Source organism: Centruroides vittatus, unplaced genomic scaffold (assembly GCF_030686945.1).
Source record: "Centruroides vittatus isolate TY-2023 unplaced genomic scaffold, ASM3068694v2 scaffold_3046, whole genome shotgun sequence".
NCBI classification, from domain to species: Eukaryota; Metazoa; Arthropoda; class Arachnida; order Scorpiones; family Buthidae; genus Centruroides; species Centruroides vittatus.
This window is the reverse complement of record NW_027122699.1, coordinates 1,002,190-1,234,400: the sequence shown is the minus strand read 5'-3', so window position 1 is coordinate 1,234,400 and position 232,211 is coordinate 1,002,190. Positions and strand designations below refer to the sequence as shown.

The following is a 232,211-nucleotide window of genomic DNA, read 5'->3' as shown; positions in this document are numbered from 1 at the left end:
TAATGTACAGTTTACTTTATTACATAGGTGCTAACATGAATAAAACGTTATATTTATTGAAAATTTTTGTTTTTATTAACATAGTAAAAAAAATACAAAATTGCCATTTAAATTTTAGTATTTTGTTGAGCCACCTTTTGCAGCTATGAGAGCCTCAATCCGGCGCGGCATGCTGTCGATGCAAGACTGGACTGTCTCTTGTATTTGTGGATGATGATTCCACACATGGATGATTTTTTCCAAAAGCTGCGTTTTGGTTGTGATGACCTCTTTGGCCACTTCCCTCTTCATGAGCTCCCACACATTTTCTGTGGGGTTCATGTCAGGATTATTACCCGGCCAATCCAACAGAGGGATATTTTGCTCTTGTAGATATGTTTTCACAGACTTGGCTGTGTGGCAGGGAGCTCCATCTTGCATAAAAATAAATGGTTCCCCATTTGGGAACCATTCTCTAACCTGTGGCAGCAACCGATTTTGCAAGACTTCTTTATATTGGGTCTTGCCTCAAGGTGCCTTTTACTACGTACAGGCGCCCAGTGCCCTTGCCACTGATGACAGACCAAATCATTACTTTCGTGGGGTGCTTAACAGTCTGAATGATGCAGTCAGAATGAAATTTTTCGTTTCTACGACGATGGACAAAATGAGCTTTGTTGGCTAAAATTTCAAATGTGCTTTCATCGCTGAAACAGACGTGAGAAAACAAAAAAAATATATCTTATGAATCAAGTACCTACTGTTAATTTGTCTATTTTATAGTAAATAATTTATTTAATGTTAAATTATCGATCTCCAGAAGTCTACATCCTTATCACGCCACTGTTTGGCCCACTTCAAACGCTTTGCTTTCATTGCAACTGTTAACTTGGGTTTTCTTGCTGGACGGTAAGCCTTCAAATCCAGATCTTTCAATTTTCTGCAAACAGTGCGCTCAGAAGCATTCACTTTTGCATCTTCCAATTGAGATTTTATTGATTTAGTGGTAGCAAATCTGTTTTCCAAGCAAATTTTCTTAAGACATCTGTCTGACCTTGGGTTGAAAATTGGCTTTCTGCCGCATTTATTTTTTCTTTTCGAACTCAGATCTTGATCTGATTCAACTTTTTTCTTTATACGTCGTACGCTAGCTTCAGACACATTCAACCTTCGTGAAATTTCACGGTTGGAATACATTTTTGTATTAATGAGGGCTTTGACTTCAGCTTTTTTACGTGGTGAAAGGTCTCCCTTTTTCCCCATGTCAAAAGATCACAATTTATTATATCTGGTTAGTAAAAATACTACTATCGAAGAAAACAAACACTTGCGTAATTGTATACCATGACCTAAATACAAGAGGTGAACACATCCAACAAGAGGTGAAACACGTCCACACCAGTAGCAAGCGAGAACGCGACTGAAACACGTTCGTACTTGTACACTATACTTTAATGTCTAAGCTCTGATACCTACCAATATATTAACATTGTAATGAAATATAACAAATATAGGTATACAATGACATTAAAAAATAAGTTTCGTTTATCAAAATTATGATTTATAAGATAGATCTACACCAAACTGGGTATGAAACATTGAATTATGAAAAATCTGTAGTGCGTCTAATAATTTGGCCAGGGACTGTACTAATAACCGAAAAGTATGAAAAAATACATTATCCATTTTTTCAGTTATCCGACCAACCTCAGTCCCCAATTGAGTTGGATAATCGATGCTCTACTGTATATAGATTATATGTGCTTTTAGATTCATGTAACTATTTTTTATTCAAAATTTGTATAGCATTTGTCAGACATCATTTGTGACACTAATTTTTTATTAATTGTATTTATTAAAAATAGAATGTACATTTATATTGTGTTAATTTTGTAGATCAACCATCTAATGATCCCAACAATCCAGACTGGATACCATCATTGCTTCCTTGTAAATCCTAAGAAAATATAAAGGATAAAATAAAATGCTACCATCACCATAAAAGACAAAATACAGACAAGTCTTTTGAAAATGTTAAACAAAAGGTAACCAAACCATCTAATCATTCCATGGAAGAAATAAGCACTGAGGAAGCAGCAAATCACTTATAAAATAATGAAGCTGAAACCTCTTTGTATAATACCATATTAGAAGAAAATATAAAATTAAAAAAACAAAATGCTAAATACACCCAAACAATAGTGAATCTAGAAAAAATTGTTTAATGTTAGAACAGAATACAGAAGGTAGTTCTGTGTGTGTGTGTGTCCAAGTTTGAACCGTTACCCCCTGCTCACAGAATGGACTGAACCAAATGGTTAAAAGTACAGGAGAAAGCCAGAAGCCTGTAATATTGGGACACTATCAAAAGTGCCTGTTGTGTGCATCATGGCTCTGAAGGTGAACTGGTTTTGGGAGGGCTATGTAGTTTCACTTTTCCATGCGAAATATTCAGTCACTGCAAAGGACATGGATGCGCATTGGGTTCAACGCCTATCAAGAACATAATAAATTACCATAAAAACCAAGAGGTGCCGGCGATTCAATCACCCACGAAGGGAGCTAGGAAGTGAGTGTGCACTGCAATGATACTGTCCGGGTCTGAGGTTGCACCAAATGACCCTCCAGGAAAACCCCCATAGGCAATGTGTGATGGCCACACAACTGCACATGGCACAGTCAACTGTGAACCGCACCCTGCGTGAGAAGTTAAACCTCCGGAAGGTCTTCAAAAGTGATGGACATTACCTAAGTAAGGCCCATCAGTGTGAGAGAAAGACCAACAGCAGATGCCTCTATGAATGTCATTTATCTGGGGAAAAATGGAAGTGTGGTCATGCTGGACGAGGCATGGGCGTACCTATCAGGTTGTGGCAAAGTTCGAGCCCCGACATACACTTCGTGCAACGAAAAATCCCATCCCCAGTTCATCCGTCGTTGCAAAGCAACTTTCTCGAAGGGATTTCTGGTTGTCGCAGAATACTGCTATCAAGGCAAGTTAATTATCTGTCAGGTCCCTAAAAACTAAAATCAACTCGGCCTTCTTTCAGCAACGTATCCTCACCTCAATTTATACAGACGATCTGCCTCAATTGTATGGAAATGCCATCAATCAAGTCCGAGTGCATATGGATAAGGCTTCATCACATACATCTCGTTCTATCCGTAACTTTCTGAAACAGATGGTGCAAGACACCGGCATTCGGGCTATTTCATTTTGCAATATACTGGTGAAGTCCTATGGATTTCTGTGGGCTTGGACTACCGAAGAGGGCACTTTCCTCTTGTTGTGTCACCACTTTTCGGGGCCCGTGGAAAGCTTGTCAGGAGGAATGGCAGAGGATTCCACTTCTTATACTTCGTCGTAGCCTCCTACAATGGAAGTTACAGTGCAGGGTTATTGCCAAGACACACGGTGCTTGCATTGAGGCCAACCGATAGTGGTCCCGTGGATTTTCATAAGGTAGGTGCTAGTTCAAATTTGGACGCATATAGGCAGATCAAGTTTCTGTATTACAATTATTTATCAAGACCAATCTCTTTTATCATTTTGTACTGGATTACCAAATAAGGAGGTATTTACCAAACTGTTGGAGTATATTAATACAACTGGAATAATTACGGGAAAACTTCAACCGAGAAAAGATCAGTTTATGCCAACCCCGACGAAACCGAGACAAGGCTTTGTTTACGAAGATCCAAGTTTCCGACTTGGAATTGGCGAATCTACGGTTGCACGGTTATTTTGAGACCGGCTTAATTATTTATATATTGTACTAAGAATACAATTAAATGGACACAGAAGAATATAGTAAAAAGAAACTTGCCAGATATTTTCAAAGATCCAATGTTTGAGCAATCAATGATGCATCTAATATTTTCAATCTTCTATACAGACAATATATTTTAAAGGCTAGGGCAGAAACATATTCCAACTATAAAGGACCAAATACAATTAAATATTTAATAACTATAAGCCCTAATGGATGTATTAGTTTCGGGTCACGGGCCCGGGAAGGAAGAACCACCGACAAAGAGCTAACAAAAAATTCTGGGTTTTTGTATCTTTCGGAGCAAAGAGAGTCAATCCTTGCAGATAGAGGATTTAATATAACAGATTTATTATCAGTAAGAGGAATTACAGTAGACCCCCCCTATAACACGGTAGATAAGTTCCGTGTTATACGAATCCGTGTTGTACTAGTCAATTAAATACACGAGCCAATCACAGCCTGGCACACGGGCCGTGATTGGCTCGTGTATTTAAGTGACTCGTACAACACGGATTCGTATAACACGGAAGTAATCTACCATGTTATAGGGGGTCTACTGTAATTTTATTACAATCTAGAAAAATGGCACAGGTTAGAATCCACGTGGAAAGAGCAATCGACCGATTAAAAACGCTCGAGATTCTTTCAGCCAAATTACTAATTTCTTTACCGAAGAGAGCAAGGGATACAAACGTATCGGCCATCGACGAGACGTTAGTAATTTTCCGCACCCTTTCAAATTTCAGAAGTGCACTAATTCAATAATAAGTTTTGTTACAAGCGAAAACAATATAAAATTCTTTGTATACTTCAAAACGTAAAACGAAATAAAACGCGACATTAAAAACAACGAGATAGTCTTTTAATAAATATTTATTTTTGTAAATCGGAAGTTAATAAACACAATATATAAATCTTTACTAAAACAAATCACCGTGTTTATTGTTTAAGACAATATTTACATATCCAATTACTTTTGGGACTTTTTATACCCATGCTAAGTGAAATGATTTTTTACATTTTAACAAATTAATATCATTCCTGCTTTTCAACTAAATTTAATATTTTGAAATCCCATTTTAAGATTATTTGAGCAAAATTCTGGAATAACATGTCGACACACAAAATGATGACAAACTATTTTTGATGTTATTCCAATATATGCTATCAAAATTTAATTTATCAACCGCTATGTCTTTCTGACTGCAAACAACAACAAATTCCACGTTGTAATCCAGAAATACCTACCCATTTCACCCCAAATTTGCATATAATAAGTTTTCAAATGCAAATCCCTATGCAAATAAAAAAACCTTATTCTGTAACAACCTCCTTAATTACTCTATTTTTCATTTTAATAAGTTTACTTCCCGATTTAAGGATTTATGCTACAATTGTTTGCGCTTCAGTTTTACATTTCACAATCTTATAAAATTTTGAAGGTGTCTGTCTTCTATGTTTGTGCCATAATAAACAATCCGATTGGTTTCCGGTTGCTCGTTCTAAACATTTTCTTCTTTCACTGATAAGTTAAAAAATTTATTCTTGCAGGTTTCGTGGTTTTGGTCTTCGGAAGGAATTTTGTCGACTAATTATTGGACCTGGCATATTTTCCCTTATCGATTTCTAATTCACCTTCCGAGTAGTTGTGCTTTCGGAAATATTTTCGATACTACGGTACGCGTAGCCGAAGCTACCGCACGGGCACGGTTTCCTAAATAAAAAGTGAGTGTAAAAGTACTATTAGCGTATTTGTAGTATAACAAAATAATTTAAAAGATGATAAATGGAAATTATTAACGAGTAATTGATTTTAAACATAATACAAATAACTTGTAAAAGAAAGTGAGTTTCACTTAATACTATTCAAAATAAATACAGTACTTGCCTTTAATATTTTAAAAATAGCTTGCCAACGACCAGTACTATCAAAATTTTCGTCATCGTCGAGATGTGTCACGCTTTCATTTTGATGGTGAAAATTAATATCAATTATCTTTTTTGGTGGACATTAAAAATTCTTATAAATGAATACGTATGCATTTTTTAAATATCTGTTTTAAAGTTTCATACGTAAACAACACAGTTTTTCTAGGTTTCTTCCAAATACATAATTGCCACGCACGGGATCCTTTTCCTTCTTTTTCAATAGCTTCCAATGCGAAAAGAAGAGCACAGATACGGCTACGTGTCTGCCCTAAACTATAATAGACGAATTTAATCAATCATAAAACAGTTTACATTCATGCTTTACAATATTGCTTAAAGATACGCTATTTAACAAAAATGATAAAATATACTTACTCGTCCGTGCGGGTTCAACGATAAAACACACTCCATCTCGAATCATTGTCCGACGCATGTACTGTACCATTTATCAGTTTGACCGGCTTCCGCTTCTCCAAGAAACAAATATTTTTTACCTATATATAATAATTAAACCCTTCCGAACTTTCGTACGCTTTAAAAGCTTCTTTTGTGTAAGCGTAAGATAAACCCAAATGTCTCGATGCGTTTAAAAACGCCATTTCTGACGTATGGGTCTAACGGATCTGGAAATTCCAATCTTTATATTTCGGTTTCTCTCGATACTCGAATTTCGTTTTGATATCTAACGAATTAAAACAGTTTACTTACAATTAACCGGAAATTCGAGCGAGTCTAGAACGTTTTTGTTTATCCAGGTATACAGTCTATATAGGGTGCAATTTAGGTCTGTGTGTGTGTAGACGGCGGACGAGGACTCCCTTTCTCCCGCCTGGCAGAGAATAAAATATTTTAAGTATGGGAGACTCTGGATTACCCGGAAAATATTTTAAGTATGGGAGACTCTGGATTACCCAGAGGAGGAGTTAAGTCGTCACGAATTCTTTGATTGGTTCTCTCTACGTCGTATTGGTCGGGAGAGGAACGGAAACGGTATACTTTGCAAAAGTGTCCGGTTTTTTTCGCCAATAATCGTGCGAGGTAGTTGCCCGCCTCGAGAGGTTAGCCATTTTGTTACCGGATGTGGGATTTGTACGGTAAGTGAAACTACAGTAGAGCGTCGTATCCGAATCGATTGGGGACGGGTTGTTCGGATAACCGATTATGTACGAAGAAATATATTAATCTGTCCGATGTTGAAATTTTTCTCCGTTGCGTGTCGCTTCGTGTTGAATTTTCGTGGATTTTAAGCCTAACGAAGATTTTTATAATAATCGAGGCTATCGTATCGTTAAAAATTATTTTTATTTTGTACAAACAAATGAATATAATGAAAAATACAAAAACAAAAAAAAATGTACTTTAGAAGTTAATCTAGTATCAAAAACGTTCGATTCGGCACGACGCAGTCCGACTGGAAAGCTTTCGGATAAACGACGCTCTACTGTAGTTATCGGCCTAACTTCCGGCACGTGGAGTATTCGATCATCGATGTTGTTGGCTTCGATCGGTATATACAATAGTTTTACCGAACGTCCTTATGTTTTAAATTATTTGAATATCCAGTTCTAAGGGTTTTTTTTTTTTTTTTTTTGTAACTCTTTCCGCCCAGTGGGCACTAAGAGGGCCTCTTACAGCAAGCCCATTAGGGGTTCGGCCAGGCCCACAATGGGGCGGCCGGGTGGTGAGGGACGGGGACCGACATATCCGGACGGACCACCCCCCGAAAAATTCCTGGGGATTTTTCGACCCGTCCGGATTCGATCCCGGGTCCCCCAGGGCGGCAGGCTGCTAACCTTGACCGCTCGGCCATCCGGCCGCAGTTCTAAGGGTTTAAAACTGACGGCCGGATGGCCGAGCGGTAAAGGTGGCAGCCTACCGCTCTGGGGGACCCGGGATCGAATCCGAACGGGTCGAATAATCCCCAGGTATTTTTCGGGGGGTGGTCCGTTCGGATAAGTCGGGCCCCGTCCCTCACCACCCGGTCGCCCCATTGTGGGCCTGGCCGAACCCATAATGGGCCTACTAATAGAGGCCCTCTTAGTGCCCACAGGGCGGAAAGAGTTAAAAAAAAAAAAAAAAGGGTTTAAAACTTCTTAAAAATTTTCCGATTATTCGGTAGAACTACGACTCTTGTTACAAAGTCCCAGCTTCTGGGATGTTTCTAGTATTATTAACTGGGACGACCTTTCCCCTTTCGTTTTGGAGAATGGAGAAACTACAGAATATACAGAAACTATATAAATATACTAATATAGAATTTTTTGGGAGGTGTTCCGTCCCCGGCTGCCCCGTGACCGGCACGGCCAACACCCGACTGTCTGGATAAAAGGTTGTCTTACTGCCCATAGGACAGAGTAAAAATAAAAATAAAAACAAAAACGTTATAATTTAGAAAATAGGTATTTTGTTGACCTTTGAAGTCAGTATGTATCGAAAACAACACGTTTCTTGTTATAAAAACAAATGACACTGCAGGATATAGATTGGGACAAATATTAAAACTACGATTTTTTAGTTATTACGCATAGATATTTTTTTGTTTCAACTAAAAAAATCACCGTTTTAATATTTGTCCCAATCTATATCCTGCAGTGTCATTTGTTTTTATAACAAGAAACGTGTTGTTTTCGATACATACTGACTTCAAAAGTCAATAAAATATCCGCATGCTATAATTTTGAAATTACGGGCCACGGATAAAATATTTACCTTAATATAACAGCTTTATTGTGGATAACCTCTGTTCCGCAATACGCTGCAGAGGTTAGAATGCCGTAATTTTGGTCGGCTCTTCCATCTTTAAGCATAACCGTGCCACCGCGCTATCACATAATAGGTAGCCTATTTCGGAAGCAGGTTCTATCTGTTGGCAAAGCAATTATTCGAGACTCGAAACCAGAAATAGCCGGTATGCGTTATTGTTGCACGTAATTAACGTAGATTAGTTATGCTAACGTTCCCGTATCGTAAATAAAGGTAAGGCCGCGTCTAATTCGTTAACTAACTACTTTCTTCGGTAGACGACTACTCCAATTTTGTTACGTCGACGGAGGAAAGTATGGCTGTCGGTCAAAAATGCCCCCAGAATTTTACATTTTTGAATTCGGAGGACCTCGAAAAATGCAAAAAAAAAAAAAAAATGGAGTTTATGGATGTTAGTGTGGGACACGATTTTATTCGCCTCTTTCCAGCCTAACTCCCGTGTTTTTTGCCGAAAAATTTCTGAAATTTTGCATGTGTGTGTGTATTAGGGGACGGATGCTATCAAATTTTGGCGGTTAAAGGTCGAGATGATGTGTATTTCCAGTAGGATCGGAATTAATAACCGGTTAAATCGTCATTAATTAACGTTTACAATTTTTTTTTATAAAACCCGTCCCTATCCTCGAAATACAAAATGTTTTTAATTTTTAACCGCCGAAATATAACGCGGCGCCACCAAACGTTGCCGGATGTTTTTACTTTGATATTCGGACATTTACTTCCTTTGCCCACGATGCAGATTAATTTTTAAAACGAACATCTATCGTATATTGTTACCGGGGAGAGGACGGAACCGAGTCCCAAACGTACGGCCGTGTCGATTATCGTTTGAAAATTTTAAAATTGCCGTATTACGAATTCGAGAGAAAAGTCTGTAATACTTATGGTAATCTAACGTCGATAAAATTTTAACTCTTCCAATCACTCATAATTACCATTTATGCTCTGGAGTCGAGGGCGGGTGCGTTCTTTGTCCAATGGCGAAGACCGCGGCTTGTAGCAGTAGTTTATGGTGGAAAGCAACATGGCGTCCTCCGCGGCTCGGATAGTTTCGTTTCGGGGTCGATTATGTGGTTTTATGAATGAAAATTTAGAAGTTGTGAAAGCGCAATTTAGTGCACCCCGTGATGAGTCTTTTCGAATGGTAGCCGGCATTCTAATTTTTTTCGTGGTTATTTTGAATGCTCTTTCAACAAATAACCCATTTTATGGTTAAATTTTACAATTGGGACCCTTCTTTTGCCTTTAAAAGCTCATATTTTATAATTATAGATTTCTCCATCACCATACTATCGATAGTGCAGGTGCTCCCGTCTTTCTTTCGCCGTTGTTCCTAAATGCCTACAAACGGCAGCGCGCTCCCGTAGCCACCGCCATTAACGAACGTGCCCCAATATGACCTTGTTGTTATATTACAAACAATATAATTGCGTGATTTTTTTTAAGTTGTAACAACCTCAAAATTTAAGTTGGTTTTGTTATATGCATCCCATAAATATAAACAAAGCTAAAGATTGCATTCTTGTGTGTGTCCTTAACTAATCGTACAGATACCGTTCTTCTGGCTATTATAGCAATGTCCACCTATACGACTTACGTATTCTTGCCTCGATACACCAGAAGCGTACTGTCTTACTTCGGATACCTGTGAGAGACTCGATCCGCTCGAGACGACTTCCGTGAAGTGCCGTACGTTACGCTGTACGTTTCCGACCGAGACGTTTTTTCGTCCGAAATCTTTTCCTCCACTTTATATATACATATTTTTTTGATAGAAGATTTGTGTTGTGTGCGAGATTGTCTCTTTGTCACGTATGTAGACGTGTCCGAAATAAACGTATAAAACGTGTAGTGTTTGACGCTTTTATTAATAAATCCAAAATAATTAAGACGTAAAAATTACATAACCTCGCAATCGTATTACGGTGATGTTAAAATCTGTTTACAGGTCGTCGTCGGACTCGGACTCGTCTTTTAGTGCCTCCTACAAAAATTAAATGACGTTAACAAAATAGTTTACCGGATTTGCAGCGCGGAGAAAGCGGACACTTACTTTTGCGTATCTCTCGGCTTCCGTAAACACCGCTTCCGGCACGAACTCGTGGCGGCCGCCGGTTCCTACAGATAATACAAGTATATAATATAAATTTTTTTGATAAATGTCAATTTATTTACATTATATATTTTAGATGTTGAAGACCACCGAACCGACTAACTTGTTTGGAAACACAATAGTGTTTGCCTGCATGTTACCACACCCGTCGTGTGGATTAATTGTTTATTTGGATAAAACTAGTAACATTTGTGGAAATTGCCACTTCGTTAAAATTCCGTGTTTTTTTTTATTTTGCCATCCCTACGAACCTTGCAATAAAAAAGGAACTTAAATTGTCAATTTTCTGGGGATCTATTTTTGTTTTACACTTTTGAAGAACGAAATAGTCGTTAAATTTATCGGAGGATCGAAAGCTTTGGCTGTATTAGTGTAAATGACACACACAAGTTTGTTTTATTGAAGTCTATTGTATTAATTATTAGAAAAAGGTAGGATAAAAAGAACATAATAGCCGGTTTTATAGGAGGAGAATTTTTAATAGTCTAAAACTGATGTGCAATATCGGTTGTTTAAACATTTTTCGCCAAGTTGTGAGGATGTGCAGAAAAGAAAAAGATACTAACCACACGAATACGATCCCCGTCGTCCAAATGAGGATATTTAATTTTGGTGGAAATCAAATCGGACGAAAATTAATGCATTTTTAAATCATTAAAAAACAGTAAGAAACTAATTCAATGTTATTTCTTAAATACTAATTTTAATATTTATTACCACTCTGAAAAGCATGATTGCTTTTTCAAAGTTTATATTTAAAATGCATTTCTATTTTTACTTAAAATTTTTACCCCGATAAAATTACATTATGGTGGAACCCCTATATTTGTCATTAATCTGTTCCTAAGGACCTAACGAATATAGGAACAATTTTTCTCATAAAGGTACAAGAATAAAAATTAAGTTGTTTGTAAACAATATTTCAAATCCTGTTTATTTGTTGCAATTGTTCGTAGTGGTCACCAAAAGTCAACTTGTTTAATGGATATTCATATAAAATCATTTGAAATTGTTAAAAAATATATAATAAATTGAAGGCCAAGAACTCAACCATAAGTTTTGTGTTATTTCTTAAATTACTATTCACGAATATATTTAGAGAGAACCTAAATAGATATTTGATGTTAAACAACAAGTTAGAATGGGTAAAATTAATATTTTCATTTGTATTTGCTAGCAGTCAACAAAGAAAAATACCTGAAGTACTTCAGGAATTTCTGTCACTAATTTTTAACAAACAGTGATGGCAAATGAATTCATTATCACATCAATCACCATCATCCTGCTTATCCCAATACTTCAGACAATATTGAATATTAATAAAGCAAACAGTCATTAAGGATAATAATTCTATATAATAATTAATTCGATATTAAAACATTTTTAGGGAGACGGTAACGTTTCCTCGGGAACTATGTAACGAAATGGTAAATTTTGCAATTAACTACACTCGAAGCGAACGACTAAAAATGTATCTTAATTCTCGGTATCGTAAGGCCAAACATCTACAAAATATAAACGGTTTAAGTATAAAATGCACATTTCGTTAATCTATCGGTACGTCGACTCGGTCGCTATTATCGGTCATAGATTTCGACGTATCAAAATTATTCATTATATTGTTGTAACAATTAACAGTTACTTAATTCTAGCTAAGGATTGTAATAATATTTTTAAACGAATTGAAGTTTTAGAAGCATAAATTGTCTAATCAAAGTTTTACTGTATATTCTTGTGCGATAATGTCTCGATTTCTACAACTTTAAAAAAAAAAATCACTTTTGTGTTTACATAAACTATAAAGCAAGCAAAAAGTAACCAAAATATGTTGAAGATACTTGTATTTACTTATAAACTATTTGAGTCTGCTTTAAAAACACTGCAATGTGTATTTTCCTAATCAATGCCAACTGTTCAATAATTAATGACAAGTCATGATTGCTGTAATGTTTCTAGTTATTATTTTTTGCAAGAATGTTTTCTCTTTTTTTACAAAGTTTAATTAAAACACATACCTTCTCCTATCCAACTGAGTTCCAATTCAAAGTTCTTATCTTTCACTTCATCATGAACAAGATAGATACTGAAATAAAAATTTATTCTAAATTATGAAAGTATTTTAAAACTAATTATTTAATATTTATAAATATAAATTTCTCTTTAATTACAAAAATATTTTCTTGACATTAAATGTACTTCCATTTGTTCTTGAAAATTTCAATACTGAAGCATCAGTCACTTTTTGAGAATTTTTAGTTCCAACAAAACAATACTTCTTTATATGCCAAATGAGGAATACAAAGTTATTCTTAAACTTGACTTTATACGAGATGGTGCGGGAACAGAATTCTCATTTCCAAATTTGCAACCAAAAATGGTTTTTCTTCCTTGGATTGATTTTTCATTAAACTTTAAAAAATGGAATATATATGCCTCGGTGAATTATATTTCGTGAACGTGTTAATTTATCTAATTCAAATTTTAGTAAAGTTTTTTTAATTAAGTGGAATTCAAAGTTATCAAAACTCGTCGGGTATAAAATCAACTCGTCTCTACACCGTATTTCACTATATTAAATTAATTTTTTTTTAAGTATTTAATATGTATACGGCGAAATCTCTATAATGGACATTTACAAGGCTGAAGAAACTGTCCCATATGTTTGTTTTTAGAGAGGAGTTTGCTCGAGACAGGTTTTGTGAAAATTACTCTTAAATGAAACATCTTTTAAATATAGTGCATACTACTTTTATGAACATGTAATATACAAAGTTACAAATAACAGTAATATGATACTGATATTCTTATGATAATGGATGATAATTTTTTAAAACATCCAGTTTGTCACAATCAATTGTATAAAAAACAAACATCTGCTTCTTACTATGCATAATTAGATAGATAAGACAAATCTTGTGCTAGCTTTGCACTATCTATTGATGTAAAACTGCTTGAGCTTGTTCGTGTAGTCTAGAATCTGTCTGACTATTGTTAACTCTGTATTAGGTGTCGTTTTGGCAGTGAGGCCATCGCCGCTGTCGTCGTTACTCTGGTCACTTTTCGAGGTTCAAGAAATGCAAAGGATTGTTTTTGTACTTTGCACTCGGTTGGAATGTCAGTCTATTGCCATAAGACTACGGCAATATAATAATTTGCAGTGATAATCTTGTGGAGGCAACATAGTAAATCCTGTTGCATTCATATCATTTATAATAGCTGTGCAAAATTAATCATTCTCATTGCTACAAGGAACAGGTTCTGCCATCAACAACGAGTTGTTTCCAAATACTTAAAATTTATGAAATGGCTCAGAAGATATTGAGTTGCTTAGTTGGTGTTTCAACTGATGCTACACATTTGCTTCAAAACAATTTCTCTCTAGTTGACTTTGGATCAAGAGAGAATTGAAATTTTCAAAAGTTGAGAGAGTGAAGTGACATTTGCTAATAGAAATATAATGTCTGCATTTTTGAGCTTGATGTCTAGACATGATGCAATATCCTGTTTTGGTACGGCATTTTCCTGTTCATTTAGTCCAGCCACTGTGTCGTAATTTCCTTTACCATCCAGGCATTTCTGCTTGATTTCCATTCAGTTTTCAAATTTCATAATCTGTACATTCTTGAAACATCTCAGTTTGGCAGCCTTTCCAATTACCAGGGATTTTTTGCACTCTTCACCCATACTTCTGCATAACGGAACTGTTAGTTGTTGTTCTGCAACTTTGAGGATGAATCATGTTTCAATAGCAAAGCAAACAGTTTTGTTTGGAAGAGGGCAAAAGAACAGTTTTATTTTGTCTGCATTCTAACTCAAAATGGAAATAGCATTCTTGTTGAAAAAGTAGTCAGAATCATTTTGATTACTTTGTCAACAAATGCTATTTTCACTTTGCAAATGTTGAATTTGCTGCTTGTTGTCATTACAGCTCCAATAGCTAAGTATCTCATCTTACATCTTGTGTTTTCCCCAATCTTGAACAATTCTGCTAATTTTCTCATTCTGCACTTCTATTGTTTGTGATATTCAATAATTATCGTCGTCTCTTTTAATGTCGGTGATTTACGGGGAACAATATATACACTTCAGATTCTCTTTTCAAGAAGGAAAAATACTTCTCCATGTATAAATCCTTGTCTTTTCTTATTCTGTTCACCATAGATTAAGAATAGGCAAAGATATAAACATGGAAAATCAAAAACTTTCTATATAATAGAATTATTCTAAATGGCCAATCAGTGATAGAAGAGTTGCATTTATCAGCAGAACACATCATAAATAAAAAGATGGACCTCTATGTTAGGTTCCTTTTAGAAAGGTGTCCATTAATATAGGTTTTACTGTACATTATATTTTTTACTTACTTACATATTTTGATTGTATATTGCATGTAATTGATAATCATGAGTAAATCAAAATGGTCTCCACTATTTTGAAAAATTGCTACACACACATCACTGAAGATATCTCAATGAACATGTATGTGTACGTAGAAATTCTGATTTTTCTGGTCCCTACATTTGCACCATGGTGACACAGCACACTTCTATGCAATAATCTAGTTCCTGCCACACCACTCAGCATGTCTGCTTGATCTATGGCATTAACAATGCATGACTTCAGCTTTGTTATGTCAGAAGGCAATGATGGTACAAGCAGTGTCTTTAATGTGTCCCCAAGAGAAAAAGTTGCAAGCAGTGAGCTCTGGTGACCAAGGAGGCCATTGTAAGAATTATTGTTGGCATACCCATGTCTAATCCAGTGTTGAAGCAGGGCCTTGTTCAAGTAGGTGCAAACATTGAGATAAAAGTGCAGAGCTGCTGTCATGTTGGAATATGAAATTGGGATGGTCTTGTAGCTGTGGCATCAACCAACATCACAACATTTCCAGATACAACATCCATTCAGGTAACAGTGGTTTCTTGAAACTGTGTGTACCATGCATGAATTGTCTTGCCCGTTGGTGGTGATGTTTCACATAAGTGGTTTGAAAACTACGCCGAATGGTGTTAATAGACTTGCTAGCATGGAACTTGAGACATAAAATGTCTTCGCCACTGCAGTGGCTGCCATTTTTGCTCTATTCCATCTGGCAGAAATTCTGCATAACTACATCCAGCAAGAGAGAGAAAAGAAAAAATTTCAGAGTTTCTTTATGTACAGGTGCAGTTTTGCTCATATTGGTGCATTAACTACTGAGTACTGATTTTTCAAAATCAATACCTTTTAGACTTACTCTGTATGTTCAAAAAAGTTTGGAGGTTGAATTGAATTAATATTTAAGAATGATAAAGTATAGTAACTATAATTCCTGGAAAAATTTTCAATATAAAAGCATTGGAATTGATATGTACTGTATCAAACTATTTTAAAAGATCCATTCTCTTCAATCAATCAATCAGATCTATTCAAATTGGTCCTTTCATAAAAATTTTAACTTTAGCCCTTTGTAATTTTTTGTTTCCAAATCTGGTAATTATGGCAGATAAGAATCACAGAGAGAGTGATATGTAAAATATTCTTGAACATATAAACATTTATTTCATGGTAATGTTTATTATTTAACTGTAGTTTGAAAAAAGTCTAATCAAACGTCGACAAAAAACCTTTAAAATGCAGCTTTTTAAGGTTTTTTGTCGACGTTTGATTACAAATGTTTAGAAGCTCACTTTTTCTAATTGGTGTCTCTAAACAGCATTGTACAATCATCATAGAATTGTTTTGTAGTATTCTTGTTTCAATATTTGATGATTTGAATAAATTTATGATGAAAATGTTACTTAGTTCAAGATACTAAATCAGCCTCCAAAAACTTTTTGACCACATCTAATTTCTATTTACTTTTTAAAATAGTTTGACAAGTGATAAAATCCTTGATGTAATCATTGATTAGATAATATATTTAACTTACATTTTTGCTGCTTCTTTTACTAACTCTTCACACAACATATCTTTAGACTAAAAAATAAATATGTTTTTATTAAATGTAAATTATACAAGAATATATTCTTATTTGTAATAATTACCTTTATTTTTTCCATCTCAGTTTTTGCAGTTTGTTTTGCTTTACCAATAGCACAACCGTAATAACCCTGCAAAACAATTGACAAATATTAAAATGCATTTAAAAACAGTAACATCTGATAAAAAAATATCAACATACCCAAGATATTCCTGCAGGATCAATGCAATATAATTCAGGACCATCAGGACCGTAGGAACCCATAATTACACTGCATCCAAATGGACGCACTGCACTGTATAATGTATAAGCATGCATGTACATAGCAACTCTATTTTTTACAAATTTTAGTGGTGCAGGTGAACCAAAATCTATTCTATAATTAGAAGCTTCTATTCTAGCATTTTCTACAATCTGACGTGCATCTGCTAGTAAACCGGCAACTGCCTAAAAATTAAAAATTTATAATTATTATATTTATGTATAACCTCCACCAAATCCAAATCTTTATAACCAAATATATATAAAATGCCACATTTCTTCCAGCTATATTTTGGCTAACTTTAATGTGTAAAACTTAGTATTTTTGACTAAAAGGTTAGCATTTATCAAAGTAAATATTAATAGAAGCCGGAAGCATAACAATTTTACAGTATTCCACATTAGAAATACTGTATGACTACGAGTTAAGTACTGTACACCATATACTAATACGGCTGTAGTTAAAACACAATTTCTACTATGGAATACTGTAAAAAGATATGCATTGCATTACTGCTTACAAATATATCCTTAAATAACTTCATTAAGTGTTTAGGAGTTCCAATTTTCTTACTAACAATACCTATAATTCTGTACTTTCTAGCATATTGAACAATAAAGGTTTTGCAGTGTTTTCAGTCAATTTCCCCAAATGACACTAAGTTACTCATATGGACCAGGAACAAGTAAGAATATTTCCCAGAATGTATTAGATTCAGATAATGTGGTATGACACTACAAGATATATAATTTAGAATCTTTTCCCAATTAGTCTATTATTAAATTTTATTCTAAAATTAATGCAATTACTAATATTAGGTAGACAATTATACCACCATCTTGTACCACCTTTAGTCTAAATTACTTAATGCTAGCAAAAGTATAGCTTGAAGAAATCTAGCTATTAGATATTTGGTTTTAATTATTATTCTTAATCAACAGATTTTTATTTAACTTTAGAAAGCTACTTACAACACCAATATGCCGATCTACGGTAAAAATTCTTTTGTTTGCACCTTTTTCGTAAAGTTTAGACGTTACTAATTTTTCGACAGCAAAAACAATACCATCTTTTCCTTGAAGACCAATTGCCGTCCTTTATAAAATAAGTTTGAAAAATGTTGTTATAATTATCACTATTCACCTTTTTTTTTTTTTTTTTTTTTAAAGTAAGGTTTACTAACCCACTGTTTTCAACTGCTTTCAATGCATACTCTACTTGAAAAACACGTCCATCTGGAGAAAACTGTGATGCCGATAAATCGTACTGAAAAGCAAAATTATGTAATCAAGAAAATGAATTTGTGTTTATTCGAAAAAAATACAATTAATTTTTTTAAACATTGCTATTTACTTTCATTTTGAATGTTTATTAATATATTTTTAAAAGATGATAAATCACCTTAATAAGCATATCTTGTTTATCATAAAATGTCAAGCCTTTCCGATTTTGTTCTATACAAGTATAAAACTAACAGTTTTTATGTGGAAAAAGTGCAAAATAATTTAATTGTAAATTTGTTCGTTTTCCTCAAATCAAACAATACTTATTTATTTAATTATCCATTCTTTTTCAAATTACATTGTGCAAAACATAATTTACAGTAACATAATATTCATAATACAAAATCATTGATCCAAAAAGTAATGTGGAAAATGAACCACTCAATAATCTAAATTTAATATGAGTAGAGTTCAAATTTTTACATAATTTTTTGTATGTAATAAAAATTTTAATAAATTATGATATATACTGTATTCAAATTATCATACGAGGGTCATCCCAGAAGTACCAACTTGATGTATAGGTGGTGGTTGTTTGAAACATTAATGTGGTCGAAAGTACCAACCTTATAAAGCTTAAGTTTGAAGTTTGAAGACACTACATTGTTTAGTATTTGTTTGACAGCCATCAATAGTGAACAATCTCTGTGAATTTGTAAACATGGAAAAACTTGGTCATCGTTATGTGATACAATGCTTTCATTTGAAAGGTCTCAGTCCAACCAATATCAAAGCTGAGCTAGATTCTACTCTGGGGAGTCTGCTCCTCGTTTACAACAATAAAATGTTGGGTGGCAGAGTTTAAATGAAGCCGTACAAGCTGCCGAGACAAACGTCGCAGTAGTTGATCAAATGAGGTGACCATGCCAGAAATGGCGAAGAAACTCCACAAAATGGTATTGGATGATCATCAAATCAAAGTGCAAGAGCTAGCAGACATAGTAAGTAGGCATCTCAAAAAGTGCTATACATTGCGTTTTGACTGAAAATTTGGACATGAGAAAGCTGTGCGCAAGATGGGTGCTGCGTTTGCTCACAACGGAACAAAAACGGCATCGTGAGGATGTTTCAATTGAGTGTTTGGCAATGTTTTGCAGCAATAAAGCTGAGTTTTTGCGTCAATTCATAACCATGGATGAAACATGGGTACATCACTTCACACCTGAGACGAAAGAACAGTCGAAACAATGGACTGAAAGGGGAGAATTGGCTCCGAAGAAGACGAAGACAATTCCATCTGCTGGCATGGTCATGGCGTCAGTTTTTTGGGATGTGCATGGGATAATTTTCATTGATTATCTTCAAAAAGGAAAAACAATCAATGGAAAGTATTATATGAACTTACTGACGTGCTTGAGTGATAAAATCGAGAAAAAGCAGCTGCATTTGACAAAAAAGAAAGCGTTGTTTCATCAAGACAATGCACCAGTTCACACACCCATTATTGCAGTGGGCAAAATCAATGAGTTAAGGTTCAAATTGCTTCCTCACACACCCTATTCACCAGATTTAGCCCCCTTGGATTATTTTCTCTTTCCAAACTTGAAAAAATGGCTTGGTGGTAAAGGATTTGCCAACAGTGAAGAGGTGGAGTCTGCGGTTGATGGCTATTTTTGAGAAGCTCGATAGTTCACAGGTATCAAAGCTATTGAACAATGCTGGGAAAAGTGTATCAAGCTAAAAGGAGACTATGTTGAGAAATAAAGATATGTTTTTCCAAATTTTTTGTGTCTTCTTTGTTAGGTAGGGTACTTCTGGGACTATCCCCGTACAATCTGCCGGATTTTTTTATTATGCTATATTCAGTCTAATTAACTATCTGAAACAAAGTAATTTGGCTTGAAGTACGTGATTAGGCTGCCATCTCTTGATAAATTTAATAATTATATATATCAAGAGATGGCATCCTAATCACATACCTGAAGCCAAATTACTTTGTTTCTCCAGCAGTTGTTCCCTTAATCCTAAGATGCATCAGGAATTTGAAATCAATCTTATTACTTAATAAAATAATAATCTTAAGATTGAAAAACAACACAAATGTTATGAAATACTGTTACCTACAGTATTTTTATGGTTTTAATTAGAATAAGGTCACATCTTAATTTTTAAGATAGCATCATAATTTCATCTTAAAGACATTTAAATTAAATACTCATTACCAGCAAAGTTCATTTGAATCAATTTTAGTATTACATATAAACCAAGCCTAATTTATAGTAAACAAATGATACCATTGTGTGAGATCCCAGATTTTATTTAACTATAAACTTTTGCACAATTATATAAACCAAAATAAATAAATAAGTAACATTTTAAAATTTATATTAAACACAAAGATAACTATATAAATTTTTCCCAACAATTAATAAAAAGATAAAAGGATTTGATTGTGTTTTCCACCGGATTCTTTCCGGATTCACATCTTCCAAATGTGTCACCTGGAACTTCAACTGAAATTCATCTATTGGTCACGACCTATAACATTACCAAAAAAGGACAATAGAAAAAATTAAACGGACCCCCAATAAAAGGGAGGGATCAATGACGATTGTGGTTCGTCATCATCGAAAGTTCGCCCTCACCAGAGCTGCACTAGTGCTCGGATACCTTACCGACATCAAAGATTCCTACCTAAATGACTTTCCTCCCTCCGACGACCCTCCCATTGCCCGAATAGTCCGAATATCAAGATATCAAGATCTTGCCAAATATACCAAGACTTTCCAGAGCTATCCACCAAAACTTCCGAATCATCAATTCGTCGTGCCGTCAATTCAAGTCCTCAACCCGATTGACAACAAAGAGCATTCTCAGATCCTCTACAAGGTATTTATCTGCTCGCGAATTTATGTAAATGCTCTCTCAAGACTGGGACTCATGAGGATAGTTAATATAATATACTAAGCCTTTAATACAATGTACAAGCCTTATAAAATATATAAAGGGACTGCCCACATGTTCAATCTTCCAACCATAAACAGCCTATGTTTAGCCTAATTGTAAATAGCTTATAGTTAATAAACAGATACTTGTTATTGTTAAATTTGTATTTGGTGCACTTCCTTAAAATATGCTGTCTCTAGTGTTGCCTCCACCCCAGATCCAACTGCCTAAATACACGACTGCTCACACAAGAACACTATCGCGATTTCTATGTCACTTAAGACATAGTGGTGGCATCATGACATGGTGCTGATCCAGCAGTCACAACTGAATTTTAATTGGGCTAAAATCTGGTTAATAAATAATGATATTACATAATTTGGAGTAAAGGAGGCTTTAAGCAGCTATCTTATGTTAAATTTAATACTGTACTTTTGTGCATATAAGAGCATGCTCTTATAGATGGAGAAAATCACCCCTATATTTCACAAAGTATCTAAAAATTCACTATTTTTCAAAACACTTTCATAGTATTGGAAGCATTATTTTTTATTTTGACTTTTTAATTTTAATAATGGCTAATCACAGATACATTTAATTTGCATTGACACAGCAGTACATTGCTCTTAGAAGTATAAGCTAAAACAAGCTAGCACACACAAGAGCATATTCTTATATACAAGGCATCTCTATAAGCAAAGCAGAATGTTTCAAAAATTCAAAACCAAGCAATTTTCACATAAAAGATTATGTTCTTATTTATGTGGAAATGCAGTAGTTAGAAACAAATTAATGAATTTAGAATATTCTGGAAGAAAAGAAAAGAAAAGATCTATCCAGGTAATCAAGAAAAGATCTATCCATGGTAAGTAGATGTTGCAGGTTCAAGTTCTTGAACCTGGAACATCTATTTACCATGCATCTGCATTGCCATTACACTACCCAGGTCTCTAGCCAATCTTCGCTTCCAAACGAATTAATTTAGAAGATATAACTATTAGTGGCATGCCATGACATTTGATGATAGGGAAGCTGTGTTTCTGTGAGAAGCCAACTTCCAGGGGCAATTAGTTAATTGTGCGTCAGTGATGATCCTGGTTCCATTCGTATTGTTTGTTCGATAAGCCAGTAAAAACCATAGACTTCTCTAAATGTATTTTTAATATCACAATTACATTCTGAATCGCTAGCCACAATATAAGGGCTAAAATTATAAATAAAATAATAAAAACTTACTCGGTGAAATAAAATGTGTGGTGGATGTATGTATAGTACACATTCGTATCTGGTACAGAATATTCTCCAATTGTACGAATATACTTTTAAAGAAAATTATAATTAAATATAGCTTTGTAAAGAAACGTACATAAAAATAACATAAAATCTTTACTTTTTAAATTTTAAAACAATCCACTTAGTCAAATAGCTCCGTACGAGTGACTAATGGATGGAATCAGAGACGGTCCCGGTAGGTGCATGCATGCGGGCTGCCAAATCCCGAGGGTGCCGATACCGGTCAATGTCATATGCCTCTTTTGTCGCATCACTCGTATACCTCAAAGGACGCGACAAGGTTGTTGTACATTTTAAATGTTTCTCGCCATAGCTATAAAAATCTAAATATGTTAAACTTAATAGATCGTCCGTCATTTGTTTTCTAACTAATTCGTTTTAGGACCAGGGTCCACGGAAATTTCTAAAATTTACAACTTTTCGTTTATTTTGAATTTATTGTTTTGGGTTATCCAAACAGTGCAAATGATTAAAATAATTATTTTACTTTCCAAAATGTATGCTATATGTGCCACTATTTACTTTCCTTCTTTATTATTTATGCTTTATACTGGTTAAAACTAACTCTCCCCTCCTCTTCCCTCGGGGGAGTGAAATTTCCAAAAATCCCTTCTTGATGTGCATTTCTCATGACATACCCTACTAAAATGCAAAAAAACCACATCTAAAATAGTACAGTAGAAGCAGTTCGTCAGGGTAAGCATTCATCTTCTCCCTCTTCCCAGCAAGGGTTTCCAAAAATCCCTTCTTAGTGTACGTTCTCGTGACGTACCATGTACCAAATTTCAACTTTCAACTAACTGTTTGGGCTCTGCACTTATTATCATCAACCCGTCTCGATTATATTATATGATGATGCTGATCATCATCACAATATCTAAATTGAATAACTTTAGTAGAGGATGGTTACAAAGTCCTGCACACATTTTGAAACAAACAGAAAAGATAATTGATCTAAGATAATACAGCTTTCATCAATAGAAAGACAACTCAAGAAGTTTTTATTCGGGTTTCAATATATCACTACATGAGCACTATTAATAACTTACAGCATATTCAAGCTCATATATTATTGAGCATGTCTACAGTGAAAGTTCATTCATTATTCATTAATTTTTACAGAAGTAATGTCTTGTATGATGTGAAATGACCACTTCCAAAGTAAGAAAAAACAAGTGTCCTATTAAAAACTATAAAACAAAAATTGTAAGTTAAAAATAGGAAAATTTTAAATACAAACACTATTTTAAAAAAAGCAAAATTAAGACAAGACTGAGAATAAACATTCAATTTAAACAATAGTCTAAACCAGTGATTCTCAAAGTGGGGGTCGTGAAAAATATTTGGGGGGGGTCGCTGAAAAATTGATGCCAGATCAATTTTTTCAAATATTTTATAAATTTACTATGGATTCATGTTTAGAAATAATAGAAATAAAAAATATATAAAATAATTTTTACTTAAATAAATTGTACATATAAATAATAAAAATAATATAAATATTTAAATACGAGCCTAACCCCCTCCCTCCGGGATGCTTTTTGACACACACTTATTCTTCGGGGGTTCTTTAAAATCTTTAAGTGCAGAAGGGGGGTCGCGGTCCAAAAAGTTTGAGAAACACTGGTCTAAACGACAGTAAATATTTTGAAAATGAGAAAAATTACAAAACAAAGATTATTCTTTTTGTCGGCATACAGAACCGAGTAGTAAAAAAAATGAGTCTTTCCGCGATATTTAGATGAAAATTAGAGTAATGCACGACATAATGCAACTAACACAAGTAGGAACTCTCGGGCTCAGCTTATCAGTATAGAGAATGCCATGGAAGTATTTGAAAAATAGAATACTGTCAAAATTTTCAATATATTTATTTAAAGCAGGGAGGCCAATCTGCATGGCAGTCCCACCAAAGTTTGTTTAGGTTGTCTTCTTAAGGATGTAAACCTTGTTAAGTAGGACAGTATCAGCAATTTTTTTCAGAAGAACTAAACCAGTGTTTTTCAAAGTGGGTGATATCCCCCATGGAGGGTGTGCGTTTGAATTATCCAAGAGAGCGTTAAGCAAGATAGGAGGCGATGGGGCGAGGCAATAGACTCCGTCGCATCCCATCCCCATTCTGTGAACACAGAACGGGAGGCATTACTAACAACGGTCACAACCGAGGGAGTGTCCATCCAAAAAAAGTTCGAAGAAGCATCGAACTAAACTGCAGGTTATTGTTTGTAGATGCAACGTTTAACATAACCCAACAGTCCAGAAGGCGTAACATCTGCCAGTTAGAGAGAACGTAGAATAGGTCCATCTCCGTCCGTCCATTCGGAAGTCTAGCATTCGACCGAACGGCTCGGACGATCTGGGCCCGCGCCTCGGAAAACACAATTCCGACGACGCACGCACGTTCAATTTTATACAGTCACGCGTGCCAATTTTCTACTGCCACGCACGCATTCGATACCTTGCCAAAAACACGATCGACAAATAAATAGGATTTTTGCACCGTTTAGGAATCGGGTGGAGAAACGCCAAAGTTATTTGGACGGGAGCGACAAAAAATCTCCCGACGACCAAATCGTTTTCGAGAACGCATCGGATTCCGAAAACAGAGGCGGCCACACGTCGCCCGACCCATTCCGACACGTCCACGAGACAACAACCGTCAAAAGATATTATACAGACAAACCAACATCCCATTTCGACCAGCTCGACTTCACCTAAGTTTTTGGTAACGCGCGTGCAGTCGGCCACCCTCGGAAACGTCCCCGGTCTCCAAAGGAGGTAACTTTTGCCCGAAAGACTCGAGTTCAAAGCTTTACGTTAAAACGTCAGTACCAAAATGTCATTTATTACCGAAACCTTAACGACTCGTTTCTAGTTTGTGTATTCATTAGAAACACGTAGCCAGCATTGAAAACTGTATAAAAGTCGAAATTCCATTTACTTCTGGAGGTTCAATTTTAATATCTCAATAAAGTTACGAATGGCAAGATGCATTATTCCAGTTCAAGACGAGACATAACGTGCGCCCGTTTGTAAATGAATCAAATTTTCCACGAATTCGGCACATTAAAGTCACAACGAGGAATGTCTTGTATTATTTCACCGTCATTTTTTAAATACGAGCGAACCGTTTGATTAAATAGTTAGCTAATTTGAATATTTTTCAGCAAAATAGGATTAATTGGTAAATCCAAATAATTTACGATTAAAATACTTACTCCTGTACCGATAGAACTCATGTTTAGTATTTTCAATCAGACGATCAAGGCGCACAGTCACGGTATAGCGCCCCCTGGCGTCTTATTTCGCCTAAATCCATTTTTTTTCTACAAAATGCCCTCTAATTATTTTTTAAATTTGCAAAATTGGAACGACGTTTCTCTTTTGGAAAAACTTGAAATGTTTATTTTTAAATAATATTAACGTAGAGATTTAGACGAGTTACGAATTATTTCCAAAATTCTTTCCGGCTTCGTTCGGGAAGACTCCAATTCTTGTTCGTCGGACTTTTTTTTTTTTTTTAACTCTTTTCGCCGTGGGCACTAAGAGGGCCTCTTATAGCAGCCCATTATGAGTTCGGCCAGGCCCACAATGGGGCGGCCAGGTGGTGAGGGACGGGGACCGACATATCCGGACGGACCACCCCCGAAAAACTCCTGGGGATTTTTCAACCCGTCCGGATTCGATCCCGGGTCCCCCCAGGGCGGCAGGCTGTTAACCTTGACCGCTCGGCCCTCCGGCCTCTTATTCGTCGGACTGTTTTCAATATTGTATATAATGTATAACGTATCGTTTGTATCAAAATACAATTATTATAGCGAAACCGTTGTCTGGCGACGGGAAAGCCCGGCGCGGTCCGGTTTCGCGTCTCGATGGCGCCGGGGACCGACCCTCTCCCCTTTTCGGGCTAATCCCTCTATACATACGTAGAAAAAGACGAAAAACCGAAATAAAAAGATATTTTAACGTAACAAAGTACTGGCCTATAATGATGTCGCCGGATAAAAATGTTCCGCTTGAACGTTTGTGACAAAATTTATCGATTCTATAAAATTAATTTGGTAAACTCACAGGTAATATGTAACGCTTTACAGAGAAGAAAAATCAATAGGTGCTTTCTACCGGCGTTTTTCTCACTAAATTGCTTTCACTTTATTTTGTTCTCGTTAAAAATGAACTTGCTTAAATTGTAGCAAGTATCCATTTTTCGAATATATTTAAACGTCAAATTGCCTTTGTATTTGAAGTTCTCGGCTTCCGAGTCTAATCCGGGACTACCTATACTTACTTTACTTTTGTTATTTGATGTGCGAAACATTATTTTCGATCCTCTTTTGTAATAGTCAACTATCGATATGATGCTCTTCTAAATAGTCACATTCGTAAAGCGCTAATAAAAGTTACAAGTTCTGTCTTGTGGGTACAAAGAAAATCGCATATCCACTGTAGGTTCGGCCAGATGGTGAGGGATCAGGTAGGACATATCGCTGGTGAAAAATTCCTAGGAAGTTGCTCACCTGGATTTGACCCCAGGTCCCAGAGACATATTCGGGGTTTATGGTTTTACGGAACCCCTCGATACCGAAGCACCCGGTAATGCTACGATCATTGAGTAAACCTCTCAAAAAAGGGGGGAAAGAAAACGTGCCTCGGTTTCCCAAATCTGCTTCGAGCAGCACTCGTATTCTCAAAACCCCGGATGTAACACCACCGAGTCGTACGGTAAGATAAAGATGACCGTACCGACCGTCTGGATCTCGAATAATGTTTATAAAAAGTTATATCTTGTTGATATGATCATTTTGCATTCATCTCAATTTCTGATTTCTTGGCAAACACAATTTTTCTTTAAAATAGTTTACATATATTTGTCATATTAAACTTTACATAATACGCTTCAATTGCCTGTGTGTGAGGACAATAATCGCAATTGCAGTGGCAATTAAAGTCTATTATGAAAAGTTAGTCATATTAAATGTATGTAAACTATTCTAAAATATTTATTAGCCACCCTGTAAATATAAGGCAACTTGATTATTTGTCTTATTCCTTCTATTTTAACAATTTTTCTTATTGACAAAGTAGCCCATACAATATGAACGGGTATTAACATTATAACATTTTGTGTGTCGAGGTGGACGATAAGCCTCTAATGCAGTGTTTTTTTAACCTTTTTTCTTTATTTCATGGCACACTTGAACCTAGAATTAAATTTCTACGGAAAAAAGTCACGTGATTTAAAGTTATGTTTGTAAATATTCTATTGCCATATTACTTGCTACTTGGCTTAATTATTTTTGTCTACATCGGGCTAATGTTCTAAATTCAATACCGGCCCGAAGATGTCCTTTTAAAAATGCACGAAAACATTCACTTTCCAGAGTGAGTGGTTCTTTTGCTAGTTTATCGGTTTAGTGTCATAGTGGAAATTTTAATAATATTAACTAGTAATTGGGTGTTATTTTTTATGAGACAGGTAAGAGGAAAGAGAATTTTTTCTTTCCTTCTAATAATGTAAGTATTTCTTCCAGAACTTTTGAATGGCTTTACTATATACTGTATTGGCCATCCGGAAAGGATCAATAAATAGTAATAATATATGTATTCGGATGATGTCGGCAGAAGTGAATTTGTTGATTTAATTTGACTCGATGGGCTACTTTCCAGAGATTTTTTTCTACAGAAAACTGGCCCCTATTTAAGTGTTAGATGGGTAAAGAAAATCCAGAAAATTCCACATAGCCAGCCCATTGGTCAGATGTAAAGCCACAACTGACTAAGGGTATTCGGTGGTTTCGACTACAGGCTAACGTCCAGAACAATTTATTGATGGAAGATACTCTTTATAATTGTGCAACATACTATGCGGCTGGCCACAAATTTGTCCACTATAAACAAACTTGCCTAGTGGTGGTCAATAAGGTTAATTGAGCAATGATGTAGCAAATACTGATGAATAATCACAAAGATGCAGTTTAAATTTTGACTTCTATTCCCTTTATTGGGATGGCTGGAAATATATTGAGCATATGGCAATCTGGTTTGAGATAATGAGAGAACTCTGGACTGATCATTATAAGAGAAATTTAATATGTTTGTTTAAATGTCATTGAAGTAAAACACGATGATTTTAGAAAATACAGTCAATGTTTTTGTGCGGTATATGAAAATTTCAATCAAATTGGAACATAATTGACTCCTGTAAAATTTTTAAAAACTCTATTGGTTGTTTTCTATGACATCGGCAGGTTTTTTCATTTTTTATTCAGTAAAATTTTTTTCTCATACGTTTATTTCGGTCCCCTCTTATTTTAATAGCATAAAAACCATAAATATTATGTTATATTTGAACAGATACGGTAAGTTAGCTCCCCTCCGGCTTTAGACTGCGGGTGTGAAATTTCACGCCTTGTTAAATGAAATAACACTTCCTGCAGCTATATTTATCAAATAAAATCATTATTTAACGATTATTTTTAACTTTTTAATGTTAGATTCGTATTTAAGTGGAAATAATTAATTAATATAAAAATTAAAATTCTTAGAGGATTTTTTCCCCATTAGGTGTTGCAGAAAAAGGCCCGAGGAGTTAAAAAAGCAATTCCTAGTTATTTCGTACGGTTTCGAGTTATTTTCTACGTGAGACTTTTTTTATGCGGTCCCTATTCACCGCATAAAAAATATATTTTTAATTGTGTTGCGAAAACTATTTTTTATAGCCACTCGTGAAGTTTCGCGCGATTTTTTTATGCGTTTTCTTTTATGCGGTCCCTATCCCCCGCATAAAAACAGGTTTGACTGTACAGATTTTAGATGAACAACAAAGATTTTAAAAGTGGAATTTTTAGAAGAATGCTAACATTTTTCACCCAGTTAATGGGCCATCCTCAGCTGCTGAAATCAGAAGTAGAGTGCTAGTGTCAGAAGGAAGGGCAAAGGGATAGATTCAGATAAAGTAAACAAGTGGGAGAGATGGGTTACAAAGGTAGCAGTAGTTGATGTGTGTGAGAGAGAGAGAGGAGATATTGTCAGGCAGGTGGAGGCATCCTTATTCTTGCTGTTTATGCAGATATTGGTAATGGACTGGTTGGAAATTAGCATGAGAATGGAATAATGGAATAATGGCAACTAGCTAATGAGAGTAAAACATGCCTCGATCTAACAGTTGTCCATTAAAAAAAAAAAAAAAAATCACAAGAATTCAGATAATTCTCTCTCGGAATGGAAACCATAAAAATACAATTGTTATCTTGATGCTTATAATGCTCTCATCAGGGAGGATAGATTCAAAGCTTACTCATAATACTGCTTCCATTCCGTTCTCAACTGAAACTCTGCAATGCAGAAACACAACAATGAATAAAAAAAACTTCAATATCAAGTTGCAAAAAGCTTGAAATACAGCATAGCATACAATTCTGAAGTGAAAAATGGATTGGATTAGTCATAAGGGAATTCAAGGATTGGAAAAATTCAATTGTACAATACAGACATATATTTTAAACTTCATGCACAAGCATTTTCTCTCTTAAATTTAGCTCTAAGTAATTGCATTAGCATGCTACAAGTTATTCAGCTAGCATCTATTTTTTATTTATGGGGCAAATATGTCTTATCGTGGAATGACGGATCAAAAACAATATCATAAATGGGACTATTCACAATCGAGAAATACAGGTAACTCCCGTATAACACGGCACTTCTATAGCACGGATTCGCTCTAACACGGTTTGAGAATTGGGTAAAACCCTCGTACAACATGAAATGTAATAAATTTTCACATACTTAAGTACTAATAGTTCACGAAAATAATAATTTTCTTGAACTATTAGTACTTAAGTACGTAAATTTTCTTTTCCCGCCTTCCGTCGATACACGCGATCCTTCTCGAAACTTGTTTCGATGTTGCCAGATCTCGACGCTTCTGCTTTTGATGTTGCCAGATGTTTTTCCCTTATTCCATACTTGCTTTATTCTTCATAAGTGCTTAGCACCATATAAGGAAATTTATAAAGATCTTTTAACTAAAAGCAAGCAATCTAAAATTACATACTTTTTGCAAAAGGTAAAGCACGGATCTGAAGATAATACAGAAAAAAGCTCGGAGGATAAGGATAACTTACCAAAAAGAAAATGCTCTCGGTTAATGGTGCTTAGTGACGACGAAGAAAACATTGTTTAATTTATATTAATATGTATCACTTAAGAAAATTTTAATAAAGATATTTATCTTAATTATGAAAATATAACAACATGTTTTTTAATTTTTGGAACCTAACCCCCCTTTTCGTACTAGTTCTTTGTTTCGTATAACACTGCAATTTTTTGGAATGTAACTGCCGTGTTATACGGGGGTTACCTGCATACTTAAAATACTTATAAAATTCCAGTTCAGAACACATCTCTCACGGGCAGGTAAATATCTTATATGATCAGTCAAGAATGTAAAATGTACAGAAAAAGGATTGAATAACTTAACAAACATTTAAACAATAACAATTAAAATTTTAACAATATAGACTAAATTTATTAGATTAAAATTGAAACAGGAAAAACATTATTACAATTCAATCACAGCAAGTCAACAGTGAGTTTTTTTTATACTGAACGAGGCACGGCCATAGAAAGATTATCATCCGACGGTCGATATCGTCAAACTTTGACGTACACGATATAACAGACTTCCCATATCAATAGAATTTATTGATGAGAAGTCAGATTTATTAAAGTATTACTAAATGGTGTTTGTAAAATTATGCAAAGATGTCTGCCATTCTAAGAAATACAGCTTGAATCCAGATAAAATGCAGACAAATTTTTCATTGCGAGTCTGATCTGGTTCCCTCCTTTTTTTTTTAAAGATCAAGTTTTATCTAACTTGATGTTTTCTATGTATAAATCTCATTCTGTATAAATTTTCTCAACAACTAGGGTCACATATTATATAAAAGAATAAATTTGGCCCCAAAAAATAATAATTTAACCATGAATTCATATTTTATAAATTTACCTCTCAAAAACTGAAATAATACCAAAAAGGCAGCTTGGATTATGGCATGTAAATATGTTCAAATTTTTTGTTTTTATAAAAAATTAAACTATAAAATATATAACACTCCTATTTGTAACTTTCATAACAAAAATTCAATTATTAGAAAACTATGAATTGAATAATTTCTTCAAAATTTGTACATTCTCCTGCTGATGTCTCTGACCAATTCCCACGGCAGCTGTTGCCAAGATGTCTCGACCGACGTACGTTGGCTACAAAATGTTAAAAAAATGAGTTATAAATAATTATTGCTGCATAGAAATTAATAATGTATTAATGTATTGCATTTTTTTACCGATATGCCAAGTAGATTCTGAAATCTTGGCCTTACAAAAAACCAAGGACCCATATTTCGATGTTCTTCTTGACACCAGATAAATTCTAAAAAAAAAAGTATTGTATTGTTTTAATATTGATCAAATAAACATTTTATCATCATAAAACATAATATTTATGCAAAAAATATTTACCTTTTGCTTTATTAAACTTTTTTATCTCATTAGATAATTCATTGGCAGGAAAAGGACATAAAGCCTAGAAATTGATGAAATTTACAATTAAAACTTAGTACTTAAAAAAAGTTCTTTATAAATGCTTAACTTACTTCAATACGAATAATGGCAGTGTCTTCAATCTTCTTGTCTTCTCTTTCTTTGCGTAGAGTATAAAAATATTTACCAGAACATATAACGACTCTCTTCACTTTATTAGGATCGGCCGTGTTATCGCCTAACACCGGAGTAAACGTAGTTCCCGATATCATGTCGGACAATGACGAAACGGCTGCGGGTAACCTCAACAATGTTTTTGGAGATGCGACTACGAGAGGTTTTCTGAAGTTTCGTATCATCTAACAAAAAAAATATATCAAGTAAATTTTAATAAGACATTGAAAATAATTAAATTACATTAGAGTCCTGGCAACTCAACATTCCATAAAACTTGTCACATTGTTAAAAAAAACAAGTAATCTAATTTTTATCTCTATAACTTAACACTAGGATAAAATAAGTTATCATTCTTCACTGGAAACACTCAATAATAGCATCAATTCCACGTGTTAATAAAGAATATAAATCTTTTCCAAGAAGTCACTGCAAAACATCACGAATTTCTCATAAACATTCTGTAATATGAGAAATTCGTGATATGTTTTATTATGTAGCAGACAGAAGAGGGGCTTATGCCCGAAATGCTTATTGGCCTATAGGATATTCCGAATAACGATAATGTCGGAAATGCCCGGCGTCTATCTGTGCACCTAGTCGTGACAATAAACTAAAATTAAATTAATTAATTTAGAGTATTCTGGAATAAAAGATTGATACAGAGCAGGACTTGAACCCAGCATGCTACTCATTCTACTTTCTCCATTAAACTGTATTCTCCTTCTATCTTCCTTTTTGAATACTACAGTTTTAATAATTTGTTTTTGTTTAATTTTACTTTATTATTTCTGAAATATTACTAGCAGATAGAATTCCGGTAATTTATTTTCTCATCCTAGAGTAATAGTTACGTCTTTATTTACTCATTACGGTAACAAAGAGAAAGATACTATTATTAATCAGAACTGGACATGCAAATAAAATTTAAGGACTCAATTAGGTTGGCATCGTGCAAGAGTTGATGATAATCCTAGCAACGAGTTTAAAACACTATTTATTATCTATTTAATATTTTATAATTTGTTACCAATATTTGTTGATTGACTAAACAATTTGTTATAAATGTCCTCCAGTGATTTACACTGTCTGTACAAAGTGCTCATTTTCTGTACAAGAGAGTTGGTAACCTAATCCAGATCTTTGCTTCAAGAAGACACTGCCCAGACTGTCTGAGCAGTGTCTTCTTGAAGTAAAGATCAGACAGAGGTTCAAGGAGTGTAATTAGCACTGGAAGCCAAAGTTGCAGGTTTGAGTCCCACTCTGGATTGATCTTCTCTTTTGGAACATTCTAAATTAATTTAATTTTAATTATTAAATTTAATACAAATAAAGTTAGAATTAATTTGCCAAGTTATAGCCCAATAATAAATCCAGCTTTCTCATTTGATTATTTATATATAATTCAGTTGATTTTCAAAATTATTATTATAATTGACAAACCTGTTGTCTAAGCAAATGGAAATAATTTGCAGGAGTTGTCGGATGAGTAACGAGCCAGTTTACGTCATCTCCGTCGACATTATCTTCTTTACTATCGCAGTTCTGATAGAATTTACACGCACAATTAATTTTAAAAAATAAAATTTTATTGTAGAAATTTTTGATACTTACTTGAAGAAATCTTTCGATGTGGCACGAAGAATGTTCGGGTCCTGCTCCGTCGTATCCGTGCGGTAAAAGCATAACTAATCCACTTTGCAAAAGCCATTTAGCTACATTATAATTAAAAATTGAAGTTTTAATGCATTATAAACTATATTTATTACTGATATTTTTAAATTTTAATTGCATACTTTCACCAGAGGAAACAAATGTATCAATGATAATTTGTGCACCATTAAAAAAGTCACCAAATTGAGCTTCCCATATAACGAGATGTTTTGGACTTTCGATACTCATACCATATTCAAAAGCTAAAACTGCTTCTTCTGATAATATACTATTGGCAACCTTAAGATATAAAATGTATTAAATTTGAATGAAATAACCAACGATCGCCTTAAATATCGGGCTAAAAACTGGCTAATTAAATGATTGATATAAAGTAATTTAATTAGCCAGTTTTTAGCCTGATATTTAAGGTGATCGTTGGCGATTTCATTATATGTGGCGGGCTTTGAGTTGTTATTATTTTTAAATTTTATCAAATTTTAAAATTTTTAAAAAAATATAATTTACCTCATAAAATGCACTTTGGTTAGGCAACATATTATTGAGAGGCACATACATTTCATTTGTTTTCTGTTCAACAACCATTGCATGTCTCTGGCTAAAGGTACCTCTTCCAACATCTTGTCCACTAATACGAACATTAAAACCTGAAGTTAAAAATATAATTAAAGTCTTTCAGAATAAGTACACAAAATTATAGACAAATATATTGTTTTTTGAGTTCTTTAGTTAATAATCTCTTTATAAAATGTCACAAAAAATGTAAAATTTTAAGCCAACTTCATTGTCTTTCTTTTTATAACCATCAACTACATATATTCTTGAAGACTGCGTAAGTTGTAGGCTTTATTCCCCAGGCATTAATTATTCTAAATACTATTCAACATACCAATATATTGGAAGAAAATGACAATATATAAAAATAATAATTATAATTCATTACTGAAAAATCTAACCAAGTTACTTTGATACAGAAGAGATCCTATTGCAAGTGCTTCAGCCGTAGCCCAATCAATTTTTGTTCCTTCTTCAATTCTTTTCAAACGTTCTGCTACTAGAACTTTATGCAAATGGTTGTGAATTATCTGAAATATGTGTATTTTAATACATTTTAAAATTTCCTACATTTCAATGTTGATAATAAATTACTTACGAAATTATCTGGAATATTAACAGACTTAGCACCGACAAATTTCAGAACATCTAACGGAACTCCCGTATCCCATTTGCTAATTGTATTCGTAGCTTGCATGCACGTGGACCATTTCTTTTGCAAATGATTTGCCTAAGTAAATATAATACAACTATAATAACTAACGATAAGAAATAATCGTTAACAAAAGCATGCTTAAAAATTACTTGAGGTTCGTAAACATCGACACGTTTAAATTCACTGTTCAGATCTTTTAAATAATTAGCAACAACATCACTTCCTGTGTTTTCTGTCCACACTCCTTCTTCCTATTAAAATACATTTATTGTTGATATTTTGTATCCAAAAAAGTAAAAAAATTAGTTATAAAATACCACTAAATACCACTAATTTCCGAGTATATTTATCGGGTATACTTTGACGAGCACTAATGTGATCATACATGATGGGATTTGTAAACGTAGGATCATCCATTTCGTTGTGACCCCATCGACGGAAACACATCAAATCAATCAGAATGTCTTTTTGAAATTTTTGACGATATTCCAGAGCCAGACGTGTCGCTTTTACTAGTTCCTATGAAATGAAATAAATAATTTATATTCAAAAATTATATAAAATTTATGACATTCGATTTAATTATTGTAATGGAAGACTTAGCGGTTGGCCACGTTAAAAGAAAATAACACTTGCATTGACTTCTAAGAAGCTTCTATAGAATAAAAGTCATATACATTAAATTTGTTGGAGGAAATTTGGATTTTAAAATTTCCTCACAAACACATTTAAATTTGTTAGAATTTTTGATTAAAATTATGAATTATTGTACAAACCAGATAGTTTATTTTATTGGCTCAAACTGCTCTGAACAACCAGAGGATTTAAATAATTATAAAATTGGAGTAACAATGCATCTATCATCATCAATGACATGAAAATACATCTATGTCATAACAATAATAATCAAAAATAAGCATAAATAAATAAATAAATGGCCAATTACTAAATTCGAAAATACTAAATTACAATGCCAATACAGATAAAAATGAAGAAAATATTCAAATTAAGATCTTGTTCAATAATATCTAAAAAGTGAAAAAATAAAAACAATTTAAGTAATTTATAAATTTTATAAAACTAATTTAAATATAAAAAAAGCCACTAAGTCAAAGTGAGATAAACTGTAAGTGTGAATAAAACATTTATTTTTCAGCATAATCACCTAACATTAATACACTTGTCCATTGTTTCGTCGGCCCTTTGGAACCTGTGGCATAAAATTATTTTATCCACCTTCTCGGCCACTTTTGTATCCCGTTTTCGACCTCTTCGAATTTCAGTTATGAACAATGTTACGAGACAAATTCTTTCTCCCGTAATTGGAAAACATTTCTTTATGAATTTTCTTTGCAATGAGACCTTTAGCTGACAGAAAATGTACAATAGCACACAACTCTACATTTGTATACTTGGAGCCCAATCACCATTTTACACTACCGTAAGTATCCACCAATTACATGCATCCGTCTACTTAGACTGTGCTACTACCTAGTGATACATACTGAAAACATATTACTTCCATAACAGCTATTCTACTTTCTTGCTGATTTTCCCTCATATTATATATATATATATATATATATATTAAACTTTAACATTTTAAACAACATTGCTAAACCCGATATATTATAAGACTAGACACCAACCAAATGCTGAAACTCTATCGGGCTAGCCTGATAGTTTCGGCATTTGGTTGGTGTCTAGTCTTTTACCATTTTAAAAATAGCTTTTAAGTTTAATATGTTACACAATTATATTTTAAATTATTTAACAATGTTTTTGCATAGAAATTAAAATCATATGATTTATGAGAACTTGTTGATGTAAGCTTTCATTGTTCACTTGTGAACGACAAAAGCTTACATCAACAAGTTCTAGACACAGTGCATTTACTATGCTTCAATTCATTTTTTCAATTCAACAGTATGGTATACAAATGAAGAAGAGGAGTGTCGACGGGGAGCCCCATCTCGGGAGACTGGTGTGAAATGGTTGTACAGTAACCAGAATCCAAGATCCTCTCTTGTTACGTCCCCAACATCATTTTATATAAGAGATACATAGATGATATAATCATTCAATAGAATACACGTACAGACATCCTATCCTTTGTTGACTCCATGAACGACAACCCGTACGGTTTGACCATTGAAATCGATCGGGCGCATCCTACGAAAGTCCATTTCCTAGATTTATGAGAACTATTCATCTATTCTTTATAGCGTTGCTAATTTTATATTCAATAAAAATTGTCTTCTAAAATAAAAATATCAAAACCGAACTAACTTCGGGATAATCACCATTCACGTGGATGACGGGAGCCGCTATCATTTTCATAATATCACTACAGTATAAAGATGATCTAAAATACAGAATGTAAAATAATTAAAAATTTGCCGATTAATAATAGTATTCTTATTACGGTATTAATATCGACGTTAAAAATTACCTGCCTCTTTCTCCCGGCGTAGTGTAACCTAACTGATTATTAATAATGATATGTATCGAACCGCCAACATTGAAGTGAGGAACGTTTGACATGGCTAATGTTTCCATAATGATGCCCTACACAAAAAAATCTCTTCGTATACACATTAAAAATAAAATAAATTACTTTAAAATTCACAAACTGTATATTCTTGTTGACAATTACCTGTCCTGTAAATGAAGCATCACCATGCACTTGAACTGGAAGTACGCTATACACAGGTTTATCATCTTTACCTTCTAAATAATCTCCACATTTTAACGACAATAATCTCCCTCTTGCTTTACCACAGACTACAGGAGAAACAGCCTGCAGATAAAATTTTTTACATTTAAGATTTTATATTTGAAACCATACACATTACAATGGCAACTAATCTTATACCTCTAAATGTGATGGATTAGGAAGCATGGTAACGTGGACGTGTTTCCCTTTATATTCCAAATCAACTGAGCTGGCTATAATTTAACATATTATTAGTTTTTTTCTTCTAAAATATTCTTAAATCATTTTTAGTCTACAAGTTAAAAAAAACTTTAATTTCATATTGATTTCAGGTTAATATTTTGTAAAGTGTTCCTTAAAAAATTAAGATCACAAAGAACATTTTCAAATAAAAGACCCACACATTAGTAATTAGTATACAAGTCTGTTTTGAATGCATTCAAGAATATTAGAAATCCTTTGTTGCATGCCAACAGAGAATTTTTAATATTAATTCAAGAGCAACATCTTGTATCTATGCATCTTGAGTTCACATTCCTTAAATTTGGTAGTCAAAATTATTTAGAACCAATAGCATTTTTCAATAAAATATATTTGTATATATTTGTTTTGGCTTCAATATGCCAATGAGAATGCTTTAAATTTCATAATAGTAAGCTCGCTATGAAACTATTCTGTGAAACCAGATAGGAAAGTCAAGTCAATGTATAAAAGTTATAAATACGAGTTTTGAATTTTGTATAATTCTGAAAATTATTTTGAATCTGGTGTATGCACCACAAAACTATTCGATTTTCCAAAATAGAACAAAATATATATTAGGGTTGGTAGTAGATTTGATGTTGGCCAATGAAATCAGGCCAAAAATGTTTAATGAATTATTAAATACTTTGCTAAAAAGAAAAAAAAGATTATACTTTTCAGTATATCTAGAGCAATTTAGAGCTATTTGTCTACACAAGTGAAATCTTAATTTTTTGCTTTATCTAGGTTACATCATATTTCTCATACTAAAAAAATCTCCTGTTTCCAGGTTAGGCTATGTCCTACAAGGAAGCAGCCAGCGACTGCAGGTGGAAAGAATCTTTGTATGTGCGAGTGACTTCTGTCCAGAGTGGACGCATGTTGTTTACAAGATGGTGGCAAGAAGACTTCGTCAAATGCTACTATGGAAAATATGACAAGCATTACAATGGTAAATTTGAAAGGTAAATGTTATCACTAAGTAAATACACAACAAATATAAAGAATCTTCATAGAGTAATAAGTTTAAAAAAGTTTTATTTTGAAATGTTACATTTATACAAAATCAGAAATTATTAAATTACGTAAAAGATTATTAATTAAAGTACATACAACATATATACACAATTTATTTGTCATTCTGTTTTTATTTATCTACAAAATCGGCCATTTTCTTCTTTGGAAGCAGCGATCAAACTCGCTCGGTAGCTGCTTCCCGCACGCGCTTGTAGAAGCGTCATCTGGTGGTCGCTGCACGCTAAACACGGTTACTCCGGATGCGCACATTTGCTCGAATCGGTTTGTCTGCTCTGTTTGGAAGTGTGTTTGTGCCCCAATTGCTGGACGCTGCCACAAAGCCTTAGACAGGTTTCTGGCATATCTTAAAATTTAACATGGAAAATCATTTTGTTTCAAAAAATTTTTCTGTTTAGGCAGGTTTTTGTTTTATTCAGATGTTACTGTATATCCAAGAGTTCTTGTGATACTCCTTATTCACTACTTATAATACATTTTCCCTTAATTTTGTTGAGGAAAATATTATATAACAGAAGGAAAAGAATTCGGATGGCTCTAATAGTAGAATACTTTTTTATTAAGTGTTGTATGAAAATATTTTTTGTGACCTCAATTATAAAGCTTAAGAAGTAAAAAATCTATTATGTTTTAAATAAGTATAATCATCGACTGATAACAAGTATACATTTATATTTAATTATATTTTTGTTTCATGTTCTTAAATAATTTAAATTTAATATTCTAGAATAGCAGTTTTCAACTACTGAGAACTACAGACACTTCAAAGATCAAATGCTTCAGGCCATTATATATTAATATATATATATGCATACACATACACTCAAGTTTGTGTATTTGTATGCATGTACATACTTTATGCAAATTTACTCTGTGACGAAAGTAATTTGTATAATACCGAATGCATTACGACTAAGTAATGATTCTAGAAAAAATTCCGAGAACCACGGATCCCAGTAGAGAAATGCCATTCTATGATAATATCAGAAATCAATTTTTAAAATTTCCACAAACTATAATTAAATTAAAACTTACTCAAATGGGATAATACATCTCCGCTACCGGTAACATTTTTTGGAAACTCTGACATACCCTTCATCTAAATAAAATAAAATAAATTAATATAAAATTCTCTGAAAAGATACAAAATATATTCAGTAAACTTTATAAATTTATATAAAAGTTTAAAACTTTTTGGAAAAATTAAATATTTGTAAAAAGAAAAAAATATATTTTACTTTTTGAAACATGGCTACCGGGGGATACTTTAATAATCCAGTTAACAAGTTCAGTCGACCGCGGTGGGCCATACCAATTACGACATCCGAAATACCAACTATAAAAGTAAAAATAAAATTTAATTAAAGTTTTATAGATCAATGTAATATTTTTTTAATCTTAAATTTATTCATTATCTTACATTCTGCAGATTTGGAGAATAGTTCGTCGTAAAATCCCATTATACTTTCGGCACCTTCGCCGCCGTATCTTTTTACCGTCGAGAACTTCGTTGCGAGAAAATTATCAAAGACCTAAATATTAAAGAAAATTATATAATAAAAAATAATAAATTCTGTTAAAATTAACTATATTGATCGATAAAACGGCTTACTTGGGATTTTAAAAGATTTAAACCGAGAGAATCCTTTTCTTCTTTGGATAATTCTTCATTTTGCAATTTTTCAAATCTCCAGGCCATCCAATCCCTTTCTTCCCTGCTCTTTAAATGTTAGAATCATTACATAATTTAATAATTTCTAACCGACATCGAAATACTTACTTCGAGGTAAAGAAATTCGATGCCGATAGGCCCGCAGTACGCACGTTTCAAATAATCGATAATTTCCGAAATCTTTGCTTCTTTCCTATCAGAAAATAAAATGCCTTCCACGTTTACGCTTTTATTCATATTACTGTCGTAAACTCCAAAGCATGACAAATTTAGTTCTTCTACAATTCTGAAATATTAATATATATTTATGTTTTAAGTTCACAACTAAGTAAAATACTTTTGTTATTGAAATTGTTGTTATTAACAATAATGTTGATCAGAATTTGGTAATTATACATAATCTTTTATTTCATTAATATGTTAAAACAGCAAATACTAGAAGTTCTAGAATTCTTGAAAATTTGTTTATTTTAAAACCTTTACAAGATCTTTATCTCCATTTTCAAAGCTTAACAGTGCATTGATTAACTCAACTAAGTTCATCCTTCAAAACTTACTTAATTGATTTTGTTTATAGTATCTTGTGAAATAGTTTTAGCAATAAACAATGTAAAAAATTAATGAATTCAATTCTGAAAATGGAGAAAAAGTTCTGTGAAGATTTAAAAATCAATAAATTCTTAAGACTCCTAGAAGACAATTGCCTAATAACAACAAACATGTATAAAACTATATTTGTTTCATCAAGTTTACTGACATTTGTTCCAATTAAAAAATTTTTCCCTAAAAGGAGATAGATGACCAGCATGACTATTGCTAACAGAAAAAGTATGATGCACAGGGGCAAGACTACTAATTTGAAGTGGCAAGCATATATTTAAAATTAAATAAATTAAAAATATGATTAAAAATTCAGCCTGGAGTTGTGACGATGTCATAGTAAATAATTACTTCTTATTATTCACAGAATTATGACTTTCCACAAAAATGTTAATATGTTTCAAAATGATATGAAATACCAGACTGAATACAAAGCATTCAAAAATAAAGCCTTTGATGTATGTGATTGAATGTGTGAGTGTACATAAAAAGAAAAAACACTCATTTGTGTCTTTGAATATACTCAAACATTTTCATTAATAAAAAAAATACAACTAATTTATCAAATACAGTCAAACCTCCGTTTATGAACTTAATTCACTGCTAAAAGTTGTTTGGAAACCAATTTGTTCTCAAACTAATACAAATTTTACCACAAGAAACAATGTAGAATGGATTAATCCATTTCCAACACATAAAACAAAACCTTTTTTTACCTTTTAACTGCATTTCATCTATAAAAATGCCTAAAAATGCAATATAATATTATCTATATCCATTATATATATATATATCTATCTTATAATTGAGATGGGTTGATGGTGAGGATGATGATGATAATAATAACTCTCCTGTGGTCACCACCTGGTTTTGGTGGGAGAGCCCAGTAATTTCACTGATCCATAGGGCAATGCAGGCTGGAGCACAAGCTCCTGGTAGGGACACCCATACCAGTAAGGTCTATGGGGAGAAATGAAGCTAAGAGTGACCACACCCACATTCTGTGGAGATATTTATCATGGTAATAACCAGATCAAAGTGTGATACCAGGCTCGGACGTCGCCCGGGTTAACAAGGTCCGCGTTCGTGGGTTAGGCAGAGGCTCACGTTCGAAAAATAGGCCACAGTCTCCCTTGGTTACCGGTGGCAAAAGCAGCACCGGCCCAAGCATGGTTACTGCAATGCCCTCAACAGATGTGAGGAACCAACCTAGCCTTGGTATTTCTGTGGCAATGCATCCACAGACCACAAAGGCTGGAAAACCACACCAATGGATAAATTGGACAATAGAAATGAACGAGTTTATCATCCATACTTACTACACCATCACAAAACTCAAAACAAATATGACAGCATACAGAAAACAACTATACCATAGATTCACACAACAATATCCTCACCTCACTGTCACCGAACAAAGGATTGTTGATCAAAAAAGAACAATTATACACAACAACCTTATCCCACAAACAACACTTGAACTTATCAAACAACAGGTTGCTGATCAAATACATCAACAGACAGAAACATCTAACATTAATGAAGATCTCGTAACCTGTCAGGATAATCTAGCAACAAGCACTCATTACAGCACACACGCAACAACTACCACTATTGATACTACAGACACTTCCTCATCCACCACTGATAATGTAGACATAGATTTAGTTAAAATGCTCTCACTTCAGGAAACACTAACTAAATATACAGGCACAGATCCCACACAAAGACCACAAACACCAAAAATCAACATGTCAAAGGTAGTAAGAAAAACACTAAATTATGTAAACACTCCCTTACTACCACACTACATCCATTTAATTTCTACACTCTCAGACATTCATACATTAGTTTATGCTGGGGCAGTCACAGTAGTGACACACCATGGACTGAAAATACAATTCTATCACAAGCCTGCCTGGCAGAGAAGAATAGAAACACAAATAAATGACATTAGACAGCAATTAGGCAGGCTGACACAATACACTAAAAACAACATAACACCCAAATTAAAGAAACAACTCAAAAACATTTTCAAGAAAATCAAAACACACGGACATCACAACACACACATTACAGAATACATCGACACACTAAAACAAAAACTCGCAGCCAAAGCACGTAGACTCAAACGATACAAAACATGTTCACTACGAAACAACAAAATAAATTATTCACGAACAATGAAAAACTTTTTTACAGACAAATCAGTACCAAAACAAACACTGGTACACAGCACAGTGGCACACCAATAGAAGAACAACTCACAACTTACTGGTCTTCTCTTTGGTCCAGTGCTGTCACGCACAATGCTGATGCAGGCTGGATCGAGGAAGAGAACAAAAACTTGCATAACATACCAACTATGCCCTGTGCTGAAATAAACATACATGATTTCCAATACACTGTTAACAGAACACACAACTGGAAGACACCTGGTGTAGACAACATTCACAATTTCTGGTACAAAAAGTTGTAAGGAACCAAGTCCGAGCGTTATTTTTATTTTACTTTTATTTTGCTTATTATTCTATTTTTGTTTGGGGCTTATGTTTTGTTAGGACGAAGGTTTCCTCACCATTCACCTTCAGTAATTAAAAAGAGAAGAATTAAAACCCAACTCACCGACGAAAGAAAAGCGCCATAGGACTCACGCACATTTTCGCGCCCCGAGCGGCAAAGAATAGGTCCGCACCGAGAAGAGGGGGGGGAGAACCTACAAGCACGAAATAAAACTCGCTAAACCTTAAGTAATAAAAACGTCCCGGAAAGAATTGTAACAACAAATAATGTAAAAGGTTAGTGAGTAAACTGTCGGAAAAAGGGCTGCCAGACGATGAAAAACGTTATTGTTAGCATTTAAGTATGTAAATGAGGGGAGTGACCGCATTCAGAATTGTGACGTCACCTCACACTATAAATCCCGAGTCTCAAGTGAAGACGGAGAGGTGAATTCTGATAGCAACGAGCTTGGTGAGCTTCGCAGCAGTAATAGAGGTGTCCGATAGGATCTCGAGTAGTTCCAAGGTGATTTTGAAGTGATTCGAAGTTTGGATCGACAGTCTGAGAAAGTCTTGAGAGTTTAAGGAAATAGGTTCCGAGTATATTGAGGTGACGCTTAGGATTTCTAGTTTATAAGAATTATTGTTATAAGTTAAACTTTTGGTTTTGTCGGATTCCCAAGGGGAATAGAGTTAAGTTAGACATAGATTTGAATCGAGAATTGTCGGGTTGACTTTGTTGAATTTCTTTGAATAAATTATTGTTTGATTTTACTAAATATTGTACATAGTTATTGCTAAACGACTAATTAAATCTTTGGTTTTTTCTATTGACAAATATTGTCTTTATTTAATTCGGTGCACGCTTAAAGTCCAGGCCTGGCATGCTAACGCGAATCCGAGTAAAGTACCCGGTAGGTTAACGGTTGTTTCCGACACGGTAGAGTCGATAATCGTTGTAAACTAAAATAGTACTTTACAAAGTTTACATCACTGCACCAGGAACTAGCTAAACACCTAACACACATCATCATCAATTCACAAGACATGCCAAAATTTCTTACTCAGGGCATCACCTACATGAAACTTAAAAACAACAATATCACACACCCCACACAATACAGACCAATTAGATGTCTTCCAACACTCTACAAATTATTGATATCCTGTATCACAAACAAAATATACAAACATGCTGAAGAACACGACATTCTTACAGAACAACAAAAAGGTTGCCGTAGAAATCACAAGGGATGCAAAGAACAGTTACTCATAGATTCAGTCATTCTACAGCAAGCACACAAAAACACAGAAACATACACATGGCATATATAGACTACAGAAAAGCATTCGACAGTGTTCCACACAGTTGGCTGCTACATATTCTACACATGTACAAAATACATCCATCACTCATTACATTCTTCCAAAACACTATGCAGCACTGGAGAACAACACTACATCTCAGGGTTAGTAACACTTCCACACAAACAAACCAAATATTCATTAGGCAAGGAATTTTTCAAGGAGATTCCTTAAGTCCTCTCTGGTTCTGCTTAGCCCTGAACCCATTATCCAACATGTTAAACAACACACAAAATGATTACAATATCAGACATGAAAAAACAACACAGTTTACACTCACATCTCATGTGCATAGATGAAATAAAACTTTATGCATCCACACAAAAACAACTTCTTCAACTCCTACAAATCACACATTCATACACCAAGGACAAACAAATGGAGTTTGGCCTAGACAAATGCAAAACACTTTGCATAGAAAAAGGAATCCTGAAAAAAGAAGATTTTGCACTTGGAAATGGGGATGTTATTGAATCCATGGAAGAGGGAGAGTTCTACAAGTATTTAGGATTCCAACAGGCCAAACTAACAGAAGATGCACAAATAAAACAAAGATTAATTAAAAAATACCAAAGTAGGTTAAATGCTATTCTCAGAACAGAGTTAAATGCAAGACACACAGTTAAAGCAATAAACATATATGTCATCCCTGTACTCACATATTCTTTGGAGTTATACATTGAACTTGCTCAGATCTCGAGCAACTCCAAACAAAAACAAGAACACTCACTCACTAAGCATAAACATCATCATGCTAAATCTGCCATAGAAAGACTAACCCTTCCATAAAGGTTAATCCCTCTTGTACTGGTAACTTAATATAATCAACTCACAGCAACCTTTGATTATCCAGTAATATATTTAATTGAAACAAACGTTTCCACTTGGTTTATGTATAGAATAATTTCATATTCCTTTGTTAGTGTATGGAATATTTATTTTTTATATTTTGTGCCATACGTGCTACATTTGTCAGCAACATGTTTGCTGCCATGGTAACAAGCACGCCAAATTGAAAAGTTCCAAAAATGTTCTAAAGTTTTATATGCGCAATGGTTATTCGAATCTCGACTGTATAACCTGAAGAAGACCAAGTAAACAATCAAAAATGTTTGTTTCAATTAAATATAGGCTATTACTGGATAATCAAAGGTTGCTGTGAGTTGATTATACTAACCCTTCCACGTAAAGATGGCAGACGTGGCCTGATAGACATAGTTAACCTTCACTACACATAAATACGGTCACTGCGAGAGTTTTTCTACAGAAAGAAAGAAACATCACAGTTACGTAAAGCAGTAACTCTAGCAGACTCGAATAACACACTGTTAAATTTACACTCACAACATGTGGACACAACACAACATATAAAAAGCCGTTAAGCAATTGTGGGCTCAAAAGGCACTCCATGGCAGGCATCCTTATGACTTGGCCCAGAATTTTGTTGATAAAACTGCGTCAAACAGCTGGTTAGCTCGGGGATGCCTCTTTGGGGAAACGGAAGGATTCATGATCGCCATACAGGATCAGATCATAAATACAAAAAACTACAGAAAACACATACTCAAAGACACAATACTCATGAATGACACATGCAGAAAATGTCATGTCATGCCAGAAACTATACAACACATCACTTCCAGTTGCAAGCCCTTAGCACAGTCAGATTATTTATATAGACACAATCAAGTAGCAAATATAATACACTAAGAACTTGCAAAGAAACACAAATTATTAGACATCCACGAACCATACTACAAGTATATTCCACAGACAGTATTGGAAAACAACATGCACAAAATGCACGACAGCCATAATCACAAAACAACTTACCACAACAGACCAGACATCACACTCATTGACAAACAATAAAATCACATATTTATTAAATTTTCTTTAGTAGCTGTATTTTATGTTTATCAAGTGGTAGTCTCTTTAATCCGAATAACGGTAGACTGTCTCACAGCTAAACAGGTTTAATAACTCCTTTATTGGCTTTTTAACATATGCATTTCGGATCAGTGTTAACACTCCTGATCCCTCCTCAGTGCTTTAAGTTCTTCATATACTCCCCAACACCCATACAGCACTCTCAGAGTTCTGTTTACATATCCGTTTTGACAATATTGTTTATTTCACTTACACCAGTATCTACAGTAATAGTACTGGCTTTCTTTAAAAATACTGGTGTAAGGGAAATAAACAATATTGTCAAAACGGATATGTAAACAGAACTCGGAGAGTGCTGTATGGGTGTTGGGGAGTATATGAAGAACTTAAAGCACTGAGGAGGGATCAGGAGTGTTAACACTGATCCGAAATGCATATGTTAAAAAGCCAATAAAGGAGTTATTAAACCTGTTTAGCTGTGAGACAGTCTACCGTTATTCGGATTAAAGAGACTACCACTTGATAAAAATCACATACAGTATAGACATATCTATTCCAAACACTCACAATGTACAAAACACATACATTGAAAAAGTCAGCAAGTACACAGAACTTGCCCAGGAAATAAGACATCTGTGGAAGATGGATAGGGTGCTTATTGTATTATTTTACCTGTCGTTCTCTCCTGTACAGGTGTCATACCACACACACTACACAAAAGCCTGGGCACATTACAATTGAATAGAAACACATACATCACACTACAGAAGGCCACTATATTGAATACATGTCATATTGTGAGGAAATTCCTGAATAGACACACGCACACTGATACACTTCTTTTTGTTTTCGTTACTATGCCTTGACTTTGGTCTGGCATAGTACACAGCCACTGGTGTTAACAGAGTATATGTCACTTAACCCAACATAGTAAAAATAATAATGATACAGTAGAGTCCCAAAAACTCGGCCTAATGTGGACCGAAGAGTGGCAGAGTTTGTGAAAATGCCGGGTTATCGGGAATGGGGTTAAAAAAGAATAAGTACGAGTGTTTCCTCAGAAAATACTGTACTGTACTTGTATGTATTGTTTGTTTGAGAATACAACAGAGAATAACCCAAATACCTTAAACAAAAGAAAAGTACATACTTTATGAAGGCATTTAGCCTTTACTACATGAAAATGAAAATTAATGAATACACAGTGTACAGTAATTTATCTGATAAGACACACTTCAGAAAAATACTTTATGAGGCATAAAATGAAAATTAACCAGTTGACTTTGCAAAACTGACTACTTTTTTTAAAAGAAATGCGTAATGTCCTGTTGTATTCTGCATTGCACTCTGCATTTTGCTGCTTCACAAAGACAACAAAGGAACAGTAAGTCCATTACTGATGCACTTTGTTCAAAATACTGAAGGGCGGTTTCGACAGCCTTTAGTTCCTCACTATGTGATATTTTAGGAGCTTGTACAGTAGAGTTATCAACGTCAGCATCTTTATCATTTTCCGACATTTTTTCATTAACTGACAGCAGCAATAATTTCTGCATTCGACATAATGAGCCAGACACGTGGTGGAGGAGCGGGAGTGTGGCCGAGTTATCTGGACTGCCGGGTTATCGAGTGCCGAGTTTTCGGGACTATACTGTAATAATAAGAGCCCAAATGGTTAGGAGTTGAAAGTTGAAATTTGGTACACAAGGTACGTACACTAAGAAAGAATTTTTCAAAATTCCCCTCCACGGGAGAGAAGAAGAGGATTACGGCTTATTTTAAGAAACAGCGTCTACTGTACTATTTTTGATGCAATCTTTTATTTTTAACTTTAGGTAGAGTACACCATGAGAATGCACCCTAATAAATTTTTAAAAATCCCCTGTGGGGAAGAGGTAGAGGGTTAAGGATTACCCCAAAGAACTTGGCTTCTATTGTACTATTTTAGATGCGGTCTTTTGCATTTTTGACCGGGTTTTAGTAGAGTATGCCACGAGAATGTACACTAAAAAAAAAGGAATTTTTCAAAATTTTCTCCTGCGGGCGAGAGCGAGAGTTAAAGATTACCCCGAAAGAACTCAGCTTCTACTATACTATTTTAAATACAGGTTTTTTGCATTTTTGACTGCGTTTTAATAGGATATGCCATGAGAATGCACATTAAGAAGGGATTTTTGGAAATTCAACTCTCCCAGAAAAAAGGAGGAGAGAGTTAGTTTTAGTCAGTATAAAGTGTAAATAATAAAGAAGGAAAGTAAACAGTGGCACATATAGTATACATTTTGAAAATTAGTAAATATTTTTATTATTTCCACTGTTCGGGTAACCCAAAAACAATAAATCCAAAATAAATGAGTTTGAACAAATATTTGAATTTGTATCAAATTCAAAAAGTTTGAAATATAATGTTCCAAACAAGTTTTCTTAGATTTTAGAATTTAAAATTAATCATTTTATTCAAGTAAGGTTATCATAGTTCTTGCACCCAGTGAAAACGGGTAAGATCGGCTATAATCTAATAATCTTAATCTTCGCTACCGTTACTTTCTACCCAAGCAACACTGGGTTCATCTGTTAGTATATGTATATATATTAAAAGCAAAATGTTCAATCACTGCCAACCAAAAACCAAAACTAACACTTCACAAAAAGTGCTATAAATAGAAACTTGACTCTGACTGGATGAAATATAACAAAATCGGTCAAGAGGGACGAGTACTTTATCCACACTTTCCAAAATATTGTTTCAATTGCTTTGATTTAAATTTTAATTAAAATTAATTAATTTTAGTTTCAGTTTTGGTACAAAAACTAGTTTTAATTATCTTATTACTTTTAATTTTAATTAACTCACTAACTAGTGTTAATAAACTTTTGTTAATTAATTTGATTTAAATTGAATCGCAATGCATACCGAAAACCGGAAGTAGCATCTTACCCGCATACGCATTGAAATCTAATTTGAATAGCAACGTCATGAATGGTTCACGTCGTGTCACGACGTCTAATGATGCACAGCGAATCTTGGCACCGTCGTCGAATCGGTAGTCCCGTCGACTTTCTTTAACGTAGAAAATATAAAAAGTTGACTGTTGGTGGCCAACTCTGCCAAGTAGCTTGTTCGGAAACTGAGTTATCGTACGTAAACCGGACCAAATATGACATTCGAAATTTTGCTCGTAACCCGAGGTTTGACTGTACGAAGATAATCTACATCAATTTTTCATAATTCCATATATATATCAATTATCTGACAAAAACTTTTGTTTCTAAAATGGATGGATTGTTTCCCTGGTGTTGAATTACTTATAAGGAATATTATTATTTTTGTAGAGTATATCTTAAATGGCATGCATACCATGCCTAGTGCTATGCCAGACCAAAATTAAGACCTAACTATTAAAAATAAATGTTTTGTTTATATATGTATCTGTGTTCCCATGTGATATTTGTTTAGTATGGCAACCTTTTGTAATGTGATACATGTGCTGTTGTGAAGTCCTAATGTTTTAAGGCTTTTGTATTTAGAAATTATTATTATTAGATTTAAGAAATTATATTACTAGATTTATTATTTATTTTTAACATTTTATTAGTTTAAAGACAAAAACAAATCATTTAAAGATTTTTGAGTATGTACAAGTCCATGTTATAACACATGGGAAAGTAAAAACTACTTTTTACTTTCCCATCTGTTATAACATGGGAAAGTACTGTAATCATGTCAAATTTGAACCTTGGCTTTTTGCAAATCTTGAAATTTTGAGACTTTCTAAGCAAAAACCAGAAGAAGAAAAAATTCCACATGCATGTATGTGCTGGCACCTATTTTATTTAATATCTCACAATAGGGTAATGATTATGGAATTAAATTTGGCATAGTAACTTGTACACAAGGGACACTGTTGCTAATAAATTTTGGAACATGGAACTCAAGGGAGTGGAGAAATAGAGGGGTCATGGGTGAGTTAAGACTTGATGGAAATTTTACTGTGCGTGTTTTGACCTCTTTTGAAACAATGAAGATTTCATCTTATAAAATTCCAAAATAGTGCTTTAAATTAAAAAAAAAATACAGCAATGTTGGATTTTACAATTGCTTACCATTGATGGGTTTCTGAAAAAAAAAAATATCTTATACATTTGAAAACTGAATTAAGTGATTAAAGTAGTTTTTAGATAACAAATACAAAATGCTTCAATAAATAATTTCAATGTAAAATAGTAAAAATATTAAAAGACTGCTACAATTTATAACTGTTTGATAAACTTACATTTCTTCTCGAGTAAATATCGGATTAATTTTTGCCAATTTGTGTCCGTGTTCTCGATACGCATTAACCAAACGATAAACATTACAATTATTTACGACGTTATCCAAATTTTTTGTCGTTTCTGTTTTAAAAAATTTACATTACTGCTATAAGACTTTATAACATGATTACACTAAAAAAACTATCTTATTTTTTAAACTAAATTAATTCATTATTTTGTTTATTTAAGTAATAATGATTTTTCTTGAAATATAGATATGTAGTATCAAAATATTAACAACATTAAATACACAGCACATTACAATGTCATTTTGCAAATAGTAACAACAAAATTAAAGGTAAGAAAAAATCAACAACAATTACAGAAAACAACAATGTGTTCAAACAAAGTTCTGTCCAAAATACAGTAAAAAATATTACTTCAAACAGGAAAACTTATTTTTGAAAGATGCAACTTGACTGTGAAGTTAAAGTCTCTGTAAAAGAAGGTATATCAAATGGAAATATTAAGCCATACTAATTATCAAAAGAACTATAAAGAAATTGCTAGCTTTTGAAGAAATGGACTTCTTAAATTTCTGAATGAATGTTGTAAAATAGCATTATTATATGTCTAATAGTATGTGAAAAAATTTGTGATCTTAATAGTACATCATTTAATGGCTTATTTTCAAAATTTTTCAAATATAATAGTTTTAAAGAGTTTTAATATTTTATATAAATTTCATTGTTTTTATTTGTAATATCGACGTTTTTGGACTAACTACAATTTGAAAAAATCGTAGACCTATAAATTGTATTTCCGCAGTTGTCCGTCCGTCCGTCTTTCCTTACGCTCGAGAACAGAGTTAGATAAAAGATCAGACCGGATACGGAAACCTTAGGAGCAGGAGGCCCCAATTAACTATATACAAACTTCTGGCACAAACCGGAAGTCGTGTTATTTCAATTCAAAAAATTTCCACAAAATCAGATAGACAACCGGCACAACTCTACGTCTTGTTAAAGGAAAAGTATGATGTATGGGAGCAAGCCACTACTAAGTTGAGGTGGAGAGCATATATTTTAAATTAAATAAATTAAAAATATGATTAAAAATTGCAGCCAGGCATTGTGACCATGTCACAATAAATAATTGATCAGTTAGTATTAAAATTAACTTTAAAAAAGCAATTTTTTAAAGTTAAATAAATAATGAAAAATTGGTAACTGGATAAATATGCATCATAAAAATAATACAATCCTTTAATAATTGGAAAATAGTAAAAGGTTTTGTTATTCATATTATGTATATGTAAAATAAAAAAACGTTGTAGTTAAGAGATTCTTATTTGTGTCAGTTTATAATAAAACTTAACTACATCTTGACACCCATTGGCGAGTAAGAAAAGTTAATCTCTCATGAATTATGCAATTGAAACCCTTATACAAATGTTCCTAAAATTCTTCACTTCATGTATTATTGTCATCTATTTACAACAAAAATAAAGTGTGTTTATATAATTTAAGTTTTTTAGTCTTTGATATTAATATCTGAAGACAAAACAATTGAACACTACGGTAGAGTCCCATTAGTCTGAACACCGCTAATCCGAACGTCCACCTAATCCAAACGTGTTTCGGTCGGTAGAGAGGAAATTCTTTAGCTTGCAAAATATACATTTATTTGTATCTTTCAGTTGAATTTAAATGGTATTAATGGTACAAATAAAAACAAAAAAAATTGTATTTTATTGTTGTACTGTATTAATACTGTACAAAATTAATAAATCAGTGTGTGACATGGCTTATTAAAACAGAAAATCTATACTGTACTTACACACAAACAGAAACTAAAGTCATTGATGGTGTTGGATCTATATAAACCAAACCTGTTTTACTGATTGCTTCTGCATTATTTCAATTATTTGGCTAATCCAAACGGGGCTCGGTCCCAATTAGTTCGGACTAGCGGGACTCTACCGTAGTTGTTGGTCCTGGACGTATGCCTGGCTAATGGGCCTGTTGTGCGGGGTTTTCTGAATTCTCTGTCTCTCTCTAATATCAGTGATAACAACCTGAATTGTCTTGTGGGGCTTGGATCCACTCAATAATTTAGGCTCACAGAATAATTCATTTCTTTGTCATTTAGACCCACTTTGTTGTAGTGTACTTTAACAATAATTTTTAGTATAAGAAAGGTGCACAAGTTACAAGTATATTTTAATTTGAGAAACATTTCCTTTGAATACAAAATTGTTTTATTGACAATTTAAAACTAACTATTGTCACTAATCTAAACATTTTTATAAGCAAATATATACCAGATACACTGCGTGACTTTGTTGTATCGTGATAGAATTGAGGTGGAGCATTGCGTTCTTTAAATTAGTATTAGTACATGTAAATTATCTTTTGCTCCATCTAACCCGAGTGTTAAATGCATTTTAATGTGTATGCTGATCAGAAGAAAACAGTTGCTGGCCACATAAGGTGGCAATCCTTACAACTGCCAGACACAAACAGGCAATCCTTTTATTTGCTTGGCATCAGATTGCTTTGCTTTTTTGTTCTGTTCATTTTTTTTTATGCCCATTTTCTGTTAGGCATACACAATGCTTTCTTCTTTTAATTTTTACCCCCTAAATTCCATTAGGCATACACAATTATGTCAGAGAGCATGGACATTGTTTCTGGGATGCAATGGGATCAAAGTGACAAAGTCATTTTTTTGATTCTCATTGGAATTAATGGAAGATGGAAAAGTTTAATCAAAATCAACCTGGATGTGAAGAACAAGGCAATGCACTTTCTTGTCACTCATCTGGTTAACTTGTAGTATGAGCCCATACAGATTGTCATTCGTGTGCTCCAAGACCGCCAGAACTTTTTCCAAAAAACTGCTGAACTGACTGAGATTTGTGTATGCTTTCTGCTTGTTATTTCTACTGTCCAGTTCTGATACCGAAGAATTTTATGCTGTTTTCAACTAATTTTGAAAGATTAAAGTACACAGAGAATATATGATTATACAAGACACCGAGTGTGATATTTCATCTAACAACTATATTGTATATATCGATAAAATAAGCTCGAATTTATTTTGAATTCACATAATATATTGTTGGTTAAACAGGATTCCATGTTTAATTAATCAATCTAGCAAAATAAAAAACTCAGAGTTTCGTAATAAATAAGTCTAACAAAACCAATTTTAAGCACAAAAATTACGAGAAAGCAAACATTTTCGGTTTTTGACCGTGTTAAAAGGCATCTCAGGCTAATTGACTTTTGCAGCTGTTAAGACAAGAAGATTGCCATCCGTGTATTAAGAAGGATGACATGAGAGAGAGAGAGAGAGAGAGAGAGAGAAAGAGAGACAGAAAGAGGGTTGTAAGATTAAAGATCATACATTGATTTCCATGCAGGAGGAAAGAATCCACATCTCAAAAGTTAGAAAGAATCTATGTCTCCTTCCCCCACTTGGAAGTCGATCTACAATCTCTAATCTTACAACTCTCTCTCACGTCATCCTTTCTAACAGGTAAACGGCAATCCTCTTGTTTAAAGTCTGCAAAGGTCAGTTAGCCTGAAGATGCCCATTTAACACGGTCGGAAACGTTCGCTCTCTCATAAGTTTTGTGCCAGAAATTGGTTTTGTTTGTCTCGTTTATTAAGTACACCCAGTTTTGCATGGTGAAATTTCAATCTTCTCCGGGTACAATTTGAGCTCCAAACGAGACAGTTGGAACCTCATCGAAGCCGTAGAGCACACCCACGGGAGCACAAAAGTCAAAGGAACCGTACCACTACGAGTGACCCTCGGCAAGATATGGTCCCCGAAATTGAGTCGTGCGAGACGGCAAGTCACGCGACTCTACCAAGACAATCACATTTAACTATTTAGTCAACATGACGACACCAGCTTCGAGCAGCCTACTTGGCCGTCGGCAGTGCTCAATGTTATACAGTTTTAGAGGGAACGGGGCTCGCTCTCACCCAAATGCCGAAGTGCGAGCGATAGCAAGCAACAAAGCACACCACCACACGCAGAGCATCGGTCGAGGCGAGCAACGGCAAACCTAGACGAGGCGGAGCGCGGAGAACGGGCAGTATACCGACACACGTCGAAAATTGACCTTCGGAGGCAAATATCGAGCAAAGGTTCACACGTACGGGTACGGTTCCTTCGACTTTTTTGAGGGTCTACGATTGGCAGCTTTCAACGCTCTAGTCAGAATGGTGTTTTTACATTCATCAACCAAGCAATCCCTAACAACCGAGTTAGCTCGAATTAAGAAGAGAGCAACCGAACACGGGTACCCGACTTCGACGCGCCATTTAGTCGAGCGATACCAATGCTCAAAGCACACCTCCACCGCAAAGGATAATGCCGACTTAGAGCCCGACAGTTCGACACGTGTTCCCGTCACGTTTAACCCATATCTTAAAGCAGCGCATACACAGATAGCCAGCAAGCATCGGATACGGGTAGCATACAGGAGAAGTCCCACGATTTTCGATATCCTACAAAATAAAAAAAGACCCTCCGGATCGCACCAGACTCCCCGGTATCTATTCCATCCCGATTAGAGAGAACAGGTGGGGCAAGGACTTATTATACGTCGGTTCTACCAAGCGTTCCTTAAATACTCATATAAGGGAACACCGAGCAGATATCCGGCACGGGCAGTTCACTACTACCCTTGCTACGTATGCGTCCCATCCCGACGTCGAGGCGCAGTTTGATAAAGCTGCAGCCATCGTCAACACACCCCACCAAGACCATCTCAAGTGGCTAGAAACCATAGCCATCTATAAATCTGGCCAGGTAGCCACGTGCGTCAACCGAAAGGAGGAGCAGAGTCCATTGCCGACCCGTAGCTACCTCCACCGGCACACAACCGCGCACGTCAGGCAAGACAGACTTCGTCTAAACGACATTCGATCCCATCGAATTCCACACGCTCCATTCAGAAGCATTCCTAAGCTAGTCGACCCGAGGAAGAACTGCGAGATAGTTCGAAACGTTTGTCACCCACCGTATATCTTATACGCGTTACGCGCCAGTAATAGGTTTAAGGAACTGTGGATTTTACTCCGGTGCCGAAGTCGGAGTCGGTTCCGTATTTAAGATATTACCACAAAGCAAAGAACTTAACCTTAATTTAAGTCATCTCAGATCGATCGAATTGTCTGGGCAAGAAACACGATGTTTGAAATTGTTATTCAAACCTTTATGTAACGATTCGTAATTTAATCTTTTAAAATATGGATAACCGACCTACTTCGACGACAATTGGATTATAGGAAGAGAGTGTTAACATTATAGTACAAATTAGGCAAACATTCAATAAATCCGTTTGTTTAGTTATAAAAAGTACCCACCTGACACTTTTTTATACGGTTTATAACCAAAAACGCCCTGTTTACAGTGGTAATTTCTATAAGTTTTGGATAAAAGTTTTAACTTATTTAGTACGAAATTAACCTGCTTCATTTTTGCGATTTGTTTCGTCGATATTTTTGAATTTACGAGTTATTTTTTAATTTAAAATACGCTAAAGTCCAGCCACGTCACATCATATCGAAATTTCTCACACAGAAAGAACTCCGAATATTAAATAATAAACTTTTTTAAAACCTTAAAATCTTTTAGAACAACAGAGAAATATACTTTTAGGACACATTAATCGACGAAAATCTACCAAAATAAAAAGAAGCAGAAGCGATTTTATCAGTTTCTTCCCCCATGCGATAAGTTTTAGCCATTCAATAACACGTGACATGTTTAAAACTTTAAAATAAATTTATTTCTAATGGAAGCGTATTTGTAAATATTAAATTTTAAAATGTTAATATTAGTTTATATTCATCTTCCGAATTAAAAATAATACTCTTTTTTGATCGATTCGTTTTAAAAACCGAGAGGTCGCTTTTTATCTTTGCTTCGTTCGTTGCCATGGAAACGGTTTGTTTACCGAAAAGTCATGGATCCGCTCTTCAAAGCAATAAGTTTGTTTAGAAGAAGAAAATTCGAAGAATGCGTCGAAATTTGTAGCGAATTACTCGAAAAGAATCCTTACGATCAAGTATGCTAGTGTTGGCTCCTTTTACGTAGATCAAAATGAAATTTATACCAGATTTTTAACTTAAAAACTTTCAAAGGTTCTTTGATATTTACATTACTCAAAATGGTACAATTGCACCTCCGAACGAGACGATTGGGACTTTACCAAAGCCTTAGACCGAGTGCTCTTCCGTCGACTCTTGCCCGTACGAGGAAGACGACAAATCCCGTTTTGGGTTTGTGTCTTAGGCCAATTTTGTACCGACCGACCAAACCGATCGATTACAAATGTTTTACTTTTTAATTTAAATCTATCTGGCCTGTACTACTAGTCGGTCCGCCGACTGCCGTCATAGTCGGTCGTGGTGCCAAATCGACCTTACCGGTTAATTTCTACCCACCGAAAATGCATTTTACCTCAAACCGGGGCCGTGTTCGGTAACGCAGAACGTCTGAGTTAGAATTCCGAGTGCTTAGTGGATGAAGCTAAGAGTGTTCCGAGCATCGTCGAACGATTGTTCTTAGTTAGACAATTGGGCAAAATAGTGGACAAAGTTAAAATTATGTTTGCAATGGTTGTCGCAAACGAACCGGTTGTCGAAAAGGATGAAGTAACCGATACGATTATTCGAATGAAGGCTGCGTCGGATTGTGATGAAATTAATGAAGCAATTATTCGTTGTAATCGACAAAATGGACCGTTGTCTTCCGTTAAAATGTATTTGGAATCTTATACCGACATATGATAATTTTACATTTTAGAATGAGTTAATGATTTGAATGAGAGACTAGCATTGTAATTGTTATAATAAAATATGTTTAGACCAACATGAGCAACCATCTTGCAAATTGTACGACGAGACAAAAACAATGATGTCACTAGTAGTTAGCATAGATAAAAGAAGCTGACTGAACTAGCTAGAATTCTAGCAGTGGGAGGAGTCAAGTAGTAGCTAGAAATGAGTTCGACATCACGGCTTAACTAGACTTAACAAGAATTCTGAGTTACTGAACACGGCCCAGTACTACCACCTATTTTTTTGTGCTCTGTGTCGGTCGAGCTTGCCGTCGCTTGGGATTCCTCGACCGATGCTGCATGCGGTCGCGTCGGGGTGGGGCCGAGCCGTGCCTCTAAAACTGTATGATGTCAAGTATTTTGTGGATGGTCGAGTGGGCTGCTCGAAGCCGGCGTGGTTGCGTGGGCTCGACGGTCGAATGCCACAGTCTCGGTGGAGCGTGCGGCGTGACTCCCAATTGTATGCATCCCGGAAATGGGCCAGTTTCGGGGGCCGTGTCTTGCCGAGAGTTGCGGGTACGGTCTTGTCAACTTATTTGTTCGTACAAGGGGGTCCGTGTTCTGGGCAGTGGCGGATCCCTCGTTCGGAGAGTGTGTCTTACCAAATTTGGAGTGTAAATATATGGGGTAAATAGTTTGTGTGATGTGTCACGTGTGGCAGAGTTGACTTCGGGACAACTGTCACAGATTTTTTTGTGGGTGACGTGATCTCTCTCGGTGCATGCTGGTGCTGTTACCATCGATCCTGTTTTTGCACGACAAAATGTTCTTTTTCTGTTGTTGTCGTGGCAGAATTTGAACTTTGTACGAGTAATATGTTTACTGTGATGCTCTGGATGCCGAAAAACTTTGCCAGGCAAGGGAGGAAAGATTTATGTGGACCCTAAGTAAAATCCCAATTTTCTATGTATTTTTGCAGTTGTGAGGTTGAGGCAATTTATCACCCCCACTTGGTCCATAGTTTTCGGCACTGTCCTTCTATGGTTAATTATCACACAAAAAAACAAACACGTTGCAAGATGATGTCTGAGTCCCTGTGGGTCTCGAGCCAGGGAAATTTCATCTCCTTCACCCTTCTCGTCGGCTTCAACGATGCCACTTTCAAATTATCCCTACCCAAACGGTTTGCCCTGTAATTTTATTGACATATTAATGCATTAAGCAATTGTACTTAGACATTTTCCTATAACCATAAACTTGACAAAACTTATGTTTAATGATCTTTACGCTCAAACTTTGCATACTGAATGACAAGCTTAGTGTGTCGATGTCGATTTTACTTTTCTCGTGTGAGGAAACTATTCGTTGAAACACCCACCTTCCATTATTCCTACCCAAATTAATTGCCTGTAATTTAACAGTAAATTATGGATTAAAAATATTTACAAATAGAAATGAAAACAATGTCCATAAAACTTTAGCATGAGTTATTGAACATAACGAATATTGTGCAACAATATTCCATAATCCAATAGTGATCATGAAAAGTTCAGAGTCAGATGCCATAAGAAGGGGGAAGTGACTCAGTCAAATGGAAAGAGCAGTTATCATGTTAAGGTATTGCTTTCTCCTTTCTCTTTACCTTATGGAAAAGTTGATTGGTTTGATCTTAAAGTATCACACACTAGCAGATGATATGAAATTAGAATTGTGTCTGTAACATTGGCAGCAAAAGTGGTTTAACCATGGCTAGAGCAGCCAGGCCTGTTCCTATGGTCACGATAATGAACATTTAACTTTGAACCTTGTATTTGTTAGACCTCTATGTTTAACAATTCCTCAACAATAGTGCTCATGGGAAGAGTGCAAGATCTCGTCACATTTTTTGTAGTCATTCTTTTTCCTTTCTCTGTGCAGTCTGTAAAGTTTGCAATTACTTTGTGATCTGTGTAAATAACATCAATAAAGTTTTTTTTCTAAAGACATTGTCATCCCATCCTGTGCTGTGAGAGGTCGATTTACTTTTGAAAAATCACAACTAGAGTTAATGATAAAAGACCTTAATCCTAACATTGATTATGAGACTGAGATCACTGATAAGGATGTAAATGCATATCTCAATAAGCTATGATGTTGATTAATGAGTCATAAGCAAAATAGAAGTTTATCATTACCAATGAGTTGGTGATTACCATGAAATGCATCTTAACTGTTATTCTGACATTATAGTGCCATATTGGAATTTTTTTCTCTTGGAAAAAGCAAAGCATCACTAATGGCAATTTCAAAAGAAGATGATAATAGTATTGAAAAATTAAATGATAAAAATTATTCAATATGGAAGTTTTGAATGTAAATGCTATTAATTAAAGAAAATTTATGACACGGTATTTGGCGTGAAACCTGAAAAACCAGACAATGCATACTATAAGTATGATTGTAGTGCTAGAGCATTAATATGCTTAAATATTTCAGATTCTCAAATAATTCGTGTAATACAGTAGAGTCCCACTAGTCCGAACAACGCTAATTTGAACGTCTGCCTAATCCAAACATGTTTCAGTTGGTGGAGAGGAAATTTTTAGCTCACAAAATATACTTTTTTTGTATTTTCCAATTGAATTTAAATGGTATTAATGGTACAAAAACATTTAGAATTCCACAACAAAAACAAATTGTATTTTATTGTAACACTGTATTAAAACTGTACAAAATTAATAAATTACTGTTTGACATAGCCTATTAAAACAGCAGATCTATACTGTACTTACACACAAAAACAGAAACAAAAGTCATTGATGGTATTGGATTTATATAAACCGGACGTGTTTTACTGCTTGCTTCCGCATTATTTCAATTATTCGGCTAATCCGAACGGGGCTCGATCCTAATTAGTTCGGACTAGTGGGACTCTACACGAATAGACTGCTCAGAAATGTGAAAAAAGTTAAAAACTGTCCACGAACAAGCTAACTTAACAAGCAAATTAGTTTTGCTTAGAAACCTTTTTTTCTATAAAGTATGATGAGAACATGAAAATGCAGGATCACGTGAAAGATATTTTTGGATTGAAGGAACAGATTAAAGAGTCACACTTATGTGCTACACTGCTATGTAGTTTACCAGAGTCATAGTCTATTTTAATAACTGCACTGGAAAGTAAGGATGAAAAAGAACTGACACAAGGATATATAACAAGTAAATTGATAGATGAATTTGAAAGGTGTTTGCAAAGTAAACAAAGTACATCAAGACAAGCCTTAGCATTTAAAAGCAAAAATGCAGAAAAGTGGAATTACAAAGAAAAGAAATTTTGCACTTACTGCCACAAAAGTAATCATTATAAAAATGAATGTTGGCATTTAAACAACAAAAATAAGACAAGTGAAGATGCTTTTAAGAGACAAGGAACAAATAAAAATGTTCACAAGAATTATGATAAGCGACACAGATCCACTGTTTGTGTAGAAAAGGATAAACAAGGTGAAAGAAAAGTACTAAAGGTACAATTGTATGAAACAAATTATGTTGACAATGATTGGGTCATTGATTCAAGTGCAATGTATCATATGACAGGAAACTTAAAATGTCTCCAAAAACTATACAAAACTTGGCGTGAGTTTTTGAATTTACTTTTTACGGTATGTTCCCAGGATATGTTGGGTTTTATTATTTAATACTGGTTACTTCCACTGTAGATAAAGCCTGTCCATATGGACAAAATTGATATGGCATATAGTCCATATTGTATTGGTGTTTGGCATAAACAAACCCAATCCGTTATATAAAATTTATAACGAATCACCTATAATTGTCATTGAATAATTAAAAGTAATTCTAATATTTGTATCTACAGTATTTCTTTACTCTTTCTTTACTTGTGATACTTTTATATGTATTTCACTACTATAAAGTAAAAGAATATTTACTTGTCTTTTCTTTGAATGTTAAACATAAAAAATTGCTTTTTTCAGGACTACTAAAATTGGAAATCCAAATATTTTAGAACTGCAGATCTATCTTCGGTCCATAATGCATCTTTCCACCTACGAGTGGCATACCGTTACAAGAAATAGAAGTTTCTTTCATAAATATTTGATTTTTCAGACACACTAAAGTTTTACTTTATTTAAGTGAAAATTGTAAGATGATTAATTTCATAGTTTGATTTGAAATAAAATTTTCAACAGCTAGAAATTAATTTCAATTTTATATTTGTTAAACTAGATTGTAATAGTATTGCCAAGTGATATTTCCATTTTCCTATTTATTCAATTGTACACGAACAAATGGTTTTTACAGTTTTAACATTATGATTTGTCTCGACATATTTGTTTTGAATATATTATTGTGCTGGTGCTTTTAAAGGTTTTGTGGAGTTATTTAATTGTTTATAACCAGCTTTGTGAAGATTCAGAACTTATATTTTACATTGTGAATAAAATAATCTTATTTAATATAGAAATTAATTTAATTAAACTATACAAAATTTAAGTGATGCTGTTTGTATATTTCATTAAATATACAAGTTTTTTCTATCTTAGGCAATTTGGTGCTTAAAATTAAGAGCTTTAACCGAACAAGTATACATCGACGATTTAGAAGCCGACGAGGAAGGTATTGCGGAGGCACTTCTAGACGACAATGCTATTGCTCAAGTGGCAAGACCTGGAACATCTTTAAAAACTCCCAACAGACCTCAAGGGACCAGCCAATCAATTCGGTTAGTGATTAATTAATAAAAAAACATCATAGAAAATTATTTATAAAATAATTATTATTAATCTAATTGGTATCTTAATAAATTATTGAATTTATATGTTAAAGAAAAGAAGTCCTTTTTTAGAAATACCTGGTTAATATGTTGTTTTATGTTAAAAAATAAATTATTTTTATGAAATTGATTATGCAAATCACAAAAGTAACATTCAAAACTTTCATCTGATTCCAATTTTGAAAATATTAATTTAAAAGAATATATACGTATATTTTTTATTATAGTCCCGTCACTCATGCCGGTCGCCCTTTGTCGGGAGTCGTCCGTCCCAATACTCAGTCCGGTAATCCCGGTTCTATGGAAAAAGCAATGAGAACTTCACGAACTTCTCGCACGGCCAGACCGGTATCTAGTGCGTCCGGTAGATTTGTTCGATTGGGAACGGTAAAGTAATGCCTTCATTTCAAACACAGATAACAATTTAAACCAGTTAAATTGAAACTAATGTTATTTTCAGGCTTCTATGTTATCCCATCCCGAAGGCCCATTCATAAATTTGGGAAGGTTAAATCTAACTAAGTATGCTTCTACTCCATCGCTAGCAAAACCTCTTTTTGAATATATTTATTATCACGAAAATGACGTCAGACATGTGAGTATTCTAAATTATATATTTTATGTTTAATTATTGAATCGAATATTAATTTTTCTAGGCTTTAGATTTAGCCGCACAAGCTACGCAAGCTTGCCAATATAAAGATTGGTGGTGGAAATTACAACTAGGAAAATGTTATTACAGGTGAATAAAATTAACAATATAACTTTTATACTACCCAACTTTTAAAAGTGATTTTGGCAATTATTTGTATAAAAATGTCGATTTAATTTCTAAAACGGCGCTTCTCGAACTATAGGGCAACGTTCCCCGAGACCGCGAGACTTCGAGACCACGAAACGTTTAAATAATTTTTCATTTTTAATACTTCCAACATAAATGAAAACAAAGTCACAATATAAAAAAGTATTTTCTTATGAATTAAACCTATTAATGGCATTGATACCAAAAAGTTTAAGCAACACTAATAAACAATACTATTATATGCTGTTATAAGATGCTACTATATCGGTAATCTCAGTTGTCAATAGCTACTAAATTAATGTAATTCATTTACAGTATTTGTGTTAACAAAATGTTTATAGGAATACAAACTGTTTGTTAAAACTGTAAATATTAATTAATTTCTAAAATAACATTTATGAATATAAGTTATTAATGTAGTATTATACTACATTAATAACTTATGTGAGGATTTGCGCCTCTTAGTGAAAGGGGCGAAGTTGACCCGACTCGCTTTAGGTCAGGATGTCTCGAAAGGGCCTTTACCGTATGGGGGTAGTGGTTTGCTGAACGCAAAGACGACTCACACTGAGACCGTGTTTTCCATTTTAACGCGTTTATTTTGACAGAAACATGCTTACAATAAGAGTAGTGTCGTCTCGTTAGTCCGTTCCTCTTGGTAGGTGGTTCGCCGTCCGTTTTGGAGTCCGTTACCGTAGAGGAAAGTTCCCACTGGAGGCTAGCTGGGGAGAAAAGTCCCTCGGAGAACCACGATGGGAAGTTGGGTCCCTTAATCTTAGTCACTCACGGGTGAAAACGCTCGAAGTCCTCGAAGTCCGGTATATGATATCCGTCGACTCGGGTCTTCTCTTCTCAACCTTCACTTCTGCCTCCCCGTGCCCCAAGAGTTTCGGGCTTTATAACCTTTCTTTCCCGAAATCCCGAGTTTTTGGTTGGTCCGAACGGGGGTCTTCTTTCTCTCTATTGGTCCCTGGTCTGTTGCCAGGGACGCGATTCGGGCCGCGGGGTCGCCGAAGATCCCCGAACTCCCCCTCCCGGGCCGCTCCCCGTCCGAGTCGGGTCAAGCCCTTCCCCGGACGACGGTCCCGTAAATTACATCTAAATGTGTTTTTCTGTCTTGGAGAAGGCGCAGCCGGGACCACTCGGCTCCGAATACCGCCTCCTCCGATGGAAAGCCGGACAGATTCCACTTTGAACTCGGTGCAACTTGATGACCCAAACTTACCCCGGTCGGTCGATCCCTCAGTTGCTCCCACGATCTACGATCGGGGATCTGTCAATTAGGTCGGGAATGTGACAATTAAATCGTCTCGCGCACCCATTTCTTTACCATCTCGATCTTGTTTACCGGATAAATCACGGGTTTAACGACTTTAACTCGACAACCACTTTGCCAACGGGGGGGGCGAACTTCCAACAGATGTCCGTTTAAGTTAGTTGTCCTGTTAAATTATTTACAAAACACAAAAAAAAAACGGATTCTAGAAACTAAAATTAGACTTCGAATAGGAAGAAAACAGTAATTATTATTATTATTATTTATATTCTCAACTCCCGGCCCCACACTTATATACTAAATTAATTATAAATATAAATTCAGAGTAGTGGTGAATGCTGGATACTCATTTTTATACCTGGATTATAAAAATCTACAACTATAAAAGTATAAAACTTCAAAAAGGGCAAAATTTATTAGTTCATTTATAAAATCTTTAATCCATTAGAAGAATATAACATTTTACATTTTGGTTTAATTTTTAGACTAATTCATTAACACATGCCCTGAAATTGAAGTTATGAAAGGTTCAACAAGAATTAAAATATTTCAGAAAATTTTTATCTATATTCGATTTAAATATTAAGAGTTCTCTCTTGTCAATAAAAGAAGTGTTTGCATTAATTGTAACGTTAAAATAAAACAAAGTGATTTATATGGTCTAATTTTGAGTGATTTTAAAATAACATTTATTGTTCTTTTGCTTTAAAAGATCATAAGTCACATTACAGTGTAAAAATTAACTTACTACATATCTATGAGCCAGGTTTAAAAAATCTGTGCGCAAAAGTTAGTCTCTAATTCTAGCAATAAAAAAATCAGAGAATGGCACTTATATAATTGAAATGTAAATAATACACAAGTAGTTTTCAGTTGATTATTTTAAAGAAATATTTTCCATACAGTACATGTAAATCTTGGGGTCATTGAAGAATCCTACCAAGACAAAGTCATACCTGATAAATTCCTACTAAAATAGAATCTTACCATCTTAGTTTCATACCAAAGGAAAAACATACGGGCTGTTTACCTTAACATTTATCCAGACGCAAAACAGATCGTTTCAGCATTGCACAAGTATATTTATATTTTGTGATGCCTTAGTATCTCTGCAATGCTTACATTAAAATAGATTAACTCATTAAAAAGAAACATGTAAGTATGTAAATAGCATGAAAGTTCTGTGGCAATATGTAAATTTTTCAAATGTGAGAACAAAATGCAAATCGAAAATGCAATCTTCATGAATCACGTGGCATCACCGATTTTGCTGCACAACATACAACACTTATAAAAGACCCAATATTATTTAGTCTACTAATTAATAGTGCACTTTTGCTAGAACCTTATATTTATGAGCACTACTGTGAAACAACGATATATTATGAGGAAATGAGACAAAATGCATGTAGATTCCAAAAGTGCTTTCCATATGCACCAAGACCAAGATGTTTTTAACATATACTATAGCAGAATAAAACTGATTATTTTTGTATTAATTTATACGATGTTGGTTTTTATCCATTACAATGAAAGATTCTTTATACATTATGCCAAGTCTTCTTAAAATGATTTACTTCCACTATCTTTGTGCTTGAGAGAGATGGGAAAAATTTACAACATATTCCCATGAAACTACCATATGATGTAAACATCCTTTTTTTAATGAATTAATATATTTTATTGTAAATGTCATGGTGGAACTAATACACCATAGACTTTTTTTTTAACTCTTTCCACCCTATGGGCACTAAGAGGGCCTCTTTTAGCAAGCCCGTTATGGGTTCGGCCGGGGTCGTATTGGTGTGGCTGGGTGGTGAGGGACGGGGCCCGACACATCTGGATAAAACACCCCAAAATATTCCTGGTTATTTATTTATTAACCAGTTACCATTCATTTTACTTTTAGTACGTGAATGCATATTGGCAAACTTCTAATGCTAATATTGGCAAACTATGTTCATATAACCAACCAAGGATCAACCTTGGTTGGTTATCTAAATATATAAAATTATTTGTCCTGACCGAGTGACTGATTCATCTTCGCCCAGAGCAAACCGCTGAACCTAAAGTGGTGAAATTTGGTACACAGTTAGGGTATGTCATGAAAACACACACTAAGAAGGGATTATGCCATAATTCTCTCCCTCCGTGGGGGAGAGGGAGAGAATTATGGCTTAACCTGAAGAACAGCTTCTACTGTACTATTTTAGATGCAATTTTTTGTTTTTAACTACATTTAGTCTTCATTGAGTACTTAGGTGTATTAAATTGATAACATTTCGGATGTTGTTATAAATATTTTTATATATTTCGAATTTTTAACCAAATGTTCGAACTGTTTTAAATTCGAATTTGTTATTGCATATTGGTTCGATTATAGAATGATTGTAAACGTTCTAGAAAATTGATCAAATTGAAAACAGTTCATTTGATTCTCAGCAATTTTCATCATTCTCAGAGGTAGGTGTTATATAACAATTACAATGGCTGTTGGAATACTGAATATAAATGATTGTTTGCTTGCAAAATCTGTGCAGGCAAAGTTGTGGGTAACAGCTAGTATGAACATAAAGTCAACATTTTGCTTGGTTTTTTTTTTTTTTTACACTATTATAGTTAATTGGATTTAACATTCTTAAATCTGCACATTTTGGTATAAAATACCAAAATGAGGATACACAAAAGGTCGATCTACTAAAGAGGACACACAAAGGTCGATCTACAAGCAACAATACTTACACCTACACATAAAAGATTCTAAATTGAAATCCTGGAGAGAATACTGCACTAGAGCTAGCAAAGACCCTTGGGGGTTTCTTACCAAGTGGAGCTGTAACAAATTAAGAAGAACAGAGGCTTGACCACCATAGAAACTACAGAAGGACATACAAATGATCTGCAAACTACCTTCAAAGCTATATTTCAAAAAATTTCTGTAGAAGACAACGAAAACAAAGATCTCGACATTCATAGTGAAATCAGAGACAAGATAAATGTAGATATTAACAACCCTGACACACCCCCTTTCTCATGCGAAGAAGTTGGCTAAATAATCACTGACCTGAATAACAGATAAACCCCCGGGCTCGACGGAATTGTCCCAGAGATCATCAAACAAATTTGGAACATAAACTCAACACTACAACCAGATAAATACAACACTACTGACATCGTTTACAAAATACCTTGCACATGTGAACCACCAAAAGCATACATTGGAGAAACAAAAAGAGGATTGGAAACAAGATTAAAAGAACACATCGCAGATTTAAAATATAATAGAATAAACTGTTTTTACGAACACTGCACAATTCATAACTGCAGCATAGATAAAACTGATGTTAAAATAGTACACAAGGAAAAAAATTGGTACAAAAGAAAATTTAAAGGAAGCAAAATAATATTAACAAGAACCTAAGCATAGAAATTCATAAAAGCTCATTACAACTATTAAATAGAATATCTTAAAAAGTATATTTATACAGTTGTAGGCGTGGCTGTGTGCAGCATTCTGGGAGGAAGAAGTTACATGCTGTGAGACATGTGGGGGAAGCAGTCAAGTTAGCAGGGAGGGGAAAGTAAGTGGGAAGATGTAGTGTGGAAGGTGCCGGACAGATGCTCACCAGATACAACGTATGTATATTACATAACAGACTGAAGAGGGCAAAAGCCCAAAACACGTCTCTGTAAAGATTATGGATTAAATAGATGAATTTACCAAGTGTCTATAAATTCACCAAGTCGTGACACCAAAAAAAAACCAATACCTTTTTTTACCTCTTCAATACTTGCCTACATTTTAGCATCTTCCCCAGGGAATGGAAAAGAGCCAAGTTGGTACTTGTCCCTAAAGTAAATAAACCTGGAGATTTCAGACTGATTTCCCTGTTACCTGCACTAGGGAAAGTAATGGAAAAACTGCTTACAAACAGACTCTCTTGGCACCTTGAGTCAAATAAACTACTGAGTGACAAGCAGTATGGCTTTAGAAAGCAAAGGTCAACCGTTCATGCTATCACTATAGAAGTCAACATCATCAAAGCACTACTTGACAGAAAAATATGTTTTCGAACTTAGGACTTAGCATAGACATTCAGAAGGCATTTGACAGTGCATGGTGGCCACTGATTCTTTATAGACTCAGGCAACTACAATGCCCCACTTCGTGAGAGAACTATTACCATCAAAACAGGGAATATTACTTTTGAGAATGAGTATAATAGAGGCTGTCCACAGGGCTCGGCCCTTGGGCCGCTTCTGTGGTGTGTCCTTTTCAATGATTTTTTGACCCAGGACTTCGGACAAGACAAAATTATTGTGTATGCGGATGACACATTCGTGCTGTTGACGGGTAACTCTAGAGCAGAACTCGAAAGGAAAGGAAGGCAGACTATGTCAAAAATAAGTGAATGGGGAGGGAAAAACAAGCTGATCTTCAAGCCAGGCACTCAAAACTTGTACAAGAGAGTACCGACAATTCAGATGGGGTCAGAAAGTATAAAAATAAAGAAAAACATTAAATATTTAGGGATTGCACTTGACTATAAGCTTCTTTGGACCACACATATTGAGAACATTTGTAAGAAAACAGGGTTACTCTTTCAGTCTTTCTCTAGGGTCACTAAAAGCAACTGGGAGCTTGACTCTCATGCTATGGACTCAATTTATAACATGATATTTATTCCAATAATTAACTATGCCTGCCCAGTTTGGGAGGAAACCACTCACAAAATACATAATAAAAGGAAACTAACATCATCCCAAAGGAAAATACTACTGGTTCTCACTAAAGGTTACAGAACAACTCCTACTAACAGCCTCCAGACAATCACTAGAAAGCCCCCATGGATCTTGAAATCAAATATCACGCATTAAAATGGAAACCGAAACATGATAATGATATCATCATCGGGAATGAGAGACTTAAAAAAGACGACTTTGAATGGAAGATCCCTTATGCACTTATCCAGAACCCAAGTAAAAGAAACCTCTGAACCATTGACAGACAATCATATAGACGTATACACAGATGGGTCTAAAATTAATGATAACGTTGGTGGCAGTTATGTAATATATCATAAATATATGGAAATCGAGAATAAACTTCTCAAATTAGACAATAGATGCAGTGTTACACAAGCAGAACTGCTGGCGATTGCCACTGTAGTGGAAGACTGTGTTTCTAAATACCCACATCATAACGTTAACATCTATTCTGACAGCCAAGCTGCTATTTACATAATTCAGAACATGCTATAAAATTCAAATAGTGCCTTCTCCTTTAATTGGCCGAGAGGACACCGGGGAAATATTGGCAACGAAAGAGGCGACAAATTAGCAAAGAAGGCAGCCATCTACCAAGAAAACACCATAATATACAGCAAATTATCACCTGACAGGATACAATGCTATAAAAAACTATATTTTAATAGAATGGCAAATGTATTGGGACAACTTCCATAATGAAACAACTTACTCATACTCACCAGACATTAAAAGTATCTACAAGATAAATTGGCTCAAAATTGATTATAATACAACCCAATTTATAACGAACCATGGCTGCTTTCAAAGCTACTTACACAGGTTCAAAATTACTGATAGTGATGTGTTCTATTTGTGACAAAACTGATAGAAACAACCACTACCTGTTCGACTGCCCTATAGTCGAAAAAGAAAGGAACAATTTACAGCAAATTTTAGGCTACAAACATAGGGTAGATGCAGCACCGGATTAAGCCTCTAGCGGGCCCTAGACAAAATTTAAATTGGGGCCCCATTTAAATAAGTTGCTTCTAAACAAATCTTATATAATGTGACATTAGCGTAGCTAGCATGGGTAACACCCGGTGCGGATATCGTGGTGTCACCCCAAGTCACACCGTAGTGTCACCCTTTTTAACTCTTTTATAAAACACTATTGAATTGTAATATCTTCGCACTCGAGCAACTTGAACGCTATATCGAATATGCGATGTCGCGACGTATAGGTGTAGATTTAGAAAATAAATCATAACCATCTATACATCGGTACTACCACGAGACGCGAGCTCTAGGAATATATCTAGATGACGTGAGAGATCCTGTGGCGTTACTTATGACGTACGGGAGGCTGTTAACCTTTTTTTTTTTTTTTTTTTTTTTTTTAGGCAATGGGTAGTCGAGGGGAGCTTAGTAAGAAAAGAATTGTTAAGCACAGCATTTTCTGTCCTATCGAATTTCTTAAATTTTTAACTCGTTTCCACACAGAGAAATCTTCTGCACTGAAGCCAGGCCCCTCTGACTTACGGGCCCTAGACATTTGCCTACTTTGCCTATTCGATAATCCGGCCCTGGGTAGATGTACTAGTTTTGGCCAGTGTAGTACCAGTTCTGGCCAGAAAACAAATTTAACTTAAAAATATAATCACAAATGAAACAAACTTTTATTGTTAACTGTGTGAACAGTTAACAATAAAAGTTTGTTTCATTGGACAGATTTGAATATGTGGTGATTATATTTTTAAGTTAAATTTGTTTTCTGGCCAGAACTGGTACACTGGCCAAAACTGTTACATCTATACATCTACCCTATAGGTTGGCCATGCAATAAAAGCCTTCTCCTGTAAGATGAAGAAATCTACAGGTCCTTCAAAACTCTTATTGACTTATATTTCAAATGGACTTTAGTGCAAAAATTATACTGAATATTGTCAGTTGTCTGGGAAGCTACCCGGCCCTTTACAGTGTTAAGTCCCATGCGTTGCGAGTAGTGACAGAGTCCACACTCCTGCCTATACCATTCATTTACTGTTACACACATAGTTATCATTGTACAAAAAAGATGTTAAATATGTAGTTTACCACCCAGTTGTGCTAAGCAGTACTGGGTATGTACTGTACAGTACATATCCCTTGTACCTGATTAATAAAAAAAAAAGTATATTAGTAAATGATTTAGTGCTTGACAGTTGGCAGCATTTATGGTCGTCGCTTTTGGGCATATTATAATTAATAATTTAATTTTTTTTCCATATTATAGAATTTTGTTTGCGTTGACTATTTGCTACCATTTTTGTGTATATTTTTATTTCTTTTGTGGATATACCGTATTTTACGGACTATAAGACGCACCCGAATTTTGGAGGCAGTTTTTCGAAGAAAAAAGTGCGTCTTATAGTCCATAAAATACGGTAATTATTATTGTTGTCGGTTTTGTTTGTTATTGGTATTAATATTCTATTTCCGGTGTTGAGATGGAGTTTAGTAATATTGTATTATTCCTTTTTTTCTTTTAACAGGCTAATTATTATTTGTCATTCGATCCTACTGATCTTTAGAACTAAGCAGACAAACACGAACAGTAACAAAAAAAACTTTATTAAAAAGGTGAGAACTGTCACCGACATCCTCGGCCAACATCCGGGCAAAAACCCGCGAACTTTTCGTGCCTCCTTTTCACGTTGCCAGCCAACTCTCGTTGGCAAGTGTTGCCAGGCAGTATTCGGGATCTCTGGCACTGGCGGCCACAATTACATGCTGTACTGTTAGTAACGATGTATTTTGTATTGGAATTGATACTGATGATTGTAATGTGTTCTTCTGTTGTAATATGCCCGTACATACAGAGTTTCCCTCGTACTATTAAATAAAATAAATAATAAATATTATTACTACAAGAAGTACTTTTTATTCCACGATATAATATAGTTTTCTTCTTCTGAGAACTCTATGACCCCTTAGAAGCCTGAAGATCACAGGTTTAGAAACATTTTGTCACTCAAATTATCTGCAGTACCCAATTTTGAAAATTTCTAGTGTTCAGCACAAATTCCAAATCTGTGGAAGTTTTTAATTACTGTACATTTAGAGTCTTGGCATCAAAAACTTGAAAAACACTGATATAGAAAGTAATCATTTTAACACTTCAGTGACTTTGAAACTTAGGAACCACTACAGGCTCCTAAGTTTACTCTGGGCCTGGAGAAAATCTCCAGCTCACCCTCTTAATGGCTGTGAAATATTTAGAGGCTGTTTGTTAATTAAGTGTAGTTTTCGACCTCTTCTCTCTTTGTTGTATACAATAATGTACTTTTGTCAAATCCTTCTTTAATTACATGTACAATGTTTCATGGACCCCTGACTTTAAACAAATGACCTTAAAAGTTTTGCATATGTTTTCTAACTTATAGTGTATTCACATGACTGGTAATAGACTTACAAGGACATATTTGTATGCCACTAATACTATTGAAAAAAGTCCACGTAGACAATATCTCGATCCTCTCTCTCCTGTCGTGTACGATGATGTATTTTGCGTAACATTCCTTTTAAACCGTACACATAATTAATGGATGGCCCCTTATAATAGTGTTTTTTCCTTAAATATTTTTAAATGGTAAAACTAGGTACAGTACATACCAATGTAATATTTGGACTTTTCCAGGTTTATTAGATCTGTTGGATACAAGAAAAATATATAATGTATTTAAATTATTTTAGCATGTAAAATTATAAACTGTAAGTTTATTGTATGGATTGTATTATTTGTAAAATTAGGAATGAAAGCATTCTGATATTAGAGTATACAATATGTAAGAATGTCAGAAATGGTTTATTCTTTTTTGGAATGACTGAAATAAATTTCTCTGTTTTCTGTATCTATGTTTATTTAAAATTTATTATTTATTTGAAAAATTTTGTATCAGATTTGGAATGTATCGCGATGCCGAGAGACAGTTTAAATCTGCCGTCAAGCAACAGGATGCGGTGGACACGTTTCTTTGGCTCGCAAAGGTCCGTAATATAATTTTAATAATATAATATCGACGTCTTTAGTTTTACTTAGTGTAGAAGTATTTTATAAACTGTAGAGCAGGGGTGGAAAATACCTATGGCACGTAAGGAGAAATCATCTGGCACGTAATGTATCGTACGAAAAAGACGATAAATCAAAATCAATCATTCTTTTGGCTTATCGACTGTTTGTCCTTTTTCTCAATCAGCTTTTTTACATTTATTCTAATTAAAGTACATTCATTTAATTTCTTTAAATGTTGTTATCTGAAGTCTAAAACTTTGGCATGCATAAAGGTATGCTTATTATATTGCACACAGGCTCAAAAAGGTTTGCAATCCCTGCTATAGAGTTTGATTAAATCTATAAGAAATACTTAATTTATTATATAAAGTATTAGTCAAATAACAAAGATTAAATACGATAATTTCAGTTATAAAAAGAATTTGAATCGATGCATTAATTAAATTGCTCAATCTACTAAATGTGATAATTGATACATTCTAATAGAAGAGTGACGTTTCTACGTAATTTTTATATGCAAAATAATTATCCGACGTTCGCCCGAGAAATTCTCGAACTCGAGCGAGCGTCGGATTCGAAGATGTAACATTTCGGTTTATTTGTCCGAAAAACCTCTTAAGTGGTTATAAAAGGAAATAATTATAAAATTATAGCTCGAGTCTTACGGTATTAACTTATTTGAAAAAATTGATATAAGAAACTTAAGGTAAACTTATTTAATTTCTCTATTAATTTTAATTTTAACAATCTATTTATAATTATATAATAAAACAGATTTAAAATATTTATATAATAATGCAAGAATATTGAAATTACAGGTGTATATTCGTCTGGATCAACCGCTAACTTCACTCGAAGTGTACAAACAGGCATTAGAAAAATTTCCCGGAGAAACAAATCTACTCACAAATATTGCACGCATATACGAGGTATTGTATTTCGTGTGTTTTAATTTAAGATTCTATATATGTCACACTTTAAATCTGTATGACCAAATGACATATTAAAATTGAATTTATTACATTACTGTTTTGAATCGGAACAATAAATATTAATATCGGAACGATCGTGTAATTTTAATCTGGGACGGCAGATTCCCAATAATTGTACTTTTGTTTATCTACTTAATCTTTTCAGTTAGGACATAAATAACCAGCATTTAAGAAATTCATCAAAACAATACAATTTCTGAAGCTTCTTCAAGAAGTTTATAATCAAAATCTTTTTATCTTTTTGGATTAATTTTCCATCGTAGCAGTACAAATGCAAAAACATTTATTTATTTATTAACATTTGTTCTATTATCAAAACACATTGGCTAACGATTATTGATCGAATTTGGGAAAATGTTAGATAATAAAGGTTTGGAAGCTGTCGTCGTCGTATTGAAATATGGAGTTGTTTTCTAGTACAGAAGATTAAAATTGAACAGAGAAGAATGTTTCGACAAATCGGACGTCGAGAGTCGAATTATTAATATACGTATATTAATAATTAACTCTCGACGACGGTCTTTTACGCGACTAGATTTGATTTTGTCACCTTTGTCTCGGAACGGTGTCCTTTCCTCGTAAGTGGAAAGTATGCTAATAAACGAGAAAAAACGATCACAGAGCACAAATATGCATTTTTAAATTAACATTTTCTCTGCATTCTTTATTATTGTTGTTAACAGTTGACAGGCAATTCATAACCCTACAATATTAAGCTGGCTTTGACCACCTTCTATTTTATCTTCTAAGATCACAGATTGATGTGACTTATTGATTACTTGGGCATCTGGATTCACTAATTCCTTTTTTTGTCATAACTGTTCTTTCCTATTTTTATTATTACACAATAACTTCACTTTAAAATGGTGTGAAATGCCACGTAAACAATAAACACTTTCGAATAATAAACAGCTCGACGCTGCTTACGGTTACTGTTAAAGCAAAGTTGATTACTAGCACTATCACTAATCACGAAAAAAATATTCTGTACATCGTGGGGAAAATTTGAAACCAGTGTTGTCATCAATTGACATATATCAAACTGGCATAAAATGAGGACAATCTATAATTTGTCTTTCTGAAACACCACGCACGTATCACAATATTTGCATCTCGGTCACTTCCCGTCTTTGTGCCATTTCCCAATTGCTCGACATTCAACTCTTATAATAATAAAATTAAAAGTTGGCCAATGGTATTTACATTAAAATATAAAAAATAAATATATTGAAGATACAAAGTTGTCTTCATTTTCTGTCATTTACAAATCACCAGTGACAGTCCAAAGCAATTTTCACTCATAAAGATGACCTTTTATTTGAGGTTGCACCTCTGCAAAAAATGTCCTCTGGCAACAATGCCAATTCCATAATTCACAACATAATTGATTAAAATTAAAATCTGGCCAACAAAACACTGCCAGTCAGAAAATTGGGACAAATTGTATTGGACTCTTGCTGGTGATTTGTAAATGATGGAAAATGAAGACAACTTTTTTGAAAACAGAAATTATAATATTTGGCTATTGTTTGTTTAATTCAATTTTTGATCAAAATTTCAATTATTTTAGAAGGTATCTTATTTTGGTCACAAAATGTCAATAAAAAAGTTATTCTTTATACTTTTTTTTTCAGGGATTAAACGATTTGAATCTTGCCGTAAAATATTACAAAGACGTTCTTCAATACGACGCAATTAACATCGAAGCAATAGCGTGTATTGCGACCCATCATTTTTATTCCGACCAACCGGAAATTGCACTCAGATTTTACAGGTAAAACTTTGAGATAACGGTTTGTTTACGTCTACAAAACACTATACCGTACTATTTTATAGGAGACTCCTGCAGATGGGCATCTGCAATTCCGAACTCTACAACAATCTCGGCCTGTGCTGCTTTTATTCGCAGCAGTACGACATGGCCGTGACTTGTTTCGAGAGAGCTCTGACGCTGGCGACCGACGATACTCTGGCAGACGTATGGTACAACGTCGGTCACATGGCTCTGGTACGCTTTTAAATTTTTCGTGACATTTTAGTTAAACTTTGCAAACGACACGACCGTTATTTACAGGGAATAGGAGACAAGAATCTTGCAACTCAATGTTTTCGACTGGCACTGACGGCAAACAACGATCACGCAGAGTCTTATAATAATTTGGGTGTCATCGAAGCAGTCAAAGGCAACACCGATCAAGTAAGTTTATTTTAAACCTAAAAAAAATAAGAAAGAAAATAACAAGTTTGACAAATCAAACTATTCTCTCCACAATAGGGAAAGGCATTCTTTCAAACTTCTGCTAATTTAGCATCTTACTTATTTGAACCGTTTTATAATCACGCTTTACTTGCCGAAGAGGTAGCAAATTTTTATTTTAAAATATGTATCCTATAAAATTTTATGAACTTATCTTTGCATTTTTAATCTTAAAATCAGATGGGTGACTTGCAGAGTTGCTTCAGCATCGTACAAAAAGCCCTGGAGGCCTTTCCCGATCATACAGATTCTCAAGAACTATTAGAGAAAATAAAGAAAATGTTCTCGACACTTTAATAATTTTTAATTATACTAAAAAGACTCGATCACATTTTATACAAATTAAGAGAAGCACCTTTATTGTCAATTGATAACAACTGTTGCCTTAATTAAACTTCAGCCAATAAAAGTGTTATTTTATCAACTTGCCACATGAAATTTATTTCAAAAATTTTATCATAAATTTAGTAAACCATTACATTTCAATGGCATACATAGTGATTTTTCTATATTCGTTTTATATTGACATAATGAATATGGATATATTTAATACTTAATAATGAATATCTACTATAATATCGTGTATTTATAATTATTACAATGTATCTTCGTCGTCCTTATAATTTATCGAAGCGCAATACGGAGTGGTCGATAGCACTTCGCTGGCAAAACGTCGAGGTCTGCCGACGGCATCGTTTGACTTCCACGTCGACGGCAATGGACAGTCGACAATGCCGTACGAAAGGCTGGCAAACGTGGGCCTTCGATATGGCATTGCTTGAGCTTCTGTGTTTATTATATTTCTCTGTTTTGCTGTTTAACTGACTTACTATTAAAAGTTCCAACTTGTGTAGTTATAACCAGAAGATTCGACCAATTCTTCTTTTGACTCCGGTTTGGACGAGATCATTTATGAACTACCTCGGAAGAGTGAGGACAAAACGGTGGCAGTTTCGACTGCTTCTACTTATAGTGAACATTGCCGTCGCCGACTGCGTCAAATATTCTCAAAACTTGCTCGAGAAGCAACCCGACACACCTCCGTGTTTCCTATTGCTAACGACACCGATAGGTCGGAATGGTTTTTGGACAAAAGAGGTCGCCGCCCTTAAAAATAAAAGTAAGTCTTGTCGGAAGACAAATGCAAGACTTCTGCAGTTATGGCTAAAGATTTCAGAAATGGCCACGCCAAAAAGCAAGATAATTTTTATCAACTCTTGCAAGCAGGAGTGACATCCTGCAGAAAATTAAGAGATCGGAGCATTTCTTAGTCGGGCAGACAAACTACTGCCAGAAGTTGATTGCAGTTCTACCATCCGTATGTTTTATAATAAAGCATGGACTGTTTTCATGGCACGGGAGGCATTGGATCTGCACTCTCTGGGCCAAAGTAAAGACATTAATGTAAAGAATGGGTAAATTATGGTCAGATATTCCTGTGTGCATGTTATGTTGATGACATTTTAATTATACAGAAGCTGAAACCTAATGTATGCCATATATTACAATAACTCTACAACAATTGATATGGCCTCATGTTAAAATTCGATTGGGAAAGCCATAGCGAAGTTCCTGGACCTTTGTATTGTGTTTAAGAGTGGCCACGTATTCGCAGATAAATACCCCAAACCCGTCTATGTTGTTTTTTATATTGTCGGCATCTAATAGGGGTCTATATCTATAAAACAGCAGCATTTGGGGCACTCTTAAAAAGAGCCCAAACCCATCAGTCCGACATCGCAAATGATATGTGGGAGTTAGAATGTTTAAAACGAATGTCGATAGCACACTGTTACAGTTACGAGTTAATACCGATTATCAAGGCCATCTTCTATAGTGCACACGTTAGCATATACTATAGAGGACGGCCTTAATAAGCTTTGAAGTGGGACGGTTACGTAGACACAAACACAAAACCATAAATGCATAGTAGACGACGACCCCGGATCGAATCCGACCTACTAGGTCGTGGCCGAACAATTAAGTGCCATTTTGGAGTATAAATGCAATTTAAACATATACAAACTACTTGCCGACAGTAAAGATAAGATAGAAAATGGCAGAACCCCCGATGCTTTCCATACTGTTTTGTGACAGCAATTTGATAGAAATGTAATGTACATAGGATCAACAAATAGATTGTTGGTGCAAAGACTGGGAGAAGACTGATATGATGTTAATAAAAACAAACTGCAGCTCTAGCACAACATGCAAGCGAGCAGGGAGTGTTTCCACGATGGACCGAGACAAAGGATTGTAAAATGAGTATTCAATAACCACAAACTAAGAACCCGAGGACTTCGAGATATTTGCCACAACACCTAAAGGCAATTGCATCGATGGTAAAGACATCATATGTATTTCCACAGCACAACAATCGATAATAGATAATACAGTAAGACCCCATTTAATGCGGGGAGATACATTCCTAGACAACAAAGCTGTTTCGTTTAGTGCTTTACTAAACGAAACAGCATTACATGAGATATTTTAACACAGAGTAAATAGGGAAAGGGGAACAAAAATCTACAGATTTTACTTTAATTTTAAGTTATTTTTATATTAATTTGCATAATAATGTGTGTTAAATAACACACAAACATACGCACGCAGAAATATAAAGTTCATTTTTGTGGCAAAGGTCTTGGCTCTTCTGAAATTCTTGATTTTTGGCATAAAGTCGCGTAGTTTCATTTGTCGCTTTCTTTTTCTTTCCTTAAGCAAACGTAGGTAGCAGGAGATGGCATCCGAAATGCCTCGTTTCGCTTTTGCACTCCTTTCAAAATCTGAATCGTTTGCTACAGTTTGATCAACAATTTCATTTATCATTATCAAACTTTTACTAAGGAAATCTGCAGAGAAATTCTTTGGATTCTTCGTTTCCAAAATGACTATTTTTCAGTTCTATGCGAATTCCTTGTTCTGCCAGTTCTCGAAGATCGTCGTAGGTAAGGCTCTCGCCAGAAACCTGCAGTAACTCCTCGACATCTCGCTCGTCTACATCTCCTAGTCCTGCCGTATCAATTAGGTCGACAATAGGATCTTGTCGTCGAGAATCCTCGAATACCTCCAGCCGTAACTTCTTCCACATTCCAATTGTGCATTTATCAGTTAATTCTTGTCAATATTTCCTATGGCATCGACGATGTTATATTTTTTGCAAAATTGCACCAAACAAAGATAGGTTTAAGGAAAATACAGCGGTACGACGAATTGCCACCTTTTGCCGATCGGTTCGTGTTCGGGAATAATCGTATTATATACGAATCGACGAAATGCAGCATTAATTTGAATCGGCATAAATTTTCAGGTTTTTTTTAGGTTTTGAGCAGACCGCATTATATCAAATCTGTTAATCGAGGAAGCGCTAAACGAGGTCTTACTTTGTAATTAAATAAGGCTGTATACAATTTCGCCAACATCACAACCTTTTTTGGAGTGTTGGAGAATAATGCAAAGGAGAACAAAAGTAATAATAGCAAGGACTATGTATAACAAAGTAATAGGTAAAAATGGTCATAATATTGAAAAATTGGAAGCTTAGCAAAAGCATCTGTGCCTCATTTGGCTCTTACGGGAGAAAACCCAGACGGGAAATACTGTAATTTCCAATATGCATCCGGGTGAAATAAAGTTGCCAATCGATTAGTAATTACAGCCTCCGTGGATGTAATAATTCCTAACAAATTAATGTGTTTTGACTGCTTATATATCGAGATTAAAGGAACGGAACGGAGGATCGTAGTTTTTGATCGTTCAATACTTGCTATGGACTTTAGTGGGTGATCCGTTAGCCCCGCATTTGTTTGATTTTACAATATATGACATAGACAGATGTTGGGCGAGGAAGACGACGGTCCTAGGACGTAATTATTTCGCCGTTCGAAATTGCTCTTGAAAGGAAAATGAATTTAGCACATTATTTTACTCGGTTAGGAACAAAAATTAATCCCAATAACACGATAATTTGTAAAGCTGGAAAAGCTGCATAAAGACGTTAACTTTAATTTATTAAAGAATAAATTGAAGACGGTAGACGAGATATCGTAGGAGTACAACTCGCTCCTTCGCTTTCGTTTTATATTTTCGACACGCAAAGAACAAAGCGATCGAAACAATACATAACCTAATCTATCTGTCGGTGGTAACGAAAATCATTTCCAATAGGATTCGTCACAACGGAAGAAAATGATTTGCCGCAAACTTTCCGTTTGGTGTTTCCCAAACTCGTTGCACCGTCCCCTTTTAGTTCGTGTATTTCTAATTTATGGTAGCCTATACACGAATATGTTTTTGAAGTTAATTTTGTCCCTTCGTCTTACGTCTTGCCTTCTGGCATCCCTCGGAAGCGTAGCACTCACTTTGGGAATAGCCAATCGAAGTAGACTCAAAATAACAGTTAACGTATAGGCTACGAAAAATTATTTTGTTTAGATTGGGCAGTACCTGGATGAAATGTAAACAGATTAAAAATAAAACCTGCTTCGGTCGTCGAGATTTGGAAATTTCACAAAAGAATTAACAATGACAATAATATAATATAGTAAAACCCATCAAAGCAGGGTGGGGGAACTTAGTACCGTGCGATTCTGCTTTACACGGATTTTACCATAGAAATATTTCAAATAAACTTAATAATAGTATTTTTTCTGCTTAGCTGTAATTTTAACATAGGTTTGATTAGTAAAACGGTGAAATCTTGCACTAGGTGTGCTGAGGGAATGCTCAAGGGGGCACTTATATGGAAAACCGGCCACTATTTAGATGTTAGATGCATGAATAAAATCCAAAAAGCTCCACTTTGCTAGCAATCGGCCGGGTGCCGACCCCTAACCAGTATATGGTAGTTTTACCGGGTTGCATCCAGCCCGACTGGGATGTCGACAGTTTGCAAATTGGATTGGACGACGGGTGTCTGCATTGTCTTTTGCAATCGTCCCGGTGGATCTCGGACGATCGAGGATGCCAAAGTACCGTCTGCATTTGCACAACAAAATATTACTAACATTTATCAAAATTTTTCTTTCCTTTATTTACGAATGTAAATATTAAACGTAAAATTACGAATTTCTACAATTTATTTTTCCCATTATTTCTTACGAGGGCCTTTTACATTCTTCCCAGTTTATACAAATCATAGTAAAAATAAGAAATAAATACAAGTTTGGGAAAGTTTCGATTAACGTCCGGCACCGGGCCCCAATCTGTCGACGGAGCGAATTCTGTACAGATGCCTTCCGTCGTTCCCGCGCGGGAAACACGTCGACTCGGAAAAGAAATTCGCGGGTCGGCGGCGGAGTCCGATTCTCTCGCTGCCCTTCGATCCGGTCTCTTCTGCACTATTTACATTATATTTTGCTGTCGGGAGCATGGCTCTCGTTTGGCCGAAATAGTTTTTCGTCTATACATAATAATAAAATAAATGATTAACTATCTAGCAGCCGTATGGTTGTTCATCAGTAACGTCTGTCTGTACGTCTTCGGAGGTAACTGCGGCGTACCCCCGCCCATCTGTAGAGGACGAGTGGCAGAAGAGGTGGAGGGTCCCGCGGCCGGAGCGGAAGTCTCTATCACAGAAGAACTGTTAAGTGCCGTCGAGTGCGCGGCGGAGGACGACGGCCCGTTGGCCAGAGTCTGAGAGTGCCGCCTGGGTGCGGGCGGAGGAGCCAGAGACATCTCCAGTGCCGAATTGCGACGGGGCAGGGTGGCGTCCACCGGAAGACCGCTCCAGGCACACGGAGGTCGGTGCGGATAAGTCAGGTGAGACGAGGAATGCGTACGAGGTAGAGTTCCCGATCCGCCGGGATCCCTGCGCGGCGGAAGCGGAGGTGGACTCGTCTCTCGCGGAGGCAACAGGGGTGCGTCCGGAGCCTGTTTTGTCTTCGGAGAAGTGTCGCCCAAGGAAAGTTCCCTCTTTCTTCTGGGTGGAAGAGGCGGCGGCTGTATCGAAGGAGGCAGCGGTAGAGGCAGTGGCACCACGATGTTATTCGTCTGTCCCATGGTGTTGTTGGCGGAGACGGCTGGCATCGACGATGTTCCTACATAAATTATAACTTGGTAAATTTCCAAACCGTATAAAATATGACGATTTATTACAAGCTCCCATCTGATTACCTGTTCCTATCATCACGTGTGCAAATACGCTATGATCGCTGTTTAAAGATATGGCCGAATGAGGTGGAGGCGTCAGAGGGGTAGAAGGCGTGGGAGGAGTGGTCACGCAAGGAGACGTACTGTCGTCTTCGTCCTGGTTAATCTGTTGAGTACTCAAGCTGAAACTGTGCAAATCCGTCGGAAGTGGCGGAGGATGATGAGCAGAGCGACCGGATAATCTAGCTTTGATGCCCGGCGATTTTAAGGGAATATCTGGCCATTTTCGGGGCTAAACGGAAACGGATTACGTCGTGTCAAAAGAAATAACCATCTTTAATTGCTTTATAATTTAATTTCTCTTACAAATTTGGGTGGTTTGCAGCCTCTGGGTTCAATTTCTAACGATTTACTGTACAAATAGTCTTCAAATTCTTTTTCCGTTCTTCCGTCAAGAGGATCCAAATTTTCGACAAAATGCTGAAATGGAATAAAAAATTATTTGTATAATAATTTTAAAAAATCGATTTATATGATCAACGAACATACCCTGATGTCGCTCTGAACCGTTAGGCAATACGGTTGATTTTGATACTGCTGAATTTCACCCGTAATCTCTGCCACTCTCCTTCTTTTACTGAAATTTATCAGTTCGGAATTGGGCAAAAAGTCGGGATTACCTTCTTCGATGTGTAAGATGTTTGTTAAATACATTCCTACAGAAACAAAAAATAAATAAATAAATACACACACACACACACACGAATGCTTTTGTCCTAATGAAATATTTTATATTTATACTATATATTATTTTCTAAAAATTTGGAGGTTTTTATATTATATATTCTACATAAATAACAGATTATTGAATTCTGTCAGTCGAGACATTTCTCTGTTCATCATCTAGGTTGACTGAATATCGCATATGGTCCATTAAAAAGATAGTCTCTTATGTGTTAGAGCAGGGATGGCGAACTTTCTTGATTCCGCATGCCACATTGTAAGCATACTTAGCTTTAAACATGTTAATGCGTGCCAAAGTCTTAATCTTTGAATAATCATATTTAAAGAAATTAAAAGAATACACTTTAATTCAAATAAATGTAAAAAATCTGATCGAAAAAAGGATGGTCAAGTGATAAACGGAAAGGACGACCGAAGAAGACAGAAATCATATGATTCTTTACGTGCCAGATGATTTCTCCGACAGGCCACTTTGGGCACGCGTGCCATAGGTTCGCCACCCAAGTTAGATAAATAAGAAAACAAGTGCAAAACTGTTAACTCGTACGTGATTTTCCGAGAGACTACGCTTAGCGCTACGGAGTAATACATTAATGTAAACATGCTGCCAGGCGAAAGGCAGTGATCCGCATAGAAATACGCAACGCACACATTTCATTTCGTTGGAGCATGTTCCGAGAGTGTGAAATGTTCTTTTCGATCTGTGTGCTAGTTTTCATACGAGTATTTAATGTGGCAGCACAAACTTGAATACGCGTCCCAGTTGGGAAAATCCCAGCAGAAACTAAAAAGAAAAGCTTTAGGTACTAAAGCAAAGCTCAAAATAATAATGTTTTAAAAGATTAATCCAGTTTTAAATATTCAGATCTCTTTATCTACTAATCCTGTAAGCACTATTATTCTACTTCTGCAAAACTCTGTAATATGGAAATTTTCAGGAACACATAGACACACTACATTATAAGAGAATGATTGTGAGATTCGCCGACTGTAAATGTTACATGTCAATAATTCATGTTCAAAAGACATTTATAGATGAATGCTTCACAGAATTTTGGATATACAAACCTATAATCTCCTTAAAATTTATCTGGAAATTTAATATTTATTCATTTCAAATACTTCAAAGTTATAAATGAATTATATTGGGTTGTTTGGAAAGTAATTTCATTTTTTCCATAGAAAAATAAACACAATATTCTTATAATAAATAAATATTTTATTGAATTATATATTGACCATTTTGGTCAAATACCTGTTGTCATTGTTTCTGGTATTAGCACGATTTCACATTCATAAAAGTTTTGATCGTCGTTTACAAAAAACTGATCCAAGTGATTTTTGACATTGTCATTTCAAGTAAATGTCTTACAGTTAAAAAAATTTGTATAGACCGGAACAAGTAATAATCCGAGCGTGCCCGATCTGGCGAATACGGTCGGTGCGATAACGCATCCCCCATCTAAGCTATAACAGTTTCTGACGAGTTACCAAACTTGTGTGAAATTTGGCATTACCGTGGTAAAACACTACACTTTGTTTGTTGATCAATTCTGGCCTTTTCTGTTTGATGATATTACTCAATTCGTTTACTCTATGGCAGTACACTTTCGAATCAATTGTTAAATTGTCTGGTAAAAGCTCAAAAACAAATTTCTTTAAAATCCCACCATAGAGAGCATCTACCTCTACCTTTAATAACATGTGGAACCCATATATCGAGCTTTGAAACGAAACCAATTCGTTTTAAGTAATAATAAACGGTTCAATTTAACAGATTTAATCTCTTAGTGATTTCACGGGTTGTTATACGGCAGATTGCTTCGATCGGTACCTTTATTTTGTTTTCGTTGGCTCCAAATGGCCACCCGGAATGTGGTGTATCTTCGATATTAAAATTGCCAGAACACAATTTTGTAAACCAGTTTTGGCACCATCTTTCTCTCAACACATCTTCTCCAAACATGTACCACAATTTTTTTTTTGTTTGAACGGCATTTTGGTTTTTTGGTTATAAAAAAGCAAAATACGCCGAAAATGATGCTTTCGATTTTCCATATTTGATGGGTCGCCGAAAAAAATCAATTGTACAGAATCAAACAAAATTTTTTACAAATAAGCCTTAAAATGTCAGCTGTCAAAGTATATAATGAAAATGTGGTTTAAAATAAAATTGGCTGGTAAAAATACATCTAATTCCTCTAGTAATAAAAAAACGAAATTACTTTCCGAACAACCCAATAATTACCGTTCTCTCTGTCCTGAAGAACAATGTACATTTAATTTTTCATTTTATGAAAACATACATACCACAAAATGGCACACAAGGAGGATTGATCGATCTCAGTTTTTCTTGATATTTCTTGAAATGATCCGAATTTAACTCTTGTGCTTCTTCCAAAGCTTTCTTTAAACTGTATTTGATTGCCTAAAATAAAAATGATAGAATTAAAGTTAAATTCTAACTAAACAAACATCGTTTGAAACACAAGCAAAATCAATTTTGCTTTATCTTTTCTAAATTGCAAATATAAAAATACAAACACTATGCGTATGCTCTAGACGATGAACACTAGCCGAATTCATAGCACCGACTACTTCCACGACTCCGTTAAAATTATTAAGTTCCTGTAGAACGATCATAATTTCTAATATTCTAGAGACGACGGCTACTCTTTCTTCTACGTTTTCCGTTTCCAGTACACATTTCATTAACCAGAAGCTAAACTGTAACGATAAAAGACGTGTTAAAATAAAACCTACTACTTTAGAAATAAAATGCCTTGTAATTGTTACCGATGATGAATGTCGCATCATTTTTAAAAGATTTGGGGATGTTTTGTGTTTATCTTTTTTGGTCCACACGCTTCCAACAAGTTCTGATGGCTTTATAGCTCGATATAAGTCAAATTCTAACAGTGTCAGCTGCCTGGCAATTTCAATAGGATGCAACTGGAAAAAAAATTAATGAAATCATCTTAAAGTAAGATTTTGTTTGATTATGAAATATAATCAATGGGCATCTGAAAAAAAATTCACACAAGTTTTTGCAACATAGACTTTTTTTGAAGGTAAAAAAACTATGAACTAATAGTTAATTGAAATGTGGCAAAAAGCTATACATCATTTTTTTGTAATTCTGCAAGTCCCATTGTCAAACATGGTTGATTTTACTTCAGACATGCAGTGAAGTTTCTATATGAGATTTTCATTCACATTTTTGAACAGTGCTTTATACTATTGTTTTCATCCTTTTTCTCATTGCAGACAGCAAAATCATAATGATTTCACATAGGCCAAGTTATACATAACTATGAATTATGCTTATTCATTAAACTTACAGTAACTCTATATAAGCATATGTATGTAACAAAATACATTCAATAACTCTAGATTTCTGTTTAACTGTCATCTGTAATCAAGTGCACCCACTTTGGTACAGTTGTATATTTTTTGCAGACTAGTACTGGTCCATGGATCGATGGTTGAAAAACACTGTTTTATATGATTGATCAGCTGATTCCTGTTTTTGCCTTTTTGTAAATAGCTGACTTGAGAATTGCCCAAAAATTCTCAATTGATCTAATTTGTGTCACATTAGGTGGGGTTGTTCTCTTTTTGAAAAAGGTGATGTTTTCTTGCTGCAGGTAATGCAGTATAGTTTTGGAATAACAGAAACTTGCCAGGTCTAGGTATAAGACAGTCTGCTTGAGACTACTCTTTTTGAATATAAGGAATCAAGTAATGTCTCATACATTCATTTAAATATCATTGGGCTTTGATGGCAAAACTTGATTTTCTGATTAGGACTCAATCCTTTTGGTTCCATTGCAATCCAAACCAAAACTTTGTCTTCTAATTTCTTTTCTTGGAAAACATTATATTGGCAAGTGTATAGAACTATCACTGGTATAAAATCCATCATTACCACTGTCAAGTGCTAGAGGATAAAGTAAAGATTAGTCGTCCAAAATGAACTTTTCAGAGAACTTTGCCAGCAATCTTTAAATGTCCTTTCTGTCCAGAATTACCACCTTTTTTTTTATATTAAAAACAAAATAACACACTAAAAGGCTCATGGAGCCAACTACATGAAATTTTAATATTCAGGGCTACAGATTAAATTGAAACTATGTTGCTAGCTTCAAAGGGCCTCTACAATCCTTCCAATCTTTTGCTTTCATTAGAATTTTTACTTTTCTACAAGACCCCTTTTCTTCTCCTCTGTTGCTATAATCCACTCTAAAAACATTGGAGAATGCAACAGATTGCTTGTCTTGAAATGCCTTCATTTGCAAAATGGTTTACAGTAAACTTTTTCTTGATTTATTTAATGTATAAAATTTATACACTCGGGCATAAAGCATTTTCTTTCATTGTCATTTTGAAAGAAGCAGAAAATCAACTGAAAAAGGTTCTACAATGCTCTATAGTATTCCATGTGCTTTCAAATTATAGCACATGTAGTATAATTTAAAATTATTGGTTATTAGATAGAGCCTGAGATATTTTGGGCAGATTTTTTCCAAACACCTATTAGTTTTAATGAGTTTGTGTTCAATTTATTCCCCAATAACATTTACAGTTATAAAGATTCATCTGTTATAAAAATCTTGTAAACATATTTAAACAGATAGCAAGATCATCCTCTTGGTGAAGAGGATTTAAAAAATTTTCACATGAATAGAGAATCAATATTTTTAATAATGTTTTGAAATTTAATTGACTATTATTAAATTATTATTTTGTAGATATGTTTAATTATTGTATTCTTTCCTTAATTATCTAACATTTCAGAATAGTTTATCCTAAATTCAATTATAAATTTTGTTTTAAAATATAGTTATTATGCTAGTCTTTAAAATCTCAATTTTGTGTTTAATTTTTTTGAATAATATTGATCATATACTCAAATATATAACTAACACTTCAAAATATTTTGAAAGTTACTAAAAGTAAGCTAAAAGGTTTTAAGATAAGTTTGGAAAGTTACTTAAAGTAATTATTCTTCTTGTATCGTGCAAGCTATAGTCATGGTAGCATTAACAAAAGCACATAGCCCAACGAGAAATGACATTTATAACAAAATTATAAACAACTGATTCCAGGCAAGGGACACAAAAACTTGCTTTTACACAGAGCTAATGACTAAATGAACTTACTGTCAAGAGGTCAAATTTTTCAGGACAATTACTCAAATGCCATTCAATTTGAGGAGGAGTCTTCTCATAGCTAAATGTAAACTCTCTTGGTTCTTCAACACATTCACTCTAAAATAAAGAGTAAATTTCTATAATTTAATACATTTGTTTTTTGTTGTTAGATCTTTTAAAATATTTCAATAAAATTATTCAATGAGTTATTAAAAGTGAAGACTTACTCTACGTAAAATGACTTTATTAATGGATTCTACCCATTTTCTCATATTTTTACTCTTCACGGTGTCTAGAAAGTTTCGAAGATTTACAAGCAGTTGTGGATCTCTTTCAAAATCATAGTAATGATGGTCTACCCAATGCCTCAAAACATTTAATACTCTGTAAAGAAAGTTTTGTATTTAATACAAAAAAATTAAGTATCTCTAATTCAGTTTGATAACTTAATTAAAATTATTTAGACAACTAGCAGGTAGGCCCGGCATTGCTCGGGCAAAAGTAACGATAGCAAAGATTAAAATTATTACATTATAGTCACAAAAAAAAAAGAGTAATTTCATCAACGAACTAAGTTTTTCTAAAGAAAGGTCGAATTTGAAAATCGAATGTTCTAATATTGTTCGATTTTCACGACGTGTTCTGATTATATCCTTCGATTTTCATCGAATATCATAAAGAAGAAAGGTCGAGAAAAACCGAACTAATCTGTTTGAATTTGAAAATCGAATATGTTCCAACATATTACTCTTTTTCTTTTTTTTTCCAGCGCCCGTAAATCTTGCACGTCGCTTTCTCTCGTTCTCCATTGTTACTTAAATCTGGTACCTTAACTGTGTACCAAATTTCAACTCCTAACCATTTTAGCGAATATTAAGATTATTACGTTATAGTCAACCTTACCCATTTTCATAGAATGTAAGAATTGGGTCCTCCGTTTCCAGACTAATTACAGAATTTTTAGATAGGTCTAAAAATATGTTCGATTTCCTGCAAAAACGAAAAAAAAAACTGCATCTGCGTCTTGCACGTCGCTTTCTCTTAACACTTCCATTGTTGATTGAAGTGTTAAGACTTAATCCTGTCCCTCTCCACCGTGGGGAGGTATTTCGAAAAATCCCTTCATAGTGTGCATTCTCGTGACGTACCCTAACTGTGTACCAAATTTCAACTTTCAACTCCTAACCGTTTGGGCTCTGTGCTGATTATTATTATTATCATCAACTCATCTCAATTATATATATAGATTAATATTACATTTTATTGTATTTATGACTGTCTTCAAATTACCTTAAAGAAACAATTGCAGTAGCAGTACAATCTGATTAATACATAATTCCTATATTTTAAATTCTCTTTACAGTTAGATAACAGACTATTTTTAAATTTATTTAGCTAAAAAAATATGTTTGGATATTTTTAAATGTTATAGAGATTGAGATTACTGTTTCAGTCTAATTATTCTGCGTAAATTATCTACTTCTGTTAACAAATCAACTTTGATGTATCACACATTCATTAAAAAACTCATTTTTGTATTTTTTTAAAATTTGTATAATGGATAGATGTAATGTTTATATTACATTACATTTATCCATCACAATTTCTCTCACTAGTTATTATCTTTAGATGAAAGAGTATCAGTTATATCAGGTATGCCATGTAGAAAAATAAGTTGAACATGACCTATTAATACTATCTGATCTGATGAACGTGGAAACATCAAAATGTATTTCAATAAGATCATTGTTTTTGGGTAAGAAATTAACTTCAGAGACTTTTGAACACATCATTTAAGTAGACACTACAGAATTTTCAAATTTAAAAGAAACAGCAACTTTGTTTAAAAAATTGCAACATTGAATTTTATCCTTTTATTATAGTTTGCAATGTTCTCCCTAAACCCTTTTGGTTGGATGCTAACTTCCTGGCTAATTTTACTGACTGCCCATCTAGTTAATCTGGTGAAGTGACATGTCAAAATAATGATTCTCATAAATTGTAAAGCTCTGTGAAAAATAATGAGAAAACAAAAATCAAATACTTTTTACCTCTAGCATAGAAAGAACCCAGAAAATTAAATTAAAAAACATTTTAACTTCTATTATTGTAAGCAAAAATGAGAAGTCCAAACCCAATAGAAAATGAAGATGGTTGTAACATCTATAAATCAATACAGAAGATATAACAAAATGGAATATTGATTGCTTACAAGGAAATGTGAATGTGCTATTAAATTAGAAAACCTTTTCAATATCCATTGATATTTGAGCCACTCACAAGCCAAGTCGATTAACTCCACATTTCAAATTTTTTAAATTTTAGTGTCAAAGCACTTGATACACTCATAACTTTTTATATTTATAATACCACTTAATGACTAAGTTTTACTGGCCATCAAAATAAATTTTACTTATTTCAGAAGCCAATCTAATTAACTCCATATTGTAACGTTAATCCGCCAGCACACACTTCAGCATTGCAATTGCAGTGTGCGCCGACCAATGCCTTGTAGATAAAGGTAAATTATTTAACGTTATCTTAACACTTAAAGTAAGTAAAAGAAATTAGTTACATCCAACTGCTGCAGACATAAGTATACTTGTGGAATATTAAACAAATTTTTTTTCTAAAAACAATTGCCATCAAAATTAAAACAAAGTTACATATACTGTTATATCATGATGGATGAGACTAAAATAATTTTTTTCATTTTTCCTATTAAACATTTCCTATAAAAATTTAACAACAAATTGACATGATGGGACCTCAAATACAGCTGATGAAGAAGACATCATTTATGTTGCTGAATAATCAATTTAAACAAAATAATAATGACAACCATTGTAACACTAGCAGAACAGTTATTATTCATTTTTGCAAAAAATCTTTAATAAAAAATGTACAATAATGAAGTTTCTCTAAAATAAAAAACTGTGAAAACTGAATTTGATGTTACTAAATTTTTCACTTTGCCAAATCAATTAACTCCCTCAGTCATATCAAAATCATAATAATAATAATAACAATTATAGCATATCTATGCTATCTTATACATTTTATACAGGGTGGGCCAACGAAAACGAAATGGCAGTGTGTTCGTGTTCGTCCAAGCAAATCGCTCGGACGGGTCGATTTTATTCTCGAGGGGACATCTTTTGCAATAAAGTTTTTGCGATTCTGAATATAACAGACAACAAAAAATTTTAAAAACTCATTTATTTTGTATTAACTAAACAAACATTTATTTTGGAAAAAAAGTTTGTTTAGTTAATATTCAGATTCGCAAAAACTTTATTGCATAAGATGTCCCCTCGAGAATAAAATCGACCCGTCCGAGCGATTTGCTTGGACGAACACGAACACTCTGCCGTTTCGTTTTCGTTGGCCCACCCTGTATATCGTTAAATAAAAGTTACATATACAATAATACATTTTACAATGTTTATTTGAATTTATATTTTAAAAGTGTTTATTACTTTGTCACTTTTCTCCACTTTTTGTTTTATGGAGTTAATCAATTTGGCGAGTAAGAAACACAGTTAACTTTCAAAAGGATTCACAAAAAGTTATAAATCATAAATCATCATGCTTAAAGCATAAGACAATATATAACCAATGAATACATTCAGCTCTCTACTTACAATGGCCAAAACTAATGTAATAAAACAAAATTTTCTTTAAATACAAATAACCAATTGCATTCACTAACAATATGGTACAATTATTAAATGTTAAATGTAATACCATAATGGAGAATAACTGTATACAAACTGACTGACATATTCACGTTTTACAGCAGACAACACAGGGAATAAGTTCGGCATTATAGGAAATCATGTTATTGAGACATGCATTATCAGATAATTTTATGCAAGTTTAAACCTAGGTCTAGAAGCTGAAGAAGAAAACATACCTCTGGATGAAATATTAGAATTTTGTTTGAATACTAGTCTCAACTTTTTCATTGCATTATACGAGAGTTTACTGTACTATCATTTGGATTTGCATCACTTTGGCTTTCATGGAGATGTGAAGACAAATTTTTATCAAAACAATTTGTATTTAATTTTTGGCATTATCACCAGAGCCATTTTAAAACTGTTTCACATATTTCTAGAAGCATAGCCTCTAATAAAAGGTTGTCTCTGTAATGGAAGACTGTCATGTACAATCATTAGAAACAAACAGAGATGTGAAGACAAACTTAGTTTCTTTGATATATTTTTAGTTTTATAATCTATATATATAATTGAGACGAGTTGATGATAATAATAATAATAATAATAATAATAAATCAGCACAGAGCCCAAATAGTTAGGAGTTGAAAGTTGAAATTTGGTACATAGTTAGGGTACGTCACAAGAACACAAACTAAGAAGGGATTTTTCGAAATTCCTCCCCACGGTGGAGAGGGACAGGATTAAGTCTTAACACTTCCATCAACGATGAAAGTGTTACATAACAATGGAAGTGTTAAGAGAAAGCAACGTGCAAGACGCAGATGCAGTTTTTTTTTCGTTTTTGCGGGAAATTGAACATATTTTTAGACCTATCTAAAAATTCTGTAATTAGTCTGGAAACAGGGAGGACCCAATTCTTACATTCTATGAAAATGGGTAAGGTTGACTATAACGTAATAATCTTAATATTCGCTAAAACGGTTAGGAGTTGAAAGTTGAAATTTGGTACACAGTTAAGGTACCAGATTTAAGTAACAATGGAGAACGAGAGAAAGCGACGTGCAAGATTTACGGGCGCTGGAAAAAAAAAAGAAAAAAGAAAAAGAGTAATATGTTGGAACATATTCGATTTTCAAATTCAAACAGATTAGTTCGGTTTTTCTCGACCTTTCTTCTTTATGATATTCGATGAAAATCGAAGGATATAATCAGAACACGTCGTGAAAATCGAACAATATTAGAACATTCGATTTTCAAATTCGACCTTTCTTTCGAAAAAAACTTAGTTCGTTGATGAAATTACTCTTTTTTTTGTGACTATAATGTAATAATCTTAATCTTTGCTATCGTTACTTTTGCTCGAGCAATGCTGGGCCTACCTGCTAATCTTTGTATAAAACATACAATATTCCCTCAATATAGTTCCTTGAAGGTGTTTAACCATCTGTGTTTCTGTGAATCTTTGTTAATAAAAATACCAATTAATTAATTAAAATATTAAATTTTGGTTTGAAGTTTCATGCACTTAAACATCATTGCTGTATTGCAGTAGTTCCCAACCGGTGTTCCGTAAGCACCTCCCAAGTGTTCCGCAGATTTAGTTGCAAATCGGAAAGTGTACAATCGTATTCGAGCCGCCGAATATCAAAAAATTAAAATCATAAAATTTTCATAAACTTAAATATATATGTACGACTCGTACTTATGGAGTGTACTACTGTTTCGAATAAGATAAAGGCAATGATAAAAACTGAAAAACTGAATGAAATATGTAAAAAACATCAGGCACAAGTTTCCCATTAAAGTTATTTAGGTATATTTTTTCCTGTCTTAGAACTGGCATTAATAATATGAGTAGAGATTTTGAATTATAACTGCTCAATTCTAATAAAATAACTGATGACAAGCTTATGTATTTCATATTAACTTAAGTAAGTGTTCCGCTAAAGAAAATTGCTCACAAAAATGTTCCGCATCCTAGAAAAGGTTGGGAACCACTGCTGTATTGTATTATGCCCAGTAACTAATTATAATATATAAACTTATGTGCAATGCTTGGAACTGTTTCCAATTTTTGCCATTATTTTTTATGTTTGACTTACAACAGAATTCCTTTACAGTCAAGGACTAATTTCAATTTGTAATCATACTACCATCCATCTTGGAATATTAATATAATTTCATTGGCACCAATAATTGTCCAGACTAATATCCATCTAAATTTTTGGTAAACAGAATCGACATTAAATAGAATTTTGGCTTAACTTTAATTATAGTTTGCATTTACTAAACTATCTTTAAAGTTAAGCAGAATAATTACATTCTTTAATTATTTTAAGAAACTAATAAGCATGATAGCAAAGACATCAACAATTACCTATAGTCTTTGCCTATATGGTTAATTACTTCTGCATAATCTCTTTCAAATACACTTCAATGTAATGTGTATGAATTAACTATATATGAAGCGTGCAATGCCATAAGGTTGTAAATGCCATTTTTCTAAAAATACATTTTATTGAAGAAATTAATTTTAAATGCAATGTTTTTTCCTACAAAAAAATATTGTGGCGATAGCGGTGCTCTAAATGGCTATATTTTGAAGATAAATTTATGTGCAAGCCATAACGTTTTAAGCACCAAAGTGCAAGCCACGTGACTTTTGGCGCATAAAATGTTACGGTTTACATTTACATCATTTTGTTATTCCAATTTGTAATGCAGCGAGTTTTTTACGAAGAACCGGATAACCGAATGCCGGTTTATTAATAGTTAACCTGTATCATCTTATTATTTGATATTTCAAAATGATATTCAGACTTCCATTAATCTTTCAAATTTGAAGTTTTTAAATACATTTTAACTTTTATTACACTAAATTAATACCTTATTGTTTATATTTTCCTTTATTTATCATAATTATATTACAATTGATAAAGATTACAGCCCAGTTCAAGTACCAAAACTGTGGGCCCAACATTGTTGAAGCCAGGAAGCAGTCACTAATAGATTATTGCCAGTTTTTAATGTTAAAATTGATATTGAATTTGTAAATTGTGTTTAATAATTTAAATGTAAGTTTCTGGTATTCAAAACCGTTTTTCAGCTGTAGAAACATTAATTTTATGATTGCAATTGTTTTTGGCATTTACAACTTTATGCACTTGCACAATTTTGGCATTTACAATGTTATGGCTCTAACCCTGCTTTTAAACTTTTTTTGTTTTCTTACTATCATACTTAGGTGTTTGAAATTAAACCCAATGTTTTATTTCAAAGTGTAAATTGTTAAAATAATTTTTATAGCATTTGATTAAAGTTTGTTCATTAGAAAAAGTGTTTTTTCTCTCGCCTGAAAAGTTTGTTTTTTGGCATTTACAACATTATGGCATTGCATGCTTCATATAATGAAAAAACAAACTATTTGTGTGAGGGAAGTATATACAGTAGAATCTTGTTTTAATGGATTGCCAAACAATGGGTTTCTTGAAATAATGATTTTTTTCCTAGGTCCCACCAAATCAATGTAATTTTACCTCCTTTTAGCAGATCTGTAACTTGGAATAACAGATTTTTTCTAGTCCCATCCATTGTACACTTTGTGTTTTTTCTACATTTAGTTAATATTTGGATGATTCCAGAAATTTTTAGAATTTGACGATGCACTTGTTACATCTGGGATACATACAATACAATTGAAGAGTTGTACAAAGGGAGTTGGTAGGCTGATACGATTGAGAAACCACTTAGTGAACATTCTTATGCTGGTCCAAGTGTAGTTTTGAAATTTAGAATGCCATCAAATCTTTCTAAGTTGTGAAGATCTTCCTTTCAAGTTTCAGCATAAAAGAACATACTGTACCTGACATTAATATCAAGCAGTTGTTGTATTTAATAGACAGAAAGGCAGCTTCAAAACAAACCAAAATGGATGAATTTTTTAACAAATTGTGAAGTCAAGTGAAGTGCTAATGAGCTATGTGATCTTGTAACATACATGTTTCTATAGACTAAAGAACAGAGATTTCAATGAGATTGGAATAATTTCAAGTACTGGCACTTGTATGTAGGGGATTAAAACATGGATGTTTTTTCAAATAATGGATATTTTCCTGGGTATGGGAAAATCTGTTGTTCACGACGGATTTTCCACATTCTCAAAACAATGATTTTCGGCAGCCCAAGTGATCCATTAAAATGAGATTCTACTGTAGTAAAAAAACAGAAGATTTAGAATTTAGAATGTGGTAATTACAAATATTTACAAGTGGAATTAGCCAAGATGGGAGAAAGAACTGAGCAAGAGAAAACAGAAAAAACAAAGAAAGGTAATTTAAGAGGCAGAATGAAATGCCAAAATCTCAAAAAGAAAACAAAATGTATGTATAATAAGGAAAAAAGCTTATTATGTATTATATGAAGCCAAAATGTAGAGAATGTCAAAAAAATGATAGTTAAGTGCAGTTGATATGGGTGCACTGACAAGATTATGCAAATTATTATTCACACACAAAATAAAAAATGAAAAACTTAAAGAAGCAACAAACATAAAGGAATCAATTACTGATGAAATAAAAAGAGGACCATTAACATGGTATGGTTATATGAGGATGCAAACTGCCAAGGATAGTAAGTAGCCATGTGAAATAAAAACTACAGAAACAAGTTTGTAAATATAACCCCTCTTTCTATATAAACAAAAAATTTTATAATGCACAATAATACTTTGGTCCACCCAGCAATTTCTGGAAAGAGCATTAAGTTTGATTTTGTATTCTGATACAGATAAAAATTTTAATATATTTGTACATTTGTATATATTTGTATCTGTATATAAGTTATAAATTTTATATTTATAATATATTATGAGAAAACCAGTAAAAAGTATTTAATACATCAAAATTTTTGTATACTGATTTACCTAAATTGCACTGGTTGACTATATTCTTTACGAAATCTTTTGAGGTCTTCTCTGTGTGCATTTCTTAAATTTTCAAGTTCTAAAACTCCAACAGTTCCATCAGGAACAACAGATGGTAAGAAAGATTCTTGTATACCAAATGTATAAAATGAATTAAGGAAAACAAACAATGTTTAAATTAATTAAATTTTAAGTAATTTAAAAGGATATCTTTCTATAAGTAAATCTAATAGTTCTTGTGGTTGACAAAAAGATCGATATGTCGTGAGGAATGTTCGAACAAACATGGGATCGGCATACATATGATAAGTTAATCTTTCTACTAGTTTTACCAATGTAGCACCTTTTATTAATGGTACTCCAGCATTAGATTTTCCTTCTTCAAATATAATATTGCTTTCTGAATCCTCTACAGCAAATCTATAAAAATATTTACAAAAATAGCAATTTAATTATTATTCCAATATATTAATATATATCAATTATATGAATTTTGGAATTTTACAGACCTATATTTATCTGGAGGAGGGAGCCTTAGTGGATGTTTCTTTTCTACATCTAGCAAGATACTATCTAATGTTCTTTCTAACATGCTAAAATATAAAGAAGTTTGATATTGTGAGGGGAAAAAATCATAACATGTAAGAAATAACTGCAAATATAGTGTAATAATCATAGTACTGCAACTTAAATTATAGAATCTTACCTTCTAGTATTTAACATAACCAAGTTAGCCATCCAATTATTCTTTTCTTCTACTGTTTTTGCAAATAATACAATATGAGGTTGATCTCTGGGAGCAATTTCAAAGGCACACTTTATCTCTAAAACAGTAATAATGATTTTTAAGACTTGAAATAAATCATTGTTTAATGAACTAATTAAAAAAGTAAGAAACAATAACACTAATTACTGAGCTTTCTCTTCTAGCAAGTTTCACTAAATCTTAAAGCAATGCCAACAGAAGCATAAGCTCGTGATGGGATCACCCATGTGTTAACATTATACAAAACCTATTAGAACATTTGATCCTGCATAGGTTGATATTTAACAAACGTGAACTGTAAATGATGTAAAAGTATATTATCTATGTGGAAAAAACAGTAAGAAACTAACATCTGTCCCCGATATATTACTGGTATTAACTCAGATATCATATGCATTATCAAAGCTTTGCACTTAAACACTGTCTGAAGTATAGTTACATGCAAATCAAATAGAACCATGGTCTAAACCCAACTAGTGTTTAACTGGAAAAACTCTAGATCTTCAATGCTGAAAAACTACGCCAAGGACTGAATGAACACAATGTCATATTTATATTCATTACATAATCACAAAACGTGAAACAGACAGGATTTTGAAGTTATGGAAACAATGATTACATAATAAACTTTCAAAAAAATATCCTTATCTTACAGGTTACAAGACAAAAAACTGATGCCATGCAATGCTTGTGAAAAATAAAGTAGCCTACATATGATTGTGCTGTAGTTCATTCTTTTGCAGGAGCCATCACACACAATACAACATATGCAGAAGACATTCATTATGTGTTGTAAATGTTATCAAACTCTAATATCTGTAGACACTGGAGATAACAGTAATATTAAATACCGTATTTACTTGCATATAAGACGAGGTGTGACTTTAAAAATCAAAATAAAGAAAATTAGATTTATTAATACAATTCTAATTTTATTTCGTTTAATCACAAGTAAAATATCAAACAAATGTAAATGCACACATTGTCCCACAAAAATTAATGACATTTTAAACTTTAAGGAAAAACCTTGTAAAATTGACAACATAATTTGTTCGTGTAAAGCTGGACAATTGAGAATCTTTTTTCCCAATTCTGTCGATTACACTTACGAGTTTCTCTGAATTCTGATTTCCAAATAATCATCTGTTTTCATGTGGAAATGGATTAAAACCTATATCGGGCTCCCAGTAATTTTGGAATTTCAATCCGGAATTAAATTCAAAAGCATTGCTTTTCCTATTGCTATTCATCTTTACTCCTGACAATATACAAGAACAATTCAAACAACCCAGATAAAATATTTATGTTTTTAAATACAAGAGGGTAAGCATCCAGTAAAAAATGCAAATACACGGTTCACAAAAATTATCTGCAAAAACGCAAAGAATCTTTCGCCCGTGCGTATAGGACGACCTAGGTTTTTGAAGCAGTAAAAAATGAACAAAACACTCGTCTTACATGCGAGTAAATATGGCATGTCACATAATGACAGAGACTTTTTAAATTTAGATAAAACAAAACAAAATAACAGTTGTTTAAATAGCTATGCTTTGACTTTGGTCCAGTACAGCAGTAAAACTGATAGTGCGAATGCAATATTAAGTTAACAACAGATTTTAATATTTTTACGGATATTTACCTTCGGCATCATCTCTGTCGATAATTTCAATTTTTCTAAGAAAATATCTTTCTTTGAGTCGATACTCTGCCATTGGGCCCGTAACACTAGATCGCTTGTTGTTAGGTTTACATAAAATCATTAGACCATCAAAAAGAAAAACATGTCGTTCAGACTGTCTTCTACCACCAGATCCCACCTTGCCTAATATGCCATCTAATTTCAATAATAGATGAAATGACAATTGTCACAAATTATCATTACCATAAAACAATTCAAACATTTTAAAACACTAAAATATTTAAATAAAATTTCTAACCCATTATAAATTCATTGCAACATTGCCCAATGTCCTTTCCTTCCCAACCGTCTATGCTTTTCTGTAATTCATTCATTTTTTGTAATGCAGCTTGTCTATTTGTACGGCCATGCATTCTTAGAAATGCCTCCCTACAATTAGAAAATAATAAAATAAGTTTGTATGAATAAATTATTTTAATCTCAAATATACTTTTATTTTAATATTCACCCAGGTTTTCTTTTTAATAAAGTTCCACTACATATTCTTTCTAATTCAGACTTTAATGGTTGTAAAAGACCTTCTGCTTGTTCTAAACTTTCTCTGTCTTCTTCAGAAGGGCTTAATTTTTTCAATAACTGTTATAAAGTATAATTGATAAATACGTAAAAATTTACTGAAACCACAATATAATTTTTTTTCTATAAATACTGTTGTTATATTTGGTTTTTTAACTATATAAAATAAATTATTACATTGTACAATATGTAAACAACGATACTTTTATCATTTTACGTAAAAAGATTTAAAACCAATACTTGCCTTTATATACTCAAAGTACTGAAAGCAATGAAAAACAGGACCTAATAGTAATTTTGGAAGAACATACTTTACAGCTAATGTAAAGCCATGACCAGCAGTCTAAAGATTACAGAACTTTGGTTAATAAAAATACATTTTACTTTGTAAAAATCTGTTAAAACAATATCACATAAAAAATTAATAAAACAACAATCTTTAATTAATATTAATACTTTCATAAAGACGTTATTATATTTGGTTCTTGTGCAGGGTTTCCATCTGTATGATAATTATCACATTTGTACGATAATTTCAAGTGTCGTACAATGTATGATAATTTCAAAAACACACCTTACTCCCAAAATAATCATTAATTATTAAAAAGATCCGATTCACAATCACCATTTTTGTACATATCACCTTCTTGTTGATATTTTGTGTCTTTTTTCTCTGCTAGAGGGCTACTAAATTTTCAGAAGCTTTTATTTAGGCTGGCTACTATTGTTCTTGATTATAAGGTGCACCTTTTTCCTATTTTTCGAGACTGCTATATTTTTAGACCTACTGATAAAATGCTCAAATTGATGTGTAAAGAAAATTTTCACAAATAAACATTCTGTCAAAATGCCATTATACTTCAAGTTGCACAAAATATAGGTATATTACACTAATACATTTTATTACAGTTATTTCCATTTAGTGAGAAGTCCAGAACTGAGGCTTCTTTAACAGAAGGCAGCATTTCTTAAAGTAGGGGAATGCGCCACTTGAGGGATAGACTAAAAGTTTTAGACAGTTGCAAAAATTTTTAAAAACTAAGGTTTATGCATATGAAATAAGTATATAAAGAAAGGACTGTATTACGTATTTTTAATGTTTAATATACTGAAATTTTATTTTAAAAAAACAAATTTTAGATTATGCCCATTCAATAAAATTTGTTTTGCACCATATATTATACAGGGGAGTCTTGAAAACTTCATTGTAAAATAGGGTCTAAAAATTTTTTGTTGTAAGAATGGGTTGCAGATGAAAAATTAATGACATTCCAGGGAATCTAGTTACTATTTCTACAGATAGAGGGTTAAGTGTTACAAATCAAGATGGCCATATAATAAGTTCAAGCAGCAGATATGATATTTTTCTACCATAAGTCGGCAAAACTGTTCTTGTGTGATATTTTAGAAAATAAATTAATTTTAAATATTTCCATAATATGAATGAAATTATTATCTTTTTTATCACTTACAGCACAGAATTAAATATACTTAATATGATTTAAATTTAAAAAATTATTTAGAAAGATTAAGATAAAAAAAATTTTTTATATAACAACTAAATATAATTTGTATTATTCTTATTTTACTTCACTAATGTAACTAAATTAAAATAAAAAATTAGTTAAACAATTATGTTTATATATTTTAGTGCATTTATGCATTTTTAACACAGACAAAATAAATAACATTGAAAAAATTACAACTAACACATGAAAATTTACCATCATGATAAGAGTTTAAAATTCACAGAAAATTTAAATTCAAAATTTAACAGTGCAAAATCAAATTCCAATTAATAGTTTCCACTGTAAAATGCAATAGCTACTACATAATATCTTATTTATATTAAGATAAATATCATTTCTAATATTTGAATGATTTAAATAGTTTTAAAACATAAGATAATCTCAAATAAAATTGATTACACAGGTCTGCAAATTTCAACTAATAAAAACTGTTTGGACTTTGAGATGTGATTTTTACTAACAACTGTCAATACAACTAAAACCAATCTCTTAAATGTTTCCATCATGTAACATTTTGATACAAAGGCTTTACAAAGTTTTGTCAAAAATTTATAAAAGCATATTATATACATATGAATAATAGTGTTTTAATTTATTTTAACACGGAAAATATTACCAATTTCGGTTTATTATCGACGTGTACGGGTACAAAAATACAACGTAAGCCACTAATTAGCTTTGGTGCTTTTCAGTTTGCTCTAAAACTGCATTTCGTGGACCTTCTCTATGTTCTGTGTCTGGAATGTCCCTATGCGTCATCAAATAGTAATCCGCCATCATACCGACATTGCACCGTTCCCTGCTATCTTCTTTTCGTCTCGTTAATGTCCTGATGGAATCTTTTGTCTTGTTCTTCACTTACAGTCCCTAGATTTTCGGGAAAGTAATTCAAGTACGAGTTCAGAAAGTGTACCTTTAGGCTCATATTGCAGCCCAGTTCGTGGTACTTAATTGACAAGTTCTCTACTATTTCTTCATAATTGGAATCTTTATTATTTCCTAGAAACTTTGAAACTATTGCCTTAAATGCAATCCAGACATTCCTGTTCATTGCAGAAGGAAGTTCTGTGTCTGATATTGATTTCCTTATATCAGGTCCTGTAAATACACCTTTTAGTTTTGCTTTGGACAAGGCTGGAAACTTTTTACATAAATACAAAAAGCCTCCATCCTTAGGCCTTTATGAACTGTTTCATTAATCCCAGCTTAACTATGTAGGAGTGGAAGCAGTCCTTTCTCTGAGTTCACCAAGCTCCTCCTCACAATATTCTTTATGCCAGGTTGTAATTGTTTTCTAGGTAGCCATTGCTTTTTTAACAACATAATTAAATAAATTACAGTTACTGAAACGTGTCATTAATATGGGCATAAAATATGCAAAGAAACACCTATTTATCCAATAAAAATGGTTTTGTAGAAAAATCTTATGTGATAGAGAAAAACTAGTAACATTTTTAAATTCAGCATAAAAAAAGTGGATCACACAAAAAAAGTCAAACAATTTTTCCAATGCAGACCTGTGTTATTTTTTATCTATATGATGGTAACTTACTATTAATTTTATTATTATAATAAATTGCATATTGTAAAATATTAAGTTTTAAATAAATTAATCTTAACACAATAACATAAAATTAAAGTTTTACCTGTAAAGAATGAGCAACATCCGGACACTGAATTAATGACAATAATTTTTCTCGGCTCTGTGGCATGAGAATATCTTGTATATACTTATCATAGAAATCAAATTCAGCATTCTAAAACAATTAAGAAAATTTTATTATAAAACATGAACAAAAACTGACAAAGACGAATAAAATATATTTAAAAATGAGTATTATTATTCTTCCTTATCATAAACTATTTCACCATTGTTATAAAACGAACATTAGTATTTAATAATAAAGTTAAATATTGCTTCAGAGTATAAGCAGAAAGTTTAAAGCCAACAACTATCGGATTATATCAGGCTATTATATCGTGATGTAATCCAGTAGTTCTTGGTGTATGACGTACAGCACATGCCTCGGATTTGTAGATATTGGTATATGAAAGTTTAAAGATTATGACAGAATAATTTTATAACTATATTTAAGAATGGAAATAATAACACCTAACAGTATATAAATATAACTTTATTTCTAATAAACAATGACTGTAAAGAGAGTATAATTATAAACAAAAGAAAAAATTATCTAATAAATGAAAACATACTTTTGTGAATAAATGTGAAATATACACTGAGTGGCCAATTTATTATGACCACCTGCAAAGTTTATGCAAATCAGCTATGATGTTATGCTATTGCCATCACAAGGCAAGATTGTTATAAAGAGGGATTTCTGGGCGCTTGTACAGACAATTGAAGGGTATTGCCTGTGAAGGTATGGGTAAAAGATGTCATTTAACAGACTTTGAATGTAAAATGATTTTGCATGCTAGAAGCAGCAGAGTGAGTATCAGCAAAACTGCTTTGCTTGTAAAGTGTTTGAGAGCAGCTGTTGTTCATGTGAACAAAAAGTGGACTACCAAACAAAGAAGTGGGTCTAAACATAAAGCATGTGGTCATTCTAGGCTGCTAAATGCTCAAGCTGAAAGAATTGCCAGAGTTGTCCAATCTAACAGAAGAGCAACAGTATGTCCAGCTGATTTTAGTCACGGAACATCTCCAATAGCCTCTGAAAGAACTGTTCGTCATACATTCCATCATCTTGGGTATGGAAGCCTGTTCGAAAGCCTTTGTTATCTGCAGCTAACAAGATCAAACAACTCCAACTTGATCAGAAAGATTAGACAGTAAATAACTGAAAAAGGGTAATGTGGTCCGATAAATCACATTTTCAATTGCAACACACAAATGGCATAGTGCAAATATGAAGAAAACAGCACGAAAGCATGGACGCTGCGTGCATTGCCACAACACTTCAAGCTGGTCGAGGCAATGTATGAATAGGGAATGTTTTTCTGGCATTGTTTGAGCCCTTTGCTTTGTGTAGAACAATATTTGAATGCCCAAAGATAATTAAATATTGTATATCCAGTTATGTAAATAGCCAACCCCAATGGATCTGATGCTTCCAGCAGGACAATGATTCATGCCATAAAGCTCCAACGATGATTTTGAAGAGCATGACAGAGACTTCACATTGCTTAGTTGGCCTCCACAATCACTGGATCTCAATCCAATTGAGCATTTGTGGGATGAGGTTGAAAGAGATATCAGGATCCAGAACCATCCATTCTTAATAAACTGGAAAATGCAATTTATTGGATATGGTGTCAGATTCCTCCAGCCACTTTGCCAATATCTTGTAGAGTCCATGCCAAAGAGAATTTCAGCAGTATTACAAGCAAAAGATGGCCCAACAATTTACTTAGTAGATGCTCATAATAAATTAACCACTCAGTGTAAATATTAGATATCAAATTCTTAACATCTTATATTTCTAAGAGTAAACAACTAGATAAAATCAACATAGTCATCTACTTATCCTAATGCATAATGTGCTATTCTCAATTCTAGCAATCTGTCCTCTATATCGATAAGCAATTTGTTTGTCAATACAAAAATATATGTAATTTAGGTATTAGGAAATTTCTAAACAATTTAATGATTATTTTGTAAAAAAGCGCTGATGAATTTAAAATTTAATAAAAATATGTAACAGAGACTAAAAATGTCTTCACTTTTAGCCATGTCCATGTTGCAGGGGCACAGTCTCTAAAGAAAGGTTGTCTCTGCTGATGATTGGACATGGCGAAAAGTAAAGATATTTTGAGTCTCTATTCTGTATTTTTATTAAATTTAATGATTAGTTTGGACAAAAACGAAGAGAAATTGACATTTTTTCAACAAATGATTTACTTCAATACAAAATATAAAAATGTAAAACTAGAATTATTTTATTGCATTTTTGCTCAGCAGAAACAAATTTCAGGTCATTTTAATTAATTCACTAGAATAACTGATAAATATGAATACTACGTGAGAAAAAAATTATTGAACCAGAAATACACTTTAAGGGGCTACAAGATGGAGTACTGATTTCATCATAAATGGCAATATAATGAGTGAAAACAAGATCAAGTTCATTTTCTTAAATGGAAATCTCCATTTTTTATTGCATTTATGATTTTACATTGAAAACAAACTTTTATTTAAAACCTTTTTTCTTGAAAAATGCACTTATCAAAAGTTAGAAAACATTTAAACTTTCATACAGTCACCACACTGCACATGTGTCTGTGAAGTTCTTTTAAAAAGAAAAAATCAGAAAGCTATTATTAAACTTTTAACAGAATTCTTAATTAATGTGAGGGATGTCACAGGGATTGCAATCCAGCAGTGTTTTCAATCCAGCTGGATTTTTGCTGGACCAACATCATTCCAGCTGGATCCAGCGCAGATGTATTTTTGATGCAATAAAGTGTTATCTATCTATCTATCTATCCAGCAATTTATGGTTTTTTTTAAAGAAATAAAACATTTTTTTTAAAATACTTAAGAAACTTTTATTATTTAGACTGGTCACTATAAATCAGTAAAACTTCTTACACATTTAGGTAGTAAACTTAACTTTGGTTCGGTTTAACACTTGAGATAGAGATAATTAACTTTAAATGTTTAGTTAGATTATAATTATAATGTAATCTTTAAGTTAAATAATAGCAAAGGTAATTCTACTAATTAATTTATATTAATATATTATAATAATGTAAGGACAGATAATCAGTGGCTAAGTGGCTATCAGTCTTACCAGTTTTCTTATATAGGCTCTACATATCAGTCTGTAGTTATTATAAGTAATTTAATTATTTGTGTTAGTAAAGTAGTGAGTAAGTAATTAGTAGTAGTCTAGTAGTTAGTTATTATTATCACAATCATGAATCACATACATTCATATCATCATATATCTAAGATACTGATACTCATTAATTTAATTAACTATTTAACTAACTAGGTAGTCTCAGTTTCTCACTAATTTTCACAATAAAATTGCCTAGCCTAGCCCACTAACCACTTATAGAATAAAAGTTAAAAACTCTTACTTAATAGAATTAGAGTAGAAGTTATAAAATATTAGTCTTGTCTTGAATAAAGTATTTTAAAGGATTAAATAAAATTAAATCAATCACTTCTGTTATTTTTTTGACTTTTCTGGAAGTAGGATCTCAAGAAACAAATGGTATTGATGGTGTTGTCTCCCAACCTACTTCTTAATGAATTGCATATATATCCCGCTGCGGAGAAGGCCTTTCTGCCTCTACACTAGTTGATTTCAGGGTCATCAAATAATCATAAATTGTTCCGTCACATGATTCATTGACGTCACAACTGACCATAAATTAGAATTATGCACCAGGATTAGGAGAGGAATTACTTATTTTATTTAGCAAGAGCAGAAAGTCAACTGGCAATTAGATCGGCAGAGGCAAAAGGGCGGGCAGTGTGGTGTAGAAAGGGGTGTAGCACGTGCTGCACTGAATGGCAACGTCACTCTCGACTGCCGAACGATAGCACACGTAGCAAAGCCGACAACGTAGACTTTGCACCATTATTTAGAAAGTTAATTGAGTATTTGCAAATCCGTAGTGCTGGATCCAGCTGGATTGCTGGATGAGGGATCCAGCAATTGCAATCCCTAGTCACAGTTTTCTCCTATGGAAAAATGAGAAAATATTATGTAAATCTGTCATGACCTCAAGCTCTGGCACATGACCTCAAGTACAATTTTGGAAAAATGTTTTAGATAAAAGTTTGTTTTTGATGTAGAATCATAAATGGAAACCCCATTTTTCTACTGCATTTAAGAAAATGGACTCCATTATTACTGATTATCTCATCATGTATGATGAAACTGATAACCCCATCTTGTGGTCCCCTTAGTTAAACTGTATATAATAAGAAAGCATGCATAATGTATTTTTCAAGGATTATTTATAAATAGATTAAAACAGTTATTATAACAGAACAAAACTGTAAATGATCTATGGTTAAACTTAATATAAGAAATTATATCAGATAAGAATATTAAAGGAAACTATAACCATCTTTGGTTTATAACATAAAGTCAACAGAAATGAATGGCAATAACTCTTGTACGTTCAAACTCCCAATCTAAAACTCATTTGTATCCTCTAAAAAATTGGCACTAAATTGAGAAAGTATGAAACAAAAGTATAGGCATGTATCCTAAAATTCTATATAAATTTCAGTAGCATTTTTCAGTAATTCTGAATAATTGTACATATGCATGAGACAGCACACATTCTTTCTAGAATGTTCTTGATTCCATTTATTGAAAAAGTTAATGTACATACTTTTCCATTTTAGGAATAGAACAATCAAATGAATTTGATCAAAGAAACATAACTGGCAGACTTTATACTAAAATTCACAAAACCAGGAAATCTTATACAGTTAACATTTCTCTGTAATGAGAGTTCCATGGCATACAGTATGAAGCATAATTTCAAGTATAAAGCAAAGGAAACTTGAAGAAAGAAGAATTAGAAGAGGAAAATGACTGAAAGGAAGAGGAACCAATTGGAAGAAAAAGTCATTGGAAAAAGTTGAACAAATATTTAGAAAATTAGGAAGAAAGTTCAAAATTTCACACTGACACATTGACTGGATTCTAAAGGAATATCAAGTAACCCTCAAAATGTGAAAATCTGCTCCAAAATATACGAGGATATTTTGGAAAAAATTTTTGTAAAAACTTTATTTTAATATTGAGCCTGCTACTCAAAAAACCCTTCTGTGAAGCTGTGTAATGGTATCTTGAAGATGTCAAACAATCTTGATATGGTAAATGGACAAGTCCTATTTCACTTTTGACAAAGGTGAATGTGCTGGTAACAGTCATCATTTCACCAAAGGGGTAGTAGATCTGAATCCTGAAGTCAAATGCAAAGTTTTTATCAAAGCGTCTAGTTTGGCTGGCAGTCGGTCCAAAGAAACATTCATAGACCTTCATTGCCTGTCGTGGCTCTCCATCACTAAGGAATGCATTCACTGCATGTTATGGCAATGAATGCATTCAAAAGAGGCCAATACTAGTAACCCTTCTTAACAAAATACTACACCAACCAAAGATATATCTTCTGGCCAGACACAGCCACCACCCATTAAGTTCACAATATAGTTGCCAAATTGGACCATTACCAAAATCAATACATCTCTTGTAAAGACAATGTTCCACATGTTCTGCAACCGAGACCAATTGAGAGATTTTGATACCAACTGAAGCAAAAAGTTTATGAAACTGGTTGGTAAACTGAACCTGTGAAGGAGTTGGAGGACACAATCAAGACCAAACTTTGCCTTCAAAGCTGACTACTTCTGGAAGTTAATGAAACAAGTTAAGACTAAAGTTCAAATTGCATCAAATTCTGGTCCTGATCATGTCAGCCTATCTGTACCCAAAAAACCTTATTTTAGAATAAACAATACATTTTAAACAACTTTGAAATTTGTACAGATTTTTAGGATATACATCAATATCTCAAGCAGTCTATGAAATCTAAACACAAGTTTGATTTTAAAAATCTCATTATTTTGTGATCACAATTTTATTAGCAATACAAAATTGTACATTCAGTAATTCACAGATATGAATGGGTCTGTATTTAATATTTATGGATCCACTCAGAAGTATTTGTCAGTACTTTATGTGAATGTTACTATTTAGAAGGCAATATATCATGGTTTAAGTTCATAAGTGAAGTTTAAGTTTACTTTCATTTAAAATAAAATAATTTTTTTAATTTTAACATATTAAATGATTTAATTCACTTTTACAATTTAATAACTTCATAGTTTATATTTAATATTTAACTTACTTCAGCCATTTCTTCAAAACAGGCTCCTATTGCTGGATGACCATTTTCTTCGGCCATTTCTACAGCATCTTCGAGAGAGCCAAGTAGAGTTACAGAAAAGTCATATATGTCCATAATATTGCTGAATATGGTATCTAAGTCCTTAAAAATATTAATTATTTATGTAAATATATTAGAATCATAGTCACATTCTTTAACATTAAAGTAATTTTCATTTTACCATAATTTTTGGAGCCACACTTGGGTCTATGCTACAGAGTAAAAACAGATTGTCATTATCAACTGATTGATAGAAAAGCCACACCTTTATATTAACCATATCAACTTTTAGTTGCCAATAAATACTCAATGTTAAAAACAATACTTACAATTATCATTGAAAACATTTCTTGCAACAAACAAAATTCATTGAAACTTTCAAAGTTCATTAACATTGGGCTATAACTCAATTAAGTGTAAATTTCAATAATTACTGATATTGATAATATCAAACAACAATAACAATATTAGCCAATATTCATCTTCCAGCTTCAATATCAGAAAATACATCAATAATATTGAGTATTATTACTGCCATTTGCAGAATGAGTTGTAATAATGTCAAATTTTCTATGCATAAGTTGCACTTTTGTATATATACAATCTCACTTTTCCATATATACAATCTCACTTTTCCAACATAAAAAAAAACATATAAGCCACAACTTATACTCCAAAAATTATGGTATAAAAACAACTATTTTAAAACTACTAATTTTTAAGATTTAGAAATTTAAATACACACATTTAATTTTAGATTTGTGAAAATTATTTAAAAGCGACAAAAAACTGATTAAGAGTTTTAAATAAATTAAGATGAAAAAATTAAAATTTTCTCACTTTGCTCTGTGGAAAAATTTTGGCAAATGGTTCCCTAAAAACTTTAATAATCATATTAAGATCCCTAATATATTGTTTATCTTCATGTATTAGATCTTTTACAACTTCGTCGTATGTAACAGATGTTCTGCGTATTGGTTCTTCTTCAATACTTAGTGAAACATCTTCATCTTGATAAAACATATCCATTAATACCTACAATATTAATTCAAAATTCTAATATATCTTATAGTTATTTTTTAAATTTATATTTGAAATCAAATTAAGTTATAAACAATACTTACTTTATCTGCACACATTGCAACTTTAATATCTTGACATGTTATTTCAAGATGTCTTATATTTTTTACATAATTTCCTGCAAGCTTTTGAAAGATTACACAATTAGAATAACAACAAGAATTAATAATAATCTATAATAGTTAAATTTAGAATTTTATTATTCTAAGTCTTTTGAACAAAAGAAAATCTTTCTTGGTATCACATATTGAAACATTTTGATTACAAAGTAACAAGAATAGTGTTTATCAAAACAATTACATAATGAACTATATTAAATGAAGTTAAAAATTTGATAGCGATAAAATCAGATACTATTTACTATGAATTTATAAAAATTAATCTTTTATAATGGTATTAATTACAAAAATGTAGCATTTCTAGTTACTAAATCAAGTAAGCTACTAATGAAATCCTATTATCAAATTTCTTTTCCCTGAATGTTATATATCTTGTAATATTGTATGATGTGTTCAGAGTTAATAAAATGAACTTTTAAAATGTTTATAAAAATTTCATCATAAAATTAATGTCTTAAATTTAATAAATATATTAATTCTTTTTAATATTAGTTTAATCTTATTTTATTTAAAATATTTTTATTTTATTTTAATTCTAATGAAACCGTGTTTTAATTTGTGTTGTTTTATGTTGACACAATGGAGTGACGTTTTTCAAAAACACTTGGCATATTATTCTTGCGTTTGTGGTCTGTATGTTCGTGATCCGTGCTTTTAAGGTATGTTTTAATTACGTGATATCTATGATTATATGTAATTTGTATTAGTATGTATACATTTTCTTATGTTTAATTTTTAAAATTTAGTTAGCTGAGGAGGGACGAATGCCCGAAATGCATCTGTAATTGTCATCCTAACTAAATAAAGTGATGAATAATATGCCAAGTGTTTTTGAAAAACGTCTTTCCATTGTGTCAACACAAAACAATTTTTATTTTATGTTATATAGTTTTGAATATTAAACCAAAATATCTAACTGTTAGATTTAATTAAGTGATTACAAGTATATAATTTGTCTAAGGTGGTAAGGTCAACATATTATATAAATATTAGTAACTAAAAATTAAATTTAATGTTAAATAAATAATTTTGAATATGTGGAAGAAAAGACTCAGAACAGGGCTTAAATTCAGATGCATTACCAGTTACACTACCCAAGCCTGTCTCATCTTTCCTTCCAGACCTATATTAATGAACTTGAATATCATATAACCATACAGATTAATCATATCTTTCTATCTTTTATCTTACTTAAAATATCTTTAGACAGAAATTAGTATTACAAGCTGATTAGATACTAAAAAGAAAAACTTAGTTATATAGTTTTAAGTACATACCAAAAGGCGCTATTTAGCTTGTACTTTTTTTAAAAGCAATGTTTAATATACATTGATATAATCTATTTACTTCTAAAAGTCAACATAGTACAATCTGTCCTCAATTATCATATATACATACATAAAACAGTATTTAATTACACAATGCATATATAACCAATATCCAACAAAAAGAAACAACAAGAAAGCAAATGTTTTCATCCATGTTTAATGGGCATTGTCAGGCTAGCGGTTTCTTCTCGCTGGATATTGATTATATGTGCAGTGTTTATTAACACATGCCCAGTTTTTAGTTGTTGAATAGTATTTAATTATAATCAATAGGGTGTTTCCCACGCCAAATATTGTATTCAAAATTGAAGAAAAACTTAATGCCAATCTCAGTGTTTTTCTTCAATTTAGAATAGTATTTAATTATTTGACATTAATAAATGAATAGTTATGAATACTTTTTATATAATATTTATCATGAGAGACAGAACTCTTTTTATGTATGTAATGAAATAGTATGATTATAATCATCAATAAAATTGATTAATGAAAAAGAAATGATACAAACCTTCAAAATATCAGCAGATATATATTCCAAAACTGCAACAATGTAATGTGTAACTTGAATATCAATTTTGTAGCCAAGAACCTCCTATTAAGAAAATTATATCAATAATTAATGATATGAATTAAATTTTATTATCAACAAATGTTTTCTTACAAGAAACTATTAAATTTCTTACAATAAATCACTCAAAATAATTAGGGATATTATAATATCAGCTTTATCATTTCAATAGAATTGATCATTTTGTTTTAAATAAGATTAATGGTCAGACAAAAACAAAAACGTCACACATGAATGATATTGTACAAAAGACTCTGTGATATTAAAATTAAATTAACATCATTGATTTTTCTATAAAAATAAATCTGATACCACAGTAATCTCAAAAATGTTTTGAGCTCTATATTATCAATTTATTGGTCATTTGAGTATATTATAATGTATACATCATGCAATTATTTGTCCATGATTACATAAAAGAAACAATCTCTCTCTTTTAATACTTAAGATCAAACAACAGTTCTCAATTATATTAGAAAAATATAAAATTTTGGAGTAAGTATAATAAATACACCTATATAAAAATTTATGAGGACTTCAGAATATTTTTTCTAGACCATTTATTATAAACATAATTGAACAATGCTCTTTCTGTCAATAGTATACACTACATATTAATTAAGTTGCCAAAAAATTAATTCCATGTACAGTACAATTTCTTTTTATTTTATAAACAATTATCTGATTCAAGTTTCTAACTTTATAAGTTAGAAACTTATTGTTATTGTTTTTTATAAAAACAATAAACAAATGTGAGATCTGGCAGCGATAAGTGATTCTTGATGGAAGATGTCATCAGAAAAGATTCATATCAATACACTGTATGTTGGTATGAATGTAAGGAGATCCTCATGTTTTGATTCTAATTTTGAGAAATAAAACAATACAGTGGACCTTCATTATAGCGCTGCTCACTATACCGCGCACTCGGTTATAGCGCGGGCAATAAGCTCAAACACATTTATACAGGTCCGTGCGGCATTAGCAAGTAGCGCATTTTATTGTTACTGCGTATTGAGTAATTGTGTATGTATTGAGTTCCTGCATGCATTTTGAATAGTGTTTAATTATTGTATGCACGATGAATAAAAGAAAAGCTTGACATTATTGCTAAAGTAAAGAGGTAAACCGCGTTCACCGTGCTGCTCGGTATAACGCGGTTCACCTTATAATGCGGGTGTTGTTTCCCGCCCAGTATGCGCGTTATATCGAGGGTCCACTGTATCTTGATGCATTCATCTTCACTATCAAAAGAAATTATTTCTGCTGTACTATCTACAGTCAAATTTAACAGCTTTACATTCTTTTGGATGCTGAATAATTATTTTATCATAATGATATTGTGGTGACCAGAGATTCAGAAGACTGACTGGCAACACTATTCCTAACCTGAGTTGGTTGGCAACACTTGTACACAGCACGTGAAATTAACTGTATTGTCCGTGTATTACTCAAGAGTGTAGATGTTTGATATGGTTGCTCTGACCATGTATAATAAAGTTTTTGTCACAGGTTCATGTAGTGGTGAAACTTGATTCAAATTTGGATCTCAAGGACATGTTGGCATTCGACTACCTAGCATCAGTATTTGGAAAAGATCGATAAAATAGAATGCCAAAATATATCTGATGGTCAATGTGTGAATTTAATCAAGTATGAATTAATCAAAGGAAAATTACAGGATTATTGAGCATTTTCTTGTTTCAAGAAAATACATTAAGTCATTCTTCACACATTGCAAAATTGCAAACAACACTAAGATTTTAACTATTCCAACACCTTTCATTACTTCATTTTATCTCTAATGAATTTTAAATGAATTTTAATTGTTTGTTAATTTTAAACATATCTTACTAAGAAAAATTTTCATATGACTTGTCACTATGACTTGTCAAATCACTATTACTGTGAAGAACTTCAATGTACTATTGAATTAGCTTTCTTATTTTATCACGTGTAAAGTAAATCAAAAGAAATAATTTCACATTATCCATGATACAAAGAGATTCTTTAATTAAAAGTTCTTTTGCTTTTTAGCAAGAATATCTTCTTCACTTAAAATTTGAAAATACACAATAATTACGTTTTTAAATATAATCAAATAAAAAAAATTTAGAGAGAGAGAGAGAATTTAAAATTTAAAATTAATCAAATAATTTAAATAACAATTTAATTAAATTATTATTTAAATTATTTAATTAATTTATAATTATTAAATTTATCAAGAGAATTTTACTTAATTTATTAGAAATACTTCCTGGATAAAATTTTGAGTTAAATAGTGTATAAAAATAATTGATAAGTAAGTCTCATTAGTTCTCATAATGATAAGAAACTCAGAAGTGAATCAGCAAGACTAAACAAATTTTTTCAATCCTGATCATTGCAGCTGTTGCCTCACGATTCTCACTGTGAGAAAATAGTGTCTTCCACTTTATTTCTGAGAAATCTTCCCCGCTTTTACTCATAAGAAAAGACTCATTTAAGTACTAATATACATCTTTCTATAATATATTACATCATCTTCATTGTACTACACTGGGCTTCAAAAACAATCCAGCTACAAGCAAAATTCATATAGAAACATGAACAATATGTAACAGCTATGCACCATTTTAGATGGACTGACAGCAACATTTAGTGTCGAAGAGGCAAGTGACCATTTCCAAGAGAAAAAGAAAATACTGAGAAGTGTGTTGCAAATTATCTTCAATTTTTTCCTTATTTCCTTTTTAAATTTTTCCAATTGAAAATATTTAAAGAAAGATTTATTATTATTTCAATTGCATTTTTTGTTTGTGTGTTTAAGAACATATTTATAAACAAAATGGAATAATTCATCATTATATTGTTATTATAAAATTTATTAGAAAATTAATTTTATACACTTTACCTTTTGTAGTAAAGGATGAATTTTTTCAACTGGGAGAACAAGCGGCGACTTCTTTTTCCCTTTTTCTATCGCATTTTGAGCATCGCCTATGGCCCATTTATCTATGGGATGAGGGAATGTTTTCTGAACACGATCCTCCACGTCTTGAACCGTATGCGGTTGAGCGGCACAGAGCATACCAAGCAATCGAAAAATCAACGACTCTACATATTTTAATGCGTCTTCTTTTGCGGTAAGTGAAGAATGAACCTGAGCTTGAACCTAAAGTAATTTAATGATATTAAAATAAAAGTAAAAGAAAACTAAATTACATTTAATATAAATTTTGAAGTTTACGATTAGTTTTGTCATTTAGATATTTTTAGAGAAAAGATATTCCTTGAAATCAGAATTATGTATCTTCCAATTTGGACATAAAATTTGTTAAAGCATTATTGGTCAAATAAAAAGTTAGACCGCTACTTTAACCATAGTTATTTGTTTGTCAGTGTTTAAAAAGAACCACTATGATTAGAAAGACACATAACATTGTTTAGTGAAATTAAAACTTTTCAAATTAAACCATAATGAAGGAAATAATACAGAAAAATATTTACCAAAACATAAAATAATGACTTATATTTAAAAAATTTCAGTAAATGTTATTTAAATCAACTGTTGTAGATTTTATACATAATATGCCATGATAAGATATACTACAGCATATCATTGCTTTGCTTCGATAGTGGAGTAATTAAAAAAAATGTTAATTTTACAAAGGAAGCATTTAAAAATTCTAATTGACTGATAGTTGAATACAAGTTGATGACACAGATTATCTCTGATGGTAATCCAACTGAGTAGAAATATGCCATTTTACATGATAAAAGTGCTGTACCTAAGGACTTTATTTATGCAAAAAAGGCAAAGTCATTTTTTTCTAGTTGTGCCACTATCAAAACAAAGCAGCAATATGTAAAAGCAAAATGTAAATCATATAAGGAAAAACATTATCCTCTACATATTAAAAGATAAAAATAGTTTTAATCAAAAAAAGAATTACTGTAATTTCCTGCAAATAACCCATCTTGGAATATAATCTGGAAAAACTATTACAACAGAAATAAAATCTTTGCAAACTCATGCCATTGTACTGTACATCCTGCACCACAGAAGTGACTATTAAAAACACATCACTCATCAGCAAGAAGTTTAAAAAAATTATCTCATAGAATCTGTTTTTCCCATTTCTTTCTGTTTATTTATAATACCAGTTCATTATAGAAGTAATTATAAAATAAGTAAAATTAAGTGAAATGTTTCAGACAGAACTTTTTAATGTATTATGTTAAAAATACAAAATGGCTACCCAAATGATACATTTTTATTATTTTGGTTCATTTTTGTTTTATTTATCAATTATTATTAATTAAATAACTACTATATAAAACTGAAAAACTGAGCAGACTCTGTCACGGTATGCCAAAAATGGCCACTAGAGGGTATCCCTAGCTATTATTTAAATTAATAACAATAAATTCAGTTTTTTGCATAACAATATCAAAATAACCATAAATGCAATTTTTTGCATTTTTGACTGCGTTTCAGTAGGGGCATTTCATGAGAAATTCAGTATATTATTATTTTTATTTGCTCAAAGAGTTGATTCTCAACTTTAAGCCGTCAAGTTTAGAATACATGATTTTTCTTGTTGCACAAATGGCTTTTCTTAAACGTAATGTTCTTAATTTCGGTAAAAGCGAATTGCATCCTACGGGAAGTCGTACTTGATATAATGACATAGGAAACACATTGCTCGTCTGGCATTTCCGGCATTTCCATCAGCAAAAACAATGACCAAAACTAACAATAAAAACATTACACACACACATTACTCCAGACTTCACCCAAGTAAAAAAATCTCATTTTAATAAACCGTAAAAACTATGTATTTACTGACAACAAGATTTATTTATAATTACATTCTCTTTCAAACTTTTTGTTTTTCAGCCACCTCCAAACTTCTTTCCTTATTTCTTTCAACATTTTTGTCCAGCCCACCATACCATGCTTTCTTTATTAAGGGTTTCTTGACATATCAGGGCAGAAAAAGGCATTACTATGCTATCTCTACTATGCTCTTCTAGCCTAGTTTTTAGCTCTAAATACGCTTTATTTGCCTTCTCTCATCACTTAGTGGAACAATATATATCCCTGCTTTACTGTTCTTTTTCATGTCACCTTTATCATTTCTGACTAAATCAAATAAGGTAATTTCTTTTAATATAATTTTTGGAAAGGTAAAAACATGGTTCCCTTTCAAAATATTATCACTAGCCAGTGGCATGCCATCCGTGGAAGCTGTGGAAGCACCGCTTCCCTTGTATTTTCTAAAACATAAATACATATTGTGCAATTATGTTCATTTTTTAACATACTTTGAATTAATTAAAATTAATATTTTATTATAACTGCATTATGTATTTTACTACAAATTTCTATACATGTGAAAAACAATGATAAAATCGCTATTGTATATTCGAACATAAATTCGTATACGCATATTCCCAATGAAAGCATTGTATTGTCGAATATGGGACGGCTTCCGTGGCGAAAATATTTGAATGGTGTAAAGCAGCCAGATTACAGGCATTCACACATGCACTTTATAGAGCACCAACCTCACGCAGTTTAGCTTGTGGATGCTACACACTGAAATATCATATAATGCTTCCAATGATTCTATCTAGGGACAGCACAGCTTCCCTATCATCAAATGTCACTGCATGCCTCTGTCACTAGCACATCTGTGTTACAGAACTTTACTTCCAGTCACAATGTGTGTGTACCAGCAATAATTTTTTAAAAAAGAGCATTGATTACAACCATTTGTGTTCTGAAATAAATGATGTTCAAAAAATCATAAATAATATACTCTCTAAAAATATTCACCAACTGAAACATGAAATAGAAAAATATATTAATGAATTAAGTGTATATTCTGTTTATATATAAAATATACACTCAATTCATTAATATATTTTCTGTATATCTTCATGTATTCACAAAGGAAGCAATTTGGAAACAATATAAAATGAGTAAATACCATACACTACTGTAGGTAGGTGCTATATTTATTTAACAAGCAAACTTTAATAGAAAACGAAATATGTAAAATGTGCAATACATGATGGGTGTACTTTTTAATTATCTTAATATTGGTGGATAGAAAGCAACAATCATTATAAAGAGAGATATCAATTGTCAGTATATTTGTTTTAAAAACCAAAATTTCATAAATATTTAAATACTTTATTAAAAACAGAACAAATGGATACGTTCAAAGGAAATAATAAACACCCTCAAACAGTAACGCAGTAATACGCAGTTTAAAACAATACTTGCAACTATTATTCAAATAAAATCAGTATGCATTTATAAAAAGAAAAACATCATATGTCCTGTATTTCTTGTCCTTAAGTAGGAATATCAAATCTTTTCTTTTTAAATCTTCAAAGTTTTAAAACACAATTTTCAAAAGGTCAAAGCTTTAAAAGTTTTAACGCCAACATTTTTTCCGTAATAATTTATCTTTACTAGAAATGAATGAATTCAATTAATTATGAATTGAAAAAATGACTATATTGAGAATTCTTAAAATTAAATTAATAAATACAAACCAAAAATTTTAGAAACAAGCTTTATTTGAATTCAATTCGGAATTTCAAACCTGTTTAATTATTAAATATGTTTAGAATTTTCTTTGAAATAAAAAGTTAAGTTTACAAAAGTGTTAAAAAGACAAGGAGACAATCAATTCTTTACTTTTGTTAAAATGTTACCACAAATCGAGAACACCCTTTATTGATTGATGTAGGTTCAATGATTTTGAGCACTAAATAAAATTTCTCCATCTTTTTAATGTTTGTGTACCAACACCAATATTTTAATTTTTTCTTTAAAATTTACTTTTACTATTGTTTAAATATTAATTAAAATCATTGTAACTTCAACTCATTTTTTCCCAAAGTTTCAAAGCATAAAAATGCCAAATTTTCAAAGGCTCAAAGCTTTGAAGGCTTCGATTGATATACCTATCCTTACATAACATAAAATTGTATTTTGTAACTTCAAAAATATTTTCTTGATTCATCCGCAAAATACAAAAAGTTAAACCTTTGAATCTTTAAACAAAAGAGTAAAGTGCATTATTATATATTAAAATATATTTTATTTTTTATTTATGCATATGAGTTTCCATCAATTAAATTTTGCTCTAATTTACTCCCTCATCAAAAACTGAGAAAGAAGAGGGTGACGTTTCTGCCAAAAAATTTAACACACTTTGAATAATTGAAGGTATTTTAAAAATGTTAAAAAAATTAAGTGATTAATTCCTTAAAACTCTGACAATGTTCTTATAAAACTATTATCAATATTCCTAAGTTTTTTTTTCGGATAATTGTTTTTATGAGATTATGAAAAATCACAAATTAAAATGGAAAAAGTAATATTTATACAAGAAAATTTACGTTAAGTAAAATTTTTTTCTTTCTACCAAAAGTCAACTTCACAAATATTGATGTTTTTAACTAATATGTTAGATAATTTACAGTATCTGCTTTACAAAAAAAAAAAAAAATGGTGTAATCACACGTAAAAACCCGATACTAATCACATCAAGGTTTATGTATAAATGTTAGCAATATCAAAGGCCAAAGTTTACAGATAAGGTTTTATCTGCATGCAATTAGTAACATTTTAATTATTAAATACATATAATTTTACCTTTCATTGTTCATACATACATAAAATATATTATTGTACTTTTGTCTTGTTTAAAGTCAAGTAATTCCTTAAAAGTAAAAAATTTCCTAAATTTACATTACTTAAGTTTAAAATAAAAGATATAATTCTCATTTCTTGCTTTAAATTTTACTTTATCAATAAAACCAAAAATATTTTAAATAGTAATACAAAAGTCAAACTTTTAATGATAAAAATGTTTTTGAGACCAAAATGTATCATCATCAGATCAATGTTCCATTAAAAATAACATTTTTATCCCAAAAAATGTTTCATTGCTAAATTTTCAACTTTTACATCCCATAAATATAATGCATCTCAAAGCCCTATGATATATTAATAAACCAACAAACGCCTAAATAATCGGGCTAATATATGGCTATAATTAAATAATAAATACAAACGAATTTGGTATAGAGGTAGGCTGCGGCTTCAAGCCCCACCCCGAGGAGTCAGTTATTTTCTTCCAGAATGTTCTAAATTATTTATTAAATTATTAAAAATTATAATTATTAATTTAGATAAGAGATGGTGCCTAATACCTACCTCTATACCAAATTCATTTGTATTTATTATTTAATTATAGCCATATATTAGCCCGATTATTTAGGCATTTGTTAGTTTATTTTACATCCCATTTTATTATATTTTCAAGTTAGTTGTTTACTTCAGTAATTTTAATTTCACAAATTATAATTATACAAAAAATTGGCAATTTTACAATTATTTTTCCTTATAAAGATGATAAATCAAAATTATAAAATTTAAGATAAAATGAGGATTTATCAGAATTTCTTTCATTATTTTTTGTTGTAAACAAGAAAAGTAGACATATATCCATGCCTTTTGTCTGTATTTTAATTTATATTAAACTTTTGGTTTATACACCCAAATAAACATTGGCTAGTATATGATAAGACTGTTGTTTATTGAAGTTTATGAACCAAGAGTTTAGTTAAATTGAAAAGAAAATAAAATTTACCAACTTTATATTAGCTACAAACAAAGCTATATCATTGTATATTCAGAAAACATTATTGATATAGCAATAAATTAGTAATTAGTGTGCGCATTCCAATTCACATTATGATGTTAAGATATAACAAACAACAAAAACTGTATCTACAAAGTGGATCCCGCAAGCTATCCAATATTGCCTGTGATTCCACTTTGGTTTTGTTAACAGACTCAAAGCAGTGCCCTTTCTACTTTAATTTCATTTTTTGGAACAAGGCAAGGTCACTGGGGGGCTAAACCAGATGTGAGCCCTAGGACCTGACTTCTCTTTAATTTAAGGAGAATTTAACCAATTTCTCCATTGCAATTGTTAAGAAAACATCACACAGAAAAAGGATTGAATGTCATCCTTCTCATCAACAAATGCTAAGAAATTATAACAATCCATAGTTGAAAGATGAGAATTTCAACATTCGAATGAGTAAACAGAATGAATCTAACAATTCACAAACCAAACATTACACTATCCACCCTGTTTAGACATCTTACTGTCTTTGTCAGCCCACCTATGACCCAACAGCTGCAACTTTGTCTCCAAAAACATCCAATCACCTGATCATTTTCCCAGGCCTAAGGAGGGTATAACGACGAAGCACCCAAACTTCGGGGCAATTGTCCTTTGGAACAACCTCTCCCAGACCTGACTGTCCAGCGAAGATCTCCGTTAGACCGATTCAGACCTGCTCTCCATTAGTCCAATCCATGATCACGCAAATGAGAAAGAGGTAGGATGCTTCACTGACGTGTCGGTCTCTCACTGACTCACTCTCGGCCTCATAACGTGTTATCGGTGAATCGGATAGATAGAAGCATTGAGTCATCACTGTCCATTTCACAAAGCTATTATCCTTTATACTCGGCTCATTACGTGATATTATAATCCAACTCCCATAATCGTTGTTTAGATTATATTTGTTCATTAAATTTATTCTTATTGTTAATGGTGACTTTTACTTGAGTATCACCGACACTTTATCAACGACCTTGCTCATTCTCCCACATGACAAGCCAAAATCCACACCAAAAAAACGCCATCCACTGACAACGTGAGCGGTTTTCACCAGACTTTTGCCGGTAAATAGGATGAGGTGCATGCAGTAACCCCAGCTCCTCACACCAGACAAGTAGGGAAAATATGGAACAACCACCATCTTTTTTTATTCCAAAAAATGTATCATCTTCAGAGAGGTGTGAGAGAGTGCATTGATGTGATGCAACAGCCAATTGCAGTTGCACAACAGTTCTGATCTTTTTTGTCTCACATTTTCTGTTAAGTGCCTCAAAAAATTGCAGTAAAAGTCAAGACTGACTGTCATGCCAGGAGGAACAAATTCTTGCTAAACAATATGCCTACTATTTAAAAAAACCATGAGCATTTTGTCGCACTTCTGGCCGGCCATGCCTATTTCAGTCATGGTAACTGTGTGCCTTTCCATTGTGATAAGTGTTGATTTGTTTCAGGATGGTAGCCATAAACCCAACTTTCATAAGTCATATGATCCTTGATAGAAAAGTTGAGTCATCACTGTCCATTTCACAAAGCTCAATGCACACATCAAGACACTGCTGCTTTTGTTCATCTGTCAGAAACCAAGATACAAACTTTAGCAATGCCATACATGTTCAGATTGTCTGTGAGAATCTCCTGGCAAGCTCCATAACTGATTCCCAACCATTCCAGCTGATGGATTGTTCAGCAATGGTCCTCACGGATCAGTTAACAAATTTTTTGATATTTTCTTATGTTTTGCTAGTGGATGGTGGCCTGGAATGCTTGCATTTTGAACCAACACTTGACCAGCCTTGAAATGCAAGTGCCACTCAAAAACCCATGTTAGATCTAATGAATGATTGCCAAAAGCCTGACAAAGCATTTTGGAGTCTCAATGGCAGATTTCCTGAGCTTCACACAAAATTTAATGGCTGTTTGCTGCTCGAATCTGTCAGACATCATATGGATCACATAGTGGTCTTCACACTACTTTACAAAACTGCATGTAACAACTGAATGTGTGTTTGCACTATGACACCACTCAGCATAACAAATCAGTAGATTTGAAAGCAATGATCTTGACAAGCATATACACTTCCATTGAATGATATAGTAAAGCCAGCTACGGTCTGGGAACTTTCTGATACCATCTTGTATCAAGTCAGATTAACAATCATACATCTTCAATTGTTTTGCCAAGTAAGGAAATACCAATATAAATGCAATTGCATCATGTATCAGCAATAATTAAAGGAATGTTACAGATGAAAGTTAATTTGAATATTAGAACTGGAATGACTTAACTGTCAGAAAAACTTTGATATAAAGCTTTTGTTTCAGAAAAAGTTATATAAGTAGACATATTTACAAGTAATCCTCACTAAATGCAATACTTATACAATGCAGTTCACAAACTGTAGCAATCCTTGTATAATATGGTACTTATACAACATGACTTAGATATGAGTTCATATGAAATCACCTGTTTATCTTATTCTAGTAAATGTTCTTACAGTTAAGTTGTTACAACATACTTTGCCAATGTAGATTGTGCAATTTTCCTCTATATAATGAAAGCTTTTCTAAGTAATAATGAAAGTTTTTTATTTTTCATGGCAATCTTGTTAGAAAAATGCAAAATACCATCTATGCTAACAAGTATATAATTTTATACACCAGAAATACCCTTTGGCATTTTATGTTAGCTGCATGCTACTTATAGTTTTCTTTTTCAGTCACTTCTTGAAAATTGCATTTAATTAGATAATAAATGTGGCCAAGTTAGTTAAAGATATACAGTAAGTACATATCAACCCTACACGATCAAAATTATATTTTATGAATTTTAATAAATTTGTTTTCGTTTTGTAGTTCATAACTTTTTTAAATGAAATTTTCTAAATTAAATAAAATTGTTTTTTCTTAAATGATAGACAAAATTAATGAGATAAAATTAACTACACTTCAGGCCAAAATAGTTGTGGTGTAATGTACTTACTATCTTATGACATTAAAAACAACTTTTTATTCAAAACTGCAAGTACTTTTGATAGCTTACAATTATCCTCATCAGGATAATTCAATTGGAATCAATTGTTTATTTTAGAATCCTTTTACTAATTAAACAACAGTGATACTACACCGGAGTAAAGTAAACAAACATACCACTGAGCCTGTTAATGATGTGCATCTTCTAATAAACAGACCGTTATGGACATTTTTGAACTCTTGGGTTCTTCTTCGGGTAACTAATAACTCCTGAATGAATGCAAATTCAAATTAAATTCAACTGGAACACCAGTCAGAACTTGATCATGTGGATATCGATAACATCATTCGGGCATGCGCCCCTTTAACCGCTGTAGATTATTGTAAGTTCTTGTCTACAAGCACCTGCTAGGCTGTTGACAGTGATTTCATCCTTATGGTTAATGTAATTACCACCTTTGAGTGTAACCATGCAGATGTAAATAGCCTCTAGCCATCTAAGATGGTGTATGTGTTGCATAGTGTGGATCACCTTTGCTTGATTGAACATTAGTTCTACGCCCAGGTCTGAGCATAGATGGCTAAAGCAGAGGTGGTCCTCACATGTAGAATATCTGCTGTGTGCTCTTTCATTCTCACTTCTAGGGAGTGCTTGGTGGATCCTACATAGACCAGGCTTCTGTCCCATCTATGGTACATGAGTGAGATGGTGTACACACCCGGGAGTCGTTCTTTGTCGGGGATGTCTTTTCCATTCTGTAAAACGTCAAATATTGTAGCACATCTTCTATAAGCGATGTGAATATTCTTTTTCTTAGCTATCGCAGAGTATAGCAATTTAAGGTACAGATTGTATGTAACTGGGATGATACTGGGTGGAACTTCGTTGGGTGCCTGGGCTGGGCCAAGTTCTTGGTAACGGTGCCATCTGCAGATCAATTTACGTGTGATGGCAGGATAACCATGTTCTTTGGATTTATGCTCAATTCACCTCAGCTCAGCTTGGAGAGTTATCTGAGAAGACGAGTGTGTGTAGGCCCTCTTAATTAAGGCATTAAAGGCTGCCATTTTATAATGGGAAGGGTCACACGACCCTGCCAGTATATAAAGATGTTCCGACCCCGGTTTACAGTATACTTCCATGTGGATTGATGTTTGTTCGAACTTGATGTTAATGTCAAGGAAATGGGCCTCGGAAGCATGAGCCTGATCTATCTCTAGGGTCAAGCTATAAGGGTTATTGTTGAATGAATCAACAAATGCTGATATGTTTGGCTTTACCCTCCATAGGATGAGAAGATCGTCGATGTACCTTTTATATAGTATGATGTTGGGTAAATGCTGAGGGACGATCCTAGATTCTAACTGCCTGACCACACAATCTCACACGGGTCTCCTGCAGTAGGGCTGCCCATCGGGACTCCTCTTCCTTGGACATATGTAATGTTGTTGAATTGGAACAAGGAATTATAACATAGCAGATGCGCCAATTCTAGTATCTGTTGGTGCATAGTGCTATCGTTAACGAGGTTGAAAAGTACATTTCTGATGGTGCAAAATGCTGGTGGGAGTCTAACAGATGGGTACAGTGACGTTATGAAGGCAGAAAGCACTGATATTTCCTTGGGTAGGGATACTAGGTCTACTGGGTTGGTCAGAGCGTATGTGTATCATTCCAAGTGGGGCGAAAGTAGCCTGTGTGTGAGCTTCTCCAGTTTAATGGTTGGTGCCCTGGCTTTATTTATAACTGGTCGTAGCTGTTGTCCAAGTTTATGGATTTTCGCAAAGGCGAACATCCTAGGAGTATCTAGAGATTCGATCATGATATTCTTTAACTCAAGGCGTTTGGCAAGCTTTGTACTGGCGAAGCGTTTAACTCTCGCCTGTCAATGGCATTGTTGCTTGCGATGGTACATTGGGTGCAGTTTATATGCTTCTCTAATAGTCAATTGTATGTATCACGTTTCATGAGGACGACAGATGTGGTCTTGTCAGCTCTGACCAACATGATTTTGTTGTGGTGCATCCACCTTCTTGTGCACTTCAAACTAGATCTCAAGTGTTTCATATCTTGTGGCTGAGTTGATTTTTTAAGCATGTGAGTGGCCTTCCGTCTGTAGTATTCTTTATCAATATCAGGTAATCCCACCAGTAGAGATTCCAATTCAGGGATAGGGTTTAAGTCTTCTGTGTCAGAGGGGGTGCAAACTTAGGTCTTAAACTCAAGACTTTGACTGCATAAGTCGGTAACTTTAAGTCGTCCCAAACGAGGTATGAAAATGAGGGTTGTTGCAGCTTCTGGAGTGTCTGCATCCTTATGATCCGCCGGAGTTTCCGTTGGTAGTGCTTCCTTAAGGTGTTCATTAGTCTTTCCTGTATGGCTACAAGCCAAGCGTTCTCTTGGGCTAAGGTGTAGGGGCTCTTATTAAAAAGTGCAAACTTTTTGTGTTTTAAAGGAGGAAAGTCATTTAAATATGACTGAAAACATTATAGTACTTAAAGTTTTTGTCAAAATTTATGGTTTGAGTGTGTTTCATATATAAAACTGCAATTTTAAATTGTTGTATTAAAACCTTCCATGTTAAGAAAGTTTTGGATGACTTTTTGCACACTGAAATGTTGTGTGTTTAACAAAGGGACTTATCCTCATCTTATAATTTTATCATCAAATGCCTCACAGACAGAGCTATTTCTTGCTTCAGAGCTATTCCATTAGCTCATGTTGTTTTTGCAGCTTGCTTTGTAAAAAAAAAATAGCTGATTCAAAATCACTGATCTTTAGCTGTCACTTTTCTTTCTTTGCTGTAAAGTTAGAAATATTAAATATTCAAATTTCTCAGTTGTTGCATGTGCATATGCAGGCTTTTTTAATTATATTTTCTATAGCTCTCTACAACAGTTTACTTTTCTTAAATTTAACAATTTGCCCAAACATTTTACATTGTGATCTTAATTTTAGAAGTTATAAATTTACTGAAGATAAATAAATAACAACTAACCCGTTACAAAGCTATACAACCACCAAAGCCGAATTATCAGGCTAGAGTCGGCTATAATAAATAAATAATTAATAAGACAATTCCAAATTATTAAAATTATTTAATTTAATTTAATTATAATTATTAAATTTAGTAAGAGATGGCACCTAACGCCAAGCTCTAGTGCCAAATTGTCTTATTAATTATTTATTTATTATAGCCGACTCTAGCCCGATAATTCGGCTTTGGTGGTTGTATTTACCGAAGAATTCCAATTTTACAATTTATTCAGAAATTTTACTGTTATGTAGTTTCATGATTTAATATTACTTTGTCCCTATTTTTGTCCCCTTTGTACATTATCTAACTTATTAAAACAGTAGTACAAGAACACGATGTATAACTCCAATACTGTAAAGTCCTTTGCTATTGAAATAAATGCCTAAATTTAATACAACTGTTTTAATGAAGTTTTCATTCATGATGTTTTTAACTTTCATATATGATTAAAAGTTTAAATTCAGAAATATGTTTATAATAAACCCAAACAATCCTGAAATAAAAGCAAACAAAAAGGGGAGAAAATCCCCTTTTGAAATTCCAGAAAATTAATTTAGTTTGCTGGAAGTACAAAAGGTGGTTTATCCTTTTGGTCCAGATAAATGTTATTAACAAAATAAAAGTTATATTACAAAAATGGTAAAAGATTACCTCTAGATAAAAGTTATCATATTTGATTTTTTTAGTAATATAATTTGTATTTAATTAATAATTTGAAAAGCTGATTGTTAACAATTAGAATTTGACATTAGCAAATAACGTAATTCTTTAAATTATAAGATCAATAAAGAGCAAGCAAACAAGAATTAAAAACATCATAACTAACATTCATTAACTTGAACAGATAGATGGTGTCAAAGTCCAAATGAACACAAATGATAATTCATTTGTTCAGTGTGAATGCAAAGTAAACAAACATAAATAATTAGAAAAAAGAAATAAATGATATTTTGAATATAAACTTTTATTTATTCATTGTTGTTAATATCTATGAAAATATTTATTTCTGTAATTAGAAATTAGTTTGCTGAAAACTTAATTTCTTTGACGTTGTTAGAATAAACTGTTATTACAAGATATATATTCAAATGCTTTAACATTAATCCTATCATTATCGTGGAAACAATAATATCAAATCATGCTTGTTTCAAATCTTTAGATGTAATCTTAAAATCACATAATAAAATAGCATAGAAAATGGTAGAACATCTCTAACAACAATTCTAGCAATTTGGGCACTCCTGATTTAACAGGTATTACGGTTCCATAATATCTTTCCAATCACTTATCACACACTATTGAGAACCTACTGAGAGAATGATGAACATTAAATATTTATTTGTAACTATGGTATGCATTTCAGCCAGACAAGCTACCTCTCTTCAGCTGTTACAATTACTAAATTACAAGTATTTAATCATGTGTGGCGCAACAGGCAACCTCCGCTTGCCTGTTGCACCACCCAGGCAAGCAGAGGTTGCGGGTGGCACAACAGGCAAGCACACATGTTCTTAGGCCATGGGCATAGGAGTCATCTGCAGCCAGTGCCATGTTTAACCAAGTAAGGTTATATCTAAATTAATATGACTCTGGAAGCAAAGACTTGTTCAAGGTCCAGGTGGTGCAATAGGTAAGTGCACTGCACGACAAGCAAAGGTTATGGGTTCAAGCCCTGTTCCGGGTCCGTTTCTTTTATTCCAGAAGATACTAAATTATTTAATAATTTATTAAATTATAATTATTCATTTAGTTAAGAGATGGCACCTAACTGCTCCCTCTAGTGACAAATTACTTTATATTAATCATTTAATTAGCCAAATTCTAGCCCAATCTTTCAGGCAATCATTGGTTATTTTGTTAGAGTACATGTCTGTGTTGATATTCCAAAAGATGAAAGACATAACTTATTCACCTATTTTTGGTACAATATGAACTAGAGTCAAAGTAATGTCTATATCAGTAATCTGGTACAAGTGATGTCACAAAAAAGACCACATAAAAATGGGGCCAGTCCCTCATGTAGGCTGGACATTTCATTACACATTAAAAGTAAACAATGAGATTAAGCCTGTTTATAAAAAGATGTTTCTAGTAACATTTGGTCTGAAGGAGTGGTGTGTTAAGCCCTGGTCACACTATGCGATTTCCAGCCGCGCGGCAACTGCAACCGCGACGGCTGTTCCCATTAACTGGTAATCCCCCTCAAAAACCGGCGCAACTGCAACCACAACTAGAAACAAAAAGTTTGTTCTACTGGCGACGGTTGCAAACGCGCATCCAATCAGAAAACGTCTTTGTGCCACGTCATACTTTGTGTTGTATATTTGTCAACATATCTTGATTATAACATTTGTATTAACTCAGTTTCAGTACATTTAAATGCTATATTTGATATAAATCAAATCTGAATTTATAAAAGTTATTGTTAGATTTATTTTAAAAAGTTTGATTACTTTTAATAATATACAATTGAATAAAATAAATGCTGATATAAAAGAAAAAAAATATATCAATTATAAATCAATTAAATCATTCAAGCTTTCCTCTAAACAACACTTACCCTCAAATATTCACTTTTATAAGATTGATAAATAGCATCCAAAACTTCTGGAATAATAACTGATATCGAATTATGGGCCACTCTAAATTGATATGCCAAACTACGAAACGTTTTGCCTAAATTATATATAAGTATTGGTATTCATACGGATATATCCCCTATAACCTACGGCATCCAAAAGCCTTAATTCGTTCATCAGCTGGTGAAAGCACAATTGTTTAGCCCGTTGATTTTCATTTCGCCAAGTTTTAACCCAACAAGAACGTTTTTTCTTATTTTTCTCTTCGTATATTCTCGCCAGCTCTAACAAAATTATCGCCTTTTTTCTTTTATTCATTCCAGAAAAGGAACTGCTTGCTATTTTAATAAGAAAAGTAGCTAAAATTCCGTAAATACTCTGAAGTAGAAGGTAAAATGTCGGTTAACTCACGAAAGTAGACAAAAACAAGCTACTGTAATTTTATTGGTTTATTATAGGGTCATGTGTTCCGAGTTGCAACGTCAACGAACAATGTGTGACCACGAGAAGATGCGCGCGACTCGCACTTGTTGCAGTTACGGTCGCCTGCGTGGTTGGAAATTGCATAGTGTGACCAGGGCTTTAGGGATTGGGTATTAAAAGGCCAGCAAGATATGCATTATTGAGAACATGTACAAAAACTCAAAGCCATATGGCTGCAGCAAAGAAAGCTAGAAAATAATTTTAAATTAATCTCTGAAAAAACTGCCAAAACTGCCCTCGCACTATTGTTGTGCATTAAAGTCAAAACTGCATTTAGAATCAGTCATAGCATAGAAGTCTGAACTATACAAGACTTGTTACCAAATGTCAGAAACGAAATGTGCGTTTGCAGAAAAATGTTGTTAAACATCTTTAAAATCTGGTCTATTTCAGCCAAGAAAAGATGACTATAATACATGTCTATCTCACAAAGTAGGGAATTTGTCGGAAGAAGTTTACAAAAAGCATCAGCAGAAAAAAGATGAAATGAGAGAGCAGCAATATTGGGGTAAAAAAGCAGCCATTAGGGAATCAAAGTTTATTAATGGATCTTCAAGTCAAAAATGCCAACTTATACTGTACAATGAAACTGTGTTTATAATTTTACATTACATGACATAGTAACCACGTCTTGTTAAGTATGGAATAAAAATGAGTGGTTTGACTACGTGCCAGGATTGATTTCATTGTAAAGCAAAAGATGTCTGTCCTTTATAGTGATAGAAGCACACATATCAAAACCAAAATGTGGTTTCAGTAATGCTTTGTTAAAATTGTGTTTAGAAAAGAATGTTACTGTTATCCAATATTTCTTGAATAAAGGGCACATTCCATAGTGCAACTGAGAAAAACTAGAAAACAGAGAAATTAATCTGCCTTCTGACTTTAGCTCTGTTTGTAAAGAAGCAAGACCAGGCCAACCACACCAGGTTCATTATCTTGACCATCAACTTTTTGGACATTACATCAAACTGAAGTTTTGTCTTTTGTTGAGGCCAACACATTGATTCCCACAGATGACCCTGCTGTCACAGATGCATTCAAATATACTCCCAAAGGGAATATATACTATATATTGTATGTTCATGATAATTGGGCTGAACTTCTAAGAAGGATCAGGAAAGATGTGTCAACTCTTGTGTCCTTGAAAATATCAGTTCAAAGCATTTACAAGATTTACGATAATACAGCCATACAAATATCACTCATACTATGACAACCTTCTTATAAATTATAACATGGGTGTCTGCAGAAAAGACAAATGAAGCACTTGCCCCTGGAATTAAGTAAAAAATTTGTTTCCTTTGTATTGTACATTTACTTACTTTATGTGTTTTTGTATTGTTACAATACTGTATTCTCTAATATATTTGTGGAAAACACCCAAAAAAAAAAATTAAATAAAAATTTATTGGTGTCTTCAAGCTTTGCTCCCTTAGAAAATTTTCTGTGAATGCTCATATACTGTACCATAGTGAGAAGATATGCTGTAGGTGAAAACTTATAAATGACACTCTATTTTACTGCTCATCAACATTATTTTATTCTGCTTTCTAGAGGTGCTGTGAAACCCCAATTTCTTTATTCTCTCTCCAAAAACTACATTTCGTGCACAATTGTTAACATTATACAGCTTTTATGCCTCCTGTGAAATTTTATTTTTGGTGCTTACAAGGTTTTAGCAGCACAACATGCTATCACATTGTCACTACATGTAAATAATTCAAAAAAGTCTGACAATTTTGACAAAAATGTTTCTGAATTTAAAATATTCAAGTTAATAAAGTTATTTTTGCTACATTCATAAAAAATGCATTACTAAATTGCTAATATCTTATTACAAGATGGAATTTTATATAATTCTATTTTTAAAAATTTTTCTTTATTGATTTTAAAATTTGTTTAAACAGGTATCTTCCAATCAGAAAAATCAAAATTTGATTATGTAAAAATAGTGTAGATTATAAGATATGTATTTTATATGGAGGAAATGCTATTAAATTGGTTTAATCTTTGTTTCATATTGTGAGAAATAATATTTCAAAAAAAATTTACAAAGTAAATTAATTAGTAACAAATATATTTTATTGGTAACAAATTATTCATGATATAATACAAATTATTATTATTAAACTCAATAACAGTCTACATGACAATGCAAATGTATTTTTCATTTTGTAAAGTAATCATTTTGAGATTATAATCACATATTTTTGCTTCTGTTTATCAAATGAAAGATTGAAATAATAATTATAAGATAAAATAACCTGAAAACTGATAAGAAAATAATGACTATTTCTTTATCAATTTTTAAATTATCATATCATATATATTTATCATTATTCAGTTTGAATATTTCAAAACTTTTTCTTGGACTCTTACATATAAAATGAATAGTTTGTTCAACTTGTCTATTTTATATAAGTGTAGATTGAGCAAGACTGAATTTACACAATGAAATAAACAAAATTACTTCTTTAAGTAAATATTGATTTTCTACAACAAATTAAAATCAATGTCACAAAATTTCAAGTACTGTATCATGTTCATAGTACAAAATATGCTCATACATGTGATTCTACTTATCAGTTATTATTTCTTATATTTTGAATAATTTACTTCATATTTTGTCATAAAGAAAATAAAACACTGGAAAACTTATCATTGTGTTCTAATGAGATCAAAAATTTAAATGTATGGACTATTACTAATCTCTATTAAATAAATGATTTAACTACTTTATACAAATGTAATATTTTAAATAATTTATTTATTTCTTTACAATTATTATTTTAAAGTTAGTTTTATTTGTTTTTTTAATTTGAAACTGAAATTTAATGCTTTGATTATAATTTAACTATAATCTACTGTGTTTTGTTAACAATTACAAATAGTCTGATGAATGGTGCATCACAATCCCACAGCCAAGAATAAATTATTAGAGGCTAGAGGCAAGCTGAAAAAATAGTGACTTGTATTTTTTCCAAAAACATCCTCAGCAATAACGTAAATCACATAGAACAAGCTGAAAACATTTGTGATTATTAAATGTTTTCCTTGACAAAATAAGATGACGTATGTAATTTTTGCATTTTTTCTCTTCCAGCCAACACTAGACCGACTAGCTACGGTCCGAGTGTAAAAAAAGTAGTAGCAGCTCACACGAAGCATATATAGTGAATGCTTGTTTAACACACTTCCGTATAATGTAAATTCATATAACACAACAAGTTTAAACTTGCATAAAATCATCTGATAATGCATGCTCACATAATGTGATTTTGTATAATGTGGATCATCCCTGCACTGTACAGGAGTCTGCTGTATTATGTATTGCCTATGGGTAGGGTCACAAAACATTGTTGCCAAATCAAATAACTTTTAAACTCTCAAACTCAAATTTGTGCAGCAATCTCATTATTATATTTTTTTACTGCATGAGATACTTCAATTTAGTGCTGATTTAAGAGGTAAACAAATGTTAAATCAAAGTTTGACTATTAGATATTGATTTAACTCTCATTTTAACAAACTGTCATGGAGAAAGATCATAATCTGTAAATGTTACAGTGAGTAAACAATTTTTTATTTGAATAATAAAACATTAATTTTTTTGGACTGTATGATATTATATCAAGTGAATAGTTTAATTAACTATATTATTAAATCAATTATATAAAAAAATTCATTTATACTTTAAAGAATGCTATATAACTAACAGGAATAATTCAATTACTTAAAATAAATTTTAAAATAATGAGAAAAAATTTTGTTTTCAAAATAATTACTCTATAAACAAACATTTTTTTCATGATGACTCAGGATATCTTCTATATTGAAGTTAAGACCATTTACATATATATACAATATTTTCAAGTCTTTTCTTTATCCATTAACACAAACACAGAAGTAACAGTTACATTTTAATGAAGTTTTTCTTCAAGCCAAAGACAAATAATAATAGATAAAAATTCACAAAGTTAAAAGCAATATCAAATGTCAGCCTTTTATTGGAGAATCTGACATTTTGCAAAAAATACATTTTCTCACCCACTATCAAGTCCTTATAACTGGTTCTAGCCCTCTAGTGGTAGTTTTGAGTTTTTTACTTCATTTGCATAGATAACTACCACTAGAGGGCTAGAACCAGTTATAAGGACTTGATAGTGGGTGAGAAAATGTATCTTTTGTAAAACGTCAGATCCTCCAATAAAAGGCTGACATTTGATATCGTTTTTAACTTTGTGAATTTTTATCTATTATTATTTGTCTTTTTAATGAAGTTTTTCTTCAAGCCACTGTAACTGTTACTTCTACGGTTGTGTTAATGGATAAAGAAAAGACTTGAAAATATTGTATTTTTTGTAAATGGTCTTAACTTCAATTATTTTTTTATTTATGAAATAATATTTTTGTTAATCTTTCTTTTTATCACATTCAAGTAATTGCCATTGATTTTATTATAACAGAATAACAGAAAGAAAATTAAAATATCTGATGTTTTATGTTAAATGTATAACTTTCTAAAATTGTTGGTAATATATAAACATAGACATAATTGTAAATAACTTAAAATATGTTTAAAAAAATTATTTATTTACTCATAAAATGTAATTCATTAGAATAAAATTTAATGGAAAATTATATACAAAATTTAGAGAATGATATAAAAGTTAACACTTTGATATTACTTAAATATGTTCTTAAATAATTTAAAATTAATTATTATTCAGTATTAAAAAGTAATTTCACTCAAACAGACCAGAATATAAAAGATTCCAAAGTTGAGATAAAGAAAATATGCTACTAATTTGAATAAAGTATTCATAATCACCAACAAATGTGATTAGTAATTTGTTTATTGAAATATAAGTACTGTACTAAAATGTTTCATCAGTTCTCTAATGTCCATATCTGTAAACACAGCACTAAATGCAAAGTCATTTAGTCAAATAAAAAAACTTTTATTGACTTGATCATCATTACATTATAATAATATATTGAAAAATTTGCATGTATTTTAAAGTATGAGTCAATAATATATATATATTATTTTAATGTCATTAAACTTCATTTGCACAAATGATCAAATATAACATTTTTAAACAATTAATCTTTCATTTACTCCAGTACTGAAGGCTAGTTGTTTGAGATAAGTTATTTTCCAGATGTTTTAACAAATCAAACTATATAATATTCTTATTTATATTCAAACTATAACCTCGCTGAAACTGAAACAATTCATTTAAATATTTATAGCAACAATAAATGATAATATACTATAGATTAATTCAAAACAATTTTAGAATTTTTAATTGGAAGACTTAAATAATCAGTTACTGCATTAATTTATAGCAAAAAACAAAGTTTGTCTCACATAGAGCTGTAGTGCAGAAACACTGCATCAATTTCAGGAAGACAAGTCATTCTTGGACAATATTATCTTCAGTGATGGGTCAACATTTCATTTCAATGGTAAAATGAACAGTCGCAGCTGCAGAATTTAAGGCTTTAAAAATCCACAAACAACTGAATGTTTGCAACAGTCCAAAAGTAAATATGTTTTAAGTTCTTAGCGAAGATAAAATGGATGATCCCTTGGTTTTCCATCTATGGATATGTTGGAAAAATTCTTTCATTCCACAATTAAATAATGGCATAAAGATGTGTGTAATTTCAGAAAGACTATTATATAGTTGTCTGGGATTTCCTCAATAAACATTTTTCAGGTCAATCAATTGATCGAATAGAGCCAATAGCACGACAACCTCGTTTCCCAGATTTGACACCTCTCGATTTTTTCTTCTGGAATTCATTAAACATCTAGTATTTATTTCATCTTTGCCTGCCAATCTCATAGCTGAAAATGTGAATCATCATTACAGTTCAAAAATGACAGAATATGCTGTTTCAAGTTTGGCAAAAAAACAAAATTTAGGTGGGATTTATGCTGTATCACTAATAGCACTCACATCAAATTAAAATAACTGTTCGTGATAAAACTTCGTGTTTTGCTGTAAATGCCTCAACCAGTTCTGATTAAAATTCTATATGCTTTCAAAGTTGTAAAGTCCTTTTTGAATCACCCACTATATTTTTTCCAGTTATTAAAATTACCATAAAATGGCAGAATAATTAAATCTCTAGCAAAATTGATTTGTATTTAATTATTTATTAGTTCTAAATAGACTGATGGATAATTTAGTAAATTATTTGACAATATAAATTCTGTAATGTATAGAAAAAATTAAGTTTTGTTTCATTTGAATTTAAAAAAAGCTTAGAAATTATAAAATAAAATTTAATCTGGTTATAGTTATCAATAACATTTGTTGATGTCTTTCTAATACACAGGAATATTAAAGAATTTCAACATGACTAAGGTAATGAAGTAAAACTATATTCAATCAGTTTTTGTTAATAGACAATAAAAACTACTTGTGTAAAAGTTATTCAAAATTCTTATTATACTTTTTACATAACTTATGCTTACATAACTAGGAAAAATATTCTTCAGATGATCTAAATGTTAAAAACAGTTATATAATTAAATAATATTCTAAAAATTTTATATATGCAGCTGATGTATAAGAGATAACCCGAATCTCAGAAGAAAAAAATAAAAGAATATAGAAGAAAATCAGTATTTTATGTGTTTTTTTTACTAATTTTTAAAATGTCAATAATATCTCAAATATTTTACAACATTGAAAATTGTCAAATTATCTTATTTTGACTAGAAAGCATGACAACTACCAAAACATTTGTACTATATTGTAATATATTTTATTTAAAATTCAAATTATAGAATTCAAAAATATAAATTTTAAGACAAAAAGTAATTTATTTTATTTACAGTTTAACATTTTTGACAACCAAAGAACCGACATACGGCAACTTATTCAAACGTTTAAAACATCCGACAGTAAATCAAGAAGCAAAAGTGCCTACCGCAAATAAAATAAATTTCTATACATAACTAATTTCTTTAGTAATATAATTGAAACAAATCATCAGAATTTTTTGATAATTTTTATTAATGGAAATAGAATCACCGTCGAAAAGCTCAATCACAAATCACATACCGATAAATTACAGGAGGTAGTTCAGAAAGCATTTCAAATACGGTTCCTAAACTATTTAAAAGAAAAAAAACTTCAGAAAAGCTCTAACACCAGCAGTTTAAACAGTTTATTTCGCAATGTTAATTCCAAAGCTTAAAGACGTATTGGACCGACAAGAGGGAAGCGAGCTGGGATTCGTCCTCCGTCCGGAGAAAACTCGGGAACCATTACGGCAGGCCCCCACCTCTATAAAACTAACGTCGGTTCCCCCGATAAAAATCAAAATCTTTAAGATTGCTTTTTATACTGCCGGTCCCTTTAGTCGTTTATTTATTTTACTCGTTCGAATAAACAAACGGCCAAAGGAACCGGCCGTATTTCCAAGCCCGGAACGAGCCCCGGGTCCGGCCGGTATCCGAAGCCAAAGTTTTTATTCGACTCTTAAATCTCCAGCTCGAAGAGCATTTAACAAGGATTTAATAAAAAGACAACTTCAAGAACATTTTCAAACAAAAGATTATTATGTGTGTGTTATTTTGTGAAAAACTCAAGTGAGTATGTAATTTTTGTTATAAAATCCTTACCTTTTGCAAAGCTGATACAAGTAAACCTTTCCATTTAGCTGCATTTTCTTCATTTTCGAAGTCATAAAACTGATGATCGGTATCTCGACTTGACGTACCAAACATTTCCAAAAACAAAAATCAAAGACAGAACTATATATATCTATATATAATATATATAGGGCCCTATATTATACACTTGATTTGCAATTAAGAGGATTAAGTCTGATATTTATGGACATCTTTGCACTTATTCGTATCATGGTCGGGCCACATTTATTCTTTATCGATCTGTGTATTAGATCAAAACCCAGTTTTTTTTATCTTCTGCTTTAATCCGTAGGACTAATATTAGGCTTAAATCTTGACGTTGATTTTTTTTACTTTTGACATCTCTTACCTAAGCCAAATGCCGTAGGATAATCCTACGTTATCGATACGAATATAATATAATTATTAATATTCTGTCTTCCATTAAGGATCGCCAACTTTCTCAAACTCTATAATTGAAAGCTAAAGTCGACTCTTCAAACAACACCCACAGTAAGCATGCGCAGTGACCAGTTTTTTTACGAAACTCGACGTCAGGTGGCGTACGAGTCGTTCGTTGGATGTCGATGGTTACTTGGATTTTTTTACTTTCCCTTCGTTGTGTTTACCAATATATAACAGAGGGAAGGTATGACCATGCGTCAAAAAATGATCTCCCCCAAGATTTTAACATTTTTATGCTTAAGACACCTTGAAAGATCGAGAAATGCAAAAAATTCGGGGGGTAATATCTATTTGAAGTTTAATAACTCCCGTGCTCTTGTAGAAAATTTCTGAAATTTTTCCGGGAGATTCGTATATTAGGGGGATCGATGATATTACATTTTGGTGGTTAACAGTCGCATGCAGATGAGGGGGGTCATCTTGATATTACAGCTCATATTTTTATTTATATTATGAACAAATATTAAATTTGGAATTTAAATTTTTTTTACTTTTATTTTTTACGGTTTGTGAATATTTTGGAGTATATTTGACAAAAATTCAGTAATTATAGTGTTTTCTATAAAATATATATATATTTTATGCTGCGCGATGGATTGTTGCTCCCGTGTAAATATTATTATATTCTGATTTGAGGAATTGTAATCCTGACTATAATAGTAACTATAAAATATATTTAGTGTATTTAAAAGTATATTTATTAAGTTAGAAGGAGATTATTCATTATTATAATTCAACCAAAGCAGGTGTTGATACACTTGACAAATGTATAAGAACATATAGCTGTCGGCATGGGACAAGAAGATGGCCAATAGCTGTGCTTTTTTAATTTGGTCGGTCTAGTCGTTTATATTTCATCTGTGCTTTATTGCCAGGCAAACGAAACTTGGGCCAAGAAATATCCAAAACGTAAATCGGGTCGAAAAGTTTTTTGAAAAGCCTAGGCAAATCATTACGCCAGATCATCATGAATTACAGACTTGAACATTCCCAAGGTTTACATAGCAGTTCAGTATCAGCATTAAAAGTATTTGGCTTTGAATGAAATCGAGTGGGAGCAATTCAAGAGGGACAGTTCAAACGGAACCAAAAGGAAGAGCAAAGGGGAATGCTACTAAAAGTATTCCTAAAAAAGGGAGATACTTTCTATGTTCAAGATCAGAAGACAGAAAATATATGAAATCTTGTACAAAATGCGTGAAATACATTTTCCTTAGACATACATCGAAAGAGGAATACTGTATTGTTAGAACATGCACTGAGTGCAATTAATTTAATTTTATAATAATTATTTTCAACAATTAATATTGTTCTGAGTTCTAGAAGTTGAGTTATTTTAAAAATCCAAAGTTATAAAAAAAAAATATATCAGTTTGGGGTCAACTTCTAACCCCTCATCCACAATAGAGGGGGTGCAGTCACGTGATATAACGTCATCGCTCCGCCCAACAAAACAATCGTCCGCCATATTGGTTGCTGATTTCACGTTACCCCGCTTGATCACTTTATTACATCAACGTGGAAGAAAGGAATTTTACTGGCTTTGCAGCCGATTTAAAAGGTAATGATTTGATAAAATATAAAGAGAAAACTTCTTTTATTGAATTGGATCCATAAGAAATGAAACAAACGTATTTTTCGTCCAACGATTTAACCACGTGGCCAACTATAGAACATGGAGACAAGTAAATTATTTGGAAACTCCTTTACATAAAAACTCCTGATTAGCCAATTCCAAAATGTATTAGTCTGAAATTGCTATTTATGTTATGATGGTCTTGATAGATATTTGTGTTTATACTGTATGGGTGTATGTAGGCTGATGAGTTTTTATGCCCGAAATGCATTCTACTAAAAATTTGATTGTGGTTAATTAAAGGCTAATTTTTATAAAAATTTAGTCTATTTTGTTCCAGTCAGTCCCTGATGTGATAAGCCCTCCAATTTATTATAGCCACATTTATTAGGCTAATTCATTTAATCTTAATAACAGGTTGTTAGAGACTTGCGCAACACAAAACCATAGTGACAAAAATAAATTTAATGGTAATTATAAATACAATTTAACTTAAAATGTGACTAAATATAAAAATTACATTCATCTTTATATTAACGCAGTTATGTTATGAGTAATGGAAAGTCTCGCATGAAGATACGCACCTTTCCTACAAGCAAAATTAGATCATTACGAATAAAATATCACGATGAACAAATCCGCTTCAACTAATTATGAGCATCGAGTGATTTGTATGCCTTCATCTGATCCAGTGTGACAGGTTATTAAAACCAAATAATTTACTTGTCTCCATGTTCTATAGTTGGCCACGTGGTTAAATCGTTGGATGAAATATCCGTTTGTTTCATTTCTTATGGATCCAATTCAATAAAAAAAGTTTTCTCTTTATATTTTATCAAATCATTACCTTTTAAATCGGCTGCAAAGCCAGTAAAATTCCTTTCTTCCACGTTGACGTAATAAAGTGATCAAGCAGGGTAACGTGAAATCAGCAACCAATATGGCGCCTGTATATGTGAGTGGAGTCATATGACGTCACGTGCACCCCCTCTATACATACATTTTATTTAAACTTGAGGTTACTTACTGACTTCAAATAAAATGTTATCTGGGTTTTCATGGTACACTTTTAGCATCCGGATGCGACTGTTAACGGTCGAGGAGGTGGCGAGATAACGGGGTTCGTGTATATCCAGTAGGGAAAGAATTAATGACGATTTTACTGGTTATTAGCATATACAACTTTTTTTTTGTTTTAACTCGTCCCTACTCTCGAAATTAAACTTTTTGCCGTTTTATAATAGTTAAAAATATAAAAATATTTTTAACAGAATATGATAAAAAATAGTGCCACCGAAATTTTTGTTGCCAAGGTCTATGAACATAAGACCTAGACACGATACCGTGATGCATCGCGGCAGTCGCCATGTTGGATCCTTTTGAGATTGTGTATAGTGTTTCTAGAGCGAAGCTGATTTTTCTTTCGATCTCAATTACTTGGATTTCTTGTTATATATGTTTTAAATGGTTTGGTGTTCAGCACCGATTAAAAAGATTCGACAGCCAAAGGTGTAAGATTGTTTCTTTTCCCCCGCTGCAAATTCAGGAGAGCTAAATAGCATCAATATTGCAGAAGTGATAATGGAAACCAACTGAAAATTCCAGGCTGTGTGAGGTTAGTGGGTAAAATAATGTTGAAAATATAAATTTACAAGTGTTTAAAATAACTTTTGTAATGTAATGTAACTACATTTTTAGATACATTTGAGGAGTCACGATTTGAACTTAAAAGAGCGGATGGAAGAAAACTTGAAATGGAATTCAATTCCGACCCTTTTTGATGTTCCAAATCCTCTACCCCGTCTGCAATTAAGAAGAAAAACACCGAGAGAAAGAGAATTACAGTAGAGCGTCGTTTATCCGAATCAATTGGAGACTGGGGTTGTTCGGATAACCAATTATGTACGAAAAAATATATTAACCTGTCCGATGTTGAAATTTTTCTCCGTGCGTGTCACTTCGTGTTTAATTTTCGTCGATTTTAAGCCTAACGAAAATTTTTATAATAATAATCGAGGCTATCGTATCGTTAAAAATTATTTCTTTATTTTGTACAAACAAAATAAATATATTGAAGAATATAAAAACAAAAAAATTGTACTTTAAAAGTTAATCTAGTATCAAAAACGTTCGATTCGGCACGACGCAGTCCGACTGAAAAGCTTTCGGATAAACGACGCTCTACTGTACCTCCAAATATGTGCAGCTTTGGTTAAACAAATACTTTTAGGACATTAAACGTTGCTTTTTCAGATTTAAATATATATATATATATATATTTATTATATTTATCACAAGAACCACATAATATTATAATAATAAATATTCACTAATCATTAATTTTTCAAAAATATCTTATTTATATTAATTAAATTATTATTAATATTTATTAATTATTGTAAATATTTCTGCCGTGTGAGATTTGTAATATTGCATATAATAAATGATTACTTGCTTAGAAGACTACAGAAAATGATTTTCCTCTTCTAGTTGATGTTTTCTTTTAGCAGTAACAGCAACAATATAATTGGTTTAATATAAGGTGACCAACTTTTTTACAATGAAAAGGAGGACAGACATAAATCGAAAGAAAAAATATTGTAATAAAAGAAACATTTTATTCATTGCAACAATAATACACTATAATAATCTCTACTGCCGTGTTGTGTTTCGGTAAGAAGTAAACAAAGCTACTCGCATGCAGCGCACTCTCTCAAGGTCTCCCGTGCAGAGCACATGCGTTTCATAATCGCGTTTTGCTGCACCGTACCGAGCCTTGAAACGTCGGGTCAAATACAAACACATCGCATCACATTACATGCAACGGATCGGCTCGGCATCAATCGAATATGGAGATTTACAGATGAGTCTTCAAATATCAAAAAGGAGGACACTTTTCGAGAGAGGACAGAACTTACAAAAGGAGGACGGTTGGTCACCTTATTTAATATATTCAATAAGAATAATTCAACTGAAATTTAGTTATATTTTATAATTATTATTGTTTTTATAACTTCATATTTTCATACAAATAATGCTATTTGTTGCATATACTGTCTTTTAGTGTAAACGTGTTGCGTTTTCTGAAGTAACAGTTTTAAGGAAATTGAAAAATACAGTATCGGGTTACTAATAGATTTTTCTTTTAAATATTTTGTCGTTAGATGAAATCAAAAAGCCAGTACATAAACTGTTTTAATATTTAACACATATTCTAAAATGTTTGCAGTATGCATCATTAAAGTGGTTTTAATTAAATTACATTAAAACGTGGTTCTCGAATCAGTACTAGTCTATAGACTGTTTGCGGTAAAGTTTTAATTTTCTGACAAGTTGTATAACAACATCGTATAAGTTATTAAACAGAATAACAGGAACATTACAATAAAGCAGTGGCGTAGCGTTAGGAAATTTTGCCGCCCCCACTACGCTCACAATAAATAATAATATCTTGTAAAAATACCTAAATAAGGGGGCGGCGAAAAATCCTCCGCCCCGGGCGGCTGACACCCACACTACGCCACTGTAATAAAGATTTATTAAACAGAACAAATGTTATGTTGTTTGTGGACTGAAAACACATTTTAAAATTTAAAATATAGTAATTGAAATTAAAACATCCAGTCATTTAAATTATATTTCATAATAATTGAGTACAAATTGCGTATTCTAATGAATGATTGTTGCTTAATAATCATTTTATTATAAAATAATAAAGTTGAAGTAGATATTTCTATTTTTTGTCTACTGTTTTATATATTATGAATTTTTATAAATATACTTATTTAATTATCTATAAAAATAAATAAATTTAGTTTATATTGCACGAGAAAGTTCCTAAATGAAGAAGTTATTATCTCTTGCAAATATCTTTGAAGGTTCACATAACATGTGAAGTTTGTGAGAATAGCTTTCTTTTCTCTTCATCTAATTTGAATTTATAAAAATGTTTAATCTGAGTTCCTGTTTGCAGTTTGTGTAATGTAAAAGCGCTGTGCGAATGTAAAAAAACTAAATATATCCTTATTTTAACAAATATCTCCAAATTTCTTCTCCAATTTTGCATTTCGAAACTAAATAATTTATCCTCGTACTTTATTATACGAACCATTGGCATAGCTTTTTATTTTGTAACCTATTTAGTTAAAGCCTTTATGTGTCAAGAGTAAATTCTAAATGAAAAAACCATGTTCCTGTTATTCTGTTTAATAACTTATACGATGTTGTTATACGACTTGTCAGAAAATTAAAACTTTACCGCAAACAGTCTACAGACCTCGGAACTGTGGATCTAAAATGGCGGCTCCATAGTGAACATTGCTGTTCTGATCTTATATTTATTTATAGACCTTGATGTTGCCGGGAAAGTTGAGCAACTGGTTGCTAGTTTAATTAATTGCAGCTTTTTTCTTCTTCTTCTTTTTCGATAAAACTATTGAAATTGTTTTAGCGTTGTTTGGCAAAAAAGAATAAAATTTAAATTTATTTTAATTCTTTTAGTAATTTCCTTATATTTTGTTTTATAAATTTGCCTGCTTTAAAAATAATTTTTTCTAAATTTTAAATAGGAGCGAGTTAACACTGATTGAACTATCGGGCTACCTGGTATACATTAAAATTGATTACTATTATTACTAGTAACACTACTATTGATTAGAACTTGTTACGATTTGGCTCCTCTTCACATTGTAAACTGGCTCCGAAAAGAGCCTTTTGGCTACTAATTTATAGAAAATTAGTGAGTATTTAAAACGGAAGATAAATTTCTAGCATAAATTTCGTTTGGGCCGATCTTTCTTCTTTTTTTCTCTCTTCTTATTTCATTTTCTTTTAAATGTTTTACACACACAACGACCAGAGCGTTTCCTTGAAATACTTTTACCCTTTGATCTGCGTCGATTTTTCTTTCAAATCTCTACGTTTGACTACCATGCAAAATTTTACTTCCTTAACATTTTCGACTTTTTTTTTGTTCTTATTCTTTGTGTCATTCGGTTTTTCCCTTTTCTTATCGCTTTTGTCTGTTTTCGCTTCCTTCGTAGATTTATTTTCATTTTCTTTTCCTTTTTCGCCTTCTGTCTTCCTTTGTTCCGTCTCCTTTTGCTCTCGTTTCCATAGCAGTCCGAAGAGTGCTTTCTTTTTCTATTTTTGCCCATAATCTCAATTTATTTTTAACCGAATTATTTAGTGAAAATTGTTCAAAAACGATTTTAAAATCGACTTTTGCACGATTTCGATGAAAATTTTCTTCGACGAGAATGATCCGAAACTCCGAGTTTCAATTCGGCAGGAATTTTCGACTTCGATATTTAAATTTGAGAAATATTTTATTGTGTTTTGATTTCAATAAATAGATATTTTATGATAAACTTATATAAAATTGAATGCAATATTTTTAACTACAAGATGATTCGAAAGTTTTTCATTCTTCGAATTTCAGTAATTTAAAATAATGAGGATGAAATTAATAAGAATCTTCTAAAATATAGATGGCCCGATCCTGATATAAAACCATTATATTTATTTAATCAAACGTAAATTGCTAGAATTATTTTAAAAATAGGAAATGCCACCACGAAGAGTTTTAAATTATATTGACAAAAATAATTTCATTGGAAATTTTTCAAATGTTTTTATATTATTGAGAATTCTTTTAATTCTTCCCGTGTCCGTTGTTAGTGGAAAACATCTTTTTCAAACTGAAAATAAATTAAAAATTAGGAAAACTGCACAAAGTTGTTGTGTCGAACTTATCATACAGGCTTAGAGAATAGAGTTTATTATTTCCACACATTAACGAGGTTGAGGCCGAAGTTTTAAACGCGAAAACGTGTACGTCGGACGTTCGGCGCCGCTTTTCCGTAATCCTAGAAGTTTGACAATGGCCTTTGGAATGTCGAGCACGATTCCACCGACTTTCCAAACGCCATTGTCAAACTTCTAGGATTACGGAAAAGCGGCATAATAGGAAAAGCCACCCGTTTTCGCGTTTAAAGCTTCGGCCTCAACCTCGCTATTATTTCTGTACAAAGTGAAGAAATGCATTTCGGGCTATTTGGCCTCTTCGGTTCTTTTTTGTAAAATTATAATGGGTTATGGGTACCCGTGTAAATTATAGAGAAAGCCTGCTAATATTGTAGTAATATTACGAAAAATACTAAACTGTGAAATGAAAAAATCCAACCAAAAAATGTACTCCTCTTAGTTGGCCCTAGCCACCCTACAGTTTTGTTACCTTCACATAACGTATGGCTGTTCAACGGAACATCAAGCGGTGCGGTGGGTAATGAAGAAGGGGGAAGGGGGGAAAGAACCAACGAGATAGAATAACAGTGTGCTAAACCGGTTACTACAGCTGAGGCGAATTGAAATGCGGCGACCATGACCAAGGTCTATATAAGGTCAGGACACGCGTACTGGAGCCGCCATTTTGGGACTTTTTGAGTGGCATGTTTAAAACAAACTTGTACGAGCAGTCAGTTTTATCGGACATTAATTTAACTAAAATTGCATAAATTAGTTTAATTGGCAGAGAGATCGGGTAATTTTATTAGAGATGTAAATATGTGGTTCGACATTTTTAATAGCTATGCACCAAAAGGTTCTGTTCCGAGCAAAAATGGATATGGTGTAAACTTGGAATTACAAGAAGAACATTTAAATAAAACGATAAAAATGATCTCGACAATGAGAGCTAGTGGAAAAAATGCCCTCCAAATTTTCCAGAAAGGAATGATAATCTCAATGAAATCGCTAATTGATCTTTTTCGAGATACGAAATCGACTTTTGATATAAAATACATCTGCACTCGCGAGTTAAATCAAGATTGTCTAGAAAACTTTTTTTTTTTCAAATTAGAAGCCGGGGTCCTAATGAACATCCAAGCCCATCGAATGCTATATATAGGATTAGATTGATTATTTTAGGTAAGAATCCTGGTATTTTAGAGTCAAAAGTAAATACTACAGATCGAGCGCAAGAGGAATATATTATACCCAAAGTTTTAGAGAAAGCGCACGTAGAAGCATCGAGTGAAAATACAGACCAATATACTGAACGTAAAACTATTTTTTCTTCAAATATATCTTCGGGAAACTCTACACGCAATCCAGACTTTAACACAATCTCCGAAGAAACTTCTCGCCACGCTTTCGAGTATATAGCGGGATATCTTGCCTATAAAGAAAAACTTCCACTAGCAAAATTAAAAATTATCGCAACTATCGCATTTCATCGTGGGTGCAGCGTTTATCTCGTGGACAGTTTATTAAATCTACTGATGAATGGCTAGCAAAAATTATAGAATGGAATAAATATTTCGAAATATATCGCGGCGAATCGCATAAAAAAGGCCCCGGAGTTGTACAGAAATTGTCGGCGGAAATAGCAAAACAAGAAAGCGTTTTACCGTTTTCTTTAATAAAATATTTTTGCAAATTAAGAACTATAATAAGAATTAATTATAGAAATCTTAAACAAGAAAAATGTAAAATATTGAAAAGAATGCCTTCCGAAAATGGCGATTGTCGAAATAAATTTAAAAAGTTAAGTAAGATAATCACGTAATAAAAAATATAGCTCATCAATTTATTAAATACGTATTAGACGAAAGACTTGTAAATTTATTTACGTACTGTACACTTATTAAATCCGAAAATTGTATAGTAGTTTACAGTTAATAGTAATTTAGTAATTAAGAAATGATTTAGTGTTTTATCGTATTTTGTTATTTGAAAGCTTCTGTCGTGTCGAAGTAGAGGGCTTGCAATGACGTCACATAGATCCGAGGTCACGCTAACAAATATACGGAATCTGTATCCTCGTAGTATATAGTCCTCGGGGAGAACAACATAAATGGACTCTTCTTAATTCCGAAGTAATGGTTGCCAGATCTGACCGATGATTACGCCAGTATTTAGATTTATTTTATTATTTTCGTCGATTTCGATGATATTTAAGTGTTCGTGGTTTTATCGGTGTACGGCAGTGATTTTCAACCCGTGCCGCGAACATTTTTGAAAGTTATAAATTATTTTCGAAAGAAGCCCAAAGAACAATAAGTGTGAAAATTAAAACCTCTTTGAGTTTATTACAAGAGTTTTTCATTATAATAATAAATAAACGTATACATAATGTAGTAAAAAGTATATATTCGCGAGTATAATTATATGCGCGTGACATCGAGTTATTTAATTAATTAAAATAAAATTTTCTTTGAATCAAAAATATGGACAATTACAGATAAAGTTATTTCAAATTATACAGAACATCGTTACGTAGAACTGCATCCCAGAACATCATTTATATAGAGAAATTAAATATTTCGATTTGTAGAAAAACAAGCGAAACAATATCTAATTCCAACAGTTTTCGAATAATTATTATTATTAAATATAATAATAGTGATTTTAATTTAATACGTAACAATGACTAAAAATTTATAGGGTGATAATTTTACTTCATTTTAAATTAAATGAGGCGATATTATTAATATGCAAGATTGACGAGTTGTGATGACACGTGATGTTTTACCACACAGGAATCCTCCAAATGTCTCGAACAAAGTAACAATTTAAATAATTAATACGATGTAATTTGCGTTTTTTTTTTTTTTTGAAATTTTTATGAATTTTGAAAATTCTGTAATATCAAAATTGATTCTTAAGTATAAGTAGCGAAGCAACCTGGAAAGCCTATTGACACAGCCTACATCTCGAAAAACAATCTAAAAAAATTTAATTCGTGTATTAAAAGTCACAATGAGTTTACTAAATATGCCAAATTGTAAGCGGGCTAATGCGCGTTTGCTTTCCTCCGAAAATCCATAGCTGTAGATTTCGTAATTGTTGATTTGGCGTTAAAATGTTTTGCTGTAGGAGCGTAGTGCCGCAGTTCTTCGTTATTATCCGAGAATGTCTGGCCATTGAATATCGAAATGGCAAACCCCGATATCCGATCGTAGTAGCGACGCCCATACTGAAGAGAAGCGTAACGTGTACCCCAATACGTTGATTTCCGAACTGAAATTCTCATTCCTGCCATTATGTACTTTACATAATATATTATTTGGGTTGGATTTTCATAACTAATCAAAAATATACAAAAATTTTCTGTTCAATCGCTGAAAACTTCCCTGTAATCGACGAATGTGCGTCCATCGATCTTTTGAATTTTACACACAATTCTATTGATACGAATCGCTTACTTGTCGCGTGTATTTTGGAACAAAAAGGGTTTCTTTCCGAGGAACAGTGTCTTCCCCCTTTATAATACCGGTAGGGAGTCGATGGTTCGTGCGTCACCAACGGGCCGAGTACGTAGTTTTCGGTGTTTTATTCGCATCGAGCGTCGTCGCACGGAGATTAATTTATTAGTCTTCTCTGCCTATTTTTAGATTATTATTGGTTTATTTTAAATTCTAAAGCTTTCATTTCTGCAATCTCAACTTTTTACCTGTGGCGTACTTACGGAGATGATGCGGGCGTTGGATCCCGAGATATTAGGAATTAAAATTTGAACTAAAAAAAATTCGTCTTAAACAACTCTAAAATTATTTTATTAACGAATAATTCCATTCTTATCAATTATTTCATTTCTTACTATGATAATAAGAAAAGAACGCTCGGTTGTAAATTGTTTACTTGTACAGCACAATCGACTGCATTCTTCTAGATTGATCGTAGCTCTAGAAGTTTCTTTCTAGGAACGCGTATACATTTGGAATCAAACTGATTCAAGATTACTCCGATTGCTTAAATCCCGCATACAAATGAATTGTAACGATCTGATCACTCTAATCCGATCAATCTCTAAACGCCATCTAGGATCCACTGGATCGCGATCAAACTAATCGGAGCGGAGGGATGCACATACTTTTCGTTTCAGATGGATCGATCTGCGAGATCGGATCAATTTTCACGCGATACAGATGCTTCTATCGCGTTAGTTAGCGGAAAGTATAAAAGTAGGATTAAATCGTATTTAGTGTGAATAAAACTGTTCGCAAAACGGCAAACTAGGAATGCAAATTTTATGTATTTTTTTAATCTCAGTTTACCGGATATTTTAACAACGTCTACTTACCATTTATTAAGTTTTAAATACTTTTCATCATCGACATTTATGCATATTTCTTCCTGTCAATCAGCTTAACTTTAATCATGTAGGTCGTCATCTTTTAATCTTTTTTTTAAATCCAATCCAAATCCTACCCTACGCTCGGATTAGTTTGGCGATCCAGTCAATCCTATGTAGAGTTTGTATACGCGGATAGATCGATCAGATCGCTATAGTTAATTTGTATACGGGATTTAAACGACCAGTATATTCCTGGATCGATATGATTTCGAATGTGTATGCACCCGTTCTATACGGAGACGATTCGAACTCTGCCCCTTTAAGAATACAGTAGAGAGTTTTTTTTATCCGAATCAATTGGGGACTAGGGATTTGTTCGGATAACCGATTATGTACGAAAAAATATATTAACCTGTCCCATGTTCAAATTTTTCTCCGTTGCGTGTCGCTTCATGTTGAATTTTCGTCAATTTTAAGCCTAACGAAAATTTTTATAATAATAATCGAGACTATTGTATCGTTAAAAATTATTTCTTTATTTTGTACAAACAAAAATATATTGAAAAATATAAAAACAATAAAAAATTATACTTTAGAAGTAAATCTAGTATCAAAAACGTTCGATTCGGCCCGACACAGTCTGGAAAGCGTTCGGATTAATGACACTTTACTGTATTCACAAACCAATATTGGTTCGATCTGGGGGCGGATTTGTGCGAAGGACTCTTGTAGGCACTGACGCCCACGCAAATTCGGCACGGCACAAATTAAGTTTCCATAAATTTATGTATTTTCCCTGACTGAAGCGTCACCATTAAGATACTGCACAATTGAGAATTGATTTTGAAATTACTAATAGAAATTCGTTCATATAACTACTAACAAGGTGGGCGTTAAGTTTTTATATTTTAAATTATAGTGTATTTTCAATCATTTTAAGACAAGTTTAAACTTTTTGTAACGCAAAGAAAAAAGGCGTACTGTATGCATGGTGGGGTAATATCTTTCAACTGATAAAAATTTAAGAAACCCTGAAACTAATTTTTATTTCGTCTCTAGAAGATAATTGGCTAAATTGGATTCTGTAATTTCACTAATATTCCACTGTTATTATCCGAGGAAATATTTATATCGCCGTTTAACTCAAAGTAGTCCAAAATATTCACTATATAAAAAATACAAGAATAGAAGAAACAACAAAACTCAGAATTAAGTCTAATGGAAAATTTTCGAATTTATTTTCATCAATTAGTACTATAAAATCGTAAAAGAATGACAAGAAAGAATACTTTTAATAAAATATTCCAAAAGTAGCAAAGTTATGATTACCAAAAAATGTTTATAGGAGTTTTATGTCACAAAACACTTGTATCCTTAAGACAAATGTAGAGCCACCACAAACCCTAACTCGAGTAATCATTCTGTATCGACCTCTCTCTTATGACATTTATCTAGCTGGATGTATGTACTGTACATGCATGGCAGGTTACCACTCTTCCTAAATTTTCATCACGTGGAAATGAACGTAACTGAAACGGTCGGACACGTGGAGTCTCGATACATCGTTTTCGTGTATATTTCAGATTCAAACCACGTATTTTTCCCGAATCGTTTTACTTTAGTGGCTGTGTCCAGATAGATCCGGCCCTGGCTTCCTTTTCGTATCCGCATGATTTTGCACATTCCGTATCGAGTTTGCCGTACCATATTATATTTATTTCCATTGCTCGTCGATTTCTTTGATCCGATTAAGTTCCCGTATACGCAAATAACTAGTTGTGTATCCCCACAGGTCATATATAAACCAAGACCTTCCTTCCCATAATTACATCTCTTACCTTTTCCCATCGTCATTCGTACGGACGCTCTATGACTCCATACACACGAAGTTAGGTTATTACTCAATTAAAAGTACTGTATTAATCAAACCAATTACTTTAATAAAATAATATTTTATTTAATTCGATATTAACGTTACATATTATTCCAAATTTAGTTCTTGCATCCAGATATGCCAACACGGCAAGCCATAAATTAATTTGTCGCGTCGATTTAAGTAATCTGACGTCCCATCATTTTAATGTAACTTCTCAGTGGAAATTTCGACCAAACGAGAATTTGCAGCAAGAAGCGTTACTCAAAATCTACTGTAATTCGTTATTAAAATGAAATTCGGAAAGTCGACTTAGCGGCAATTGTGTATTTAACACCAAGTGTTAAACACGTAACGGCCATAATTTAGTAACGAATACGCCCACACATTGTCGAAATCTTCTAACGTCTGCCGGTACAATACAAATTACTGCTAAAAACTATGAATTAATATAAATGATGTACAGGGTAATTCAAAAAGCACTTAATTTCTGTGCTGTCATCAAACGTGGCAATCAGTTTTACAGAATCGATGGAGGAATTAATTATAAAAATAAACAAAGTTCTTCACTTATCTACGTGTCGTGAAACAGGCATTTCACAACCCAAATTAGCCAAAAGCCCAATTTGACCAGTTTTAGATGAACATATGCGCTTAAAATCTTTATAAATTTGCAATGCCGCAGAAATTACCGATGTAGTTAAGGTGCAGAAATTCTGCATGGATTAAGGAAGACTTAACGTAGTCTTCGGTGGTCAAGTGAACACCCGTAACTGCGGAATTTAGGACTTAATAAAATCCAACAAGAACCGAACGGCACAAAAGCCAATTGTGTTTCGTGCTCTTAGCAACGATAGCGTATGAACCCGTTACCTTTGAACCGAAACGACTGTTCGAAATAAAACACGTTTTGTAACTAACCGATTCCGTAAGTCGTCTGCTTAAAATTCTACATTCTTTCGAAGTTTCGGTCCTTTTTGAAATCACCCTGTATTTATTAATTTCTTATTTTAATTCTTAGTCGTGTTAATAAATCATTAATTAAACGTTTTAATGCTTATAGTTAAAAATAACTGTTAGCGATGTTAAGTTTAATGCGGTTAAAACAGAAATGCTGAACGAGAACATACACAGTACATGAAGACAGAATTTTAGATCATTTATTAGTTCATAATACACACTATTTCACTCCAATCTTTGTCTGAATACCACGTGTAATATAAAAACCATAAATTTTCCTAAAAATTCGTTTTTGTACCTTTGTTGTGTATGTACACATTAGATATATCCTAAGTGTAATGAATATTTCTTAAATTCTATCTTGAGAATATTAAATTAGTTAGAAAGTTTGTGCTGATTTGTACTTCTAAATAAAATAACCCTATAATAAATTTTGAATCAAGAATGTATTGTCCTCACTCTTTTGCAACCTTGGCTCATTAATTCAAACAACTGGAAAATATCTGAATATCAGGTTTTTACGCAATTTTTAAAATAGCTATTGTCCTCGAGAAACGTTTCATTAATATTGGGAATGACAATGACCCGAAGCATAAGATCTAAAAACAAACGCTTCATTCTCACAGAAAAAACTGTCTTCTATATTAAACAGAACAGTAATTTTTTTCAATAATTCTATATTTCAATTATTACAAACTGCTTGGAGCAAATAAAATTAAGTCTGATTCCTTTAGAGGTGATTTTAGGACTTAAAATCTACTTTTGGATTGACAATTGTCTTATCTGCAATTATTGAAAATCAGAAATTATTTTTACTATCAAATAATCTACTTCAATTGTATTGTGTAACAAATTAGTCTTAAGCACACAGTTATAATATAATCTGTTAAAGTTGGAACGGTAGTACACTCACTGTGCTTATTCACAAATTCAATAGCTTTGAAAATGATTTATCACTTGTACTTTCAATGCATTGCACCAATTAAGAAATATTTGTTGTTTTCAATTAAAACTTCATTAGGTCCCTATTAGTTTTTAATTGAAAATCTTAGTTGGTTATAAATAACTGTGATAGAAATAAAAGCTTTGTAATTTGTTTTTCTTGCTACAGTGGTTGCATTATTTCCAAAACCTATTATAGCATCATTCAAATGCACCTTATGTTCTCTCCGTTTTATGCTAAAATGTAATGGTAAATATATTTAAATTCAAACTGTGTGAAAACATGCTACAGAATAAACCAAACCGACACTAATAAATCACCATAACACTTTAAAATCAGCACCGACTTTCCAAACATTGTATACAAATATGTTTTTATGGATACTTATATTATTAAACTACTTGATTATAACTACATATGTACAAATTTTTTCTACAATACCTTACGTGTAAAATTAAGAAATGTTATTAAACATTAAATGTTGCAAACCTGGAATATGATTGTATTGATGTCAAAGATCTTGTAATTCAATTTAATCTACAAAAATAAATACATGGAGAAAGATTGGTTATTAAATTAAAATAGATGAAACCTTAGGGTCTGTAATCATCTGAGTTATTTTTATATCTCATACATAGCTATAATTTTCCCAGTTTACACTTGGTATACTGTGGAAGAGCTACGAATAACTATCTACAATTTTTTTTACATTTCCGTCCGTAAAAATTTGTTAGTGCGGCAATATATTGTCATCTTAACCAATATAATACTTACGTTTTCTTCTAGGATTATCGGCGGCATCTCTCGACGCTATCTCGGCGTGTTAACGAAACTTAAGCAAACTCGCTAATTTCAAAAAATTATCTGAAAATCGTTATCTAAAATTTTCAAATAATTTGTTTCAAAAAATTATAATTCTATCTTCGGATACAAATTAAACTTATCTATATTCTGGTACTTATCGGTCACGGCCGCCACGATGCCGCTTTCGTGACGACGTTGCTTCCGACGATCACCACTCGCGACTCATCCGTGCAATTCTCACTACTGATTTTTAGCCTCCTGAAAATTGACACCTATTATTCTATTTAAGCATACACGATAAACATATTTAAAGTGAATCTCAATTACACACACAATTACATTATTAATTCAATAACAGTTAAACTTAATCATTTATCGCATAAGTTCATAAAATTATATATATAAATTTACATACAAATTTCTGTAATTTTGAAATTTATGTGATTAGTTCATAAAATATTTCAGTATTTTTAATAATCATTACTGAAATAAAACCTTTATATTCTAAGTGATAATTGTTTGTTTCATAAAAATAATTAAAATCTTAAACTGCAAATCATTAGAACAGCATTATCAATTTTATTCGAACCATCGACCCGATATTAATTCTTAGCACCATAAAGACAATTAAATCAAAGTTATTTCAAGTAGTCAAATGTCAATATTCAAAAGTTGATTTCTGAAATATAGAATTGAGAGTATTAATAAATATTTGGATTATAAAAAGTAACTACTCTCTCATTCAATTGATAACTTTATGCTCTACAACAACAAAAAGTTATTCTAAGTACCAAGCTGAATTAATTTGATTATAAAATTATTCCTTATCTACTCTTTTAAAAATGATTATGAATCTAATATCTGTCAATAAATTTGATCATACTGTTGCTGGAATTATGCCAAAAATGATCGTTTCTTTATGTTATCCTTCATATTTATTTCTTTATTTTTTGTTTTGAAGTGTAATCAAAATCATCTTTTCATTTCTAACTCTACATCTCTCAATAAGCTCAATTACAAGACAAATAAAATTTCCCAAGTCAGATAATTATTCAAAAAACTATCGCTTTTGCTTCTTAATATCTCTACTTTTTTCCACTCTTTCTTAATGGTTTGAATAACTGATCTTTTCATTTAACTTTGTATTTAGTTTTTAATTAATGAAATTTTCCTTAAAAGTACAGGCGTTTCAATAACTGACTTTATACAGGGTGGGCCAGCGAAAACGAAACGGCAGAGTGTTCGTGTTCGTCCAAGCAAAGCGCTCGGACAGGTCGATCTTTTGCTCGAGGGGACATCTTTTGCAATAAAGTTTTTGCGATTCTGAATAGAAAAGACAACAAAAAATTTTAAAAACTCATTTATTTTGTATTAACTAAACAAACATTTATTTCGAAAAAATTGTTTGTTTAGTTAATATTCAGAATCGCAAAAACTTTATTGCAAAAGATGTCCCCTCGAGAGTAAAATCGACCTGTCCGAGCGCTTTGCTTGGACGAACACGAACACTCTGCCGTTTCGTTTTCGCTGGCCCACCCTGTATATATAAAACCACAAATTCAATAATCCTTTATTCTTAAATAAGTTCTTATATCAACCTTATCCTTTGAAAGTGATTTGTGATGAAAAATTTAGGAGTTTCATGGGTCTTCATATATGAAGTCTTATGTCAAACTTTGAGTGCATATTCAAAGTGAATTATTAATATTGACAAAGTTATTTTAAAAATTATGAAAAATTAGTACAGTCCATTTGCTGCAAAATTTCTGTTCGGGCAACATTCAATCACATATTTGCCTGTGATCCTGGTAATTCGTAAAATTCGAGAATATTTTTGTCATTAAAAATCTCGAGGAAGTTGGCCTAATTGGGTGGGAAAACGTGATTGGTATAGGACAGACGTGGGCAAATGCGGCTCTTGCCGAAAGTGTTAATTTCTGTTTTTTATTATTATTTTTTACAATTTTATATTTATGATTTTGTGAAAATATGTTTATTAAAAAAATTCAATATTTGTTTTATATTTGTGTTATATAATAAAATCGCGTGCCTTACCGTGCTATCCGCCACGTCGGTACGGAACTGCGGCTCTCGTGCATTTTGCAAAACCTACGTTTTGGCTCCCACTGAACTCTTGCTTGCCCACCCCTGGTGTAGGAGAAAGCTTATTAAGGACTTCTCAACACTAATCTCATGTTTGTGTACAAAGCAACTGTGCTACCAAGCATAAAGTTTACTGTACAATTAGCATTACCAAAAATTACATCCCAAAACTTAGTTTCAGAAAATCTTGCAAAAGGTTCAATTTCCTCAATTTGAAAAAATTATAGTACATACTAATTGCATATATTTTAATTAATATTGTATGTGTACATTAAATGATGCTAGATTGATTAATTAGCAAAGTTATGGTCCAACAAATATAGCATCATTTACTTAATTTACTGTATATTTAGCCAATACAAATATACTATAGTATACGACAGCCTTTCTAAGTATATAATAGTGTTTGCACAATATCTATTTCACAGAATGTATCATGGATGTTACGTGCAATGACTGGTATTTTGCAACTGTGTATGTTAAATTTTAGTTATATTCTGGACATATTTCTGTCAATTTGTTAAAAATTTATAATTTGTATAAGAATAATCTAATCAAAATGATTAGTTATAAAATTTTCTTCATTCTTTTTTTTTATAAAACAACTATTACACAACAAATTGATTTAAAGTTATTGAAAAATTCACTTACATGACACCAACTCTTGCCAAATGAATTACTTTAATATCACCTCATTGAATAAATTTACAAATGACACTATCGATACCATTGGAAATTTTTTCACATCTTCATAACACAAAGTTTTAATTAGTTTTTCTATTAAAATTGATCTGTGTAACTCGAAAGAAAAAAATAATTGAACCAACAATAAGCATATAGTGTTAACGATTTTAATTCTAAACTGTATACAGAAATATATTTCTAATTGACGTATTCTACAAATATACACACAGAACAGACATTTGAAAATTAAGTGATTCTGATGATGATAAATCACAACTGAATGAGATTTAAAATGTTAGTCAAAATTTTGCAAAAGAATTTAAGTTTGTAATATTCATCTCAGTAAATAAGGAATAAATCATACGAATTCTATAGCTTGAGTTGAAAAATTATCTTGCAGTTTAAAAATTGATAATTTTTAATCAACAAGAAAAATCAATTTTCAACCAAGATTTTTATCAATTCATTTTAATTGTCATAAACCTGTTTAATAATAAAATATAAATTACTAATTGATTTTATCAATGTAGTTAGGTCCATATTTTAGCTGTAATGATGTACCAATTGCAAAAAGAAATGCATAGAGTAGTTAATGATTATCCTTAATATTCTGTATCAACATAAAGGAATGATACACAGAATAAAACTTATTCTATGATTTTTTTTATCGAGATAAGTGAAGTTATAAAAATTATTGATATTTGATTTCTATTCCATAACAAATAAAACATCAAGTGTATTTTATGGACTAAGTTATAACATAGAATGCTGAAAGTTTCTATATTTTCACACTCCAAATTCGGTACTTCTCAGCTTAGCATCCAATTACCCTTATGCTATCACCGCTATATATTTGATAAGATTTAAAAATTTAAAGAAAAAAATTGATGTCCGAATGATTTGTGAATAATAAACAAATAGCGCGTTTCCAATTTATTTTTTCTTCCACGAAAAAGTGAGTATTGTCATTTTAACGAAAAATAATTTAGTTAATGTCAATATGCTTGTCTAAACTACCATTTGTTCATTGTCTTTTAAGTTATATATATATTTCCTCAATGCTGGAGTTTATTAGATCAAACTGTATTGGTTTCACTGATATATAATGGTTGAATACAAGCAGACTAGATGTTGAGAGTAAAATGTCCTGTGTACGGTAAAAAATGAAACAAAGTATTCAAAATTAGTGTAATATCAAAAAATTTGAAATCTTCAATTGCATGTCAAATATTTTAGGCCCTATAAGACATCAAAGTTTGATTCCTGACCTCTCATAGAATACCATGTCTGTTGATTAAGCACTACCTGCCTATTTTTAATACTTTATTTCATTCATTATTTTAAACAATATTCATTGTGTCCTACCATTGATTATTCTTTGTTAGATTTTATAATTATTATTTATAGTTGGTTTATATATATGTAACTAATACTGTTTAAAAAACTTTTTATAAACTGAAATATATGAATGTCACAAAGTAAACATGAAATATCTGGTTACAGAGATGCCAACATGAGAAGAGGGTCATCTTAACACCGGACTGTGTGTCATGGTTGGAGAGCCTGGGGAAAAAATGGTGGAGCAATGCACTTTCCACCCCCACTTCTGATATTATGTCACCACTCCAATTTTAAGACTAGAATAAAATTAAGATGGGTTATGAATAAATAAGTTCTAATTCTAAACAAATTATAAAATTATAATTTGTTTAGAATTATTATCTGAAACAAATTATAATTTTATAATTTGTTTCAGATAATAAGTTACTAGAGGCTTCATTTCCAAGCTCATCACTTGTTAAAAATATATGTCATGACAATCCATCAGTTTCCCCATGCTGTCATTTCTATTTTTTTCCATGACAAAAAAGTCATGACAACTTTAAAGCCAAGTATTTTATGTATATATATAAAAAAATAATTAAATTTATAAAATTAATCTAAATTAAATATATAGATAAAAGGCCCACTTTATTGTTAAGTTCTTAAAATTATGAATATTTATTAATAAATTATTTTATGATAAAGTTTAAAAACAAATTTATACTTCTCATTTGATAGGATAACTGACAGAATCCACCATTTTGTTTGTGTCATGAATACACTATACAGTCTTTTACAATACACCTGGTCATATCAGAAGAGCACCTGTCATTTTTAGACATGAGTATGTATCATTTTTGACAGGTTTTAGCACAACCATGCAGCTTTGTCATGCATAGGTACAACTTTTTGACACACCCTTAACAACTCGCAAACTAGAAGCACTCACTGTCTGTCCATTCCATGTTATTGGTATGAATGTACCAAATGAATTGAAATTTGCCATACTGGTAATTATATGTGAACCAAGTACTCAACCACGTGATTGCATTAGTACACTTATTCAAAAGTATAAAAATTTGTTCCATAGTTCTTGAAGGGTTATCTATAAGCCCATTATTTACACGACTTCCTTAGAAACTACGGAAAATCTGTAGTAGTTGGCATCTCTGTGGTTGGACTGTCAAAGACAGTCTCAGATGGAGCTCCTAGTACTTTGGAAAAATCAATTAACTCGCTTAATTAAAATGCTGTTTTTAATTCACTCAGATTTATGTTAAAATATTTGATGAAAAAAATTTGCTCAAAATTGTTTTGTATTTATGTAAACTGAAACTTTTTATAAGTTTAGTCAAAAATCATAAGGCTTGTCCTACTGAATTTTTTAAAAATCAGTCAGTGGGATGGTAGATTAGAATTTTCAGCAAGTTAATTCATGTGAAAACCAATTCCAAATTTAAAAATATATTCTAATACTAATGTGTTACAGAATAAAATTACTTACTTATCCAAAAATAACAGTCATTTACACAAAATATTTAAAATGCCTACAGTAGCTTAAATCATTTTTATTAGTTTATGATATATCAGCAAATACCATTAAAACTTATGTTTCTAACATGTCGAATATTTAACAATTTTTGCATATTTAAGCAACAACACTACTAATCACTTTCATTGCTTCTATTTTATAAAAATTATATGGCCATTGTATTGTAGCAATATAAAAATTTTTAATATGGTTGTAATTTGGTCTCTCTAAACATACCAAATAAAAAAAAATTTTTATTCTACAATTTTCACAACTATTTGGTAATTTAAAGCTAGTTTTAACCTAATATCATGTATCTACTAATGTGAGGTAATAGTTGGTATCTACTAACAATGTGTTATCTTTTAAACAAGTTTTTTTAAAATAAATGATTATGTTACCCTAATAAATTTAGTATTTGCCTCTTTCATCCAGTTATAAGCATACATTATCAGTATCATAATTTAAACAAGCAGCGACAATTGTTTCGAATATACATATAACCTTTATATAAGGACATATGGTTTTCGTACTTGTGTAAGAAATGTTTGATTTATATATAATGTTTTGCCGAAGAGAAATGCTAATTCGTAAGTGAGGAGTAGATGTTTTTGTTACTTTATTCAAGATCTCAAAATGTAAAAATTGTTACTTCTAATATTAAAAACCTCTTATAAATTTAGATATTTTGAATGTTTAAAATTTATAGAATTCCATTTTCTTAACTGATATAAATATACTTACCAAGAAATTCTTAGTTCATCCAAAATATAGTTTGGGAAAACTCTACGCAACTACATGCAGGCGATGTCTTAGCAGAACGTGAACTTTAATTTTATTGCATCAGATTTAATTCCATTGTATGCTGAAATGGCGACTTTTCATTACTTAGGTGATATTATATAGTATAACATTATACATAGTCACTTATATTATTTGAAAAATTCTCATTAAAATCTTAAAAAGTAGGAAAAAATTTGTGATCATAAAGTACTTTCAACTTACACAATAGTTTAATTTGCGTGAGGGATAAATTCATCAATGTATCTGCATTAACATAAAATTTTTAATTTTCATTAAATGAACCAGGTTGTTAAAAATTGAGAATTATCTTCATACCAGATAAACTGTTTTATATAAAACTTTTGATTTGTATGAAAATAATTGAAAAATTTTTCTTATCAATTTATATTTTTAATTTTAATATACATATTAAAAATATAAATTGTTTTACAAACAAAGTATGTGAAATGTATTAGTTTATTACAAAAAAATAAATAAATATATATATATATCAAGTTTCAAGTACACCTTGATGCTTTATTTAATTTACTTCTTAAAATTAATACCTGTAAGAAAAGGAACGATAATCCAGCACAACTTCCCGTTTCATAACAGCAATGGCTTTCGGCAATTTCTATGCAGTTTCTCATGGAATAGGTTGTATTCCACAAAAACTCTATAAAAGAAAACCGTTCATTCACTTCGGGGGAACAAAAATTAAAGTATACTCCAAGGATGTTTCAATACACTCAAAATGTATTAAAAATTCAATAAACCTACACGTTAAAAGCATTTTAAGTTCGGTCAGATTCTAAAACATCGTGTTTCCTTTTCCAAATTACACGAATTTTGTATAAACGATAATTAAAATTACATATAAATAAAGTAACTGTGGTTTTTGCTTCTTTAAACTTAAACTTCTCGTTAGAGGTTGCAAAAATGTTTGCGTAACCAGATCTGTTTAATAGAAACGGCATTTCCTAAACAAACGTGGTTAAGACAAACAACATTGCCCACGCACATGCAAAAATTAATGTTGCAAACATTCAACTTAGTTCTGCAACATACCAAAGTTCCGTTCCGTCCGCAGGCACCAATCTTCAAACCGGACGTGAAGGTACGATAGGTCGTCAGAGTGCATCATTGGTCAATGAACCTAACCTTAAAAACAGTGATCGAGCATAACAAAAAAAAGTGATACGTGACAACTAAAAATTATATAATAATAAAAACCTGAAAAAGAACGATTAATTTGTTCATTCGTACACACACACAGAGGAAGAGAGAGAATTATTTATCGCTATCGCAACATTTTTAATATCGGGATCAAAAATACGAAAATCAAACGATTTCGTTAACGTTCCCCCGCAGTTCTCGACCCGATATTAAAAACGGCGGCCAGGACCCAAATAATTCCGAATTCTCCCGACCTAGGGTAAAACTGCTGAAAAAAATTTTTAAAACATTTGACATTTTTATAAAATCATGCAAAGGTTTTAATTTATATACTTATATATATTTTTATCTATATACAAAATTAATTACAATATGTACAAACATTTAAATACTGGATGGTCACATTCGGTTAGGATCACACATTTAAACCTGAATTTTACCGAATCAATTTGCCCGCCGGTCTTGTGCGACTCTTTCTAGAGACCGAGCAGTGGAACGCCGTTACCACCTCGGGAACTGCAAAGAACCAGATTAGACGTAAGAACATGACCAACTTTTTACATCGTCACGTCCATCCTGAGTATAGGACCATATTCTTCATTATTACTAATCATTAATTATTTATCATAAAGGCTCATGGGAACACATTCTCATACCATTTGGCGTTGCACTTTTCAATCTTTGAAAGAAACCGTTCAGTTCGAAAGGGTCGTCGTCATCGTCGTCCTCGTGAATTTTCGTCGACGTCACGTCCACGCAAGACTCGATGGCGATCCTCGCCTTCTTGCACATTTCCATTTTCATCTCTTCCCATTTCCTCTTCCTTTTCAGTTGTTTCTGTTTCAGTTCTTTGTCTATTTTCTTGTACGTTTCTTCCAGAAGCACTTCTATTCTTAAATTACCGCGAATTTTGTTCTTTTTTCGAGCGATACTGGAAATCATATCTAAAAGTTCGTCAGTCTTCATATCTGTGCTATGAATAACCAAAGGATACATCGTGCAACTTATAATTAGCGCACCTTCGTCTTCGTAAATTTTGAAAACATTAAATAATTTCCAATTCTTTCCGACAAACGACGGACTTCACTAGAACACAGTAATGGCGGCCAGAACCGAACAGACAATGAATGCGACTACGTCATCGGGTAACTATGACGACCTACGCTTCGTCGGTGGCCTCATCACATATACGTACGCCGAGTCGCGAAATACAGTCCCGTAATGTAACCATCCGTCGCAGTTTAATTAAGAAAAACTCTGATGAAATATATAAATTATTACAGTACTTTTAATGTTTAGTAATAAATATCTGTAATTTTTAATTAAATGCAAACTTTTTGTATTGAATTAACGCGAATGAGTAATTCTTATTACGATTGTAAATCGGTTTAACAAGCGCCATCTGATTTATAAATTAAGTAAATGAGTTTTATTTAGTTAAAATAAATATATTCCTTTATTTAAATTATAATTTATATAAATTATATTAATAGAGAAATAGCTAAATAAATACATTAATATTTATAATATTTTAAAGATTTGTTCGATTAAATTAATAGTAATTATTTCTGTTAAGACCGCCGCGCGTTTTCTTTTAATTTCTTTTTAATGAATCGTTCGTTGGTATTTGTTAAACTGTTAAGATTGTTTTTTTGGTGAATAGTTAAAATAATGGAAAAATGTTGACACTCTGACCCCACTTTATCATCGAATAAGATACAATAAATTTTGGTACTTTTATAATATAAAATACCATATATAACATTATAGAGAAATATACTTATTACACAAATAAAGCATGAGAAAAGAAGTTAGGAGTTTTGGAGTGAATAAAATGAAGCTATATAGATACCACAGAGTTACGTTACTGAACCCTCTCCCTTCTTCTTCTTCTTCTTCTTCTTCTTCTTTGTTCCAGTTTATATGGAGATTTTAGCCTGTTGGCCTTTTCTCCGATGTACACCGCTTGACGATTATACGAAGCGGTTGGAACGATATATGAAACGTTCTAAAGCTTCCACGTGCTGACGAGGAGGAAGGTCGACGTGAGCCCAGTAAATAGGAGTGAGGGTTTGGACTAATGTTAGATCTATTGATAAAGTGCGACCGAGGTCTTGACGGGCCTCCTTGTATTTTGGACAAGTAATCCAAAAATGGCGGGATGTTTCCGGAGCGCCACAGTTTGGGCAGTCGGGAGAGACACGAAGACCTCTGGAAAAGAGAAACCCATTTAGCGGGGCTGTATCGGTTCGAAGGCGGGCCAAGAGGGTTTCGGCGTAGCGAGACGAGGCGTACGAATATGGCCAGGGAGCAAAAGGCCGGAGGTGATCCCGACCTTTTTGTCTAAGACTAGTAGACCAGGAGTCAATGTAGGTGTTGATAATAATATCGCGTGTGGCCCGGATTAGATCGCGTGCCATGAGGGGCTGCCTCCAGGAGCCGGATGGATTATCTTTTCTTGCCGCCTTGTCTGCTGCTTCATTGATTTGAATGCCGACATGTCCCGGGATCCACCCAATCTCGACTGCCTGGGGGTGCAGACTGATTTCGGCTGCTAAGTCAATTATTATTGCTGGGGATGAAAAATTAACTTTACCCACCGCCTGTATGACAGATTTGCTGTCTGAGAGAATGACAGTCGGATTGTCGAAGCTGGAGCTGATTTGTAATGCTCGTTTTATTCCTAGAGCCTCTGCACCAAATACGCTACAGTGCTCATGAAGGAGCCAAGTTTCCCGGAGTTCGTGTGCCGGGGAAACTATTCCTATCGCCGTACGGATACTGGATTTGGAGGCATCTGCCCCCAAGAGGCATTTGCCCTGCCAGGACGACTCCAGAAGCTCCTGAAAACGAGCACAATTGACCTCCGGAGGGTCAGAGGTAGAAAATGATAACTCGTCGAGGCGAAGATGAGGAAGAATGCTAACTGTGCTTGGTGCCATATGCGTTTGCCGATAGAGGCGAGTCATTGGCAGACCCTCTCGGCGGAGATGGGATAAAACCCGGGAAACGTATGGACGCTGGTACAGGCGCCAATGATAATATTCCAAACAGGATGCCGTGAGAAAAATAGAGTGAAGGGGGCTAAACGGACCTCTGGAGATTTGAACGATAGCGTGGGACATCGCTCTTTGGCGAATTTTTGTCTGTAATGGGATGTAGCCTGTTTCAGCATAAAGCGAGATAAGGGGGTAGACTTAGGAACACCCAACGCCGTGCGAAGAGCGGTGTGTATTGGTTTTTCAATACGACTAATCGTGGTAGGAGGAGCGCCATCAAGAATAGGAGCGCCGAAGGTAGCCATGGGACTTAGAACCGTGTATACTAGACGAAGAATGTCAGCTTTTCTGGCGCCATTCCGGCGCGAGGCGAAATATTTTAATAAGGAGCTTGCGCGAGTAAGTTTCGATCGCAGGAAGGTTTCGTGTACACGCCACGTAAAGGTCTGGGAGAAATGAATACCTAAGATACGTAATGACGAACGTTGGGGGATGATTCCCGAGTTTAGAGACAGTGTTATAGGTGGGCGGTGGATTTTCGGAGAGAAATCTATAGTTGCACTTTTGGTGGCTGAGAATGATAGGCTCCATGTTGTTGCCCAGTGTTCGAGGTGGTGAAGAGCCGTCTGAATGCGGCAAGCGGCTTGGGAAGGGCTAGTGCTTGTGGTTAGAAGATAAAGATCATCAGCGTAAAGAATTGCCGTTACATTGGCTGGGAGTGCTGTCCATAGGTCCGCCATATAAAAAGTGAAAAGGACAGGGGCGAGAACGCTTCCCTGCGGAACGCCATGCGGAAAGGCGTGAGGTGCTGATAAAACACCCCGCCAGCGGACTTGGAATGAACGATTGCGGAGGAACGATGAGATCCAAGTGAGCAACCTCCCTCTGATGCCGAAATACTCCAGTTTTGCCAGGAGCCCCTCCTGGCACACTGAATCATAGGCCCCCTCTAAATCGAGGGCGACCAGATAGACCCAATGGCGTCTCGCTCGGGCTACTGCTATATGATGATGTAGTACCACTAGCGCTTCCTCCACTCCTCGGTATGGGAGAAAGCCAAAGTGGTGACTATGAAAGAAGTCGGTATGTACGACCAGGTTCAAGATACGATACAGAATCATCCGTTCGAACAGTTTGGTGATGTGGGAAGTTAGGGAGATGGGCCGATACGAGGAGCAAGACGTCGCTAGGCGGCCTTGTTTTGCTATTGGAATAATGATGGCTGAAGACCAATCTGGGGGACAGGTCCCAGAGATCCAGATATCGTTCAAACGGTCCAGTAAGATAGAGAGACCCACGGAGGAGAGAGCCCGTAACGCTAGGGCCCTCACCCCCATCTGGACCTGGAGTAGTTGATTTGATTTTGCGAAGAGCGTTGTAGAGTTCTATCTTATTGAATAGACTATCATCAATTATGAGAGGCCTCTGACGAGGGGTCCCTAGAGGAGCGAAAAAACCCGTCTGACGGGCTCGCCCGAAAAAGGACGCTAGGGCGTCTGCTTGTTGTGTTGGAGTTAAAAGAGTGTCCGAGGTCTGAATGATGTTGTGGGTCTCCTCAAATGCCTGTGGGGTCCTCAGGCGACGAAATATCCGGTAGAGAGTGGACTGGGATGGAGGGGAGGCGCACAGGCGCCCCCACCACTCCCGTCGGGATTGGCGAGATTTTCTTCTGAGTAGCGCCCCATAGAATTTGTACCGGTACCACCAGTCGAGAGAAGCTAATTTGCGTGCTTGGCGGAAAGCACGACGTTTCTTTGCTCTTATCTGGCTGCATTCGATGGTCCACCATGGTGGTTGTCCCGACTCGGGGAGAGAGCGAAACGTGGTATTGGCCGCCACCGCCTTTTGGAGATGGTCAACAAAATCCCGATAGGAATCGGGTTGATTTTTATCTGAAGACCAGCTCTGGTCTAGGTAGCCGGAGTATTTACTCCAGTTTGTAGTATGGTGTAGGCGTCGAGGAATCTGCACACGATGGGTGCCCGGAATTGTGATTGTAATGAATATTGGAGCGTGATCACTAGTGAGGGTGTCTTGACTTGGTTGCCATATTGTTGAGCCCAGTAAGTCTGGGGAGCCAAAAGATATGTCAATGGCCGATGAGCCGTTGGGATGGAAGTGGGTCGGTTCCCCTGTATTCCAGCAGCATACGTTCGCTGATGAAAGCCAATCGAATAATGCCCGACCTGAAGCGTCAGGGAGGATGCACGAGGCATCCCAATGGGGATGGTGTGCATTCCAATCCCCGCATAAGCAGAGGCGACAATCGACTGGTAAGAGGTCATCCAGTGAAATCCCTGGATTTACTCCGTGAGGAGCATATACGTTGACTAAAGTTAGGGGGGATCCTGTTATGAACACTTGGGTCTCCTGAACCTCTATACCTGTGATGGCGGAGCTGGGCGGGTTGTGGCGGGCTGGCCACCGATTGGCTATAGCTGTCAAGAGACCTCCCCCCTGGGTTGAGGGGCGGTCCCAACGGAACAACGTGAACCCTGGGAGAGAGAAGGTCGATTCCGGCGTCAGCCACGTTTCCTGGATAAGTAATACATCGGTCTCTCGCAACCATGGCGACGCCAAGAGGAGATCACGTTTAGGGCGTATACCTCTCGCGTTCCACTGCACTATACGGAAGTTATTCTGACTTCCAGCCATGTTAGACATTTGTTGGTTGAGTTTTTGACTGATATCTATGTATTTTGGCCTGTTCGGCCGGGGAAGTAATGTCTAAGTCATACAGAGTGGTTGCTCTAGATGGGCCAGCGGGATAAGGTAGGTCTATATCAGATTGCGGACCGTCTGTGTCTGATGTAGCCGAAGCGGCCGCTTGACGAGGTTTTGGACCTTTTTTCTTTTTCGGATGAGAAGGTTGTGCAGTTGATCCCGACTGTTGGGATGGCCGTTTGAATGGCAATGGTGCTGCCATCGGTTTGTCTGTGCTTGGCTCGCGTTCGGATATGTAGACCTCCTGGTCTGGAATTGTGGGGTAAGATCGAAGTATTTCGTGGAGGTGACAAATCTCCGCACGCAACGCCTCAACTGTGGATTCTAGTTGAGAGATTCTTTTTGTCAAGGTCGGGAAATCGTCTGTTGGCTTTAGGGGGACGCGGGTATACTTTTGTTCCTGCCGAGGGGGCTGGCGAGAAGCCGACTCATTTTGTTTCGGCTTTGGTAGTGAAGCCACTTTCGCATATGATGTGGGTTGGCCGCTTTGCGATCTCTTTGCGTCCTGATAGGAACATCGGCGGGTGGTGCATTGTTTTAATATTCGAGCCTCTCTCTGGTAATCCGGGCAGTGGGGGGAGTCCGCTTTGTGGTCTCCCCCACAAAGAACGCAGCCACGATACTCGGCATCGCAGTTAGCTAATTCGTGGTCCGCGCCACATTTGATACATTTGCGTCGGCCTCGACACGACTGTACCGTATGGCCGAAAGAAAGGCACCGGCCACACTGACGCGGGCGGGGAATATAGCGTTCGCAGCGATATCTCTGGTAGTAGAGGATAACTGTCTCCAAAGGGGCCGCACTGGCCACAGAGAAGTAGACAGTGGGACTAGGGACAAATATGTCTCCTTCCTTACGAGTGAATCGACGTATTTCGATCACCGGTATGTTGTTGTCGGAGAGAATATCGTATATCTCCTTAGCTGAGATGGACATGTCCACGCCGCGCAGGAGATAAGCGGTAAGGGCGCAATCCGGCGCCAAGCGGGCCCGTACCGGAATCCCGGCTATGGTAGTAATGCGGAGAGTCTCTTCTGCCGTCAGAGAGTCCCGGGATTTCACTATTAGAAATCCAGCCCGGGAGTAACGAATGTCTAGAATCCTGTTTGGATTGGAGAAATGTGGTTGGAGGGCCTTATGAAGTTCTGCTGGACGTAGGCGGTGGAGGGGATCCTGGCCCTCCAAAAAGACAGTGTATATTTGGTCAGAGGGGAGAGATTGACGGATGGAGTCCAGTTTCTCCAGTTCCGTGATAGGAGAGATGAATCGAAGCTCCTCCGAGAACGAGCCCGCCGCCGTTTCCGGTAGACGCGGCTGTGGACGTCCGCGCGGAGGGGACGTCATCTCCGAACGTGGAGGGGCCACTACACCGGATAGTCGAAAAATGCTCCTACCTGAGAGTAATGAGTTGGTTGAGAATCCAGAAAAACGCCAACGCTGAGAGACCACCGGCCTGAGAGCACGTTTCGCGCCAAAACTCCAGAAACCAACAAAACTCAATAAATAAGTACGTTAGACTGATCACTGTTACGTCTAATACTCAAGATCACGATTAGACAGAGAATCAAACTCGAACGGTGAAGAACCTTACGATACGAATTGAAAATCGCGCCAGTCGCTCACGTATAATCGTTAGCGAGTAGCCATCTTGAATCCCAATCTCTCTCCCTTGTGAGTCGAAAAAAACAATAGTAATAAAAGCTAATAGTCGCACTTAACTTTGGCCCTTTTAGTGCTCACGTAGCGAAAGGCCCAAACATGAAAATAATTTATATATTTTTTTAAATTTTCATTTGCACTGTTTATACATATCGGTATATTTATACATAGTGCTTATGTATATTGTACTACAATATGTTTATTGTAACTAGAAGCCGACTCATTTTTACGTTATTGGACAAGTTACGTTGACAGGCGACACAAAATTATTACTGTATAACTTTGCATTTTAAAATTAAAAGGATTAGTTATATAAAACATATATTTGTAAATTTAGATAAAAAATTTAGTTATAAGCATTTAATCTAAACTAAAGTAATTCCATTATTTATTATTTTATTTGTTCTGTTTTTATCTGAGTTAATCTCGAAAAATAAATCGTCGTTATCAAATTTTAACTCGGTAGATTTTGTTATAGTATGTGACGGAAACGTAATTAATGAAGATTTTAATAAAGTATAATTTAAAAATAATTTAAACTAGAACTTCGTCCCCGACTGAAGCGCAGCAACGGCTTGCGAACTCACGTTAGATTATTAAGACGCACTAAATTAAAGCGACTCGTCACACTGCATGAGCAGTTAATTCTTATCTTTGTTCCTTAACTTCCTTAACTTACATAATAAAGGTCGACTTGGTGAAGGCATTTTACACCTGCCGCTGTTAATGTAGTTTAAAATATTCCTGTATTTGACAAAAAAATAAAAAAACCACAAAAATAATTAACAGAACTCAATAGGAATTTTCTTTCGTTGTACTGTCGTTATTTATTTATTATTTTTCGTATGAAAAATATAATACGTTAAGGTATATATTGTCAATTTTTCGAAAAAAATGACAAAAAAGGCAAGAGCTTTGCCGTATATCGAATGTTTTTGTTTTAAATTTTGTACTGTACCAAAATTTTAAAAAATCTACTAAAACTGAAAAATTATGTTACAATTATCGATTATGATACGCTTAAATTTATTACTGAAATTTGTCTGCAAATTATGGTACAAATGAATAATTATGTTACAGTTGATTACATTGCGGATCACGAAACGTGAAAAAAATTTTAACACTATAAAAGAGTGTAATTATTTGCTTTTTTGTCTTATTTTTTAAAATTAAGCTTCATAATAGCCACTTTTGAATTTGCTATGAATTTGAAGTACTTATCACACCAGATTTCGACAGGAAAATTCAGAGATTTTATAAACCAATATGTACATTTCGGGCCTGTTATTAAACCAATATAGTATGTACATTTCTCGCCTATTTTTACCCATCATTATTTAGTTTTCATCTCACGTATTCTTGTCTTTTCCAAATTGTAGTTGACATTAAATTTGATTACTTGATTTTAATGTCAAGTACAGTTTGAAAAGGACAAGATACACGAGATAAAACCAACTGATCAAGGTTAATAAAATCTCAGTAAATTTTCCTCTTGAAAACAAGTACGATAAATCCTTCAATTTCTTAGCAAATACAAAAGTTCTTTTTCTTTTTAACGCTTTCCGCCCTATGGGTACTAAGAGGGCCTCTTTTCGCAAGCCTATTATGGGTTCAGCTAGACCCACAATGGGGCGGTCGGGTGATGAGGAACGGGGGCCGACATATCCGGTCGGACTACACTTCGAAAAATTCCTGGGGATTTTTCAACCCGTCGGGATTCTGATCCCGAATCTTACAGAGCTGTAGGCTGCCATCTAGACCCCGCTCGGCCATTTAGCCAAACAAATTCAAACGTAGCTATTAAGAAGATTAACTATAAACCAAAACGAAAAGTAAATAAAATCCAAAAATAAAAGACCACAGTACGTTTATGGAAATAATCGACTAGCAACGTCACACGTGATGTGCTTCAGTTAAACCAATCAGCACATTCCCTAAAGCACTTTCCACTTTAAATGTCAGGCAATATGTGAATTTTATTTTATTTCCTCCCACTAGTCGACATAACTTTTCCTTTAATTGTGTTAATTTTTATAGCATGCATTAACTGTAAAGAATCGTATAATTAACAACCACTATAGCAAACTTCCTCGTATTCCAATACCAAAACGTAAAGTTTCCATAACACACTTTATAATGGCAGTGACATGTTTAACAAATGAGGATGAAACCGGTATTAACATGCCATAACTCAATGGTTGATGCTCATTGATCAATACCCAAGTCAATTCATTCCATAGACAATTGTAGATCTAGTTTTAAAAAGACTAAAATGACAACACTGGCACTTAAAAATAAGAAATCACTGCTCTATCATGGATGCCTGCAAAGTATAGCGCAAAAGAACGAATTCTTCTGCCAGTGGAATAAATTGTCCGGAAACACGTTATAAATATCAGATGGCCGAAGAGAGTGACGCCGAATCCAGGTCACGTGACACGCTTGGTGCGCGTCCACGACAACAAGCTTAATTAATTAAGCAATAGCTTCTCGAACGGTGCACACTCGATAAGTAGTCATACGATTTTTGTTTATAGCACTTTTAATATGGGTTGCCAAGAAACAATTCTATGCATTTTGGAAATGTCTATTTAATATGTCACTTAAAAAAAAAAAAATTAAAAAAAAATGCTAGACGGTCTTCATAGCAACAATTACCAAAATTAATTCACCCTATTATAAAAATATTTTAATTCTTCTACTTCTATTTATATTATTATATTAAATATCATTAAAGTTAATACAGCGGAAAAATCGGCATAATATTTCCACTATAAAATTACCCATTCACATTAATAATATGTGGATTCTCCTGTGATAACATATCGTATATATTACGTTACAATGGTTTTGAATTGAGAATTGAAAATTACAGCACTTAACCTTATTTATAGGAATGCAGATAAATACAGTATATTATTTAATTTCTTATTTCTGAATCCATAATATATTTAGATTGCCGCTGAAGTGGCCCGTGAGAAAATGCCGTCCTTCCATAACGAAGGCCCTGTTTTAGTCCACGAAACGCGGATTATAATTTCCTATATTTTGCATATTTCTTTTAATATCAATAACGTTTAAATGGTTTAATTAATAAATAAATGAATAAATGCATCTGTGAGTTTTATTCTGTGTAAAGAATATTTTAATTTCGATTATTAAATATCTGTTTTAAGTTTTGTATTGGAAATTATTTTTCCTCGATTTTTCATGAAAATCTAATTGTATAACAAAAATGCGACAAATATAAAATTAAAATTATTCTCGTTTTTTGTTCTTTTTGTTGCAGAGAATTTTCTTTTTTTAATGTCTGGTGATCTAGTAATTTATTGAATAAAACTTTATATAAAACGAATTCAGACTCGAGGAAGGTTAATGCTTATCGCCCATAATAAGTTATTTTTATCAATCGGAATTTTTTTCATTTTCAATTCGAAAAAATTGTGTATACATTCAGCATTGGTTTATTCGATTACGGCAACGCGACACGGGGGCGATCTGCCGAACGGGATGCCTCCTGGGAAACTTTTACGGGAAACCGGCTTTTATCGATATTTAGGCATTACAAACACGAAGAAAACTCGAAAAACGGAGATACTATAGATTGCACCCTATGGAATTTCGGGACTTTGAGTATATACTTGAACTCAGGGGACCAAGACGAGTTCAACGATACCCTAATTTTGGACCGGAGACGGAAAATAAGAAAGTTATACTTTTTAATGCTATTATGCAGATGACACCGTAGTTGCTAATACCGCCATCTTGCGGTAAAGTCTGTAAACCACATTAAAAAAAGCACTGTGAAAGGCAAGAAACTGCACGAACAGTCGAACGCCACTTTCTGTTTTTTTCTTTTGTCCAAGAACTAACGTGAATCAATAAATAGTAACGTTAAACACTCGGCGCCCCCTCCGGGAGGTCCGTCGGGAGCGCGAACAGTCAGAATGCCACCTGGTGGAAAACTCTAAAATGGCGTAGAATGCATTGTGAAAGGCAAGAAATCGTAAATGTCATAACTTTCTCATTTTTTGTCTCCGGTCCAAAAGTAGGGTATCATTGAACTCGTCTCGGTCCCCTCGGTTCAAATAAAGTCCCGAAATTCCATAGAGTGCAATCTATACAACAGCCCGAAGAACTCCACGTGGACGGCCCCGTCGGCCAGGCGCGAATTCCAGACTACCGACATTCGGTGGGTTACATTCAGAATTCATATTCTTAAATGAAATAATAGAAAGGGCGCGTTTTTTTATGCAGCGAAAGTGTAGCGAAATGACGTCACGAGCAGTGTTGGCCATTTAGAAACGGCTTTCAGAGGATTAGCTGTAAAGCGCTTCTCAAGCGCTGCATAAAAAAACGCGCCCAAATAAGTATAATTTTCAACGGCAGGCGAAAATCTAAAACATAATCTATTATTAAAAATATTAAATTTTTCACGTAACTAGACTTGACGTTACTATTTCGCACTAAAAACTTAGAAATTTTTAAAAAGTCTCAGGATTTTTTCCAGCAGGGGGCGCCACCGGCAGCGGTCGAGCGAAGTTGTTATGGAGACGACGACATGGGGGATCGTGTATCAGAAAACAGTAGCGTCGACGAGCAATTTTTGATTTCTACCAGGGTCCAGATCAGCGGAGTGTTGATGAAAAGACCCTTCGGACACCAATCTAACAAATGGTCCAAAAGGTAAAAAGTTTTCAAAGCAAGAATATTCATTTTCCACCATAGACTTACCTAAACATCAAAAGTTACTATTTTAATGTTTTTCTGCTGGCTGAGGCCTTTTTACGTATGTATAAATGGATTTTATTGGCTGTCTTTCGGGAGTTTTGTGCTATTCATTTAGTGATTCATAATTGCACTTCCTTCTTTATTTTTGGCAATATTTCAAGTGACGTTTTCACTTCTGTAATATCATTTCGAAATGATGCAACGTCGATGTGTACAGTATAGAAGACATTAACATAAATACACTACGACGAATAAGAGTTTAGAAATTCTTCGTTCGTTTCGTCCGCATCGCAGATACCATCTTAATCTCCTTTAAACCACTATATCTGTATATAATTGCTCCATATTTTAGCATTAGAAAGAAATCTGATATAGAAAATACAAAGCTTTAATGTAACGGATCTTTTTTAAAGTTTATTTTGTGTAATTTTATTGTTTGGCTCAAATTTTAACCGGTTTGACGTGTTTCTCTCCCTTGGAAATTGGTTTTGGGTTATTACGGTTATGCCGGACGTCTGGGATTTACTAAAAATAGATCTGCTCGGATTAAAGATTAAAAATTTACGAGATGATCTTTAAATGTTAAAAATTTGGAAGTTGCCGTGGATGGATTCGAATTATTTTTGGGTTGTGTTATACGAACGTGTATCGAAAGTTATGGGAGTTATTAAAAATAATAATAATAATAATGACTAATTTTAAAGTCTTTTCTGCCCACGTAAGTTACGAATGATCGGTTCGAATTCTCCAAACTTCAAACCGATTATTCTGTGGAACTTTACTTGGCGTCCTTATTCCGTCGTCTAGAGTTTTGGATCCCGAGCGTGAATAGATTCCGTCGACGTCGATCTCCGAGATACGGGAGGCGGTTTCTGTCCCGTATTTTTGTATTGGCAAATTGTCTCCCTATCTGTGTATTTTGCTTGCGAGCATCACGTATTGCATCTTATTTGCACGTTATTTAATTCTTAAGTTAAATTGTACGTTGCTACCATTTATTATAAAATGTCGTAAATACCGTATAATTAGGCAAATATTTTTATTTCGATATAAACGTCGTCTCGGGATGCGGGTAGTGGCATTAATATAATTCGGCAGTCGTTTGGCATTCGTCCGTGGGAGAATTATTAAATTAAAATGTTACGGTTTGAGACGGAATTCGACTTTAAAAATTTGTGTGTTTTGAACGAAAGATGTAGAATATTAATATTCTTTCTGTATTCGTGACCGAGTCGCTTCCAAATCGTCCCATTTACTTACCTTAATGTAATCGAACGACTCTGCACGTACTGTTTATATTTGACCGATCTAGTTCTAGATACATAAGTTAACTTATTTTGTTGCGATCGTATTATTACCACCTACACATATTTTTGCAATTCGACTAGGTAATAATCAATTGACAATAAATAATTTTTATATATGTAAAATATATAATATTTATAAAAGGATAGTTACTGAAAAGAGAGTATTTGGTTTTGAACAGGAAATTCTCATTAAAAATTAGTAATGTTTCTTAGATTAGTTGAAAATAATTTAAACAGTTCCTTGTTTTAAAATATATTTAAATAATTAATTTAACTCTTTCTAGATATCTGTAAATGATTTTATTATTAAAATGATTACAAGATGGTGACATTATCTACCTTTGTGAGAAGTTCATTTAATTAATTTAGTAGTATAAGAATAGACTAAAATTCTGTAGGTTTTGATTATTGTTTAGTATGTATTTTTAATAGTTTTGAAAATAATTTTATGTGAAATTTATTTTGTGCCACTGATAATTTGTATAAAATAGATCCAAACATCCTAACAAATCATTTAATGTTTGATAAGCAGATGTTCTGAAAGGCATTTCATTCATTTTCTATGTTAAATGTTACGTCTATTATAATTAACAGTTGTATATATGAAAAAATTAATTGACACCATCATAAATTAAATCATCTACTAACTTAATAGACTGTTTCCTATTTTACATCTGCTTTATTTGGAATAATATAATTTGCTGTCAGGCATAGTTTATTTTCTCTGTCTGATTGTAATGTATATGCATAACTGTCAGATTTATAAAAATTACATATTTATTTGAATTTTAATTTTTTTCTTTAGACAAAAATATATATTTGGAACCAAATGTTAATTTTTATTATTATTTGTTTACACTAAAGTTCTTAAGGGAACTGTTAAGTTTATTCTGGGAATAATTAATTTCATAATGTTTTGTTTGTGTAAGAAGTCCTAGTTATTACATAAATAATAATAGAGTTTCGGTAGATTGATTGTTTTGTTTCCAAATTTGACAAATACTTTTAATGGATTGAAAACATTTTATGCGAAATGTATTTGACTGTCTAAAATGAAACTGTTACTTTATTAAATTACAAAGAAGCAACCTTTGAACAGTTAAAACTTTACATTTGAGCCAATGTTTTTGACTGTCTTCGGGTTCCAAAGATCGAACTAATACAAAATACAAATTCTAGAATACATGTTATTTTATTGTTAATTAGTATTTTGAGTAAAATTTTGAGAAGTTTTATCAAATTTTAGTAATTAATTTTAATTGCTTTGAATATTTACAAATGTCAAAAGATTTTTTAACTAATATAATATAATGCAAAATAAAATATTTTATTAAGATCCAACTTGTGAATAAGTTTAAACATTCTCATGTTGTAATGATAAATTTAACATAATATGCATCTTTTTAAATTTTAATTCTTAACAGGTTATTCCAAGAATTTTGTTATCCCGTCGAACTATTTGAATAACTAATTGGTTTTATTTACATATTGATTCTTCCTTCAATATTATGCTTAAGATATTTTTAATTAAAATAATCTTGCATTGTAATTTCTTCAGATTTATAAAAAAAATACTGTAAATTTTAAAAATATTCAACATTTAATTAAATGTTTTAAGTAAATTGATATCTTTAAAAATGAAATTGACGACATAGTCTGTTGAAAATGGAATCGTCATTTATTCGGCAAATTATTCTGCAAAGTTTTGTCACCGGGGCAACTGAAAATCTAAATTTACCAACACTTGCTTCTAATAGATATAAAGCTCTACCGTCCCCAAGCAATAAGGATGGAAGGAAAGAAGACTTCTGTAGCATTACCAGTTCCAATTTTAAAACCCATGTTTTTAATTGGACATATTCCTTTGTTTTAAGAGAAGTTTTAATTTTGATGTCTTAGAGAAAGGTCGATTGTCCAAAGTTTGTATTCTGGAACATTAAACTGAATAAATGGTGATTCCATTTTCAACAGAGTAGGTCCTCAATTTAATTTTTAAACTTAATTGCCATCTGATGATATTCTACAATTTAATAGAAATTGATATCTTATTTATGCATTTTATTTATCTGTTAGGTTTTTTGTCATCAAAGATGGTTTTTTATTGTATTATCCGGAAAATGAAAAGAAAGCTTTTGAAAAAAGAGGAACTTTTAATTTACATCCAAAGGTAATTTTATTGATAATTACATTTATTAAAATTTAATTAAATTATAAAAAAATTTTATTTTCACATGTATATAATTTCTTTATATTTGCAGGGAGTAATTCCATTAGGGGGTTGTTCTGTGGAATCGGACACAAATGGAAATTATTCTTATATAATAAATGTGTGTAGTGAAGAATTCAGTTGTGTAAGTTGTTATTTTTCTTAATTAAATACAGATATCCTTCACATAACATAGTAGTTGTGCAGTGAAAAAGTGCTGTATTATGTGAATCTGTGTTATACCAAACAAACAATTAGTACAAAACATAGTTAGGTTCAAAAAGTTATCAAAAGTATACTATTCTTTTTCATAATTAAGAGAAATGTGTTGATTAAAGAATTGGTAATTAACTAACAATCACAATCAAAAGTATTGTGCGTTAATATTAATTTTTTCTTCACTGCTAAACACTGTTAAATAAGGATTTTTTATTTTTGGCAGAATATCATCATCTGAGCTTTACTGTTAATCTTAAATAGAAGTATTAGTAACATCATGATTTTTTTCTACTTTTTTCATAAAATCTGATATCTTCATTTGCTTGCATTTGCCTAAGAGATCTTTAAAAATTTAATGTTTTTATGAAGTAACTTTTAATTTAATATATAAATGTTGTAGGTTGTGTAACTTCAGCATTTTTCTTTTTTGCATAAAATGTTATCAAAAATAATATAGAATTTAAAAAGTATAATTTGAATTATGCAGGGAGTTTTTTCAAATACATGATCGTTGAAAGATGAACAGAACTTACAATTAATACATAACTGTTTTTTGAGGTTAATTTTACTTTCCTGACTATTATAGAATATAATATATAGAAAATATAGTGATTAGTGAAATTTTGATCATATTGAGAATTGTAAAAAAAAAAGCCCAAAAATGCTTAAAAAAACCCTTATGAAGTATTAGATGGCAACTATTATGTACAGTAGAGCATCAATTATCCGACTCAATTGGGTACTGGGGTTGGTTGGATAACCGAAAAGTATGAAAAAATACATTATTAGTATATTAGTATATCCCATGTAATTTGTATAACCTACTTTGCGTTGAATTTTCATTGATGTTAAGCCTAACAAAATTTCTTAAAAATAATAATCATCGCGATTGTATTGTTAAGAATGATTTCTTTATTTTCCACAAAATAAAGACAAAATAAAAAATTAAGTACGGTTTAAATATTGGCCTCCTTTTCATGGTCGAGCCAGTGTTGTCAGCTAAAACACACAAAAATTTAACAAAAATAATATTAAAGTAGCCAAGACATAGCCAAATATTGTAATGCCACATCACTAGCGGACATTTGAATTTGCCGACTAGTACGCGGTCGGTTAACCGATGTGACGGTTAATCGGGGGTCGAATAATCGATGCTCTACTGCAGGGATGGGCAACCTGTGGCCTGCGTTCGTATATTTTGCGGCCCGCAACGCATAAAATGTGAATAAATATATCAATTTCCCAGCTTAAGGAAGTATGCAGCAAAAATTCAAACATTATTTTTACAACTTATGTATGTGAATAGTTTTTCTCACAATGAATTTAGTAAAAATTAAAACAAGAAACCAGCTAATAGACACGTGGAAACTAATTTAAAACTAGCAGTGACGAATATTTAACCAAATATTTCCAATATATTATGTTTACATCAGTTCCAGAAGCTAAATTAAGTATACCTAATCTAATTTATAATTATATATGAATAAATAATTCTGATTTACCAACATTTTTTTTTTCTCTTTCTCTTGTATGCGGCCCGCATCGGTTCAAAAGTCTTAAAATGCGGCCCTTACATAGAAAAAGGTTGCCCTTCCCTGCTCTACTGTATTATATCTCAGAATTGGATGAACCAAAAATTTTGAAACTGCAGGTTTATTCCTATATATGCGTCATTGATAGATATAATAATTTAGTTGAATTATTTTAAGAAAATGTTATTACATGATGATTATGTGTAAATTTACATTAAAACAAAATTAAGTGAAATTTGTATTTGCACTAATTAAATTGAAGACCTTTAGACAAGAATGTGTTAACTCATTATTTTTCAAGTTTCTAGGAAAATCACCTAAAGTTCCAAATTTGCTCAGTATTTAGGACTGCTAATGGGTGATTAATTATATTAGAGGTTGATAGGCCAGTCTATGAGAAGTTATGGGTCACAAATCCGGAAATTTTACCTGCCCTACAAGTGTAGAAATTTAAACAAAAATGCCTAGTTAAAATGTTCTTTCCCCTCATGTCAGTTAAAATTAAAATAGGATTTCTTTTCTATATGCATAAAATATTTGTATATTTTTGAAACTTATCCTTTTGAATTTTAATACATTTCTATGGGATAGTTGGTCTTAAGTTTTGCATTTTCATTTGTATGTGCATGCCAGGAACATAATCCCTGTATAAATCACAACTGCAATGCAAATTAAAATATCTGAAGTAGTTCTCAGAGTGTATCAATAATTATACATTTGAACCTTTTAATTGAACAGTTTATCTAATTATTAATAAAAAGAAATATACATATTAATTTTCACTCGAACAATTGAACCCATATTCAGCAGAAAGAATAATTCATCACTAAACACGTTTGCCTGCTGAAAAACATTTATTTGCTTATACACTAGTGAAATAGTGATTGTTAATGAATCATATTAATTTTCATTAACGATAAATATTTTACTAAAACTAGTATCATAAATTAAAATTGTTAAAAAATTTTATACTAAGAAATTACAGTATAAATTCACAAGTTATTTACTTTATCCTGCAGAAGCAAATCTCTCTTTTGGCTGAAACACGTTTGGAACAAGAAAAATGGATGGCAGCATTGAAGCAAGCCAGCAGAGTGTAAGTAATAGAAGTACCGTATATTTCCATGGATAAGACGATAGTTGAATCATAAAAAAAGACCCCGAAAATCCGGGGTCGTATTATAGGACAGGCACAAAAAAATTAGATTGAAATTTATATAAATTAAAACCATTATAAAAAAAACGGACAAACCATAATTACTTACCAGTAGAGAGTAGGGCATGTCCATAAAATAGAATAGCCCGTATGATGTTTTTGTGAATAGTCAAGGTCATTACCCGAATTCCCGAATCAGTACAAACGTTTGCAACAATAGCAAGGCAGAAAATAAAATTTGTTCATTCGAAAAATTATGGAATAGGACATAATTCTGTATATGCTATACAGTATTCAATTTAAAAAGGTTTCTTTGTGAGAGTTTATATTGCTATACAGTATTATCCAGAAGTTGATTGCTGATCTAAACTAAATTCATAGGCTGTTGATAGTTTGGGTGGGGGTCTTATAGGACAGTTATATGCTAAAACTATAAAAGTTTTACGAAAATTTATACCTCGTCTTATCTGAAGGTCGTCTTATCCACGAAAATATACGGTAGTTTTTGAATTATATATAATGTAGAAGTATTGTTACATCAGGAATGATATACAGTAAAACCCGTCTATGGCGACCACCCACGGTTCCTTCAAAAAGTGGTTTTTTAGACAGGTGGTCGTCCAATACTGGTGGTTCTGTAATACCGTATTTCCGTATGCGTTTTGCACACTTTTCAGCCATTTCTACTAAGCAAAACTCGAGGTGAGCAAAAATAAGCAAATTTTTTCAATGACGGAGCTATATTTGTATTGTGTTTTATTGTTATCGGATAACTTGATTTACAGGAGTTGTAGTGATTTTATAAGACAGATTTAATATCAGTATTTTAAAGATTAATACAATAATCGCATTTTCTTGATTATAATGCACACTTTCTTTTTTCCGACTTAATTAATTCAACTTTGTTCTTTCCAGTTACGAGTATTATGTCATCGATATACAAGTGCGTCATATCTCTCCATCACTTTGGTTTTGGTTTTCATTAGTTTAATATTTAATGTTTTCTTAAGTACAATAAAAATTATTAATTAATAATAAAATGATTTTATTACATTCTGCAATTCTCCAATGACAATTGCAGAATCGAAAAATGAAGGTTGCCTGTAAAACTGATTTTTGCATTAATGCGTTTATTGTTGTTTGAATATTTTGCGTGTGAAAATTACTTTGATATTATTTTTCTAAAAATATTGTGGAAATAAGGTAGGTTGATACAGAAACTATTTATTGCACATATACTGTATATGAGCATCAAAAAATAAATAAATAAATAAATAAATAAAATAAATTTTATCAAATGATGAGATCAGCCAATTAATTGTATCATGTACAATATTTTATACCTGTAAGGAAAATACTGTAGGTCTACAGTAAAATAAATTTTATTTTCCCACAGTTAAACTTTGCTGTTAATTGCTCTCGTGATAAACCATTTTCACTTTCTTTGATAACTTTAACACGATCGTCTAATGACAGTGCTTCGCATTTCTTTCGTTTTCGGACAATTTCAAACAAACCGAAATGAATTTCTTTTGTTGCTAGACTAAGTCATTAACACCTATACCTAATTTCGTGGGTGGGAGAAGTGCCCGAGGTTGGTTCGAACAAGAGTTTAGACCAGATATATTCGCGGAAGTGGTTGCTTATTACAGTTGTTGTATGTTGCTTCAGACCAAAAATTGATGCTCGCAGTCACATTACACAGGTGGTCATTTAATATGGGTAACTTTTATGAAGACTCTATGTATAAACTATTCTTGCCAGACAATTTTGCCCGTTTTGACAAGTGGTCGCCTAAGCAGTTTTCACTGTATTTGATTGAGAAAAACAACAGAGTATTTTGAATTAAATATCAAAATGTTGCTTTTGCAAAAAATTTGAAAATATGCAAGAAAATTTATTTTCATTTTACAAAGTAAGGAGTTGTAGGATTTCTTTGATTAGATAATGATGATGATAATAATAATAATGATGTTTTACATTGAAACAAGGTAGTTATATCTGCTGAAATATATTTTCATGAAAATTCTCAAAATTTTTCAAGATTTTTGAACCAAATTTATGTTCAATGAGCGACTATTTATTGTGACATTGTCACAATGCTGGGCTGCAAGTTTTAATCTCCTTTAAATTATCCGATACCTGTAAAATAGTACTTAGATTGTTTTGTAGGCTTTATAAAGATATGTTTTGAAATTTAAAGACATTATAATCAGTACAATGATGCCTTCCGACGTCATGGTTAATAAGTAAAGGTTATGTTGGGTTGAACAGAAAGTTTTAATGTACAGTATTTTTAAGAACTGTGGTTATATGAAATTATTGTGTAATTTAATTATAACAGTTGTGAAATTTAACACATCACTCACGTTGCTGATGTGACATATTTTTCTTTGTTTTAGAATGTTCAGTTTAAATTAAACATTATTACATTAAAAGTAAATGTTAAGTGGTGTTGATTTACATTTGTTTTAATGTGCATGATCATACCCACACTCAAAGATTAACATGACAAAAAAAAGTTTATGAAAGTAATAAATACATGGATATTCCAAAGGATAGTCACGTGAAATTTTCATAATTTGTCTGACATCAATGGAATAATTTTTGAAATTGATTTGCTCTCGTACATCATACTTTTCCTGTTAGTAACAGAATTCTGCCAGTTATTCATTTGTGGTAAATATAGGTGGTGTATGAGTCAACCAAAAAGGCTGCCACAAATGGTATATCATACCTGACAACATACGAGAATTACTTGTGTGTTGTTTTTGTAATAACTTTTCTCTCTGTAGTCAAAATGTTTTATCTGCATTTGGTCCAACATTAATTTTAGTTGATTTCGTAGTTTAAGTCATTTTGATTACACTTTGTGTCATTTTAGAATATGTGGGTGATCGAAAAAGATGTCTTATAGAAGAAGAGGAAATGCTAAAACTGATAACTTCATATGTATCCACTTCTTCCTCAGCAAAAATTTCCCTTCAGTCTAATCCAGCAACTTCAACCTTTAAATTTCCGGTACAAACGACAAAAATTAACAGAAAAAACTAACGTTTTCGAATCTCCATCGAGATTCGAAAACGTTAGTTTTTTCTGTTAATTTTTGTCGTTTGTACCGGAAATTTAAAGGTTGAAGTTGCTGGATTAGACTTCATATGTACCGGTAGTCACGGGTGAAGTTTGTTTCCCTTCAGTTTCACCACATCTGATTTTGCTGAGCTTAAAATTCTTTCATTTTTACTAACGTTTCCACCCTATCTAATATAGGCCATTGTCAGGTTTAATATTATAAATGTTCCAAAATGGAACATACCATTTTTGAATATTTTACATATTTAAAATTAAAAAAAAATTTAACTTTAAAATAAATTGAAAGAAGTGTGTATATTAAATAAATAAAAAGTAAATAAATGAATAAAACATAGAAAATGAAGCTAACTAGAAAGAAACATGATTTAAGGGTTTTTAAGCCCCATTTTTTTTTGTATTATATATTTCCACGCTGTTGGAAGTGCATTAGCATTCCTAGCATTTAGGCAACAGTTTTTCATTTTACTTTTATAAATTTCCATCTTTTCCATTTCCAGCAAAATGGATGGAGAGAGCACCATTTTAATGACTTTTGCCTCTTCCTCAGTCTGCGCCATAATTGCTAATATTGTGTTGTGCCCTTTGTCAACTTTATATCCGTGTTCTCGCAGACGTACCGCCAGGTTTCTTCTGGTCACACACACACAATCCTTTGCGATTCCCAACTGTTAAATTATTTTTTTATGTTACACAAACAAAATAAATATAGTAAAAAATATAAAAACAAAGAAAATTATATTTCAAAGTTCATTTTAATATAAAAATTATGACGCATAGCGACATCTAGTATCAAAAACTTTCCGACGCAGACACCGAAATATTTGGCGTCGCCCATGCAGGTAAATGAGGTCAACGTGGAAATTTTTGGAAACAACGCAGGACAAGTTAATAATTATAATATTTAATTAATTAATTTAGAATAAACTGGAAGAAAAGAATCGGCCCGCAGCGGGACTCGAACCCGCAACTCCCACTTACTGTGCGGACACGTTGCCAGTTACGCTACCCAGACCTTTGGTCCGATCTCCTCTTCCAGTATATATAAGCCTAATGTATAACCATCGACGGTTAATATGGTGCCAACTGGGAACGCACCCGTTCCCTCGGCCGGAAACGTCCACGCGAGGCACTCGGTCGTTTGTTCCATACCCCGGCAAAGCATAGACGTACAAATATAAACATCTACCAAAACCCAATGCTTAGCAAATAGACACCCACAATTGTCGTAAATTATAGCCCAATTATTTATGGCAATTGTAGGTGTCTATTTGCTACACATTGGGTTTTGGTAGATGTTTATATTTGTACATTACATAGTTTGTGCTAATACCGCTAGGCGTCAATCTATCATTGGCACAAGCAAATTATTTATCTCCTTTCAGAAAAAAATTTTTGAATCGAAATAATGTGACTTCTGGTTTGCATCAGAAGTTAGTATATAGTTAATCGGGGCCTCCTGCCCCTAAGCTTTCTATATTTGGTTTTGACTTTAATGTATCTAACTCCATTTTTGAGATTAAGAAAGGATGGACAGATGGATGACAGTGGGAATTTGTGTTTCTACAATTTTTTTCAAATTGCAGTTCAATAATTCTGGTGGTAAACATATTGCTATACTGTGATACTTTTAGTAATTAGGTAAATGGTTTACTTAGTACAAGCTAGGTTTTAAATGCATAATAATAATACACTCTGAAAAACTTTCTTCAGATGTCTTAATTTGTAAACATTATAAGAATAATAATTTAAACTTACTGTTTTACTTAAAATTAGTAATAATGAGCCTTTTTAATATGATTTTATTTGTTTACTAGTCAATCTCAAGTAATGTCAAAACTTAGACTTATACACAAACTATTGCTTTCTCTGTATTCATCAGACGAAAGCAATTTAAGTAATTACAGCTTTGACATCAAGTTTTCAAATTGCTTTATTTTTACATATTTTAAAATTTACAGAGAAACTTACAGATCAAAATCATAGTTAATAATTCAATTGCATACCCACGACTGCAATTTTTCACGTGATGTTTTTGAGGGTCTACAGTAAGTGGATGAAAGTTTTTTCAACCACAATTTTTACATAATACATGATAGCATGTAGCATGAGAATATTGTGGAAGCATGGCTAAATAAAATGATTTGGTGAAAATGCTTGTGATAAAACTAGTAGTTACAGAAAAATGCCTCTACAACATGTGATGGTGGACTTAATATACACAAGTCCTCAATATATGTTGTAGTTATGTTTCTAAAAAGCACAGTTTATAACAAAACATCTGTATATTGGACATCAATTTCTTGACAAACCAAAATATGGAACAATTTGCTGGGAACCAAACACTTACTTTGTTCGATACCTCGAGATTGCACAGTTACATTTGAATAACATGTAATGTAAAACACACCTTGGTCAACTGCTTTGTTGTAAAATAAAGAATCATTCTGTTTGTGTTTTGTGCTCATCTTTTCATTTTATATGGGGAGATTCCACATAGTAAGTGTTCAGTTGTAACTGAATCATTGTGGGTTTTGTGTGATATACATTGTAGACAAACTAAAAATTTCAGATTTATATGAAAGCGTATAGGCGTGCAAATAGGAAATACTTATTTTATTGTACACTGAACAATAACACAGTATTTTTACTGTAATTGCTACATAATAAATATTTAACTTTTCCATTTTAACATTAGTCCGTCACATTGTTAGTTTTTCACTGCACTAGGCAACTTTCTTGAATATTATATTTCATTTAAACCTTGGAAGGTTTATTTATAAAATGTGTATCCTTAGGATTTATAAACAACATCGCTAAGCCCGATATACTGTAAAGCTAGATACCAACCAATGCCAAATGCTATCGGGCAAGATACGGCTATATTACTAAATAAATTTACGGGATGTGGGTGCTGGACGTGTCCCCAACCGGCATTGTAATAACATCGATGGCTATAACATAAGCTTATATATCAGACCGGAGGTCTGGATAGCGTAACTGGCAATGTATCTGCACGGTAAGCAGAAGTTGTAGGTTCGAGTCCCGCTCCGGGCTGATTTTTTCTTCCAGTAGTTCTAAATTATTTAAATTAATTAATTAAAAAGTATAATAATTATTAAAGTTATTAAGAGATGGCACCTAACACCTCCCTCTAGTGCCAAATTGGTTGCATGATTTATTCGGCATTGGTTGGTGTCTAGCTTAGGATTTATTTTAAGATTTGGATTTATTGAGGAGGGAGTTTATCGTCGTGCACCAGGAGACAAGTGGGTAAAAATTGAAAGAAATGCTATAATTATACATACATTTTCTGAATTAACAAGACCATTTATTGACTTACAGATTATGGCTACATTTCAAATATTGTTTTCGTAGTTAACCTGATTCGGTGTCTTCCAATTTGGTTACTACATTGTCATTCATACTTCGGTGTCGTCGTAGGAATCGACACCTCGATTAGCACTTCTAGTTCAAATTTCCATTTCTTTTGGAAAGAGATGGTAAGTTTGAACAAGCGTTTTCTTAATTATCCTTCGGTCGATAAGCTCTCGACTTACGAACTCAGTTGTGACTTTCTCAAGCTCAATATTTATAGTTTTATTTCTAAAAATGTTTCCGCCAACCTTGTTATAGAAAGTGCCATCCAACTGTAGATAATTTGAAAAGATATATAAGGAATTTAATTCTATCATTTTAAACTACATTATCGTGTATAGTGTAGTACTTGGATGTGTTTTTTGTGCTTTTCAACCCAGGGTTTATTTGAGGAAATTGATATTTCCTCTCTTAATGAAGGACTAGTGAAATGTTATTGGGTGTATATTTATAGTAACTAGAGTCATGAATGACCATTGTGCATATAAAGATGGCACTGTGTGACATCATGAACCTTTGCACATTGTTCTAGAAAGTTGTGTTGTTTTCTTTTTAGAATTTATTATTTAGATTTTTATTTCATTATATATTCTCTAAAATTAATATTTGCAGTACCATATAGTATACAGTTTTAGAAAATTCATTTTTTGTATTAAATATGTAATACATACTTATTACTGTACTTATGTTCTGATACATATACCTACTTTATAATTACATACTGCATAGAAAATTATATAAATTCAAGTACTAAAGGAGAAAGGAATGATTGGAGAAATATATATATTGTATACATTGCCATTCGAACAACATAAGTATGAATGCATTCAATGCATATCGAGTTTACTGTCCTTGACTATACAACGGTGTATGGGGATGAGACATAGAGAATCCTTTGTACTTACATAGAATTTTAGGATATCATTTAAATTAATTTTCATAAGTTTTTAAGTTATATGTTGGTGAAAAGTAAGAATAAAATTAAATTTTATAAAGGTGAAAATATTCAAAATATTTTGCCTTAAACTAAACATTTAATATATTGAAGTTGCCATCATAATAATTTTTGTAATTTATTATTGAAGCTTGATAATAAAGATGATTTTATATCTAATTTCCTTATTAAATATATTGTTAACACAATTAATTATTGATGATTCTGCAACGAATATATAGGGAATGAGCAATTATTGTGACATTGTCACAATGGCAGGCTGCAATTTTTTATTTATTTAATTTAAAATATACGGTATCCACTTCAAATTAGTAGTGGCTTGTCCCCATATGTCATTCTTTTCCTTTAATAATAGTGTCGTGCCAGTCATCTACCTAACACCTTTTGGGGAAACTCTTTGAATTGAAATAACACGACTTCCGGTTTGCTTTGGAAGTTCGTACGTAGTTAATCAAAACCTCCCGTCCGAGGTTTCCGTATCCGGTCTCGTCTTTCGTCTAACTTTGTTCTCGAGATTAAGGAAAGACGGACGACGACAGTGGAAATTTATATTTACAATTTTTTAAAATTGTATCCCAATTAAACAGAGAATTGTCTAAGTATTTGAAGGATTGGATCTTCTGAAATCCTTACAGTTCAGAAATTCAAATGCAATGATTTACAAACACGACATTGATTATACATGGAGACATTTATACTGAAATTAGATATTTTTTTACATTCTAGTACTTGGAAGAATGCACAGTATGAAGAATCTCTAATAAGAGAACTCGAAACTCAAGGTTTACAGTTAACTAAGGAAAAACATAATTATGTTGGTGAGTAGAGTTTCATTAAACTATCTTTTCATATTTGTTACCTGTTTAAGTTTTATTTATTTTTTAATTTAGAAAAACTTCAGGAAGAAGTTACAGCTTTAAGAAATGAAATGGATAAAAATGAGGTTATTGTGTGTTGTTAATTTTATTTAAAATTTAAGTTTAACTTATTTTGTTTTAGTTTTACTAAAGTTTTCTTGTACTAATTAGCTAAATCTGTATGAATTTCAATTTCTATGACAAGAAAATTGTTTTCAAATAACTGCGGATCAGAATAAATATTCATTGACTTTTCTATTATGCAGTGATAAAAAAAAACCCGTGGAATTTGGAAAAGTAACACAATAAGTTGTTTTTTTCAACTAATTTAAGTTATTCACTAGTTCTTGAGCTATCAGTAGATTTGATAAACTTTTTTGATCCTATGTGAATATGTAGTGCATTATTTTAGTTTTTACACATATAATAAGAATTATTGATTACTTTATACAAGTGAATTGTATCAAAAGCTCGTAAAATACAGTTTATGGACAAATGTGTGTGTAACTTAATTGTCAAATAAGGATAAACTAGCCACTATAGTTACTCAGCTGAATTAATCAATGTACTTTTAATAGTAGGTGGTTTTTAATTCAGCTCTTTAATTGTCAGTATAAACACTGTTACATCTAACTATGTATAATAAATTATAACTATTACAGAAGTCATTAACAGAAAATCTCTATTACTCCAAGCCAAAAGGTGTTGTCTCCAAAATAATTTAAAATCAAGTTGCACAATTATTTATTTATTTTACATATACAATAGGAAGTGTCATTGGACAATTGATGTCCTCCCTAAATTAAAAAAAAAACAATAATACTCTTAAAAGCAATAACAAAAGAAAAAATATACATATAAGAAACAATTTCATGGAAAAACAATAAGCTAAACAAAATTAGGCTACATATGAAATAAAAAAAATGTGTTACAAATGAACAGAAGGTTGCTTATTATATTGCAAGCATTTAATTAGTATCCTTTATCAATTATGATAAAAGCAGTGTAATAATGACACATCATTTTTCATACTACATATTCGGTGATGTCAATAAAGGATACTAATTAGGTTTAATGTCAAGTGTGAAACTTGATTTTCAATTCTTTTGGAGATAGTCTTTTGCCTTGAGGTGGTAGAGTTGTTATCTTTGCATTATCTAGAAAATGCAAATAAAAAAGCTAAATTTCTTTTGTTAAATTTATGTTATATATTTTATATTTTAAAAAATTACACTAAAAAAATAAAAATACTTGTATATTACAAATATATATGTATTATTTGTAAATTAACATTTGTAATATAAATAATATATATTTATGCATTGAAATTGGGTAGATCCAGAGGTTTAACATATATCTACCTGCACGCAACTTGTACACTGATAATCGTGTATTGTGTTGCTTCATAGTTAATAACTGTCCGTGTAAATCAAAATTATATTTTGATATTTTCAGGAATTAGAAAAGTTAACTTTAGAATTAGAGAAAGAAAAAAGCAAACTGCAAGAAATGATTCAACAGTTAGAAAAAGAACATAAAACAACTCAAAAGTAAATGTTTACAATAAATTAGTTTTAGATTACTAAAAAATTATCAGGTTTTTAAAATTTTATATTTATTTAGAGAATGTGAAGAAACTTCAGAAACATTGAGGAGGCTGGAAGATGATAAAAAACAATTACAACAAACTACAAACATGCTGCAGTTAACTTTAGAAGTAAAATATATAATTAACGTTCATTTATTTTAATTATTTTTAATTAAAATTTTATTCAAAAATTAAGACTTAAATTTGTTTCAGAATCTTGCCGAAGAGAGAGAACGAACAATTCGTCTTTTGAGGCAGAAGGAAGAAGAAACTCAAAATCTTTACGTTACGTCGGAAGAATTACAAAATGCTCTGAAGGGTATCGAAGAAGAAACAAAATTCATATTAGATGAAAAAACCGAATTAGAACAGAGGTAAAAGAATTTGTGCTTAATATTTTATTTGTGACATTTATAATACGTTTAATGTAATATGTTAAAACTAAAATATGCTTAATGAATTGGTTGTTAATACAAAATAGATTATGAAAATAACATTATCTGTACTACCATATTCTATTTGATCAAATCATTTTTATGAAAACATTCTCTTTATTTCATTATTTTTTCTAAAGATAGGAATTAATTTATATAGATTCCATCTTATATGTTTTATATTATCAGTAGAAAGTCAGAAAAATACAGCATTAATATAAAGAAATGCTTTCAAATTCTGAAATATACATTTCAGTCAATTTTTAGCATTTTTAATAGATAGAAAATAATGAAAATGTTCAAATATTCTAAGACAACTCATAAATTATCTTTGGGGACCAAGTTAAATAGATTGGATTTAACAAGTAAATGAAAATCAAACTGTTGGTGAGAATATTGTGCAGTAAAGGTGTCATTTTATTGTGAATTGATTTACACAACCTCTTCAGTAATTGGATTGTTGTATAAACGTTCCAAATCCACACCTTTGAATCCACTATAAAGTGCCAAATTTGAAACCGATTTAGATTTTTTGAGTAGTCTCGACTGAAAACATTGTTCTTCCTCACTTGTGATGACTAATCTTGCCTTTTACAATCAACTGAACTAAAATTAGATTTACTTGTGAAGAGCAAAATTATACTGATCAGATAATTTGTAGTGGATGATGTTTTGAATCAACAAATTAAATTAATAAACAGCTAATGGATTTTAGAAAAATGTTCTGCTTTAATCAACAAATTGTAATTTGTAATAATTTAAAATTTTTTAGAAAATACTGTCTAATGTGAAAAATAGTACTTTTTTAAGAAGAGTCTCAGTGCTAGAAATTTTTAATGATGTCTTTCATATAACAGTGAAGTTGAGGCCAAAGTTTTAAACGCGAAACCGTGTACGTCGGATGTTCGGCATCGCTTTCCCCGCAAGCCTAGAAGTTTGACAGTGGCATTTGGAATGTCTAGCATGATTCCACTGACTTTCCAAACACCATTGTCAAATTTCTAGGCTTACAGGAAAGCGGTGCCGAAAGTCTGACGTACACGTTTTCGCATTTAAAACTTCTGCCTCAACCTCGCTAGTATTTGATATACAATGTCATACAAATAGTATTTTCAGTATTAAATTCTATATTGTTATTTGATACATTAATTTTGTTTTACTTTCTGTCATATGACAGTGTAAGAAAATATATCAAATACTGAAAAATAGAAATGTGGTCTTTTCATCTGATAGGAAATAGAATTCCTTTACAATGTTCAAATTTGAAAATTGATAACCTCACAGAAAGAGATCATTGATATAGGAAAATATAAAATACAATGAAACTTCAATCTATCATTTTTGGCAGGACTTGGGGAAAAGACGACAGATGTGGGAAATTTATGACAATGGTTTTATTATTTATCTCGTATGAATGCATATTTTCCAGTGATACACCTATATGATGGCTTTCTGTTATACTAAACAATATGGCACTTGTGTACAAATGTGTATTTATTCTACATTTTAAAAATTATTAAGAATACTAATTTGTTCTATTTCTTTTGTTAAGAATACCTAATGTATTGACATATCTGAGGCAGTCGATCAGAAAAATTTGATATTGTGTAAAAATGCATTACTTATATAGTAAACAGCAACAGTTTAATGTGTGCATTCGCCATTACTAATAAATCTGAAGATGTCTATGTCAGTATAGAAGATTATGTGGAAAAGTTCATTTCTAATTTTTCGGATAACAAGTTCAAAATAATTTTCATATGTCCCAATCTTTATTTTAAGTATGTAATATGCATATAATTTATGATGGCAGCCCTCTTAACTTCTGTTTTCGGTGCTCGAGACCGTAAGGTCGCCGACTGGTGGTGATAGGAGACTTGAAAACCCACTCCTCTGCACAGTGTGAGGTTGCCGTCTTTTAGGGGGAATCAGTTAATCCCGCGTCAGGATGAACTTAAGGGAAGTTCTCACGTGGGCTGTGGTGGAGGAGGCAAATGATGACAATTGTTTTACAAAAGAAAGTCATTTATTTGGTAACATTTATGTTTACACAGTTCCAAATTTCTATAGTCCTTTGGGATGGTGAGAACTTCGACTTCGGACATAGCCCCGGGGCGGACGAGATGGGATCGTAGAGATACTGTGGTGTCCTAAGTTGTCGGCGGCGACACAACACAATATAGAGAGCACGACTTTTTGCCGAATACAGAGGAGACCCTCCATCAACCTTGAATTTCTGATTTTTATAGTTTTTCTCCCACTATTTGTATTTCCAATTGGCCCCTCGTCCCATTCCTCACTTCCTGATTGGTCTCTCCTTTTTTTCCAGGTGAAAACCAAGACCAACTTGGGTCATGGGAAAGGTCTGATTTGGGGTGTCTATCCAGTGCCTTTTTGTCTATTGTGCTTGGAGATTGTTGATAAAACTACAAGACTGATGCTCATAATTTAGCCCATTGTTTGTGATTTCTGTCATCTTGGAAATTTAATGATCATATGCGATGTTTTTCTATCCATTAAATCTTTCCCCCTTTACCAAAATTGTTTTCCTAGATTGAATATTTATGAGCGTTTGTGTCAGAGTTCTGCCTTTCGGTTTGACATTGACAGATCGTTTAACACATGTTGATTGTCCTGGGACTTGTTGTTTACATTTTGTGCCACGTTTAGACCAAGGGGTTTTTTCCTCTCTCTCTCTTATATAATCTATCGTTATAATTTAAACATAAGAATTTTCGATTTATGCGATTTCGGACCTTTTCTGGGATCCCACAAAGCTTTGCTGCACTAGGGCTGCAGTGGCTAACTTAAAGTGGAAATAGCTTAACTGTCTCTTAACAAAGTGGCTTTAAGCACTTTTACCAGAAAACTTGCCAGATATGTACAATAAAATAAAATAAATTTAATTGCTATGTAAATAATCGTAAGAATTATGTAGGAAAAGACAATAATCTGCCTGCCTTTTGGCATGATTACAATATTATAGTACTGTACTGTATTTTATTATCCTATTAGATAAGTACATTATTTAAGAGGAGCTATTTGGGGAATTGGTTTAGTTTTCTACATGAATGTTAGTTAGTAACTGTTAATTTTGAATTTAACTTTTAAATATAGGGAACTTTTATTATTAGTACACAAAAATCAGTGTCTCAATTTAGCACCCTCTATTGTGGATAGAACGATTGATACATGATAATATTTTTGTTGTAGTTAAAATGCAGAATGAACATAGAGGGAACGCATTTTATCGTTTCAAATATTTTTTTTTTTTTTTAACTCTTTCCGCCCTGTGGGCACTAAGAGGGCCTCTTTTAGTAGGCCCATTATGGGTTCGGCCAGGCCCACAATGGGGCGACCGGGTGGTGAGGGACGGGGCCCGACATATCCGAACGGACCACCCCCCGAAAAATTCCTGGGGATTATTCGACCCGCTCGGATTCGATCCCGGGTCCCCCAGAGCGGTAGGCTGCCACCTTTACCGCTCGGCCATCCGGCCATCTGTTTCAAATATTTGTCTTGAATAGATTAAGCACTAACATAATTTTTTAATTACTAAAATTTCAGAATGTTATTTAAAACTATTTTATAATTATAAATTTGCAATTTAATTTAAGTAATTTAGTAGTACAGTGGACCTTCGTTATAGCGCTGCTCACTATACCGCGCACTCAGTTATAGTGCAGGCGACGTTTGCGACGCGATAAGCTCAAACACGTTTATACGGGTCCGTGCGGCGTTAGCGAGTAGCGCATTTTATCGTTACTGCGTATTGAGTAATTATGTATGTATTGAGTTCCTGCGTGTATTTTGAATAGTGTTTAATTATTGTATGCATGACGAGTAAAAGAAAAGCTTGACATTATTGCTAAAGTAAAGAGCGGAGTTTCGAAAGCAAACATAATAGAATACAGCATACCTGAAGGAACTGTAAGAGGTTGGATGGCAGAGGAGACAAAACCGAAATCATTTGTTGATAAGCTTGACAAAGATGCCGGGCTTACTCGAAAAAAGACAAGACTTAGAAAAAATCAAAATGTTGACGATTGCCTCTATGCACGGTTTGTGCAAAAAAAAAAGTGAAGGTATTCCCGTATCTGGAACTGTTTTAAAGTTGCAGGCTGAAAAATTCCATGTAAGCTTAAAAGCAGGAGGAGATTTTAAGGCTTCTGATGGTTGGTTGTGGCATTGGCAAAAACAGCATGGCATCTTCCAAATTTCCATTTCTGGTGAAGCAAAGTCTAGTGATATTGAAGGCGCTGCAGAATTTTCCAAACAGTTCACAATTTCCAATAGCTGATATACCGCTAACAACCAAAGAAGCAATAACAGCCATGGAAACTGTTATAAAATGGGCTGAATCACAAGAAAATATTAACAGTGTCAGATTGTTGCAATTAGCATCTTTCAAAAGGAAAATGATACAGATGTTATCAAAAAGCAAACAAACAAAAATTAATCACTTTTTAAAGTGATGTCGAATACATAGATTTTAGTGAAGTTATAGATAGTGTTTGTTTTTACATACAGTACTGTATTTTCAAGTGTACCTTATGTATACATAAATAAAATAATACATATACAATATGTACAGTACTTATTAAGATGTATAACTATGTTATGTGAATTTTAATAAAACACTTAATAAATAAATTGGTTTTTTTATTAAAATACATATGTATGTAGTTGATGGGATGTTTCAGTATGTAGCTCAAATCGTTCCGAGTAAATTTATCGTGTCACCATCGCGCCACTCGGTATAATGCGGTTCACCTTATAACGCGGGTGTTGTTTTCTGCCCGACATGCGCGTTATATCGGGGGTCTGCCGTATTTGTATATTTTATAAAATAAACTTTTAAGTACAAGAAAAACATATTAAAAGAATGAAATTTTAAAATTTCATTTTATATTTGTTATTTCAATTACTAAAAATAATTGTTTAATGATATTATTATTTAATTTAGATATTTTGAAATTCAAATGTATGCACAAATGTTACATGAAGAAAAGCAAATATTTAGTGAACAAGCAAATCAATTACTTGATTCTCTAAATGTAAGTATTTAGACATTTTTGACATTTAAATATTTCTTTATAAATTTTGTATTATTTTTATAAAATTAAAAGTTTTAGTATAAAACCAGGGGTGGTGCGGGCCCAAAGTGGCACATTAGGAGAAATCATCTGGCACGTAATATATCATATGATTTCTGTCTTTCTCAATTATCCTTTCAGTTTATGATCTGATCATCTTTTTTCAATCAGCTTTGTTACAGTTATTCTAATTAAAGCGTGTTCGTTTAATTTCTTTAAATATCGTTATTTGAAGTCTGAAACTTTGGTGCACATTAACGTCTTTAAAGCTAAGTATGCTTACAACATGGCACGCGAACACAAAAAGGTTTGCCATTTCTGGTATAAACAATCCTTGAAGTACTTTTTTTCCCATCTTTCATATTATAAGAGCAAGCTAAGACCATTCATAGCAACAATATTAAATGTTTTGATTATCATTAACAGACAAAATAATTTTGATATTCCATTAACATTTATTCTCAGGTATAACAACTGGAAAAGTAAAAATTGTGTCTTGATTTTGCATGACAAACTTTGTAAAACTATATTTACAGATTATACTTTTATACAATGTTTTTTTAATTCAGTAATTTCTGTGTAAGAAAAATAAACACCATTAACAGAGTACCAAAATTTATAATTGAAAATGATTTTAGCCTGCTTAACAGGTTATAGGAAGAGGAAAAAAATTTTTGTTCTGTTCAGTTTTTTATTGTAATTTTCTGTCTTGCTTTTGAAGCCTTATGATGGCCCATTAATCAGGCAAAAACATTTATGATAAAAAATATTAATTCACTGTTGTTATGTGTTTTTCTTATATCCTTCGAAAAACTCCAGATTTTAGATTTTTTTTTTAAAGCAGAAAGCCATATATTAAAATAATTCATATTTAATTTTGTGTTTTATATACTGTATGTATTCTAATAAGCAGACAGCTGAAAGATGAAAAAGTTTTAAACATCATGTTGTTTATTACAATAAATATAGAATTAATTTTTAAATCTATAATTGAAAGAAAATGCAAACTTTATGAATCTGTATGTGTGTATGTATTGGGTTGTTCGGAAAGTTCGTTGTGCTTTTTAAGAGAAATAAAAGAAATTGTTTTAAAACTGAAAATATACTAAGTAAGCGTCTCTTCAATCCGAAAAAATCCTTCGGTAGACTGCCTCGCAGCTCTTCGGGTTATAAAACTCATTTATTGTTTTTTTACAGATGCATTTGGAGCTAGTTTAATTTTCTAGCTCCTCCTCAGTGCTACAAAATAAAATTCAATTATTGAATTGACAAAAACAACGCCAGTAGATAATGTTTACAAACAATAAAAAACATATTTCATAATACCCTAAGGATTTCCACACCTATACGGTACTTCTAGTTTCTAGTTCCTCGGCATAGCTGTAGGAGTTTATTTTGAAGGTAGTGTGATATAAGATTTTGTGTATTGCTTATTAAAATTTATGCCAAAAGAACTTTAATGTTTTGACAAATACTGAATACATTCATAACTACAATCACATTTAATCAGTTACTAGAGCAGTTTCTACAAAAAAATTCATGTAAAAATATCAAAATTGTATGTTATTTTTAATTTTTGTATTTTAACACATATATAAAAACTAAATCTGACTCTCTTGTGCATGAATATTTATTTTTTAGGAACTTACTTCTCAAAAACAACTAATGGAAGCTGAGTTAAAAGTAAGTTTATTCATTAATATCTAAAAAAAATAAATTGTACAAATGTTGCATATACTTAAGTATACTTTTATAATTTAAAACTAAAACAATTTCAGAATTAACTGGTACACATAAAAGCAAAAACTAGTAATATTTAAATGTAAAAACTAGATAATTAAAGTTTCATTGTAACAGTTTTTAAACTAAAAATGAAGTATTTTAATTGCCTGGTTAAAGGAATAGTCAAATATAAAAATCAATTACTGTAATTACTTGTGCCTATATTTACAATCCATATGATGTTATATAATAAAATTTTTTACTAGCTACAACCAACGATCATCCGAATAATCGGACTAGAATCTGGCTAATTAAATGATTACTATAAAGCAATTTGTCACTAGAGGGAAGCATTAGGCACCATCTCTTGATTAAATTTAATAAATTATTAAAATTATAATTATTAATTTAATCAAGAGATGGCACCTAATGCCTCTCTCTAGTGACAAATTGCTTTATAGTAATCATTTAATTAGCCAGATTCTAGCCCGATTATTCAGGCAATCTTTGGTTGTATCTATTTATAATCATTGGATGTTAAGATGTTTATTATATATATAATTTTTTACTGTTTTATAGCAAGAAATTCTAGCAAGAATCTCGGCAGAAAAACGATTAAAGAATGCAGAGGAATCTCTCTGTCATTTAGAGCTCTTGTTAAAAAATAGAACAAATTCCGAAGACTCGATAATTACGGAAATCATGACCGACGTTAAGAATTTAAAAAGTGCGTACTTTTAATACAGAGTTTTTCTTTACCGTTTAAAATTAAGACAGATTTTCATAGTTTCGTTTCCAAATAGAATATTTTGAAGATGTAGCAGAAGAATGTAAATTGAATGCAGATAAGCCAATGATTAAAATAAGGGATGCAATTTTGGCCAAAAAGAGTTGTGTTCAGAAATCTCAACTGTTAAAACTTGAATTAGCCAAACAAGAAAAAGTGGCTTCTGATGGTAAGTTTAAAATATTATTATTAATACTGAGAAAAGCATCAATAATAATAATAATTGTGTTTTCTGGATTATAAATATCACTTGTAAAAATTTCAAGTAGAATTTTTATAATGAAAATTTAATGTAGTCTTGGTTATCCTCTGGAAATATGTTTAGTATTATAAAAATTCAATAAGATGCATTCATTTGTCTGTAGATGTATTTGATGAAACTCAATTTTCACGTAATGTAATAAAAATTACATTAGAAGTTTAATTTATTTTTGACTACTACCTGCTACTTAGTAGTATATTAACTGAATAAGTACTGTACACTCATTAATTTAAGCACTTAAGTACCCAGATGAATTGTCTGATTACTGCAAAACTTGGCAGAGAGATATGTAAGTGATTACAGTTGTCTGATTGCATGCAGGTAGTGCCACCAGAATGTTTTAAAATTGCTATTCCAGTATTATTAAAAGGATCTGTGGAGGCTCACTGTGTTTAGAAGTTTCAACATACTGTTTGGAAGTTTTTAAATGCCAGGCATGTCTATATGATGCAATCAAAGGTATTATGCATAGCTGATAGAGTTTGAGAAAAGCCACACCATTGGATTGAGGGAAACAGAATGGCTGTTTTGCCAAGTTGCCCACATCTGGACGATTCTGACTTGATTGTGACATAAGCATAACAACTGCAAAAGCTATCTAGAGACAGGTGGAAAACCTGCTACAGAACCCTGTCTTTTCCCATACCATTAGCAGGCAACCAGCAGAGGCAAATTTACATGCAAGGTGATTGATACACATCCTGTGTTGCAATCACCGATATGTTCGGCTTCATTTGCAGGGGTGATGTGATGCTACTAAGGACTGGTAGTGCATTGTCTTTAGCAATGAATCCAGGTTCTGTTGTAAATGGACACCCACTATATTAGAGTATGGAGGACCACCAGGAGCATGTTACTCCATCTTTACCATTGAATGGTACACCATATGCCGGTCTGGGGAGCTTCCATTAACATTATAGTCAGTTACCTCTGTTCTCCATTTGGGAAATCCTACACCCTTGTATTGCCTTTTGTGGCAGACCTAAAAAAAACCATTTCCAGCAAGAAAATACTTGGCAGCATACATCTATGGTTTCCTAAAAATGTCTTTTTCTTCTTTCCTTGCCATGTTTCCCTGTCAAGCCTGGTCTCCAGATTTGTCACTTGTTGATTATGTGTGAATTCTGATGGGAAGCCACTTATTTATTTTACATATCTTGTTTTGTTTATTTGTACTGTTTTATATGCTTGTTATTAATTAATATTTTATATTACGTATATGTAACATTTTTGTAATCTTACCATTTGATGACCCATACAGGCTATGTATGCTGTGCCATTTGTACCAAAAAACACTAACCACTTTCAGCTTTCTAAATATGAGGGTTGTGGAAAGGCGGTTGGGGGCAAATACGAGGGTCATTCTAAAAGTAAAGAACATTTGTCTCTCTAGATATTTTTCTTTAAGATAATGAAACAAACCTTATTTTACAACACACACGATACCTTAGCTATTTTTCTGCGTAGTCGCCATACAAATTTAAACATTTGTCGTAGCGTATCACCAGCTTTTCTATGCCTTCTGCACACTCGGTTACCACCAAGTTCTTGAACCAGTCATTAACAGCCTCTTTCAGTTCGTTGTCACTTCCACAGTGATTCCCAATCAAAAAAGCCTCCAATTTGAAAAAAAGATGGTAATCACACAGAGCCAAGTCCTGGCTGTAAGGAAAATGTTCAAAAACTCTCCACTTAAACTGCAGAAGCAAGTTTTCGTCAACGCAGCAGCAATAACGCACATCCGCATGCTGCTGCATTGACAAAGAACTTGCTTCTGCAGTTGGGAAGTTTTTGAACATTTTCCTTACAGCCAGGACTTGGCTCTGTGTGATTACCACCTTTTTTCCAAATTGGAGGCTTTTTTGATTGGGAATCACTATGAAAATGACAACGAACTGAAAGAGGCCGTTAATGACTGGTTCAAGAACTTGGTGGTAACCGAGTGTGCAGAAGGCATAGAAAAGCTGGTGATACGCTACGACAAATGTTTAAATTTGTATGGCGACTACGCAGAAAAATAGCTAAGGTATCGTGTGTGTTGTAAAATAAGTTTTGTTTCATTATCTTAAAGAAAAATATCTAGAGAGACAAACGTTCTTTACTTTTAGAATGACCATCGTATATTGCATTTGTGGGCAAATATATTGCAGGATACATAAGGTGCTTGTATGCCGATCATATTACTGCATATATCCAGGCAAGAAGCCTTACATGGTATTAAAGGTTCATTTAAATTGTACTGCTGTTGACAGGAAATTATCCCTTCGGTGTTGTATAATCACTTATGATCATCATAATTACATTTACAGTAATAAAATTTCATTCCATTTCAATGCTTTTTCCTGGTGCATAACTTTTTTGTCCAAAAGTTTATTTACAGAAGACTGCCTTCTGCAGCTATACACTTCTGGTAGTTCATACTATTTATCTGAATACAGTAGAGCATTGGTTAACTAAAAGCATTCCAGTTGGACTGTGTCGTGCTGAATCGAACATTTTTGATACTAGATTAACTTCTAAAGCAGCGATTCTCAATTTTGTTAGCTCCATGACCCTCCAAAATAGTAAATATAAATAAAATTAATATTGCATGACCCCCACCCAAAGGAATAATAACAGTATGCCTTACTATTACTAATTGAATTTTGACTGTAATTATAAATGTAAATTTTTTAAATATTATATCAAAGGAGGGCAAGCAAGAGTTCAGTGGGAGCCGAAATGTAGGTTTTGCAAAATGCATGGGTGCCGCAGTTCTATACTGTCGTGGTGGATAGTATGGTAAAGCACGCGATTTTATTATATAATATAAATATTATATAAAACAAATATGTTTATTGAAAAAATTCAATATTTTCACAAAATTATAGAAATAAAATTGTAAAAATAATAATAAAAAACAGAAATTAATACTTTCAGCAAGAGCTGCGTGTTACTCAAAAAGAGCCGTATTTGCCCACGTCTGTATTATATAATTGCACTGCACTAATTTTATACATTAAGAAAATACCAACAGTATAAAAATGTAATACAACTATTCCTATTATTTTATGTCACTGCATTTATAGCAACGGGAATGAACATGCATGTATGACGTGTATATACACGAGCAATTTACAAGTTCCAACTTGATGTGTACGTGCTCTTTGTAATTTGATCCACGTACGGAGAAAATTTTAAATGAAAAACAAATGCAACCATCGCATTAATTTTTTTATAACGTTTACTAACAATAAGTACACGTGTAAAGTTTATGATAAATGATTTTTTCTCATAAAATGATTTCATTATTGTCTCTCGACCCCCAGGTTGAGAAACACTGTTCTAAAATATAAGTTTTTATATTTTTCAATATATTTATTTTGTTTGTACAAAATAAAGAAATAATTTTTAACAATACAATAGCCATGATTATTATTATAAAAATTTTTGTTAGGCTTAACATCGACGAAAATTCAATGCGAAGCAGAGAAAAATTTCAACGTGGGATATACTAATATACTATATTAACAATGTATTTTTTTGTACATAATCGGTTATCCAAAAAATCGATTTTCCGAACCCATCCCCAATTGATTCTGATAATCGATGCTCTACTGTAGTACCATGTTTTGCAATGTCTTTAAGAGCTCTAGTTGTTGCAGCTTCTACCTGTTGCTCTGGTCATATCTGACCAAGAAGAGCATAACTGACTTTGCACTCATAGACTTATTTGAATTCCTTAAATAAAAGAGAAGTTGAAGGGAAGTTGCAGATTTCAATAAGCAATAGAAAGAACTGCAATAACAAAGGATATTAAAGACCACAGAAATTGGTATCCAAGACTGCTTTAATAAATGATATAGAAGTTGGTATAGGGGTGTAGATATAGGAGGAGCTTGCTTTGAAAATTTAGGTATAGGAATTTCTGGGATATATAATAAAACCCATGCCAAAACAATTGATTTATTTTTGATTCTAATATGTAGTGCCCAGTAATGCCTTTCTTTGAAACCTGTTATACTGGAAAATGGTGATTCAATAAGAAAATTGTCCATAATTAATGAATTGTGTTAACTGGGGACTACAGTACCTGCTTTTGTTAATTAATTATCTTTACAAATTCAGTGTTTAGAATATTAAAAATCATTTAATATTAATTTATTCCAAAACAAAAAAAAAATATTAATTAAACTAAATCTTAATTTACTTTGGTAATGAAAGGGATTGGAAATATTACTCATATTATTGAATGACTTTATAAAGTACGCTAATTTTTTTCTCAAGTTAAAATTAAAAGTTAGATTTTAAAAAATTTAAATAAAATATTTTTCTAGATAATAGAGACAGATGTGCTCTCCATCGAACTCAGTCCATGCTAGTAAGTAATAAAACACAAAAGAAGATTCGAACTCTGAGGCGAACAATGTCTACAAGAAATTCCAGAGGAATATCTATGCAAGAACTACAGAACAGTTTACCTACAATGGAAGAATAATTTATATTAGAAGGAAATGTTATGGTATGATTGCTATAATTTATATACCATGTTCTCCCCAGATTTTAATTACACATTGGTGCCTTGTACTTTGAATTTAATTTGTTCTAGGAGGTTGTTCAAACTCTGAATCAATTTTCCCCATTAGAAGTAATGGAAGTGAACAATCTGTTCCCAGATCATAAACAATATCCATTTTGATAAACTTAAAACAGCAAATACACATAAGATAAAAAATGTCCTAAATAATAAATAGAAAACATAAATACTATGTAATAAAATGAAAATCCCATTTATTGGTCCACACTGTTGATTTTGGCATCTTAAACATGGCTGCCAGATCCACCACATGTACTGCTTTCACTCCAATTGTCAATTTCTACAACCTTCTCCTTAGGCTTCATTGCTTCCATACACTTCTGGATACAATAGCTAATAGGTAGGGGTTAAACAGTATATATAACCAAGCACACCAAAAATAGATCTAAAAATGCACTGAAAACACGAGCTTAATGCAAGAGATGGCTCGGTTGCCAATAGATGACATTTATGCAGCAAGTACACTTTTTCACTGCATATACAGTTCGGACGATTCTTTTATGCTCGGACTCCAAATTGAATTTCTCTCAAATTTAGCATTCAAACTTAAAATCATTTGAAGACGAAGGTACCACCGTATATGCAATGTTAACTATTTCGTCATACGTCGTAACTTTCCCGTAATACACGGTCGACCGTGCCGTTGCTAATCTGGTTTGTTGTGGTACGGATAGGACTTCCTTTCGTCGGTACCAAACAAACTAATTGCGAATTGAATGAAATGTTAGTAAAAACAATTTTTGATTTTGAAAATTGTTCCACTTCTAAAGTGTATGGAAATTGGCTGTGTGAACCAACAAAATCATTACTAAGTCAAATAAAAGTTAAGTTCGGTTCCTATTCACTAGTCTCTAATGACTTGCACGGTCTCCAAGTCGTTAGACACGATCCTTATACCACACGAATTCAAATTTTAAAACCATAAAGTGCCTATATATTTCTGGGAAGAATGCCAAATACATTTTACCAAAATATTAGACTAATACTATTTAACAAAATAGTACACCATGTATAAAAATTTCCGTAAGCAAGTTATTGTACATATTCTATTTTTATATATTGTCAGAATCCAAACACTTCAAAACTATTTTTTATATCTATAATAAATTTTAATCTCTGCAAAAAATAAACAAGATTACTATTTACTCTATAATAATGTGCATGTATATTTTAGAATTATAAAATGTGCTGCATTAAATGTAAATATTGTATTCAGATTTGATCAAAATTGAGTTTTTTCATAAAAATCATTTTGTATATAAAACTCATGTTCTTAATATCAAAAATTCATTAATATAATTCTTTTAGAAAGTACAAATGATTGAAAAATAATAAAATTTGTGCAATGCTCATGTTATATTAATAGAATTTAGGTTGTGAGTATGCAAGTTTTTGTATAGTTATATTCAATTTACTTGGAAGATTATGTAATTAAAAGAGGAACTGTGATGAAAATTGCATCAAATAGTATATAAATTTACAAACAGAACAGTAGGTATTAATACTTTTGTATTTTCAACACGCACTACTTTTGCTACAGCTGTTTTTGTATTTGTCTATAACTAAACAAATACGAGGTAGAATCCAAAAGTTCTGGGACCGGTTCCTTACGGGAACGTGCATATACTACGGTCACGGCGATTCTTTGGTTTACGACATAAACGCTCGACCCGTTTGGTTTCGTCCGAACGGATAGAGCGATCGCCGCAATGCGTGCAGGTATCGCGAGCAAGGAGCAGAATGCTCTGCGATTAGTGAAATATCAAGCAGCTCATTAACAAATTTTGCTTTCGTTTGTGCAAAGATCCAATGGAAACCTACAGGTCGAAGCAGGTTTACGACGATAAAAACTTGCAGTCAAAAGTCTTCGGTTGGCATCTACGGTTCAAGAAGGGCAGGGGAGAGGTCAAAGAGGACAAACATGGCGGGCAAACCGGCAACAGCTCGCACCGACAAAAACATTTTGAAGGTTGCAACACCGGTCAAACTGGAGGGCATTGCAGAGGGTTCTAGAAGGCTTCCACAACCTCTACACCTGCTGGCAGAAGTGTATTGTGAGGGAGGCTTATTTTGAAGGAAGATGTATTTCAGCATTATAACTAGAACAATTTCTGGACTTGTGGATATCGTCCCGGAACTTTCGAATGCTACCTCGTATATCTTAAGCGACGATTATTATTAATCTTCGTAGCGTTCTAGATAATAAAGTGAAGACGACGATAATCATTATACTTACTGCACAAAATTTGTCAGTCTGAATGTTACGATATGCAGTTTAGTTTTACTTCTCCGTTTAACAAATTTATTGAAAGCACACGACAACAATTGGCAATTTGCACCTGTCCGTTATAATTCTTCCAAGTAATTTGAAGGTTATTATATAAAATTAATTTTAGAATTTTGAAATATGCAAATTCAAGATCTATAATATATAATCAAGAAACTAAACGAATAAAACTTGCCTTAAATTTGCAAAATATGCAAATAATTCTCAATGTTAAAAAGTATCAAACATATTTCTTATAAAAATACCGAAAAAACTTATATCAAAAATTAAAATAATAACTACGACAGAAATGCAACATTTTTTATATTGAACTTTTAAATTATGTTCCAATGCACTTTGTGAATTTAAGCTGTTGATTACATTTCGTTATCATCAGAAAGCAAAACAAATTGAAATGTAGTCTTCCCACAATATTTTAAATTGATTTTATAAACTGTTTATTAAATTTTATTGTTTTTATAAAAAAAATGTATACATCAATTGTGTGTACTATAAAATGTCAAATTTAATTATAAAGATTCTCCTTCGGGGACCAAATATGTATAATAAATACAATTGTAATACAAATTGTGTATTTATGCTTTAAAAATACGAGCTTTTACACACAAATTAATTGTGAATGTTTTTATACACGGCCAAGGCGACGGCTCGATGTAAGACGTAACTAAACACGACGATTGCGGTGGCAAATACTTTCGGTATTTCGACGGTAACTGGAAAGACGATCGTTTTATAAGATAAGTTTCCAAACGAAATATAAATTTTAACGTAATCGGATTACCTATGCACGCTTGAATTTCCGAAATCAGTACGAAAGCGGTTATCAGAAAATCCGTAGTCGTGCCGCCGTGCATGCCCCAGAGAACGGCCGGCAAGTAAAATACTTTTCCGTAACTAAATATTACGAGACCGTTCAATAAATTAGTCGTGGAATTCCTAAAATGTACGTATCTTTTACTACTATTGAAAGTTTGTTAATTATAACATTTAAAGAGTATTTACTTTTTCTTGGATATTCTTTTCTTGTATATAATAAATATAAATAATACAACAAAAAATAGAAAGAGCAAATTTTCTGCAAATAAAATTTTAAGATTAATCGATCAAATTACCACCAGAGAAAGTTAATTAAATTACCTATCGTGGCTTTTAAACACGCAAAATAGAAATTCCATTCTAGTTCTAAGTAAATGAAGCCGTCGGAGTTATCGAAATTCCAAGGCACCGCCCTGTCCAAAATCCACTTTTGATAAGCGTCGCATAGCAAAAATACTATTGCCAGCTTCCACACAAACTGAAAGAACGTCGCGACGAGATTTAAACGGTTAAAATTGTCCAAATCCTTCAAAAATACCTACTTTAATCTCGGCGTTGAAAAGGATGTGCCTGTAAGCTCGTTTTCTCTGAAGGACCGCGTCGATTAATATTATGGAAGCTTCCGTTTCGACGTAACCGTCGACGATCATCTTGCAGTTTTCCTTGAAAACGTCAAATCACATTTTCCTATTAAACTTCAAATTTTATTAGAAATAACTATAAAAGAAATGGATGACAAAATCAATGCTTTTGGCATCAAATGTTACATTTTACTTCAGAAAATGAGAAATTCAGTTATTGTAAATTATAAAACTTTGTTAGATTGCAGCTTCAAATCTCATATTGTTCATTTGAAAAATACATATTAATTTAAACTGCGACGTAATAAATCTTATTAAACTTAGGCATTAAAACTAATTAAAAATGTGTTTTATTTTTGCAAATTACTTACGCAATGGCACATTTGCATCAAATAATGTCTAATGAACCACACCCCTACGGGCGACCCTTCGCGAGATATAGCCCCCCCAAAATCGGGCCGCGCGCGATCGGCCGATCGGGTGGTGAGGGCTATACCTACGTCACTTCCGGTCACGTGACACCTACATATACCAAAAATTTGTTTGTTTCATCGCACAGGGGGTCTACAATTTGGGTCGGTTCTCGCCCTCTCCTTACCAATTAATCATCGAAACGAAATCAATATAAACGAGCGAGAGTAACCTCGTTGCCACCTTTAATACCACTTAGGCGACCGATGTGAGTAAAGTAAGCGATCGGAACGACTTAAACTAAACATCTAAAGTAACTAAACTAAACTAAACAAAACATTCCGTAAAGTCCTATATTTCGATCATTAATATTAATTATAGTATATAATATAATAAAATAAATTAAAATATTGATACGATTTTAGTTTCCGTTATAAAGATTACTTAAAGCAATAATTTATTCGTTAGTTTTGAGTACCAACCATTTATTGCTATATTAATATTTTAATAACGTCGATAATTATTAATAAATAACTTTACCAACTTTAACGAAAATAATACGCATTTTTATTTACCCTCAAAATCGGGTTGCGCGCGAGGTCGCGACGCGCGTCGCTCTGCTGAGTATCGCGCGCGAGGTCGCGACGCGCGTCGCTCTGCTGAGTATCGCGCGCGACTGTAACCGCTCGTAAACTCACTAACCATTTCCGGCTTACCCATTTGGGTAATTCTCTCTGAACTGATTATGAACCCAATACACGTAAGTTAGATCACGTCAATTGACTGGCGCGCTGCTAACCGAAAAGAATCACACATTCTAACTGCCGATGTAAAAGGCGAAAAAAACAGATTCTACACTAACCTTCAAAAGCAACTCCTCTTGCGTATCCCGCGACGTCTTTTCGCTAGCTTGCGACGCATAGCCTCTTCGTGATGTGATCGAGAGGTCGCTGGTTCCCGCCTCGGCCCGGTCCTGGGGATCGTTGACGAAAGTGCTGATGGCGCCCGATGTTGTCTGAAAACTTATAATCCAAGTTTCAAATCCGACTTATAGTTTAGTTCACACTGAGCGAATATCGAAAGCCAATGCGAAAAGTACCCGATTTTTACCCAGCCTATCATTTGCAAGCAAGCAAAAACATGTCGAAAAACAAAATGGCCGTTTCCGATATTCCGTCGTTAACCACGTTTGTTTATTTATTGAGAAAGAAAGATACGTCGAAAAGAAAACGATGCTGGGTGAGAGGAATATTAAAATTCCGTAATTACAACATTTACTCTATTGCTTAGGAAGTTTCTGTAGCCATCTTGAAAACAAGAACCACGTGACAACTAGCGGGAATACGAGTGGTGGCGAAATTTTTTCGCTAACGAAAAACCTCAACTGTTCCGAACTTCGAAGCGATTCACGAAATGGTAAAATTCGCCGGAAACGACGTCATGTCTGACGTGTTATTCGCTCTGCTTTTCGCATTCGCCAACGAATCACGCTCAGTATGAACTAAGCTTAACTGCCGATGTAAAAAGAGAAGAAAACAGACACTCACCCTCACAGCGCCTCCCCTGCGTCTCCCGCAAGAGGAGGCGCTGTCCTCTCGCTATCTGGCGACATCTTGGTTACGATGCACAGCCGCTGGTCCCAGCTTCCGCTTGATCTTTCTGGTCGACGACAAAGGTGTTGGTTGCGTCCGATGCCTGAAAAATCACATAATCCAGGTTTCAAATCCGCAAAGAAGTATCCTTCGGTCACGCGCACTTCACTACACAAGCTTCGGTACACAAGCTTCACTACTCACTGGGCGGTCTTCATCCTCCAGCTGTTCCTCTTCGTCGCTGTCGGGCACGTGGATATCGCTATATGGCTCGTCAGGCGGCAGATCTTGGTCCGCGGGCACACCGATCGTCAGGAGTTGGAGACCCTGGCGACCGGGACCTGGGTAGACGGCTGCGATATGCTCAACAAACTGCCGGAATTTTGCCGCTGTTGTTGGCAACTTAGACAGGAACCGCGTTCTGTATACGTAGCTGCACGTGTAACTCTGCAAGCTCCTGTCCGTGCGGAGGGACTTGATGGACCTCTTCAGCCAGCGATGTCTACACTCGATGTTTTGAGTGTGGGCCTCAGAATCTTCGCTGTTGACGAATCTACGAGAAGAAAAAAGAAAAATGTCACTTTTCGGTATCCTTCTCAAAACGCTCATTCATTTCTTTTTTTTTCACTTAACACATAGCACAGTATCATCCTCCTTACCTCCCGGGGCCCTGCTGGCTGTGATTCACGGTCTTATGTTCCGAGAAGCCCATCGTCGTACAGCCGCGATATTGGGGCGCGCTGTCGGAAAGCACTATGGAACCAGGAGCTATGTATCTGGACATGTAGCTCCAAAGAACGCGCCTGCTTTTGTTCTCCACCTGAAAGAATACGAGAAAATATAACACAAAACTTCCACTAAAAGTAAATAATAACAGGAAATAATGTTTCGTTACTACTTACATGCCAGTACATAACTTCTTTCGTTTCCCGACAATAGGCACCAAATATAGTTATTTGGGTGCCTTTGGTTATGCGCCCGCGGTTGTACTTTCTTCTTCTAGTAAAAGTTTCATCAATCTGAAAAGAAAAACATATGTATATAGACATAGACGGTATATCGGCGAAGTCAGAAACTTGGATCGATCGTCACCTCGACGTGCAGGCCTTTACCGCCAAGCTGGTGATTTTGATTGTTCGAGACGAAAATCTCCGCAATTTCCCGGCAGAAGTTATACCAGTCTACCGCTGTTTGACGTGACACGCCGCATTGTGAGGCGGCGTCGGTGACCGGCAGCTTCAGGACCCATGAGAATATAATCATAAGCACCTGTTAAATACAAAAAAAATAAATTATCTCAAAACATACATCATCTTTACGATCGAATTAGAGAAACACGTAACGTGACGTGAAACCGCCGATTTTGTGGGTGTTCTCCCCCGACCCTGTTAAACCCCTTACGGCTACTTACTTTCTATTGTCTTAGATGTGAGTCATCAACTCCCAAGGGTAGGGTTAAACAGGATCATTCCAGAATGGCGAAAGACAAAAGAACAAAGGAACAAAGAAAGAAGAAATACGAAAAATATAATATATCCAAAATATGGCATACTGCAACGATATTATACCTCTTGAGCAGAAAGCTGAGCGCCTTCAAAAAATGTATTCTTTGTACAAGAGAGGCTACCACTGCACATGGGCCGCCAGACAAAGCCACCTGTCCGCCTACGCATTTTTTTTCTTTGCGATAGTTTTTCGCAGCGGTAGACAAATCCAAACCTCTCCGCTGGTGCCGGCTCTTTCCTCATCGCGCCTGAAAAATACGACAAATTGAATTAGCTAACAGATACTTGCGTACGGCACTTTTGTACAGGAGGAAATCAAGGAAATTTTACCTCCACACTTAGAACACGACGGTACAAAGCCGGTCAGGTCCGGATGGGGCACAAGTCCCACCATGTGGCAAAATTTCTCGGCGGCAAGTTCGTTGGGGAAGTACGCTGCAAAATTAAAACAAGTTAATCGATTAAAAATCTCTTCGGTATCCACGACGGGATTCTCCGAAATTTGTTCTGGCATCATGTTCAAAGGCATGTTTGAAATGATAAGGACTGATATACAATGTTGCCAGATCTGGATTATAAAGTAACAGTTGTGCTTTAAAAATAGCCGAATTGAACTATTTGTAGCCCAAACATAAATATGAATTATTTTGTATCTATGCACTTTTGCTAATGAAATAAGTTACTAATGAAATTCTTAAAGTTAACATTAGGAAAAAAATATATCTGAAATTTTTTAAGATGTATTTCCAATTGATGTCAATTTTATCTTGTCAAAGAGAGTCATTTGTGGGCTGGGTGACTCATTTTTAACTTCAGAGTCTTCATTTTGAACTTAAGAGACTTAGTAAGTTGCGTTGGGTAAGGATAAGGGTTTTTTCTAACTATTTCCGCCCCGTGGGCACTAAGAGGGGCCTCTTTTAGCAAGCCCATTATAAGTTTGACCATGCCCACAACGGGGCGATCGGGTTGATGAGGAACGGGACCTGACATATCCTGAAGGGCCACCTCCCGAATAATTTCATGGAGATTTTCGGGTCCATTCGAAAAAATTCGAGAAGATACTTACATCACGGCGTTTACTAACTTGCGCATTCACAACTTCTAAATTTTCATTCATAAAACCACGTAATGGACCCCGAAACGAAACTGTCCGCGCAAGGAGAACTCCATGTTGCTTTCCACCATAAACTACTGCTACAAGCGGCAAAGATGGCCGCTTGTAGCAGTAGTCGGCACCCACTCCGACAGGAATTTAGGAACGCGTTCCGCAAGAATGTTTAAACTTAAACATATGCCGCTGGCGCAAAGGAATAAAAAAATGCACTCCTTGACCGCTCGGCATCCGACCATTGGATAGGTTAGGTTAGGTAGGTCCGAAATATTGGGCTTTTTTTCCATAAAATTTAATGCAAATTGTACACGGAAAATATTTTGTCTATTTTTCACAAACTTATACTCGTTTCTGCATTGCGCACGTTTTTCTATATCTGAAATCAATCCTTCGCGTTGCAAAAAAGCTACCAAAATTATTTCGCAATTACAAATATCAATAGGCCTATACATCACTCTTTAAATACAAATGAAAACGAAAAAATTATGAATGATCGCTTAATCCGCGTAAAAATAACTTGTTTTGGCGCGAGAGAAAATTGATCGGATAGTTCGAATTTATCTATGTATATATGTTCATGTCCCGCCAGTAACTTTTGATCAAAATAAAGTATTAATTTAATGAACGCACGATTAGTTCTCTCAAACAAAATCACATGTGATCAGTAATAAACGTAATCTATACTCTTTTATCTAACACATACCCATATTAATTTTATATACAGTATCTTAAAATGAATTAGCAGCTCCTCACCTTTCTTTTCGGCTGGTTCTTTGTGATGGATTGACAAATAAATAAGAAAAATCCACTAACCATCAAACAACTTTCTTTTAATCCAAAAATAAAGATTTTTAATAATACATACAAATTAAGTTTTACATAAAAACAGATTTAAAAGAAATCATGTACACACTTTTTAAAATATTCTATTGTTATTACAATTTTTAAAATACGATTTCCATATATTGTAAAGTTTTATTCGTTTCTTTTTAATAAACGATTCTTTCTTTCTGTGAGTATCGGGGGTTAAGCATCAAAGCTTAACCCGCGGATAAGTCGATAAGGTGTCGGCGATATACAAGTAATCACCCACTTAATTTATCAAATAAATTTAATGAAAACATTAACTAAATGGTAACATACAAAGAGAAATATAAAATAGGACGTTGGAGGAGAGATGTCGGCATTCGAGGCATTTAAGGGAACTAATCCCTTTTTAATTTCCGAATTAGATATAACTAACTCGCGGTCAATGGAGGGGGAGAGAGAGAAAGGTTTTAAGTAAATAAATCTAAGTTTACCTCGCTGTTCGTCTTTGCCTAGATGCGTAGAGTGAACGGAGTTGATGGTGTTGACCAGCCGTTGTCAGCTTGTTCGGACGCCGCCCCGACAATTGGGTGCGAGCCCCTTTTATACCATTTTTGAGGAGTGAGAACTGTCATACTGTCGATGATTTGTACGCGCACCTGTTAGTCGGGCTAGTGTCTAGATCTAGCTAGTACGGACCACGTGCAATCGGGAAGTTTGTCTGATGACAGCTCTCACCCATCAATTAGCATCTAACTGACAATAATTTCTACAAAATAGTAAACAGTCTTGATATTGTTTATATCAAATGTCGCGCTCGACGACGATCGAGGCAATTTATTGCACTTTTGTTTAGATTTTAATATACATTTGTTGCGGCCACGTGTCACGTGTAGCCAAAGAGGGATGAGAAACATCGTCTTTTCCCGTCTTGTAAACTCTATCGTCTATCGTCAAACAAATGGTGGTTTTTTCTCTTATTGATATACAGTATAGTTCAACAACTATTTCGAGAAGATCGTCTTGGTCGTTGCCATCACATTTCTTTAATTTACTGTCGGTAGTGAAGTTTTTATTACTAGCATAGATGACATATCAGGATAGATTCTGAAGTGGAAATAAATAGTATTAACATTTCTTACATGAAAAATATTACTATTTAATTAAAATTAATCATCACTTTTTACTATTTATTAAATTATTATATAAAAGTTAATTATACTATAAATAAACTATTTTGTATATTCCATTTTACCTAAACATGTATATTTTAAAAAGTTATATAGGAGTCACGTGACTGGTACCTCGTACGAGACACCATAGGTACGAAAGCGAAGTCACGTGACCGGAAATGACGTACGCTAGTCGTGTGTGCTACATACTTAAAAGCGAGTCTTCGCCGCGAGTTAGCAGAGCGACGCGCGTTTGCAGTGCGACGCGCGTTAGCAGAGCGACGCGCGCCGCGATCATCGCGCGGCCCGATTTTGGGGGGGCTATATCTCGCGAAGGGTCGCCCGTAGGGGTGTGGTTCATTAGACATTATTTGATCGCACAGGGGGGGTCTACAATTTGGGGGGGTTCCCCCCCCATTTACAACTGCGACGTAATAAATCTTATTAAACTTAGGCATTAAAACTAATTAAAAATGTGTTTTATTTTTGCAAATTACTTACGCAATGGCACATTTTAAGCAATTCTTTAGTGTATTCTCTATACAGAGCGGGTGCCTGTTTTCCACAGTGGATGCAGACGTAATTATGTTCCATCTAAATATAGTACATTAAAAGAATAATCAATTTTATACGTAATTATTTCAAAAATTTCAGTTTATTAACATTTAGAATATATAAATTATTTATTTAAACTTTGTAGATTAAATTACCTATATTGTAGGGTAGATGCTGTAATATCTTGTTATACAACAGCCTCAAATACTCTTTAAAATGCCAAAATATATCATTAAGAAGTATTTTGCGAAACACCGGTCGAAACTTGTAAGATGAAACGGCTAAATAATTAACGTCAAATAGAACTTTAATGCATTAAGCTAATCTAGTGTTGTATCTAACAAATTAGCATTAACATATCTATTTTAAATTAATATTTAACTCGAGAATGCTATCTCAACTCTTACTCGGCCTTCGATAATAACGAACATTTAATCATTTAAACACCAAAATTTGACATTTTTAAGCAGAAAAATCAAAGTATAAGTGAAATTTTACGTGATTCTCGGATTATATATAACAACAGACCATTTAAATAGCTACAAATTATTAAATGTATCGTCTCTTTTCAAACATCAGTAGAAAACGATTTTGTCACGGGCGGCGCCATCTTCTTTCATTAGTACCTCTAGTGGAGAAAAATGTTTTTTCTCCACTAGAATAAAAATATGACGACTCACAATTTTTAAAATTATTATTAAATAATTTTTACTTTTTAAAATTACATATTATTTTTAATTTTTAATACATTGAATTTTAAATATTTGCCATAATTAAAATTAAATTGGAAGACGAGGATTTTAGAAATGGTGAAGCCGATTTAATCGAAAATATTAAGGCTGCCATTTAATTTTCCACTTTTTTAAACAGGATTCGATAATAAAATCGTTATTCCTGGTTAAGAAGGCAATTGCTAAAGTTAATAAATACCGTGAAATGAATTTGATACAGCGAAAGCCGTGTGGAATGCGTGTGATGGGGCATCAGTTACGTCTATGCCAAGGACAGAAAAATTAACATTTTATCTATAACTAGCAGATAAGCCCGGCGTTGCTCGGGCAATACGTAACGATAGCGAAGATTAAGATTATTACACTATATCCAATCTTACCCAGAATTCAAGAATTGGGTTCCCCTGTTTTCAGACCAATTAGAGAATTTTTAGATGGGTCTAAAAATATGTTCCATTTCCCGCAAAAACGCAAAAAACCGCATCTGCGCCTGTAAATCTTGCACGCCGCTTTCTCTTAACCTTCCATTGTTAAGGAATACACTTCTTTCATCCCCACTAGGTACACTACAGTAGACCCTCTATAACACGGTAGATACGTTCCGTGTTATATGAATCCGTGTTGTACGAGTCACTTAAATACATGAGCCAATCACAGCCCGTGTGCCGGGCTGTGATTGGCTCATGTATTTAAGTGACGTATCTACCGTGTTATGACGAAACGTAATCTACCGTGTTATAGGGGGGTCTACTGTACTAAAACGCAGTTAAAAACAAAAAATGCATCTAAAATAGTACAGTAGAAGCGAGTTCTTCAGGGTAAGACTTAATTTTACTTTTAAGACTTAACTTTTCATTAAATCCTTCAAAAGTTTTGAAGAAAACATTACGTATGTTTTACAAATTGTAAATTTGCGTTGTATGGCAAAACCATTTCAAAGTTGACACAAAATAAAACATTCAGAAAGAGTCAAATCAGAACTTTGTTGGACCACCTTTGTCCCGAATTACACAAAGTCGACTTTGCGTACTGTTAATTAATTTACCAATGATATCCTGCCCGATTTCTGACCAAACCTTAATAATTCTTTTGTACAATGATAAAGATTTTCTATGGCTAAGAGGAATACGGCGGTCTAATTTGTCCCACAGATGTTCTATTAAATTTAAGTCCGGTGACTGCGGTAGTCATTCGAGAATTTTGATATCGTTTTCGTCGAAATATTTTCTGAGAAGCAATGCTGTATGTTTGGGATCATCGTCTTGTCGAAAGACAAATTTATTTTCAATTTCCATTTTCCTTGCCGATGCCATTAAATTGTCTTCAAATATCTGTTTGTAATCTACCGCTTTCGTGCGATGGTGAATTTGAACAATATTGCCCGTTTCAAACCCGAAAAACACCACCAAACCTTTATGTAAGGCGAGTGTTTTATTGTTCCCACAGTTCTATTTTTATCGAATGCGTGATTTTTCTTTCTCCAAACAAATTTCTGTCTTTTAGCATGTCGCAACTCTTGATTCAACTCGTCACTCCAAATAACACGCTTCCAAAACTCTAGGGGCTTGTCCACAAATTTTTTGGCAAAAGCTAATCTTTTCTTCTGATTCACTGCCGAAATCATCGCATATAAGGGAGTAATCTATATACGTTTAACTTCTTCGTAAATTATTATGTAATTGATTATGGTCTTTATAAAATTTTGATACGTTTGGATAGAAATAATTAACCAATATCATATTTAAGTATCACATCTTAGTCTTAAGGTAAACACCCGTATCAGAATTTTCGAGATAAGCGCTTCCTAATCTTCTGTAAGAATAAATATATTTTAGTTAATACAAACATAATATTTTTGATTTTTGATCTGGAAACAAGGAATTTACCATTTTAAATAGGAACAACACATCTCGAGTTACTTATTAATGAACGAAAAATACATATTATACAATTATAAACTAAATTTGCATAAATGTCCTAAATACTAGAATATACCAAGTATGAACTTTCATCTCGTCATTGCGTAACAAATTTATGCATAAAATTACATAATTGATTTTTAAAATAATCTAAACACTTAAATTCTTTCAGTAATTAGGTTGATTTTTTATGTATATTATTTCTTTTTTAGCTTTTAATTAGCACACTTTTTTCAATTTCATTTTGTACATTGCATTTATTTATCAATAAAAAAATGATAAAAAGATATGTGAATTCTCCCAAAAAATATCAAGTTATGAATATTTAAAATGTGCCTAAGCAATGTTTTGAACAATACTTTTTTTTAGCGACCTTCGAAACGCGAATTACACAATCGAATCGTACCCGAACGCTGCAAAATATTAATAAACGTTAATTATTTTGCAGCTTTCATTTGTTATAACTCTAAATTTGAATACGCTTCCTGTTATTGCTAAATTCAAATAAAAATATTTTTCCCAGTGTATTCGCCCGCCCGCACACGGACAATACACGTACAGTACTTTTCCACGTGTTCGACGTTACGTCACACAGAATTTTTATCTAGTTGTTTAACATCTGTTTTATCGTGTTTAGTCTGGACGGAAGTTCGGCGCTTGCTCTCTTCACGGTACTTCGTTATTAAGTAACGAAGTTCGTCGCGAGACTGATTTCTCGTGTCCGTAAAGGTATATCTTCGAAACTAAGACATCGGTGGTTAATATACGATTATCGGCGAGACCGAGAACGGTACGTAAACAACAGCGACGCTACAGTAGTGTTAGAAAGATGTGTCCTTTCTTCTGTCTTACTTTAATCGCGGTGGCCGTCGTCGGATTTCTGATTTGGTTCGTGAAGAAAGCCGATGCCGATTTGACTTTACTTTTCTACGAAAAATATGGAAAATCTGTCGGTAAGTGAATACGTCCGAGCTAAAATAAATAATAACGGATGAACCTAGAGTAAAATTACCTGTTAAAATGTAATATTTATCTTTCTTTTTTATTGATTTGTTGTCAAACCGTGTTGTATTGTTGTTAGAAGTGTTGAACACAAAATCGTGTTAATAACAATCACATGGCTTTTTCCACCTTTATTTCAACTAAATAAAGGTGGAAAAAGCCATGTGATTGTTATTAACACAAAATCGTGTTCGACACTTCTTTCTTTTTTATTTAAAAAAATATTTGCGTAAACGGAAATTTAGACGCGTATTTATAGCTTGTTTACCTCGGTCGTGTAAACGACCTGGTTTATTGTGATTGGAGCTCGTTGCGCCTCTCGTCAGTCGTTCGGCTCTCGTTGCGCCTTCCTTCCGTGTCTCCTCTATACGTGACTCGAATGGTGTCTGTCGGGCTTCTTTGTCGAAATATCGGACATTCGGAGATCCCGCACAAATTCCAGATAGTCTCGTCAGTCCTGGAATGTCTGTTTTTTTACTCTCTGCCCTGTAGGCATCGAGAGGATTTCTTTTAGCGTGTCCATTATGTCTTCCGCCGGACCCGGCGTACAAAACTATGAAAAATTGTGAGGCAGCCGGAAATGATGGAATCGTGGCCGAAATGGTGAAATGTGCCGATAGAAAGACGTGGAAAATTTTGGCGAATATATATGCAGAACGCCTAAGATCGAGACACGTGCTAGATTGTTGGAATGGCGCAAATATAATATTTGTCTGTAAGAAGGGCGGCAAAGAGGTCGTTAAAAATTATAGACCCGTAAGTTTACTCCCGATTATATGCAAAATATTTACGAAGATCGGCGACGCCGAATTAGAAAGCGCGTTAGATGCCCCGCGACCGCGGAAACGGGCCGGCCTCGGAAGCGGTTTCGGTACGACGGACCGTACGCGAACGCCCGGAATTATTAAGTCGTACCGACGAATGTCGAATACGGCCGGCGCCGGCCTTCGTCGACTTTGAAAAGGCTTCGACTCCGTGCGTCTCGGAGCGTTAACGGAGGCTTTGACCGGCCGAGGCGTCGACGAACCGTACGTAGAAACTCTAGCCGACGCGTACGGAGAAGCGAAAGTTAGAGTGAAAATCTATGATGATACTCCGGAATTTTCTGCTACCGAAGGCGTTCGACGAGAAGACTCGATGTCGCCCGAGCTCTTCGCGGCAACCCTAGAAAACGTATTCTGTAAAATAGACCGGAAGAACAAAGGTATATCTATAGATGGAGAACACTTTGACCGTCTAATCGTTCCGATAACTAAATACCCTGCAGAACTATGAGAAGTAGCCTAATCGGTGATTTAAAGCAATGAAATTAGCCTTAAAATGAACTTGGCAAAAACAGAACTCGCGTACAATGAACTGGTAGACGATTAAGACGTAACAATAAATGACGTCACACTAGAAATGGTAGATGAATATATATACCTGGGACAAGTAGTACTTTGGGTGTTACTTGTGTGGCAACCAATTTGGGAATTTACCCAATTGCCACTAGATGGAGTCCGGAGGAATTTGGATCGTGTTTGGATCGCCGACGTGGCGATGTTCGCCAACAAAAGTTCAAAATTCACACTTGTCGAAATGCTGCACGCACAGAGACGAAAAGTCGAAAAAGGTGAAATGCACGCGTTCGAACCGGTCTTTATATTCCTCTGGACTCCATGTGGTGGCAATTGGGTAAATTCCCAAATTGGTTGTCGCACTTGTCTGGCTCACTACTTCCAGAAATCAACGGGAGGATTAAACTAGCACGGTCGACGTTTGGACAAAATTCTGTAATCTTCGTGTCCGGATTGCCAATCCGCCCGAAGAAACGAGCGTTCGACCAATGCGTACTACCAGTCGTGACTTACGGATGTGAAAATTTGACACTAAAGAAAGAAATAATATCAAAACTCCGAGTCGCCCAAAGGTCAATGGAGTGATGCATGCTAGGAGTAATCGAGAGAGAGATCACAAACAAATAGAGTGGATTAGGCAGAAAACCCAGGTAAATGAGGTGATCCACAGAATTAAATCTCTCAAAAGGAAATGGGCAGGATATCTGGCAAGAAGGACTGAGAACAGATGGTCCGGGATAATTACGACGCGGTATCCACGGGGAATCGAGAAACCCATAGGACGTCCAAACTTAAGACGGGACTACGACGTAAGGAAACAAGCGGGCACAACGCGGTGGAGAGAAGCAAACGATAGGCAAACATAGACACAAATGGAGGACAATTATGTAAGGGAGGCTACACCATAATTAGAAATGGTAGAATAAGCTGAAGATGATGATAACATTATATTTACATTCATATATTTTTATAATATTGAAGACTAGTGAGAAGTATAAAGTCTAAAATACATTTTTGAATACGAACCAGAAAGTAAGGAATTTTTAATAAAATCCAAGATTTTGACGATCCCGTAAAAACAAACCTTTTTGTTTTTGGATTTCCTACCCTAGGGATGCCGAGAGGGCCTTTTTACGAGCCCGTCGCGGGTTCGGTCGGGTTACGACGGCAAAGAACTCGGCCCGGCACGTCCGGGACGGACCACTCCCGAAAGATTCCTAGGGTTTTCGACTGCCCGGATTCGATCTCGGGTCTCCCGGAGCGACAGGCCGACACCTCGGCCGTCCGGTCGATCGAACAAAATACTTTTTCCAAACAGTTTAGGAAATGTGTTATTTAACTGTAGCGTTTGAAAGTGATTAAAGAAAAATCGTATCTAAAAGCAGATAATTATGTTATAAGTTTATATATTTAAGAGATTTGGTAAGTGATTACATATTTAAGGAGTTGGAATAAAAATTTTGTTAGATTCTAAATTAAAGTTTAATTTTATAAATAATTAAACATTAAGGTATTTATAGCAAAACAATAATTTTTAAATTATTCCAGATTCATTGAAAGGCAAAGTGGTCTGGATCACCGGTGCTTCCAGCGGAATAGGACAGGCCGTGGCCAACAGTTTGGCTTCCGGCGGAGCGAAGTTGGCATTGTCAGGAACCAGCGAAGAAAGGCTACAAGAAACAAAAAATCAATGTTTAGGTATTAATGCAATTTTAAAATATTATGAGAAAGTTAATGTTTCTTCCATTTCCTTGTAATTTATTGCTACTTGTCTAAATGTCATTGTTTCTACAACCTTTCTTGACTTTCCTTAAGTTGTAAATTGATGTTTAAATAAGGAAAATTTTTAAATTAAGTTAAAAACATAAGCATTATCATCCTATAAGTTATAGAAATTATACACATTGTGTCTTGGAAAATTTTCAAATTATAATCAGTAAAAACAATTATATGATTGACTATTTTTGACTTTTTAGTAACTACATTATCATAAATTTTATAGTCCTAAAAAAGTTTTTAATGAGATTCAGAATAAGGTTGTAAGGCAGGGTGTCAAACTCAAACTGCTTAAGTGCCAATTTTTTGTATCGAGTATGACGGCGAGCCAGATGTTTTTGGCTTTTGTAGCCAAAAATTTTCTAAAAAGTAGTCCAAAAGTACCGACTCAAAAACTTCCTTTTTAATAACCCGAGATTTCGCAATAAAATAAAAAGAAACATTTGTACTTTTCCTGCAATAACTTTAATCATAGAACAAACATTTTCGACCAATTTACAGGCCCGAAGCTCTGTAAACTGATCCGGAAATAAGGATGGCAAAAATCAAAATACAAGCGTAAACTGTAATTTACTAATACAGTCAAACCTGTTTTTATGCGGTCTTTTTTTGTGCGATTTTTTAATGCGATTTTTTATTTGTGTGGTATAGTTGGCGACTAGTCTCGTGCGATTTGTCATGTCTCACGTTGACTTATTATAGCTAAATAAACTTATTATAGTAATATTATTGCATGAATATGCGAAAAATAAAATGATTTATTTTTTAAGTCAACAAAACACCACCTGGACAAAAATATGTAAAACAGACGATAGACCAGACGATGCAGTCAAGTGCTGACATCTGTTGTCAATAAATTCTATTTCGTACGGTTTCGAGTTATTTTTTATGTGAGACTTTTTTTAATTGTGTTGCGAAAACTATTTTTTACAGCCATTCGTAAAGTTTCGTGCAATTTTTTTTTATGCGTTTTTTTTTATGTGGTCCCTATCCACTGCATAAAAACGGGTTTGACTGTATATCGAAAACACGCATTTTATATGTAAAATAGTGAGAATTATGTAATAAATGATCTTGACAACACAGACAAAGTACAGTATAGATCTTCTGTTTTAATAGGCCATGTCAAACACTGATTATTTAATTTTGTACAGTATTAATACAGTATTACAAAAAATATAATTCTTTTTTTGTACCATTAACATCATTTAAATTTAATTGGAAAATACAAAAAATGTATATTTTGCAAGCTAAAAAAATTTTCTCTCTGCTGACCGAAACACGTTTGGATTAGGCGGACGTTCGGATTAGCGGCACTCTACTGTATATTATTTGTCCTTTAATTAAGCTTTGTTTTAACCGAATACTGCTTCATAGAGTAGCTTTTTTGTAAAATGTTAAAGTTTCATTCATTAAGTGACGATGCATATATATATAATTTACCGTATTTTACGGACTATAAGACGCATTTTTTTCTTCGAAAAATTGCCTCCAAAATTCAGGTGCGTCTTATAGTCCGTAGCATCTTATATGTATTTTATATGTATTTTAAAAAAAAAAAAATGCTTAAAAATTAAAGTGTGTCTTATAGTCTGTAGCGTCTTATAGTCCGTAAAATACGGTACTTGTTAACAAATGTTTATTAATATATATATATATATATACATATATAGGGGAAGGTCGTCTAGTACCGGACACCTAAGCTTTTCCTATATTATAAAAAAATTTTACGGCTCAATTGGTCCAGATTACATTCCATACAAAACTTTGTTGTCTTATAAAAACACTTGTTAAAACTCATTTTTCTAAGATAAAAATATTAATCATTTTTTTACACTTTTTACAGTCATTAGATTTTTACCGAGTTCAAATGCGGAGGGTTGTATCGGACGTGACAAAAATCTGCGAGAAGAAAATTACTTTCGGTTTTTCAAACGACTTTTTATTATTAGGCAGCGTTATTATCGAGAAATTTATAAAAGTACAAATTACGGATTGTAAAACTAAGTTAATATATGAGAAGAAAGTGGTATAAATAAGAAAAATTTAAAAATTATCAGTCTGAAAATTTAACAATTTGTTTTAACGACAAATGTATTTTGTGTTTATTCTTATCGATTTTAAACCGTTTCCGATACAACTCGTAACACCTCTGTCTCGTACGAACCTCGACGTATCTTGTCCGATACGACCCGAAACGTCGTAAAACGAAACATAGGTTACCGCATACGTATTAGTAAGCTTAAGGAGATTTCCGGCCTACGAGTTAAAGAACAATAAAGGTTGTTTTCTATAATAAACGTAAAAACAACTTATTCTCATTTTCGAGCGAGCTACGACGACCGGAAGTCGTCTTCGTTCACTCGAAACACTATTAAAACTACCAAATTTTCTGCCACGTGTCGACGACGCAACCGATTGACTAAATATGGCGGAAATCTGAACTTTCTTTATTCACCCGACATGCTGGTATCTTCGCGGGTTCTGTCACTCGTAGCAAATATTAGAAACAACGCTTGTCCGGTACTAGACCCTTCCGGTCTAGACGACCTTCTCCTACTATTATATTAAGAAGAGTTTATCAAAGATTTGATGGATTTTTACAGTAGAAAATCAAAAGTTGTGTTTCTTTGGGAATGATTTAAGTCTATGGATCTTTATATTTCAGGAGATACATTACAATATTCATTTCAACATACTCTTTAGTTCTAATTTTCAAATTTAAAGAATCAAATGAATTTTTATTAGAAATATTATAAATTAATTTCCATTTTGTATTGTAGCTTTATATATTAATCCAAACTTGATTATTATTATTTTATATAATAGCCTCTGGCAAACTGACAGAAGACGATATTCTTTTAGTACCTTTTAATATAAGTGATTTTTCCGTTCACGAAGACTGCGTAAAGAAAGTTCTCGATCATTTTGGAACCGTAAGCCACGTTACAATTAAATCGTAACGGTAAAATTATTCCAAATTTTAACGTAAAAATAACCATTTCTTCAGATCGACATTCTCGTCAATAATGCCGGTCGTACGCAGAGAGCGTCGTTTCAAGAAATCGAAATTCGAGTGGATCGAGACATGTTCGACATTAACGTTTTCGGTACGGTAAATTTAACGAGAAAAGTCCTGCCTCATTTTATCGCCAAGGGCGGCGGCCACTTGGTCGTGACGAGCAGCGTTACCGGAAAATTAGGTAATTTTGCGGGCGTAACATTTTATAAAACATTTATTCGAATAATTTTTTAAATCCGATAATTAAATTTTTAGGTGTTCCTTGGTCTGCTTCGTACACTGCTTCAAAGCACGCTTTACACGTAAGTGCGATTACAACGAAATGTTTAAATGTAATTTATTAAATTACAAAATCTTACTCTATCGAACATTTTTATCCTTAATGGTGCATTTTTTTAATTTTTTCAAATGACATATAAAATAAACAAGCTTTATTATTATTTACTTTTGCCAAAAATTTCAGCATTTATTGATGATACTTCTGTAATATTATCAATAAGTCTGAGTATAGAGTGATGAACATACAAAGTTTGATTTTTTTAATCTATAAAATATGAAAGTGTTGTTTACTCAACTGACTACACCAACTGTGAATTAAGTATGAATAATAACAATTAACTCTCATCAGTTAAGTGATTAAGAGATGGATCGAAGTAGTGTCGGATTTGTGATTTGTAAAAGTTATCGTTATTACGTACCATTTTTATTGCCGTCGTAATCTTGTTTTCCTGTCGGTAAGGAGAGCGTAAATTAAAAATATTCTGACAGAGAATCTTAAAAAATTAAAAATTAGTCTAAAAATTGATATTTTTATCTAACACAAACTATAAATAAATATTATGTTTAGAATCAGATTTAAAAGTACAAAATGTTTTGACAGATCTTGTAATTATCTAGAGTAGTGATTGCCAAAGTGGGATGCGACTTTCTACAAATTTAAACTTTAAATTTGTAGAAAGGAAGGAATTTTAAAAAAAATGCACGTGATCAATTTCTTTACTTTTGTTTTGTGTAGTTAATTGATTTGGCAAATGAGCCATTAATATATACAGAGTGATTGACTGGTGGCATTGGTAGTTTTTTCTTTTCCTTGGAAAGTGTTAGAGATAGAAAAATGGGGCTTATAACCAAGTTTATGGAGCAGATGGTGGGGGACAATTTTTGGAGACCTTGAAAATCGGTGGTATCTGAGAGAGAACAAAATGTGTTTTTGTTTTAATTATAAGAGATGCTTTTGAGCCATTATATAGATAGTATGCAACAAAATAAATACCTTTTTAATAGGTCATATTTTCTTAAACCTAAATTTTTCGAGATATTCCAGTTTCTTCTAAAAATCCGAAACTTTGTCAGGTTTTGGTCTCTATCTTATTGTCAGATAGTTGAACAAGCAGGCTTTGAATAAATTGAATTGCTTCTTTTTCAAAAGACAAGGAGTGCCTTGCCTGGAGTGATTTTTTTCGTTTTTGTGTATTTACTCGTTTCCCGTGCTTTTGTGAAAACGAATTATTCGAACGAAGACGTATTTGATACGTCGACGGTTTTAGGTGCACGTCGCTAAAATTATTCACAAGCTGCAAATTTTTATGCCAATCTTCATGGAGACGAATTAAGGAAATTGTTTACTTTCAGTGGCTTTCTAAAGAAAACATAAAAATCAGAATTCAGGAAAGTCTGTATGTTTTTATATATAAACATACACACTTTCTTGAATTCTGATTTTTATTTTAGAGCTTTATATATATAAAGCTCTGATAAAAGGGTAAATGATTAAAAATATTTTCCAACCACTGCTGTAGAACCTGAGTTTATGTTTAAGCCTATTTGCTCATTTTTGGGGATAAATGCTGTAATAGAATAAATGTTAGCTTAAGAAATTACAACTTCATAATTGTGATTGTATTTTTGTATAAAATATATCTTTTTTTAAAAGTTTCATATTTTTTTGTAAATAACAACCTGATACATTAGAATTTCCAAATGATCTGCTGAATTTTTATTGGCTAAATTATGATTAGTTTACTTATCTGAAACCAAAGAAATTTGGCTTAGAGGTAGGAGGTTAAGCCACCATCTCTTAATAATAAATTTTAATAATTAGAAATAAATTTAATTTTTAATTTAAATTTAGAATATTCTGGAAGAAAAGTTTGGCCCGGAGTGGCACTCGAACTCACAACTCCCGCTTGCCATATATTATTAAATTTATTAAAAGATGATGGCTTAACCATTATGCTTTGTTTCCAATCATTAAGGTAGTCATAATTTAGCCAGATAAAAATCTGGCAGATCGTTTGGAAATTTATATTTTGTAAATGACAAGTTATACTAAACATATATTCTTATGATTTTTTCCTGAGTTGATTGAAACTAGTGCAGGGAGTAAAAAGACAGCATTACAATTAAGGTAGTATATTCGTTATGTAGCTTTGCTACGGACGGTAGAGAAATCGATTTCGATATTGCGTAACGTGACGCGAACGTCGCTTCGACTCAAGGAAAACCGCGACGAGATTGCCGAATGCTCGTACTCTACTTGGACGACCGGGAATATTATTGCAAATGCTACTTGCAATAATGGCAAATATAATTATACCAGTTTGAATGATACAAAGGACATATATTGACTTATTGAATATTCATCAATCTAATAACAATTATACTTTGCTAATATTCTTTTAGTAGTATACAAATTCTTCATAATATAATATACTGTTTATTTATATACACCTATCCCTCTTTTTGCACGGCGGATACGTTCCGAAGAATGCCGCGTAAAAAGTACGGTACGTACGTCCCGTAGAAAAATGCTCGATACGATCCAAAACTTCAACGAAATGAAAAAGTAAGCGATGTAGAAAAGAAACACGAGTCTTATTATTCTATCATCATTTATCATTGACGTTTATCTGTACATATAGTAAACACAAGATAGCATAGGAAATATAAAATCAACATACAGTATTCTCTGAAGTACATACAGTGCTGTACTATGCTTAAAAAATATAAATGAACACTTGATTTTGAAACACAGTTTTAAAGCCAGTCTCTCAACCGAGTAACTGTTTTAACAATAACACAGTTCAAACAAAAAGTCAATTTTAAAAATTTTTAAATAAACTATTTTTCCCATGTAAAAGAAATTGATTGTGTAAAAAGAGGATCAGTTTTCTTTTGTCAACTGCATTATTTCAAAATTGTGTAAAAATAGACTGTGTAAAAAGAGAGGTAGGTGTATGGAATATACATCTACTCTATATATAAAATACTTAGCTTAAAATTGTCACAATACTTTTTCTGTTCTGAAGAAACAGAAAATTACAGCACTGGGAATTGTGAATCGTCACGAAATTTTTGATCGAGTGAGTGAAGTGAGAAGGAAAGTGAGCAAAGCGAAGAGATTGTGGCCCGACAGAGCTCTAAAACGATGAGGGCGCCCAAAGAGAATGAGGCAAGGTTGTTGGCCTAAGGGGAGAAGCCAAATGGGGGTTTGGGTTGAGTTGAACAAAACAAGTGGGAGTAGGGATTGGATCAAGAGGGAAATGAAGTGAGCAGAGGTGGGAGGGTCAGGCTGACCACTTCGTGGGAGATTGAGTGAAGGGAGAAAAAGAAGGGGGCTTGGCTCTCATGAGGGTTTGTCACAAAATTTTTTTTAACAAGTGGACAATTGTTAACAACTTGTTAACAATTGGAAACAAGTGGGCCAAGCAAACTACATAATCATGTCAATGGAATGTTTTTCCAATTAATTTGAGTTTCAGGGTGCATTTTGAAAGCGATCCAAACACTTTACATTACAGAATCCTTACTCAGAATTAGACAAATGAACATATATATATATTATTGAATTTTTGTTATGAATAGTGTATATTGGGAATGAGTGAGCAGGGAATTGGGAGTACGGCGATAGGCAGCCAGGGAGGTGAAGTCCCATTGCATATATAAATCCTATATCCTATAGAAGATATATTTAATTGTCTCAAATGTTAAATAACTAAATTGTAAATTACATTATTTAAAAATTTCTAGATTATAACTTTTGAATATTATTGTGCCGTAAAATCGAATGTAACGGTTTCTAATTTTTTAAAGGGTTACTTCGAATGTTTACGAGCGGAATCGAGTAGCGGCGGTATCGACGTCACCATGATCTGTCCCGGACCCACATTTGCACAGACGCTTTTGTCAAAAGCTTTCACTGGAAAAAGTGGAGAAGTAGGTTTTTATGGGCATTTTAAGATTATAAAAGTTCACTTTCTGTTTTAATTTTATTATTTTATTGCTAGACGTTTGGAGGACAACAGGAATCGAACGAGAAACGTATGCCCACCTCGCGATGCGCCCAATTGATTTCCGTGGCAATTGCCAACAGAGTCGACGAAGCCTGGATATCTTTGCAGCCAATCCTTTTTGTCTTTTATCTAGCACAATATACTCCCACATTTTTTAGAAGGTAAGATATTCTTAAAAGATACCAATAGTACACTCAAACCTGTTTTTGTGCAATTTTTTATTTGTGCAGTATACGAATTTCAATCAAATTGGTATACTGCACAAAAACAGGATTGAGTGTATTTATATATGCATAAACCATTAAATGTATTTTTTAAATAGTTTCCTTGTGAAGAAATTTGTGACCAAAGAAAGAGCAGCTGCATGGAGAGAAGGACAATCTTAATTTGAGTCAAACAGCATCAGTTTTCTAATTATTAAGTTTAGAATATTATAGGGTGAAAGGTGGATTTGTAATATGTTAATTACTCTGCTTTTTCTACAAGATTATGGTCTTTGATTCACTCATTTTTTATGAAAATAATTTCATCTATCAACAGTCAAAAATAACAATTATAATCAATGATTATGGGTACCATGCATGGTTTGATTCATAAATTAATTCTTTTGCAGGTAATCAAATTACCCATAAACTTAAATCATGCATAGAGTTTGTTTAAACACACGCTAAGATGTTTGTATGAAAACGTTTTATAAAATAATGTATAAAACACTACAATAAATTTATATAATTAATATTTTATAGCCTAAAAGATGTTGTGATTTTTATCTCTGAAATTTATATTTGAAAATTGCCAATTTTATTCAAATTTACTGAAATGTGCCTTGTGTTTTTTGATATTAAAGATAATAAAATTTATTTAGAAAATTTTTGAGTATGTCATTTAATTAACACTATTTCCATTTTTAAGTTGATTCTTTAGGATTAAATGGAGTAGAATTTGTGGAATCATTAAGTTAAACTATATTAAAAATTACAATTTTATAATTACTAAAAGTACTAAAATGAGTTTATTTAATGGAATAATACTGTAAACAGATTCCAAATAACTGGATAACTGAAACTTAGTTACAGAACAATCTGCAATTCAGTCCCATCCATGTGTTAAATAGTTGTAAAAATTAAATAAATTAATTATATTTCATATTAATTTTATGCGACAAAAAGATACGTGATTATATATTCCCGACCTTTCGACCTATTGTTTCGTTAGACCTTTTGTTTTTTTAATACCACCTAATTTCTCGATCTGTCGTTTTTTGAACAAAAACGATAAAATGCTCACTGTTCGGTTGCCTCGCAATTTCTTGAAGAATCTCTACGACAGGGCCGGATTTACATAGGGACAATTGGGGCCGATGCCCGGGGCCCCCACAAAACTATGTTTAAACATAATTTTTTTTTTCCTATTACTGCGACAGCCTAGTGCCACGAGGGCCTAGATCACGAGGGCCACGGGCAATGAAAACCAAACCCGGGAAAAAACCTACGAAACGTTGGAAAATTTCGGTAAAAAAATTATACGTAGGTATTTTTCGATCAAATGAAAATAATTAGTTTTACACAATAAAATATATGTGTTTACAATATTTTTATTTTTAAATGAAACTTACAACTTCCTAGTTGAAAGCTAGTTGAAAGTACAGTATTTTTTGTAAATTTTCTAAATCATCAAATTTACCTACTCTTAAAGGGGGCCCCACCGAATTTGTGCCCAGGGCCCCTGGATTGGTAAATCTGGCCCTGCTCTATGATATATGTATTTTCTTAGCATAAGGTTGCCGTCGAGAACAAATCGCACGGGAACACTTTTAGTGGAAAAAGGTTGGTTTAGTGATAGGAAAGGATATGCATTTCGGGCTTAAGGCCCCTCTTTGGTCCTATTATAACAGATTTATTGTTTGTCGGCAAAATTCTTACGTAGTTACAGATTTAGCGATTGTATTGAAATATTTAGCATACATGTACAAAGGTTTATACAATAAAACATAATTACGTGAGATTATAGTGACAGTTAGGCCAACACGACTCGTGAGAAAACATAGGTGAAAAAAGGGGAGGAAAGTAGAGCTTAAATACAACCTTTTTCCACTAAAAGTGATCCCGTGTGATTTGTTCTCAACAGCAACCTTATGCTAAGAAAATACATATAGTAAAGAGAATGGTAAGCAACCAAAATCTCTATCATCTATCTGCGAGCTAGTTCCTAAATTCATCAATTTGCAAGCATTCCCACGTTAACAAACTAAGCGAAAGAAAAGACGGCACGTCCAGATACGAGGTTGGAGAAATTCTGCCGCGGATTTTCGATCCGGACGAAACTTACGGTCTCGTAATTTTAAAATATTTCGGACGTACGTACGAGCCAGATTAGTCCGGCAACTGCTAAATATTCCGTCGAAATAACTCGGAAAAATCGAGCAATATTTAGCAATGCCGAAACGTCTACGGTCGGTAACGGTATCGACGAAAGAATAAATGTCATTATACAAATGACATTTTTTCCTTCCATTAATGTTTTTTAACTTGGCATTATCAATGATATATTGAATAGAAAAAATCAAATTATAAAATATTTAATTTTGCTTATTTTCTACATTTAGTTAAACGTTAATGCTAATATATTTTATTTAAAAGAATTGTAATTTCAAATATAAATTTTTATGTAATTAAACTGAAAAATGCTACTTCTATTAAATTTTTTGTTTTGTATTTTGTTTTAATAAAAGAGAATAGTAATTAAGAGTTTAATAAAAATATTTGTTTATCAAATGTACAAAAAACATTAATTTTTATTTAATTTAAGAATAATAATAATAACCACGAGGAATTTTTAAACAGACAACTGATGAAGCAAAGGTTAAATTTGTGATTTAGCGAACAAGGACAGAGTCCTAACAAATAATTGAGGTGGATGAATTTGAAACCAACCTCTAATTTTCATCTCTGTTTTGTGACTGGTGTAGAATTTATAACAATTATTGAAAACAGAAGAAAAATGAATAAGATTGTGTGCTTAGCTGACTATGAAAGACAAACTTTGTCATTTTTGAAACTATATACCTCAGTTTACATTTATTTCAAGTAATTAAATACTTGTGACAGAAAAAGACTACTATATTATAATCTTGTAGAAATTTGATGAATATATATGATTAAGAAAGATAAAAATGAATGGATAAGAGAGAATACAAAAATAAGAGAACAGAAATGATGAGCAGGCCCATTGGAAGAATGAAGGATAATGGACGGATAAAGTGAATGACAGAACAGACGACGAGAGAATGGAAGAGCGGGGAGGATAAAACCGACGGAAGAAAGTAAGCCCGTAAAGGCCGATATCGGGCATCGGTTAATTACGACGACAAAATATA

At 33.1% G+C, this 232,211-nt stretch overlaps 10 protein-coding genes across 18 annotated transcripts; 3 read left to right on the top strand and 7 right to left on the bottom strand.

Annotated features, from left to right (window-relative positions):
- Nucleotides 1–10,293: 10,293 nt before the first annotated feature.
- Nucleotides 10,294–25,588, bottom strand: Prosalpha7 (proteasome alpha7 subunit). The gene is made up of 9 exons (XM_067285871.1): nucleotides 25,462–25,588; nucleotides 17,965–18,047; nucleotides 17,753–17,876; nucleotides 16,721–16,966; nucleotides 16,584–16,649; nucleotides 16,469–16,515; nucleotides 12,573–12,640; nucleotides 10,498–10,562; nucleotides 10,294–10,428 (listed from the first exon to the last, which is right to left on the bottom strand). The coding sequence occupies exons 1-9, from the start codon at nucleotides 25,480–25,482 to the stop codon at nucleotides 10,387–10,389; spliced, it is 762 nt and encodes a 253-aa protein (XP_067141972.1). The 5' UTR covers nucleotides 25,483–25,588; the 3' UTR covers nucleotides 10,294–10,386.
- A 5,154-nt stretch (nucleotides 25,589–30,742) lies between these two features.
- LOC136988057 (2-oxoadipate dehydrogenase complex component E1) lies at nucleotides 30,743–56,866 on the bottom strand. Of its 2 annotated transcripts, XM_067285850.1 has the most exons (23): nucleotides 56,508–56,866; nucleotides 51,141–51,261; nucleotides 40,619–40,796; nucleotides 40,451–40,558; nucleotides 40,259–40,370; nucleotides 40,077–40,174; nucleotides 39,874–39,937; nucleotides 37,720–37,793; nucleotides 37,501–37,644; nucleotides 37,297–37,412; nucleotides 37,134–37,209; nucleotides 35,172–35,363; nucleotides 34,994–35,095; nucleotides 34,788–34,919; nucleotides 34,599–34,719; nucleotides 34,142–34,281; nucleotides 33,757–33,913; nucleotides 33,575–33,675; nucleotides 33,404–33,505; nucleotides 31,900–32,145; nucleotides 31,766–31,829; nucleotides 31,591–31,676; nucleotides 30,743–31,507 (listed from the first exon to the last, which is right to left on the bottom strand). In XM_067285850.1, the coding sequence occupies exons 1-23, from the start codon at nucleotides 56,617–56,619 to the stop codon at nucleotides 31,403–31,405; spliced, it is 2,751 nt and encodes a 916-aa protein (XP_067141951.1). In that variant the 5' UTR covers nucleotides 56,620–56,866; the 3' UTR covers nucleotides 30,743–31,402. The 2 variants fall into 2 exon arrangements, with proteins under 2 accessions (XP_067141951.1, XP_067141952.1); XM_067285851.1 differs by lacking the exons at nucleotides 51,141–51,261; nucleotides 56,508–56,866 and having other exon boundaries at nucleotides 40,451–40,553; nucleotides 40,619–40,754.
- Nucleotides 56,867–57,061: 195 nt separating this feature from the next.
- BBS8 (tetratricopeptide repeat protein 8) lies at nucleotides 57,062–77,253 on the top strand. Its single transcript, XM_067285863.1, has 12 exons — nucleotides 57,062–57,211; nucleotides 62,470–62,648; nucleotides 62,927–63,086; nucleotides 63,160–63,294; nucleotides 63,356–63,441; nucleotides 73,468–73,555; nucleotides 74,399–74,509; nucleotides 76,207–76,346; nucleotides 76,409–76,580; nucleotides 76,647–76,769; nucleotides 76,848–76,931; nucleotides 77,010–77,253. Exons 1-12 carry the CDS (start codon nucleotides 57,110–57,112, stop codon nucleotides 77,124–77,126), a joined length of 1,497 nt encoding a protein of 498 aa, XP_067141964.1. The 5' UTR covers nucleotides 57,062–57,109; the 3' UTR covers nucleotides 77,127–77,253.
- Nucleotides 77,254–81,836: 4,583 nt separating this feature from the next.
- On the bottom strand, nucleotides 81,837–138,899 carry Sos (Son of sevenless). Its single transcript, XM_067285848.1, has 24 exons — nucleotides 138,333–138,899; nucleotides 115,803–116,063; nucleotides 112,850–112,933; nucleotides 110,939–111,019; nucleotides 110,655–110,849; nucleotides 109,776–109,916; nucleotides 103,577–103,687; nucleotides 100,646–100,744; nucleotides 100,334–100,461; nucleotides 100,124–100,254; nucleotides 99,826–100,020; nucleotides 98,127–98,244; nucleotides 97,930–98,013; nucleotides 97,631–97,840; nucleotides 97,421–97,561; nucleotides 89,044–89,200; nucleotides 88,826–88,933; nucleotides 86,460–86,615; nucleotides 86,208–86,390; nucleotides 85,974–86,091; nucleotides 83,469–83,635; nucleotides 83,286–83,399; nucleotides 82,944–83,211; nucleotides 81,837–82,867 (listed from the first exon to the last, which is right to left on the bottom strand). Exons 1-24 carry the CDS (start codon nucleotides 138,435–138,437, stop codon nucleotides 82,260–82,262), a joined length of 3,963 nt encoding a protein of 1,320 aa, XP_067141949.1. The 5' UTR covers nucleotides 138,438–138,899; the 3' UTR covers nucleotides 81,837–82,259.
- A 13,493-nt stretch (nucleotides 138,900–152,392) lies between these two features.
- Nucleotides 152,393–163,796, bottom strand: LOC136988095 (uncharacterized). 8 transcript variants are annotated; one of them, XM_067285905.1, is made up of 6 exons: nucleotides 163,297–163,796; nucleotides 162,533–163,156; nucleotides 162,031–162,140; nucleotides 161,687–161,728; nucleotides 161,426–161,546; nucleotides 152,393–155,719 (listed from the first exon to the last, which is right to left on the bottom strand). In XM_067285905.1, exons 1-2 carry the CDS (start codon nucleotides 163,634–163,636, stop codon nucleotides 163,077–163,079), a joined length of 420 nt encoding a protein of 139 aa, XP_067142006.1. In that variant the 5' UTR covers nucleotides 163,637–163,796; the 3' UTR covers nucleotides 152,393–155,719; nucleotides 161,426–161,546; nucleotides 161,687–161,728; nucleotides 162,031–162,140; nucleotides 162,533–163,076. The 8 variants fall into 8 exon arrangements, with proteins under 8 accessions (XP_067142006.1, XP_067142002.1, XP_067142004.1 ...); XM_067285901.1 differs by having other exon boundaries at nucleotides 162,031–163,156; XM_067285903.1 differs by having other exon boundaries at nucleotides 152,393–155,298; nucleotides 162,031–163,156.
- Nucleotides 163,797–164,613: 817 nt separating this feature from the next.
- On the bottom strand, nucleotides 164,614–165,582 carry LOC136988090 (uncharacterized). The gene has a single exon (XM_067285894.1). It carries the CDS (start codon nucleotides 165,580–165,582, stop codon nucleotides 164,614–164,616), a length of 969 nt encoding a protein of 322 aa, XP_067141995.1.
- Nucleotides 165,583–174,552: 8,970 nt separating this feature from the next.
- LOC136988096 (pleckstrin homology domain-containing family D member 1-like) lies at nucleotides 174,553–204,304 on the top strand. Its single transcript, XM_067285908.1, has 14 exons — nucleotides 174,553–174,709; nucleotides 178,135–178,228; nucleotides 178,320–178,412; nucleotides 181,038–181,114; nucleotides 189,324–189,415; nucleotides 189,488–189,540; nucleotides 190,910–191,004; nucleotides 191,078–191,171; nucleotides 191,256–191,416; nucleotides 196,443–196,533; nucleotides 198,214–198,255; nucleotides 198,874–199,021; nucleotides 199,098–199,250; nucleotides 203,660–204,304. Exons 1-14 carry the CDS (start codon nucleotides 174,585–174,587, stop codon nucleotides 203,818–203,820), a joined length of 1,479 nt encoding a protein of 492 aa, XP_067142009.1. The 5' UTR covers nucleotides 174,553–174,584; the 3' UTR covers nucleotides 203,821–204,304.
- A 2,236-nt stretch (nucleotides 204,305–206,540) lies between these two features.
- Arv1 (ACAT-related protein required for viability 1) lies at nucleotides 206,541–215,067 on the bottom strand. Its single transcript, XM_067285909.1, has 7 exons — nucleotides 214,912–215,067; nucleotides 214,703–214,795; nucleotides 207,565–207,684; nucleotides 207,344–207,500; nucleotides 207,209–207,281; nucleotides 206,988–207,142; nucleotides 206,541–206,919 (listed from the first exon to the last, which is right to left on the bottom strand). Exons 2-7 carry the CDS (start codon nucleotides 214,793–214,795, stop codon nucleotides 206,816–206,818), a joined length of 702 nt encoding a protein of 233 aa, XP_067142010.1. The 5' UTR covers nucleotides 214,912–215,067; the 3' UTR covers nucleotides 206,541–206,815.
- Nucleotides 209,632–210,880, bottom strand: LOC136988078 (uncharacterized). Its single transcript, XM_067285879.1, has 5 exons — nucleotides 210,699–210,880; nucleotides 210,509–210,625; nucleotides 210,266–210,426; nucleotides 209,811–210,159; nucleotides 209,632–209,709 (listed from the first exon to the last, which is right to left on the bottom strand). The coding sequence occupies exons 1-5, from the start codon at nucleotides 210,867–210,869 to the stop codon at nucleotides 209,632–209,634; spliced, it is 876 nt and encodes a 291-aa protein (XP_067141980.1). The 5' UTR covers nucleotides 210,870–210,880.
- Nucleotides 215,068–217,985: 2,918 nt separating the features above from the next.
- Nucleotides 217,986–229,704, top strand: LOC136988041 (dehydrogenase/reductase SDR family member 7). Its single transcript, XM_067285827.1, has 8 exons — nucleotides 217,986–218,359; nucleotides 221,294–221,443; nucleotides 224,351–224,457; nucleotides 224,532–224,724; nucleotides 224,799–224,845; nucleotides 228,636–228,758; nucleotides 228,830–228,996; nucleotides 229,158–229,704. The coding sequence occupies exons 1-8, from the start codon at nucleotides 218,236–218,238 to the stop codon at nucleotides 229,219–229,221; spliced, it is 975 nt and encodes a 324-aa protein (XP_067141928.1). The 5' UTR covers nucleotides 217,986–218,235; the 3' UTR covers nucleotides 229,222–229,704.
- Nucleotides 229,705–232,211: the final 2,507 nt, after the last annotated feature.

What these genes read in the sequence shown, in the direction of transcription:
- BBS8 (XM_067285863.1), top strand. Translation starts at nt 57,110, where the DNA reads ATGGATCCGCTCTTCAAAGCAATAAGTTTGTTTAGAAGAAGAAAATTC. An exon ending in ACGTCGGTCACATGGCTCTG is followed by an intron (nt 76,581 to 76,646) that starts GTACGCTTTTAA and finishes CGTTATTTACAG; the next exon opens with GGAATAGGAGACAAGAATCT. An exon ending in ACGCTTTACTTGCCGAAGAG is followed by an intron (nt 76,932 to 77,009) that starts GTAGCAAATTTT and finishes TCTTAAAATCAG; the next exon opens with ATGGGTGACTTGCAGAGTTG.
- LOC136988057 (XM_067285850.1), bottom strand. Translation starts at nt 56,619, where the DNA reads ATGAAGCAGGTTAATTTCGTACTAAATAAGTTAAAACTTTTATCCAAA. An exon ending in TCGAATTTCTTTACCTCGAA is followed by an intron (nt 40,559 to 40,618) that starts GTAAGTATTTCG and finishes TAACATTTAAAG; the next exon opens with AGCAGGGAAGAAAGGGATTG. An exon ending in ACCAAAGTGCATTTTATGAG is followed by an intron (nt 33,914 to 34,141) that starts GTAAATTATATT and finishes TTATATCTTAAG; the next exon opens with GTTGCCAATAGTATATTATC.
- LOC136988095 (XM_067285899.1), bottom strand. Translation starts at nt 163,636, where the DNA reads ATGTATCCTTTGGTTATTCATAGCACAGATATGAAGACTGACGAACTT. An exon ending in GAAAAGTGCAACGCCAAATG is followed by an intron (nt 163,157 to 163,296) that starts GTATGAGAATGT and finishes GGTTCTTTGCAG; the next exon opens with TTCCCGAGGTGGTAACGGCG.
- LOC136988096 (XM_067285908.1), top strand. Translation starts at nt 174,585, where the DNA reads ATGGGGGATCGTGTATCAGAAAACAGTAGCGTCGACGAGCAATTTTTG. An exon ending in AAAACCGAATTAGAACAGAG is followed by an intron (nt 191,417 to 196,442) that starts GTAAAAGAATTT and finishes TATTTAATTTAG; the next exon opens with ATATTTTGAAATTCAAATGT. An exon ending in AATTACTTGATTCTCTAAAT is followed by an intron (nt 196,534 to 198,213) that starts GTAAGTATTTAG and finishes TTTATTTTTTAG; the next exon opens with GAACTTACTTCTCAAAAACA.
- LOC136988078 (XM_067285879.1), bottom strand. Translation starts at nt 210,869, where the DNA reads ATGATTATATTCTCATGGGTCCTGAAGCTGCCGGTCACCGACGCCGCC. An exon ending in AAGAAGTTATGTACTGGCAT is followed by an intron (nt 210,427 to 210,508) that starts GTAAGTAGTAAC and finishes GTATTCTTTCAG; the next exon opens with GTGGAGAACAAAAGCAGGCG. An exon ending in TGGAGGATGAAGACCGCCCA is followed by an intron (nt 209,710 to 209,810) that starts GTGAGTAGTGAA and finishes GTGATTTTTCAG; the next exon opens with GCATCGGACGCAACCAACAC.
- Prosalpha7 (XM_067285871.1), bottom strand. Translation starts at nt 25,482, where the DNA reads ATGAGTTCTATCGGTACAGGA. An exon ending in AAAGCAGTTGAAAACAGTGG is followed by an intron (nt 17,877 to 17,964) that starts GTTAGTAAACCT and finishes TATTTTATAAAG; the next exon opens with GACGGCAATTGGTCTTCAAG. An exon ending in ATCCTGCAGGAATATCTTGG is followed by an intron (nt 16,650 to 16,720) that starts GTATGTTGATAT and finishes ATTGTTTTGCAG; the next exon opens with GGTTATTACGGTTGTGCTAT.
- Sos (XM_067285848.1), bottom strand. Translation starts at nt 138,437, where the DNA reads ATGTTTGGTACGTCAAGTCGAGATACCGATCATCAGTTTTATGACTTC. An exon ending in ATGTTGCTCATTCTTTACAG is followed by an intron (nt 100,745 to 103,576) that starts GTAAAACTTTAA and finishes TGTAATCTTTAG; the next exon opens with ACTGCTGGTCATGGCTTTAC. An exon ending in CGGTTCAGAGCGACATCAGG is followed by an intron (nt 83,400 to 83,468) that starts GTATGTTCGTTG and finishes ATTCCATTTCAG; the next exon opens with CATTTTGTCGAAAATTTGGA.
- LOC136988041 (XM_067285827.1), top strand. Translation starts at nt 218,236, where the DNA reads ATGTGTCCTTTCTTCTGTCTTACTTTAATCGCGGTGGCCGTCGTCGGA. An exon ending in TCACTGGAAAAAGTGGAGAA is followed by an intron (nt 228,759 to 228,829) that starts GTAGGTTTTTAT and finishes TTTTATTGCTAG; the next exon opens with ACGTTTGGAGGACAACAGGA. An exon ending in ACTCCCACATTTTTTAGAAG is followed by an intron (nt 228,997 to 229,157) that starts GTAAGATATTCT and finishes TTTTTTAAATAG; the next exon opens with TTTCCTTGTGAAGAAATTTG.
- Arv1 (XM_067285909.1), bottom strand. Translation starts at nt 214,795, where the DNA reads ATGGAACATAATTACGTCTGCATCCACTGTGGAAAACAGGCACCCGCT. An exon ending in TTTTCAACGCCGAGATTAAA is followed by an intron (nt 207,501 to 207,564) that starts GTAGGTATTTTT and finishes ACGTTCTTTCAG; the next exon opens with TTTGTGTGGAAGCTGGCAAT. An exon ending in GTGTTTAAAAGCCACGATAG is followed by an intron (nt 207,282 to 207,343) that starts GTAATTTAATTA and finishes TTTTATTTGCAG; the next exon opens with AAAATTTGCTCTTTCTATTT.
- LOC136988090 (XM_067285894.1), bottom strand. Translation starts at nt 165,582, where the DNA reads ATGGCACCAAGCACAGTTAGCATTCTTCCTCATCTTCGCCTCGACGAG.